Source organism: Malaya genurostris, chromosome 2 (assembly GCF_030247185.1).
Source record: "Malaya genurostris strain Urasoe2022 chromosome 2, Malgen_1.1, whole genome shotgun sequence".
Taxonomy (NCBI): Eukaryota; Metazoa; Arthropoda; class Insecta; order Diptera; family Culicidae; genus Malaya; species Malaya genurostris.
In genome coordinates, this window is record NC_080571.1 from 348,976,498 (window position 1) to 349,264,855 (window position 288,358).

The window sequence follows — 288,358 nt, forward strand, 5'->3', positions numbered from 1 at the left end:
CGGTGCACCGCCATCTTTGGCGGATATGTTCAACGTATACGATCCTCGTGTTTCGCGATCCAGCTTGCCAGTAGTTTCCAGATGTAGGTAATATACATCACCACTGGGATTGGTGGTAACTGCTAGGCGAAATTTTTCATCGTGATTACCGGCGACGATCCGATAGTCGTCGGTTACGCCGTTTTCGCCGATGTCCTTGTCGGTGGCGGCATCCAACAGTAGCCTGGTACCTGAGATGGCACTTTCCGAAAATGAAACCGCTATACTCGGTTCCGGAAACTCAGGAGCATTATCATTTACATCTACTACGGTTATCCGAACCTCGATCGGGTACGTCGGTTGACTCGACAGGATCACCAAATCGTACCGATCGTTTTTGGTTGATTCTCGATCCAGAATGGCATTGGTCTTGATTTCACCGGTGGTTGGATCGAGTGTAAACTCCCGCGGGGGTTCATTGAAACGGTATGTGAACCCGGGTTTGGTTGGAATATAACCCACCACGGTTAGGCGAGGTTCGTTTTCAAATATCTCAAATTGAACTCGCGTATCGACGGCTCGCGACTGCATTGCACCATCGTTGGAGGATCTTCGACGGGCTCCTATCACTACACCTGGCCCTGGTCCTGGTCCAGGTCCATGTGCACCTACGCCTTCTATCGCGGCGTACAGTTCTAATATGACTAGCAGCCAAAAGGCAATTTTTAAACTGGCACACCGCATTTTGTCTGGCTTCAATCACTGTAAAGCTCCCGTTGCTATCTAGTGCTTCTTATCTTCAGCTCTCGGCTGCACTCAATTTTATTACTAGACACCAATGATGCGTCATAATAATGCTGGTACACTGATGATGATGATGACCTGAGTTAATTGTTTTAACCTATCGAGTGCCCTCACTTTACGATCCATCACAAACGATCAACACTCCACATAACTGCTAACGCACTGCTATGAACACAATTTAACCAAACACAATTTGACGTCACTTGCTATCAGTAGCTGGGGGCACACTTTTCACGATAATTGCAGTGATCAATTTCTTCCGAATCTTGTTTCACCCAGCGAAGCTCACTTAAGGAATTAAAAATCATCATTGCCATACAGCCGTCCGTCTTCCAGTAGAAACTACGCACACATGTCTTCTCACACTTCTAACTTTTCTGTGTTGTCTGGTCCCTTGCACTTTTGCACTTTATCTTGGACTTTTCTTGATGACTTGCTTCGTCTTCTTTTTTTTCTCTCTCTCTCTTTCTTCTTCGCTCACTCTCCGAGAAAATTTTAAAACCCAAAAATTTCCAGCAACATTTTTTCACTTCCTTCTGCTTTTCCGTTTCTCTTCGCTCTGATCTGCAGCAGTTCCACGCATACCCGAGAGCTGCCTGCGAATAGTCTAAAAAATAAAAGAAAAAAAACATAATTTCTCCTGAGTCTTGTTGTTGTGTTGTAATTTAAAGAAAAAAAAAGTATCTACACATCAAGTGGTCAAGTATTTGTTTCGAGAAAAGCAAGAATCTTCACAGAACACCACCAGGAATCGCAGCGATCACACACACACATACACAGAGAGGTTTAGCCTCAAACTGGAATGAACTTTCGGGAGAAACTTGGAAAGCTCACAGATCTCACTAACACCGCCGCCGGTGCAAAGTCATCACCTCACCAACCAACCAACCAACCAACCACAACCATGGAGGGACTCTTTGGGGACCCCTGAATGGAAACAAGTTGTAATGGCGCAGGTTCACACCAACACCAACCAGAGCATCGCCAGAGCCAGAGAGAGAGTGGAGACGTGGAGATGGAAGGTAAAATATTTGCTACACCAAATTCCTGCTGGTTGTCGTCGTCGTCGTCATCTCCATTCCTTGCCGGGCCCTGGGCTGGTGGCGAAACGGTTGACAAGTTAGGTCACATTTTCCGTTAAATTCAGCCAAAAATTTTCCAACTCAGCTTATCGAGATCGATCGATCGATCGAGGACCACGGGCAAATGGTTTGCTGGTTCAGGCTAGGGAAGACAGCCACAAAAAAAACGCAGCAGCATGTAATTTTTTTTTCTCAATAGCACAACCAGTACCCCTTGAGGCTAAACAACGGAGTCTTCAAAGTTCTGTGTTTGCAAGGAATACACGGAACTCTGTTTGCTGATGTGGAGGAATTTTTCGCTTACTGTGCAATTAGTCAGACAACAAATAAATAATTTTTTTTTGTTTTCACTAGAATTCAAGTTCCATTTTGAAATAATAATTAAATTCGCATATCAAATCAGAAAAAATATCTAATCTATCAATGTAAAACAATTCCGAATAGTCTGAGTAAAAAATAAACTCTATGCCCACCGGGCCACTATGGGCCAGGAAAATCAACGAAAATCAAAAATCATCAGTGAAAAAATCACTACTGCGAAGGGGAAAATCGTCGTTTTTGAAATCGCAACCGATCTGATCTCAATGTGATTATGATTTTTGTGTGATCGCCTGATCACTGGAATGTAAGATCAGTCAAAATGTCAAGTGATTAGTGCACGAAAACGATGATTCTTGATGATGATCAGCCACAAATGCACAGAGACGTCAGAAATTAGTGAAATTGAACATCGAAAGATGATTCAACCAGACATTTGAACTAAAGTCGTGCATTGATAATTTTGATCATTTGAAATACCTGGAAATTGTTAATTTTCTAACTCACGCATCCACCCAATCCCTAAATTCACGATAGTTAGAAAATTAGAAAGTTAGACTTTCAGGGAAGTCACAAAATAGACAAAAAATTCATCGAGTTGAAAACTCTCCACATATGAAATGACAAAAATCTGTTTCAATCCACCTAGTGGTTTAACGGTACTTTTTTCACTAACACTTAAAGAGAAATCGATCGAGTTTCATATTGGAAATTTTAAATAACTATTTTTCGGAACCGGAATCGGAAGACTGTCGCAGCTGCAGTAAGTTTTTAGTTTTACAATCTGTTTCGAAAATTTCGAACGTTTTTGTGTCGTCAACTATAAAGACTGTCCCAGAAAGCATGGACGCACTTTGATTTCGCTGTAAATAATTCACAAGTGTTAGATATTCAAATTTTATTCGATATACTGATAATATTAGACTACAACAACAAAATATTATTCTCAACATTTGCTACTTAGCCATTGTCGGCTAGCTGGCGCACCTTCTTGCGAACGTTCCTTATTAAATTCCGAACACTTTTTTCCAATCTTTTTCGAACTGTTGAATGGTTCCGGCTGCCAAGACATGTTTCCTAAGATGTGCCTTCGTTAATGCCCAAAATTCATCAATTGGTCGAAGTTGTGGGCAATTTGGTGGATTCATGTCTTTTGGGATGAACGTGACATTTTTAATAGTATACCATTCTACCGTTGATTTCGAGTAGTGGCAAGAAGCAAGATCTGGCCAGAGGATCCTTGTGGATTCGAATCATGGGTAGAAGTCGTTTTTGTAAACATTCCTTGATGTATATTTCGCTGTTCATTGAAGGGTTTCGAAATCTTACCGCAGCTACAAATTGCTTGCCAGACCATAGCTTTCTTACCAAATTTTTAGACTTCAATCGATGTCTCGGACTGGTTTAACACTTGCCCTTCTCGCACCGTATAATATTGTAGTCCGGGCAAGGATTTGTAATCAGTTCGGTTTTACATCTCATCCAAGTCAGTCGATAAAACAAAACCGCTTATGTTCGGGACAGAAGAAACCAAGTACAGTATTGTGTAGTGAACAATAGACTTCGAAATGAGTGAACCAAACGAACAAAAGCTACCGCCGATACGAAAGAATACAATTGTTGTTGACTTCAGGCAGTGCAAAATTCGACCTTCGATACGAGAACTTGAAGGTTTGCTTAAGAAGCAAATGCATCTTGACATTAAACGTGTGCATTTACTTCAATGCAATAAGACGAATAATGTTGTTTACATCCAGTTTTATAAAGAGTTTGATGCAATTCAATTCGCAAAAGACCATAACAATGTGCACTATGTGGAGCACGAGAACATTAAGTACAACATTCCAGTATATATGGATGATAGTGCTATAGAAGTGCGTGTGCATGATCTTCACTCAAGCGTCACCGATTCTTATATTCGCAAAACTATATCCCAATACGGAGAGATTCTCTCTATCGAAAAAGAAAAGTGGAAGAATTTTTTCCCCGGTATTCTAAATGGCGTACGTTTGTTACGCATACACTTGAAGAGGCCTATACCTTCTTATGTGATTTTCGGTCAAGATACAAGAATTCCGTGAAAATCACTTGTTACCTATGACAATCAGATGGCCACATGTCAACCTTGCCACAAAAGCTGTTCACTACGGTAAGCCATGTGATAAACTGGACAAGGAGACAACTACACCAAAGGACAACGGTGCTTCCTTCACACCAACCCCAAGCAACCCCAGTACACCTGTGACAGCCGCCAACAACAATGAAGCATCCCCTTCAACGAAACCATCAGTATCCTCTATAGAACAAAGTACACCGTCTGCAGTTAACAACTTACCCTCCAACCAACCAGCAATTGCAACCAATATACAACAAGGTGCAACTACAGCAACTAGCAACGAAACGAAGACGGAAATCGACAACAATACCATCGATGCGACAATGGATGACGAGACGACTAGCAATCCTCGCAGGAGGGAAATGGAAGATCCTCTCCCCCTAGAAAAAGAGTGACAACGAGATCCAACTCAAAAAAAAATTATTTAAAAAATCGGCTCAATCGGCCACGTAAAGCATGTACGCAAAAAGGCCTGAATAAAAAATATCTTTTAAATAAAAAAAAAGGATTTGTAATCGAGTTTCACGTAGGTTTCGTCGTCCATGATTATGCAGTTCAAATTTCCAGCAAGAATCGTATTGTACAGCTTTCGAACCCTCGGCCTTATCGATGCTTCTTGTTTCGGACTACGTGTTGGATGTTTCTGCTTCTTATAGGTTCGATGATTCAAACTTTCTTAGCACGAAGAACATTTGACTTCCAAGTGCCCACTTTTTTAGCCACATCGCGAACTGAAACCTAATGAAAAACGAAATAAACAACTGCACAAGTGGTTAGAGAAGAGTGTAAACAACAGGACGTCCTAAAAATTGACATATTCTGAACCATTGCGAAATGGTAGCGGCTTTTGGTTGCCTTCATACTTTCTGGGACAGTCTTTATGAAGGTTCGAAATTTTTATCATTCATTATCCTGCCTTTACCTTAGCACCGTATTTAACAAAAATAACTTTACAGTCTGGGTCGTGACTCTGTTCTCTTCAAAAGGGTTGAAATCTTAGACTCATGTGTGCTCGGTGCCGATGAACTCGCTTTTGTTTTCAAAATCGACTTGGTGTTGGTTTTCGTTTTCTTTATCGGGTGTAGAGGCGGTGTTGTGTTTTCTTCATCCGCATGTACGTACCGGTGTTCTTTATAAGATTTTTTATTCATTTCAAACGTCAGATCCGATTAAAATTCAATAATAAGACCATAAGCCATCGCTAAGAAAAGCGAGTTCGTTCCATTTTAGAGTTTCTGACCACTAGTTCCGGTTTTTCCGGAACCGAAAGCCAAGGACTGGTATAGCCGGAATGGATACGTTCGGCCATCAACTGACAAGACCTATCGATTGGAGCTGATTTGAGCCTCCAGCAACCCCATTTTCCGTATTTTGCTTCACTGCTCTGTATAACTGTCTGAAATGTTCAACACTTTTATCCTGTAATTCTAGAATCCGGAAATCGGATGCAGATGAAATTCAGACCATTCATTTTATAATCTAAGTTTGTGAAAATCGGTCACGCCATCTGAGTGAGTAATAAATTTTAGATTGGAATTTTTACACTAATCATCGCGTTATTCCGGAACCGGCAGTCGAAACAAGATAAAATTCAGAAATTTACTATGGAATCATACGAGTTTTCATTTGAATCTAATTTCTTGAACATCGGTTCAGCTATTTCCGAGAAAAGTTAGTATACATATTTTCATTTTTTGCCTTTCTCATATAGAAAGGTTATACAATCACTTGAAAAACCGACTAGTAAAAAAGTAAAAGCGTCATATACCATTCGACTCAGTTCATCGAGCTGAGCAATGTCTGTGTGTGTGTCAAATAATCTCACTAGGTTTTTTCGGAGATGGCTTAACCGATTTTGACAAACTTAGATTCAAATGAAAGGAATTATAGGTTAAAGTGTGTTCAATATTGTACACCGCCACTTAAACCGGCGAAACAAATCACGTAAAAAAATTTCTAAACTGGTCTCAAAACTACACAAATCGATAGTCATTATCAGTAGGCAACTAAACAAACGGACTCCGATTATCCTGGTTCCCGGTCTCCGGTTCCGGAAGCACCGGAAATAGTAGTCATATGTACTAAAATGGATCTCACTCTCTTTCCTTAGCGATGGTTTGACCGATTTCCACAAACTTAGATTCAAATGAAAGGTCTCATGGTCCCAAACGGAATTCCTGAATTTCATCCGGATCCGACTTCCGGTTCCGGAGTTATAGGGTAAAGTGTGTTGAATATTGTACACCGTCACTTAAACTGACGGAACAAAAACCGTAAAAAATGTTGTCAACTGGACACAAAACCGTTATTCCCAATCTTAGGGTCGAATGAAAGGTCTTATGGTCCTACCAAAAATTACTGCATATTTTCGAGTACAACAAACATTTAAATCGTCATTTAGAGTGCGATGGCAAAATTTGTATAAAATCTTCAAAATTTGAATAAAAACTAGTAGAGTTTGTACGTCATGTTAGTTGGTGGCCGTTTTCTTAAGGATGACCTACACGAGCAAAGCACTGTTTCATTCTGTATGTTATACTAGTTAATGCACAAGCAATCCCTTGGTTTCTTTCAAAAATCGAAGAGAAATTTTTTTTAAAAGAATACCACACTATTATACATGAGAAAGGCATCATTACACCACTAGGTGGATTAAAACAGGTTTTTTAACATGATATTGCTAGTTCTAAATTAGAATTTTTCATAGAATTATATTTCAACACCATTAAATTATACTATATTTAAATGATATTAAAATTATTATTATTTAACCATAATTGATCATTCGGTGTGGGAGGTGTTAAAATATTATTCTAGTGAAATTATTCAACTAAAGGCGCAAGCGACAAATTAGTGCAATTTTAATCATTCTTGTAGACACTGGTCATGCAATCATTATGATCAAATTATAATAAAAAAAATCATTTCATTATCATTCATGAAAAAATCACTTGAAGAGGTTTTCTAAAAAAACTCAGTAACTGAAAAAATCACTTCCGCGTGATTTTTTGTGTCAGCCAAACTTTATGACGATTTTTTTTTCATGCATTATGATAATCAGGTTGGTAAAACTAGTGAGTAAATTTGTAATATTATATACTACACAAACCAAAAGTGTTCGTCATTTATACCGGAAGTTGTTATCATCTCTTGTATTCCCAAATTATTCGGAAAAATAGTAAATAATAATTTTTTCAGCAGGTAAAAAATCTTATTATAAATAATCAACATGACTTTTTTAAAGGCCGCTCGACTGCGTCTAATTAACTAGAATTTGAGATCTTCACTCTCAATGCAATGGATGATGGCAACCGCGTAGAAACATTATACACTGAATTCAGTAAAGCAGTAAAGTATTGACACACATAAAAATGGCTCAAATCATACCTCTCGAATCGCAAGCAACTTGTTCGCTTTCAAAATAAATTTTCTGAACCAATCCATGTCACTTCTGGTGTTCCACAAAATTCCAACTTAGGCCCTCTTCCATTTATTTTGTATGTTAATGACATTTCCTTCTTACTTATAAAAGTACTTATTTATGCAGACTACATGAAGCTTTATGTGGAAATAAGAAACGGCATTGATGCAGAAATATTCCTAAACGAACGATTTATTTGGAATATGATGCAGTAAAAGTTTACATTTACAGTTCAATATCGTTCAGTAGAAAAATCGGAACATAATCATTAAACATATATTTAATAGTTCAATTAGAAATACAAAATAAAACTGTGGGTGATTCAAGTGCAAATAACTCTAAATCCACATTCACCGAACACTACAATAACAGTAAAGCAAATAGTATACTAGGATTATTAAATGTTTCTGCAATAATTTTCAGGGCACTATTAAATCTTTTTATATGACGTATGTAAGTACAATATCTCGAATTTTGCATAAAAAATTGCATGATTCGCAATGTTTTTCCGAAAAATAATCATAAACGAATATTAAAGCCCTGTAACCCCTTAACCTGGAGGACGGGTATAGTGCGATGGGTAAGTCCATGCCTTTCACGCAGCCCACCTGGGTTCGATTCCCAACCCCGCACATAGAGTCAGAAAGTTTTTCTGATCCGAAGTGGCGAATGACCTTAAGGTTGAAACCTCTATAATCGAAACAAAAAAAAAACCCCTTAACCGAAAGTTTCTTACAAATGCTGGCTTTTCATGAAAACTATTTATTTTTCGTTTATGCTGTCGAAAGCAACTGCCTTACAGTCAAATATATAATCACTTCATCTGCCCGGCCCCCTCAAAGCTAGTTTTCCTTATCTTATAGTTACGCGGAGAACCCCCAGATCGCAAAATTGCAATATTAAAATTGTGGTTTCACACCCCCGTTGTTTCTAAAATAAATTATATTATTGGGTTAGAGAACGTATCCGTTGAATTTTCCATAACCATTTCGAGACTTCTTCAGTAAAGACAGTGTACTTCGGTACAACTTAGCTATTTCGTGTAGAAATGCTTTACGCTTTGCGTGTGCTTACTGAGTGGCGTGGCAGCTCAATAAGAACTGCTATGCACTGATAAATTGAAGACGAAACGTAAGAAATAATCATGTGCGCTTAGCATAAGCTAGTCACTTGCAACCAAAACTCCTAGATGGCCATCAAGGTAAAAAAAAGTTCTGTTTCCGAATCCGGTCAGAAGCCAGCCAAACGTAAAACAAAAATCCTCTTCTTTTTTCCAGAAATGTTCAATGCAGAATGTCATTTATGACAGTTACGTACTTGCGTTCCGCGTAAGTGAAAGTATAGAAAACAAAATAAGATTTTTTTGTAGAACGAGCTTTCATTGACGTTTATTCTTATTTCGGCAATATAAATATTTTAATTTCATCTGCGAGGAGAGAATTTTAGGACAGTTCAAGGCAATGCAATCAAAAAAATTGAACGTTAAAAAATTACTGCTGCAGAGAACTGACAGTAATTGTATTTTTTTTTGAATGTGCATCCTTAGCGTTGGGCTCTTCAACAACATACTTGAAAATGGATTTAGAAATGGTTGGGTAAAAACTGTTAAATGGCCTGTGAATATTTTGATGATAAATTCCATCTCGGGACCTACTTATCCAGTAAGCACTAATAATTGCTGTAAAACAGCCTTTTATAAGTCCCAAGAATTATGACAGCTCTATATCTGCAAGCTGAAAGCTCATCTGCAATAAATCAATCAGAATACAGCTTTCTGAAAGAACACTCAGGGGCGATTGAAATGCCAGATAGCGTTAATTTGCTGTCGTGGTTCCGCATTTCTCTATAAACAGTGCGATATTGAGATACTGAAGCAAAATAACGTTGCTCAAACGGTGTCTTTTATTACCATTGTAATGAAAACTTTTAAAAAAATCAACCCCAACCCCATCAGTTCGTGCTCGCATCTCATCCGACACAGTCGAAAATTGCTTACGGTCGAGACGATAGAAACAAAGACAATACAGTGCAGTGAATAATAGAGTGTACGAAATGGGCAAATACGATTTAACAAAGCCTGAAACTTGGCCTACAAGACAAAATTCAATTTGTATTGATTTCAAGCGCTGCAAAGTTAGACCAGCAGCAACCGAAATTGAAATCTTGCTTAAGGAACAAATGCATCTAATCGTTAATGATGTAAATGAGATTCAATTCAACAAGGCGTCTAACTGTGTGTACATTATGTTTAAACGTGAAAGAGATGCAATTGTATTTGCTTTGGTTAATAACGGCGTGCGAGTGGTACGTATGCAACTACGTAAAGCAATTCCATCTTACATCATTTGTGATCAAGACGCGATACATCCGCGTAAAACGCTGATTACGTATGAAAATCAATTGGTTACATGCCAGTTTTGTGAACAACCTGCTCACTACGGCAAACCTTGCACTGAAACTGCGAAAACAAACAAAACAAACAAAAACAAGGACAACCGGTCAACAACGGAAACTAGTGAGCGCAGTACTCCTGTTGCACCATCAAACCAACCAGCAACTACAATTAATGCACAACAAGGCGCGTCTACAGCAACTAACAACGAACCCAAGACTGCGAATTACAAGGAAAACGAAGAGAAAACGGAAACCAACAACGATACCACCGATGCGGCAATGGAGGACGAGACGAGTCACGGACAAAGTGCCCCTCAATCATCGCAAGATAAAAATGGAAGCTCTTCTACCCCTAGAAAAAGGGTGACAACGAGATCCAACGGTAAAAAATTATTTTATCTAATAAAAACATGTCTCATTCGGCCACGTAAAGCTTGTACGCGAATTGGCCTGATGAAAAAATTTGTATAAATAAAAATCCAACCCCAACTTCTAGTCCCCAAATGAAAATTGTATTCAATTACTGCTTAGATTCCAGTATGTTCAATAAAATCGAATCGAAATAAACATCACCGATATCGAAAAAAACATCAATTGGTTAGTTGTACCAAATTGGAACCCATCTAATTCAGAAAAAACAACTAATATTTTGGTTGTCACATTAGTCAATTTTTTGCTTGCGCTTAGTTAATTGAACAGTAACACGAAAAATTGTCTGGTTGTTATAATAAACCCAAATGCTTTGAAGTAAATCAAGAGAGTATAATTCAGAATATATTTCACCCGTTATTCATTTTTCAACTTTCACGCTTCTCAAGGATCTCTAAACTTTTAGAAAAAAATTAAATTTACGCTTGACGTAAGTTCTAGCGGGCCGTAATTTTTTCGATGATGACACAATATTACATCTATTAACATGTAAAAATAAATTTTACGTCTGTATCGATGTAAGCTTCAGCTAAATGAACGGTGAAGTTAATAATATGACTTATCTTTTCATACTTTGAATTGTGAATGTAAGTGAATCGCGACGCTCCTTTTATGTGCATCTATAAGGGTGTGAATTTTTCTAAGTGTGTACGCTTGGCTACACACTGCGGAACAAAACTGGGATTTTAAATCCTATAAGATGTACATAAATATAGTGTCGCAGTTCACGCAAATTTACGGTCGAGAACATGTAATATTGTGTGATTGAAATTAAAATTACATGACATGAAATTCATCGAAATACAAAAAAAAATAGTGATGACGGCAGCCGGACGACTTGAACCGAGAATCATTGGATCTCAATGTACGTCCGTTAACCGACTGAGCCACAGCGGCACACACCTGTTTGGCCGATAAATGGAGCAAATTACAATTCAATTACAAAATTCATGCTAATCCAAGTCATTACAAATGAAATTTTTCGCCGTTTGACAAATTAGGCCTGTATTAATATGAAACGTACTACATTCGGGCTCCATGAACCAATACCAGCATGTATTAGAGCATTTTCCAAACTTGAGCAACTATTCGAGTTTAGTGAGCAAGCGCATAAGTTTGCGCTGGTTACCAAGTGTTTTTGTTCGTATAAATAGACCGTCTTGCACCTCATCAGATAAACAATTTTAGGCAGTATGTGAGATAGACAATAGAATGACTCGGTTAAATTACCCTCTCGGTGAAATGGCTCTTTCGGATGAATGGCTGCTTTCGTATTTGACCCTGATCCGATTACGATCGCAATGACCGTAAGGACACAGCTTACTATAAAAACCATCCATGCGTTAATCGGTTTGTTTTCGTAGTATCTATTTTGCCACAAGCACCACATTCTAAGCTAAAATCGGAAAGCTCCTGCGCGCGAACAGGTCAAAAAATTTCTCTGCCAGCAATAGACGGTCCGAGAACTGGGTATGTGTATGTAAAACCACGGACTCTCGAACTCGATACATTTCTTCCGCTCTGAAATCCCGCACCTTTTTTTTGTACGGGTAGCCCTTTCCTCGACCCGCACACCGCACCGTTTCATATTAAGCGATACAGGTATTTACTTCATCATCATATTTTTAATATATAAAATACTTTCCAGCATCCCCTTTCGCAAGCCACCAGCCATTCCCAGTGCACCATCGAACATCCCAATTGGGCACTAGGAACCCGGTTTTATGATGTATATTACACAAGCTTTCTGTCACTCTTTCTCCATTGCTCTTTGCCTATCTCTCGTTCGTTTCTTTCCAAAGGTAAAATATTCATTCCGCCGGAGTGCTATTACTCTCGAAATACTCTGAAAAAAATGTGTTTCGTCTCAACGAACCCACCGAGCCCATTATTCTACCGGACACACGCTCGCATATGCGCGACCGGATCGCCCGTTTAATTATTCCGACATACAAACATGCCAGCCAGCACCGACCAACGAAGACGGTGGAAAGACAAAAATAGGCTACCAACACTAATTGAGCAAAATTTACTCTCTCGCACATATGCTGATCGGTCTGCCGGAGTGTCCTCCGGGAAGCTTTTCAATTGCATGACAAATAGATTCCTAAAGCAATTATGCAGAGTTGCAAATTCACAGAAACCCACCATTGAATTCAATTCTATTTGTTCAACCGACAAACTGGCAACCCTTGGCAAAAGGTATGTACAGAATATGGCCGAATTGAACTTTTACGAACAACACAAACATAGCTGCATCCTGAACCGTTGCCACGCTCACTGGCGAATGGTCTTGTTTTTCCTTAGTTACTCTCTTCACACAAATTCTTACAGTTCTCTCTATCTCTTCGTTTCTCTTCGGATCCCCCATAGCCACAAGCACGGAGCCTGCCCGAGACCTGAAAAGCCCACATTTTTAACCATTCCACTCTATTCATTACACTCAACTCTTTATCTCTGCTTTGGTCTTCATTCGCGTTCCACTGGATGGTAGTTTTGTCTTGCTTTTCTCAACAACAACAACAACAAAAAAATATGAATTAGTCAAATTTTTTCACTCTTCTTACACTTACTTCTTCCGCGAGTTTGCCGCTCGCTATTGTCGCCGTCGTCGTCGTTGTCGTTGTGGTTGTCGTTGCCGACGTCCCCCACATTCCATGCTCGTTCGTGGTTAATTTGACTCTAATCAACACTTGTACTGTTTTCAACGAAATATGCTTTCAACTTCAAACGATTTTTTTTTTGGTTTTTCAGGCTGCCGCACATTCACACTCACGATCACTTCGGTTCACTTTATGCTCTATGCTGCAACTACAGAGTCCCGAGTCGGTTCCGATTAGTGGCTGTGGATTTCAGCAGAATTACGCACATGCACGTGTTGAAGGCACAGAAAAAAAACAGGCAGCTGCTGGAAGGTAAAAAAGCCTAATCTGCTGAAGTATCTGGAAAAATGAAGAGAAGAAGAAAAAAGGTTAACCAAACGTTGATTGATTAATCATAAATCATTATCGACGATGGAGGTGACGTGAATGAAATGACATATGGTTGATTGGCTGGTGCTCCTAGGTTACCTAGACGGAGAAAAAATTACGATGCTGCTGCTGTTGCTGTTGCTGTGGAAGATTCTTTCAATTCACCGCATCGAGGTTTCACGCTGGGAGGCATTGAAGTCTCTTGCTGTAAGTTGGTATATTTGGTTTTAGCAAAGTATCGAGCTTCTCCATCACACTGGGCAAAGTAGCCCGTGGAAACAAAATTCGTTCACTTCTAGTATATTTTTAAACTAATGCTAGCAAACAACAATACAAGATCGCTCACAGCAAGCGAGTCAGATTCGAAGCTCAACATCGAAAGTGTTTTTCACAGCGTGTGACTGAAATGTTTTTTTTCTCCTCTCTCTCTCTCTCTCATCCCCCCCCCCCCCTCAACATGACCGCAGAACAGTACACCAAAACAAAACCGAGCGGCGACGGTTCGGAGAATGAGTCAAACAAACACACGTTCGAAAAAAAGAAACATAGCACTTCGTTATGAAAAATAGAATCTACTTTAACGAGAGCGTAGCTAAACAACCAGCTCCAGCTTCAGGTATGTTGGTTGGCAAACAGTGACCAATGCACGAAGCCGCAGCAATCTCGGTATAAATGGTGTTGAATATCGCACGGGTTGAATTAAAAATCGTGCCTGTTGAATGAATCGGAAATCGTTCGTTTCGCCGCATTTTATTTTTCTCTTATTTTTCGTTGTACCTTTGAATTTTGTCTCCTTTTTTTCTGGAATGGCTGATGCCATTCTAAAGGCTTAGGAGGAGGGCTTCTCGCAATTGTGAAGATGCTACGAATAAGGAAAATTCCACTACACCATTCTTTCTGGGTTCTGGCTATTGGAAGCCTACCGATCTTACGAAGCATCGGCACCGACTCTCCCCTGCATTCGGTCATAAATATACAGCTTTCTGGTATGCGGCAATCCTTTTCGTTCGAGTTTTGTGCGCGCGGAAAACGAACGACGTGCGACAGCGACACGAAGCTGAAGATTCGCAGCAGCAGCAGCAGCAGCACGGCAGCAACACAACAGCAGTCTTCATCGTGTTCCCCGGGTACCCCGGGAACAACGAGAGCAAAGATCGTCGGACGATGATTCAAGGCTACTCAGCCGTGTTCCAAGGCGACAAGCGTACCAGCGGAGACCAATCCGCCCAGTATACGAGTACACCTACAAGAGAAAAAGGGAGGAAACTGTTGCGGTGGAAACTACGAACATCTCGCAATAATGCATGCAGTGCGAACGAAACCGAAACGGCAGGTTTGTGGTCCGTCCTGGTCCGTCCAGCTTCTAGCCAACATTTCCAACAGGCGCGAGTGAGCTGTGCGAAAAGCATTTTACAGTTTACTTTTCAACATTTTTTGTGCTATTAGGCTCGTTCTGTTTCTCTCCACCCAAGGGAACATTGGCGTCGAATGACAAACGCACATTTTTCATTCTGTGTACATCAGAAAAAAAAAGCGGAAATCTGCACACTTGCTGCTGGGAAACTAGATTTCTTGCTTTACAATCGTGACTGGGTATTTTCGGTTAGCCTAAGAGTTTCAGTATAAAATCTAATGAATTGTTTACGTAGGAAAACGAGCTCCAAGCACCTTTCAAGACGCTCTCCAATTAGCATCAGTTTTAAACACAATAAGAAAACATTACCTCGTTGCAAATTTGTGATGTCAGAATTTGTAAAAACATGTTTGTTTTTCCTCAAACCACTTGATGTAGTAGGCTACGTATTATCTTGAGATAAATTACTATTCCACTGTACAGATATTGTCATGGCCTACTTTAATATACTTTACTATATCCAAAGATAAATAATAAAGACATGTATGTGCTTACAAGTATTTAAAAAAATCTGGTCCGTTCCCGGTACCTTCTAAAATGACCGCACTCACCGCTTGGTGGAGCGCGAGATTAATTGCATTGTTATCATTTCGACCAAAGTGTGCCATGAAATCTCAATATATACACGCAGAGAAAAAAAATTGTAAAAATAACCAAATTTGGGTTACACCAAAGACTTCATATTAACAAGATATCCAGCTCTCACATTTCCCGAGCAACATCCTTTTTTGCGAGCTTGACGCCCTCAGGCGAGTCCGCATCGAATCTCGTACACAAAAGTAGGGGAGAGAAATGTCAAATTCGTGCGCGCCAAAATAGCAGCACTGCGCACCCATACAATTGACATGATATGTTGAATGTGCTGCCGTGCGATGGCGTTGCTGAACTGAAGATTGATATCGCTCCAAGCTGACAGGGTCTGGTTTCACCCAACGAATATTTTTGTTGAAATAGTGACAAAAGAAAATCTGGTTTGATATTGTAAATATTGCTAATTGAAACTACAAAACATGATCGTTTATATTTCTCGGTGGATTAGTTTGTTTCAATAAACAGTTTGATAAAAATAACAAATATTTTACTTGCGCGTTCCTGTCAATCTCTTGACAAACAATTTTACAGTAAATTCAACTTAAAATATAGTTTTAAATGAAACGAACTCTAGGTAAAGTCAATAATTGTAACACTTTAAATACACAAAACCTTTTAGTTGAAATAAATTTCCTTGAAATTAGTTATTTCAACTAACGCTTTTGATTGTTGAAACCATACATTTTTGTTTGATTTCAGGAATAAAATAATTTTTTTCAATACTAATTTAATGAAGTAATTTTTGATACTACTTTTATTTGTTGTCAATTTCCTAATGCACATTTTTTTTTAAATTTTGCATTTTTTCAAGACTGTGACCCGTTTTGTCGCTAGACGATCGAATTATTTACATACCCCACTATCAAGCCCTGATTTTTTAATTTTTATAGCATCCAACGATTCGGTGGTCCAACAGTCAAAATAGAGATTCTGCATGAAATATTTTTTGCAAAGTGTTGTGTTATGTAATGTTAATTTTCAAAACCTTTCCAATTATCGATACATACGCTTGAATTATTGAAAATCCATTAGTTAATTAAAGAAGCAGATAAACTTTTTTTTATAAAACTTGTAAAAAACTTTATCCGCGGGAGATAAAAAAATGCCCTGGATTATTCTCGTGGGAAAAATGCTCTTGTCTATTGGAAATAAAACTATTACGGTTCATTTTAACAGTAAACTTAGTTATATCAGTACACAAATAAGATCATAGATAAATTAAACCTATTTTTTTCTTGAAATAAAGATACAGCGGGATTGAGTCAACACGGAGATTTCGATACTGTCAATTCAACTTTAGTTGACATGTAATAAATAGTTAATTTATATCAACAACAAAATTCATTGGGAGAAAATAAATTTTTCGTTTGGTTAAACCAAAGTTTAGATTCAAATCAAGCAGTGAACATTTTTTATATTTAAGAGAGAAATTGGTTCAAAACAATCATATTCTAGCTTGAAATAAACATAAATCATATTGAAAATTCTACTACCTGTTTTGTTATTTTAAACATGCTCCATTTCTCTGCGTGTACAAATGTGCTAACGTAGCGAAAGGGTTCTCACGGTTTGACATTAAATAATGCGATGATGGGAACTCAGCAGTGCAACCAATTTATCACCATTGGTGCCAGTTTCACGGAGGACCAGACGAGGTCTGTTCAAAAAGTTCCCGGAATTTTTTATTTGCGCGCGTCTGGAGAGTCCGGTGGTCAATTATTTTTTATTGTGTTGGTACATATGTCCCTAATGTATGGTGAAATTTTCAGCTGTATTCATTGTTTACATTCTGTCTTGTAGCGGCTGGTGTAGACGTGTTTTTTTGAGCTCGGCGATTTTTGTCTTGGTGACGTTGGGTGCTTCCACGTGGACGATTGTGCTTTTGTTTCGACATCATAACCGTACACCCATGTTTCATCACCAGTTATGACCCTTTCAAGTAAATTTGGATCGTCGTTGACGTCGTTTAACAGCTCCTGAGCGATGGTAATGCGTTTGTTTTGTCGTGAATACGACTTACTTTACTATGGGGTGCCTTTTCAAAATTAGCCATATGGAAGAATGGGCAGAACTTAATCGTGAATATCTCGACTTGTATTATTGGTAGCAACATAATTCTTTCACCATTTCATCAAAAATATGATCAGGAATTTAGGATAATATTTTGAACAGTGTGAGATAACCACAAACAACTAAAAAATTAAGTTTTCTCAAAATTTGAAAACAACGCGGAAAACTCTTTACTTTCGCTTGGGTTTTTCGCGCAAGGACGACGATTTTGTGGTAGTCAGGCACATATCTTCAACTGACTGCGTATAAAAGGGGAAATCCATCGAAAATCCATCATTTCTTCTTGTGCGTTGGATGGATGCAGACGTCGTGGGAATGATTTAATCAACTAGCAGCTTCGGAGAGTGCACCTTCTGCGTGGTTAAAAACCTCAAACGCTCAGGTCGTAACTCTCATTTGGACTTCAGTCGTCCGGTGGAGCAGTTGGCAATGAAAGCAGACCTTTTGCGTGGTATACAGCCTCAAACGCTTAGGTCGTGCTTTCATTTGGACTCCAATCGTCGGGAGCAGCAGTCGTCAATGCTTTCATTTAGACTTCGGTCGTCGGGTGGAGCAGTAGCTAGTAATGAGAGCAGACCTTAAGCGTTGTATAAATCCTCAAACGCTCAGGTCGCAGAGCCAGTTTCCCTTCGAAGAAGATCGATTACATCATCCTGTTGGTGGTCGTTTGCATTGGAGCAAAATAGAACGGAAAATGGACAACAATGTGGAACATTCTGCAAAGTCAGCCCTTCTAATGGCTCTAAATGTTACCTAAAGAGCTATAAAGATTGTTTCTTTGTAAATCGAAAATTAAAATTATCAGTGTAGTGCAAATCTAAGATAATTCGATCAGTTTTTTGCAATTTTCACAGTTCTAAATTCGCAACTGTGTTTAAAATCGTTTATATCCAATCAATATTTAATATCTTAGAAAATTACACAATTTGGCTCTTCTGGGATGCCAGAAATTAATCTCGTACAGCATTTTGATAGTATCTTTTACTAAATATTGGAATCCGAAATGAAATAATTGACATGAAAATTCTCTAAGGTGCCATTTAGAATTATTATTTTACACCCAAAGAATTATGCGAAATTTTACTTCACTATACTATATACGGCCCATTTTACAACCAGTTGTAGTTTATAGTAAACTTTCTGCAGATTTGCTATATAAAATACATAGCACCGACTCAGAAGCCATTCATTTCGAATTTGGCTGTCGTTGTCATCGTGTTGATTATGGTGCGATCGAGGAACGAACGCCTTCATAAAAAGTTCTTTTCAGAACCACCATTATTTTATCATAAGGAACTATACCGGTTATTTCGTAATATTTGTGTGTAAGAATATTTAATGTAACTAATCTATACTGTAGTTTAGGTGTATCGTTTCAAATTCTAGTAGTGTAAAAGGGCAAAACTTGCGCAATTCACACTATCGATAAACTAATTTATATTCGGAAGTATGAAGTAACAATGTCAGTTTTATTCGTATTCACGGTATCCAGTTATGTCTCTGACATTACATTCCTGAACTTTTTTTTTGATCAAAATTCAGCAGTTTTGAAACGAATTTTGCTGCCACTCGTTTCATGCCCAAAACATTTGAAAAAATATGATGGCATGAGCCAACTGATATGCCAACTTCATCAGCAACTTCTCTAATAGTGATTCGGCGATCATCCATAATCATTTTTTCCACTTTTCCCACATTTTCATCGATTATTGACATGCTGGGTCGACCGGAGCGTTCGTCGTCTTCAACGTCTTCGCGGCCATCTTGGAAACGCTTATACCACTCGTAAACACTTGTTTTTTTCATAGCAGACTCACCGTAGGCTCTCTGTAACATTTCGCACACTTGGTTACACTTTATTTCATTTTCACGCAAAATTTAATACAAATTCTTTGACTTTTCAATTCTTTCATTGTTTAAACTAACAAAAATCGCCGAGCTCAAAAAAACACGTCTACACCAGCCGCTACAAGACAGAATGTAAACAATGAATACAGCTGAAAATTTTACCATACATTAGGGACATATGTACCAACACAATAAAAAAAAGATTTTGACCACCGGGCTCTCCAGACGCGCGCAATTAAAAAATTCCGGGAACTTTTTGAACAGATTTCGTAGATGTGTGCCAAAAAAAGATCGTTACTGTCATGTCTGGAAATTCGTTTGTGCTATAACTATGAGCATAAATTGAATATTCCTGAAATTTCTACCGCACGAAGACACTGAACTAGTACGAATGGACATACTTCAGCAAATGCTTAGGGCACGTTCACGAGTGTTCCAGTTCTAGATGCTTAATTTATGTCAGTTTTAAAATTTAAATCTGGAAATTATAACAAGATAAACTGGCAGCCCCAGCAACGTTTTAATCGTGTTTCAAAAATACAAAAAATAGAACAGCAGCGTATACCACTTTTAAATTTGACAGTAGAACTGTTCGAATAAATAAATAAAACTAAAACGGTTTGTTCCAGTTTTAGTTCCATTATAGTTCGCCCATATAAAACTTCCCGCTGTTGAATTTGCTCTTACTGTGATTTTAAAAAACGAGCAAACACTTGTGCCAACGTTTTTTTTTTTTCAATCCTCGAATCCGAGCCTTCAATGCGCGTAGCGATTCACGATATTCCTCAATTAACTTAAAACGGTTTCCCCGGAGCGGTCGTTTGAGTTTCAGCAAACTCAGAAGTCACAAAGAGCTAAATCAGGCGAATACGGTGTTTGTGGAAGAATCAATTCAGTATGCGACGGTGCATTATCGAGGTGCTTTTCTTACGCCCAAATGGGAATATTTCAACGATCCCAGTAAGGTCTCTAACTGTTAATCCTCGATTCTCGAGCACCAATTTCTTGATTATTTTGAAGTGTTCATCGTCAGTTGATATTGATGGACGTCCTGGACGTGGTTCGTCGTCAACGAGTTCTCGACCCTATTTGAACAAGTTGTACCAATCAAAAACATCTGCTCGTGGCATTATCGCTGAAGCGTATTTGCCATTCCAATGCATTAGTGAACCTTTAAATTTCTTCAAAGGAGATTTGCAAAACTCACGAGATATCGACTAATACGAAAGTAAATGAAGACTTAGAGGCCAAGCATGTCCAATGGAAAAAAATAACAGTAATGGTAAAATACTTCATAATCAACTCTCTACTGATTACATTACAGTTCTTTATCCCACTAATCCGACTTGTTTCTATTCCGTGAAAAATCCCTCTACTATTAATCTATTTTGACGTGCCACCTGGCATAGATGTCACTGACAGTCATAAGGAGTGTATCGAAAATAAGCTATCCACATATATTTGTGTTGTACGCATGTATTATTGATGGTTTTTTACGCTCAGATCACAGCATGCTGTGCGTTTGGCTGTCAGCTTTCGTTTGTTTACTTGTTTGTGCGGTTGAAATTCTGCGTTTTCAAAATTTCGTGTATTGAAAAGGAAGTGAAAATTAAGGTTCTGGACACATGGCTAAGTAAGAAGGGTATTCCTATGCAAAAATTGGCGAAGCGGTTTGGAATTCATCATATCAGTGTTAAAACCATCAGTAATAAGTTTGGGGAATACTATTATTTTGATTAGCTACCAAAAAGAGGCAGAAAACCAATTTCTTCCAACCCGATACTGGACCAGAAAGTGGTATCTCCAATCATGAAGAACAAATCAATGTCAATACGTGATTTGGCCAAAAAAGCAGGAACGAGTGCTGGAATGATCCAGCGTATCAAGAGGTGAAATCACCTGAAGATCTACAAGAAGCAAAAAATCTCTCAACAAAGTATAGAACAGAAGAAGCAAGCAGCAACAGGGGCCCGGAAAGTGTATTCGCGTCGTTTGCAGTGTCCGGATGCATGCGTTTTGATGGACGATGTGACTTATGTTAATGAGGACTCAAAAATTCTTCCAGGTCCACAATACTTTACTGTCGTCGTTGGGGAGGATGTGAGCAATGCGGACAGGTCGATTCAAGTGGAGAAATTCAGTCGAAAGGTACTGGTATGGCAAGCAATTCGTGCCTGTGGTTTGAAGTCAACCATTTTTTACACTACCGGAATTATAAATGCAGAAATCTATCGATCTGAGTGTCTCCAGAAGATATTGCTGCCTCTATATAAGAAGCATAGTACATCTCCACTGGGTATAGATTTCGTTGAGATCAATCCACTAAATTGTCCTCAGCTTCGACCCATCGAACGTTACTGGGCCATCGTGAAGAGGGTCTTCAAGAAGACTGGTAAGGCTGCTTGAAATATGCAGAAGTTCAAAAAATTTGGGCTCAATCGTCCAAAAAAAGTGATTCATTACTTGTCCGGAACTTGATGAAGAGCGTTCGATCAAAAGTTCGAAAGTTCATGAAGGAATAACTTAAATTTCATCCGGTTTTCATTATGCTCAAGTTTAACCTCGTACAATAAAGGGTCTATTTTGAGTTTGAATAAAGTATCGTTTTTTATCATAGTTTGAAAGAAATATTTGTGGACAGCTTATTTTCGATACACTCCTTATCCCACTAATCCGACTTGTTTCTCTTCCGTTAAAAATCCTTCTACTATTGAACTGTTTTGACGTGACACTTGGCATAGATGTCACTGACAGTCATAAGGAGTGTATCGAAAATAAGCTATTCACATATATTTGTGTTGTACGCATGTGTTTGTAATGTTTTTTTACGCTCAGATCATAGCATGCTGTACGTTTGGCTGTCAGCTTTCTTTTGTTTACTTGTTTGTGCGGCTGAAATTCTGCGTTTTCAAAATGTCGTGTATTGAAAAGGAAGTGGAAATTAAGGTTCTGGACACATGGCTAAGTGAGAAGAGTATTACTATGCAAAAATTGGCGAAGCGGTTTGAAATTCATCAAGCCAATGTTAAAACCATCATTAATAAGTTTGGGGAACACTATTCTTTAGATGAGCTACCAGGAAGAGGCAGAAAACCCGGGTCTTCCAACCCGAAACTGGACCAGAAAGTGGTATCTCTAATCATGAAGATCAAATCAATTTCAATACGTAATTTGGCCAAAAACGCAGGAACGAGTGTCGGAATGATCCAGCGTATCAAGAGGCAAAATCACCTGAAGACCTACAAGAAGCAGAAAATCTCGAAACAAAGTGTAGAACAGAAGAAGCGAGCAGCAGCAAGGGCCCGAAAATTGTATTCGCGTCTTTTGCAGTGTCCGGATGCATGCGTTTTGATGGACGATAAGGAGGACTCAAAAACCCTTCCAGGTCCACAACAGTTTACTGTCGTCGTTGGAGAGTGGAGAAATTTGGTCGAAAGGTACTGGTATGGCAAGCAATATGTTCCTGTGGTTTGAAGTCAACCATTTTTTACACTACCGGAACTATAAATGAAGAAATCTATCGATCTGAGTGTCTCCAGAAGAGATTGCTACCTTTATATAAGAAGCATAGTACACCTCCACTGTTTTGGCTGGATTTGGCGTCGGCTCACTATGCCAAAACCACTCTCGAATGGCTTGCGGAAAAGGGTATAAATTTCGTTGAGAAAAATATCAATCCACCAAAGCGCCTTCAGCTTCGACCCATGGAACGTTATTGGCAATCGTGAAGAGGGTCTTCAAGAAGACTGGTAAGGCAGCTGAGAACATGAAAGAGTTAAAAAAAAATTGGGCTCAAGCGTCCATAAAAGGCGATGCAACACTTGTCCGGAATTTGATGAAGAGCGTTCGATCAAAAGTTCGAAAATTTGTGAAGGAATAACTTAAATTTCATCCGGTTTTCATTATGCTCAAATTATGACACTATGACGAGGTTAAACCTCGTACAATAAAGGACCAATTTTTAGTTTGAATAAAACATCGTTTTTATCATAATTTTAAAGGAAAATTTGCGGAGCCGTTGGACGATATGATAAACTACTGTTGAAGTTTCACTTTATGCCCCCTATCTCCGGAGCCGGAAGTTGGATCTGAATAAAAATCGGAATATTCTTATAATATCTAAGTACCTTTCATGCGGTGAACGACCCAAACGTGGTTAAAGCCGCTAATAAACGACAACAACAACATAAGTACCTTTCAGTAAAATCTAAAAAAAAAGCAAAAATCGGTTGACCCATCTTTGACAAAAGTGAGTGATATTATTTTCATATTATAGGTGCATATCACCTTGTAATTTCAGAACCGGAAGTCGGATCCATAGTTATTATAGTTTTTTTTTTTAAATTTAGTGGGATTAAATGGATTCATTCCACTAACCGCTCAATAGAGTAGGTTTAGATTTGATCAAAGTTCTCTACCATTCGCTTTTTTTTTTGTTTTTATGAATTCAGTTGAATTTTATCTGGATTATTATTTACGGTCATTTGATAAGCGATAATTACTTTCTGTACGATATTTTCAGTTGAAAAATTCTTTCGGTGCGATTACTCTTTCGGCGAAAAAACCTTTTCGACGAAATTACCCATTCGGCGAAACGCCTTCTGGGTGAATGTCCGTTCTTTGGTTCAATTTATTTCGACGAAACAGTCTTCATCTAAATAACTCGCTCTCAATATTTCCCTGACAGCATGGAGTCAAAGTGTATGTCCAAATACTTCACACCGATTCACATCTTCAATAACATTATACTCTGATTTATGATAACGAACGGGCATTTAGATATAGAAAGATTCAGTAACAACAATTTCACATTAAATCTTTGGTCAATATTGCAAAGGTCCCATGAACAATAAAGAGTTTCACTTTGATTCAAGGAACATATGGCATTTATGTACCAGAAGAGCAATAACGGTCCTATATTACTACCCTATGGTGAAAATACTGCGCTATTACTGTTAGCGTTGAACCGTTATGATAGTTGTTTGCGATCGGGCTATTCTAACTTCATCCAGAATATGGACAATACCAACAAATAATTTCGACAGAACTGGTTTGAGTTCGTTTTCCTTTTTCTCTGAGAAGTTCTTTGGAAATTTTCAGATTTGGCAACCAATTTGCAGCTCCGGATTAAATACTCTATTCTACACCGTTTCAGCTCGACGAATTGAGCTAATGTCTGTCTGTGTGTCTGTATGTTGGTACACAAATAAGAGACGCTTTTCTAAGAGATGGCTCAACCGATTTTGACCAAACTAGCTGCAAATAAAAGGTCTTCCTAAAGCATGAAGGCTACTATTTTTGTTTTTAGATCTGATGTTTACTTTATGTTTGAGTTATACAAACTGTTATGTCATAAATTGCGTTTTCATAACTGTCCCAATCAACCAAATAGTTGCAAATTTATATACCTTATCGTAATTCCAATTAAATAAGCCATAGATAGTAAGAATCCGTTAATTATGACCAGAGGTATCTATATTTTTGTGAAGAAGATCCGAACATTTCCGTCCAATAGTAGGAGTTTTGGACGAAGTACAATGAAATGATGCTTGGAATTAAAATTAGACAGAATTTCCAATCCAATCGTTCCTGAGTAATAGAAAAATTGAATACCGTACTTCTCAGCATAGTAGCATAGTTCCGTTTTGGCAACATAAATGTTCAGAAATCTAGGAAAATCATTGAATTTCAAGAGATAATCCATACATTTTATAACAAAATCGATTGTAACTTCAAATATAACCATCGTAAAATCTCATTATCATATGACTCTAATATATTCCGAATTTCCGGGATATGAAAATAACAGTAACAGTAGGTATAATATCGGACTTCAACAGTAATTTAATCACTTCAAATTTAAATAATCTGAATCATTTAATATTTCAATAAAGCCACAGATGCGTGAATTTTTGCGATGATTTTTATTCAGTTCATAAGCGAACAATTGAAAACGTGAAAATTGATCCTGTAAACAAATAGAAAATTCGTACAAAAATCACATAACTTCTGTTTCGTGCAGATCCAAGTATGATACAGACTTGATGTGCAAAATTTAGAAATCGGCCGTCGAAAAACTGCTGAATCAAGTAGCATGAGAACAGCGCACAACGAAACAGGAACCCTAGCTGGATTGTATCAACTCCTAGTTTCAACTCCGTACACAAAGAATTCAATTATACAATTATATATAATTTCATATAAATACGTACTTCTGTTTGTTCAAAGATGTTAATTGGAATTAGTTTTCAAAAACCCTCAGCCTCGTCAATTAAGCAGACTGGTGTCGGAGAGAGAGAGAAAAAAAGTTGGTCGGTGCGGTAAACCCGAACGAGGACTCGCGCTTAGATTAGGAAATATACACACGACGATAAAGGGATCGAACAAACGGAGGAGAACTTGAAAGAAGATAAAAAAAATTACGGACCATACCGCTCCAAGCTCGACCGGCAAAGCTATGCAGAGTGATGATCAGCATGACTTGATGTTTTAGGTTTGCTTACGATTTCCAGTTCTCGACCGAAGTGGCGGATTGGGTAGTGCTGAATAGTTCTAATGATGCTGACGAACAATCGACATTTCCAGCGATGGTAACCAGAATAACAACTGTTGAATAATTCCGGACCAGATATCGCAATCCGAGAAAAATTTTGTGCTTTTCAATAATTTCGTATTCTAGGATTGGGGATGTTCGATTGAAGGCGATTGGTGCACGCATTTAATTCTGCCGTGTTTGCTCTTCACAAACACGAATCGAGGAAAGGGCATGAAATGCTTCGAATTCTAATGTCCAAACTGTGCTGAACGCTAGTTTATTTTAATCAGCGATGAACCGTTTCTGTTGGCAATCTTCGGCCGGTGGTGGCATTCCCTGCTGAACCCCCTGCTGCTGCTGCTTCTGCTGCACTTTCTCTTGATATCCGTACACATGTACGTGCTACTGCAGCACTGTCCTGCACTTTTCAATTTATTATTCATCTCGTTGGAGCATCGGCCGAAGAATTTTCATTTTTCCTTGTTTGTCTTTCCAATTACGTTTGATTTTTTCGCTCCGCTTGCACCGATCGACGACCATCCTTCCACTCTGGTCATAGATTCTGATGCCACCATACCAGAGAATACAACACTTATTTTCCCGGCAAACTCTCGTTCCCGTTTCCCGGTGGGTCGGCCTCTACAGTCGGAGATACTCGTAATTTACCTTTCTGCCTTGCCTTGCTATATTTGTATTTATATTTCTCTATTTGTTTACTTCTCTATTTGCTTCAATTATTTCGTGTGTACACGCTTTCTTCCATGACTTGTTGATGGTACCGTGGTCATGTCCATATATCCAGTGCGGACGTCGTCGTCGTCGTCGTCGTTGTCTAGTGTCCCCCTCTCACTGCCACAGTTGCTTATCGCAATCGTTCTGTTAGTTGGTTCTACGGATATTGCATCTTCCAGTCAACGTTTTTTTTTTGCTTCTTTTTTGTTGTTATTATTGGGTTTGTTTTAGCTGCTAGTTCTCCCGTCTCTTACCATATGCACTTTCCTGTGTAAGCGGTCAATTGCAAAGCATATCTTTGCAAAACTGCGTAGAGGTTAAACTTTCCACCAAACCTCCGATCGAATCTGTGTGTGAGGTTGCATCAATTCGCTGTACATAACATATGCAAATGGGGGTTTGTCTTACGATAGTTGGACAGTTGGACAGTTGAGATCAACACAAATTTAATCTGCTCAAAGTTCTAGTTTTTGGTATTTATTCTGAGAGAGCCTTTTTATAATTTGTAAAATTATTTCACAATGAGCTGCCGATTTACATTTCATTGATAGTAATATAAGAAATTCATTTCAACAGAAATTCGATGTACTTAATTCACATTTTGAAGAAAATCTTTTTGGCTGACGATAGCCCGTTCCATCAGTTACTTATCGGCTCGAGTTATGCGACGTCACCGGAGTATTCGACCGAACCAGCATCGAGCTCAGCTCCGCACAACTTAACACTGATCATGAAAATCACACTTGTTGAAAGGCAAACCTTCAAATGTTAGAAATGCATTCCAATTTAATACAAAAACATTCAAAAAAAATTTGCTTTCTAGAACTTTGACAGGAGCGAATGAGTGTTGCGTCCGATACACCCGCCTACTGTGATTATTCTAACATCAGCTTTTATTACAATTGGATCTAAGCTACACTGATACAAAATTGCACGATCGATTCATAGTAAACAGCACTTCAATTTAATATGGTTTTTCATTTCAATACATAACCAAAGCGATTTGTTTTAAAATTTCATGTGCAAATTCACTAAGATACAAAATTAGATTATTTTTCACTTAGCTTCGATGTGTTTTGCCTTGTGATGTGATGTGTTTTTCCATTGAATCGAAGTACATGTGTTAAACACTTAATTTTCTAGTGAAAATGAGTACAGCACAAATGTATGTGCAAAACACTTGATCGAATCAAACCGCGTTTCAATTGAAATCTACATGCGGAAAAGAATGACATTCGTATGAAATTCTTATAAAATCTAGAGGTAACGATATATCTTATCGTTTAGATGTGCATTTCAGATAAATGTAGCATGATTTCCACTAAATATTAACAGTTTTTACACTCATTTTATGAGTTAAGTGTATATTTTCATGAATTTCATGTGTTCTACAAGTAGTGATAGTTCAAATGCTTTGCACATGATGCTAGCGTGCAAATTATTTTCAGTGTAGATGTTCCTCCCACCAATGTGGGTAATCTTTCCGAAAACACTGACATTCTAAATCATCAGGTTTCAGTTCGGGGTAGATGGAGTCAAACGCACCCCCTTAGGAAAGGGGTATAATTAATTAAAGAAAACAAAACGTACGAACAAATTTCTGCCCCACACAATTGAAGTTGCCCCCAAAAACATGAGATGACATCTTTGACGATTGTTCAAATTAATTGCAAACACAACAATGGCACATTCACTAGTTACAAAATTAATATCGTTTTCATAACTCTAGAAAAGTACTATGGAACGAACACCAAAAATTACATATAACAACGTTTTTGTTCAATTTTATAGATTTATAGAATCCATACCTACCAAAACTGTATAACTATATCTTGTCATGATAACTTTCAACTACAATAACATTTCTTTGCGAATAAGAGCATGATTTACATATTGCAAAATAAAAACTACAAAGATCAGCCCCATGTTCGAGCCTTTGATGTGGAACAAGGCAACCAAAATTTCTAATGATCTACAATCAAACAGTTGAATCAATCGTCACATTTTTGAATCCGCAATTGCACGAGAGTCTGATTAGATTGATCTTGATTAGGAACCAACACCGAACATTGTTTGTCTTGATTTGTATTTGTTTTATAGCCGACGAAATTACACCAATATCCCAAATGTATGCAATTATATCTATATACATACTTTCGATACGGATTTCAATATTTAGGCTTCTCTTCGCCAAGCTTGTGTTCAAGTTTTGTATGAAAGCAGTTATTTTTATAGCATCAAGTTTCTACCACTCTGCGATTACGGTTGAAGCGATAAACTTTTTCTCATTATCAATCGAGTTCATCTTACATAAATTAGAAAAATAATTTTAAGCACTCAAATTTTATCCTGGAAAAGTTACACATTTCACATGCGAAACGACATAACATGAAATTTCATCAGAGCATACCAATTAAAGCTTCAAATCGTTTTATGGCACTTTTTGTCTTGCTGTCAAGCAACAACCTACCTCTAGCATGCTACGCGTAGGACTGAAACGGTAGCTATAATTTTGCTTCTATTTATAGATTCCGTGCAAACACTTGGCTTGATACAGTCAAATCGAATCTTAGCAATATTTCCAATCAAATAATGAAATAATATTAATAATTGATACAAAATATACTGAACTGTAAGTGTTTCAAACCCGACCACATTTCTACGTGTATATTTCCGTGCGTTTCTGATTTGCACCCCTATATAGAAAATAAAAATGTGTTCCACATAAAAAATTATTGACATTAAATCCACCTAGTGGAAAAGATTTCGAATCAATACTTCCACTATTTGTCCCGGGTTGGCGGTTCAATGCATAGGACGCTGGTCTTACAAGCCAGTTGTCGTATGTTCGAGCCCCGACCTGGAAGGATTCTTATGGCGTTTTCGTTTTTAATTTGCACTACACCGGTGCAGTGCTACACTGAGGCATGAATAAACGAACAAAAATGACGAAAACATAAACAGTAACCATTGACTACAATAAACGATTCCATTGCGCAGGGCTACACCAAACTTTTGATGAGTGCTACACCAGTGGTATCGGTGCAGAAAAAGTGTAGCACTGGTGTAGTGCAATTGGTAAAAACGAACGGTTTCAGTGCAGCTTTCGCTACACCAGTGTAGTGCAATTTAAAAACGAAAACGACATTAGTGTCAGTAGGATCCATAGTACTAGCCATGCAATGATTCTGTACACTAAGAATCGGCTGCGAAGTCTGTTGAAACAGAAAGGCCAAATTCCACAAAAGGAATGTAATGCCAAGACTTTGCTATTTGACTGACATTGAGTTAAATAGCAAACCACATGCTTCCAAATAATTAGAATTTCGTGACGCTTATGCTCAACCCATATAATTTATTCCTACTGGTTTTCAAACAGTATGGCCCAGTACTTCTCAATCGGCCGTGGTTCCGGTACGTTCGGAGAATCGAAGTCCTTCGGCACGAAGTTGAACTCATTGGCATTATATGTTACCATATTTCGGTTCAAAATTAACTTTATCCATCATCGTAATCTCGATCAAGAGCAACGCAATCATTCCAGCACCGCTCTAACATTTCAATACTACGTTTTTAGAACGATTTATCTTTTGCCTCAAAATAGGCCTCAGTTTCAGCGGAAACCTCTTCATTCGTGCAAAATTTCTTACCGGCGAGCATTGCTACGGACCTGTGAACAGCCAATAGTCGCTGGGAGTTAAATCTGGCGAATACGGTGGATGTGGGAGCGGTTTGTTACGTTTAAACACTACTCAAACTTATCAACATTCTCGTTTTTGGTCAACAGTGAGCAAACACGTTCTTTTGATATCTTGACGATGTCAGCAGACTCACGTAACTTCTCTTTTCGATCGATCATAACGATTTTGTATTTTTGCCTTTCTCATATAGAAAGTCTATACAATCACTTCAAAACCCGACTTTTGGACCGAAGCCCGGAGGGCGGAATGTCGTATACCATTCGACTCAGATCGACGAGCTGAGCAAATGTTTGTGTGTGACAAATATTGTCACTCACTTTTCTCGGAGATGGCTATCGGCTCAGCCACAAACTTAGATTCAAATCAAAGGTCTCATGGTTCTATACAAAGTTCCTGGATGTAATTTGGATCCAACTTACGGTTCCGGAATTACAGGGTGATTCGAACCAAAAATGTGAAAATAATGCCACTCACTTAAGATGCCATAAGAATATCCCAATTTTCATTCGGATCAAACTCCTGGTTCCGGAGATAGGGTGCTCAGTATGAAAACGTCAATTTCAGGAATGCTTTGTTCATAAGTTACCTCTTTATATTGGCCAATGATTTTCTCTAGTTTCTCGACCATGCGACTCTGTAACCAAATAAACCATTGATAGTCCCATAAATGATTTGCTGAATTCTATCCAAGTCCGACTACCGGTACATTTTTTCACACATTCAAATCGTCATAGAGAACCGTAAATAAATGTGTAGTTCATGTTAGTGTATGATTGAATGAACCGAATGTCACTATGTCGATATCCAGCTCTCGGTTTCGGAAGTACCGACAATAATAATCAAATGTGATAAAATGAAGCTCACTTCACTTTCTCACATATGATTGAATAGATTTTCACTAACTTACATTCAAATGTAGTGTATCAATGTAGCAGTATTATGGAACAGATATCTTCAAAACTATTTTCTGAACTTTTTCAAATTGTAGTATTTCGGGGAATTTCTGCTGTAATATACAGGAGAAAATGAAAACGAAAAAGGTATCATTACACCACTAGGTGGATTAAAACAGGTTTTTATGTTTTCTGGTGCCTTATTTGGACGTTCACTGCGTTCTGCACCATCGGTGTCTCTGAAGGTGTTTCTGATGGAGCGGAGTCTCCATAACACTTTTCAAGCCATTGCTTTGCTTGAACATTATTTTTTCTCAACAAGAAGCAGTGTAAAATTAAAATACGTAATTGTTTTAATCCAGTGTACGGGAAATAACAAAAGTATCGTCACTCTTAGCACAATAATTCACAAACTAATGAATAGCATATCATGAAATTTTAACAGCTGTCTTTTAAAGGTTAGTATTAACCTAGCGCCATCTATGTGTTAGGCCCGGGACTTTTCAGTCCATGTGTTATACCTTCCCGTTGATCGTCCCGGCTGTCACAAATGGAATGCTCCGCTATCCACATGAGCGAATTGCTTGTGAAATCATGTATTTTTTTATGAATTTGATGTATTCTGCTTACCAAAGTCTTCTGGGAAATCAAACCTATGATGAGCAGTTTAAAAGTCCAGGAAGTTCGCTTTCACGTGCATTTCTCATAATACATAATGAGATAATGCGGTTTTGTTTACATCTGGGTGCCTCCCGTGCACGTAATTTTCTCAACATAGCTTTTCATTTAAATTCGGTGCAATTCGGTGGCTTTTGAACTTTGTACGTTGGAGGTTTACTTCACGTTTTTTCTCATATTGCACGAAAGTTTACACCTAGAAAACATCGTAAATTTACGTCTTCTGAGACCGACCAAAGTCAAAAAAGACTAAATTTTACAGTAAATCTAACTTATATTTAATGCATTCTGACATATTTTTATGTGCTATAATACGTAAATATACCTGTTTGCTTGAAAGGTGCATGTTTGACTTTGTCGTTTCACGGTTTACGTTCTTATAAATTGCGTCATATGTGTATTTGAGTCACCTGTAAATTTCATATGTTTTCGCTGTGTAGTGTTTTCACAACATCTATAATAGAACTGCTTGGATTCAGCTTGAAAGCTTGAACTTCCCGCTTGTGATGTTTTTACTATACGAATATTCACTCTAACTACTTTTACTTTATGATAAAAAAAGAACCGGAATTTTCATTTTAAAATTCCCGCGCTTGTCCAATCGGTAAACTTTTATTCTCTCGACGTTGGCAACACTTTTATACACATTCCGTCAAATTTTGACGCATATCGTACGATTAGTTTTTGTTTGGCGTCTATACAAAGAAGTTGAAAAATTTTCGTGTGGCGATTTTTATAATGGATGAAAATTTAGAACAACGGCTCGCCTTCGAAGCGCCATTCGGTCGATTGTTGTGCGGTTTCGACGTCATATTCATAGATCCACACCTCATCACCAGTTATGATGCATTCGATGAATGTGGGGTCACTATCTGCGTTGGAAATCATCTTTTTGGCCACATAAACACGACGCCGTATTCGAATGAAATTCAGCTTTTTTGGCACCAGCCGAGAAGCGACGCGTTTTAAACCCAAAACATCAGTTAAAATGTGTTCGGCTGATCCATAAGAGATGCCCAAAAACACAGCAATCTCTATAATCGATACAGAACGATTTTGCAATCGCTTCGCCGATTAAATGTTTTCTTCAGTAACAGGTGTTGTTGGGCGGCCAGGAATCTCATCATGATCCAAGCTTATTCGACCACCTTTGAAGCGTTTATACCATGAAGCGTTGATGCCTGTGTTTTTCCTAGACACGATTCACCAAAGGCCTTTTCTAACATTTTCAACGTTTCGGAACACTTAAATCCATTTGCAACACAAAATTTGATGCACGCACTTTGTTCTAAATTTTCATCCATTATAAAAATCGCCACACGAAAATATTTCAACTTCTTTGTATAGACGCCAAACAAAAACTAATCATACGATATGCGTCAAAATTTGACAGAATGTGTATAAAAGTGTTGCCAACGTAGAGAGAATAAAAGTTTACCGATTGGACTAGCGCGGGAATTTTAAAATGAAAATTCCGGTTCTTTTTTGATCATAAGGTATACTTCCGATCAGCGGTTAAACGTTCGTTGTACCGATTTTAAACACGAGATACCGTAAATTGTGCCATTCCCAGCATCCTGCCTATGACACGATGAGAGAGATCCGGATTTTCAAAATACGTGCGCTAAATTATCAGACGCCGCTGCTGTTCTTCCGGCTCCATTGTCGTAACGATTGCAAAACTGCTACCGTCACTTTCACAATGCAAATATTACACATTGAACTAGTATCACCTAAAATTCGATTTGAAAATACTCACAGGATAAAAAGTTACAGATTTGATTCCGTACACCCTTTAGACTTGCTGGTGTTCTTCATTAGATTCAGCACAGATTTCTTTGCGACAAGTTCGGCACTATTTTAAATCTTTTTTAATGCTAAAGAGTGAGAATTCTGAACCTGGAATTCTCGAACCGAATAATCGAACCGAATGCTAGAACCAGTGGCGCCTCGAGGCAAAATTGAAATTTTATGTCTGATGTATAAGAAATTTCGGTGCGATCCAACCTGCTTTCAACGAATAAATAAAGATTCCAAAAAAATAATTGCATTTGGATGGGGTTGGGGACGCAGTTCATTCCTTCAATTCGACCGGTTGTGCACATGAGGACGAGACGCCACTGGCTAGAACTGAATTATGAAACTCAATTTCGATGCTAGATAGTGGAATTGATTTCTGTACCTGAACTCGGCAACTGAATTCTGTTTAGGAATTGTTGAACAGGATACTGGCTTTGCATTAAATTCTGGATTTTGATCCGCAGTTGAATTTAAGTTACACAATTCTGGTCCAAGATACAGTTTTCAAACTCGGATCCAGAATTCTGCTCAGAAATTTTGTGCTATAATCCAGATCCAGAAATTTAGTTCCTAAATTCAGTTACACTTCTATAAATGTTTAACTGAAGATTGGAACCACATTCTAGCCCTGCATTCTGGTCTTGAATTCAGAGCCTGGACTTTGGAATGCAGTTTAAATCTGAATAAATTTTGGATCTAAGTTTTGTTCCTGAATTCCGGTTTGAAGTTCCAAAACTTCAGTTTCGGTATTCCGAACCCCGAATTCTAAATCTGAATTCCGGGCGAAATTTTTGTTATCGAATTCTGGTCAACCTCAATTTCAGATCCAAGATTCAGACCCAAGTCCAGAATTCATTTCCGACATTTGATTCTAAAGTCCAAGTCTGGAATCAGGATCCTGATCTCGGATCCAGATTTCGTTTCCAAAATTCCGGCTTAGAGTCAAGTTCTGAAAATCGGTTTCATCTTCAGAACGAGGACGAAGAACTGAATTTTAGATCTGGATTTTGGAAATGAACAAAAATACTGGTCTTGAACTCTGAACTGAATGAGTCAAATACGCAGGCTACAATGAATGAAGCATCTAATTTCGAGTTATTTGAGGTTATCATACTACTGCAAATTCTATCACAAATTATCATATATCTCTGAAGACGTGAAAAAAATTATATTGATACGTCAGAGATATTCACGATCAAAAACTGATCACTTTCCAAGAGAATAAATTAATAGTGAAGTAAGATGTATTCATATAAAAAACAAGAACAATGTATTTTAAACGGTTTGCTCAAACAACTGAAAAATATTGAAAATTATGCTTGCAAGCCTCCCGCAAGATCTGGCAACGTTGCCGTGCTCAATCTGTATTCTAACGAAATACAAACACTAGTTGAACGTTATATGATAAAAAAAACTCCAAAGCCGCAACAACAAAAAAACAGTCTCGGAATCAACTTCTCCCGCCATCGGCCTGAAAAGGAGTCTGTGGCTTCCATTGCCGCGGACACGAAAACTCGGTCCGTTCAACAAATTTCACCAACCATTGCAGCCGCCCGTGTTCGATACGATACGTGGACGGTTGACGTTCTTATCTTATCCTAGAGACCATGTCGGATGTTTTATTATATTTTACCGGGACGGACGGGAGAACAGCGTCTGCCGCGCGCAGTCCGGCTGCTACGGCGTGCAAAAATCCCGCCAAGCAGCATACAAAAACTGGCTTTTATGTTCTCTTAATTTATACTAATGAAACTTCTTAAAAATTGCGGCTCATTTGAAGGGATTTCGTTTCTACTGTTTTGCTCGGATCTTCTTCATCTTCGTTCAGTTCGAATGGCTTCTGGTTACTGGTCGGCGGCAGCAAACTCCGGCAACGACGGTGGAATGTCCGAAAATTTTTAATTCCTCCTCCCGCGTCTGCCAAGCCTACCGGTCCCAAGGGGGTCGGGGGGCGACAAATGATTCCACGTCCTGAGCCACCAATCACGAGGGAATCAAAATATATATGACGTTTCGTTTAAGAAAAAAAATACATCGGAAAGATTCTCAGGATGCGTGCGCAAAGGAAAACTCGGCAATACATCGATGATGTATTGAATTAGGGAAATAAATTCTGGGCTCAGTTTTTTTTTCGTCCCGCGTCGTTTCGTGTGCTATTCGTAGCGTGTAAACGGGCAGAAGATCGGTTGCTATAGCCACACCTGATCAACAAAGCAGGTAGTTTTTAGTTATAGAACAAAACGAACTGAAATTGATATTTTGGTTTCACCTGACAAGGGATTTCTGTTCCTAGAAAAAAAATGAATCTATCAGTGCGTGACGGTTGGAACCATCAAGCAAAAGGGCAGAAAGGAAAATCTTGATTGAAATCGATACGGTAGAATTATTAACTGTAAGGATTTCGTTCTTGTTTTAGCGGCCAGTGCAGATAATTAATTCTTATAAGCTTGATGGCGGCCAACGGACAAGTTAGCAGAAACAAAAACAAAAATAACGCAACTACTAAATTGAGCACCTTTTGGCATTTGACTGCAGGAAGATGCTCAAACAACATTCATTATTTAAACCTACCTTTGAGTTCAACTTGAGTCACTTCGAATTAGCTTTTGCTTATCCATCTGCTAGGCCATGGTTAAAATAATTTCACAGCATTGTTTGATTCTTTATCTTCAGTGATAAATGTTGTTATTTTTGCACAAGAAAGAGGCATAGAAGAACCACATTGCCAAATATTACGAAAGATAATAAAAAAACTGTTACAGGCTGTCTAACTAAATAAAAACATTAATTAAATCGTCCCTTAATTTGCCGTAAAAATATTCGCGTAACGACTGCAAACGTGATCATTTTAAAATCATCGGTTACTGCGATCAATGCACAGAATTGTCTGGGCCACGTTGGAATGTCGCAGTGTACATTATGAGTACCCGACTAAAAGAGTGAACTTTTTCTGTCATACTAGAAGTTGAAAAAATAAATGATGTACTTTTTACCTAAGTCATAAATTTCATTGGTTCCATAGAAAAAGAAAATAAAACATATGCTACATACTGGCCGCATGGAAGACAAAACGAAACACGCCGGATTATGATGGTGACTACGAAGTCAAAATAATGTTACGAATTCACATCTCATCATAGTATGCTACAATAAGTTTCAACGTGATATTTTGGTATTCGTAGAATACAATGCATATGACGGGAATAAAACTATGAATATTCATTGTTTGTCGATGTGTTAAACCCCAAAATATTGAAGGCGCGCACGTTTTCATTAAGTACGATGATGAACTTCACCTTAAATATCGAGTAGCACATAGTTTTTGAGTATATATAGTGGGATTGAACAAACATGAATTCTATATTTCAGTTTCTATATTTCAGTTTAGATCATTGAATACAAATCTTTGGCTAAAAATTTTGAACGGAACGGAAGACTGGATCAAATAAAATATCCGTTTATGAGAACGAACTTGTTTGGCAACTCTCAGTAAGTCACACAAGCTTCGCCTCTCACGCTTTTCAGGTTACATAGCAGTTATAATGCACGTTAATGTGTCTTCAACTTGTTCCATGTTTCATAAAAATTACTGGCATTGAAGTGTGCTAGCTGGGTAAACGACGGTGCAAAATTTTAAGCACTTATCAGCCTGTAAATCGGGTGCCTGTTAAATCTCAGCTAAAACTACTTCGTGACCACTATTTCCAATACAATACAATATTAACATAAACTCATAAACTGATTTATGATAGATGAAATTGCACTGAAACTGCGAAAAGAACATCTTCAACCAAAGACAAGGTCAACCGTTCAACAACGAAAACTAGTGAGCGTAGTACTCCTGTTTTACCATCAAACCAACCAACAACTGCAACCAATGTACAACAAGGCGCTTCTACAGCAACTAGCAACGAGCTCGCCACTGCGAACAACAAGGAAAACGAAAAGAAGACGGAAATCAACAACAAAACCACCGATGCGGCAATGGAGGACGAGACGAGCCACGAACAAAGTGTCCCTCAACCCTCGCAAGAGGGAAATGAAAGCTCTTCTCCTCCTAGAAAAAGAGTGACAACGAGATCCACTTCAAAAAATTCTTTATTTAAAAAATCCGCTAATTCGGCCACGTAAAGCTTGTACGCAAATAGGCCTGAATAAAAATATCTTTAAAATAAAAAATAAATGATTGCTGAAATAGCAATTTGTACCACTCGAAATCGGAGAGCATTAAATCGAAATTTTTTCTACTGAAGAAAACATTTTCTAGAACCGCTTTCTTGTAAATTTAGGTGTTATCAGGTGAAAATTCTCCAATTCGGCCAGCTCGACCAATTGTTGAGACGTTCACCCATCCCTAATTTTTTGGGGTTTCATAAAACTAACAAGCTTCAAAAAAATGTAACGAACTTATTTCTCAAAAAAAATGATTCACAAATGTGAAATAATGTTTATAATATACTTCTTTAATGCGAAATCCACGCCATCGCATCAAAATCTGAGCAGAAACCACGCTTAATCCGCGAAAATCGCGAAATCCACGAAAACCGTGAAATCCGCGCGACCTTGTTCAGGAATGTTCAAGTTCTAGATGCATAATTTATGTCAGGTACAAAATTTAAATCTGGATTTTATAACAAAAAAACCTGGCAGCCCCAGCAGTGTTTTACTCGTGTTTCAAGTATACAAAAAATAGAACGGCATCGTAGACCACATTTAAATTTGACAGAAGAACTGGTCTAATAAATAAAACTAGGACGGCTTGCTAGGGATTACGTTTATTCCAGTTTCTGTTCTATTATAGATCTTCCAAATAGAATCTAGTTGCTGTATTTGCTCTACTTTCGCTCTTTGAACATTACTCATGGTTTGAGTTGCGATCACTCAAATTCATAAACTGGAACAATATGTCAAAATTTGAGTAAAATTTGCTCAGGCCACGTGTTCTCTCGCATTTATTCATACAATAAAGTAAGCGTTGAGTTTTCAAACATTTGAGTGAAAAAAATACTTCTAGCAGTTCAGTGCGTTTTCTTTATCGGAATATTCTTATCGACTTTAAGGATGCAAGAATTCAATTTCGACTCCAAACAAAAGGAAACGGTTTTGAATCACTTTCCTGGGCTTTCCATCTAAAAGAAAGAAGTATGACTTTGTATATAAACATTTACGAATATGTTTTTATTTTGAGTATAAGGAACTCAAGTTTTGAAAAAAATATTTTTTCCATTTTTTACTCAAATTTTGAAAGCTTCGTCTCTTAACGTCTCTTAAAATGAGTAGATAGATGGTAACTCAAGTGTAGAGTACGTGCACTTTTTATGAATTTGAGTGGCGTGTCACTCAATTTTGAGTTATGTTGAATGAGAGTGTAACAACCCTAAATAAGCGGAAAAAGTGTGTGTAGCTAATATTCTCTGACATGCGTGGCCCGATCTACAAATGTTTTTGCCTTTCTCTATAGAAAGGTATTAGAATTGCTGGAAAAACCGACTTTCGAACGGAGCCTCGGAGACCCATAGTGTTATATACCATTCGACTCAGCTCGACGAGATCGGAAAATGTCTGTGTGTGTGTGTGTGTGTGTGTGTGTGTGTGTGTGTGTGTATGTGTGTGTGTGTGTGTGTATGTGTGTGCACTTTTCGAAGATATTTGAACGCGCTCAATTTTCTCAGAGATGGCTCAACCGATTTTAACAAACTTGGGCTCGTTTGAAAGCTACTATCGGGGCATTGATCAAGTTCGAAGATAAAATGGCTGTGACTTTTGGTTCCGGAGATATGATTGTATAAGTGACGTAACCGACAAAAAGCGTTGTATTTGAACGCGCTCAATTTTCTCAGAGATGGCTGAACCGATTTGAACAAACTTGGACTCGTTTGAAAGCTACTGGCGGGCCATTGATCAAGTTCGAAGATCAAATGGCTGTGACTTTTGGTTCCGGAGATATGATTGTATAAGTGACGTAACCGACAAAAAGCGTTGTATTTGAACGCGCTCAATTTTCTCAGAGATGGCTGATCCGATTTTAACAAACTTGGGCTCGTTTGAAAGCTACTGTCGGGCCGTTGATCAAGTTCGAAGATCAAATGGTTGTGACTTTTGGTTCCAGATATATGATGGTATAAGTGACGTAACCGACAAAACACGTTGATTTTTACCGCTCTTGTATATAAAGGGTGATTTTTTAAGAGCTTGAGAACTTTTTTAAACAATAAAACGCATAAAATTTGCAAAATCTCATCGGTTCTTTATTTTAAACGTTAGATTGGTACATGACATTTACTTTTTGAAGATAATTTCATTTAAATGTTGACCGCGGCTGCGTCTTAGGTGGTCCATTCGGAAAATCCGCTTTTTTATCGACAAATTTTGTTCAGCGATGAGGCTCATTTCTGGTTGAATGGCTACGTAAATAAGCAAAATTGCCGCATTTGGAGTGAAGAGCAACCAGAAGCCGTTCAAGAACTGCCCATGCATCCCGAAAAATGCACTGTTTGGTGTGGTTTGTACGCTGGTGGAATCATTGGACCGTATTTTTTCAAAGATGCTGTTGGACGCAACGTTACAGTGAATGGCGATCGCTATCGTTCGATGCTAACAAACTTTTTGTTGCCAAAAATGGAAGAACTGAACTTGGTAGACATGTGGTTTCAACAAGATGGCGCTACATGCCACACAGCTCGCGATTCTATGGCCATTTTGAGGGAAAACTTCGGAGAACAATTCATCTCAAGAAATGGACCGGTAAGTTGGCCACCAAGATCATGCGATTTGACGCCTTTAGACTATTTTTTGTGGGGCTACGTCAAGTCTAAAGTCTACAGAAATAAGCCAGTAACTATTCCAGCTTTGGAAGACAACATTTCCGAAGAAATTCGGGCTATTCCGGCCGAAATGCTCGAAAAAGTTGCCCAAAATTGGACTTTCCGAATGGACCACCTAAGACGCAGCCGCGGTCAACATTTAAATGAAATTATCTTCAAAAAGTAAATGTCATGTACCAATCTAACGTTTAAAATAAAGAACCGATGAGATTTTGCAAATTTTATGCGTTTTATTGTTTAAAAAAGTTCTCAAGCTCTTAAAAAATCACCCTTTATAAGGGTGCCAAAATTTTGGGATCAACTCTATTTTCGTAAAGTTCTAGTGCTCAAAAGTTTAAGCACCTCGAAAAAAGCCTTCATGCAAAATTTGACCTAAATTGGACATGCTTAAGGGGTGCTGCCCGGTGGTAAAGGTTTGACAATTATCGATCTTGAAAAAGCACCATAGGGGGGAGTACATGAAATTTCCAAAATCGAAAATTTTTTTTGATGCCGAAACTCTTAAAACTGCATGAAACATCGAAATTTAGTGTCCCCTCAAAAAAAAATTTTTTTTTGAAAAAATCAACTTTCTGGGATTTAGAAAAGAAGAAGGATTTAGAAGTCCCAAAAAGTCGACTTTTTCAAAAAAATTTTTTTTCGAGATGACACTAAATCTCGACGTTTCATGCAATTCTAAGCCTTTTGGCATCAAAAATTTTTTTTCGATTTCGAAAATTTCATGTACTCCCCCCTATGGTGATTTTTCAAGATATATGAAAATTCCACTAAGTGGAGTAAGAAGGCTTTTTGCCTTTCTCTATAGTTTAGATTAGCATCACTGATTACAAATATGCAACGCAAATGTCAAGCACTAGTTTGGAAAAATGATGCTGACTGTGTGACATAAACACTGAAGCATGCTTTTGTGAACTATTCGAATCAATCTGCATCAATTGTTGTCAAAATTAGTGTCCAAAATTATTTAATAAAAGTATGAAACATATTTTCATGAGACTGTTATGAAAGAAGAGAAAGGCATTATCACACCACTAGGTGGATTAAGAAGGGTTTTTTTTGTTCGTATTACATAAAAAAAATCCACCGGGGAAGTGGAGAAAATCTAGAAAATTGTTTTGTATGGAATGGAAAATTTACCACTCAACAGGCCCGTACCCAGGATTTCGTTTCGGGAGGGGCCCAAGGTAAAAAAATAATGTTACTGAAGACTGCTTATGTACCCAATTTTTGGTGTGCCTCTTACGGGTGTTTTTAACAGACACTTCAAACTTTTCCACTGGATCTATTATTGTATTACATTTGTTTACGTTTACTGGCTTGTTATTTCTGCAACACATGCCTCAGGCCTTCTAAATAATTATATATCTGTTTTTGATTTCGGGAGGGGCCCGGGCCCTTCGGGCCCCCCCTCTGGGTGCGTGACTGCCACTCAATACACACTAGATCTTCAATGACTGTTTAGCGCATATCGAGTTGTGCAATGCTTGCCACGCTCTTTGAACATAACTCATGGTTTGAGTTGCGTTTACTCAAATTCATAAACTGGAACAATATGTCAAAATTTGAGGATGGATTTGAGTAAAATTTACCAAGGCCATGAGTTCTCTCGCATTTATTCATACATTAAAGTAAGCGTTGAGTTTTCAAACATTTGAGTGAACAAAAATACTTCTAGCAGTTCAGTGCGTTTTCATTCTCGAAATATTCTTATCGAATTTAAGAATGCAAGAATACGTCGTTTTTCATTACCGTTTCTAGATCCGGCCTTTGAAATCATGAATCATCAATCATAGATGTGTTCAATAGTAATTATGTGGTTTCAATTATACTAAGTGAGAGATCCTACATAAGGATTTCAAAATCGTTCAATTTTGACTCCAATACGGTCAAATTGAACGGTTTTCAATCACTTTTTTACCCTTCCTTTTTAAAAGAAAGAAGAATGATTTTAATTAGGGAATCCTTTCGTATAAACATTAACGAAAAAGGATTTATTTATTTTGAGTGCAAAAAACTCAAATTTTGAAAAAAATATTTATTCCTTATTTTGAGTCAAATATACTCAAATTTTGACAGCTTCGTCCCTTACTCAAAAATGAGTAGATAGGTGGTAACTCAAGTTCAGAGTACGTGCACTTTTTAATGAATTTGAGTGGTGTGTCACTCAATTTTGAGTTATGTTCAATGAGAGTGTACCCGCTGGAGAGCAAAATATGAATACTAGATTATTATGAAAATCGTTTGTCATCGACGAGCTGATTTGTGTTTATACTTTACTGAGCCTGTTTCACGTATTTCTTTATTTTGAACAGCATGTTTAATTAATGTCGTTTTCGCTTGATAGCAAACCTAACCCAGTTTCCACCCTAACTGCTGTCAAACCGTTTGTTTGAAGCTAGAAAATCGAGTCAGTTTCGAACCTGATTTTTATATCAGGTTTGCTAAAACCCCCGTTGCTAAGTGCGAAATCAACAGAGTTTAGTGAAAAGTGTCTGTTTGATGAAACTACCCTGGGTCAGTTTCAGTTTTCTCAAGCGAAAACGACATAAGTATGGAAGTTTTCTTAGAATTCCAGAAATGTGAATCAATCTTCACTATGGATGCCTTTATCGGTGCCGCAACGCGTTGAAACTTCATTCAAAGATAACAGGATTGAGATGCACAACTGGCAAAGTCAAATGATCACCTTTAACTCAAACACCAAAACCGTTTGGATTTCAACCTTATAGAACAATTCCATATTAAATAAAACGATTTTTTTTTGTTTATTTTTTCGGCTCAAATTTTGCATAAGCTTTACCAATGCCGAAAAAGTAAAATTTGCATCATCATTTGTAGTCATTAACTGTAAGTAAAAAATTAACTTCTTGAACTTCATTACATTAAACCAAAAACAGCTGTATTAGCACATTCAATGATGAATGAATGAAATTTGCAGTGAAATACAAATATCAGTTATAAAAGATCATAATCGCTATTGTGAGAAAGCGAGAATTCTTTCAAATATTGTTTCATTGGATCGACTACTTAATAGCAAATCAATCCACCTTCAGCATCAGTAATGTCTTGATATCTTTGAAGGCTGCTTTGAACGAAATTTTGTGAATTGTTTCAAATTGTAAGTTAGGTTAGACGTTTGTCCCAAACGTCTTCAATTGGCTCAGCCACGATCCAAGTTATATAAAAACACATACGTTTTTGGGCATAAATATTCTCAACATCGGTTTTTGTAGAGTACTTCTAAATTTCTGTTGCTATCGATCTTTTGTTTTTTATTTCATTACATTTCAAGCCATGTATTTTTCAAATCACAAAATTTTGCATGTTCCAGAATATAAATTTGTGTAAAATACGACGCTCCATTTATGTGCATCTTATAAGATATGAAATCACACGATTGTGGACTTTTACAAATAATTATTTATCCAAAGATAATTTGTAAATGGTACGAAATTCACCAGGACAGTTACGGGTACAGAAATATGAGAAACAAGTGCAGAATGCACAGGAAAAAGTGTAGAAGTTATAGAAACAGGCAAAGAATATGCAAAAAAAAGTGCAGGAACAAGTGCCGAAAGTACAAGAACAAACACAGAAGTGAGAGAAACTGGTATAGAAAGTATTGGATAAGAAATAGTAGCAGAGGAGGGTTCATAAAATTCGGAAATGATCATAGAAAGTACAGAAACAAGCACAGAAAGTATAAGAACAAGTACAGATAATACAGGAACATGTGCAGGTGTGAAAAGTACAGTAAGAAGAGAAATTATAGAAATAAGTTTGAAAAATAATGGCAAATGTTATCGAGGCAACAATTCTGGCAGGCAAAAAAAAACGAACAGATATGGGTATCGTTTCGAAATATGCCGTGCGAAACAGGGTTGCAAGATATACAGATTTATCTGTGTTTTATTTCTCCCGAAAAATACATAAAGACTGTCCCAGAAAGTATGGACGCAACCAAAAACCGCTGCCATTTCGCAATGGTTCAGAATCTGTCAATTTTTATGACTGCGTCCTGTTGTTTACGCTCTTCTCTAACCACTTGTGCATTTGTTTATTTGTTTTCATTAGTTTGTTACAAATGGTGCACAGAACGCGGACTATCACTGAGAAAGATAGCAAGAATGGAAGGAGTAAGTGAAAAAGCCGTGCGAAATGAAATCAGGAAGTTCGGTGAGGATAACACCTTTGAGGATAAACCGAAAACGGGTCGAAAAAATGGTCCTGCTAACCCTCAGTTGGATAAACGTATACTGTAGGCGTTCGAGCAAAAGAAGGAGGTTTCGGTTCGGGATGTGGCCAAAAAAGTGGGCACTTCGAAGTCAAATGTTCTTCGTGCTAAAGAACGTTTGAATCTTCGAACCTATAAGAAGCAGAAACAACCAAAACGTAGTCCAAAACAAGAAGCATCGATCAAGCCGAGGCTTCGAAAGCTGTACAATACGATTCTTGCTGGAAATAAACTGCATAATCCTGGACGACGAAACCTACGTGAAACTCGATTACAAATCGTTGCCGGGACCACAATATTATACGGTGCAAGAAGGGCAAGTGTTAAACCAGTCCGAGACATCGATTGAAGTCGAAAAATTTGGTAAGAAAGCTATGGTCTGGCAAACAATTTGTAGCTGCGGTAAGATTACGAAACCCTTCATCACCACTACTTCAATGAACAGCGAAATATACATCAAGGAATGTTTACAAAAACGACTTCTACCCATGATTCGAAGCCACAAGGATCCTGTTGTCTTCTGGCCAGATCTTGCTTCTTGCCACTACTCGAATTCAACGGTAGAATGGTATACTACCAAAAATGTCACTTTCGTCCCAAAAGACATGAATCAACTAAATTGCCCACAACTTCGACCAATTGAGGAATTTTGGGCATTAACGAAGGCACATCTTAGGAAACATGAAACAATTCAACAGCTCGAAAAAGATTGGAAAAAAGTGTCAAAACTTGTCGCCAAGAAGCATGTACGGAATCTAATGAGGAACGTTCGCAAGAAGGTGCGCCAGCTAGTCCACAATGGCTAAGTAGCGAATAATATTCTGTTGAGAATAATATTCTGTTGTTGTAGTCTAATATTATCAGTATATCGAATAAAATTTGAATATCTAACACTTGTGAATTATTTACAGCAAAATCAAAGTGCGTCCATACTTTCTGAGACAGTTTTTAATTCAGAGGCATTGATTATATCGGTCATAAATCAGTTACTAGGAATACACTTCAGACCGCAAAGTTTTTTGGTTTTTATATATTACCGACCATAGGAGCTGGGAAATCAAGCTAGTATATTCATTCTTTACTCAAAAGTCATTAAAAATGTCATTACTAAAAAATAATATCATTTTAATGAACGTGTATGATGCAGTAATGACGAGTTTTCTATCAAATTTGAAATACATAATTACTTAGTCATCATTAAAAATGACAAAAATTATTCTCGTGTAAGGGCCCCACATTATCGAAATGACGGAATGAGCAATGAAATCTTACTCGACTGCATGATTTTTTAGTGCTCGATCGGTTCAGTGCTAGAATTTTCGCCTGAGTTGACTGCTCGATCAACCTGATTGACAGTGACATTTTAAATGTCATTGAATATTCGCTCATTTTATGAATGTGTTAGTGTGAAATTTATGCGACTTAAGCCATTTCACTACACTCCAGCTAGAGGAATGGATGATGCTGACTAAGGTAGGCCGTTTTGTTAATTTCCAACGAATTTCAATAGTTTATGTTGGGATTCTAAGAAGAACTGGTTATTTACTAGTTCTGTATATCCGAAAAACATGAAGATTTAAACTTGTATATTCAGTTATATAATGTTTTCGTTTAAAAATAAACTGAAAATCAGCAAAATCAGGAAAGAAGAAGAAGAAGACGAATTGACAATTCAGTCCGCATCTTCTTACTCAATTCCGAATGATTTCCGAATCAACCGGTTGTAGGCGAACCGGTTCATTCGGAATCGGTTGTTGCACTGGAGTTGGAATTGATTCGGAATCCATTATGATTTCCACATGAAATTCCGAATGAAAATTTCTCGCCGATTCGGAATTGATTTGGAATCCATTCGAATCTGATAATGAGGGGCCGCTTATCACCTCATCGCTATACGCGTACAGTGTTTCACAGAAATAATTGTATAAGTGGGCATTATGCTCACAGAGATGTCAGGTACAAATTTCAAATATCTTCCGACAGGGTTGCAAACAAATCTGCAGTTAGCAAGTATGTTTTTATTTCTGTATAAAGTATGATACGCTAAACTGACTTGGCGAGCAAAAACAAAAAAAGGTCGCAGCAATTTCAGAAGTCTGTAAATTTTGACGAAAGTCTGCAAAAAACTAGCTTTTCAAAAGTCTGCACAACAAAAAATGTCTGCATAACTATGTACGAAATCTGCAGATTTACAGACAAATCTGCAGATCTGGCTTCTCTGCATGCTCACTTAGTTTTGACAGTTCAGATTTTGGTGCATAGTAAACGCAAACCATTGAACAATGTAGAATTAGTAAGCTTTTCCGCCACGTGTGACGAGTTTTCCTCATTGTTTTCAAACTTTTATAACATTTAGTTGAGTTCTACATGGTTATCCCACACTGTTGAGAATTTTATTAATAATTTCTGATCATATTTCTGACAGCGTGGAGAAAGAATTATTTTGCTGCGTTTCACGATTAAGTTCTACGCACTCTTCCACAGAGGGAATTTCGAAGTTTTTATTCATGTCAAAAAAGTCTGTTTATATGAGTTGAAACTTTATAAATAAAAACTAATAACTAATTAGTTTTCATATCTCTTGACCAACAATCTAAAATACTGCATACTCCAAAGCAACCAAGTAACAAGTACAGTACATCATATTATTTTTATAGAAATATGCCAGCCTGAACATTCAATTTTGTCGGTCATCTCTAAACAACCGTTACTGCCCGTTTGCCCGAAAATTTTGGGGCTGAGTTAATCCACAGAAAACGGGGACTAATTTTGATCGAAACTTTACTCAATCTCAACTAGATGTTACGAGTTGATACGCGTTGTATCCAGCTGATTAGCTTACAGGGCCCCCGCTACGGCACCGAAAGCTTCCACCGAATGATCTTCCTCCTCTAAGCCTTTAGAATTATAATTGAAATCAAATAAATTAATAAAATCCTCTTTTCTTCTATGCTTCTAAATACGTTTCTACTCCGCCCAATACACCAGAGGAAAAAAAACCCGCTTCGAAGCCAAACCAGACCAGGTCGACCGTCTACTTATCTCGACTCTTTATGGTGCTCTCAAGAGATCTCCCAAAAATACACACCGTCGACCATCGGTTTCCATTTTCCCCCCCCCTGTATTCTCGAGCAGCCTCTCTGCTCTAGTCTGCTGCGTTAAATATTTATGTTATCCCTTTTTTGTGTTCCGTTTCCCTGTGAGAGCTGTTATCTGTCCGCTATCGACGACGACTAAAATATAAATTCGCATTTTTAATTTGCACAAACCGTGGAAGATGCGACGATGGTTTTTGATGATGAGAACGATGACGATGATGAAACGGTATCCTTTCTTCAGTCTCCACACTGGCAGACATTATCCATCATCGCAGCATCGTAGCATCGTAGCAACAGCAACAGCAGCCTGCCGAATGCCTAAACTCAATAAATAGATGGACATCGGTGATGTTGATGTGTGATGGAACTTGGGAGACTTCAACGAGCGAACACCACAACCAGAGAGCTCCGGCCAAGGCAATAATAACATCCAGAACGTGTTACACGTCGCAAAATCGAATTGCATACATTTTCATAAATTATCTTTTTTTCTCTTATTTTAACTGCTCCATTTTTTATTTTCCTTTTGCTTTACCTTTTTTCTCTTATTTTCTCGACACACAAAAAGTCGAAACACCAGACATAGGTTTTTTATTCCTGTTCTCTTCCTTATTGCTTCCGAACCTCAGCCAATTGCACCTCACAGAGCTTCCAAAACAATTTGAACGATTTTTCACTAAATTCTTTCGTATTGCAATTTATCTCTTCACTTGTTTTGCTTTCAATCACTTCTCCCTTCCTTTTCCGCCTGCTCTCACTTCGTTGCAACGAAATATTCTGTCAGTTTAGGGTTAGTTTTTTTGTGGAAAAAATGCCTAGACAACAAACCGAAAAGCTACTCGCTCTTCTTCATCGATCGCATTTTAAAATTTAAAAAAAAAAATCACACATTTAAAACAACTCGCACTGTGGCACAATTCGAAAGACCCCCTAAAGTACGGCACTTTTTCTTTACTAGTTGGCAGCAAACGCTCCAGGGCTCCGAAAGCGAGGACCTGCCTTATTTATCCTTCCGCCCTTCCCATCGCTCCGTTGCAAGAAACACGCACGTCTTGCGCGCCTTCAACATTGGCACATTAAGAGGAATCCTCTTCAACTTCTTCTCGGTTTTCGTTTTTTTTTATTTTCAGTTCACTCCCCGCCAAGGTGGGTCGCGACGCGCGGTTCCGGTAAGGGGGGCGGGCGGCCTTTCTATGACGGGTCTTGGTTCGATGTACAGTTCTCTATTTTCGAGCAAGGGCCTGGGCACTTCCGTCCGCACAATCTCACGATCAGTCCGATACTGAGCGAAATGTTGAGCAGACACACGAAAACGTTGTACAACGATGATGGCTGCTGCAATGCGCTCTCTCTTGTTCACTCTCTTGCAATCCATCGATCCTGCATAAGAAAAGAAACCTTTCTGCGGAATCTTGCGAGATCAACATGGCCAACATGTACCACCAACATATCCTTATGGAGCAGTGTTGGTGCTAGGAAAGTCGTCGCGATCACCAATCCATTGATTCACTTGCATCTGTGATCGTGACACTTGGCGATGAAATTCCTCAGCATTCTTGTTACCGCGAGATCATGTATCAATCAGGTGTGTGGTGGTGGTGGATGTTTATGCGTACAACATTATCTTCACGCCCGCTTGAGCTTGAGAGTGAAAAACTTTCCGACACGATCACCACAAGAGAGAGAGCGAGTACGAAAGCTCGCGGAAAGTTGCCACTCTCGCAGCTACCGACTTCGACCGTCTGCGAGAGAATGTGGAGGAACGTTAGCGTTAGTCAGGAAGTAGAGCCGATTCTATTTTTTTGTGACCAAAGAATATTATTCATAGTTTTGCAAGTTTATCAAATCATTCGAATTTCGTTTAATAAGCGAACAGTAGTAGTAGGAATGTTTAGTTTAAAGCAAATTAAAACAATTCCGAGATATACAATTTCTTATATTGTGGTAGTTTAATAAACGCATAGTACTAGTACATTTCGATATGGAATTTGACTATTCTATTAGATAGAGAAAAATCTAAATTTCTTCCCAATCCTACACGATTGAAAAAAAAACTGTTTTAATCCACCTAGTTGTGTAATGATGCCTTTCTCAGATCAATCATGTTCTCATATATGTTATAATACTGTGGTATCCCGATCAACAAGCCGAAACAAGTTTATAACAAAAAGATGTTTTCGTAGCAAGTGTTGATATAATTCTGGTCTCGTTAGTAGTTAAAATATCATAATTTTCTAACAAGTATCTAAAAGAGAAATAATTTAGATACGATATGTAGATCGGGATCCTATTCAAAATGTTTCTCTTCGATTTTTGAAAGAAAGTTTTCATTTCAGCTGATTACACTGTTCTGTTCTAACAGCTATAGGCCTGGGGTGTCCTTTGATGTATCAAGAATACGTCTCCACATAACTCGGTCCATGGCTGCTCGTCGCCAGCCACCCAAGGCACGGATGCTTCTGAGATCATCCTCCACTTGATCGATCCACCTTGCTCGCTGCGCTCCTCTTCTTCTTGTACCAGTCGCATTAGATTCAAGAACCATTTTCACTAGGCTGTCGTCCGACATCCTCATGACATGCCCAGCCCATCGTAGACGTCCGATTTTAGCTGTCCGTACGATAGGTGGTTCTCCTAGCAGTTGTTCCAATTCGTGATTCGTACACCAACTCCACGTTTCGTCTTCCATCTGCACTCCGCCATAGATGGTCCTCAGTACCTTTCTTTCGAAAACACTGAGGGCGCGTTGGTCCTCTGCCAACATAGTCCAGGTCTCGTGGCCATAGAGAACAACCGGTCTAATGAGCGTTTTGTAGATGGTCAATTTCTTGCGTTGGCGTACTTTTCTCGATCGAAGGGTTTTTCTGGGTCCAAAGTACGCACGATTCCCTGCCAAAATACGTCTATGACCACCTCGATATCTTTACCGTCTATCAATATTCGTGGTGGGAGGCGTGGTGTTTCTTCTCTAGAGCCTCTTCTTCTCATGTATTTTATTTTTGACGCATTTATGGCCAGCCCGATACGCCTAGCTTCAGCTTTCAGTCCGATGTAGGTTTCCGTCATCTTCTCAAGGTTACGTGTCACAATATCAATATCGTCAGCGAAGCCAAAAAGTTGTACGGACTTTCGGAAAATCAGCCACTCGCTCTTCGAATCACACCTTCCAGGCAATATTGAACAAGATACCAGAAAGTTCATCACCTTGACGTAGCCCTCTCCGAAATTCAAAGGGACTCGAGAGCGTCCCAGATACTCGGACGTAGCACATCACTCTATCCATCGTTGCTTTGATCAATCGCGTCAGTTTATCCGGGAAACCGTATTCGTGCATGATCTGCCGTAGCTGTTCTCGATCGATTGTGTCGTATGCCGCTTTGAAGTCAATGAATATGTGATGCGTGGGTACGTTGTATTCACAACACTTCTGGAGTACTTGTCTTATCGCGAATATGTGATCCGTAGTGGCGCGGGCTCCAGTAAATCCCGCTTGGTACGGCCCTACGAATTCCTTAGCTATTGATGATAGACGACGGCAAAGGATTTGGGAGAGTACCTTGTAGGCTGCGTTGAGCAATGTGATTGCGCGGTAATTGCAACAATCTAGCTTATCGCCCTTTTTGTAGACGGGACATATAACTCCAACCATCCTGCGGTAGAATCTCCTCCTACCAAATCCTAGAAATCATCCAGTGCAGCGCTCTAGCCAGTGCCTCTCCTCCATGTTTGAGCAGCTCGCCTGGCAACTGGTCATTGCCCGCGGCTTTGTTGTTCCTCAGCTTGCCGATCTCCTCAATTATCTCCGACAGATCTGTGTGGGAATCTGTCGTCGGTTGAGTGTGCAGCCAGATTGATTCCTGTACCGTTCTCTGTATCTTGTGCTTCGTCATTCAGATGCTCGTCATAGTCCTGCTTCCACCTGTCGACCACCTCACGTTCGTTCGTGAGAAGGTTACCACTGGTATCTCTGCACATTTCGGCCTGTGGCGTGTAGCCTCTACGTGAGCGGTTCACCTTCTCATAGAACTTCCGTGTGTCTTTTGCGCGGTACAGCTGTTCCATCGCTTCGCGATCTTGGTCTTCCTGGTGACGCTATTTCTTCCGGAAAACCGTGTTCCGTCTGTTCCGCGCCTGTCTGTATCGTTCCTCGTTCGCTCTAGTGCGGTGTTGCAGCATCCTCGCCCTTGCTGCATTCTTCTCTTCGACCAACTGCTGACATTCGCCGTCAAACCAGTCATTTCCTCGATTCGATAACCTCGTACCGGTTGCAGCTGTGCTACTCACGACGGACCTTATGTTCCTCCAGCCGTCTTCAAGAGCCGCCGCACCAAACTGCTCTTCCGTTGGTAGCACTAGCTCCAGTTGTTGCGCGTATTCCTCTGCAGTACGAATTCTACGTAGCTGCTCGAGATTGAGTCCCGGCGTTCCTGTGCGACGAGTATTGTGCACCGTCGATAGTTTTGATCGCATACAAACCGCGACAAGGTAGTGGTCAGAATCAATATTGGCACTGCGGTAAGTGCGGACATTGATGACGTCGGAGAAGAATCGCCGGTCGATGAAAACGTGGTCGATTTGAATTTCCGTATGTTGATCAGGTGATCTCCAGGTGGCTTTGTGGATATCCTTGCGGGGAAAGAAGGTGCTTCTGACTACCATTCCTCGGGAGGCTGCAAAGTTTACGCATCGTTGACCGTTGTCGTTTTTTACCGCGTGCAGGCTCTCCAGCCCGATCACGGACGTGTACATTGCCTCATGGCCTACCTGAGCATTCATGTCGCCGATGACGAGTTTTATATCCCGCCGTGGACAGCTGTCTTAGGTTCGTTCCAGCTGCGCGTAAATGCTTCCTTCTCGTCATCGGGTCTCGTCTCATGTGGGCAGTGCACATTAATGATGCTGTAATTGAAGAAACGGCCCTTGATCTTCAATACGCACATTCTATCACTGATTGGCTGCCACCCAATCACGCGCTGGCGCTGGCGGGCGGTTTGTTAGGCCTGCACCAACCTCCTGTCTCGCCGGAGGGCCATCGTGCCAGCACTGTTTAGAGTCCCACACTGACACAAGGACGATAATCAGCCGCTCCTAACATGGAGAACAGACGCTGTTTCGAGCCGCCCCAACATGGGGAACAGACGCTCGGGTAGGCTCACTCTCTGTAAAGAGAAGGCAAGCCCCCACTTCCCTGGCAGCATACGACCAAGGTCCCACCGGGGTTGGTTACCCAATCTTTCCTATGGTTACTCGTACCCCAGCCGGTACCGCGGGGAGGTAGGGATAGGAGTTACTGGACAAGAGGCTAAGAACCACATTGGGGCCTGAATTGCGCATTGTCCAGTCGTTTATCAACCCGTTGATATACAGTGCAAAAAAAACAATAGCCACGAATAGTTCGATTTTTTTTCATTCGTTTTTGTGAGAAAAAAAGCCATATCCGAAAAACCTAATCGTACACACATTTCGCAGAATTTGGTAATTTTTTACCGAATTTTCAACAGCTTGAATCGATTACCAATCGTTCGGTAATTGCTGAACTGTCAAACAACAACCGTAAACCATAAGCCGAATCTAACTTATTGTTCGGTAATTTTTTGTTTGCTTGTTTTCCTTTGGTTAAAATTTTGAATTTTAAGATTAAAAAAAAAAACAACACAAATTCACAAAAACGAATGAGGAAAATTCCAACCTGTTGTGGCTATGGTTTTATTGCACGAAAAAGGGTTAAATGTTCCGGCTGACCGGAATTATGAGCGCCTTCCAAAACACTCGAACGATTTGTGTAGGCAGCAAGTGGACAGTTATACACAATTATTTTCTGCCTATAGGTAAACGAAAAGCTTTTAGTGGTTCTAATGTTTTAAAAACTTTAGCACCTGTACCTCAATCCATCCGATGAACTCTGGAAGATCTTTTTCGTTTGGTTGATAAAAAGACACTTGCTGAAAATTTTAATAACTATTCGACAGTTAGTTTCACGACAATCAGTTTTCGCAGAATTTCGGTTGTTGGAAGATAAATTTAGTATGGTTTTTACCGTACTCGGCGACTATTCAGATTTACCGTATGAATTGTATATCTATTTACAAAATTCTGAAATGAAAAATCCGCAGCTGCAAGATTCATATGGGTCTATAATAAAACTGAAACTGAAACAAACGTATCCCCAGCAAGCGATTTTAGGCTGTGAACCATTTCGCGGTTAATTTTAACTTTTGGTTAAAATCTGACACTTGAGTGGTTATTTTGTGTCGAGTAGTTAAATTCAACTAAAACTGTGGCCCATTTCAAAATTTGACGGACGGAAAGTTATTCGGGTTTATTTTCCACTGGAAATAATTTCAACTAAAGAATTAATATTAGAATTTTCATTGCAAGATTTTTTTCAGTGTCAGAAAATAACTATCGATCTGTCAAAAATAACCATGCTCTCGAGCAGGGTTATTTTTGACAACATCGAATTAACCGCTCGAGTGTCAGATTTTAACCAAAAGTTAGAGCAAATTCAGCAGCTGAAAGATTCATATGGGTGGTCTATAATGTAAATGAAACAGAAACAAATGTATCCCCAGCAATCCGTTTTAGTTTTATTTATTCGACCAGTTCTACTGTCAAATTTAAAACTGGTCTACGATGCCGTTCTATTTTTTGTATATTTAAAACACGAGTAAAACACTGCTGGGGCTGCCAGTTTTTCTTGTTTTAAAATCCAGATTTAAATTTTGTAACTGGCATAAATTATGCATCTAGAACTAAAACACTACTGAATATGCCCTTAAAATTAACCGCGAAATGGTTCACAGCCTTAGTTTTATATATTCGAACAGTTCTACTGTCAAATGCAAAACTGGTATACGATGCCGTTCTATTTTTTCTATATTTGAAACACTGATAAAACACTGCTAGGGCTGTCAGTTTATTTTGTTATGATTTCTAGATTCAAATTTTAAAACTGACATAAATTATGCATCTAGAACTAGAACACTCCTGAACATGCCCCAAACATTTGCATAATTATTGTAATATGAAACTCATGTACCGAAATATCGGTCATTTTTATAGATTACCGAAATTTTTCGTCAAAAATATTACCGAACAAAAGAATTAAATCTTAGTGTGCAAATTGAAAATTTGGTGTTATTTTTTGAAATCAGAAATCCATTCAAATCCAGCATTTTAACCAAAAGAAAACAAACACACCAAAATTTCCGATCCATTCGGTTTTCAGTTTACGGTAGTTGCTTACCAATTCTGTGGTATTCTATTCAAAATGTTTCTCTTCGATTTTTGAAAAAAAAAAAACAAGTTTGTGCATTAACTAGTATAACATACAGAATGAAACAGTGCTTTGCTCGCGGAGGTCTTCCTTAACCCTTATGCACTCGAATGGGTACCCGGGTACCTTTTCGAATTTCAAAATAAGAAATTTCTGAGTTAGGTTTAAACTAAGATTCTGCAATTCGGTCAATTCCAAGAACTAGTTGGACCATAACTTCTCATGCTTTGACTTTTCATTTTACAGTAAGGGGGGTCGAATGGGGGGGCTCAAATTTTTTTTATTACGTAAACACCCGAATGGGTACCCGGGTACCCACAAATAAAAATGCTTGTAACTAAGGCAAATTCCATCCGATTTGAATTTTTTCAGTACGGGTAAATTCAGAAATTTATCCACTTTTCGATGGCCGTGTATATTGCTGTAGTAGGTTCTTCTGGTTCCCGTTAATCCGGATTTCCGTAGAATGTTCCGACACTTGTGTTTTCCACCATAAATGTCATTTACTAATTTGAAACTTTTCCAAACCAGCTATTTGAGAAAGGCCGTACCAAAATGAACCTTTTGTAGAAAAATGACGTCATCTAAAGGGTAGTTGGCCTATTCTGGACTTACTCTCATAGAACGAAAAAAAGGAAATATAAATGAGAACGAAACTGTTTGGGAAGTAACTTCGTGATGTTTCGAAATGTTTGTTGCCAGAATTAAAAATTGTATTGCGTGCTCCTCGCAATAGGCCTGAAGTACATAATAATTTTCAAACTGAAGATAAGAAAGTGAAGTATATAAGGGAACATACATAAAGTACGTCACGCGTTTAGGGGGGAGAGGTTTCAAAAATACGTGACAATACATGGTGAAAAGATTGAGAAATGCTCGACAAAGGGGGAAAGGAGTGGTAGAAAAATTCAAAATTTTATGTTACGTACATAACGGATGCCCCCTGAAATATATAAACATAACAACTCAGCATAGCACTTGATTTCATATAGCAATTCTTAGATAAGATTACAAAAATACGTGAAATCCGTGTATAAATGCCTCGATGTCGGAACTCATTTAGGATATCCGGGTTCCTGGGAACCAGGAGCACCATGTCCATCTTTATGGGTACCAATCCCAAAGAGCTTAAGTTCCTGAATCCAACAGTGCTAAAATTACTTCAATCGGTTGAAAAATGCTCAACTTACAGCGATTTAAAAAAATGGGTACCCGGGTACCCATTCGGGTGGTTAAAGGTGTTTTTTTTTTCGAGTGCACAACGGTTAAGAAAACGAAGTGGGTTCACTATTATAGGTTAGCACTGGAACCCGAGAACCGGTATAATCGAAGTCAGTTCGTACGGCCACTAACTAACATGACGTACAAATTCTACTAGTGTTTATTCAAATTTTGAAAATTTTTAACGATTTTGCTAAACGACGATTTAAATTTTTGTTGTATCCGAAGATATGCAGTAATTTTTAGTAGGACCATTTGTTTTGTTTCGCCGGTTTAAGTGGTGGTGTACAATAAACACACTTTACCCTATAACTCCGGTACCGAAAGTCAGATCCAAATGTAATTCAGGAATACTGTATGGGACCGTGAGACCTTTCATTTGAAACTATTTTATTTGAATTTGTCAATATCGGTTCAGCCATCTCCGAGAAAACCTAGAGAGATTATTTGACGAATTTCAACAAACTATGACTTGTTTGAAAGGTATTACAACGAGGTATCTTAGTTTGGAATCTACTGTATTTTAAGGTCAATTGAGAAAGATAAAGTCGAATAGCGAATTTTGACATTAAACTTTTTACAATTCAAAAAGTAAACAACGGATGAATGAACGAAAACAATAGCGTTATGACTGACAGAGAGAATTTTCATTTGCAACCAGTCCGATCTGACGCATTCCAGCCATCTCTGAGATCTACGCCTCTTCAATCAGTACACACATACAGACACACACACAGACATTTACTCAGTTAGTCGAGCTGAATCGATTGGTATATGACACTCGGCCCTCCGGACTTCGGAAAATTTGTCCAAAATTTGAGCGAATATAAAAGGTATATAAATATTTGTAGAATATTTGAAAATTCTTGAAATCCATTGAAAAAAATTTTGTTGAAATTTAAGCTCACTTTAGGGCATATTCTGGAGTGTTTTAGTTCTAAATGCATAATTTTGGTCAGTTTTAAAATTTAAATCCAGAAATTATACCAAAAGAAATTGGCAGCCCCAGCAGCGTTTTACTCGTGTTTCAAATATATAAAAAAATAGGACGACAACGTATACAAGTTTTAAATTTAACAGAAGAACTGATCGAATAAATGAAACTAAAACGGCTTGCTAAAAGATACGTTTGTTCCAGTTTCTGCTCTATTATAGATCTTCCATAAAGACCATCTAGCTGCTGAATTTGCTCTATGTTTAGCTAGAGCAGTTAATAGAATTATTTAGGCTCTTTAAATTCTCTGTCTTTCTCATATAGAAATGCTAAACAATCACGGTGGAAACCGACTTTTGAATCGAGGCCCGGGAGACTGAATGCCATACACCATTCGACTCAGCTCGACAAACTGAGCAAATGTATGTGTGTGACAAATCTTCTCACATTCTTGCAGATGGTTGAATTCATTTTCACAAACTTAAATTCAAATAACAGGTCTTATGGTCCCATACAAAGTTCCTGAATATACTTGGATCCAACTGTCGGTTCCGGAATTATAGGGTGACACAAATGTGATAATAATGTCACTATCTATGCTCAGCGATGGCTAAACCGATTTGACATTAAATACAAAACGGTGTGGCAACGGGCGAAAGAAAACTTAAACCGCGATCGAAGTTAGGTGTTTTTCTCTGATGATTCTTTTGTTATGCATTTACATGCATAATCACCTAGTAAACTTCCACTAGCTGACCACTTCAACAAACTGCTGAATCCCGTCGAGGTCCATTTTTTGGACCTGCTTTGCTTTGTGTCGTATCCTTTTCAGTTCGTCTAAATCGCACAAGACATCTTTCTTCGGCAACTGTTCTTGAATCACTTGTCGATTTTAATGATTTTAATTTTCCATATTTCTAATATCTCTGTCATTGTTTCCAAGTATAGCTTACTTCGATTCTCTCAGTCGAACATAGTCAAGCTGTCAAGCAGAGATGGCATTTCACCAGAGTGATAAACGCTAGAGTCAGATTTTTGCCACACCGAGGATGAAAAAAACGAAGCACCGCACAAAGAGGAAAGCGTACTTCTTCTCAGTGTCGAATAGACAGCATTTGAGTGTGTGCTTGTGGTTAAAGCAGCTGGCCCGAGTGAAACACATTCTCTTCGCATGAATCGCTCACACGCGCTCTCGTCTAAATACACCCAAGTGACCACTGGCGCGTGATAGGGAGCGAACACTTCTGTGAACTTCAATTAATAGAGAGTAGATCTGGCCTTGCTATGAAAAATTTGCAAGGAAAACCGAAAATTTTACGATAAATTGTTTTATTTTGCTGATTTTGCGTGTCCACGCTTCATCTACGAAAACCATACAGCAGAGTGCTTACCGGCGTGTACACCTCTGTGAAAGTATCTGCATCCACCTCGGAGAATTTATTAGCTAATGCTCTAGCACTTTGGTGCGATTCAGTGGAAGAGGTAAAAGGAAATAAACAAACGCACTCATGATGTGTGCACACTCTATACAACAGTGGTGTATAAATGTGAAAGAGAAGAGCTCTCGTTGAAGTTGTAAGTGCGAGGGGAGAAATTTTGCTTGCTCTTCGTCACACAGAGGAGATAGACATCTCTGCTGTCAAGTATTCTCGATCGTAAGCATACTAATGGCGTTTTCGTTTTTAATTTGCACTACACCGGTGCAGTGCTACACTGAAGCATGAATAAACGAACAAAAATTACGAAAACATAAACAGTAACCATTGACTACAATAAACGATTCCATTATACAGAGCTACACCAAACTTTTGATGAGTGCTACACCAGTGGTATCGGCGCAGAAAAAGTGTAGCACTGGTGTAGTGCAATTGATAAAAACGAACGGTTTAGGTGCAGCTTTCGCTACACCGGTGTAGTGCAATTTAAAAACGAAAACAACATAAGCATTCCACATACATTCTTATAATTTTCATAACCATTCTGATATACACTACACTTTGTAATTATTCGTATGAAAAATTCAGATTCTGATCCTTCTTGAGAACCACGCAAAATATCGAGTAGTTAGAAAAATGCCCAACATCCACAGGAATTTGTAAACGAGATTTGTTTGTTTATTTACGGGATCCGTTCTTTTCCAATTGATAATTTCTCTTGATTAGTGTTGTTATAAATTTAATGTGCATAATACAATAAAAAAAATGTATAAACTTATGTTTTCCTAAATCAATAGTCAATGTTAATAAATAAAACGGAAATATTCCAATAGAGGAAATAGCTAACACAATTAAATTGTTTCACATCAACACAACACAAACATAATACTTTTTTATATTGACGGTTTAAACAGATCGGCCAGCAATTCCGGTTCGCTAAGATCCTTCTTGTACCGTTGCATCATTTCCTGCACTTTGATTCGCCTGCGAACATGGGGAGGCTGGTAGCTGCAGGTGAATAAAAAATAAATTATTTTCAACAATTTTTACAAAACAAAGAAAAACAACTTACGAATCGTTATCCAAACGTCTCCGCTTGGCCATATTGTAGGCTGTCTGGCGAATCAAAGAACCGATGACCCGTCTACTAACGACCATGCCGTCGATAAGCGGTATAGCGAAGTTCATCCGTCCGGTGGGTCCGTGCAATTTGACCCGCAGCAGACCGGAGTTAAGTGCATGCAAGAAGATAACGTGACATTCGTTGGAGTTCAGTGGCGTGATCGGGCCGTGCGCTGTTGAGAAACCCGCACGAGTGTAGTGCAGCATATCGTCAATCGGAAACGATAAATGGTCTTCGTAACTCTCCAACCATACAAGTAAAATTTTAGCAGTCGGGGCAGTATACAGGGTCACCGGTTTCGATGCACCCGTTCTCCTGCGAACCGGTGGAATAGGATCAGCCGACTTACTGCTGATTGTCCCCAAACGACCGGGTTCATTTTCCAGCGAATACTGGCGAGCTTTGCTAGAAGCTAACTTCGAAGTTTGAATTTCGCTAACACTTCTCTCGTACGTTGTGTTTAACGTTGCCTCGGCAGTATCATCCAACGATATTTCACTTCGATTGCTACGATTCGGGACTACGATAGCCATCTCCGATGCTACGTCTGCCCAATAGAGTACTTTTTTCTCTCCATTCAACTGCAGATCTTCGATGTTGGACGTATTGAACGATTGACCCTTTCGTTGATCCTTATTTTCCTTCGGGATCTTCCAACTGCTGCTGATGAATCCCGTCCAGCCGGCATGTTCCGCTACGTTTACCGGCCAGCCGAGTGTGTAAAGGACATTCCAGAAATGCACATCAATGTTGGAAAGATTCTCCGGGTCCATATTGCCAATGATGTCGGCTTCGGATGTTTGACCTGCCTTTACGTAAAACACATGAATGGTATCGCATGTCCGTGGGCTCATTTTGTCCAACATTTTCAGATCTTGGCAGAATTCCGGTTTGGAAGCATCCAATGCGGTCAACATTCTTTGACCATTGTTGTTATCACCAATCGAGAGGAAGCCGAAATGTGCCAGAAACAAGCGAGCAGCTTGAAATTCATGACAAACATTGGGAGGAGTAGCTTCCTGTGCGTGACCCAACCCATCGACGGAGCATTCGGTTTGAGCCCAGGACAGTTTTTCATATACCAATTGATCTTCGAGCAATCGAGCCAAATGTTTAGTACACTGGTTTCCAACCTTCTGTTCGGTCGAATCCAACGTGGGAATGGAATAATCCACCACGCAGGGTGGAATGCGTTCGACAGAATCGGGAAAGTACTTGTACTCAATTTCCTGCCTGATCATAATATCATTCATTGGAACGGGCCGTCCGGGGTTCGGAGCATGATACTTCGTACCTGATTTGCTGCGCGATAAGTGACGCAACTGCATCGTCCAAGCGTGCCGACCGAAGGGACCACGGATCAGTACTGAAAACGGTTTTTGGGCAATTAGTTGTGGTGCCAAATGACAAATATTCTATTCACTTACTTGTAACCGTTGGTTGTGGATCCTGGTCGTTTCCCAGCGGTTCCTCGAACAGTGCCAGAATGGTGGAATTTTCAGTTACGAAATACTTGAATTTTCTGATCGCCTGTTCCTGACTGATTTCGGAAGTGTCTTCGTCGTTCGTATTGGAATGTTTTGCTAATACAACCTCGTCGAGTAGCGAAGACAGCGACTGTTTGCCGCACTCATTGGGGAAGTAATCGATCTGCTCAAGTATCAGAGTGAGCAAATTTTCGGCCGCATCACGAACCCTCATCGATGCCGGCTTCAGTTCTTTCTCGTCCTTGTGCTTGACCGGTTCACCGGGTTTGCCGATACTCTTGGAACCGGAAATTCCCAATTCTACCACCTCGAGTACGGTGGTTAGACATTCCTTGTCATGCAGTAAGTACGGATGATGCATCAACCAGGCCGACGTACATTGGAATGCGGCCACAATTGTGCTGTGCAGATCTTTGCTGTGGGCCGGTGGAGGTCGCGAACATTGGTAGCAGATGTAATCACACACCCACTTCACTGCACGCTTGCATTCGAGAGCTTCTAGAAGAAACAAGGGTTGTATCCAAAAAAAGATCAGACAAAAATCCAGGTAGGTTACTACTACCAAGCTTACCCGAGTCTTTGATGTGCATGGCGGCTAGTCCGGATAGCAGCTCCAAAGCAGCCAATGAAACGTTCAGGTCGGCCTTCCAAGACGAGATCAATCGGTGACAGACCAAATAAGTCGCCCGGACAAACAGCGCATGGCCACTATCTGTTTAGGTGAAATGGCAAAAATTTAGTTCAGCAACAATTGATAAATAGATAGTTTTTTTTGTGTTAATACCAAAATACTCCACTTTGCAAATAGAATTACTTCCGGTGATTGAAATTTTAAGTAGCTATCTAACCTATGTAATTATCTAACCATAATAATAAAAGAACATGAGCAGAAAATGTTCACTCATATGTGATTTTTCATTTAAAAAAAAAGTGTTAGTACTACTAAAATACGCGAAATACAAGATACAAATTATTTAGAGCAGTTCAGATTAGACTTATACTAATACAAAACATACAAGTATTACGAAAGAACCTATTTTAAATATTTCTTACACATTTCGTTTCACTGTTCTAGATACTATTTTGTTGAAGAAGCTGCAACGGTTGGAAACGTTATTCAACTTATGATTGAACTTTTTAGTAAACTATGGTTAAAAGCCTTAAAAAAGTACTTCCTAAATTATTCCTTATTTGATTTTGTACATCTCTAATCAAAAAACAGCTGAAACAGGAAACATGGTCTTAAAATTAGGTTCAAATTTCACACCCTGATCTTGAATATTTCATCGAGAGATACGTTTCTGCACAATAACACATCACAATGATGTAAGAATGAACAAACTGCACTGACTTTTTTGATTTAGTTTTTGACGTGGGACTACATTTTCCTTCACTATACTCACCTGGGTGCATTTTCAAAAACTCACAACACAAGAGTGACACTCTCGTGAGATGGACAATTCGCTCCTGAACTTCTCCAGTGAATCGAATCATTAAGGAGCAGGACTCTTTGCAAGCGTATGAGTAATGCCAACAATGTGTGCGTAAAAACAAATTCCGGCGCATCTTTTCCTGATTTTACTCAATAAATTTGCCATATGGTTGTGAAATAAACCAATCGGTTCATACTGCTTAAAATTGCAATTCAAGAATAGCGAAAATCTTAGTCTAAAACTCTTCCGTTTTCCTTAAAACTGCTCGCGATAAATTATTTCAGTTTCAGCTTACTTCCACTAACACATTTGATTAGCAACAAACACATTCCTATATTGACTTCCTTTTGCAGAAATTATTGCGATATAAAGATTTACGTACCATCAATTAGTAATCCGGAAAAAAGGAACCTTGAATTTAACATGCGAAAGGCAATGGATATGGAATATTGTCGTAAAACTATTTATTTTTCCGGCAAACTGCTTTTGTAACAGAAAATATTTAGATTTGTTTATTTTGTGTAGCGCAATCTAATACAAAATGCATTGAAGCAGTGTTGCTAACTTTTTTAATAGGGAATTAAAATCTACATTCAGAGAATGTAAGCAATTTTTTCAACAAACGTTGGTGAAAAATTGTTCAAAACTGATATTTTATCCAAGATGTCAAATTTAACATTCATTTGAGAATAAATTATTGTGAAAAAAGATTGTTTGAATCTCAATAGTGCAATCCACTTTGATAAACTCTGTGCACTGCATATATGAATACACAGATCTATGGCATATGTACCAAATAAAATGTACGTAATACACAATAAACCAACACAAGTTAACTTGGTTTACTCTTGATCCTTAAAGTGAGGTGATATTTAAAAGATATTTTTATTCAGGCCTATAAATAAACAATTTTTTGAAGTGGATCTCGTTGTCACTCTTTTTCTAGGAGGAGAAGAGCTTCCATTTCCCTCCTGCGAGGGTTGAGGGGCACTTTGTTCGTGGCTCGTCTCGTCCTCCATTGCCGCATCGGTGGTTTTGTTGTTGATTTCCGCCTTCTTTCCGTTTTCCTTGTTGTTCGCAGTCTTGAGCTCGTTGCTAGTTGCTGTAGGAGCGCCTTGTTGTACATTGGTTGCAGTTGTTGGTTGGTTTGATGGTGAAACAGGAGTACTACGCTCACTAGTTTTCTTTGTTGAACGGTTGACCTTGTCTTTGGTTGAAGATGTTCTTTTCGCAGTTTCAGTGCAAGGTTTACCGTAGTGTGCAGGTTGTTCACAAAACTGACATGTAACCAGCTGATTTTCATAGGTAATCAGCGTTTTACACGGATGGGTCCCACCTTAACCACAAATGATGTCTGATGGAATTGCCTTACGTAGTTGCATACGTATCACTCGCACGCCATTCCGGATGCCGGGGAAAAAATTCCGCCATACTTCTCTTCCGATGGAAAGAACTTCACCGTACTGCGACATGATTTCCCGAACGCACTGATAGCTGTTCTGTGGGGGAAGGTCATGCACGCGTACTTCTATGGCACTGTCCACCATGTGCACAGGAATTTTGTATTTAATGTTGTCACACTCAACGCTGTGCACCTCGTTGTTAACAAAAGCGAAAGCAATTGCATCGCTTTCACGTTTAAACATAATGTACACACAGTTAGACGCCTTGTTGAATTGAATCTCAGTTACATTATTAGCGTCTAGATGCATTCGTTCTTTAAGTAATATTTCAATTTCATTTGCTGCTGGTCTAACTTTGCAATGCTTGCAATCTATACAAATTGAATTTGGTCTTGTTGGTCAAGTTTCAGGCTTTGTTAAATCGTATTCGACCATTTCGTACACTCTATTGTTCACTGCACTGTATTGTCTTTGTTTCTTTTGCTTCGACCGCAAACGATTTTCGACTGTGTTGGCTGAGATGCGAGCACGAACTGAAAGTGATGTGATAGCTCACAGCTCTTTTTAAAAGAGCCGCAGCTAACCAGTAAGGTAGGTAGAAACAAACTACGGATCTTCGGCTCATGAAGAGCGAGTTATAAGTGAAAAGAAATGAGTTTTCGGTCGTTCGATAAGGATTTATATAATCTAACTACCAATAGAATCGAATTTTTATAGCCGTTAGGACCGTCCTTAGTGAAAAAGCTACATACGAAATCACGTAAAAAGAAACCTCTTAAGAAAAATTGAATCAGTTTGGATTCAATCGCCATTGCTAGCAGATTTATTGTGTGTCGTTTGCAAAGCCAGTTTCGCTTTCGACAAGAGCGATTTCGTCACAGCTGCCAGTTGTTTGCATTGGTGAAAAAACAACGAAAAGAGGACAACACTGGAAAGCATCACACAAAATCAGCCGTTCTAATGGCTCTAAAAGTTTTCTAAACAACTGTTAGGATTACTTGCTCGCAAATCGAAGGTGGATATCCTCAGTTTAGTGCAAATCTAGAACAGTTTGATTAGATTTGTGCACTTTTCGCTGTGTGAAATTCACAGTTATAAAGATCAAGTGAAGCCTTCTTTGTTTTTGTGAAAAATGTGAAAAAGGGGAATGCTTGCACAATTCATACAATTGATCAACTAATTGATATTCGGAAGTGTTAAGGAACATGTCAGTTGTTTTCGTATTCACGACATCCAGTTATGTCTCTGACATTACCCACCCGTTCTTTTTTCCTTGTTGGAGTATTTTCTTTAATTTTTTCAATATCAAGTTTATTACGCAAACCACACCGAAAAGTGAACAACAGCGGAAAAATTGGTGCTAATCAGCCCTTTTAAAGGCTGCAAATGTTTACGAAATAGCTAATAAGTGCAAAATAAAATCAACATTCTGCCGAAAAATGCACAGAACAGTGATCAAAATCGGAGAAAATTTCACAATTTTTCCCTTATGAAAGAAACAAATGAACTCTGTGCTGCATTTTCCTTTTGTTGAAAATGCAAATCCTAAGTGAAATATATCTAAAAAAGACTGCAAACAAAATCACGTAAAAAGAAAGCCCTTCAGAAAAATTTGCTTCAGTATTGAATCTTCAGTATCAATCCGAACTGTGAGCAGTTCTGTTGAGGGACGGTTGCAGTGCGAATTTCGCTTCAAACGAGAGCGATGGCTGGTTGCTTGCATTGGAGCAAAACACACCGAAAGCTGAACAACGATGGGGAACATCCTCTAAAATCGTCCCTTATAAGGACTCTAAATGTTAACTAGAGAACTATAAAGATTCTAAGATTAACTAGAGAACTATAAAGATTTCCTTTCTGCGAATCGGAAGTAAAAATCATCAGTTAGGTGCAAAACTGGAAGCTTTTTTCAATTTTTACAGTGCGAACTTCGCACCAACGGGGTGCAAGTAAAGCCAAAATTAGGCTTCTTCACATTCGAGAAAAATGCACCGAACAGTATTCCACAATTGCAAAGATTTCCACAATTCCGTACAGTATTTTGATAATTTCTTTGTATATACTCAGTCCGCCCTATTCTGCATTTCTATCGAGTCGGATTATTTCGATCGAATGTGGAAATTTGCATTCGGTATTTCGATCGAGTGAGGCTCGAACTAAAATAGCTATAAGAGATATTCTTCCGTTGAAATAGGCAAACCTTAAATAAAATGATTAGTTCAGTGCAAATCCATCCATTTTATCAATTTAGTGCACCGTTTGCAATGCGAACTGCGCATCAATTATGTGCGGAAAAACATCCAGCCCTTCAGCAAAATTTGCTTCAGTATTGAATCAATTCGCACTGTGAGCTGTTCTGCTGCCGGACGGACGAGAAAAGTGAACTTCAAGCATTTCCCCGGCCTACTGCGTTAGTAGAAAGCGCCGCTGTTCATCGCGAGCACCGTTCGAGTCGTTTAGTGCAGTGTGAATTACGTTTCAGGACGATTACATCATCATTCAGCTGCAGGTCGTTTGCATTCGAGTAAAATTCTTCGAAAAATGAACAACGGAAAAATATCAATTATTCGACCCTTCTAAAGGCCACAGAAATTCCCAAACAGCTATAAGACATATTCTTTCGTTGACATATGTATGCAAATCATAAATAAAATGATTAGTTTAGTACAAATCTATAATTATTTTATCAATTTAGTGCACCGTTTGCAATGCGAACTTCGCATCAAACAAGTGCCGAAAAATATCAAAATATGAAAAATGTGAGTGCTATAATCCGTAATTACTGTGCAATCATTTGGCTCCTGATAATTTTCAGTGTTTCCTCATCGAATCAAGCAAAGAGTTTATTCGATTTTCTCATATACATTGAATTGATTATTAAAATCGAACATCAATCAAAATACGTGTCGTCACTAACACATACAACGTCCAACTTCAGTATGGGTGCCATTTTAGTGCTGTTGGGGAGAGCACACAAGCAAGGAGCAGATTTACTTCGTGCACCGTTTACCACAAGAGAGGAAACTGATTTGATCGGAATTTTGCTCATGGAAATAATGATCAACTGTGTTGAAAATCGAAAAAATGGTAACATTCGGTTCATTTCAGAATCCAACGCATTTCGCAAAGTACTACCAGAAAAAACAGTCCGTCATTCAATAATAAATTACTCAATGTGCTTTGCCTTTCATCTTCAATGTGTAGGTGTTTATACTTGATCATTGAACCGATTTGCATTATGTGAGGTTCGTTAGTGAAATTAAAGTCCATTTTGGTTTCGTGTTTGCTTTTTGCGCAATTCACTTTCTCGCCCATGGAAGTGGGCAAAAAGCAAACAATTTTATCAGAATTCTGCTTCTGCCTTCGGAGAAAATATCTGCATCGTAATATAGTTCGATCAAAATTCACTGGAAAGTGATCAAATTCCATAAATCAGCCGTTTTAAGGGTCACAAAACATCCACCAAGAGCTATAAGAATTAATCTACCGTTGAAATATGCAAATCAGAAATCGAATATTTAGTTTAGTGCAAATCCGTAACAGAATATTGAGTTTAGTGCACCGTTTGCAGTGCCTAAAACCAGAGTGACGACGGCGGTTCGTTTGAAACACACATATTTGACAATATCATTCCAAACCAGCAAAAGACAATGTAAAGCTACCAAAACAGCCTAAAATTTAGATAAAATAGGTTGAGATGTCGCTACTATGATGTTAAGCAAGAGCAAATAATGCCAACATTATGAGGCCTATATGCGGCGTTCGAGAAACATGAAGCGAATGGTGTTCAATATTGGAAAAATTTAATCAATTCTGTTCATTCAAGGCCAGAAATTTCGAAATTCATTAGCATTATGTTAGTTTCGTTCCCTGAAATATGCAATGGCTCTGGAATCGACCGTTATGATTGGAATGAAAAGGAGAGTTCATTTCAAGAGCCTTTAACGAAAATTGCAGCAAGTCACTGTATCAATTCGCACTGTGTGCAGTTCTATCGCGGAACAATTTTTACTCCGACTTTCTGCTTCTGATCCTTTGCATTTGAGTGAAATGCAGTGAACAGTGTCAAACATTAGATGACCAATGTTGGCTACATAACGATATTATCCATTGATATAATTAATAGCTCTTTTTAGACCTCCAAAGCCCCAACATTATAATAAAGAACGTATTCGATTAATTTGAAGTATCAGTTGCATAATTTGGAGTAGTATTAAGAGACAGTATGTCTATATAGCACGACAACAGTCCTACGTCAATATCGCGGTTATCTCTTTGGCACTACGAATACCAAGTTTTTCTTTTTCAGTTGTATTTCTATTAATTTTTTTTCACAAGCTCACTAAATCACAATTCAAATAAGAATCACTACTCTTAAAAGTCTAACCAAATTCTAAGTGGAGATAAATTTAACAACAAATCAAAGAAAGGAATCAAAATTTACCATAAACTGCAGATGAACTCAACTCTAAATCATGAATAATGTCGGATGAGAAATCATCGAAAGCCGGCAAACTAGAAGGCTCATTGCTAAGCGTGGCGGTGCTGTTGCCTCCGATGCTGGAGTTGGCGCTATTGATCGAGTACGTACTCTTCTCCGAGCATGCTACAAACAGAAGATGTGTGTGATGTGATTGGTGTTTCAATTTCATATGCTTAAAACTGATGCTGATTTGAAAAGGAGCAAAAACGAAAATAATTAGCAGATAGCAGGACAGTAACATTTGGCGAGAACCTTATAAAGGTAACAAAGCTAAAGATAGAAAAATAAAATCATAACGAATAGTAGCCAAAAGGTATTGGGCGAACATTCAAACCTGAGCTAAGCAAATTGGAATCATTGGCCTGTTGCGTAGAATGTAGCACGTCTCCACCTAGCTCCATCTCTTCGAACGATCCAGAATCTTGTACGCAAAGATGAAGTCCACCCAGAAGCATGTGAGTGTTCTGTGCATCGCTCTCCACTTGCAGTGCATTCATTAAAATATTGATCAAGCGTGGCTTGAGCTGTGCGAATGTTATCATCCTGAAACAAGATATGTTACATTCACCAAAAGCCATTAAGGAGATTTATTTACTTGTCAGCTGGTCCTCCGGTGATGTCTCGGATTGGAAGAGTTTGGAAATGCAATGGTAAAGCTAAAATCGACAGCAATACATTGATTGCTGCCCGTCTCAGCTCGGTTTTATTCACAATCACATTTTGGGATTTCATTCGAAGCTCCTTTTCCGGGAGAATTAATTCCAACGCTGCAATGAACGATGGCAAAAGTACCTGAATTCCTTCCAAATCAATTCTGAACATATCGGAAGAGTTATACAAAATGCTGGCCAAGGTTTCCTCACATTCTTTCGTATCGTTTAGTTTAAGGCCCTGTTGCAAGGCCATATAGAAGCGAGCCAAATACACCGGCAAGATTTCCTCCCCGGTTTTCTTAGCGCAAAAGATCCGACAAAGAGCTCCCACGGCTTCCGCTTTACCCGATTCGTATTTGTCGATGGTAAGCCCCGGTGGAACGTCACTCATTTCCGATAGGGACGGTGGCTGCGAGAGACTACCCTTGCGGTTATCCATAATCATCGACGAGGGACGACGTTTCGCTTCGGCGGCACGTTCTGCGGAATAAAATATGCATATCGATGGATCAGTTTAAACGTAAAGTTCTCGCTCGGACTGGCAAACTCTCACTCTTCATATTGTGTATCCACGTTTCACCGCCAATGTGAGCAGCATCGAACAGCCACTCTCCGAACAAATGAAGTATACTGTTACAGCGCGGTCTGTTTGCCGCCAATGGGTAGCGATTTTCCTGACACAGAGACAGCATAGCTAGAATTAATTTTGAATTAATGGGAACTCATGACGAATGAGTTAAGTCGTACTTACAGGAAAATCCAGATGAAGGCAACGATGTCGACTGAGGGATCGAATTGGGCTGAGCAGCAGATGATCGGCTGCTAGTAAGTCCACTGAACGAGCTCTTGGTTAGACCTTTAAATTATTGTCAACGAAAAACAAAGGATCTATTAGACTTATGGGTTTCATCAAGAAACGTGATGTCGTGATGCAATTATTTACGTTTGATGGTGCTGTTGAGCTTAATACGAATTTCAAATAAATTCAAAGTGTGTTAATCAACCATCTACTGCAAGCTGACGGTAAAGGAACCAAAAAGAAAAATCTGTAATTCAACATGGAGAGCCACATCGGACCCCAACTAAACACACAGATCAAGCCAAAACACACAAAAGAAGTATGGAGAACTTTGCGCACCCTTCGCCTGAGCCATCTGAGAAATTACTGTGTGAGCTGAAATCGATGGTGCGACGCTGAAGCTTTTGGCTAGTCGCCTTTGCAATGGTGGTGTTGGTGAATTTGGAACTCCCTCAGACGATGTGCCATCGTGTGAAACACTGCCCATGAAGCTACTGATGACCCCAGCTCCTACATGTCCGGAAAAAGAATGCCCGTCCGTTGGATGACTAACGATATTGTTAATTCCAGTACCAACACCAGGAAGACCACCACCACCACCAATAGCATTGCTGTTCAGTCCATGACTGGAGCCACTTCCAACGACACCAAGAGCTGCTCCAAGACCGAGACCTCCCAAACCACCGGATGCACGAACTGATGGGCTCTGTTTAATCTCTCCGCCGGAGTGCCTAAAGTTTATGTTTGGTGTCACATTTCCCGGACCACCCCCGTAATATTGAAGCTGGTGAATGTTTTCCAAAATCCCTGCATTGTCATGTCTATACAAAGCTATGCCTGGTTTCAAATTTTAATAGCAGCATTGGAATAAAGACGATCAAGATCTTGATTTGATGGTTTGCCAATTTTACTCACACTGTGTGAGTCGCAGTGAACTTACCTAGAAACGCATCGACCAGGCCAGCTATCCCTTTCATAGTTTTCAGAAAGATCTGTGGAAGCTGCAGCAGACATGGATGGTAGTGAGGCTCAATACCATCCGTGTTGAGTAGTACGGCTTGGATGAACTGCGGAGTTCGACTGATCACCTGCGGGCAGCAAAGATCTGTCGGTGCTCCCAGAATTTTAAGAAATCGTATCCACGATTGAGCGATTCCATCGTTAGTCATTCCCGACGGAATTAAATGACTGTCTTCCTCCACTGGGAAAAAAAAAACAAAGGTATGAGTAGTTTAAAAACCAAATAATCTTCCTTTTCCGATAGCTTACAAATTTTCATTTCCGGAAATGCTGGCCCATAAGTGAATTCAAGCAGCTTCGCTGTCAACACCAGATTGACTCTGTTCCACTGTTCTACCAGAGCGATTCGGTGGCGCCATGCTCCGCAGGATTCTTGGAATGTTTTCCACAGCGACGGAGAAGGGAAGCAACGACTGCAGGCTAGCAGCCACACTTCAAACAACACGCTCAATACTCTTTCGCATAGCTGATCCCCAACATCATCCTTGACGATTGGTGGAGCCAAAAGAATTTCGTTGATAGCCAGCAAAAACAGTAACAGCGCTTCCCAAGTTTCAACCGTCAATATCTTGGAGTTTTGTGCGGTATCTTGTAACGTCCGTAAGACTCGATGGCAGAACACCGCCTGTCGATTTATTGTGTCCGTTCCTAAAATAATACGAATGGATATTCAATGCTGTTGGTTTGAAACCGTTCTACAGCTCCTTCACCTAATTCTTCTTGATAGAGAAATGGCCAGTCTTGATGAGCATGAGAAGAAAGACAGGTTAATATCAAACCACCGAAAACACAACGCATAAATATTAGTGACAGCAGAAGAAAAAAAAGTGCATTAAAGCAAAATCAAGTGCAATCATTAAACAATAAAAAAAAACAATTTATAATTCACAGCCCGACAAAACTTGATACCTTCTCCTGGTCGTGGAACGAAGAGATTGTACAAATGCTTAATAATTTTCCTAGCGTACGTGTTTGGATCATCGCAAATCGGTTTCGGAACACTAATTTTGGTCTGCGGCAGTAGCGCCGTAACCCACTCGCAGTAGATATTAACACAGTCCTTGATGATGTCGTGTTCGGCAAGGGGTAACGAAAGCCCGTGGCAAATTACATCCATGCACCATTGTACCTACAAAAATGAAAAATGAAACTTCCCAACCATTGGGTCAATAATTCCTAATACCTCCTGATCCGAGGCCAACGTGCTCGGTTCGGCCACATTGGTTATGCCAAGATTTCCAGCTAACTGTTTGACGACGACAGCTGCCACATCACGCCCACCAGCGATACCAAATTTTCCCAGTACGCTCTGGGACTGGGCGTTGAAAATATTTTCCGAAATAGTCGGCACCAGCGAAGCCCACTCCGAGTACATGCTGCTCTAGGGGCAATAATTGATCATTTTCTCAAAGCATTCAACAAAAAATGAAAAATGCAACTTTCACAAGAAACGACACAAACTTTTCACTACAAAATGTTTACGTTCTTCATCTGATTGCCATTCTTTCCGATAATGACGATCAGGGATGCCAATTTAAATTATGAAAGAATCTTGTGCACACTGAAAAAAACCGGCTTTAAAATTGCAAAAATTACTCCGAACTATTAGCCTTTCTGACAGCTCATTTACAACCACAAAAGCGAATGAGATTGGTTTGTTTTAACCAGGAAATGCCAACATTAAATACGATTCAGACGATGAATCAGCTATCAAGTGATATACGGATATACTTGATATCACGTGCGATAGCGCTTGATATCCCATACAATTAGATGTCATGTCGAGTTGTCAAAAATGAGGATATTCAAATTAACAACTTAATTGTCAAACAATATCATATCGTTCATATGTGAACACTTCGACGTGATATGCATATCATCTCGTTATATCAAGTGATATCAGCACTAATTTCAAGTAACAATTCGAATGCCTTATGGTTTTATTTATAATTTATAGGAGTTTTGTAATTTATTTTTCAATCACTACCTGTTTTATGTTGTATCATAGTTTTTGAAGCTTCTATAAAACCCTTTACCTAGACTAAAAATAAACCATGCAAACGCTTTTAATATTGCTTTCAAACATTTTCTTTAAAACGTTGTTGTCAGTTAAATTCTTCCATAAATCTAGTTTTGTGTGTGCGTGTTCGTTGGATGACAGTTTCTCTCAGAGTTAATTTGAGGGTTCTAAAGTACATTTATGACCCATTTGTTGTGGGCTAATTGATTTATTGCTTTTTAGGTTAAGTGTAATTTGCATTAAAGAAAATTTCATTGCCGCCATAATGATGTTCTTTGCCGTAGCCTTTATCGACATCAAATAAACTTCGAAGTACAAAAACGAGGAAATATGGTGGACTTTCATGATTCATTTTCAGAACGTAGGTACAAGTTTCAACGCCACGAAATAGTTCTATACAAAAATGGCGAATCACAGAAAATAATTTTTATAACTCATGGAGACTCGCGAAAACCGCATTTATTTCAAAGCGATCAGTTATAATTCTTATTTATATCCATACATTCACGATAAAAATAGAAGCGCACGAAGTTTCTACGTTCGGAAAAAGCCTCAAGCTCGTAAACAAAATCTAAATCTAATATATTGCATTCAAAGCAGACATGACACACACACATAGTCAAGAAACATATTATCAAAACGACAGTTTATTCATAGTGGAATTCATTCCATCCGAATAAATTTAATGTTGATCGTAAAGCAGGTTTCAAATTTTTCTTGAATATGGAGTTTTAATACAGGTTTATGCTGATTTTTCATTTTGCTTTTTTAAACCTTATGAAGAACATACTCTTATAGAGGTTTTCAGTAGGCTTTCGTGAACTTTAAAGTTTTAATGCAAGATTTATTATGTACCATTGAAGCCACAAGTATTTTAAATATAAAATCAACTCATACACAATCTGACAGAAACGAGACTGTTCCATATGTGTTCCACTGAATTCAGGACGGCGCTAGTGTACCTAAAAGTTTACATGAGAAACCAGTACTTCATTACGCCATTTACGATTACTGTGTATGGTTCCAGCAATATATTTCAAAGGAGCATAATTTTCATATTGTGACTCACGCAAGAACTCCTGAATGAAATAAAAATATGGCGATTTTTTCTAACAGCGCTGTATAGCAACAAACTCATCCATAACACCCGTCATAAATCTACAAACATGCTTATTTTGTAATTTTTCTATCTTTTAATCCACTCTGCCCAACGTTTTCTCTTTGTTCTGAAAAAAACTATTAATAGTAATTGATAGAGTTAGAAATGAAGTGTTTTTCGAAATGTGTGTGACTAAAGAGTACCTAACGTATTTAGTCATGTAAATAAACACGCAAAGAATTAGTAGCCAGTTGTAGGAGTATTTGTTATCATTGTATAATCTTCTAACGACTCGGACAAAGATAAGGAAACCATAGATTTAATCTTGGTTCGCACATTAGTAGTATTGTTTTTCAAGATTCAGTAGAATAAATTACTTCACGTTGATTGTTCATTGAAATGTGATGAACTACTTTTAAACCTTCTATTGATGAAAAGAGAAAAATTATACTTATACTAAACCATACTAACTTATCATCATAATTATTTTGTCAATGTCAAAAAATGCTAACAAAATTTATTTTACTTTTTTAAAGATAAAAGTTTAAACCGCAGATTGTCGAAAAATAGATACGTTATTTCCAAATGTTATTCTATTTACGACGCCATTTTGGAACCAGAGAACCAAAACTTTCACTTATATTATCGATGTAACGAAACATATCGCTATATTCGGATTCAATTTTTATTTGCAACTTATTCCACATATGAACCCATGCACTTATTTACATCACTCAGTTTTGCAATGAAGAAAAATGGCTACTTTGATGAATCACCGAATTTCGGTTGTCCAAAAGTTGTTTACCGAGATTTCGGTAAGTTGATATCATTAATTTGCTTATTTCGGCAAAACGACCAATTGCTGGTAAACACGGTAATTTACAATCCGAATATCAGTAAAACATTTTGAATTGCCGAGAAATCGGAAATAATAAACCGAGAATTTTGAAAAAGCTATCTTAGCCGAAGTTTTAGTAAAATATCGCTTTGCCATTCGTTTTCGGCATCTCTTGTCGCCGAGATCAAAATTAAGCTTTAAGCGTGTATGACAAGAAGAGAATCGCTTAACAAAAACTACATTATGCATCTAAAAAACACAATGAAATAGCTACTTGTCAAAACTAAGCACTCTGTGTGCCGCAACTGTTCAATTAAATGAAAACGAAAGTGTCAATCTTGATAATGCACCAACGCATTGTGTTAGTGTGTGATTGGCACATTGTTCTGAGCGTCCGCCCCTTGGTGTATCGCAGTGTTTGTTTATTGAAGAATCCAACCAACTCTTCTGCGAACGCTGCGCTGCTCGAGTGTCGAGCTTTGAACTAAGCGGTGGTGATAATTTTCAGACTTTGCTTAAAGATTCGAAAACATGACGGGTTTTAATTTTTTTTGCATGAATCGAATACTAACATACAGAAATTTGATAAAAAAAAATCGATCATTAATGATTCAGTAACTTTCCGTGGTATGTTTGATTGATATTTATGGAGAAATCGTAAGATGAAATATCAAATTCGAAGAAGAGAGGTTGGGTACTGTTTTCATATCTTTGAAATTCTTTGTTTTTATGGTTGAAGTTTAAGATTAATTGGTGAACTATGATCCAACGTTGTTTTACTCCTCTATTTACCCATGTTTTATCATCTAAATCAAATCTGTATGGGAGCTGAAAATTTCAAATTCCATCCGAAATTTTCAAGAGTATAGGACAATTTTAATTCACTGTAATCCGATGAAATATCATAATTTGATTAAAACCGAAGTTAAGGAAACGTTTGAAAAAATTAAATAATTCGTTTGATGACAACACGTGAATAACCTTTTTTTACCCATATTTGTAAGGTTTTGCCATCTGTATTCGTTCAAAGACAAGTAAATTGAAAAATTCGTCCAAAATTTTTCTAAATACATGCGATATGTCAGAAGAATCACCATAACGCTGTCTCAATGTAGAAATAATCTCAATATTTTGTGATATTTTGATTGAGTTGACATATAATTTGAACGATATGGAAATAAAATGCGAGTCATAAACTTGTGAGAATTCAAAGTAAACAAATAGATTTTGTCACTTGCTTATACAATCATTTGCAAAATCAACCGTAAAATCGGACTGAATTTAAAAATTTTTGACCATTGGTTAGTTCTATGCTTGCCGCTTGGGCAGCGCGACAGTCACAAAAGTGAGGCGCTTTCGCATGACCCCTAGTGAAACGTCTGATTTATCGTTCCTAGGTCAGAATGAAACACGTCACAGTTTTTTCGGGTTGCTATTGAAACGTCAAAATCATTCAATTTTTTTCCACTCAGCTGTCTCGTTTCTTCCATCATTTGATTTAATGATCTTATCATACGGGCTTGTGTTTTATTACAATTTTTCTATACAAAATTTGCACATAATTAGGTGTTAATATCGTGAGAAAAACTTTACAGTAGATCACGTGTGTAATGAGTAGAAGTTTGTTCCAAGTTTTAATAGATTGAGCGTTTAGAAGTATTGAGCGAATGTCCGAATCACGGAATAACGGCAATGGTGGAGGAGGAGGAGAACCGGAGAATGCAGCACCAGCCGAAGGACAACCCTTAGTGGCCACTAGCAATCAACCGGCCAATGCTGTAAGTATTATTATTTGAACATTTTAGAGTTTTTCGCTGACTATGCGGCGCTAATCTATAAATAAATTATCACGCTTTCGAATCGGATGAATGAACTTTATTAACAAGTGTCTCGTTTTTTTTTCACTATCGACCAGCAAGCACCAGCACAGCAACCTTCCAGATTCGAATCATTTTTCGCTATCACGAAATCTCTGATATTGCGAGCACTGGTCATTTACTTCATTTCGTCGTTCTTCCGGAGACCAGCACCGGACGCTGCTGTCAATCAGACTGACGTAGGGAAGAGCAAAATTGTGGCTTGGAATCTTTTCAGCAATGGCACTATGTTCGATCTGTACGTTTACATATCGGAACATCCACATTGGGTGGATTTCAATGATCCCAACGCGCTGGTTTGGTTGCAAGAAGATCTGATGTATGGTGATTGGTACGGTGGACGAAACGGAGATGGCATTTTTACAGTTAATACTCAAATTAAAGCATCGGAGCGGTTGATGAACAACGGCTCGATATATTTGCATACGTTCGTAACAAGGGCAGGGAAAAGTCCCAATCCGGCGGCCGGGAATGATTATGCCGGAAAGAGCATGGGTTATGCCAGTGCCATGCTGAGCAAGTATAAAAAGATTAAACGAGTCAAGACGCACAATTTGCTGGCTGGTGAAAAGGAAAAGTTCGAAAAGGAACTGGAAAATGCGCTGGTGGAGGATCGGATATATGCTCACTGGCACCCGAACTTGACAATCAATTTGGTAACGGATCAAACCAATTGGGCCAAAGGATCAGTTCCGCCTCCGTTGGACGAGTATGTGAAATTTCTTCCAGGAGGTCAAACTTATCTGCCGGTTATTTTCTATAACGACTACTGGAACATGCTGAGAGATTATCAGCCTATCAACAGCACGACACCGGTTTTGGACCTGAATCTTTGCTATCAGCCGTTGTCTTTGTTCAAATGGCAACTCTATGCAGCACAAACTATGCGGAACAAATGGACCAACAACATTTTCGGGGAAGCCCTTACCGGTGGCACCGAATCGGACGAGGATCAAGACTCGTTGAAAGAGACTCTGCTGGAAACTAATCCTTACCTGTTGGGTATCACGATTGCTGTTTCGATTTTGCACAGTATTTTCGAGTTACTCGCTTTCAAGAATGATATCCAGTTTTGGAACAACCGAAAATCGTTGGAAGGTCTTTCCGTTCGGTCGGTGTTTTTCAACGTATTTCAGTCATTGATTGTGCTTCTGTATGTGCTTGATAATGAAACTAATTTTATGATCAAAATAAGCTGCTTTGTCGGTCTCGGCATAGAAGTGTGGAAAATTCAAAAAGTAATTAACATAAACATTAGTCGGGAGCACTTAGTTTTCGGCTTTTTGCCTCGAATCAACTTTTCCGATAAGGGATCGTATGTCGATTCCAGTACCAAGCAGTATGATAATTTGGCCTTCAAATATCTGAGCTGGTTGTGTTTCCCACTGCTGCTGGCCTACGGAGTCTACTCGGTCATTTATCAAGAGCACAAGGGATGGTATTCGTTTGTGCTGAACATGCTGTACGGCTATCTTCTAACGTTCGGATTTATCATGATGACGCCTCAGTTATTTATCAACTACAAAATGAAATCGGTGGCCCATCTACCCTGGCGAATGATGACCTACAAATTTTTGAATACTTTCACCGATGATATTTTCGCGTTCGTTATTAAGATGCCAACTATGTATCGGCTTGGATGCTTCCGTGATGGTAAGTAGTAGGCACACAAACAAACTGTTTTTAGAATTGACAAATTATATCCTTCCCCCCGTTCATTCGACAGATATCGTTTTCTTCATCTTCCTCTACCAACGCTGGATCTACAAGGTGGACTTGAAGCGAGTCAACGAGTTTGGGTTCTCGGCGGAAATGCTTGAAGAAGCCGATGCCAAGTCCAAGCAGTCGAATAAATTGACCGACGGATCGGTGCAATCTCCCTCGACAGTCAGTGCTAGCAGCACATCGTCGGATGAAGCCAAAAGTCTGCCTTCATCGCCGAATGCTGTCAAAAAGCGCAAAAATAAAAAATCATCCAAAAATGCGTCCAAGTCGCCTGACACTGCGAACAAAAAAGAAGATTAGGATCGATTGTCTCAAGCAATTAGGTATTACTAGCTAAGGGCTGCACCGCATTTAGAAGTCGGCGCTGTTACCTATTACACATAATCTGTTCATGATCGCAGGTATATTCATTGTATCATTACGGACAGACACAGGCGAACATGGACAGTACACATACACTGATGAAGATATAAATTATTGAATACTTTGCTGTTGTTTATCGCCTCAATACCTAGTGGCGGCCTAGTGAATTAGTAGATGTGCTACTATGGTTTTAGCTTCTCGACAACCGGCAGCCTAATTATGATTCCCAGTAATATAAACGCAAACGCAGAACAAAATATTTGAAGCAAGATGGACGGCAGAAACCTGCACTTCTACGGACGATCGAACAATTGTTTATTGTATCCACTATTATCAACATAATGAACACAGAAACAGTGCAGTGTTTCAAAGCAGAACAAACAAACAAAAAATTGTGAAGAAATATAAATCAAATAACCTAGACATAATGTAGTGCGGTCGGTTACGGCAGCTAATAAACTAGATGTATCACATACCACAAAGCGTTTTGAATATAATCGTCATTCCGAAACGGTCCTTTGTTGGTTTTAGAAAATAAGTCTAGATCTATGCGCCGCTGTGGCTCACCTCATTCTTGTTTACGGCCCGTTTACGTTCGAATCGATCATACTTTTAAACATCGTACATGCATAAAAACAACGCTTATCCAACATTAAACTATCAGTTCTGGTACAGACTTGAGTTGTAATTAAAAATGTTTGATTTCATTTGTTATTTGACTTGTTTTTTTCACTAATGTTGTATCAACATGCTTGCTTACGTCCGTATCAACTATTCGACGAAATCATACTCTCGAACGAATGCGAATTTATATGGAGAATGGAATTTTCCGTTGAAAAAGTCGCCTACACACTTATTTTCGGATTTTCAGTTCGGTAATATTTTTACTGAAAAATTCGTTATTTTTATCAAAATTACCGATTAGTCTGCTGTTCTTATAAAAATTGACGTATTCAGCATATTTTATTACCGAAATTCAGCTCTTCAAAAACATGTACTGAAAATTTGGCAATTATCTACCGAACTGTCTTCACTTCGAAATTATTCGGTAAATTTAATAGAAATCGTGCTGATCGATCAGTAATTTATCGATTTTTAGCGAATTGTTCGGTAAAGAGTACCGAATCAATTTGTAAAACGCAAGCACATAACACGCCATATTGGTTTTTGCATACTGTGATCGAAGTGAGTAAAATTGAATATATATTGAACAAAATCCAATCTTTGGATGTATCGTTATTCGAACTATTCAGTAAGTAACAGATCGGCTGAAAAGTTCGTATCGTTTCTATGAGAGGGTGCCACTAGAATTAAATCCATACCATTTTCAGTTAGTAATAACCTTCAAAAGATACGTGTATAAATTTGACAGCTGTCTGCTTATTAGTTTGTGAGATATTGCATTTTGGGTGAAGCTACTTTTGTTATTGTGAAAAAATGGAAAAAAAGGAATTTCGTGTGTTGATGAAACACTACTTTTTGATGAAAAAAAGTGCCGCCGATACCACAAAATGGCTTGATGAGTGTTATCCAGACTCTGCACCGGGCGAAGCAACAATTCGTAAGTGGTTTGCAAAATTTCGTACTGGTCATATGAGCACCGAAGACGATGAACGCAGTGGACGTCCAAAAGAGGCTGTTACCGATGAAAACGTGAAAAAAATCCACAAAATGATTTTCAATGACCGTAAAGTGAAGTTGATCGAGATAGCTGACACCCTAAAGATATTAAAGGAACGTGTTGGACATATTATTCACGAATATTTGGATATGAGAAAGCTTTGTGCAAAAAGAAGTCCCACGTGAGCTCACAATCGATCAAAAACAACAACGAATTGATGATTCTGAGCAGTGTTTGGAGCTGTTATATCGAAATAAAACCGATTTTTTTCGTCGATATATAAGAATGGACGAAACATGGCTCCATCACTTCACTCCGGAGTCCAATCGACAGTCAGCTGAGTGGACTGCACGCGATGAAGCTAACCCAAAGCGTGGAAAGACTCAACAATCGGCCGATAAGGTTATGGCGTCTGTATTTTGGGATTCGCCTATTATTATATAGCGTTATTAGAGCGTTTGAAGGACGAAATTTCAAAAAACGGCCTCATTTGAAGAAGAAAAAAGTTTTGTTTCATCAAGACAATGCACCGTGTCACAAGTCGATGAAAACCATGCTGAAATTGAACGAATTGGACTTCGAATTGCTCCCTCATCCACCGTATTCTCCAGATTTGGCCCCCAGTGACTTTTTCCTGTTCTCAGACCTTAAGAGAATGCTCGCTGGTAAAAAATTTAGAAGCAATGAAGAGGTAATCGCTGAAACTGAGGCCTATTTTGAGGCAAAGGACAAATCGTGCTACAAAAATGGAACAAAACGAAAAGTTGGAAGATCGCTATAATCGCTGTATCGCCTCTGATGGCAATTATGTTGAATAATAAAAACGAATTTTGGCAAAAAATGTGTGTTTCCATTAAACGATACGAACTTTTCAGCCGAACTGTTAATATGATTACCTTCTAACATTTCAGTTTTACAATAAATGGATGCAATCACTTGTTTTTTTCTGTCGAAAGGCAGTTTCCGGTTATGTAGAAGACCTTGAACGCAATGTTTCTTTACATATCCGAAATCGCGATTTTCTTCCTGACGCTGTACATTATGACTCTTCCTTTTTCGAAATGTAATATGCGTTATAGTCGGTTCTGGTCTTAAAAAGACATACTTTGGATAAACATCCCCGAGAACTGCAATTTGTCGTGAATTCTCCGTCATTTCAATCTACATTTGAATATGCGGACCTAGCGGATAATGAGTCAGTAGATTCAAAGAAGACACTAAACATACCGAAACGGATGAAATTAAAAATTTTCGTGGCGCTAAAAGAACAAAGGATGCAGATACAGGAAAAATAAACCCGTTAAACGGTATAATTCAGTGGTTAAAGTTAAATAACTGTATTTTTTGTTTTTTAAATTCCGTTTTGTTAATACCATCACAAAGAACGAATATTAGTATTAATTAATTACGCTGTTTTATCTGTGAATTTATATGTGTTATTCCAGGTTGATGACCCGTTTCCTGAGGTTAATTCCTATATCCCGATACTACTTTACAAAGCTGAAAGAGGAGCTATTATTTAGTACGATCTTAAAATTCCAGTAGAGGGAGATATTCAGTACTACTTCGGATTGCTGTGCACGTGTTTTGAAGTATTCAACTGTAAAAGCCATCCTGCAGATGAACTGTTTTATTTGTTCATTATGAACACTTTAAGGACTATTCATTCATATCCGGTCCGGTTCAGTACCGGCACGACACCGTGCACGGATACTGATAGTATTTCATTCGTTTTCTATGCGCGCATTCACACCTATCCGGCACTGTGCCGTTTCAGTGCAGCTCGCCGTCAGTATAGCGTCCGTCCAGCAAACTCAAATTCGTCGTTACCAACAAACAAACTTTAGTTTTACTGAACGTTCGTCAATTAATAAATTACTCAACAGATTACCGTACGTTCAGCTGTGTAAAAGTCGGTAAAATATTGCTGAAGTCGGTAAAGAAAACTAAGTCTGTATGCTTGCTAGATCATTGATAGGTGTTTGGCGTATAACGAGTTGCATAAGTGTTTCGCCGTCAAAGAAAAGTATACTAGATCGTAGAAAAAATCGCTTGGCGCGCAACGACTTGTTTTGTGTGTCGATTTCACATGCATACTTGATCCATGTGATTCTCCGTTTCGAGCCACGTGCTTAAATAGGTATCAAAATTATTGCTTACTAAATGTCTGCCATCATACGACTATTCTAGAAATATCGCTGTAGGCAGGAGAAAAAGTTCTGATTGATGATTCTGATTTGGCACTACTGTGCCAAATAGAACCGAGGAACAAACCTCATAGACTCCAGAACTTTCCGAAACAGGTCCACTCCGAAATATATCCGAGAACTAATCTAACTTTGACGAAATAGAGCAAAAGGGTATTCTTCTTAATAAACAACACTAGATTTATATCGTTCACAGTCAGCTGTCAGAAAGAGAACGGTCTTCTCTGCACGCTGCTCATTTATTTATGTCATTTTCGCTTGATGCCAAACCTAACCCAGTTTCCACCGTAACTGCTGTCAAACCGTTTGTTTGAAGCTAGTTTCGAACCTAGTTTTAGCGTTGTTGAACTGAAAATCGAGTCAGTTTCGAACCTGGTTGTTATATCAGGTTTGCTCAAACCCCCGTTACTAAGTGCCAAGTCAACACAGTTTCGTGAAAAGTGTTTGTTTGATGAAACTACCCTGGGTCAGTTTCAGTTTTCTCAAGCGAAAACGACATTAGAATTCTGCAAAACAGACTTAATTCAGATTAATTACTTTCTAGGGTAAAAGCACAGACTAACAGACATGACAGTATGAGTAAATTCTTATAAAAATTATTTTTCGTGATGCACTAGTTCCACCTATATTGTACTGCGCGAACTATTTACTATCTGTACACCCCTTGTGTTATGTAAAAGTTTTTTTACTAGTTGGTTTCCCCTCGTTTGTCAACACCGATCAGCTGCTCGCAGAGATGCCTGATTTCATCAAAATATTCTAAAATGAATCGTCACAATAAATTATTGGATTACGTTGATAATATATTTAACATTTTCGCGATGTTGGAAGGTAACCATTTATTCGACTCAAAGTTGTTCATCTAGACTATTTTTTATTGTGTTGGTAGTTTTCACCCGAAATTAAGTGACGGCAGACCAGAAGCAAGTAAATATTGCAACAAACCAGGTTCGATTTTGTATAGCGTTGGAGGATGAGAAGTAGGCACAATTATGTATATATGTAGTTTAGGCAATATGTATTAAATCTGTATCCTGTATGAAATTCGCATGGACGTATACAAATCAATACATTACAGGTAATTCTGTATGAATGGCAACTCTGTTGGTAAATGAAAATAATAAACACAGTCTAGATGACAGACAGGATGTTTTTGATAGGGTAACGTGGCGCCATCATGACACATGTGAGTACTGTCCCAAATAAAGGAATATTCGAAATGACCGTTAAAATGATTGAAGAATCTAATTTGAGTGTCCTGTCTGTTAGTCTGTGGTAAAAGTTACCCTGTTGTACTAAATTCTTGTATACAACACTGATATCGTTTACCAGTTGATGAATTATGTGTAATGGAGTCAGATGAATAATATTGATCATTGAGAGCGTGAGTTTAACAAATCAGAAAAGATCATGCTCTAGAAACGCAATGGTCAAACTAAGAGATTTGAGATATGGATTACCATTTTATATTTCATATTCTGAGAAGAATGTTCAAATTGGTAAGATTAATATCAAATTAAAAAATAAGCGTCGTCTCTCCAAGCAACCAAAAGTTCCACAGTACCTGAAAAATATCCACTTTATTGGACCTCTGAAGTACGCGTGGCACTTTTTGGCAACTTGAACGTACAGAATAATTTCTAAGAAAACTTTCTCGCTGCTTAAAAGCTGTACAGGGAACTGCTTCAAAGCTCGTTCTGTTGAATCGGGAGAAGATTCAAGTATGAACAATTCCCTGAAAACGGACTGTTCAGAATACTTTGTATGCTGCTTGAGCCAATTTTTTTTATTTTTTCGAACTTTTGCTTACTTGGGCTAAATACAAATTGTAAATATATCTTACTGTACCGAATGAACATCTCTAGGAAACAAAAATCTTCAACATTTTGTATTTTATCAATACAAAATTCTGATTAGTGAGCGTTTTCAAACGATTTCCAGAAGCTAGAATCACATTTGGCAGATAAATTTAGATTAAAGACTGTCCCAGAAAGTATGGACGCAACCATAAACCGTTGCCATTTCGCAATGGTTCAGAATCTGTAAATTTGTATGGGTGCGTCCTGTTGTTTATACTCTTCTCTAACCACTTGTGCAGTTGTTTATTCGTTTTCATTAGTTTGTTTCGAAATGCGTGGACTTTCAGCAGAACAATGTCGAAAAATTGTGTACAAATGGTACACAGAACGCGGACTGTCACTGAGAAAGATAGCAAAAATGGAAGGAGTAAGTGAAAAAGCCGTGCGAAATGCAATCAGGAAGTTCGGTGAGGATAACACCTTTGAGGATAAACCGAGAACGGGTCGAAAAAAGGTTATGCTTACCCTCAGTTGTATAAACGTATACTGAAGGCGATTGAGCAAAAGAAGGAGGTTCCATTTCGGGTTGTGGCCAAAAAAGTGGGCACTTCGAAGTCAAATGTTCTTCGTGCTAAAGAACGTTTGAATCTTCGAACCTATAAGAAGCAGAAACATTGAACTGCAATAATCATGGACGACGAAACCTACGTGAAACTCGATTACAAATCCTTGCCGTGTCCACAATATTATACGGTGCGAGAAGTTAAGTGTTAAACCAGTCCGAGACATCGATTGAAGTCGAAAAATTTGGTAAGAAAGATATGGTCTGCCAAGCATTTTGTAGCTGCGGTAAGATTTCGAAACACTTCATCAGCGAAATATACATCAAAGAATCACCAAATCGCCCACAACTTCGATCAATTGAGGAATTTTGTGCATCAACGAAGGCACATCTTAGGAAACATGTCTCGGCAGCCGAAACCATTCAACAGCTCGAAAAAGATTGGAAAAAAGTGTCAAAACTCGTCGCCAAGAAGTCTTTACAGAATTTAATGAGGAACGTTCGCAAGAAGGTGCGCCAGATAGTCTACAATGGCTAAGTAGCAAATGTTGAGAATAATATTCTGTTGTTGTAGTCTAATATTATCAGTATATCGAATAAAATTTGAATATCTAACACTTGTGAATTATTTACAGCGAAATCAAAGTGCGTTCATACTTTCTGGGACAGTCTTTATATCGAAGCCGTTAGAGAGGGATATGTGTTCAGTGCAATGGCTCAAAGAATAAACAACAGTATTTCACATTTTCACATTATTTTTCGGTGATATTTCTGTTTTGGGCTAAAGCGAATTCCATTGATTGTAGGTTAAGTATTCAGAAAAATAATGGAGAAAAATGTCAACCACTTAGTCATATGGTAATTCTGCTGTCCGAAAACATAAATTCGAACAAATAATTTTTGGGCGAAATGAAGTTCGGCGGGTCAGCTAGTAATAAATAAATATCGTACTCAGGACCAATTTTATTCAAGCCGGTAAATGAAATTTTCAAATTAAACTTCGTGCATTTAAAATAGCAGTCCGATCATTAGTATCTGCGAAAAATATGTTGCATTTTTCTTGCAATTGTTTCATGTTTTCGATAGTCTACATATTTATTACATTGGTAAAATCATGCATTTAATATAAAACAAAGCATATATTTTCCATGAAGTACTTAATAGATGTAAAATTTGATCCACAAAAACTTGGAACCGTGCATATATTCGAAGGCTTTTACTATGACTGCTATGCTTTCTAAATGTTCTACGCAAAACACAAATTTATGATTTGATTGCAAATCACCTTTAGATTCGAAAGTAAATTTATTAGAAATCGGATAAACTTTTTTCAGTGTGTTCGAACGGTTGATTGGCAACATTAAACTGACGAATCGAAACCACGACATTTCGTCTATTCGTTCGTAAACGAGAATGGGACTTTTTGTTCGTACGAATGATTTTCAAATACACGTATCGTTTGAAGCTAAACTGGCATACATTCTAGCGTTTCGCATATGGTTAATCACAAGAATTGGACTGATTTCATCATTTATTTGAAGAAGTTTACTGATATTTGAATATTCTCTGGCAAACGAGTCGCGTTAAAATTCATTCGAGTAAAAACAAGAATGGCTTATTCGTATTCATTCGAAAATACTCGTTCGTCGTATGGTTGATACGGACGTAAACAAGAATGAGGGTGATTATCATAATTCAGCTGTTCTTCAAAGATGGGCGAATCTTACAAATGTAAAAATATAGCGTTTCTCACATCTATCAACAAAGGCTTCAAAATCCTACAAATTCGGATTCTATAAAAACCTCAATCTTAGTAATACAAAGAACTATAAAGGGCAAAACTGTCATTTCATTTGTTTACGTAAGTTTCGCCCTCCGTGTTCCATGCCAACAAACAGGGTCAGGTGGTGGGCCAAAATATCTCTGTTATTCTATAGAAGAAAAGTGGTAAAATTTGTATGCCTTTTAAAGATAAACCAACAGTTCATCGACTAATCAAAAATTAATCTGAGAATATACGATAATTTCTGAATAGGATTTGAAATCAAAGTCGAAACATTCATCGACGTTTTTCCATTTGTTGTCAATGTTAGATTCGACCTTCTTTGAAAAATAGCTGAATTATCTATAATATTTTTTCTCGTTTTTGACGTAGGACTATGATTTTCTTTATTATGCTCACCTGGGTGCATTTTCAAAATTGCACAACACGGAAGTTTAACGAAATTACCGACGACACGACCTGCCACTAGTCTATCGAAACTGTATCGCAAATTTAACTACCCCTCAGTAACTGGAAATGTCAAAATGAAATCGGCTGGAAAACTATTGAAACTGGCAACAGAAGTCGATGAATTATTGATTTTGAATAACAGTTACCATAACCTTGGTTACTGCATATTAAAGACTTAAAAAATGTAAACAAAACGAACTGCCTTGAATGGAAGATCCTTATTTAGCAGTAAGTTGAAAGTTCTCCAGCATCATCACATGCCAGAGCGATGATTTGATTAGACTGTTAGATAGAGGCTTTTGTTGAGGCTGGCTGGAGCTCGAACATACAAAAAATGACTATTAAGAACAGCAGATCAGGTTTCCATATTTTCTCATCTTTTGTATTGAGTAATTTTAATGCGTTGTCGGTATCAAGTATCGTTTAAATATCCGTCGAAGCTTGTTAAATAGTTTAACGTAACTAGACTTAGATCTATGACGACTATCTGTTTTAAAAGGTGGTGAAGTTTGCAGTCATAAAATCCGTCAGAGCGAAACTTCACTGTCAAACTGGTATATCAGCTTCATCCAACCAGCAAATCAAAGATACTTAAAATTTTGAACTTTACTTTTTATTCCAGTTCAGAATCGTTTTTTTTATATGAAAGCACGAATACACTTATATACAGAATGCTTATATGTTCCTTTCTAATGACTTTCTTAAATAAATCTATTTCATTTGTTAGCCAAATCTTTATATATTCGCCGCTCCGGATTTTTCTCCTCGTTGCCAATCAGCATACATGTTAAAGCGTCTAACTTCGTCATATTTCATAATATCAATTCCCCCAAAAGTTTCAAACATCTGTGTATAGTTTAGACCATAATGTTGAATGAAGGCCGGACGGTTACATTTGTTGGTTGTAAGCTTTTAAATCTATATCTTCAAACGGCCACGACTATTCAAGTTGAACGTCGCCAGGCGAATCAGCCGACGACGGATAGCTTGCGTCGCCACGTAGAGCTTTCAAGACTTCTAGTGATTTCGTTTTTACAATACCAGAATTTCTTTCTCTGCCTGTCAAAGCATATTTTTGTCTTCAAATTTTGTATTTTGTCTCATAATACCTTCAGAATAATTCTTGATTTTTGATTAAATTGTCAGCTCATGGCACAAATTTAAATCTATAGAAAAGTTTCAAAAACTTCCTGCAATGGTTTATTCGTTATGGAGCTCCTTGGTAACTAGTTCATAGCAACTCAAACAGTGTTGCTGAAGAATTTTTTTATCATTATCAAGGGGTCGCTATATTTTTGGTAACTGACGGTAAATCGATCACGAATCATATTTATTCCGAGTTTTCTTCGGAATGCCTAGTCGTGTCGTCGAAATTACTTCAGATTTAATTTCCTAATAACTTTTTCCCAGTTTGAATATTTTCTCTAATTCTTTCACTAAACGAATGAAAAAAGATGTAAGATTGTTGTTAATACCAGTAGTTTAGTCAATTCGATAGAAAATATGAATCTGTTTTACTTTTTGCTTTTCAACGATTCGTTTCCAAAAAATGGCGACACTCACCATCAAATTGAATGAGTTTGAGCAGCTATTTTTAGTGCTGTCAAATGAAAAAAACTAGAATAATATTTTTTATGAAGTTTAATAAATGTACTTTTATCTACAAAAAGTATAATTTTGAAATATTGTTTAAACAAGAAGTTTTATGGAACCTGGCCTTAACAACGAACAAATCTTACGTTTGCTGACCGAGTGAGAGATTTGGCCGAAAACCTACCAGGTTGAGTTTACCTAAAAAATTTTTTACTGTCAAATTGTAACAACCAACATTATAGTTTTTCAAAAATGTTTATTTCGAAGTTAAAGTAAAATATGATTGTTTCAACCATAGTTTTTTGTCTCTGTGTGTGCGTTGAAAGAGTTTACTGATACTTTTCCTTTTTCTCCACCTTTACTTAGACGTAGTGGAATTACAGTTAGTAGTTTCGAGCCTGCCGCTTGGGCAGCACTGCAGTACGTTGAAAGATTTCAAATTCAAGCTCTCACATGTGACAGATAAGACGATTTAAATTTCTTTTTCATCGAAGCATATCTCGGAAGAGACACGTTTAGGTGAGGTAAGTAATTTTTCAAAATTTCTGATAAAATTAACGCAATTTGCTAATAGCATTGCAATATAGTAATCAATTTGTTACCATGTGAATGAATTTACACAATCATGCACGTTTCTTTTGAAATTGTATCAAGTAATTACAATTGAACTTTGCTTGTTTATTCTAACCTCTAAGTTTGTCATTCTGCTGTCAAAATACATCGTTTCTTACATTCCAGATTATCGATATGCAGATCTTCGTAAAAACCCTTACGGGTAAGACCATCACCCTTGAGGTCGAACCGTCGGACACGATCGAAAATGTGAAAGCCAAAATCCAGGACAAGGAGGGAATCCCGCCGGATCAGCAGCGTTTGATCTTTGCCGGCAAGCAACTGGAAGACGGTCGTACGTTGTCCGACTACAACATCCAGAAGGAATCGACTCTGCATCTGGTGCTGCGCCTTCGAGGTGGTATCATCGAACCTTCGCTGCGTATTCTGGCCCAGAAGTACAACTGCGATAAGATGATCTGTCGCAAGTGCTACGCCCGTCTGCACCCGAGAGCCACGAACTGTCGCAAGAAGAAATGCGGCCACACCAATAATCTGCGTCCGAAGAAGAAGCTGAAGTAGACGATAGTTGAGCTATTCGGGAGTGCTTCATGGAAAGTCTGTTCAATCTGGATTGAAGTTTGTTTGTAATCTGAAATATGTTGGGCGCAGTGCGAAGAATAAAACAAGCATTGTTTGAAAACTAATGTATTAGTTTCAAGATATTTTTATTTCTGAGAAAAAGTGCACTCCGGTTTTTGGCAAACCGTTGTTTTCTTATGTTCAAGTACGAAAGCAATCTTTTCTGATATATCAATGTATCAATTTTTGAATGAAGATCTGGCAGAAGTAACTTAATAGTCAATCGTTTGTTGGTTTTTCCAACCACAGGTTGAATTCTCAAATACATTTGTGATGTCAAATGTTGGTGTTCCATGCCTTAAAGAGGTTAGTAGATTAAATAAATGCTGGGCTATCTCATTAACACTCACTTTCCAGGTTTTTTGGTTTATAGGTACTTAGTTCGAACGATTCACGGTCAAATTTAGTCGTAAGTCGAAATTCAATTGAAGTATTCTCGTATTACTAGAAGTGAATGGAACTATAAGTTGGCCAGAGCTGGTGCAAACTTGCGCTCAGACAAAAGAATTTTTACCAGATTTGAATCTGAAAATGTCTACTGCATTTTTCCAAGCATCATTGCAGTATTCTGGTCAGAGCTCTGACTAGACATTGCAAACTCAATGGCTACTATCATGGCTACTATTCAACGTGCTGAGTATTATTCGTGTGAATGCGATTGCGGTATTTCATATCTGATATGTAACTGTCCAGCATTGACGCAACTACGTATCCGGGTTTTTGGTCCTCCATACATGGTTGAGTCTGTGTATGCGAAGTTGAAATTATATGATATTTCATAGTTTCTCACCCAATGTGGTAAGGAGCTATAGTCAGAGGGGTTCATCGTTCCTCCTGGAGTGAATGAATCCTTTCTGCATTGACCTTAATGGGTTTTACCATATTGATTGGCATCCCTTATGTAGTTCCAAATTTATTTTCGTTTATTCATATTGCGAATCGTTTTACATTCTTCCGGTAATACAGAAGAAGCTATAGCTAACCACAAATCTCCAAATAAATAGTGATGTCATATGCCAAGAAATAAAATCTAGAAAAATTCTGGCAAACTCTAGCATCATCTATGTTTACAAAAAGAAATTCCATTTGCTACTTAACATTTTGTCTTCGATTCATTAGTAAATTAAGATCTCACGCAAACAGACGTAAAGTTTAACGCTACTTGAGCGAAACTTTGTAATTATGCTATAGCACCATACTTATTTGACGATTTTGAACCATTTGTTCCGAGTTTATTTAAATAAAACTGAGACATTAGGCATTTCATATGCAGAAAACTAAAAAAATCTGGTGAAATCTACAAAATCTGGCAAAAGATCTGGTTTATTAGTGCCAAATTGACATAGACAAACTGGTTGCAATTTTCTAGTGCGATTGTACCATCAATTGTCCGACAAGTTGGGTCATGTTGCATGCGCAATAAATGTCACCGTACGCTTTTAGTATATTTGTTTTGATGCGATAGTTTCTGTTTTTTATGTCGTGCCAATTGTCAAGCATTATGCGGCTTCAAGCAATGAACAGCTTTTGTCAGGAATCATCTCCAGAAAACCAAGAAAACGTGAATTTTATTTACGTTTCGTCTTTGATTCGTCAGTGCAGAGCAGTTCAAATTGAACTCGGCAAAACTCGGCAGTTCAATTTGAATCTTTTTAATTGGCACCACGTTTTTTTCTTACGTGCCGAACGAAAACGTGCTACTGGAGCCAATTTGTTCATATTCCTGATTCCTGAAGCAGAAAAAAGGCGGGTGGCCAATGTTTGAGACATAACTGAGCGAATACGAACAAAACTGACGTGCTTCTTTCGAACTTTCGAATATCAATCATTGTTCGTATTATTTGATAGGTTGTGTGAACTTTGCCACTTTTACTGCCTCGCTTTCAGAATTGTAACAGAGCATTTTCTATCACACAATTAAATTAGGCGGAACAGTTGAGAGTTAAATACTACATGATTGTGCAACGATACTCGACCGATTACAATGATACTGAAAATTCGAAAAATACGCAACAATTCGCTTGTCACGGATTCGAAAATCGAAACTAGAAATGAACATGACTTTAATATCAAAAACTTACACATACACATACACAGGCGTCATGCGTTTTCCTCTTTGATGTCCGTTTATACCAAACATTTTAGAAAAGTGGAATTTTAAGGCATTTATCATAAATTGCTGATCATATTTCCGATCGTATGACGAAAAAGAACTACACTCAAAATAATATTCATGTTATAGTTCATATCAAATTTAGATACCAGAGAATTACTATTTTATATATTGGTTTAAGTCAAAAGGGAGATATTTCAGATTTTTATATAAATCTATGAAATGAAAAATACCATGGAAAAAATATTTATTTCAGAAAATTAGCATAGAATTTCAACGGCTGAAAATAAAAAGTAAGTAATAACGTCGTTTGGATTCATCCAAACATGTATCCGAGGTGCGCCTGCGTTCGTATTTGTAGTCCTAAATAGGTATGTGCGGGATCCAGCGTCAGGATATCTTTCTCATCTTGTCCAATCATGGCATGCTAGCGCACCTTCTCTTTCCGGTCATTCTTTACAATTTTGTGTATTTTTATTATTTATAATTGTCGTTTATTTTTGACACTGTCAGTGGCAGTCGAATTTGAAATTGTAGATGTCTCTATTTGTAGATGTAGTTATTTGTCTGAAATTTTCATACGTCAATTGCCCATCTTCCAGTGTTATCATATAAAATTTGTATGACATTTGGATGTATGAGATGTCGCGCTAAATGTGGCAGTACACTTGTAAAGTGTTGGTTGGAAAATGAGCATCGAACAAAGATCCAACATTAAGTTTGTAACAGTTGCAAACTATTCAAGTATTTAATACTTGATAGTTTACTTATTTATTAATTTATTCATTTATTTACCTACTTATTTATTTATTTATTTACTTATTTATGTATCAACTGGTTTATTTATTTTGTTGAATTGAATGTTTTCAATATAAATTCAATTCATCCAAACCTCATTAACGAACATCCACATAAAGTAGACCGTAGTTATTGATGCAAATGAGTTCCGCATGTCAATTACCCATCAATATATTTCAAGTCAAATCCGCCTGCATTTATACGTTGTAACGGGTCGTCCTTCAGTTCAACCATTGGTAGCCAAAGATCACGCTCTCTTCTTTTAAGCCGAGTGAGATTGCCGAACATTGTCGAAGAACAGAATCCTTTCAGTTAGTTTGAAAGAAAAAGAAAAATAGAATACTGACCTGGGCTAGAACGAACTAAATAGTTGAATGACCCAAGATTCCGAGTAATCCCGAAGAATTCTCGAGAAATGACGTACTTCCGCTTACGTTGAGATTCTTTTCATCTCTTCCCTAATCTGAGGATTACAGGGCTCAATCACTTTGTCCTAGTTCGTTGAGTAGAGTGGTAGAGACGCGATTTTGCTCCGTTTACTAAAAGTGTTTAAAGGTAATCGTGATGTGGTATTTCTTTTCAGTTGGCTATAAATTTCTATTTTTTTACATAGCCAGAAAATAAAGTGTGTGAGTTTATCGTGTGCGAAATAGATTTGTGTGCTGATAGAAAGATAAGGTAAAAATGTGCTTAAATTAAAGACCCGCTTTTGGCTAACGATCCGTTCGAACAACCACGTTTGTTCCATCCAATTTCTCAGGTTATCATCCGTACGAAAGCACGCTCGCTGGACACCGTTCGCTGACTGCGTCACTCGCCACATCCTGGAGGACATATTTGCCCAACGCATGATTTTCCGTCGGAAGGGAGTCGATCCGCTACCACATCGCTCCATTGGAAGTGACCTTCCGGTGGCCTTAGGAAGTCCACGTGTCGGTGAAACACCGATCATTCGACCGGCAGAAATACCAGCAGCATCAAAAAGTCCTCTTCAGCTGGTCCCCTCGTTCCCCACGTGCTCTGCAGTAAACCCAGCATCACCATCCATCAGTCGCTGAGTCCGTTCCGTTTTACTTTATTGTTCCCGACGTCCATAAATATCGAAACCGAGATAAATTGCTAACCGCTAGATTGATTTTCGGACCCCGCTTATAGACGGGTGCGTCCATGAAGTGATCACGTTTACGATCCATGTGCACATGTAACTGCGTTCTCGGAAGCACCCTCCGGAACGCACACAAATAATTACACCCGGGTGTCCAAGCTTTTACCATTCATCGCTTGCCGCTCCTGAAGATGTCATCATAACCTGTGGTTGGGTCGAACAATGAGAAAAAAGCACACTAACGAACCAGTAGATAGGGAGAGAAAGAAAACGCACACAATAGAAAGCTAGGCCTAGAAATTAGCATGCAGAAATAAATTATACTAACCGTGAAATCATGTCCAATTTACTAAATACATTACAATCTATGCTTAAAGTTAAATAAATGTTTTTTGCTAGTGTAGCTAGATAGAGTACCTAATTCTTGGTGTTCTTTTTGCCAGCGTTTTTAACAAACAATTTAAATTTTTACACTGGAACTGTCATTATGGAGTATTCAAATAACATTTGTTACTGCGCCCGATACAATGTTATTGTATTACATTTCTTTACGTTTACTGTCATGTTATTTTTGTAACACATGTCTAAATATTTATAAAGCATAACAATCCACAAGAGTTGCGATGATGCCATATATTCTAAGATCATTTACATTCCTACTTTAAATGATGACAATTCACTGTATAGAGCAGTGGCGTACCGAGGGAATGTGCTCCCGGGGCAAAATAAGAGATTTGCCGCCTCCATCGTTGATTTAGTGAGCAAACAAAAATAAAGCTGAACTCCATCTACGGAAAGATGATTTGGGCGAGAAAAAAAAGGTTTGCCCAAGGATTGGTTTACCGCCCTCTAAAAACGTTGCGCCCGGGGCGAATGCCCCCTTCGCCTCCCTAGATACGTCACTGGCATAGAGTAACACAGCCGATTCGTGGAGAACGAAAAACATCTTCTAAATTGATAGGTTAGATTAATAGATGGTCATACAAATTTACTGGTTTAGGATTCAAGTTCCAGAAGTAGGGGTCTGAAATTCCAAAACGAAACTCACCTAAATTTCTTAGACATAAATTAACGTTTGAGCACAGATAATAGTACGAGGAAGCCAAATCAGGTGAACGAGTATTTGAAACTTAAACCGTTGTTCTTAATCATGGTTGCGATGCTTATATGCTTCATGTAAGTTTGACTCTGTGCGTGCTTTATCGGCAGAGGAGTTTTGACCATCACGTAACTTTCAAAACCTCTACCTCACGGTGTAATCTACAGGATCAACAGCCCAATAATATTTCTCACACTTTTTTCGTTTCTGTTTCTGATTTCAGGAGGGGCCGTGATGATGTCAAAACTCTTGTAACACCTATAACTTATAAAAAGTAACACATATAACGCTTCCTAACACACAACACTTACAAAAGCTGTTACTCTTTGTAACTTACAAAAATAACACATGTAATGCCTTGTAACACCTATAACTTACATCATGTAACGTTTCGTAACGCCTATAACTTACTAAAAAGAAACGCCTGTGAATAACAAAAAAAATTACGCTTCGTAACGCCTGTAACTTTCAAAAAAGTAACGCATGTAACACTTCGTAACGCTCAAAACTTACTGAAAAGTAATGCATGTAACGCTTCATAACGTCTATCACTTACTTAAAAGTAACGCACGTAACGCTCCGTAACGCCTATAACTTACTAAAAAGTAGCGCATGAACACTTCGTAACGTCATAATTCACAAAAAAGTACCGCATGTAACACTGTGTAACGCCTATGATTCACAAAAATGTAACACATGTAAAAATTCGTAACGTTTACAAAAAAAGTGACGCATGTAACTCTTCGTAACGCCTATAACATCCTTAAAAGTAACGCGTCGTTACTCGTTTACCGCAGGAATCTAATCATTATAACGGTTTCTAGCATTCTTAATTACCACAAAATAACTCATATGATTTGTAACCCTTAATTAAAGAAAATTATCATATGCAACGCTTTCTAGCTTCTTAAACTTAACGTAACGCTTCCCACCTCACGATAATATCGAGTGAAGGAGCAAGACTCTAGGCAAGCGTATGAGTAATGTCAACAATGTGTGCGTAAAAACAAATTCCGACCTTTCGTTTTCTGATTTTAATCAATAAATCTTTCATATGGTTGAAAAATAAAAAAAATCAGTTCATTCTGCTTAAAACTTCAATTCCAGAAAAGCGAAAATATTAGTCAAAACTCTTCCGTTTTCCTTAAAACTGCCCGAGAAAAATTATTTCAGTTTCAGCTTACTTCCACTGACACATTTGATTAGCAACAAACACATTCCTATGTGGTACCTTTTATAAGTAAACCTGCAAAATAGGAACCTTTAATTTAACACGCGAAAGGCAACGGATAAGGAATGTTGTCGTAAAACTATTTATTTTTCCGGAAAACTGCTTTTGTAACAGAAAATATTTAGTTTTGTTTAGTTTTTGGTCAGAAAGTTTTGCTAGCCCGAAGAGGCGAATGGCCTTAAGGTTAAAACTTCTATAATCGGAACAAAAAAAAAATACATAGTACCTTCACACAGAGATGTCCATAACCTCTGTGTGACAAAGTTCGAGCAAAATTTCTCCCCTCGCACTGACAACTTCAATGAGAGCTCTTCTCTTTCACATTTATACACCACTGTTGTATAGAGTGTGCACACATCATGAGTGCGTTTGTTTATTTCCTTTTACCTCTTCCACTGAATCGCACCAAAGTGCTAGAGCAGAGCTAAAAAATTCTCTGAGGTGGATGCAGATACTTTCACAGAGGTGTACACGCCGGAGAGCACTCTGGTGTATGGTTTGCGTAGAAGAAGCGTGGGGCACGCAAAATTAGCAAAATAAAACAATTTATCGTTAAATTTTCGGTTTTCATTGCATTTTTTTTCATAGCAAGGCCAGATCTACTCTCTATTAATTGAAGTTCACATAAGTGTTCGCTCACCACCACGCGCCAGTGATCACTTGGGTGTATTTAGGCGAGAGCACGTGAGAGCGATTCGTGCGAAGAGAATGTTATTCTCTCGCACCAGCTTCATTCAACACAAGCACGCACTCAAAGTCTGTCTGTCTGGACACTGAGAAGAAGTGCGCTTTCTTTTTTGTGTGGAGCGCAGCAAATGTATCCGCAGTGTATAAATGAAACCTACGCCCTGGTGTATCACTCTAGTGAAATGCCATCTCTGCCTTCACTCAGGCGTTGACTCAGAAAGGCATCAAAAAAACTTTGTAACGTATACAGCTTCAAAAACTAAACTATTATTTTACGTAATATTTTGATTGTCATTTATTTTACCCCGGTTTCATCCTCCATTTTATATAGTTTTGATTCTGTTCCGCTTCGTAGGGTCTGTCGCTGCGTGCTTTGTCAGCAGTGGAGTTTTGACCATGATATATTTCTTAAAACTTTTCATGGAACAAAGATACAAAAGAAACTCACGCTGGTAATTTTGTTGCGAAAGGATTAAGTTAGAAGAAGTTTTTAAACACTTAAAATTTTTATTCAAATCATAATAAAGCCCCTTTTGAAATGTAATAACAGAACCAGAGATCTAAAACTGATGTAACGTTGGAGAACAATGGGAGCTGTCAAGTTGTTCCCTGGTTGAGTTCAATATGTGCCTGACTCCTTCGAAACTCCGAGTCCGAGTGCGTAAAAGGCAAGCCAGCGTCATGAGTTTTTCTCGTTATTTTTAAAAGTTTTAGAAAATTTAGATTTTGAGTTATTGAAGCTTGTCTCACATTGGGTAAAATTGAATCATAAATTGCTAATCATATCATATTTCATATGGTATGGAGAAAGAATTATGTTACAACACGAGATGTTCACGATTAAGTTCTACATATTCTTTCACAGGGCGAACTTGCACAAGGCACTCCATAGTAAAGTAAGACGTATTCACGTCAAAAGAAATTTTACGTTACTCTTCTAAAGCGCAGAAACTTTTCATATTATCAAACAAGATGCACATCAGATGTGGATGAATGTGGAATTGGCCGGCAGCCCAAAACCTGTTTCCCAGCGCGGCAAACTGAATTGTGGCAATGTACTTTACCAAAGAATGCATTTATACAGAAAAAGGGTTCCCTATTCATAGTATTGAGATGCATACTTCTGCTAATGGTTATGTTATTATGTGTAGCAATAGAAACCATATCCACAATTAGATTGAGATGAACTCTCCTCAAATGGAGACGCGATATCGCTGTTAGTGAAGAGATAATCTCTCACGCATGATCGACACCAAAAACTCGCTAAATCTTCAGCCGCATCAATGCTCGCTGACCAACATAACGGTTTCTCTCCCAAAGAAAGCATCGCATTATTTTCCTTCTCATGCAGCTTTCAGCGATGATCGTCAAAACAAGCTTTTCGGTCATTTGCCGCGCGCGCAGCCTCCACCAGAGCCACCAGAGTTTCACTGCCGTAGATTCTACCCTTTCCTGGATCTCCCGGTTCCTCCCGCACGTTCGTCAGTTGCATACCATTCTTGTGCCTCGCGATTTGACCAAAGGTATTTTCATGACCGCTGCTGCTGCTGCTGCCGCCGTCACCGTCGCATCCCACCGCTAAAAAAAAAACTTCCAACACAAACAATCCCAGGCAGAAGTGGGACTGCACCGTTGCGTTGTTGCGCTGCTCGTAGTTCTCTGCTGGCAGTTTGTCTGGCGGCGGGTATCGATGCGCAGAAAACAAGAACCAGCCGCCATCGCAGTGACCGTTTGTTTGTGTGACGACGGGCCGCAGCCAAAAAACCAGTTTTCACCTTCGATGCGATACAACAACGCCACATTAGAAGAGGCGAGAGACCGCAACATACCTTCAGCAGACGGCACCGTGAGAGAATATGTATGTAGCTTGTCGCAAGCATCACGCTTTGGTTCGAACTGTGTGTCGAAGGAAGCAAGGTGTTAGAAGAGTGTAGAATATCCACCAAACTAGTGTCAGCGAAATTTGGCTCCCGAAATAGTCGCTTGCTTGGATTGTTTTCTGAATGAAATTCTGTTCCGAATTGCGCGTTCAGTGTTTTGCAGTGTCGTACGGATGTGATTGTGAAAAAATCGAACCGCTAGGGCGTGGAAATCAATGAAAAATCAACCGAAGAATATCGACAAGTAGTACGTTTCTTTGCAGCTTTTTTTTTGGCCTGGGAGCATTCAGTGAGACAAGAAAAATCTTTGCACATATTTTGGCGCAGTGGTGTTGGTGGGTGCTGAAGTTTTTGAGCTACTTCGTTGTGTGTTGTTTGGGCTCTGCTCAAATGTGTGGGCTTTCGCTCTCCGTTCTTTCGGTTCTGGTGCTGGTGGTTGAATGGAGTTATGTTTTGTAGGTTGCAGCCACTGGCCGAGAGATAATGAAGAGCGAGAGAGAAAAACAGAATTCCCCCTGACTGGGTGTGTGTAGTCAGTTTCCGTTCTCCTGTTGTGACGGAATGAGAAGAAAATCAATACGAAACATAACATAAACGAGAGGGACTGCAGTGCTGCCAGCCGATTGTCAGGAGGGTGATAAGAGCTGCAGTGGTGTGTGGTAAACATAAACATGAATTCTTAATGATTCGCTTTATAGAAGGCTAAGAAGAAATTTTCTGGAACGCCTGGGAAAAGTTTTATTCTTTGTGAAGTGGTTGGCACTAAACAGGCAATGGAACTAAGTTTGCGTTCATCAGCTGCTATTGGTAGTGAGAAAATTGAATCAATTAAATTAATTTGCTTAAAACAACTATTTAATTATGCCTTCTAGAGTGTTTTGAATATGAACTAGTTGAAGCATGAAGTCTGTCTGAGATGCTAGACTATGAAATCTTAGGAATATGAAGAATATTAGAGAGCTACATTAGCTCTAGTAATAGGTTTGTTACTTCAATTCAAAGAACAATGATGAGAGCAAAATTTGAAAATTGTCATCGGTCAGTTCTATAAATTGTCCAAACTGTTGATGTACGATATCTTAAACAGGATAAATCTGTTAAAAAAATCTGAATAAATGAGCCACCGCATTGTTGTTTTTGCGATGTAACCGGATCCAAATTTTTTACTTCAACCATAAAAAAGTCATTTCGCAGTAAAATTTTTAAAACTTTTATGGATAATTCTAGAAATTAACAGTAGAAGAGGAGAAAAATCAGGATTGACATTCTTCGATATGAAAAAAAACTTTGTACACTTCTTCAATATGCAAACCATCAATTTTTCACAGATAGAGAAATTGATTCGATTGAATACTAATATTGAAAAGTGCGAATGCTTTTTTGCATGCAGTTTCTATAATTATTATTTTCTAGAGTGAGACAAAATTTAAATTAATCTTTTCGTGGTCCTTTCGGGTCCCATTTTAGCTCAATTGTTGAAACAATATTTTCGTGCCCTAGGTTTAAATTTAGTATGCAATTTAGTATCTAAAGCTTAATTCCAGGATCCAGATCTAGAAGTTTGTTTCCAGAATCCAGATCTAGAAGACATATTATGAATTTTGTTTCAGAAGTCTGAATCAGAATGTTGGATTCGGATTTGGATCTAGTCAAGAACCCAGTTCCACAAATATAGTTCCAGAGTCTTAGTCTCAAATTGTAAGCCTGTATTATGAAACTAAGTTCTAAAATTGAGTTCTTAAACTAAATTCTAAACCTGTAACAATACCTAAAAATATTTAAAAATGATCAAACATTTCTACATTTTTGTCGAACAATCTCAAACTTGCCTTTGACGGAACAAAATCCACCTCCACAACTACTGTGGGAAAAACCGGAGTTTTAGTTTTCCACATTTTTCTCGCACGCCGTTTTCAAAGTACGGTGAGTAAAATTTACTCATTTTTTATATTTAAACTAAATAAGTAAAAATGATTACAAATTTCTCACTTGAGAGTAAAGTTGAACGAGCGCACATCCCATAAAGTGGTTATGATTAGTCTTAACCTCAGTACCGTTTTCAATCAAAATCACACACCGGTAACAGACATTCGTGTCTGCACCGTGATTCTGATTTATTCAAAACGATTGAGAACGGTTTGCTTGGGTTTTTAATTCCGAGCTTCGTCGTCGATTTTCTTTTCTTTACCGCGTGGGAGAAATCGAACAACGCATACAATGTACTTCATTCGTAGAGGCGATCACTCTCATCTTGTAATTCTGAAGCCGAAAGTCAGACCCGAATGAAATTTAAGGGTTCGGCATGAAATTATAAGACCTTTCATTCGTACCTAAGTTTGTGAAAGACGGTCACCGAGAAAAATGAGTTTTTTTCCATTTTAAAGTTTGCGAAAACTATTTCCGGTGCTACCGGAAGCCGGGAATTGGTATAGCCGGAATGGATACGGTTGGCCATCAGCTGACAGGGTCTATCGATTTAAGCTCAGTGTTGTGCATCACTGCCCGGGGTTGGCGATTCAATGCATAGGGCGCTGGTCTTTTAAGCCAGTGGTCGTATGTTCGAGTCCCGACCTGGAAGGATTCTTAGTGTCAGTAGTATCGTAGTACTAGCCATGAAATGATCATGTACGCTATAAATCGGCTGCGAGATCTGTTGAAACATAAAGGCCAGCATTCAGACGCTGCGTCTGCTGTGTATTCTAGACATGCAAAATACTGCGCTCCTATTACTTTTATTAATCAAATTCATGCTAAATAGCGTTTTATAGGGTTTAATCTAAATAGCGCAGGGTTAATCAAACAACTGAAGTTAACACAGTGTTTTGTCGCTATAACTATTATTTGGTGCAGAGTGTTTTTATTTTACTTATTCTGCATTTCCCTCTGCGTAGTGAAAACTGTAACAATGTGATTACGATCCAAACTGATAATTTTCATAAAACCTTTATCAGCTAGTATTTATTTTATGGCAAATGGAAAAATTGGTTGCGAAACACGGTGATCATCAAACGAAAACATGTGTTTAAGGCACATTCCTGAAAGTTACGAATTGTACATTCTCACCAATTTTAGCATTTTCACGCATATAAATTGAAAAATTACATTGATTACTTCAACATTCCTCATCAACCACCATTAGATTCCCTAAAGATACATCTTGCCCACTGCGCTCTTCGCCTTCTTGTTCCAAACGGATTTGTGACGAACACCAGTTTAGCAGGGTCGTTGCCCGGCATTCGTGCAACATGCCCTGCCCACCGTATTCTTCCGGCTTCGGTTACCTTTTGGATGCTGGGTTTGCCGTAGACTGCAGCGAGCTCGTGGTTCATTCTTCGCCGTCACATGCCGCTCTCCTGCATACCACCGAAGATCGTCCTTAGCACGCGTCGCTCGAAAGCTCCAAGTGCTTGCAGGTCCCTAGTAGGCCACTGATGACACCGTTCCAAAGTTTCTCGCGATAATGCCCATGTCATCCGCAAAGCTCACAAATTGACTAGATTTCGTGAAAATCGTTCCCCGGCTGTTAAGCCCGGTTCGTCGCATTACTCCTTTCAAGGCGATATTGAATAGCAGGCATGAGAGTCCATCACCTTGTCACAGTCCTCGGCGAGATCCGAATGAACTGGATAGTTCACCCGAAAACCTTACGCAGTTTTGCACACTGTTCATCGTTGCTTTGATCATTCTAGTCATCTTCCCAGGAAAGCGGTTCTCGTCCATTAGACTAGTAAGTTCTAAAATTAAGTTAGTAAAAAAAAACGCGTATGAATTGAGGTCACGAAAAATAACATAAAAGATGAAACACAGTTTATACCATTCTTAATAGCTCGAGAGATATCAATTTGATACTCAACACAAAAAGTAGAGTCGATTGCTTCGATTTGTAGGTCTTGACGATAGGTGAGCAATTCCAGGAATGAGTAGACAAATTCAGAATCGATCTTCTCCGATTTGGATGAAACTTTGCACATGGCTTCAGTATGGCAAACCATAAGTTTTGAACCGATTTAAAGAGGTCAATCCGACTCACGACTGACTTTTAAAAAGGGCGTATGTATTTTTGCATTTCACAAAAATTGCCATTTTCAAATCGTTGTAACTCGGAAACCGTTAATTGTACAAAAATGGCGTTCAGGAAGAAGTTGTAGGGAATCGATTGGGCACTCTAAAAAAAATATACACTGAAAAAATTTTTTGATTTTTTTTCTCAATAATTACAAAATAATCCGAAAAAAGTTTAATAAAAAAAAGCATGGTTTTAATTTTTTTGATAATTTATATTTTAAAGCTGTTATTAAAACCTACAGAATGATGGCTATCCCATCCGTGCCTTTTGAAAAATGAAGAAGTTACAGCTAAAACAATTTACAGATATATTCGAAATTTCAGGTTCTCGTTGAGAGATATTCATTTAAACAGTAAAATATTATTCTACAGTTTAAAGGCAATAAATTTGTTCATGATATCCTTTCTTCTAAAAGTAGCTGTTCTTAAGATTCTTGGATATTTAATTATAACACCATTTTTTATATTTCCATGAATTGTTTATTTGCTTGCTATATCTACAATTATTACATGTACATGAATAATTCTTAATTATATTTAAAGTTTTATTTATGTCTGACGGAGCTGCCTTGCAGTACAAAAACAGAAAAAAATTTGCAAGTCTCTGTAGGATTTTTCAAAAGGCACGGATGGGATAGCCATCAATCTGTTTTTTTTTAATTTAATTTTTTTTAATTCATTTTGAAATTATTGAGAAAAAAATCAAATTTTTTTTTCAGTGTAAATATTATTTAGAGTGCCCTTGATTCCCTACAACTTCTTCCTGAACGCTATTTTTGTACAATTAACGGTTTCCGAGTTACAATGATTTGAAAAAGGCAATTTTCGAGGTATGCAAAAATACATACGCCCTTTTTAAAAATCAGTCGTGAGTCAGATTGACCTCTCCATCGGTTCAAAACTTATGGTTTGCCATACTGAAGCCATGTGCAAAGTTTCATCCAAATCGGAGAAGGTCGAGTCTGATGATCTGCTAAGCATTTCTGGAATTGCTCAGTACTTGAAAATTATCCATTTCATTAAAGCTTTAAAGTACGTGTGGCATTTTTTGGCAACATGAAAGTACAGAAAAAGCTCTTAGGAGACTTCCTCGCTGTTTAACACTCCTAATACTAAGCCTAAAAAAGTTACGCGGAGCACCAAGCCTCAAAAAAAGTTGGAACGGTAACTTTGTGCTGTCATAGCTCAGTTGTTACTTGACCAATTTGATAAATTTTACACCCTCGAATTTTGTGAAGTTTGTAGATTATTTTAAGTATATCATAATTGACGATCGTTTAGGAAAAACTAATGAAAATCTGATTTTTCCCGTTCCAAGTTTTTTTTCAAGCTCAAAATGTGCCCTATCTGCATTTATGCGGCCCCTGCATCGCGAATCGGATATTGAGAACCTCAAATTTACCGAGTCATAACTTTGTTGTTAGTCAACCGATCTTCAAAATTTGTTCACCATTGGAAAGGTACTACTTCCACAAATAAAATGCACTGAAAAAAACTAAAAATAGGGTTGTCTACCCAAAGTTATAATGAAAACTGTAGATAAATGACCCAAGAAAAGATGAGACTTTTTACAGAGATCGTAAATATCTCGAAATTCAAAGCGATGACCTGTATATTTTTACATATCATTCGAATGCTAGTGATACCAGCTAAAATTTTCGCTCAACTACTACTATTCTTGTACAATCAAAAGAAAACATTAAGAAATCGATGAATTTATAAATATATATATGAATTTTTCATTTTTTTTTTCACATGTTTGTATATAACTCAAAAATTAAAGCGATGACATGTACATTTTTTTGATTCAAAATATTGGAATCATTACCAGAAACAATGCATTGATGACCAAAATTATAAATCCGTTCAAAGAAGCTCAAGAAATTTGGTACAAATACAGAGAATTTCTATTATTGGGAAAATTTTGCCAAACAAAATCAAATCAAAACTTTTAAATTTTATGACATATATTTTTTTATTATTTTAGTTGGAAATTTATTATGAATAAAATTTACAAAAACAACTCAAACTTGGTTTTCACTGAAAATTTTAAAAGTTTTAGTAAATAACCTCAAACTTTAAAAATAGTCATATTTTTATATTGGATAAACCATCTAATTAATTTTTATGCACAACCCAAGATTTTACGGAAAACCTAAAACAAAAAAATCTAATTTTAGCAGTTATCAATTCCGTTTGGGTTGTGTATAAAAATTGGTTAGATCTTTTGTCCAATACAAAAACATAATTATTTTTAGAATTTAGGTATATTTACCAAAATTTTTAAGATTTTCAGTGAAATCCAAGTTTCGTTTTTGTTTTTAATTTTGTTCATAATAAATTTCCAACTAAAATAATAAAAAAATATATGTCATAAAACTTCAAAGTTTTGATTTGTTTTTTTTTGGCAAAATTTTCCCAATTATAGAAATTCTCTGTATTTGTACCAAATTTCTTGAGCTTCTTTGAACGGATATATAATTTTGGTCATCAATACATTGTTTCTGGTAATGATTCCAATATTTTGAATCAAAAAAATGTACATCGCTTTAATTTTTGAGTTATATACAAACATGTGAAAAAAAAAAATGAAAAATTCATATATATATATATTTATAAATTCATCGATTTCTTAATGTTTTCTTTTGATTGTACAAGAATAGTAGTAGTTGAGCGAAAATTTTAGCTGGTATCACTAGCATTCGAATGATATGTAAAAATATACAGGTCATCGCTTTGAATTTCGAGATATCTACGATCTCTGTAAAAAGTCTCATCTTTTCTTGGGTCATTTATCTACAGTTTTCATTATAACTTTGGGTAGACAACCCTATTTTTAGTTTTTTTCAGTGCATTTTATTTGTGGAAGTAGTACCTTTCCAATGGTGAACAAATTTTGAAGATCGGTTGACTAACAACAAAGTTATGACTCGGTAAAGTTGAAGTATTCAATATTTTCTATGCGACGTTTATGCCAAAGGAAAGAAAATTGGAAAGCAGATAGGGCATATTGGGCGCGTGAAAAAAACTTGGAACGGGAAAAATCAAATTTTCATTGGTTTTCCTTTACCAATCGTCTGCTACAAAGTTTTGGAATCAATCTACGAACTTCAAAAAATTCGAGGGTGTAAAATTTATTGAGATTCGTTGAAAAACAGCTGAGCTATGACAGCTCAAAGTTACCGTTCAAACTTTTTTGAGGCTTGGTATTTGGAGTGTTAAAAGCTGTACAAGGAACTGCTTCAAAGTTTGTTGTGTTACGTCGGGTGAACATTCAAGTATGAGTAATTCCTTAAAAACAGACTGTTCAGAATGCTTTGTATGCTATTTAAGCCAAATCTTTTTTTTTACGAACTTTTGGTTACTTGGGTTAAATACAAATTGTAATATATCTTACCGAATGAATAATTCTACACACTTAGAAAATTTCGCAGAATTCGGTAATTTTTTACCGAATTTTCAACAACTGAACGTTCGGTAATCAAATTGATTACCGATCGTACGGTAATTGCTGAACTGTCAAAAAACTACCGTAAACTGTAAACCAAATGAATCTAACTGAAAGTTCGGTAATTTGTTGTTTGTTTGTTTTCCTTTGGTTAATTTTTTTTTCTATTTTCGGATTCCAAAAAGCAGCACATGTTCACAATAACGAATGAAGAAAATTCCAACCTGTTGTGGCTATGGTTTTATTCCACCTTCCAAAACACTGCACAATCCGTCCAGTCCACCAGAAATTACCCTCGAACGATTTGTGTAGGCAGCAAGTGGACAAGTGGTACAAAATTATTTTCTGCTTAGGGTAAACAAAAAGCTTTTAGTGGTTCTAATGTTTCAAAAACTTTAGCACCTGAACCTCAATCCATTCGATGAAATCTTCAAGATTTTTTTCGTTTGGTTAATAAAAAGACACTTACTGAACATTTTATCATCTGTTTGACAGTTCGTATTCACGACAATCAGTATTTACAGAAGTTCGGTTATTGGAAGATTATTTTACCATACGGACGGTATGGCTTTTACCGTACTCGGCGACTATTCAGATTTACCGTATGAATTGTATATCTATTTACAGAATTCTGTAATGAAAACTTGCGTAACACTGGTCGTCCGGTAAAAATTTGCATGATTTTTGTAAAATGACGTTCATGTACCGAAATATTGGTAATTCCTATTGATTACCGAAAGTTTTCGTCAAAAAAAATACCGAACAACGGAATGGAATCTTAGTGTGTAGAAGAGAAACTCTGTGGATTTGCTCAATTTTAGCATAGCATGAGTATTTCACATTTTCACATTAAGTTTTTGTGATATTTTTTTTTGGGTTAAAGCGAATGTGTGTCGAATTCCGTTAATTGTAGGTTAAGTAATCAGTAATAAGTAATGGAAAGAAACGTTAACCACTTAGTCGTTTGACAATTCTGATGTCCGAAAACATAAATTCGAACAAATAATTTTTGGGCGAGACGAAGTTCGACGGGTCAGCTAGTAATACAAGTAAAACGTTGACACTTGAGAACAATTTTAATATGCAAAGAAATTAGCAGTGTAAACTATCAACTGGTGTTCTAGTAAAGCTGTTAGGTATTAAACTTCTAAAGTAAACATGTATTAAAATATAGGATACGCTAGGATATGATGGGTTAATATGTGCAGGAAGATTTGAGGTTATTGAGGTATTCGCACGTTGAAATGTGTTCAGGGTAACGTGCTACTAAAGCCAATTTAATCCGACTTCTGGCATTTGAAAGCAAGCTTAAAATTTGAACGATAATTAGACTTGAAGAATCGATAATAATTGCATTGCATTGATCTATCGCAATTCATGCATCCGTCGATGTACACCCAAAGTGAAATGAGAGCACTGCTATTCTTTCACCTTTGACAGTAGCGTTTGGCTGCGAACCGATACAGCCAGGTAAATGCTCAAATACGCTCGCCATATCTTCTTTCGCTCTGCGTCCCAACCAGCATCAACATTATGCTCAGCTCTGTCTGTGCTTGTCTCCGCAAAACGCTCACCCAACATCATCGTCACCATCAGCATCATCATCATCATCATCATCATCGGAAGCCCCCAGAGAGTTGAGCTCAGCTCGAGCAGCCGACGTCGTCTTTGAGTAGCCTGGCGGAGAATCTCTCGTCACAGTCGCTCGCCTACTTTTCCACTGGATTCTCGGTTTTTCGGTTCTGCTCCGTGGCTCACTTTGACTATCACAAAACGGGTGTGTTAGCAATGTGGTGTTAAATGCTGATGGTTCTCGGTTTGGATTCCATTGCAGGAAGAAAAGGAAAAAAAGGGCAGAACTTCGGTCAAATCAGGATTGCGGCACACACCTTCTGGGATAGGCGCAATCCCAAGGCAGGGCGCTGAAAATCTGGAGATCCGAGTGCAAGTGCTTCTCGCAGCAAATCGCCCAGGTCCCACACGAATAATTCGGGGTGTTTCTTTTCCAATTGTGTAAGCTCATGGAGTTTCATTTTCCTTCCCTAAAAGGTTGGTCGATTTTTCCTCGGAAATAGTCAAAGGAACGCGAAAAAGAAAAGTGTACTGTAATTACTGCGGTGGGAGTCGACTAAACGAGTAGTAAAGTGCTGACCGAAGGTAAAGAGTGGAACGTGAGAAAATTAATCGTGAAAAATCGAAAATCAAACGAATGAAAAAAAAAGTGAACATTGTTGAGGTGGAAAAAAGTCTGAAGTGAAAATATACACATTTACACGTACATACGTACGAGTCCTGGCAGAAACAGCAGTATCAGGAGCAGCAGCAGAAGCAGCAGTTGAAGAGAAAAGGCTAAATACATCGAGAGACGCAATCGAGGAGTGCAGAAAGGATTACACGGCTTTTTGCTCATTTTTTTCTCTCTCACTCACATTCTCGGGGTTCGACCGTGTATCCCTTTTCCCTGCCGTCGTGTGTCTCGCCACTACCGGGAGAATCGGCATTCGGTGAGGGTAATTTGTGGCAGCCTCAGTAGCGGTAGTAGTTGTGTAGTGGGCTGCTTTCGAGAAGGATTACTCAACATAATACATACCGCCTTGCAGTCTCGTGGAGTGGTGCCAAGTGCGAGTGCTTCTCTGATCGGTGTCAGTGCTCTCTGGTTCTCTCTGGTTTCGCGCTGGCTCCATAAGAAGAGCAACAACAAGAAGAAAAAAAAGGATTTAAATTTCACACGTCTTTCTATGCGGAGCAGCTGGAACCAATAGGAAATTGCTTCGGGTTCGGGCGTTACTGCAAAAGGTGAGTACTTCTAGCAGCTACGAAACACACGATGCAAATGAATTATTTTGCCACTGCCGTTTGGTCGGGGTCCTTGCGGGAGGATGACGTCGGCGGGACACACAACTCTGATCGCGTTTTCCGCCCGCTGGCCCGCGTGGACGGGCGTTGTTCGTTTTGGGTGGCCATCGGTGGGTGGCTTTTCGCAGAACTATATTAAGTATCGATTGTTACGTAAAAATGGTAATTGGTATTGACTGATGATATACAAATTTCATGAGCCGTAGCGGTCGGGCCTGTTGCCTGTTGGATTGGCAGCCCAGTTTTCGTAGGCACCATGGTACCATGCGAAAAAAATTTTCTCGTGTGCTAACCCGGCAGTAATAATTGATCATCATCGATCCACCATGGGACGGGCTTTTTTTGGCACTGGTTCGTGAAATTAGCTGCAAGTTTTACCGACAATGTATGGTCGAACTATTTACGGTGCAATAGCAAAAACAACTGAATATAAAACTGGGTTTTCAATCGCTAATTTTTATTCATGAAATATTGGGAGTACAAATTAGTTCGGTTCGTTTTCAAAAGATGGCTCTGGCTGTTAGGAACATTGAACAGTAACAGCTGATGTCGATAGTTTCAAGAGGTTAGACATCTGTCATCGATATTCAGTTTATATTGTTGTCTTAAAAACCTTGTTTTTTTACTGTAAAAGCTATGAGCATTTTTTCGTTAACTAAGACACATTTTGTGAGAAGTTTTAGTTTTCTCAGTGGCATCTCGTGACAAAATTTCCTTGTTGTGTACTGCTTATGTGGTATAATATCAGATGTAACAATGTACTTTCGGATGGGAATTCGTATTAAACTTATCATCGATAGAAAAGAAGAATTTAGCGCTCTGCATGTCGAGAAATTCTTTCAATACAATAAAATACAAATTTAATAGAATCGCTTCGATGTTGCAACTGAGACAGCAATTTGTTTTCAATTGCCATAAGCATAAGCCACTGAAACCTCTCGTGCAGTTGTGCGCCATACAAGTTCTCACAGATCCAACCGTGACAGAGAACAAAAAATCTCAGAACTGGTCTAATTATTTCCTTCTCTTCTTGACAATTCTTCTACCATTTGACCTGTTTTCATCGATTGAATAGAAATTGAATGTGAATGGGAATGACCGGTTGTGCAGTGCACGAGGTGCACATGAGGACGAGACGCCTCTGAGTTTTCTGTTTTAAATGGGAGAAAAATGCAACTGACGATCCACAGATAAACAATCATTCAACTGACAATGTTTTATGTAGCGGAAGCGAGAGTAAATATCACTTGAAAAGAATTTTTAAATTTAAAATAATTAGCAATTTAGTGAAATAGTAGGGGGCGCTGGTCTTACAAGCCAGTTGTGGTATGTTCGAGCCCTGACGCTATGAATTGGCTGCGAAGTCTGTTGAAACAGAAAGGTCGAATTTCAGAAAAGGAATGTAATGCCAAGACTTTGCTTTGCATTTATTACTTCTAATAACAACAATTCACTGCGTAGATCATTCACGAATAGCATGAGAAGGAGTGGTCCTAAGTAACTCCCTTGTATCGACTTGTGAGGAACAGAAAAAATTTTCTTAATCTGATGAATGTTGAGACTAACAGTTCGGCTGAAAAGTTCGTATCGTTTAATAGAAACACACATTTTTTTGCCAAAATTCGTTTTTATTATTCAACATAATTGCCATCAGAGGCGATACAGCGATTATAGCGATCTTCCAACTTTTCGATACCATTTTTGTAGTACGATTTGTCCTTTGCCTCAAAATAGGCCTCAGTTTCAGCGATTACCTCTTCATTGCTTCTTAATTTTTCACCAGCGAGCATTCTCTTGAGGTCTGAGAACAGGAAAAAGTCACTGGGGGCCAAATCTGGAGAATACGGTGGATGAGGGAGCAATTCGAAGCCCAATTCGTTCAATTTCAGCATGGTTTTCATCGACTTGTGACACGGTGCATTGTCTTGATGAAACAAAACTTCTTCTTCAAATGAGGCCGTTTTTTTGAAATTTCGTCCTTCAAACGCTCTAATCACTGTTGATGGTTTTTCCCTTTTCAAGGTAGTCGATGAAAATTATACCATGTGAATCCCAAAATACAGACGCCATAACCTTACCGGCCGATTGTTGAGTCTTTCCACGCTTTGGGTTCGGTTCATCGCGTGCAGTCCACTCAGCTGACTGTTGATTGGACTCCGGAGTGAAGTGATGGAGCCATGTTTCGTCCATTGTTATATATCGACGAAAAAAAATCGGTTTTATTTCGATATAACAGCTCCAAACACTGCTCAGAATCATCAATTCGTTGTTGTTTTTGATCGATTGTGAGCTCACGCGGTACCCATTTTGATCAAAGCTTTCTCATATCCAAATATTCGTGAATAATTTGTCCAACACGTTCCTTTGATATCTTTAGGGTGTCAGCTATCTCGATCAACTTCACTTTACGGTCATTGAAAATCATTTTGTGGATTTTTTTCACGTTTTCATCGGTAACAGCCTCTTTTGGACGTCCACTGCGTTCATCGTCTTCGGTGCTCATATGACCAGTACGAAATTTTCAAACCACTTACGAATTGTTGCTTCGCCCGGTGCAGAGTTTGAATAACACTCATCAAGCCATTTTTTGGTATCGGCGGCACTTTTTTTCATCAAAAAGTAGTGTTTCATCAACACACGAAATTCCTTTTTTTCCATTTTTTTCACAATAACAAAAGTAGCTTCACTCAAAATGCAATATCTCACAAACTAATAATCAGACAGCTGTCAAATTTATACACGTATCTTTTGAAGGTTGGTACTAACTGAAAATGGTATGGATTTAATTCTAGTGGCGCCCTCTCATAGAAACGATACGAACTTTTCAGCCGATCTGATAGATTGTTGTTGGTTTTCTAGAGTGACAATCGTCCATTCTTGTTGTTCCTTATTGATTTATGCATATCTTATGATCAAAAAAGAACCGGAATTTTATTAGAAAACGCAAAATTTCAATTTTTAATAAATTTTTTTATTATCGCCTTCAAAGTACTCTCCTCCTGCCAACGCTTGATCCAATTTTCCATACATATTTTTCATTTTATAGGCCGCCGAAGGTATGGCCTTTAGTTCACGCAGTTCACTATCTCTGTGGTCTCAAAACGCGTTCCCCGCAATGGCAATTTGAGTCTGGGGAAGAGGAAAAAGTCACACGGGGCCATATCTGGAGAGTACGGTGCTTGGTTGATGATATTGGTTGAGTTTTTGGCCAAAAACTGTGACACACCCAACACACAACACGACGCTGTTTTTGAATGAAATCCAGCATTTTTGGCACCGAAGCGACGCGTTTCAAACCCAAAACATCAGTTACAATGTGTTCGGCTGATCCACAAGAGATGCCCAACAACACAGCAATCTCTCTAATCGGTACAGAACGGTTTTGCAACACGATTTGCTTCGCCGATTCAATGTTTTCTTCAGTAACAGATGTTGGGCGGCCAGGGATCTCATCATGATCCAAGCTTGTACGACCACCTTTGAAGCGTTTATACTCGTATGCCTGTGTTTTTCCTAGACACGATTCAACAAAGGCCTTTTCTAACATTTTCAATGTTTCGGAACACTTAAATCCATTTGCAACACAAAATTTGATGCACGCACTTTGTTCTAAATTTTCATCCATTATAAAAATCGCCACACGAAAATTTTTCAACTTCTTTGTATAGACGCCAAACAAAAACTAATCGTACGATATGCGCCAAAATTTGACAGAATGTGTATAAAAGTGTTGCCAACGTTGAGAGAATAAAAGTTTACCGATTGGACAAGCGCGGGAATTTTAAAATGAAAATTCCGGTTCTTTTTTGATCATAAGGTATGTATACCAAAAAATAAAAATAAAATAAAAACAGTCATGTGCGCTCTCAAGAAATCGGTCACGTGTAACGAAACAATGGGCAGAACCTAATCGTTAAAATTCAAAACATCAATTGAAAATTTTCAGATTCTATTTCCTGACTTAAGTTATTCTTCCTGATTGTAGAACTGAATTCTTGAACCAAATTCTAATCCTGCACTGGACTGAATTCGGAACATGGATTCTAGTGTATTTTTGATTCTAGTGTATTTTTGAACTGAATACTGAAAATACAATCGTATTTTGAATCTGAACTATAATCCTAGATTTCGGTCTGAAGGTTCAGAATCCAGTTTCAGGATTCTGATACTGAGTTCTGAACTCCAGACAGAAACTTTGAAACTGCGTTCTGATTTCCGGACAGAAATGTCAAAAACAGTTTTGTTCTGATACGCATCATCACCTTCAGAATTCATTTTCAAAATTCATATCTAAGTCCAGAATTCATTTATGAAATTTAGTTCGAGAGCCCAGGTCTAGGATCGAGACCATGATCTCAGTTCCAGAATCCAGGCGCAGAATCAAGTTCTAAAATTCGGTTTCAGCTACAGATTCAGAATTCTGGAACTGGTCTTGGATTCTTAATCTGAAATCCAGAACTGAGCTTTAGAACTGTCGACTACGAATCGGCTGTCGGCTAGAATGAATGAAGTATCAATTTGTTAGCTAATTCACTTATGAAATAGTTAGGAAAAATGCAATTCGAATTATTTGTGGGAAAGGCGCTTATAGTAAAGTGAGACGTATTTACGTCAAAAAAGCCGAAAAAGTTTGCGAAAATTTTCTAATTAGAATCTTTCAGACTGTAAACCTTCACTAAACTAATTATTTTCACTTCCGATTTGCATGTTTCAACATAAAAGTAACTCCAAAAGTTCTTTAGATAACATTTAGAGCCCTTTGAAGGGCTGATTTTGTAGAATGTTTCCCATCTTTCTGCACTTTTCGTTGTATTTTTCTCCAATGCAAACGACCAGCAGCTGGATAACGCAATCGCTCTTGTTTGAAGTGAAACCACACTGCAAACAATACACAAAAAACCGCCAGGCAGCTGAACCGAATGCTTGATTCTGTATCTGGAATCAATTTCTGAAATTTTATTCAGAAACTGAATTCTCGATACTGGAACTGAAACTGAGCTGTGGACCTCAACAAACCGAGAGATGCACTTGTCAAAAACTTATCACTCTCTCAGAGAGTGAATTTTGCAAAGGCGCCCCATAGTGAAGTAAGTCGTATTCACAAAAAAAACTAAACAAAGCCTATTCCAAAAACCGGGAATTTTTATCTCGCAAACCGGGAAATTGAAATCGGCAATTCACTTGTCACCCTGTATCTTACCAGTTACTGTGAACCACAAATAAGCTACATTCGAAACTTACAATTTTATACCTCTTGATCGAGCTCAACTCTCATTTTACACGCTTCACTAGTCGCGTTCTGTCCGATGGTGAAAACAATTCGTTATAGCGATTCATTAGAAAACTTTCATAGATTTTTCACATGAACTTCCACCGGTTCAATTACCATAATAAATACCATTTCCATTCTGATTTCGGGTTCTTCAACTTTGCCCCACGGCGTACATTCACCGAACTTTAATTGTTCACGGATGAGGTTGAAACCTCCTCAACTCTGGTTCTCAATCTCTTCTATCTTCAACTGATTCCACGCCAGTTCGATAATACCATCTTTCTCCCCAGTGGAGAAATCTAATAATAGCATCTGGTTGCGCGAAAAATTGATTCTTTCCGCTCCCGATCAACCGATCTTCGCTCGTTTTTCGCTCGCTACACCAGGAAGCTTGATGCGGAATTATTATACAAGCAGAAAAGGAAGAAAATCCCCACTAAGTCTGATACTGCGATGCTACCGGCAGCCCAAGTCAGCTATATTTATCGTGGCGAAATTTTATACATTATTCATAACGGTGTTCGCAGAAAAGAAGATCAAGTGCTTAACAAATAAACGAAACTGGCTTTTTAATAAAAAAAAAAAATACAAACGAATGGTTGCACTACTTGAGAAAACATTCATGGCTAGTTTCTAGCCTACTCGACCTTCATCGAAAGCAAATTTTCCCATCGCATCGCAGCAGGCATCGTTTGTCGAATTTGTTCAATACGTCCCTCGTCCATCCGTCAAGAAGCTGGAGATAAAGCCCGGAGAGTTCGAAAGATCAATGAATAGATTCTCGTTCCGAGTAGGCAAACCCTAATAAGTGAGTTTCCCTCCTTTCGTTCGTTCTCTGATTATACGCAACCCTGACTTACGAGGGAATAGGAAAAAAGACAGGAAAAAATCTATCGCCCTCATAAAAAGAACACCGTTCGAGGCTATGGCGGCGAAGGTGTACGAAAATTTGGACGAAACTTCCTTCTTGATCCATTCCCAGCAAGGTCCCCGGGTCAGGTCGTAGCCTGTTTCCCTTTTGGGACGAAGGGCAATAAACCGACCGTTCTTTCTTTCTTCTTGTCTCTCCACTCCACTTGAGTGAGTGAATTCAACTTACAACCCGCAGTCAGAAGAAAAAGATGAAATTCCCACAGCATAAAAAAAAACAACGCGTAAGAAGAGGAAAGTCAAAGCATCGTGAAGGCGGGGGAACCAGAGGACGATCGAATTCATTCAACCGAGTGGAAAAAAGGAGAAAGGAGAAAGAAGAAAACAAAACACAGGGCGTAAAGTTGCGAAGTGATGAGGCAAAGATAGGTTATAATAAAAATAAGGTGCACCGGCAGGAAAGCAGCGTCGGTAGAAAAAAAAACTGCTTTCCGTTTCGGAAACGGCGCTTATGAGATGATGAGTGGTTTCCTCCCGGTTAGAACGTTCAACCGATACGGAGGGGGGAAAAACTTTCGAAGGAATTGCAAAATTGGTTTATTAAGTTTTTTGATTGCATCGACCTGCCAGAAACGCAAATGTAAGTTCAGTCAGAATTTTTTTTTTCAGAGAATGTTTTACTTTTTTTATAATCATAATTTTAATTTCACAATTTCCGTTTCGGAACGAAAGAAAACTCTTAAGGTGCTTGTTATGGAAATCAATCTTGTTTTTCTTTATCACGTAGAAAACGTGGAAACGAGAAAGAAAAAAATTGCAATAAAATAGAGTTTTTATTTCCGCTTGAAACTCTATAGAAAGTACATATCCTGTTCAAAATTAGTTTTTATCTGATTTAGGTCCCCATTTTTATATGATCCCTCACTTACGGAAGAATATTCTGAGAGCCATCTCAAACACCTGTTTCCAGGAAAATTTCATTTAAATTGACTTGTACGAATAAAAAAGGCGGATGGGCAATGTCACAGACATAACCGGAGGACGTGAATACGAATTGAACTGGCATGCTTTCTGCATATTTCCGAATATGGATAATCACTCGAATTCGTTGAAGATTGGGACGTCAAATATACTTTACCATATCATTAAATAACATGTAACAAACAGTTTTTTTTTGTAGATTTACTACTCAGTAGATGTAAACTTCGCATAAGCTTGTGGGAATATTTTATTGATTCTAAAAACCTATTTGCGTGAAGAAAAAATCGCCCAAAATCAAACCGCATAAAAAACTGTGTAACTTCGGAATTTTGTGTAAAAAAAAAGCGAAACTAGAGATTTTTTTATGCCAACTATCTTTGGAACGCATGAAACGTCTAGATCTGGTGTAATCTAAACAATATTTTTATTTTTGAAAAAAAATCGACTTGGGACTTGGAATTTTTTTAGATTTTCCAAATTGAATTTTTTTTATGCCAAATATCTTACAAATGCATAAAACGTTGAGATATGGTGAACTCTAAGAAAATTGTTTTTTCTCGAAACAATAAAACGACTGAAAAGAAAAACGCAAAATTAGGGTCAGCCAAATTTTGTGCTAGGGCACATAACCGTTTATAATATTTTTACGTTTCGTTGACTCATCAGTGCAGAGCAGTTCAAATTGAACTGCTTAGTACTAAACTCGGCAGTTCAATTTGAACCGCTAAGCAGACGAAAAGCCAAATTGAAGATTTTTTTTATGAAATGCATAAAACCACCAGATCTGGTGTAATCTAAAAAAAAATGAAAAAAATCGACTCTGGGTCAGAAAAATTTTGAGATTTCTGAATTCAGAAATTTTCTTTTGATGTCAAATGTCTTAGCAATGCATGAAACGTCTAGATCTGGTGTAACCTAAAAAACATGTTTTGAAAGAAAATCGACATGGACATGGACTTGGAAAAAATTTGTGATTTCCGAAATTGAAATTTTGTATGCCAAATATCTTAGAAATGCGTAAAACGTTAAAATATTGTGCAATCTCAAAAAAAATTTCTGTTGGAAAAAATGACTGACTTAGAGAATTTGAGACCGCGTAACTTCGGGAATCCGTGTAGAAATAAAAACGCAAAATTGAAAAAATTTGTTGTATGTCAAATGTCTTAGAAATGCATAAAACCACCTCTGGATCTGGTGTAATCTACAAAAAATTTTTTGAAAGGAATCGAAAATTTTAAGATTTCCGAAATCGAAAATTTTCTTTAGAAGCAAAATGTCTTCGAAATGCATGAAACGTCGAGATCCAGTGTAATTAAAAAAATAACACCAGATCTCCACGTTTTATGTATTTCTAAGACAAAACAAGAAAACCGGAAACTTTGAAAATCCACGTAAAAAAACGACATAACTTCGAAAATCCACTTTAAAAGCCGCGTAAAAAACACACTTAATCATTCCCCTTCTTGTGAATATTTTGATGCCCATCACGGATTTGGTAAATGTGTGCTGTACTCGTCAGAACTATTATTTTACTGATCAATTTGACCTCACTCTTCCCATGTTTGGGACACCTGCTACATTCCCATGTGTGTTGTGTTTATTTTATCTCAAGTCTGGCAGCGGTTTACTGGAAAAAAGATGTTTCCATGTGTTTTGTTTACACATGTCACTAACTTTAGTACAGGACTCAGGGAGGTACTGACTCAATCGAATTCCGATGACCCATTTCGTATACAGAGTATACAGAGCAAATCGACCAGCCCCGCCTAAATGAAATGTTTGCTTCAAATGGATTCAAACATTACAGTAAGACTTTGACTCCTTGTAATTGGCAACCAATAGACGCGAATCTAGTTTATGTTCTTCAGTTTTATAAGAATAATAAACATTTTCTAATCTTTTTTTACGAGCCAACAAAACGCGTGGTAAGCCCACTGCGCTCAATCACTGAAAATATTCCTGGTTTCTGTGTGACGGTTTTTTCTGTTAAGCTTTTTGCGACGATTCGTTTAACTCAAGCAGTTAGAATTTTGCGCGCAAATTTTGGGATTACATTTTACCTTAATGAAGGTTTGTTCAATTCAATTTAAAAATCTAGCTCCAGAATCTATGCTCAGAATTTAGTTCCAACATGCAAGATATGAATTCTGGAAATTAATTTTGAAACTGAATTTAGGAATTAAATTCTGAAACTGAATTTAGGAAATCAATTCTGAAACTAAATTCAGAATTTGAAGTCAGCTCTAAAACTTAGAGTTCAGAACATTTAGTTCCTGAATCCAGATCTGAAATTTATATTCAGTGTTGGTGATTGCCGAAAATTTGACAGAAACTGCTCGATATCTATCAATATTGTATACACCATTTTCAATCCGGTAGTAGATGCTACAAGAACTCGAGTCTCTCAATGCATGAATCGCGAGAGGTTTTTTCTACATTTCTTCGCTCCACTTCATACTCTGAATATTTCACGGCCCTTACGGTGCTGTGTGGAATTGACCAAGAGAGAATCGCAAGTTGACAATTATCGCAGAAAATCGAATCGATGATTCGACTTGATGATTCTCATACTAGGTTACAATATTTCAAAACCCTTGTGTAAAGCATTCACAGACATTTTCGTAGACACAACTTCTACAAAGGTTATAAGCACATAGTTAGAATAACCGGCAATAGTAGAATGATTCTATCGCAATTATCCACTGCCCATATAGAATCGGATCGCGAAACGAGAATAAGCGACCGCTTGTTGCTTCAGAGAGAATCACCACAGCAGCGAGTTAACCTTTGATTCTCAGACAGGTCATCGAGAGAAATTCGCTCTCGCACTGGTATCTATTCTATGTTAAATGAACCATGCCGGTTTTTTGTTGCTGCGATGATATCCGTCTCTCTTTGATGGCATTGATTCAATCGTGTGAAGAGTTGCTAGTGAGCGTTCATTGATACGATAAAAGTCATTCTTCTTTATATTATTAAATTTGTTCATGAATTCTGAAGTTGGTATCCTGAATTAGAATTTTGGATTCGAATCTCGAACATTAGTTAAGGAACTAAAATCAGATCCAGAATCATAGTTTTTTATTCAGAATCTGTATTCTGTAATGTAACCAAGCTCAGATTTCCTGGTTCTTAATTCAGCTTTAGAATTTCATCCAAAATTCAGTTCCCTGCTACCACGATCATCAGAGCATAACAGGATTCTATCAAAATTATATATGATCTTAATATTTATATCTCATTATGTTATAAATATGATTCCAAATCAGAAGCAAACATTCAGATTTTATTAAGTTTATAGCAAGTCCAGATATCATATTAAGGGCCGTTATATTTCAGGTAAAACTATACTAGAGAATTGAGAAAAAAAGATTTTGTCGATCATGTTTTAGACTTTCAACACGAATAATGCTATGCTTCAATAAAGAGCAGTAACAAACATATTTTCCAATTTCACATACCATTTTGAAAACAATAATTTGGTATTTGAAATGATGGCGTAACTTTTAAATTTGGGAACGTTCCAAAGTAATTCTTACTTGAATTGTGTAAAGTTTTAAAACAAATACTAATTTTAACTTGAAAATAAAAATTTTCCAAGATGATTTTGCGCTTTTTTTAGAGGCTCATCACTCCCATTCATAAATTATAAACATCTACTTAAAAGGAAACAAGGGTTTGCTAATAAAATATCTGTTTTACTCAATCTTTGATTGGTATGATTTCTGGATTGAATCTAAATAAAAATCTTTGCTAATATTACATTGAAAAATGTTCACTGGGGTCACTGATGATATCATTATGGCCTAAAGCAAACTAAACTGAAAAACTATCATTCATTTCATCACATTTTATAAGGTAGTTTTGTTTGACTGAATTTAGTAATTTCCGTTCATTTACAACTATTCTTCAGTACCAAAAAAAAAGCTTGCTCATAGTTCTAAAATAGCCCCTTTGTCATTCATATGCCGGTTGAAAGGAAACGACGTAAGAGGTGGGGAGCGATAGATTCTTTTTGCAGCAATATGGACTTACACTAGATATTATAAGATGCCAATATATCCTGTCACCCTCAGTTGGTTCTCATACCCCAATGCAATTGTAGTGTATGTTGGCAACTCAAAACTTCCCGGTTCGAAACCAGTCGCTTAACCGTGCATGATTTTTTGTATGGCAAATCTAATCGCCTAAAGGTATGCAATTTCATTTTACCTCGCGAAATGTAATTTTAGATTTGCACGATAAAGCCTTTCCCTGGGTAATAACAGTTGAAAAGTCGTACTTAATTTGTAACAAGTTTTGATATAATATTGATATTTACATATCGAGGTTTGTAACAATTTTGTTATCACCTAGGTTAAATTGAGTAATATATTCTGTTATTTTAACTATTAACGAGACCAAAATTATGACTTATTTAGATAGAAAAAACGAAACAACCCCAGATACAATTTTGTTATCTCTTGTTGATTGGGACTGGTTGAAGGCGACTGCTGAGTTGCTGATGTTGGTGGAACCTCGGCGTACAGTTCCGTCTGACGCACTAGAAGAAATGAACTTCGGTAGTAATCTGTTGAGCTGTTTCGGAGTTATTTTGCATCATACAAAAAATAAATATATTAGACTCCCAAAGTACGGAATACTTACCACATCCATCCTACTGAAAATGCCCTTATGACCACCTCAAAGGTTTAAGTAACATCTGAACTCATCAAAAAGTGCCGTTTCTGGAAAGAAAATTCGATAAATTTTGCCTTAAGCTCCCAGTTTTTAGAAGCACTTACTACATCCCATGACCCGGGTTGGCGGTTCAATGCATAGGACGCTGGTCTTACAAGCCAGTAGGATCCATAATACTAGCCATGCAATGATTCTGTACACTAAGAATCGGCTGCGATGTCTGTTGAAACAGAAAGGCCAAATTCCACAAAAGGAATGTAATGCCAGGACTTTGCTTTGCTTTGCTACGACATCCCATCCACACGAATATCTTTTGAACTACATCGGAGTTGGGCAAGTAGTATCTGTCTTCGTGATACCCTCTAAAACTCTCTCCCCTTTCTGAAGAGCAGGTCGTTCCTGTGCCAAGTTCGGTGGCAATCTGTTGGTTTGTTCCGAAGTTATTCTGCTACAAACATAAACACATCCTTCTTGTTTTATAGATCATTGGATTTTATTCTTTTATTCCCATTGCGCTAAAAATATATCGGACAAAGAAAGAAGGCATTAGGCAATCGTTTCAACATCGTAGATATAGTGTAAAAGGGATTACCAACTCATTTCAAGACCAAAGGAAATTGAACTTATATACGAAAGTTTGGAAGTATAACAAAATAATTCTACTTTATATACATGACAGAATTTCTGAGAATCTCATTTTATAATCTGATCTTTTTAAATGATAAAATGAAGTCATTAGGTATTGAATTTGTTTGTTGTAAAGATAACCATTGTGTCGTGACAATTATTTACAATAATCTGGATCATATCTTTCATACCGTGTTGCTAAAAATTCCCATACATTACAATAAAAATTAAATATTATTTCATTTTCAACAAACGATTTCGATTTCCTTAATGTAATATTAAATTATTGAATATTACGCATTGCAACATTTGCTCATATACAAAACATTACAATCCAATGCGATTGAGTATTCTAACATCCAATGCTGGTAGCAAGCAGGCAAGCAACGAAAAACTTCAATACTAATTACATCTCGATCATTCATCGCCCGTAGGATTTGCGGTGCTCGTGCTGATGTTTTGTTTGGAGGAAGAAAAAAACCAAGCCAAAATCCGTCGTCCAAGGACAAATACCAGCCAAAAAAAACTGCTCTTATAATCCCACGAAAAAAAAACAACAACGACGAAGCATGCTGTGATCAATACCAGCAGTTTGACATACGCGCTTTCCGATATACCTCACCAGCAGGGCCTACCACCAATCGTAGTAGGCGGCGTGGCATCGAAAATCCCCGGTGTGAACTGCGTGTGGGCCGAAAGCAAATTACCGGCACTAGCCTTAGACATCTACCGTAAACTGGCCGAAGGTTTTCCCTTGTAGCGTGCGGTTATAATTAATATGCCTCCGCGTAAGCGAGGGGCGAGAATCAAAACTGTCGATTTCGATGGTTGCGCGAGAATTTTGTTTAATGACTCGACAGAAAAGGTGAAACAGGAACGACACTTACCACCTGGCCGCTGGAAATTAGATCTAGACGCTAAGTGGAATGGTGTGAGTATGCGGCGGTAAAAATTTCAACCGATTGCAGAATGACGTGTTATCGGGCTCGAATTTCCATGAATCAGTTATTCGATTGACATTTACAGCTAGTATTGCGTAAACCATTTTGGACATTTATTTTTTCATTAAAATGCAGTTTACATTTCTGTCGTTGAATAAGAGCAAGCCCTTTTATCCATATTTCACTAGCAACTAGCGGCAAAACAAAGTATGAAAAGAAATCCTTGCTTCGGAAATGTTTTCTAATAAAAAGCGACAATATTTCAACTTACACTCAATTAACCGCAGAGAGTAGCCCATCTATCCAGCGACGCAGGCAATAGGGCAGTCCTAAAAGACCAAATAAAAATCTGAGTTTTATGAAATTAGGTTATTTCGGTCCCCACTTTTTCCAGCACAACCAAACACAAGCTCAATCAACAGATACAAAAAAAAGCATGAAGAAATGGATAATGATACCATACAATACACCATCAGTCGACTATCATTCTGCGATTCCGAAAAAAAACAGATGTTAATCGTTTCGGCTGCTGATCACGATACCGAGTGTTAGTTTTTCTGCTCATTTGGGGTGCGTGATTTGGAGAAGTGATTGAGCAACACAAGTGAAAAAAAAATACAACAACAACCATACGCGAGACTCAGCATCCATACGCGAGATGTTTACAACGGCTGGAGTGTGAAAAAATATAAAAAAACGCATCGTTTTTTGATGATGCGAAGAAAAGTGGATCATTTTCGATAAACACGTGATTTTTGTTATTATTTCGGTACCCTTTATTGTCTGGCTTTTGGCTACCTAGTTGGGTTGGATTGAGTTGAAAATTGAATAACTAGTCTGCATCTAGTACCCAGGTTTCGTGTTTTTTTCACACTGCCTAGCAACGGAAATGTAAGTTCGTTAGTTGTTTCTTTTCGGTCACTCACAGATCATGGTTGCAATGAAACAATTTTAAACGTTTTCACTGCGATTGAGTAACCGTTTATGCATAGGGCAGGAATTTATTATTATTATTATTATTATCATTATTATTTCGTTTATTTCATCTCGATTTTAATCTTACAATACATACGACACATACGATGCAATTCATGAAGACCTAAACTGTCATATGACGGAAAATTCCATTTGATTTCGTGTTGGGTTAGAATCAATTTTACTTATTCCTACTGTAATTTGCATTTGTTAGTAAATGCAACTGTATGAAATAATATGCTCCATTTGCCTGTCAAGAAGATGTGTTCTTCTATGGCTCAGTTGATTAAGGGACGTACTTTGTGATCCAATAATTCTCGCTTCAAGTCGCCGCTCTCGCTATCAGTTTTCAGTCAAAAGTCAAAAGTCAAAAGTCAAAAGTCAAAAGTCAAAAGTCAAAAGTCAAAAGTCAAAAGTCAAAAGTCAAAAGTCAAAAGTCAAAAGTCAAAAGTCAAAAGTCAAAAGTCAAAAGTCAAAAGTCACGAACGTCAAAAGTCACGAACGTCAAAAGTCACGAACGTCAAAAGTCACGAACGTCAAAAGTCACGAACGTCAAAAGTCACGAACGTCAAAAGTCACGAACGTCAAAAGTCACGAACGTCAAAAGTCACGAACGTCAAAAGTCACGAACGTCAAAAGTCACGAACGTCAAAAGTCACGAACGTCAAAAGTCACGAACGTCAAAAGTCACGAACGTCAAAAGTCACGAACGTCAAAAGTCACGAACGTCAAAAGTCACGAACGTCAAAAGTCACGAACGTCAAAAGTCACGAACGTCAAAAGTCACGAACGTCAAAAGTCACGAACGTCAAAAGTCACGAACGTCAAAAGTCACGAACGTCAAAAGTCACGAACGTCAAAAGTCACGAACGTCAAAAGTCACGAACGTCAAAAGTCACGAACGTCAAAAGTCACGAACGTCAAAAGTCACGAACGTCAAAAGTCACGAACGTCAAAAGTCACGAACGTCAAAAGTCACGAACGTCAAAAGTCACGAACGTCAAAAGTCACGAACGTCAAAAGTCACGAACGTCAAAAGTCACGAACGTCAAAAGTCACGGAGGTCAAAAGTCACGGGCGTCAAAAGTCACGGACGTCAAAAGTCATGAACGTCAAAAGTCACGGGCGTCAAAAGTCACGGACGTCAAAAGTCACGAACGTCAAAAGTCACGAACGTCAAAAGTCACGAACGTCAAAAGTCACGAACGTCAAAAGTCACGAACGTCAAAAGTCACGAACGTCAAAAGTCACGAACGTCAAAAGTCACGAACGTCAAAAGTCACGAACGTCAAAAGTCACGAACGTCAAAAGTCACGGACGTCAAAAGTCACGAACGTCAAAAGTCACGAACGTCAAAAGTCACGAACGTCAAAAGTCACGGACGTCAAAAGTCACGGAGGTCAAAAGTCACGGGCGTCAAGAGTCACGGACGTCAAAAGTCACGGACGTCAAAAGTCACGAACGTCAAAAGTCACGGGCGTCAAAAGTCACGGACGTCAAAAGTCACGAACGTCAAAAGTCACGAACGTCAAAAGTCACGAACGTCAAAAGTCACGAACGTCAAAAGTCACGAACGTCAAAAGTCACGAACGTCAAAAGTCACGAACGTCAAAAGTCACGAACGTCAAAAGTCACGAACGTCAAAAGTCACGAACGTCAAAAGTCACGAACGTCAAAAGTCACGAACGTCAAAAGTCACGGAGGTCAAAAGTCACGGGCGTCAAAAGTCACGGACGTCAAAAGTCACGAACGTCAAAAGTCACGAACTCTGAAACTTCGCATAAAAAACCGCATAACTCTGAAAATTCGTATAAAAAAGTCACATAAAAAAGACCGCATAAAAAAGACCTACACTAAGACCTGTCCCCATCATTTAAACGATTTACCAAGGAATGCGAGTAGATTTACCGTAGCCCCGAAATCATTTACCAATAATGTGAAGAACATTGTTGTTGTTACTAAAGGGAAGACAAAAAGAGTTGGGTAGATTCGTAAACCGAAGAACTTATGCGCATACCTTCGAAAGTATCGGAAATAAGGGTCAAAAACATCCAAAATTGAACCTTCATTGCTTACTCATATAAATTCATATATGGAAGTTCCCCGGTTCAAAAGTTTGTTCTTAATAAATAAAAATAGAATTTTTTTGGAACGTATAATGAGAAGGATCGTACGTCAGTTGAGAACAACCCTTTTCCAAAGTGTTTTATTATTTTTAGTACCATAATGCTTCTGTTTATCTGCGTTAAAATATTCTCCCAGATGTTCTGGTTTCAAAAATGAACAAATTATCGACACGTTTCAGTGCCAGAACCAGACAATCCGCTGCAGATCTGATTCGGAAAACTAGAAATCGGATAATCAACACCTGCTCGGAAGTATGCTTTTTTACATTTTCTATTTTCCAGTGCGGTTATTTTTTTTCTCGACTACTACTTTTCGCTCGTTACAAGCGATCGAAAGTCACTTTTTATGCTGGTGCTGGCACATTCTAGCTTCGTCTTCTCCCCCGTGAAAGCCATCAACCTTGTTCTCGAAGAAACGGTGCAAACTAAAAGCGAAAGAAACCTGATGATGGCAGTAAAGTAGGTGAATTGTTCAGGTTGGGCACACCAGCATACCTCTCCGGAGAACCGGAACGAGAAAAAAAAGTTAATCAAATGGAGCAAAAAAAAAAAAGATGTAGTAAGGTAAACTACTATAGCACTTTGCTCTCTCCGTGGAGCTTCCTTGTAAAAAATAACGAAGCAAGCTGCACTAAACGCGAAGAAAAAATAAACTGCCAAGCGGAAGATCAAGACCCTTACACATAGGCGAGTTCACATACACTCACACACACACATACATTCGTTCGTTTCAATTTGTGTAACGTTAAGGAGAATAGCATGCAGGCAAGCCTACTTCGTTTATGATAATGCCTACTACGACGATGGTGACGCTTTGGTTTGCTGACTAACCAGGAAAGTTGCTGCCCCAACTGACTGATTGCTCATAGATTCGAAGAGAATCGGATTAATTATGAGTTAAGAAGTTTTATAGCTGATTGCATGATTAATTCATGGGATGGTCCCTTAGGAAATCCTGCATTTTCAAGCTCGATAGCAACTGTGATTGTGTTGGGAATAATTTTCATTGAAGCCCCGCTAGGTAGATCGTAGTAACCATTGTCATCGCAGTAGTGATGAAATTTCTACATACCATTATTTTTTTTGTACTCGTGTTGTTGTTGTTGTTGTAGTTTCATTAAACTTGTTGTGTTTCGGTTATGTATTCTCGAGCCTTTTGTTTTTTCCATTCTCTTGCGGTGCTTTCGAAAGCGAGACCGTCAATTATTGAGTTTCTCATTCGCGGGATCCTTTCTGCCGGTTCCCATCGCGACTACATCCGTAATTATCGGGCGCGTTTCACAGGCACAGAGGAAAAAAAAACAGTTAATAGCTGACAGTTTCGTATCGAAGTTGATGAATGAATCAATGAGTGGATGAATGAACGATGCAAATCAGCTTTTTGATAGTGGAAAGTTATCAACGCCACCCCGAAACCCCGCCTAAATTTGAATCTTCTACATAATTCAACAGCCATTGATTTGCTTTATTAGGTTTGCAAGGCCAATGGTACTCATGTTGCTGTAATTGAGTTTTAGGAAACAACGAATTCACCCCTCGTAGACCATCGCGGTGTATATTTTTTTGTTAACGAAACCTACCTAGAAAACATCGCGCAAATTGGATAATTTATTCAATTCCCACGATCACCACATAGTAGGCCGGTGGTTTAATGTATCCAAGGTACCGAAGAAGCCAAGCCAAAAGCAGAATGAGGGAAAAAGTACCTCTAGAAGCGTCACAGTTTCGAAATTAAATTGACCAAACTGGTGCAAGCGTAACGAAATTCGAACAAAATTATGCCACCGCACCAGTGCTGTCAACTGTTTTTTCCAAAAATCTGTATTTGGCGAAAAAAACTATCTGTACAATATCTTTCTCGAAAAATCAAACATCAATTTAGTACGAAAACTGATTTTGCGACCAAAAAAAAAAAAGGTCGGTCGCCCTGGTTTACCCCTATGGAATCGCTCGACCTGGTTTACCCCTATGGAATCCAACACAAAAACTGAAAATCGGTATTTATCTGTATGAAAATTGAAATATCGGTATTTTGAGAGAGCATATCTGTATTCCTGTATCGAGTCCAAAAATCGGTATAAATACCGAGAAATCGGTATAGTTGGCAGCGCTGCACCGCACAGCGACCGACCGACCGACTAGCCGACGGTGGCGCCCAACGGCTATCGCGTACACCACTTTGGGGGTGCCGAGTCCGGAGGAACAGCGTTCGATGATATTAAAATTTAACTGGGTACCGGTACTGTACCATCATTTCAAGCTTCCGGTTACGCTCATTCGCATTTGTTCATGACAAGCTAGGTTAGTGATAACGACAGTTGCGATTTACGGTTACAAAATTGATTGATTTTTCTGCGGCGTTCTCTTAAACACAGGGTGCGGCAAGAAAAAATATGGAGAACATTTTTTAAATCCCATATTTGAAGCCTTATTCAGTAATATAAATATTTTCGAGCTATCTTTATCTTCAGGATTCAGAATAAATTGGCTCAAGTAGTAGGTTTCATTGGTTTATAGGAGATTTCTGTCTTAGTTAACTGTTTTAATATTTTTTTTTGTAAATTTTTTTGATGTGTTTCCCATTGTAATGAAAAGAATCACTGATAGGGAGCTAAAACATAATGTTTTGATGACGTGTCGCCATCCTGCTGTAAGACAACGTAGAGATTCTCAGGGAAGTTGATCTTGAATTAAGAAAGCAATCGTTTCTCTTTAAATCTCCGATATTCACTAGGTTATGACAAAGTTTTGTGAGAAGAAAAGTGTACCTGTACCATAAGAACTATGTGAAGTTTGAATCCGATAATAAAATAAAATTTAGCGCATGTGTCATTGAGATAATCACCTATCTTAGGATAACATTTATCAAAATCAAGAATGTTTTTCTTTGAATCGATTTGAAATTTTTAAAGTTCATTTTTTTCAGTGTATGAAGAAATAAGGATTTTTTTCAGAATTTTTATTCAAAATTTTGAAGGAGAAACAGTTTCGGAAAATCGTTTTTTTTTACATTTTCTTGTAGTTTAACATTTCAAACCTGGGATCGATAATTCAGTGTAAGTTACCAAAAATGTTTTTTTGAAAAAAAAAAAAATTAAACCTGTTTTTCTGAAAAACAATTTTTCGAAGTTCGTGAACACGATCCTGCAAAATCTACTGAACTGCTTCTTTTCAAATTTGGAACATACTTTCTTATTATAAAATGGCTCCCCCCTACGTTTTTAAAATTTTGCTTCGAATTTTACGATTTTTTTTAACGACGGAGGAAGAAGTAACTCTTACTTTAAGAAAATTCAAGAGCATTTTAGATTTCAGATTATTCTACGCCGAGTTATCGTGTTCACCGCGCAACGTGATTCTCATAAAAGGTTTTTGGGGAATGCTCTGTTATCGTATGTTCGAGCCCCGACCTGGAAGGATTCTTAGTGTCAGTAGGATCCATAGTACTAGCCATGCAATGATTCTGTACACTAAGAATCGGCTGCGAAGTCTGTTGAAACAGAAAGGCCAAATTCCACCAAAGGAATGTACCAAGACTTTGCTTTCTGTTATCGCCTTATTTTGCAAAATGGATATCGCCTTATTTTGCAAAATTTAACTAAATATTCTATTAATGATGCTTTATTATGTAAAAAAAATTGAACACATTCGCTTAAGCTGTTTTTTCGTAAAAAAATACAAATTGTTATTTGATTCATACTATTCCTTAAGTGTGTTTGTGTGTGTTTCATCGGCCGTGCATGTGAAATTTTTAAATTTTTGAATAGGGTAAGGGCTCCCTATTTCATCTCATTTGTAAGGACGTCGCTTTCAAACCTCGATTTAGCCACTAAAATCACTGTCATTATTTCATATTACTGCTTCATTCGCCTTGCTCCACATTGAGATTTGATTCACATTCCTTGGAAATTAAAATAATGTTCATAAAACAGCAAAAAACACTTATGAAATGTTCACTACTCTGCTCCTAATGTCATCTCAATGGATTTTTATCCATCCTATCGTTGATCCTTCATTTATCCTATAAATTAGCAATGGCGACAGCAATCAAAACGAAATATTCCACTATTACACTCTCAGGTTCAAAATGTCAGAATTCTTCTTAAAAACGGCCTAATGCCAACTATGAGACAATATACGATATTTTTAGAACCAGTTTGGAATCATTTCAACGTTTAAAAATTGTTCAGTCGTTTCCTTTACCCCTCGCTTTAAATTTAAAATTTTACTGAGTTAATTTGGTGAACTTTAAATAAAAACAAAACTGTGATTGTTACTATTTATTCATTAGCCCTTCTTAAAACAAAGTGTAGAGCCAGAGATGCCATTTATACAGATTTATATGTATTGTATAGATTTTTGCGTTCGCATACTGGTTTAAATCAAAGTACCGATTTTGTAAAGATTTCCTAAATTTAATACAGATTTGTACAGGTTCATATAAAGAAAGAAGTAAAAAATTAGACTTTTCTCTCTGAGTATCTATTAGTATTTGATTGCAGTGATTCTTTAAAAGTTTATTAATCAACGGACAAATCACATGTTAAAGTGGAAATCTTTTATGTAGATAATTGATTATGAACACTGACAAACATTTATATTAAAATTTGGAACCAATTTGAACTATTTGAAGCCAGATATTTTCATAGAATATGTATTACGTTGCATAGAAAGTCTATATCTGGTCTATCTGTTTTCGCTAATAAAATGATGTTAACAGATTTTATTAGTGAAAACAGATTTAACATCATTTTATTAGTGAAAACAGATAGACCAGATATAGAGTTTCTATGCAACGTAATACATATTTTCTATAAAAAAATCTGGCATCTCTGTGCACAGCCGATGAAACACACACACTTCACAGCGTTATGTTGGCGTATAGCGGAATGAAACCAGTGCTACTAGATTTGCCACAATGGTTATTTCATTAGTATTTAACATGCTCTTCCTGGTAATATTCGAAGCCAAAACAGTTTTATTGAAATATTAATATCAATAATATAATTAAACTAATGTCACGGATACCAAAAACATACTTTTTGATGAGATTTTGAAGAAGAAAAACAATTTTTGTTTTGTAACATTAGGAGATAACTTGGCAACTTTGCGAAACCAAATGAGATGAAAACAAAGCGTAATCAAGTGAGCTAAGCGAAAAACTTTCATCTCATATTTTTAAAGACTTTTATTGTTTGTCGGGTAGTTTTTGAGGTTTTAAATCTTTAATTAAACAAGTGGCAAGTGAACATTACTAATTATGAAGTCATCCAGCATTCAATGGTAGTGTAATTCTGCGAAAAAGTGATCATGTTTTGAGACGAATCGATTAGTAGATAATCAGAAACATGACGAACTGTAAATCTTGAGACGAAAATGTGTCCTAAATTGAAAAGTGAGTTTATTTGAAATGAAAAAAACGATAACCGAAGAACTTAAAACCATTTCTTTCAATAGGAAAGTGTGACAATAGCTTTTATAATCATTTTAAAACATTTCACAGTTTGGTTCAGGTAGGTTTTAAGATATTATTCATATTCAAAGTAATGAGATGAAGGGATGAGATGGAAATAGGAGCTCAGATGAAATAGGGAGCCGTTACCCTATTTGTCGAACGAAAACGACCCAATAATTTTTGATAGTCGAATTGATTCCAAACTCATTCACATTTGGCATTCGAACCGTTTAAGAAGAATTCTTCTACTTCGGTTCTGAGAGTGTAATAGTGCAATATTTTGTTCTGATCAGGCCCGTACCCAGGATTTTTTTTCGGGAGGGGCCCTCAGATAAAAAAAAAATGTTTATGTTACTGTACGCCTTTGATCGGTATTTGCAACAGACATTGTATTCGCTGGAGCTATAATTATTAATCATTATATTATTGTACTACATTTCTTAACGTTTACTGTGTTTACTGTCTAAGACCTTCTAAATGTTCATATAGAGTACAAAAATCCACAAGAGTAGTGATAGATTTTGAGAAGTGTTCCGAGATAGCTCCATTACTTTGCTTCGTGGAGAACGGAAAACATTTTCTAAATTTGTAAGTCATATTAGTTGATAGCCATACAAACTTACTTTGGCTATACAAATTTCGGTATTAGGTTCCGTAATATTTAATTCTTCAAATTGGAATATTTAACACGCATTACTCTGTAATTACGGACTCGGAGTTGGATCCGGATATAAAAGAGGCAAAAATCACAGAACTTTTTCCTTCAATCCCTCATAGTTCCATAAAAAATCTGAGAATACTTAATTAAATTGTTAATTTATGTCAACGTGAATTCGGAAATACCTTTTGATTGATATGTATTCACATTCCTAAGAAATAAAAAAGTACGGGTGTGTAGTGTAAGAGACATAACTGGATGTCGTGAATACAAATAAAACTGACACTCTTTCTTTATACTTTCGAATGTCAATTAGTTGATCGATTGTGTGAATTGTGCAAGCTTTCCTCTTTTTCACTACTAGAATTTGAAACGATACTCCTAAACTAAAGTACAGATTAGTTACATTAAACATTCTGACACATAATTAAATATTACGAAATAAAAATCTCTTCGACAGCGTAATTTCTTGCTCCTTGAAACACAGTATACTGTATACGGACAGCATGAGCCATTTAGATCCATATGTCGACAATTCAACGAGTTCGCTGAGTTTTTTGATTTCAATTTATCGTCCAATTTGTTTTATCGTAAGCTACTTGACCTTTTTCGTGTTGTGTTTCATGATAATTTAGCCTAAGTTGAATGATTTTTAGTTTAGTTTACTTTATTCATTAGGACACCTATTGTCAGATGGATTATATAGCAACAAATAAACAAATAAACAAATAAACAAATAAACAAATAAACAAATAAACAAATAAACAAATAAACAAATAAACAAATAAACAAATAAACAAATAAACAAATAAACAAATAAACAAATAAACAAATAAACAAATAAACAAATAAACAAATAAACAAATAAACAAATAAACAAATAAACAAATAAACAAATAAACAAATAAACAAATAAACAAATAAACAAATAAACAAATAAACAAATAAACAAATAAACAAATAAACAAATAAACAAATAAACAAATAAACAAATAAACAAATAAACAAATAAACAAATAAACAAATAAACAAATAAACAAATAAACAAATAAACAAATAAACAAATAAACAAATAAACAAATAAACAAATAAACAAATAAACAAATAAACAAATAACCAGTATAGTTCTTCATGATAAAGTAATGGTGGTTCTGAAAGGAATCTTTCATTAATGGCTTCTAAGGGTGAAGCCAGAGTGGGAGCGACAAGCGACGCGAAGCGATGCGATCAGTAAAGTTCTGTATTCCATTCATTTGTTTACAGCAAAAATTAACATGTATTTCAAAGTAAACGCGATGCGTAACGCGACAGTTTTCTAATGATAGCGAGTGTCAAAGTGATAGTAGTAATAAAACAATAGAAGATCATTTTATTGAATGCGCAAGTGTTGGAGATTTTAAAACATTAGAAATTACTGGCATGTACAGTCAATGAAAGTGCATTAAATTAATTTTGAGAATATTTCGAGTTATGTCGAGTTCATACATTTTCCATAAATTTTAGTTGAAAATGTTAAGAAGCTGGCTTCCAATCGGCACTACTTCTGGAAATAGAACTTCGAAAGTTGAAACTACTGCAGAAAAAAACACATTGTCGCGTGAGAAAGATTTGCATTCTGCAAAAAAGCTACAGCTTTGGATAGAGCTGCAGGCGATTAACACTACAGCATGGCTTAAATAAGAGTTGATTTCGATTCATTTTGATCAGATGATTTCGATTCATTTTGATCAGAATTTTCTTTTCATTAAATATGAATATAATTAATTTTCTAATGTTTTCAAATCTCCATGCGCAAGTGCATTCCGTTAAAACTGCTCCGATTAGTGCTTTGATATCAATAAAATTATCTTCTATTGTTTTATTACTACTATCACTTTGACACTCGCTATCATTGGAAAACTTTCGCGTTACGCATCGCGTCGCGTGTCGCGCCCACTCTGGCTTCACCCTAAGTCGGTGCTATGCATTTTATATGCAAATCAGCAGAAAGTTCTACTACAAACTACAAGTAGTTGAAAAAATGGGAAGTATACAGTATAGTGAAGAAAATTTCGCATAATTCTTTGGGTATACAATTATTGTTCTAAATAGAAATATACAGAATTTTGATGTCAATTATTTCGTTTCTGATTTGAATATTTTAGTGAAAAAAGTTATCAAAATGCCGTACGAGATAAGTTTCTGGCATTCAGAAGGACCAAATTGTGTAATTCTCTAAGATATTAAACACTGTTGCGAATTTTGCACTGCGAAAATTGCACAAAGCTAATCAAATTATCCTGAAAACTGGCTTTGGGAGTTTGAGGCTTTACACCACGCAAAAGGTCTACTTTCATTGCCGACTGCTCCTCCTGACGATCACAGCACAGTCCAAATGAGAGGACGGCCTGACTGATGTTGGTGGGAGAACCTCACCTCGACATCCAGTTTCGTCTGTACCAATAAGAGAAATGAACAGTTTTTATTCAAAGATTCCTAATCATATTTTCGATAGCTTGTAGAAAAAAATATGTTATTGGGTTAAGTACATCAAAAGATATTCGCGGTAAAGATCTGGCCATTCTTGTACAGGGTAAATTTTGAAAAGGCGCCCCATAGTAAAGTAAGTCGTATTGTCAATTTGAAGAATTCTGGAGTTAGGAACTGGACCTGAGCTCAAGAACTATATTTAGAACTTACAAGAGACTCAGAATTCAGTTGGATTTTAGTAGACTACAATTCCGGAACCTTTTTCCAGAATCCATTTCAGCACGCAGGCTCTGAATTCTAAACCCATATTCCAGAACTAAGCTCTGAAGCTTGAAGACGATTTGGGTTGCATAGAGTACAGTAAAATGTCGCATAATTCTTTGGGAGTATTATTATGATTCTAAAAATAATCGAACAGAAGAATTCTGGAATAAGGAACGGTACCTGAGTTCAAGAACTAAATTTAGAACTAAGAGCAGACTCAGAGTTCAGTTGCAATTCTATAACTACAATTTCGAAACTGAAATCAGTTCCGGAATATAGTTTCATAATCCAGTTTCAGAATGCGAATGAGAGTTGCTAACTGAGCGTTTGAGGTTTTAACTACGCAGAAGGTGCACTCTCCGTCGCTGTTGGTTGACGATATCGCCCCTCGAAAGCAAATGATAAATCATTCTCACGACGTCTGCTTCCATCCAACACACAAGAAGAAACTATCGATTTTCGACCACGTTCAGATGATGATATGTGCCTGACTACCTCAAAACCGTCGTCCTTGCGCGAAAAAGCCAAGCAAAAGTAAAGAGTTTTCCGCGTTGTTTTCAAAATTTTAGAAAACTTCATTTTTGAATTGTTTGTGGTTATCTCACACTGTTCAAAATAATATCCTAAATTCCTGATCATATTTTTGATGAAATGTTGCTGCCCTTAATACAATACCATAGTAAAGTAAAAATGCTTCATATATCATATGGCACCTATCTTTTCGCAAAGTTTTTTCTCGTTGGAAGTTCTAAAACTTTGTAGAAGACATCGTGCGTCTATCTCTTGAGAGAGGAATATTGTTGAAAAAAAAACTTCTATCATAGTAGGCTTTGCATAGTTGTTATTATAATAAAATCACGAGGCACATATAGTTTTGTGGTGTCATTTTGTTGTCACACCGTTTGTTTGAAGCTAGTTTTTAACGTTGTTAAACTGAAAATCGTGTCACTTTCGAACCTGGTTTTTATATCGTTGCTGAGTGCGGACCCAACACAGTTCGACGAAAAAATGTTTGTTTGATGAAACTGCCCTGGGTCAGTTTCAGTTTTTTCAGATATGAATAAGTTCTACGAAGAAACTAGAACCTAACCTAGGAAGAGCAAGTAGGGCCTGTGTCAAATCCGGTGGCAGTCCGAAGTTACGTTCATATTTCTAAAAATCTAAAATATCATTCGGATCAATATTCAATCATTGGCCCTCATGACCGAAGACTGAGAGTGTGACCGTCACAGGGACCACCCTTTCTTTGATCAAATATCTCCGCAGGAACGTGTTTCATTTCTATTTTCTGAAATGTGCTCTAGCAGGACCGCAGCCCCAGGAGCCATGGTCCATTAAAATTCCTCAGTATAAACTGCCGCCGACGTGCGCTGACAGGGTTGACGTTCCATTAAAACTATAACATTACATCCAACTTTATGGGCCTTTCCGTTGCCGTTCCGAATGTAGTGAAACTCCTTCCAGCTCCGTTTCTAGGCCTGTTAGTTCAAAAAACCAACATCGCCGCAAACTCACCAGTCATAAATATTTTAAGCTCATTCATTAAACTCAGTTGGTGGTCTGAAAGTTACCATGTCTGTTCCAGTATGCCACAAACTTCTATTGTATAAGTAAATTGACAGCCTCCAGGACAGATGGGAATTGACTCACAACCACTCGCAAACAGGCACAATCAGAACTTTTATCTCAGGCCAGTTTCAAACATGCGCATTATCATCCTCTCTTTCGTGTTCAGCGGAACGTACCCTTTTCAATCCCTGTATGCAAGTATGTGTGTGTGCGTGTGTGAAACATTACTCCAAAACTCCTTACACAATATATTACTGGTTAACCAGCAGCAAACTAGTCCCTTGACTCGGAACACAGAATCCGTAGCAGCAGAGAGGGGAAAACATCACAAACGAACAAGTGATACTATAAACCTACTTAATCTTCAGCTATCGCCATCCTGTCACCCCTTATCCCTATCGAAACCATGACGACGACGACAACGACGACAACGAGAAACAGTGCGCTTCATCATTTCGGTCCTCTTTCTCTCTATCAAAAGCCATAAACCATGGGACAAGATTTTTGTTTACAAGACAATGCTTTTACAGTGCAAACAGCGCCCCGTTTCGGTTCAAAACTAGTCCAACCGGGGAAGGTTGAGTAGCATCGTGAGACCGATCAACGCCAAGAAGCCAAAGCCAGGCAACCGCCAAGAATCGGAGTAAGCACTAATAATAACCGCAGCGGAGTGAAGTGCAGAGATTACATACATGCATAAATTTTGCCCCCCTTCATTTTTTTTGGGCAGACCAACCGAAGTCAGCTACAACCCGTAAGGACGGGGGGGTTTCAAGAGGATGCCACTTGAATAATATATGAATGCGCACGGTATGTGAAGGATGCGATCCCGCGAAATGTGCCACACATGCTTCATTATGATGATGATGATGATGATAGTTGTGCATAGAGTTGATGATGATGATGATGAAACTCAATGTACGAACGAACGTACGGCATGCCCTCGACCGTAAGGTAAAATCGATATTTTTCGATTCGGTTGCCTCACACTCCCCGAAAAGGAATCAGGTGGCACCGATAGGAAACGTGCTTGACGATATCGGAAACGATGCATGGCAGAGAAATTGATAAGTGCGGTTACATTTGAAGCAGATGCATAAGTTAGCATATTATTCAGATTGGAAGTTGAGTACGTGTTGAAAGCTTCATTTGCCAGTCGTTTCACCAGCCTGACAAGGACACTTGAAATTTAAAGGATCCGCAGTTCGGTTGCGTCTTGTACATTCTGTGGCAGAACACCAGTCACCAGTCGCCCGTATCTCATCGGTGGAAAGTTTATTTGACATCACCGATCCAGTATAGATTGAGAAAATTTTTCATTCAAACTTTCAATTTGTCAAACATCGATGCAAAGAAAGTACAAGAAAATCAATTGAGCCCAGTGTGGAGTTCAGTGTTCATACAATTCCAGCAGCAACATGAAGTTGAACGTTTTGCAGTTTTGACAACTGTCGAACGTCGAAACCTTGAATGAATCTCATCTATTAACACAAGTAGTTAAATGGAGATCGACTATCTCTGTTCATTGCATTGACTCGAAGGATAAGATGAAAATCTGTGTATTCGCCATACTGAAAATGTTGCCCAGGTTTCCTTTTGTTCGGACACGACAATTTTGAACAATTCAGGATTCAGTTATAGAATTAAGGTTTGATGATCTCTGGAAATACTTCATCAACGAGTGAAATATTTTGCAGACCGACGAACTAGTGTCTGTTCATTGCGTAAAATCAGTTTTTGGTAATGTTACAAGCTTTTAGATCGGAAATGACGTCCAAAGAAGATCAAGTGCGAAAAGCAATTGTGTGCGGTCGCAATGTAAATCCGGATCAGTGTCAGTAAGAAAACAAAAGCTTACGAAAAAGCTTGGTTTTTTTGCAAGCACTGTCCGTAACGTTCTTAATCTTTTCGGAACGGAACACAAACGAATTTCAGGGACCAGCGGAAGGACGTGAAGGTGAAGCAAACATGGCAGAAGAGAAGATCAGATCTTTCGGTACGCACCTTATCTAGAATAATAAAAATGTCTCCAGTTTTCGTGCATATTCTCAAGTACCGGCGAGGTATGAAGTCGTTCAAGGTGAAAACTGTACCGAACCGTAACGATAGACAGAAAGAATGTGACGGCTAAATCCCGGGCTCACAAGTTGTATTTCGAATATTTAACAAAGCTAAGTGGCTTCTCTGAATATCTTTTTAAAGACTGTCCCAGAAAGTATGGACGCAACCAAAATCCGCTGCCATTTCGCAAAGGTTCAGAATCTGTCAATTTTTATGGCTACGTCTTGTTGTTTACACTCTTCTCTAACCACTTGTGCAGTTGTTTATTGTTAATGCGTGGACTTTCAGCAGAACAACGTCGAAAAATGGTGTACAAATGGTGCACAGAACGCGGACTGTCACTTAGAAAGATAGCAAAAATGGAAGGAGTAAGTAAAAAAGCCGTGCGAAATGCAATCCTTTGAGGATAAACCGAAAACGGGTTAAGAAAAGGTCCTGCTAACCCTCAGTTGGATAAATGTATACTGGAGGCGTTCGAGCAAAAGAAGGAGCTTTCAGTTCGGGATGTGGCCAAAAATGTGGGCACTTCGAAGTCAAATGTTCTTCGTGCTAAAGAACGTTTGAATCTTCGAACCTATAAGAAGTAGAAACAACCAAAACGTAGTCCGAAACAAGAAGCATCGATCAGGCCGAGGGTTCGAAAGCTGTACAATACGATTCTTGCTGGAAATTTGAACTGCATAATCATGTACGACGAAACCTACGTGAAACTCGATTATAAATCCTTGCCGGGACCACAATATTATACGGTTCGAAAAAGGTTGGAAAAAATTGTCAAAACTTGTCGCCAAGAAGTCTGTACGGAATTTAATGAGGGACGTTCGCAAGAAAGTGCGCCAGCTAGTCTACAATGGCTAAGTAGTAAATGTTGAGAATAAGATTCTGTTGTTGTAGTCTAATATTATCAGTATATCGAAAAAAATATGAATATTTAACACTTGTGTATTATTTACAGCGAAATCAAAGTGCGTCCATACTTTCTGGGACAATCTTCATACTGCCAAACAATGGAACGACGTAGAAGAGCATTTCAAGAAGAAGGAAAAGGCCAAGTTTGTCAAAAAATATATTTATTTTTTATAAATTTTTATTCAGGCCAATTTGCGTATAGCTTTACGTGGCCGATTTACCCATGTTTTTGTTACATAATATATTTTTTTTATTATTGGATCTCGTTGTCACCCTTCTTCTAGAGGAAGAGGAGCTTTCATTTCCTTCTAGCGAAGATTGGAGGTCATTTGTCATTTGCAGTTGCTGTAGATGCGCTTTGTACATTGTTTGCAGTTGATAGTTGGTTAGATGGTGAAGGTGTTTTTGAAACAGGAGCACTGCATTCATTAGTTTCCTTTGTTCGGCGGATGTCCTTGTTTTTGTTTGTTTTCGCAGTTTTAGTGCAAGGTTTTCCGTAGTGTGCAGGTTGTTCACAAAACTAACATGTGTTAACCAATTGATTTTCATACGTAATCAACGTTTTACACGGATGTATCCCGTCTTGACCACAAATGATGTAAGATGGAATTGCTTTATGTAGTTGCATACGTACCACTCGCACGCCATTCCGGATACCCGGGAAAAAATTCCGCCATACTTCCCTTTCGATGGAAAGAACTTCACCGTACTGCGACATACTTTCCCGAACAAACTGATCGCTGGTCTGTGGGGGAAGGTCATGCCCATTTCGTACACTCTATTGTTCACTGCACTGTATTGTCTTTGTTTCTGTCGTCGCGACCGTAAGAAATTTTCGACTGTGTCGGATGCGATGCGAGCACGAACTGTCAAAAAATATTTGATTTGGCTGGCAATATGAAGCTGTGTTCGAGCAAGCCAACGCTTCATTACTACTGGACACAAGGTAGAAACAAGGTTTTATTCCACCTAGTGGTGTAAAGTTGCCTTTGCTCATATCAAACATACTATCATATATATTACTGTGTATTCTTCAAAATTATTCCCTTCGATTCTTGAAAGAATAACCGGAATCGGTTTAGTTGACCGTTTACTGCTAATGAATATCGATCGGAGTATTTTCGAGGTCGATTTAGAATTTTTTCACGTTTTCTATTTCGCCCCTGTAAGTGATGGTATAACATTTTTAACACACTTTACCCTAGAGTTCCGGAACCGGAAGTCGGATCAAAGTGAAATTCAGAAGTTTTGTATGAGACCATAAGTCCATTCATTTGAATTTAAGTTTGTTAAAATCTGAAAAAAGCTAGTAAGTATTTTGAAATTTGAATCGCCATATAATTCTTGAAACGAAAGTCGGATCCAGACGAAATACAGATGTTTTGTGAAGCACCATCAGACCACTTTTTATAATCTAAGTTTTTTAAAATCGGTTAAGCCGGGGAAAAATTTGTACATATATTTTGATACTTTTGCACATTTTTTTAGGAATTGTGTGTGGGACCATAAGAGCTTTCATTTGAATTAAAGTTTGTGAAAATCGGTTAAGCCGTCTCCAAGAAAAGTTTGTGAAAAAAAAATGTTACATACAGACATACGCACATACACTCACAGACATTTCACGTTCTCGATGAACTAAGTTCAGAATTCAGTTTCAGTTACAAATTCTGAATTCAATTCCAAAACTCAGTCGCAGAATCCTTTTTAAGACTTCAGGGTTAGAATTCAAAATCCAGGATTCAGTTCCAGAGTACTCAGTTACAGAATTCAACTTAAAAATTCTGTTCTAAAACGCAGATACAGAAATCAATTCCAAAATTTAACTCCAAAATCCTGTTTCAGACTCATTTAGTTCCAAAAACCTGTTTCAGAACGTGGATTCAGAACTGAGTTCCAATATTTAATTACAGAATACATGCCCAGAATTCATTTGCAAAATTCAATTCTAAAATTTATGTTCCAAATGTAGCTTCAAAATTTAGATCCGGAAATTAATTTAGTTGAAAATACAGTTCTTATATTCGGTGCCGAATTTCAGCTCCTTAATTCAACACCAGATATCATTTGAATTCAGAACCTAGGTCCTGAGTTCATGTCCAGATAATTCAGATTCGGAATTCAATTAAAAAATTCTGTTTCAGAATTCGTTGTCTATTCTGAATTCAGAATCTGATGCAAAGCAAAGCCTTGGTATTACATTCCTGTAGTGGAATTTGACCTTCTGTTTCAACAGACTTCGCAGCCGATTCACAGTGTACAGAACCATTGCATGGCTGGTGTTACGATTCTACTGACACTACGACTCATTCCAGGTCAGGGCTCGAACATACGACAACTGATTTGTAAGACCAGTGCCCTAAGCATTGAACCGCCAACCCGGGACAATCAGAATCTGATGCAAATGCCGTTTATGGAACTTGTATTTGGATTCAGAACTGAGCGTGGTTGTGGACTTCGACCTTTATATCACTGATCCTGGACCTAGGAGTTCGGAGCCCTCAACCTGGAGTTAGAACCAGACCTGGATTCTCCATATTACGGATCCAGTTCCTGGTCCAAATCTAGTAATACGGTAAGATCTGATCCAGTTCTAAGATCTGGATCTCTACTTGGACTTGGGCTAGTTGTATGGTAAGGCAAGTTTCAACTGCCTTTTCGCATCGCATTTTAATCGTATTCACGTTATCCGGTTATGTATCTGACATTATATAGCCGTCTTTTTGGGCCTTTTTTATAAAAATTTTGTAGGGATAAAGTTAATATCTGTTCTAGGATTGAGAGTAAACAACAGTCAAAAGAAATGTTTTTTTGTTGCACTTTCACATAAAAATTTCAATCAAATCAAAATCTTTCTAGCGAACTTATCTTCTCGAGCCGTGGTCACATATTTTTTTGCATAAGAAGCTACCAAAAGTACATTTTTACGTTCGTTTCGTCGTCCACCAATATGCATCCTGCATATCTCCTGAGTATCTTTCTTGATAAGTTCCGACTGTCCAGAATTTATTCTAATTGTCCTCAATTCCTTCCGAACCATAATGTTTTACTCCAGGTAACGTTTGGGAATACGTACCGAAATCAATTAAACCAAAATCAACGAATTTGCTATTTTAAGAGCAGACCATTTTTGCAAGTTGCATTTCGAAAACCATCGAAGCAATCGGTGTTTTCAAGAATTCATACAGTAAAGTAGGTTTCAAAAATCCACGCCTACTCTCTTGACTGTCTGAATATTTTCGCTACAACGATTTTTCATGCATCTATTTCTAAATTCCCGATATTTCTGTAAATTGTTTCCTGACGATGGTTCTCAAGACATCGTAAGTAAAAACATTAATCTTCTGACGTTACGTTATGCAGTTTTGGTATTGGGAGCACTTTCCAAATGGTTGTTGATTCTCATTTTATCTATCTACGCTGTCTGTTTCAAGTGGAAAATCGATGACTTTTGAATTATGTGCAGTTTGGAAATTGTTTGCAGCTATAACTGACGGCCAGAATTTTTGTTATCTGAATTCAGATTTCAATCGTTCTAACTAATATTGATTCATTATTGGCAAAGCAAAGTCAAGTCTGGGTATTACTTTTCTGTTGTGGGATTGGACCATTCGTTTTCAATAGACTCTGTGTTTTTATTTTGCCATACAGAAACATTACATGGTTAGAGCTGTGATCCTATTGACAATAAGAATCCTTGAAAAATATTTTTAGAACGGAAAATAATTCTAATAACCAATTTGCGGTGGTCCTTGGAAACAATCAATCAAGAAATCGAATAATCTTTTGATGATTTTCCCATTTCAGTTTTTAAACGATAATCTGTTTCCAAAAACCATCTTTCAGATTTTAATTGATTAAACAAAGAAGTTTAAGATATGATTTTTTTTCCTACTAGAGCACGTTCTAACGCAATCATGAAATTTAAGGATAATATTAACAGTTTCACACTAAAATAATGCAGTTTTGTATTATTTCAATTATCAAATTTTTCATAAAAGAAACAGATAAACTTAATTTTTTTGGGTATACAAATGAAGAAATATGAAAGAAAAATGAAATTGTGTAGGCAACAATTTAAAAAAAAGGCGGGTGGGTAATATCACACACATAACTGGAGGATTTGAATACACTAATTAAACAGAATCAGTTGACTGTGTGAACTTTTTAACGTTCACTACTTCGCTTCCAGCATCGTTACAGAAACTATATTAACTTCTTACTTCTCACTCGACTAACATTTTCTACAATTGAATAATGCGGTATAAATAAAAGTACAATAATAAAACGAACGACTGTAAAAATCGTTTTTGTGGATTTACATACTCAGTAGGGAAAAACTTCGCATAATTTTAATGAAATTTACTCGATGTTTACAACTGTTGTTAGTACTTTTTACCATAATTTATTTAACTAAACCAGAACCAATATTTTGGAACAGGAACTGAAACTGAATTCAAGAACTAAATTCGAAATATACAACGAAATATGCTTCAAAAATCAGTTGCAAAATTCTGGTTCGGATTTCAGATCAAGTATTCAGCTCATGAATTTTGTTCTACAATTATGCAACTGGACTGATTTTCGGAATCCAGATGTTCTTGAAGTTAATTCTGAACTTGAATCCGAACTTCAATAAACGAACTGAATTCACGTTCCGAATTTAGTTCCAGAATGCAGGATCTGAATCTGAATTCTTGAAATGAATTCTCAAACTGTTTAGAAATTCAATTCTGAAACTGAATACAGGAATTAAATTCCGATTCAGCAGTCAGTTCCAAAATTCAGGTTCGGAGCTCTGATCGAACATTTAGTTCCGGAGTCTAGAGTCTGTAATTCATATCCTGAGTTTTGCTCCAGAATTCTGAAGTTGAAATTCTAAATCAGAATTGTGGATATCAATTCCGAAAATAAACTTAAGGAACTAAACTCAGTTCCAAAATCTAGTCAAGAATCAAGATTCATTCATTCATTATTTTAGTTACGTGACTTTAAAATTCACGTAGTCAGGATTCAGTTTTAATTTCTGAACCTGTAATCTAGAACTAAAACCTGAAACTGAATTCTGAAACTAAATTCTAAACTTTAAATAAGTTCAGAATTTGGGTGGACAAGTATTTGAGATTCAGCTCCGGTATTCAGTGTCGAGATTTTATTCCAGAATCCAATCCAAGATCCAGATCTATGTTTCTGCTGCTTGTTGAAAACTGCTCAATTTTTGCTACTGGATATACCTTTCATACTCGTCCAGTTGAACATCGGAATTGATATGTACCTGACTACCTCAAAATCGTCGTCGCGGGTACGAGAATGGCAAGCAAGCGTGATGAGTTTTCCTGATTGTTACAGAATTAAAGAAAACATAATTTTTGAGTTATTTATGATTTATTGGGTACAACTCGAGATATTCACAATTAAGTTCTACCCATTCCTACACCACGAGTATTTTGAAAAGGCGTCCCATAGTAAAGTGAGAAGTATTCACGTCAGAGAATCATTTAGTTACGTTGAAAGTGTCGATAGAAACTTCGAAAGTTGTAGAAAAGTGAAGGTAACTAATTCTATAAAACATTCAAATGATTTGACTTACCTCGATGTTACAAGAGATATTGAATACAAATACCAAGTAATATCATGAAGAGATCGTATTCAAATACCAACTTTCCTATACGGGATGAAAGTGGCAAACATTGCAGCTTCTGACATCGATTTTAATATTTGAATCTTCCAACGACAATCAATCATCAAAATATCTTGAATATTCCCCAGTCTCTGTACTCGGCGTAATGAAAGTGCTTGGAAGTTGTTCATTGAATCAGGGGGAAATAGTAAGCCGGAAACAGTAAAAACTTCGTAATATGGGAACAGCTGTTTGAAACGAAGATGTCGCAAGTGAGCTAGGAGTAACGTCAATACATGAGCATTGAACTTAAAAACCCGAACTAGAATAGCGACTGGCAGAGAAAGTCGTCAATACTACTCCAAACGTAACAACCTTCATAATTAATAATTGTGATAAGCAAAACAAGCCAGTTAGAGTATGGTTGAGGATGTTGTACACGAAGATACTGACAAATTCAATGACATTTACAGTGTGGACCAGCGCAGGATTATTTTAAAAATCGCCTTTCCTATAGCTAGCAACAGAATTGTTCCGATCTGTGTTGGATAGATTTGGCATCTTACCAAAAATAACAAATGGCCACAAAAGCCACTCTTGAAACGCCAGATTTTCATTAAAAAAATCAAACGCTTTAAGATTGTCGTGAGGTGTGAAATGAATATAATTATACAAAACTTGTATGTAGGAAATATGTATCAGCAACCAGTGGGCTTTGTTGATGTTTCTGTATTGATTTGTAGATTTAAATGTTAATTACTTCTCTCAATTTTGAGGGTATTTCCATGTTAGACCTCAATAAACGTAACTACAACAAATGTATGGTACCGTGAAATGGAGTCCGACAGGCTGTTTTGTCTGCGTTCGTCATTACAACCAAAGATGATCAAATCGTATTGGTTAAATGATTATTACTACGTGTTGTTAAAAATCTCCCGAAAGACGATAACAATTCAATCGGTTCTCAAAACTGTCAAACTTTTCTATTAACACCCGAAACAAATCCAACCACTGATTCCGTACTTTTTTCATCCACCGCCTGCTGTGATATTCGTGCAGTGTCGTGAGCACTGTAACTCTCGACGATGGCAACCCCTGTAGGACGCAGCAACCGGGTTGTGAAGATATCGGGTCCAAGAGCGCAACCTAACGCTTTGACAGCTAGTTTATGTACCAACACTGTGATAAAAGTGAGCAAATTTTGCTGCGTGTGTTTTTTCCAGTTTTCTTTTTTGCTTTTTGCCTCTGCCACCCCTTATACTGTGACTGTCAACTGTGAGCAGAGAGAGAGAGAGAAGAGCAAATTTTCGCCGGAATGTTTTTCGCCGAACGTTCCCACCCAGTCGTAGCTAATGGTTTATGGCCAGAGTGCTAGGATACGGAAAATGGGATGAATTTTGCTCGGTACCATATCTTGTGCCGTGCGAGTGCGTACGACTTTTCCAGCATTCCCGCTTCTAGTGCCTGCATAATGATTGGATGGAGGAAATTGTGTCAAATTTTCTCAAGTTGCGGAAGTGGAAAGCAGGAAGTTTTCCTAGCACTAGTAGTGGAATGATTTGATGAGCCGTGAAGTGATAATTTTCCAACTTTTTTTTTCAATGAAAATCTTTATGAATAATTTAAAGCTACTTCAGAGAGCATATTGTCAGCCGTCGATGAACCACGAGACTGAGAAAGGAGCAGCTATTCGGTATGGCGGACCAGTAAATGTGTGTGTCTGTGCGAGAATCTTCATCAAACGCGGGGTAAAGTCGTAGAGAAAACTGGAATGAAAATGTTTCCACTAGAATTTATTCAAATCAATGCGAGACGAAGTGATGTTTAATTTGTCATTTCAATATGAGCTTGATGGTGCGTTTAGCCGTTTCATTTACTCGGCTCGAGTGCTTCAAGTGGAGACGGAACCGTATGGCATGTTTATTGATTGAAAATTTGTTCCATTCGACCAGGTGGTGTAATGGCTCTTCTATGAAGAAAAAAGAACAGTTTCATTCATCGCTTTTTCACGGGTAAGAATATTGTCCTTTCTCGTCACGGTCAGTGCATTGTTGTCATGCAATGTGACCAGTGGTAGCAGGAGCAAAAAAAAAACCATGTGATTGAATTTGTCGAAATGTTTAAACAGTGCCAACTTTTACTCAGTGTATGTACATTGGTTAGTTGGTAGCCGTGCCACACCCGGCATGCTTTTGCATTGCTGAATAGCCTCAGTGGCTTTGTAGTTCCTTTTTCGCAATATGAAAAGCAGAGGTGCGAAACAAGCAAGAGAAAAGGAAGACCGTGTCGCTTTTGAGCCATGGTTTGCTAAGTTTTTCGTGTTCCTAAGAAGCTGACACGGAGACGGAGGTTGCAGTTTTTATGAGTGCAGAACATACATATGGTACCACTTTGGGGATGTTCGAATGTGAACTTTTCCATGTAGTTCGTTTCTTGGTCGTCATATAGAAGAAATGTTTAGTAGATGTATCGTAGCAGTATGAAGAAGTGAGGTTACAATTTCTTGTAAAATATTCCCACTGTTTCAACATTGGACGAAATGGAATACATTGTGCGATGAATACAAAAGTTTTGCATTAAAGCTGCATTAAATGAATAACTTGAAACATTCACAAAAGTTCTCATAACAAGCATTTGCGTTTTTTTTAAAGAAACAATACCACCATGAAAATGTGTTCCTAATAGTGCTCCCATTACTGAAAAGGATAAAGAGAAGTTTTAAAAGAATATATAAAAGGATATTCCAATGCAGTGAGCTCTCCTGAAAAAAAATTGGAAGAGTCCATCACAAAAAGCCAACAGTAATGAAACAGCGCTTTGTACAAGTACACTGTGTACACACTTCAGTTCAATTTTTGAGCTTGCCATAGTAAGTTGTCTGAAAAAAGTGCCAATACGAATTTTGGCTGATTGTTCAGAAACAGATATGATTTATTCCAATATTGTCGACATGCAGATTTCAACAATAGCCTTTGTCGTGATTTTGCTAATGAATTCTAGCTTTCGATTTTAGCATTCGTTTCTCATCATTGATGATCACTTTTTCGTACACCACTGGTGTAGCACTCATCAAAAGTTTCAAAAGCCTAATCCTTTCCTTGACTTTTCTATTCCTGAATCCTGCTGATTTTGGTTCGACTTCCAACTTCGCAATAAGGGTTAGAATTTTTTTTGGTCCGTGCGATTTCCGATCTATCGATATTCCTTGAACAGCCTTACACTATAAATATTCTCCGAACGTTTCTCAAGAATTAATTCTGGAAAACGATTCTTGATTGACACTGCGATAACGTCATCGAATTGCACGAACTCATCTGGTGTGCCTCAAGGTAGCAACCTAGGTCCATTGTTATTAATTTTGTATTTCAAAGATATGATTTTATTATTTGAGCCTGGTTGTAGGATCGCATTCGACAATGATTCGAAACTGTATTTTATCACTCACACCATCGAAGATTGCTTTCGTCTCTGGTCCAATTTGTCGATTGGTGTTATCGGAATAAGCTAACTGTTAGTGTTTTGAAATGTATAGATTTGTCGTTTCCTCGTATTAAGAAGCCAATTATTTTTGTGTACCTTAATGGAACAATCTTCCAAAGAGCTGTAACCTGATCAGTGTTGCAAGATCAAAAACTCATTTCCAATCGCCAATATTGCAAAAACACTAATCGAAAATTGGGTTTCATATTGAAAATTGGAGAGTATTTCACTGACACGTACTGCTTGACGGGCGGGTAGGTTGGTCTAATACTTTTGAAAATCATTTATTTTTTCTTTGCGTTTTCTTATAGTAAAATATTAATATTAATATAATATTATTATTATAACAAAATACAAAGACACCTCTCCGCGCCCCTTATGTCGTTTTCGATTGAGAAAACTGAAACTGAACAAGGGTAGTTCCATCAAACAAACACTTTTCACGAAACTGTGTTGATTTCGCACTTAGCAACGGGGGTTTGTGCAAACTTGATATAAAAACCAGGTTCGAAACTGACTCGATTTTCAGTTCAACAACGTTAAAACTTGATTCGAAACTAGCTTCAAACAAACGGTTTGACAGCATTTGACGTATGTCGAAATCAATGAAAAATAATCATAAATGCTACTTACGGTCAATTGGCAAAGTTTTGACCAATGTAGCAAAGTATAAACAACAGTATATGTGCAAACTTCCGACAAAACAGTTTCATGAAAAGGTAGATCTAGCGTGATATTTTGAAAGTGAGACTTGCTGTAGAGTTGGAGATATTTAGTGGGTTCGAGTTGCTATTAGGCTTGATAAAAAACGTTGATTAATATGGAAAGAAACTGATTATGAATTTTTCGTAAAATGAAAGCGAACGTTTTCAAGAAACACTAAACTCGAATCGACTGTCAACCATAAAAAACGACCTATCACACTGTCCAACGTAAGTGTCGTTTTTGCCAAAAAGTTATTATTGTGACTAAAAATCTCTGATCCGTTGCGCGCATATAAATTGCAAAATTTAGTGAAAAGATGAAGTTGTTTCAACGACTGATTTTTAAATAGGATTTAAAATTGTGCAATTGTAGAATTGTTTTCTTCCATTTTACAGACAATAAATTTCAAATGCGATTTCCTAGGAAGGATCGCAGTAGGCGTTCGCATCAGGTGTGCAAAATGTTCGTTTCTGTCAAAAATTTTTCGTGAATAATACTTTTCGTCAGTCGAAAATGAAACGTGAAATCAAAAGGACCAAATATTCATGTTTTTTGGTTTTCGTGGTGTTAGAATTAAGTGCGGCCTGCTGACAGGATGTCGTTTTGAGTGTTTACACCAGTAAAACGGGTCGGAAAACGAAACAGCATCCAGTTTATCGAAAGCTACGATCAGACTAGCTAGTTCATCTGCCACAGACAAGTAATTTTTCGGCAGTTTATATTTGGTCTGGCAATGTGATCACACTATTCACAGTTAAATGACTGCAACAGTCAAGTTTGACTGCGACAGTTAATACTTTGACAGTTGTTATGTTTGACTGTGACAGACTTTTTGAGCATGTCTGTATTGTGATTACATTGATCAGACAAATAAAACTGGCTACAGACTTAAATATAGGGACCCTATGAAATTTGTCGACCCGTATCGGTCCGATCATCGGCCCGATTATCGGACCGATTGAGCACGATATGGGGTCGATCGTAGCGCTTCCATCGGCCCGTCATCGGACAATTCTGCACCATTTGCATCAACCGCGTCGACCTAAAAAGCTTTATTTTTACATTATGTATCGCTAGAGAAACAGAGCGAGGGAACATCAAACAAGGCATTTTCGAGCCGACGTCTCCCCGATAGGTTAGGTATAGTTGTTTCGATCATAGAGGCTTTAACCTTTAGGTCATTCGCCTCTTAGGGCCAGAAAAACTCTGACCCTATGTTCGAGGTTGGAAATCCAACCCCGATATATTTCATCACCTGAGTAATCAGACATCCGCTCTCTGCTTTGGTATATCTTCACTCTTTTGTTCTACCGATACACTATGCAAGCTCGAAACGCAATCAAAAGCTTTCTTGCACGATGCGTCCGATGTTCGGATTTACTGGGGAGTGGGCTGTTTATTACAGCTTTTCTGCGCACAGTGATCACATTGGAAGAAAGTTTGTGGGGCAGAGAACTTTTCACGAAATATTGCATTATGATAAAATATCGATCTGGTCTCACAAACGGAAGTTCGTTGCGTTGCTACTTGCTGTTCCCCAAATCATATCTTTCTAATACAAAAATCGATAATTTTCAAATGATGAAAATATACGATGTTGTTTGTTCTATGACTATGATGTATATTTGATATGTTTAGCAGATGTCATAACAACAACAAAAAATTGAGATTCTTTCACATCACATGTTCATTATCTACACGTTTGTGACTTAACGCTCACATCATACGGGTATATCTGGTATTACTAAAAAATCCCGAGTGGCACCGAGATCGAAAGCGTAAAAAAATTTGGTTCGCAATTGTTAAGTATTTTTCACGCAACAAATACATTTTCAATAGATTGTAAATGGAATGGTAGATTCAAAAATCAAATGCAATGAAAGTCCATAGAATCATCCTACCTCCGTAAACATGACAATTAAAGAGTTGAAATTTTGGGAAGGTTGTCTCCAGTCCAAGCTCTTTCAAATATGGTATAACGGTATGAATTCGCTTTGGGGCAGAGTTCAGATTTTGACAGATCCACAATTTTATTACCAAACGCTTTGTAATCAAGCCAATTATCGAACTAATGAACGAACGATTAGCTATTGGAAATTCGGAAAATATTTACAAAATCTACCGTCACCGTTCAGCATTTTTTAATTTGAAGTAGTAAGTACTTTTTTCATTAATTCATTATTTAATTTTTCATAATTATTTCATCCAAGTACAAAGCAAAACGTTCCAGTACTATGCTTCTGGAGATCCATTGCACTTTATCGGGAAGGAGGAGCTCGGAAAACTCAGTAGTAATTTCTATCAAGAATTCTACGAAATATGCGATATGCTTCATTATTTCGACCGTAAAATGACGACATTGACAACACGGTTCGGTGAGAAGTTTTTTTTTTTATTCAATAATATAATATAATATTAAGGGTTCGGTGAGAAGTTAGTACACGTGGTTGAGAGATAGAAGTGGGGTCTAATACTCATTAATCGATTTCGATCGATTTGAAGTACTTTTTTGTAAAATTAACAGTATTTGTGTATAGAACTAAAGAGTCGCAGCATCATATCCAAAGAGCCTTGGGCTATCCTGATTCCCGGCTTCCTGTTCCTGAAATAGTGGTCATACACTCAAAAATGAAACTCACTCACTTTTCGTAAAGGTTGCTTGACCGATATTCACAAATTTAGGTTCAAATAAAAGGCTAAAACTCCTGAGCTTCTGAACTTTGCGCGGATGCAAGTGTTTAAAGTTTCATTTTTGCCATTTCTAAAATTAAAGTATTTAAAAATTTAAACCGTCATTTAAAGTACGATTGCCGAATCATATAAAATTGACTAAAATCAATACAGTTTGTAAGCCATGTTAACAGATGGTCATTCGAACCGACTTCATGAACACCGGTTGCAGAAGTGCCTGTAATGGCAAAACTGTTTCATTTTGTTGGTTGTTGGTTGTGCTAATTGATTTTTTTTGTTTTCTTTCAAGAAGCAATAAGAATTATTTCGAAGAATACACCATATATAAGAATGTGAGAATATGAGTAATACGAGAAAGCTATCAATACACCACTAGGTGGATTAAAACAGGTTTTTTATTACTATCTGGTTTCTACACATTAAAAAATAATTGATCACGAAACCAACCCTCTTGGGGAAAACCACGTGTACTCACTTTTCACATTGGTGCTGTAACGTTTTGCTTTGTGTTTGGATGAAATAAACAAGTTTTTGGTTGCCATAGAATCTGTGACAGACAACTTCTGCACAACAGTTTCAGAAACCGTCAAATTTGTCTGTACAGTCCTCAACTGTTTGTCTGTCGACTATGATCACACTGTGATTACATTGTCACAGATAATCTGCGTACTTTGACTGCATACAGATAGGCAGTCAAGCCGATTTTGACTGCTTGCAGACAACTGCGAACCGATTACACTATGATACAGTCAAACTGCACAAGTTTGTGCAGATAAACTGGCTAATGTAATCGTACCTTAACAGTTCAGATCTGTCGATCCAATAAATACAATGATTCTCGTCCTCCACGATCGTCAAGGAGTCTCAAGACTTCGGAGAATCCTTAATCCCGGTTTATATCATGAATCAAATCCTAGACGGAAAGACCGAAATCAGCGTTTTGGCGAAAAAACTAGTTAATTTTCTGATTTTAGTTAGTTATTTTTTGAGACAACTAAAAAAATCTTACTTTTGCTAATTTTGATTTTTTAATTCTAATTCCCTTAATAATAATAATAAAATATTTGTTGAAATGGCTATTTTCTTAGTTGAATTCACCTATTAAACGTGCTGTCATTTTGTCGTGAATACGACTTACTTTACTATGGGGTGCCTTTTCAAAATGTACCCTCTGAGAGAGTGATAAGTTTTTGATCGTGAATATCTCTTATTGTATCTAACCAATCCACATAATTTTTGCTACATGCCATCGGAAATATGATCACAATTTTATGATAAAATTTTCAGTTCTGTAACATAATCTCAAATAATTTAAAATTAAACTTTTCTGAAATGTTTGGTATAAACGAGTATCAAAGAGGATAATTCATAAGGTGCGTTTGCCTTTCTCGTATTTTGAAAGCTCATAGCTCAGTGATCTGTAAAAGGATTGATATAATCTAACTACCAATAGAATCGAAATTTTTCAACTTAAACGTGTATAGCAACAGCATTGAAGTATTTCAATAGTACACTATTGAAAAACCTGTCTCATTTGACCCATGAGAACAAAATACCTGCTGCTGTACAACAAATCGTTCGGGAAAAATGTTCCGAACAGTGCTTAATATCGTAGTGAGTTCCACAATTTGGTCCTTCTGAAAGGCAGGAAAGAATCCCGTACAGCATCCTGATAGTTTCTTTCAATGAAATGCAAATCCGAAATGAAATAATCGACTATTAAATTCTGTATGCTGCTATTTTATAGCCGTTAGGACCGCCCATTAGTGAAAAAGCTACAAACGAAATCACGTAAAAAGAAACCTCTTAACAAAAATTGGATCAGTTTGGATTCTATCGCCACTGCGAGCAGATGTGTTGTGTGTCGTTTCAAAGCTAGTTTCGCTAGTCGTTTTCTAAAGAACTAAAGTTTTCTGAAGAACTATTAGGATTTCTTGTTCGCAAATCGAAGGTAAAAATCCTCAGTTTAGTGCAAATCTAGAACAGTTTGATTAGATTGTGCACTTTTCGTCGTATGAAATTCACAGTAATCATGAAGTCTTCTTTGTTTTTGCGAAAAATGTAAAAAAGGGGGAATGCTTCCATAATTCATACAATTGATCAACTAATTGATATTCGGAAGTGTTAAGGAACATGTCAGTTGTTTTCGTATTCACGACATCCAGTTATGTCTCTAACATTACCCATCCGCCTTTTTTAACTAAGGCACACTTAATTTCCATTCAACTAATTTTTTAGTTGGATTAGAGAAATAATACATTGTTTTCAACCAACATGAATGGTTGAATTGGCTTCTGCAATTTTCGGATATATGGCGCTCTGTCACCGAAAAAACGTTAACACCGTAATGACTACTAGCCACTAGATGGCACACTACTACCGAAAAAAATTTCAGTCGCGGTTATCTTTTCTATATTTGCAGGTATAAATACGATGTTGTATTGGAGAAAAAGACATAAACGAAGCATAAACTTCTTTTTGAAAATTTTACTTCTAAATCGTTGTTTTCTGCATTCGACTTCGCTAAATCGACTCTCTCGCTGAAAACTTTGAGCACTCGGAAAACAAAAACCGAATACAAGTAATACACTAGACGGCGTAGCCCGGAAGGTTGAAGATGCAACAAACTTCGTTTGACATATACAATTAGAGTGCAACAGTCGAAACTCACTTCACTGTTCCACGTAAAAACATTATTACGCACAATCGCTTCAAATGCGCACAAATTCTGAATAAATACCCTTCCCTTACGAGTTTACGGCATTTTTACACATCGGTTTAGAAGTTTAAATATGGATATATCGTAACACATGCGAAAAATATTTAAACAATTTGCAAGCAGCTTCAACAAAACTGTCCTTATTAGCTTTTTAATGGATTGTTTTGCTTTGACACTTCTCATGAATTTTTGTCTAATAAACTTGTTAATAAAACCAATCTCATATTTCTTTTCTTCGTGCTGTCCTTCAGTAATGATGGTGATAGATAAATAGAAACGAATTTTCTGATTTTAATAACAAAATTAGTTGCCAATGAGAATTTCGTGTTGGATTAAAATATTGCTGGTTTGTGTCTAGGATATTCGCCAACTAAACACATTCTCTAACAATAAGAGTTTTTTTTTCAGCAAAGTAAATTCTCATTTTTAACTAATTTTGTAGCTATGTTGGTAATTTTGTTGTTAAAATCAACTAATTCAAAAACATTAATACGAATTAGGTGCAGAGCTAATTTCGGTCGTTCCGTGGATATATTTAGTTATCTGTTTTTTGTGTAAAATTTAAAGTTTTATTTCATGTAGTCAACAGTCAGATGAAACTAATAATTTAGTAGTGTGAATTAATCAAATAACTTTATCATGGTTTCAAGTCTGTTTGAATCGACACCGAACCAACAGTAGTGTAGCAGTAGCAAGAAAAAAAACATCCTGCTGTTGGTTTCCAGATGAGACGATGGGACAAGAGCGCAAGTAGATTGGTGATAAAAAAAGGTATACGATCATGTAAAAATATCCGTTTTCCATATTGACCCACACCCGGTGGTCTTGGTTTTTACTCTATGCGGCATACGTTCCATTGGTGGTGAGAATTTCTCTGCTAACCCACAAATATCCTGTGAATCAAGGAAGGAGAGTAAAGGGATGGGGGGATAGCTCGGGACGTTATACACTCGCTTGGTTAGACTGCTTCGGTTGGCGTTTCAATGCTCGGGCACTTTATTATGATGCACTGCATGTAAATGAATTTGCTCGGCAAACCCCAAACCGGAGAAAACCAAAGGACGGCAAAAAAAAAAGATGGTCGAAAACCACATAATGTCGTGTTGTGTCGGTAAAGAAAATGAGATGAGACATGTTGCTGATATGAAGGCGAAAAATACAAATTAATTACCGTGCAGGTTAGGGAGCTTGCTTTAATCAACGGCTGATAAAAGTTTGCATAACAAAGAAAATGAGTCGAACGTGTCTGTTTATCCAGGATTACTGAAAAAAAAACAGAGTGAATGTCGCAAGAAAAACTCGGTGTACGGCAAATAGGTTGAACTGTTTTTCTGCACGCCAATGTATTTTTGTGTGTGAGTGAACAGTACCTACAAATCATTGTTAAAACACCATTAAGTTGAGAATGGCACGAGAAGTAGGCCAGGTGAACCCGTTTGATGTCCTTCCAGAAGAGATTGACGTCACGCAGCCGTCCTAGAAGAAATGGCACTTGTTTTTCCGACCGAAGAAAAATGACTAGTCTGATGTGGTCACGTGATGAATATGAAATACGTTTCATTGTTCGGGAGTTACGTTGGTTAATGGTACGTATCTAGCAATGAAGGTGCCGTGATTAATTATTGTCAAGGTGCCAAGTTACGGTCAAGGGCCGTTCGTTCTGCCGCAGTGAAATGGACAAAATGGAAAATTGGTTGTTGTGTTGCGGAAATTTCGCACTGCTGCCGGACGGGTTCGTGTCAATTCGGTAATGATTTATGCCTCGGAGTGTTTAGCGCGATACCGACTTGCTAACCGTCCTGCGGTACCCCCGGGAGACCTACTGGGACCTTTTGTGGATTGACCGAGAAAAGTACGAGTTTGTGTGCAGTAACTAGATAGCATTAGTTTATTAAAACCCGGATGTTTATTTTTTGCCAATTACATTTTTTCCCCCTTTACGGGTACAGTTATTTATTGTTCATCGGGAAGTTTGTCATTCATCGTCGCAAGGCGGAACCGCACCTGTCCGTTATTGGCTGAAAACGGCACTGGTTTGGAACGTGCTCGCGTAATTACGGGATAATCTTGGAAAGTGGTGAGCTTTACAACGGCAATTACAGTTCGTTGATCGTTGAAAAACCGCTCGTTCTCGTTCATTTGTTTTGTGATAATCGCTATCCGGCGACTTTACGTTTTCCAGCCGCTGATGAAATTTTAGTAGCCATTAAAAAGCGAACTACACCCATTAACCTGAAGTTTTATTGTATGCACTTTTCGTCATCATCATTAGCATCATCTGTAGCGCGGTGTTAATTGCATTTCCATTTTTTCTCACTCCCGTTTCCCATTTCTTTCGTCAACAGGTGACCCTCGCCCTATCCAACACTGTGTCCGACCGCGAGATAGACAGAGAAAGAGAGCAAGAAGAAAGAGAGAGAGAGTACAATGACGACGATACGTTAGCATAGTGACTATGGGATCAGAGGCATGGGCGTGTGCGTGGACCCTGGGGCTTTCCGGTGGTGTCAGGCATTGAGCCGGTCGCAATCGTTAACCACAGCAGCATCAGCAGCATCAGCAGCAGAAACATCAGCGTCAGCCGCAACCACAGGCACAACCACGGCTTCCGGTGGGATCGCAACAGCCCGGGAAATACCAGTACCCACGGTTAGCAGCAACAGTCAGCAGGCCAACTATCGACACGTGTCCAGTTTCCATAATGCCAAGGTGCGGCGTAGTCTAAACGCAACAATCTTCATCAAGAAGAAACAAGCAGCTGTAGCAACAGCAACAACAACAACAACAACAACAGATTCTAAAACTAAATCAGTTAGCAAAAATACAAATAACAACAACTTCTTGAACCACTACAGTTACGGTAGTAGTTATAATAGTAGTTCCAACGGTAGTACTTACACTAGTATAAACACTAGAGAAGCGAATAGCAGTAGAAGTATCGAAAAGGCACTAGCGGCGCGGCGGAGAAATCTTAGTCTCAGCACCAACAAATTGAGCGAACACTACAGCTGCAGTGCGGCGGCACTGAACTGGCTGGTCTCATCGTTTGTACTGCTCCTTTGCATCACCTTATGCACTAGTTCAATTAGTCCTCCTGGTAAGTAGTTATTTGTTTACTTTCGAAAACTATCGAAGTCTATCAAAAGAGATTCATTTAGATAAGAGTTGTACATTTTTTAAAGTTTATTCATGGTTATCAAGTTTAACTGATAAGTTGTATCAATAGTTTAATTCTAACCTAATCCTAACCTAACCCTAACCTAACCCTAACCTAACCCTAACCTAACCCTAACCTAACCCTAACCTAACCCTAACCTAACCCTAACCTAACCCTAACCTAACCCTAACCTAACCCTAACCTAACCCTAACCTAACCCTAACCTAACCCTAACCTAACCCTAACCTAACCCTAACCTAACCCTAACCTAACCCTAACCTAACCCTAACCTAACCCTAACCTAACCCTAACCTAACCCTAACCTAACCCTAACCTAACCCTAACCTAACCCTAACCTAACCCTAACCTAACCCTAACCTAACCCTAACCTAACCCTAACCTAACCCTAACCTAACCCTAACCTAACCCTAACCTAACCCTAACCTAACCCTAACCTAACCCTAACCTAACCCTAACCTAACCCTAACCTAACCCGCTTAAGCTTCAGAATAGTCGTTAAACTAAGTAGTTGTGACACTGTACGTGATTTATGCAAACAAAGGCTGAAACGTCGGACAGTCAACAACATTCATTTGTATTATAAGACTGAGACAGCCGTTTTACAGTTTTCCACGGATCTTATCATCATATATCTCCGGAACCGGAAGTGTTCGCTATTCGATCCACAATCCAATTGTAGCTTTCAAACGAGCTTAGGCTTGTTGAAATAGGTTAAGTAATTTCCGAAAAGATGGAGCAAAAAAGTGGGTTTTTTTGTTTACGTCACTCATACCTTTATAGCTCCGGAGCCATTTGAACTTCGAACTTGATCAATGACCCCATAGCAGCTTTCAAATGAACCTAGGGTTGTTAAAATCGATTCATGAGTTTCAAGAAAAAATTGAGCAGCAAAAAAAACAATCTTTGACGACATTTTCCGACATCCTCGTGCTTAGTCGAATGGTGCATAACACCAGGGGTCTCCGGAGCTTCGATCAAAAGTTGTTTTTTCAGTAATTCTTTCTGTTTTCTATAGAGAAAGGCAAAATAAATACACAGGAAAAAGTCGAACACTTTTTTAGAAATTCAATCATTAATAATTAACCGACAAAATTAAATTAAAAATAAAGCTTCTCTGAAAGAATTGTCGAAAAAAGTTTATTTTGAACCTAAAATCCGTGCTGCATAGCATAGTTCGAATGAAACAATAAATTTTCTTTTGTTCTTTTGTGTTCGGTTGTTCAGTATTTCCCGTGCTTCTGCAGTTATTAAACTCTGAATTGCGAGACTTAACAATAATTACCAATTTTATGCTTTAGTACTTCGGTACTTTCGGTACTTTGGCCCTTTGATACATTCGGTACTTTGGTACTTTCGGTACTTTGGTGCTTTAGTACTTTGGCACTTTGGTACTTTCGGTACTTTGGTACTTTCGATACTTTCGGTACTTTGGCACTTTGGTACTTTCGGTATCGCATTTCTTGTACAAATATCTCGAAAACGGATACTTCTAGGAGGTGGAGTAAATTTATAGATTTTTATGTGTATATTTTACTGTTTAAATGATTTTTTTGGTATTTAAAGTTGGAAAATGCTATAACTACTATGTTTTCTGATTCACATTATTCAAATTAGGTCAGCGTCATTTCGCCGAAAAGCCATTTCGCTGAAAGCCGTTTTGCGGAAGGCCAATTGTGCTTCTATTATGTGAATGCTTTACATTATTTATCCAGGAATCGTAAAAAAACTAAAATATTAATAATGTGATATATTCGAATTTACCCGAAATGTCCCTTTCGACGAAATGATCCTTTCGTGCGAAATGGCACTCGTCGAAACGACTTTCGGCGAATCAACTTTCGGCGAAACGACTTTTGGCGAAATGGCACTCGGTGAAACGACTTTCGGCGAAATTGCCTACGGGGAAATTATCCGCTCCCCAACAAATTAACAACAAATGTGAATTATTCGTTTAAGTTTAAAATAAAATTATAGAAAAGAAATTTGAGGAGACGATTTTATACGATTTGTTTTTTTTTTTTGATAATTTTTGATTTCTTTGAAAAGTGTGCGACTTTTTTCAGTGTGCTAATTTAATTTTTTTTTTTGTTTCGTCTTGGAAACGCATGGAACGTCGAGATCTGGTGTTATACCGAAATTTTTTTTAGTCAGCTCTCTGACACTTTTCGATTGTTTTCGAATACTATTTTTTAGATTACACCTGAACTGGAAATTTCATACATTTCTGAGACATTTGAAATCAAAAAAAAAATCGATTTCGAAAGTCTCAATTTTTTGATTCCCAAAGTCGATTTAGAACAAATTTTTTTTTGAGATTGCACCAGATCTGGACTTTTCATGAATTTCTAAAATAAATGTCATAAAAGAAAACTTCAGTTTTGAGTTATTTTTTCGCAAATTTCCGAAGTTACGGGTTTCTTTTGCGCGGTATTTATGAACACTGAAGTCTTTTTCACGCAGAGATACGTACTGCTAATTAAATACCGCGCAAAAAAAGCGTAGCATCGGGAATTTGCTTGAAAAAAAAAACACGCAAAGCATTAGCATTTTTTTTGTTTACAAATGTCTTTCAAAATCCATGAAACATCGAGATCCGGTGTTATCTCGAGCAAAATTTTGTAGAAAAAACTTCGACTTTGGGAGATTTAGATTTTTGAGATTTCTGAAATAGAACATATTTTTTGGTTGCAAATGTCTTGTAAACGCATGAAACGTGGGAATCTGAGGTAATCTCGAAACAATTTTTTTTTTAAAACAATGGGTGGGTAATATTGGAGACATAACTGGATGACGTGAATACGAATTACACTTCACACTTCTAAATGTCTAAAATCGTTCTTATTAGTAAATATATTGTGTAAATTGTGCAAGGTTAATCTATGGAACTGTTCTAAAGAGTGATTCCATAAATAAAAAAGAAACATTCGGTTGAAACTTTGCACAAATATTCAGTATGACAAACTATTTGTTTTGCTCGGTCGGAGATATCCATTTGAACCAAGACAGAAATAAAATTAAATCAAAATACTACAAACCGAGAAAACCTAAAGACTGTCTCAGTTTATTCGATACACTGATAACATTAGACTACAACAACAGAATATTATTCTCAACATTTGCTACTTAGCCATTGTAGATTGGCTGGCGCACCTTCTTGCGAACGTTCCTCATTAAATTCCGTACAGACTTCTTGGCGACAAGTTTTGACAATTTTTTCCAATCTTTTTCGAACTGTTGAATGGTTTTGGCTGCCGAGACATGTTTCCTAAGATGTGCCTTCGTTAATGCCCCAAATTCCTCAATTGGTCGAAGTTGTGGGCAATTTGGTGGATTCATGTCTTTTGGGACGAAAGTGACATTTTTGGTAGTATACCATTCTACCGTTGATTTCGAGTAGTGACAAGAAGTAAGATCCGGCCAGAAGACAACAGGATCCTTGTGGCTTCGAATCATGGGTAGAAGTCGTTTTTGTAAAAATTCCTTGATGTATATTTCGCTGTTCATTCAAGCAGTGGTGATGAAGGGTTTTGAAATCTTACCGCAGCTACAAATTGCTTGCCAGACCATAGCTTCCTTATCACATTTTTCGACTTCAATTGATGTCTCGGACTAGTTTAACACATTGGGGTCCCGGCAATGATTTGTAATAAAGTTTCACGTAGGTTTCGTCGTCCATGATTATGCAGTTCAAATTTCCGGCAAGAATCGTATTTTACAGCTTTCGAACCCTCGGCCTGATCGATGCTTCTTGTTTCGAACATTTGACTTCGAAGTGCCCACTGTTTTGGGCACATAACCCGAACTGAAACCTCCTTCTTTTGCTCGAATGCCTTCAGTATACGTTTATTCAACTGAGGGTTAGCAGGACCTTTCGTTTTCGGTTTATCCTCAAAGGTGTTATCCTCACCGAACTTCCTGATTGCATTTCGCACGGCATTTTCACTTACTGCTTTCATTTTTTCTATCTTTCTCAGTGACAGTCCGCGTTCTGTGCACCATTTGTACACAATTTTTCGACGTTGTTCTACTGAAAGCCCACGCATTTCGCAACAAACTAATGGAAACGAATAAACAACTGCACAAGTGGTTAGAGAAGAGTGTAAACAACAGGACGCAGCCATAAAAATTGACAGATTCTGAACCATTGCGAAATGGCAGCGGATTTTGGTTGCGTCCATACTTTCTGGGACAGTCTTCAGAACCCAACTACATTAGAATACTTCATTTGAATTTAAGTTATTGAAACTCGATTCAACAATATTTGAGAAAATTAAGTGAGCTCCGTTTTAAAGATTTTGGTCACTATTTCTTGAATTTCCGGAACCGAAAATTGGATTACGATATGGTGAAGTTTGGATCGTTAAACCATCAGATAACATGAATTACGAACTGAAACAGTTTTGAGTAATTAAGTAAGCTTTCCAAAATTTTCAAAATTTTTTTGCTCGATTAAAATGGTGGCTCCAGTATAATCAGAAACAGCTTGTATGAACATAAGCTAATATGAAAAAAAGGACAGTTTGGGTACGACTTAGAAGATATTGTACTATTTTCTATGACGGTTTGAAATTTCGAAAAATTATCACTTTGTAAGTTTTTAAAAATTTCGCCCAAACATCACATATATATATATATATATATATATATATATATATATATATATATATATATATATATATATATATATATATATATATATATATATATATATATATATATATATATATATATATATATATATATATATATATATATATCTATATATATAAAAATGCAGAGATCATTCTTTGTAATCGCATCACGTATGAACGGATGGACGGATTGAGATGATTTTTTTTTGTTTGATCAGTTTTTACCCCCACCGGGTTCGTACATCAAAAAAATTAGGAAAACTTACCGGAAAAGTGGGAAAAACCAATAAAGTTATTTTGTATGGACAATGGAATTTTCCACTGAAAAAGTCGTCAGTGATTGCTAGATCTACGATTGATGTTTGGTGCGCTACGAGTTGCATAAGTGTTTGGTCGTCGAAGAAAAGAATACTAGTTCGTAGAAAAAATCGTTTGGCGCGCAACGATTAGTAGTGGAGATTTCACATGCATCATTTCGAGCCACGTGCTTAATTGGGTATTAAAATTATTGCTTACCAAATGACTCAATGACGGAATGCATATGACAGTTTATTATATTAAAGTGCAAATAACTTGACAATTCATATTTTTTGTCAATTTTTTATCAATTTATAAACTGACATAATTGGAAAACACCCCTCCCCCCCCGCTTTAATGATTTCTGCGCACGAGCCTGTCAGAATTCGTTTTACATTGTCAATATAGTGGATGAGGCACCTTTTCGCCTTTTGGACACCCCCCTCTCCCCTTGAAACACCCCTCCCCCTCCATGGATGATTCCTGCGCACGGGCCTGGGTCAAACTAAGAGTTCTTTCTTGCATTTTACTTTCGAATATTTTAGATTACACTAAGCACACATAATAAGTGGCAATTAGATCAATGTTCAAGATGATTACCATAATGCATTGAGACTGCCACTTTCTGTTTCATATTCTGTGATGAATGTTGAAATTGGTAAGATAAATATCAAATTAAAATTTAAGCGTCGTCTCTCCAAGCAACCAAAAGTTCAACAGTACCTGAAAAGTATCGACTTTATTAAAGCCTTGATGTACGCGTGGTACTTTTTAGCAACTAGAACGTACAGAAAATGTTCCCAGAATACTTTCACGCTACTTTAAAGCTGTACAAGGAACTTCTGCAAAGTTTGCTCTGTTGCGTCGGGTGAACATTCAAGTTTGAGTAATTCCTTAGAAACGGACTGTTGGGAATGTTTTGTATGCTACTTAAGTAAAATCCTTTTTTACGAACTTTTGGTTCTTGGGGTAAAAACAAATTGTAAATATATCTTACTCTACCGAATGAACAACTCTAGAAGAGAAACTCTGCAACATTGTGTTAAGTTTATCAATTCAACATTATGGTTAGTGAGCTTTTTTATCGATTACCGGAAGCAAGAGTCACATCTGGAACGGAAAACGTGGCAGCTTATATCAATTCCGTCGAAGCCGTTAGAGAAGGTTCTCTGTTCAGTTCATTGACTCAAAGGATGAGGTGATAACCTGTGCATTTTTAATATAAGTATTTCACATTTTCACATTAATTTTTTGTGATACACCTTTTTTTTTAGCTAAAGCGTGTGTGTCGCATTCCGTTGATTGTAGGTTAGGTAATCAGAAAAACAATTAAGACATACGTGAAGCACTTAGTCGTTTGACAATTCTGCTGTCCGAAAACATACATTCGAACAAAAAAAATTTGGGCGAGACAAAGTTCGATGGGTCAGCTAGTATATATATATAAATGCAGAGATCATTTTTTGTAATCGCATCACGTAAGAACGGATGGACGGATTTACATGATTCTTTTTTTGTTTGACCAGTTTTTACCCACACTGGGTTCGTACATCAAAAAAATTAGGAAAACTTGCCGGAAAAGCGGGAAAAATCCATAAAGTTGTTTTGTATGAACAATGGAATTTTCCGTTGGAAAAGTCGCCAATGATTGCTAGATCGTCGATAGGTGTTTGGCGCATAACGAGTTGCGTAAGTGCTTGGTCGTCGAAGAAAGGAATACTAGATCGCTGAAAGAATCTTTTGGCGCGCAACGAGTCGTTTTGTGTGAAGCTTTTACATGCATACTTGATTCATGTGATTCGTCATTCCGAGCCACGTGCTTAATTGGGTATCAACATTATTGCTTGCCAAATGATATAATGATGGAACGCATATACCGTAAACAGGATCAAAAGTTCTGATATTGTTTACCAGAAGATACATTGTGCAATGTAATTATAGAACGATTTTTGTATGAATCAATGATAGGATTCTGCTGTTTAAATATTGAGATCAAACAAAGAGGTATACCTTGCATTTAGCATGCTGAAGTTTGTTCGCGTTGGGTAAATTCTGGTGGATTGAAAAACAATAAGTTGTGAGATTTTATGCATTGACTCGAACGATAAGCTGAATACTGGTACAATCACTCCTCATGATCATTCCACTAAAACAGAAGAACTGCACATTATTTTCATATAAAACTTTCTGATGAAGATTCTCAGTACCGAACTCCAACATTCGTTAATCGTAGGTGTGGTACTAAACAAAATGATGTGGTGTGGACTAATGAGACGACTATTGATAAAACTATAAAACGAATGCAGTGTTCATGTTTAATTTAATGGACACAATATTTAAAAGAATGTAAACTTAAACTTTCGAATGTCCAAGAATCACTCATTTATCTTTCGGTTTTTTTTATCAATATAAAACTAACTATAGAGATTGTGAGAGGAGAAAGAATATGAAAAATGTAGAGCCATAGTACTCAAGGAAGAGTACGGATTTGGAGATAAAATGCGGAAAAATTCGAAGTAACAAGGTTCATTTAGGTAAGGAGAAGGTTTCTCGCATCTAAACTTTTACTTTATACCAGAAGAGTCGAACTTAGCGATACGAAACATCCGAGTTTCTGATAAGTCAAAAATTTACTAAATAATTACTGACTGACCAGAAGTCATAAATTTTTTTTTTTTCATAAATACGTTTATTTCTTAAGGCAGTTTACATAAGTTTTTCTTCGCCGTAGCATCACTTTTACATAATATTCTTATCCTAATTTAATTCTAACATAGTCACAACGTTTTGAATTTATTAAAACATATTCTCTTATAGCTTAAATATCATCTTAGGTAACTCGTCATTAATTATGAAATCTACTCGGAAATATTATTTGAACCAAACGATTACCTTCTATAAATTATAAAATAAGCTGTTTTTTTTGACATTTTGTTGATAATTTCATAGACTGTTTCGAGTTTGTTTGTATCATTACATAATTTTTATTCTAATTTAGCTATTGGTTGAACTCATGGACGCAGCTGGGATCAGAGCTAAGTCTTAAAAGGGGCCTTTATTAAATTGAAACTCCAATTTTCTTTATGAAATGATAAATAAGTTTCATGTATGAAAGGTCACGACAAGCAAGAATGTCTCGAACTGGGATATTGGATAGTTTACCTTGGGTACGCAAAGAATTTATTAGTTGAGATCTGACATCACGATACTCCACGCATGTCCAAACGACATGATCAATATCCCGATAGCCTTCTCCGCAAGCACAATGATTAGTCTCGGAGAGCCCAATTCGAAGGAGATGTGCATCTAACGTGTAGTGATTGGACATGAGTCTGGACATCACACGAATGAAATCCCTACTCACATCCAGTCCCCTGAACCATGCCTTTGTCGATATATTCGGAATAATTGAGTGCATCCACCGACCCAGATCATCTCTATCCCAAGAAGCTTGCCAGCTGGCAAGTGTTCTTTGGCGAGACGAGCTATAGAATTCGTTGAAAGCAATCGGTCGCTCATAAATTTCACCCTCAATAGCACCACGTTTGGCTAAAATATCGGCTCTTTCATTGCCAGGAATGGAGCAATGAGCCGGGACCCAGACTATAGTGATTAGATAATTATTGTTCAATATGTCGTTCAGGCACTGTTTTATTTTGCCCAGGAAAAACGGTTCAGTCTTGCCAGTCATGTTAGAGCGAATGGCTTCAATTGCACTCAGACTATCTGTGAAGAGGAAATAATGGTTTGGAGATAATGTGACGATTACACTCAAACTATAATGAACTGCTGCTAGCTCTGCTATAAAAACAGATGCAGGTTCTTGAAGCCTAAATGAGGCCGAAACATTATTGTTGAACATACCAAACCCTGTCGCTTCTTCAATTCGCGATCCGTCCGTGTAAAACATTTTCTCAGAGTCAATATGCCTGAACTTACTTGAAAATATTTTAGGGATTTCCGTCGAGCGTAGGTGATCCGGGATTCCACGCACTTCGCGCTGCATGGATGTGTCGAAAAATAAAGTTGAGTCAGGGACATTTAGGAGGCTGACATGGATAGGAATATATCTTGAAGGGTTGATTTCCTGTGACATATGGTTAAAATATACTGTCATGAATTTTGTTTGAGATCGAAGCTCGACTAGTCGTTCGAAATTATTAATTACCATGGGATTCAGCACCTCACATCTTATTAGCAGGCGTGATGAAAGCTCCCAAAATCGATCTTTTAATGGAAGAACTCCCGCCAGAACTTCAAGACTCATTGTATGTGTTGAATGCATGCAGCCTAAGGCAATTCGCAAACAACGGTACTGAATTCGCTCAAGTTTAATAATATGAGAGTTTGCAGCGGAACGAAAACAAACGCATCCATATTCCATCACTGAAAGTATCGTTGTTTGATACAATTTTATTAGATCTTGCGGATGAGCACCCCACCAAGATCCTGTTATTGTTCGAAGAAAATTTACTCTTTGTTGGCATTTCGTTATCAGATACCTAATGTGTCCTCCCCACTTGCATTTGGAATCGAACCACACCCCGAGGTATTTAAAAGTTAAAACCTGTTGGATCATTCTTCCCATCATATGGAGCTGAAGCTGCGCGGGATCATGCTTTCTTGAAAAGACGACTAACTCTGTTTTCTCCGCAGAGAATTCGATACCAAGATGAACAGCCCAAACGGACAAGTTATCTAAGGTATCTTGCAATGGTTTATGCAGATCAATAGCTTTGGGTCCAGTAACTGAAACCACGCCATCATCTGCCAATTGTCTTAGTGTACATGGGGTTACAAGACAGCTGTCAATGTCATTCACGTAAAAATTATAAAGGAGCGGACTGAGGCATGAGCCTTGCGGTAGACCCATGTAGCTAATTCTGAATGTTGTCAAATCGCCATATGAAAAATGCATGCGTTTCTCTGACAAAAGGTTGTGCAAATAATTATTTATAACCGCTGGGAGTCCATGTTGGTGGAGCTTGTCTGAAAGAACATCAATGGAAACTGAATCAAATGCTCCTTTAATGTCTAAAAATACAGATGCCATTTGTTGCTTTTGAGCGAAGGCAATTTGGATGTCAGACGAAAGTAATGCAAGGCAATCATTCGTCCCTTTATTTCTACGGAAGCCAAACTGAGTATCTGACAACAAACCGTTCGTCTCGACCCAAGTGTCGAGACGTCGTAGAATAATTTTTTCGAACAATTTTCTGATGCAGGACAACATCGCAATGGGTCTATATGAGTTGTGATTGGAAGCTGGTTTCCCCGGCTTTTGAATGGCAATAACTTTCACTTGTCTCCAGTCAGGTGGAACAATATTTTGCTCAAGAAACTTGTTGAACAATTCCAACAAACGTCTTTTTGCGAGGTCGGGCAGATTCTTCACCAAGTTGAATTTAATTCTGTCCAACCCAGGAGCGTTATTGTTACAAGACAAGAGTGCTATAGAAAATTCCATCATTGAAAATGGGTTATTAATAAAACCATTATTTGGAGGAGATTCCCTTATAATGCTCTGCGTAGGAACAGAATCTGGGCAAACTTTCCTAGCAAAGTCAAATATCCATCGGTTCGAGTATTCATCACTCTCATTTCCTACGTTACGATTCCTCATTCGTCTGGCCGTGTTCCAAAGAGTGCTCATTGAGGTTTCCTTTGACAAACCTTCGACAAAATGTCTCCAATAGCTACATTTTTTGGCTCGAAGTATGCTCTTGTACTTGGTTTCTAAAACCATAAGTTTTTCAAAATTCTGAGGAGTTCCTCCTCCCCGTTTTAGAAACGTCTTGCAAGCATTTTGTTTTGCGAGTTTAGCCTCTGAGCACTCTTTGTCCCACCAGGGGTTGGGAGGCCTTCTGTTAGTCGTTGGCCCAGGAAAGCGTTTAGTTTGGGATTGTTCTGCTGCCTCCAGAATCGAACAAATGAGGAAGTCATATTCTTCAAGTGGAGGGAGCTCTTCCATTGAATTCAAAATACTAGAGATACTACTTTGGTATTTAATCCAGTCGATATTTTTTGTCAAATCATATGGAATACTAGCTGAAGTAGCAATGCAATTGCTATTGCTAATTGAGATGATGATTGGTAAATGATCGCTACCGTGTAAATCAGGCAATATTTTCCAGGTGCAATCTAGTCGAATTGATGTTGAGCAAAGAGATAGATCTAATGCACTTGGGCGTGCAGGAGGTCTTGGGATCCGTGTCATGCTACCCATATTTAATACCGTCATGCTAAAATTGTCACAAATGTTTTGTATTAAAGATGATCTGCTATCATTGTAAACGGAACCCCACATCATTCCGTGCGAATTTAAATCCCCCAGAATCAATCGTGGAGCAGGAAGGGCTTCAACCATTTCATTAAGCTGTCGCTGTCCAACTTGTGCTTTTGGAGGAATATAAACCGAAGCTATGCAAATATCTTTGCCTTTAATGTTTATTTGGCAAGCAACAACTTCTATACTAGAAGTTGAAGGGATGTTTAATCTATAAAAGGAATAGCATTTCTTAATTCCCAAAAGCACTCCACCATACGGAGAGTCTCTATCGAGACGTATAATGTTAAAATCATTAAAATTTAAAGCTATGTTTGAAGTAAGCCATGTTTCGCATAAAGCAAATACATCACATTTTTGGCTATGCAATAAAATTTTAAATGAATCAAGTTTTGGCATGATACTTCGACAATTCCACTGCAGGACAGTGATTGTATCATTTGCGGCGGGTGATAAATTATCCATCAAAAGATACAAAACCTGAGACAATTGGCCATTGAGCTGATAACTGCTTCAAAAAATTTCTAGCTATTGGAAGGAATGCCATTATGAGGGTCTTTAAGGGTTCAGATATATTGAATGCTGAGAAAATCCATTCAACAATTTCCGAAAACTTCAGTAATCCTGTTGGTGGCTGTGAAATAGAGCCCACAGGATTATTACCTTTTTCTGTGCTAGATCCTGGATTGGTTTGTGAATTTGACAAACCAGGAGGCACAGTCTTTGGTTTTGACTTTTTTTGTTTAACACGGGGATCTTTTTTTGAAGATGAAATTTTAGGTGTCTTTTTTGGTATTCTGGAAGAAGACTTCTTTCTCTTAACTGACCCTTGGGTAGTGATAAACGAATTACCTTCACTATTTTCGTCAGAGTCAGAGTCCTCTGGTTCCTCTAGATTTGAAAACCCGTTTTCGGTTTCCAAAGGGGGGACATCAATGACCGTTTTAAGCATTTCTGCATATGTGCGCTTAGACCGTGCTTTTAAAGAAAGCTTAATTTTGTCTTTGTGTACTTTAAATGCAGTGCATACTGAAATATCCTCATGAGGACTTTCTCCACAATAAATACATTTTTCAATTTCCTTGTTGCAATCATTATCTTTATGAGGCCCTTCACACTTAATACATTTTGGTTTATTACTACAGTAAGTAGCTGTGTGGCCGAATTTTTTGCAGTTCGTACAATTCATTACATTTGGAACAAAAAGCCGAACAGGGAGGCGAATTTTATCGACATAGACATGGGACGGCAACGCAGACCCGGCAAATGTCACTCGAAACGAGTCTGATGGGCGATAAACTTTCTTTCCCTCTTCATGAACTACTGAGTACAGTTGTTTGCACTCCAGTATTTTCACACCCTCAAGCATAGAGTTCTTGAAACGACCAACACCATGCTTGAGTAAATCATCTACCGAAAGACTCGCTTCGGTAACAACACCGTCAATTTCGACATCTTTGGAGGGTATGTAAACTTTATACTCTTTAATGAAATGTTCCGAAGAGACAATATCATTCGCGTGTTTCAAACTATTTACCACAACACGAATTTTATCGTTATTTACTTTTATGATCTCTTTGATTGAAGAGTATCGTGATGTCAAACCTTTAGAAATTTGTAAAATGTTTAATGGCTTTGATATACGTCTAAAAAAGACTATCCAAGGCCCAGAAGAGCTCTCCTGATATTTTTTCGTTCGTGGGGGTATAGGATTCATGCTAGGATTTACGTCCATGGATTCATCCATCACATTAAAATTTTTAATCAAACTTTAAATAAAAAATGAAACCAACACTACACAGTACTCAATCAAAAGGAAAAGAAAAAACTTCTACCTTGAAATTGTTGTCTATCTCCGTTGCACTGCCGTGTAGATTCTCGTTGCTCTAGATGTTCTTGTTGGATGCTGATTGTTGGATGTGATGCTACTGCTACCTGACATCAAGCACCACTCGATTTCCGATTTACTTTTGTCTTCGCCAGCTGTAACCAGCGCAGGTCACCGGTGTATACCTGCGTGTTGTATGGCAGTGGAAAGACCGAGTTGTCTTGTCTCCTTCTTCCTTGTGCTCCGCACCGATATGCTTCTGCACCGAAGTGCCTTCGCACCGGTGTGCCTTTGCACTCTCCTGCTTCTATGTGCCTTTGCACTCTCCTTCTTCGATGTGCCTTTGCACTCTCTTGCTCAGCACTTGTGGCTGTGTATTGTGGCCTGGGTAGAGCTTGGGAAACGCCCTTTGTTGTTTCCTTCACCAGCTTGGCCCAGCACTAGGGCTCTCTTATGCAGCACGATTATACGTTTTAACGGCTGCTGCCAACAGGTCTCTACCTGTAGTTCAACCGTTGTCGTATTTAACGCGTGTAAACTAACCAGCGTTGTTAAACTGTACGCTTCTATACACAACCTTCTCGGTTGAACGGCTATTACTGAATGAGAAGTCATAAATTAAAAGTAAAAAAAAGTTTTATCTCTGAATTGTTAATCGAAAATTGTTCCTGTGATTGTCACGCTACGAACATTCATAAAACACGACTAAATAATATCACCAGACTAGCGAGAAGTGACAAACTACAAGTCGCGATGGCAGCTTTTTAAAATTTGCTGAATCGATTTAATGTTGTCATCTTAGTTATTTTTGCTTCACTTTTTCTCCCATATGTCGAAACCATTTAATTGAGAGAGATCTACAATCGCTATTCGATGCACTAACTCTAAAGATGATATGGCGATCGGTGCATTCGCTTAATTTTTGCATAACAAAAGCTTTTAACATATTCACAATTTTTTTTGATGAATTCATCGCAGCTAAGTAATCAGTAAAATAATGGAAAGATACATTAACATCATACGACGTTTGACAATTCTACTGTCCGAAAACATATATTCAAAAAAAATCGGGCGAGACGAAGTTCGATGGGTCAGCTAGTTAATAAAAAAATATAAATGAAATTGAAATTTTTACTCTAAGCACCCTACCTCCGGAACCGGAAGTTGGATCTGAATAAAAATCGGGATATTCTTATGGCATCTGCGGACCTCTTAGTTGAATCTAAGATGGTAAAAATCGGTTGAGATTGCATTGCGTTTCTATATGAGAAAGGTAGTTCTAGTATCCGATTATAAGTACTATTCAATGACCGATACGCTTGCTTAGAACAAATTCGAGACGTTATTCCAAATCATCAAATCAATTTTGATGAAGTTAGCATAATACAAAGCATCATTCAAACAAAAATTTTTTTTTTCGCGGAAAAAAAATCGAGAAATAAGTCGGTGAAGAGGTATCTTTGAGAGCTCTTCTTAAAAATCATGATTTGAGGTCTCCACCTTATCTCAACGCAGACTAATCAGAAGTCAACAAATCAAATCAGCATAGATAGAGCAGATGTTTTTCTAGACCCCAACGTTTCGGATTGATTTTTAATAATTTTATTGAAGTTTTGGTGGTTGTTTAAAGTCAAAACTATAATTTTCCACGAAAAAATCCGCCATTTTGTAGCTGTGAAACCATCCCAAAGTAACAAACAGCAAAAAGGAAAACGTTGGAGTCTAATATTCTACATGTAGAAAGTGTGTGTAAAATTTGAAAAAAAATTGGGACAGTAATTTTTGAATGACGATGGACACGGACTTTCAAAACCTGCTTTCAAGAAAAACACGTTTAAAGTTTTTTTTCTATAAAATCTAGGGAAACAATTTATTATTCTAAGGAGCCCGTAGGTAGAATTTTCAAAAAATCTTACTTTTTCTTTAGTATTTTATTATAATGCAACATTTCAAAAATATTACGTCAAGTTTGTAAGTCAATCGAAGCAGAAATCTTGGTCCGGCGCGTCGAGCTCTTACTTCTTCGCGGTATGAGATAAGCAAAGATGAAATCCCATAACTTGCTGAGTTTCGTTCCGATAGCCTTAAAAGTTTCACTGGATATTCATGAAATGTTTCATTATAAGAAAATACAAAGATAAAAATAAATGATTTTTCAAAAGTGTTAGACTCTACCCGCCCCTTAATGAGTCGTTGTCCTCACGTAACGTAGGTGAAATATGAACATTTTCTTTACTTTTAATGTTTCATAATGATTTTTTTTGTTGTTACAAGCAAATAGTTGATCGTCATTGTAAACTGTTATTGTTCTTCTTTCCAGCACCCCAGGATGCCGTTCACATCACCGCCATCCTTGGCGAGAGCGTCGTGTTCAACTGTCATGTCGAGTTCCCCGGCGACCACCCAGTTCCCTATGTCTTGCAATGGGAGAAGAAGGTGAGCGAAACGGTACGCTATCAACTCAACTCTCTACTCCTAATCAATTTCTCCAGATTTTTTTTCTACAATCGAATCAAACAAAAAAAAAAAAAGACAAAACACACTCTGCGTGCAAAAAATGTGCAACCAAAACACGAACAGGCAAACGAGCCTGCGGTAGGCAAACGCAGTAGACAAATTAAGCCAAACCAGAAAGCCTTCCCGTATGTTAGTTAGAGTTAATTTTGTTTTTGTTTTGTGAGCAAAGAGTAAAAGGAATGAATCTCAAACTTTTGGCAATGCTCAATCGGCAGTGAAATTGAGATTGATTCATGCTAAAACGCGGTTGCGCAAAGAAGTACAAAGCCCCGTAGGCCTAAGCATTCGTTATCTATCGTTAGCTGATATATGGTTTTCCATTTTTATTTGTCTACGATATTCCTATAAGCGTAAATTTTGTTTCCTGCGATTCGGTTGTTTGATTGCTATTAAAAAGTCGTTTATCCTTGGTTGCATCGGTTGATTTAGTATTTGATATGAACGAAAACTCGTGACTATGTAGGCAGTATTCAGTGTATCAAATCGATTTACGAATGCGTGTTGTAATTTATGGTTTCCGTGTTTTATTTTTCTATTTACCAAACATCTCTCCTAGCAAATACTATATGTACTTTCTTTTGCCAGTTCTGCACCATGGTACAGAAATAGTCCGCAACAATGCCAACATTAATCTAAATCTTCTACTGCGGCAGTTTTCGTCTGCAATTTTGCCTTCTTAATGCGGTCGATTTTTCCGTCTGTTGCTGTGCCGCTGGCGGTAGTGAGGGCCTAAGGAAGTACAATTATAAGCCAATTATGTTAACAGTTATGGGTTAGCCCACAGGACGACGATCGAATCTTCAACGACACGACGTACGTAGAGCTGAGAATTTGAATACTACGTCTTCTTTTGATGAGGCACGGCGTCGTCGTCATCGTCGTCGTAGTCGCAGTGAAGTGAAGCAAAAAGAAGAAAGCAAAACTCCGTTTCCGGATGCTTAGCCGAGAGAATTGAAAACACAAAACCACAACGAAACTTGTTTCTGCTCACCAGACGACGCGCAGGAAGTTCGACGTGGTTAGAGTCTGGTTTGGTTTGTTTGATTCTTGCGGCGGGGCGAAAAGTAATGCAAAAGTGCATCCGTCGGTCGCATCGATGGCCGATGTTACACGAGTTCGAAGAAACGGTTTCAGTTTGCAACTGCTGGTGGTTACTCTCTGGCTGGTGGGACATCTGCCATCTGCTGGTGGTTTTGATCTGTTTACTCCTTTGTTGACGTTGTTGTTGATGTAAAATGGTTTTAGGGTTCAATATGGTGACTTCCGATTTGTAGATTGTGGCTGGAAAACTCTCTTACAGTAAGTGTATTATTGGAACAGATTTGAAGAACGGCAGCCAGTTGAAAACTTTCTATGATTAAAAAATCAATTTAAAATTTAATATAACGATTTATGGGTTGCAGTCTTGAAACTTTTGACACATTGGTGATGATAATGATGGTCCCGCCTCATACCCCTACAAAGATATGAGCTGGACGATTTATCTAAATGATAATAAATATTTCATAACATATTTTAACTAGTTAACTAAATATAAAACGATCTGGATAATCCAGCAGGTAGAGATTCTACTTCTAAAGTACAACTGAGAACATGAAACCATTCTCGCCGGACCAGTTCATCGCTATAAACATCAACTGCGATGGAGTAACGAGACTGCGGATGAGCAGAGCTAAGCCCAACTTTCGATCCCGATTAGTTTCCGAAATCTTATATATATATATATATATATATATATATATATATATATATATATATATATATATATATATATATATATATATATATATATATATATATATATATATATAAATTTTGTTTGATCTGTTTTTACTCCCACCGGGTTCGTACATAAAAAAAAATTAGGAAAACTTGCCGGAAAAGTGGGAAAAATCCATAAAGTTGTTTTGTATGGACAATGGAATTTTCCACTGAAAAAGTCGTCAATGATTGCTAGATCTACGATTGATGTTCCGCGCGCAACGAGTTGCATAAGTGCTTGGACATCGAAGGAAAGAATACTAGATCGTTGACTAATTTATTTGGCGCGCAACGAGATGATTTATGTTGAGATTTCACATGCATACTTGATCGATGCGATTTGTCATTTCGAGCCACGTGCTTAATTGGGTATCGAAATTATTGCGAAATTAAATAGATGGTGCTGTAGATGCGATAAGGATGAACAGTAATGAGATTTTCTTATTTGGTTTTCGCTCGAGAAAACTGAAATTGACCCAGGGTAGTTTCATCAAACAAACACTTTTCGCGAAATTGTGTTTGGTTCGCGCTCAGCAACGGGGATTTGAGCAAACCTGATATAAAAACCAGGTTCGAAACCGACTCGATTTTAAGTTCAACAACGTTGAAACTAGGTTTGAAACTGGTTTCAAACAAAAAGTTTGACAGCAGTTAGCGTGGAAACTTGGATGATTACCATAATGGATTCAGACTGGTTTTTTATATTTTAAATTCTGTGAAATATGTTCAAATTGGTAAAATCAATATCGAATTGAAATTAAAGCGAAGTCTCTCCAACCCACCAAAAAAATTCAACGGTATCTGAAAAATATAAATTTTCTTACTGCTTTACAGTACTCATGGACTTTTTGGCAACTTGAACGTACATAAAAAGTTCGCATTCAAGTATAAATATTTTCTTTAAAACGGGCTGTTTAGAATGCTATTCATTTGTTTTGTATGCTACTCAAACCAAATCATTTTTCATATATACGAACTTTTAGTTACTTAGGTTAACACAAATTGTAAATATGTCGTACTCTACCGAATGAGCAACTCTATGTTATTTTTTTTCAATACAAAATTCTGGTTCAATACAAAATGCTGCTTTTTTATCTATTTAAATAACGGTTTGCAAATGTCATATCTGAAAGAGCAAACGTGGCACATTATATTCATTATGTCGAAACCATTAGAGAGGGTTCTCTATTCAGTGCATTGACTCAAAGGATGAGATGACAATCTGTGCATTTTGCGTCACATTCCGTTGATTGTTGGTTAAGTAAAAATATTGGAGAGAAATCACTTAGTCGTTTGATAATTCTGCTGTTTGGCGCGCAACGAGTTGCATAAGTGTTAGGCAGTTGTAGGAAAGAATACTTGATCAACCGCATGACCTTATTTGGCAATCGCTGTAGTCTCCATATTTGCGTGTTGTTAGCAAGGAACAGAAGCGATGAGCAGAAGTCAATGTGAGGAGAGATTATTGGTTTATACAGGAGAATTATACTACTGGTTTAGGCGGCGTATTACACCGTACTTTTTGGCAACCTTCTTGATGACGTTGTTAACGTGAGATTTGAATGTTAGTTTTTCATCAGTTATGACTCCAAGATACTTCAACTCTCTAACGCGACCAATAATCTCTCCATCAGCTTCAATACTGGCTTCATGTCCAGTGCCTAAAGAAGAAATAACAATATATTTAGTTTTTCTGACATTCAGTTTTAATTGTTTGAATTTTAACCATTGAGCCAGAGAATATAGGTCTTCGTTCAAATGCGCAAAGGTTTCATCCAAATTCTTTTGCTGTAATGAACAGAACAGTATCATCAGCAAACACATTTATTTCACAAAACCGCAAAACTCGTTCATGTCATTGATGTACATAAAAAACAAAATCGGTCCTAAAACACTACCCTGTGGCCTAGAAGTGAATTACCCTGGAAACTAGATACAACATCGTGGAAAACAGTTCTCTGGGTTCTATCCAATAAATAGCTTTCAAACCATTTATATGCTACTCCTCCGATACCAAAGCGTTGTAGTGTTTGTTACAGTGGCCCTCGTTACCGTTATTTTGTAATTTATTATATCATTTTATGTTATATTAATTTCATTACACTATGTTTCATTGTATTTATCAATATAAAACATTTTGCACGGGGGCGTAAAGGGGAGGGAGCACCAGGGCATCGGACGGATTGATGACTGGACGAGGGATTGTGGATAGCCAGCCCAAGTCACTTGAAGGAAACTTGTTTCCTTCTGAAGGTTTGAAATGAGTCTGACGCGCCCTTCTCAAACAAACCATCAGGCGGGTTTAAGCATGTATAGCGATATGCTTCATCCATGCACTAGATATTATGGTTGGAAGAGCATCTTTTATTCTCGCGGAATACGAGTAAGTGACTCTACTTACATATCCGCCCAACCCTTTTTGTTCGCTTTTCGGTAACAGCTATAGTAAGAAGGCGAATGGATGAGTCATATCGGGGCTACTGTAAGTCTACCCGCATCCACTGGCAAGTTCTTGGACTGATGGTGGCTTCACTTCACATCACATCACACATCACAGTTGTTCTTGTGTTAGACCATGCCAAAGGTTTTATGAAAGCTTCAAAAACGACCGACAAACTAAAAAAAATCTATTGATATGCAATGATTCTGAACGCTAAGAATTGGCTGTGATATCTGTTGAAACAGAAAGGCCAAATTCCACAGAAGGAATGTAATACCAAGACTTTGCTTTGCTTCGTACGGACAAGTCGATTCTACTTGGGTGCATGTCACCCCTGAAAAAATGTATGAATGCGACAAATCAGCAGAACTCCAATCATTGCTTCTGATGCAAGGCGAACGGTGCATAAAAATACACAGAAAACTGATGAGCATAGAATCCTTTTACAAGGCACAAACGAACCGCACAGAATGCGAGTCGATTCAATACTAATTTCGATTGGGTGAAAAGGCTTCGTTTAAATAGTCGCCTCCGTTCTATGCGAAATGCAAAGATTTAATGTATACGAAATTGTCGTTTCTGTTAGGAAAAGCAATGACGGCTGTGGTAAACATGGAAAATTATATATTGTTCGTTATTTAATAAAATTTTGACCACGATCTCGAATCTATAATTTATCTATTTGACACGATGCGACCTGACCACTGTTTGCACGTTTTTTTCATATTTTTATTTCGTATTCCTATATAGAATTCAAAGAGTATTTTTACGTCAAAACAATCGATATCAGTGCAGTGAATAGTAGTACAGATATCTACGCACTTGAACATTTGATTACATTTGGATCTTCCAATAGACAATTTTCGGAAATGGTAATCCCTTTTAGGGAGGAAAGGAAATCTTCCTAATGGCTTTTAGAAAATCTAATTTTTGCTCTTTAAGAGGTTCGCAGGTTTGGGACCGTTTATAATACACGTAGACCAAACTTTGGAAATTTTCCCGGAACTTAATGAACCTTGTATTACGTATTTTTACTGAAATTTTTTTCATTCAAGATATGTCCATTTGATCAAGTGATAGCCAATACATTGTTTTATACCGATAAGGAGTGCCATTCTGGCTAAGCACAAGTTTTGAGGGACGAAACTTTTTTTTCCGAAAAATACTAAGAAACAAGAAATGTTGGAATTAATGAAAAACCTGATAGCCAAAAATTTTTGAAATCTCTTTGAAGTTTAACACCAATCCATGTTGAAGCAAAAACACTCATGCAGAAGGACTAGAAAATGTATTATTCCACTAGAAGAATTTTGAAATTTTGAATATGTTACAAACAACACTGTTCAACCCCGATCTTTTTAAGTCACCGGGAAATGGCTTACTGTCTAACATCTAATGATGCATCAAACTCGTTTTGAATCCGAAACACTTTTTGGCTTTAACAAAGATAAACTCAAGGTAGTGTGTTAGGCGGTCTGGATTTTTTATGTATCATTAGAATAGAATGCCTCGATGAACTCAGTTCACCGTCAGTTTCAGTTCAATTATTACTTGAAACGAATCGTCTAGTGTCTATGACACGTCGTAACTATGACAATGGTTGCTTATGTCGTATCAACCTCAAGTTACAATATGAAGTGCTTCTTTTAAAATTAAAGTAATAATCATTCATAATTGTAAATAAGAAATAAGTTTTTTTTCATTCTACGAGGCATTAAAGCGATTGGAAGTAACAAAGTATTTCCAAACTTATAAGGAGTGTATCGAAAAGTTATTAGCAACATTGATTATTGAATAAAAAAGCGAAAAAAGACATATTTTGACATCAGTTTTCAATATACTGTAGAAAAATTACATTTTTATGCATTTCACTGATTATATTGAAGAAAATCCTAGTTTCTGTGAAACACTCGCACTTTGAACATTCTTCATTAAATTTTGCACAGTTACTTTTGTGACTTTCTTGGTGGCAGCTGTCCAGTTTTTTGAACTCCTGCATGTTTTGGGCCGAAGATCCGGGCAGTTCGGTGGGTTGATGTCCTTTTCCACGAATTGTACATTATTTTTTGACAACCACTGTAGAACGGAGTTGGCGTAGTGGGCTGAAGCTAAAACCGGCCAGAAGAGAGGAGGAGCCTTATGCTTTCTGTACAGTGGCAGCATTCTCTTCTTAAAACATTCTTCCTCGTATACCTTGGCGTTAATTGTGCCCTTCGTGAAGAAAATCGACGACCGCAAACCACAGGTACAAATTGCTTGCCAGACCAACACCACCGTGGTGTCAGCGTCGTCCAGGTCCTGGTACACCGATTTCGTATAATATTGCGGTCCGGGCAGCGCTCGAGAGTCTTCCTTGGCGTAGGTTTCGTCGTCGATCAGGATGCATCCGTCTTTATTCTGTAGAATCCGGTTATACAGTTTCCGCGCTCTTGTTTTGGCTGAACTTTTTCCTGATGTACTCAACCACTTTTAAGTCCCGGCCGGGCTGTCTGGGACCCGTTTTCCTACCGGATCGGGGCAAATGCTTCATGTAAAGGGCCTTACCGAACTTCTCGATAATATTTTTGACACTTGTGTGGTGCACTTTCACCCGTTTTGCAATTTCGTTGTACGTGACACCACTTTCTGAGCACCAAGTGTGCAGAATTTTCTTTTGCGTTAACAAACATGTCACCGCAAAACACGCTGCAAAAAATTAAACCGTTTCAGAGTAATAACTGTTTGAATGTTGCTAACTACTTATCGATACACTCCTTATTGTTGCCATGGTATTCTTCACCGTCGTTTTCACTGTTACTAGGTTCACTGGTTGACGATTACTGACCCGATGTTTTTCGATGAATCGTATGGGATATTGTAATGTTGAGTTTATCGTTGGCTTTAACGTCAAAATCCATTCATCCGTAGGCCTCAGTCGCGTTATTCTTTATAATACAGATCAGGAGCAATACTTCTAGCAAATTACTATTAGTTGCCTAAAAAATTATCACGATTCCTTTCTGAAAAAAAAATTGCGAGTGAGATGTACAATGCACTGTTGTCAGCTGGTAAAACTCTGGAAGCTTCTCTCTAGATCCAATATGTAGAAGAAGGTCTTCTAAACTTATATTTTTTCTACTTACACGGAAAGAAATCCGTTCCTGCTGTCATTATTAGAAAATCGTGAAACCAATCATTTCAACTTCCCTTGAAACCATGAGCAATAACTCTTCTCCCATAAAAATTGATCATGGTTCGAAAATGCGTTACTTTAGGAATGTATTTCTTTCAAAGCTCGTAACTCAAATTTTCTACCCGGATATTACTTTGAACCCTCTTCCTCAAGTGATGAGATTGTTGAATAGATTAATGGTATGGCAAAAAGCAGACATTGAAAAGCAATTATTACCTACTTGATGTGACCGTTGTTGCTAGATTAATATTCCGAGAGCTAGCGTATACCAAAAAAAATAAATTCGATCGTGAATTTGGAACACCATCTAATGAAAATCAGAAAAAAAACTTTTGTTCAACCTCTGATTAATTTGTTTCATAGATATAACCACACAAGCTATATGGATTCACCTAAAATTTTTGAATAAGGCAATTTTGCAGACGATGTTTTGAAAACATAAAAGGGAAAATCACACGTGTTTTTTTCATGTAATTCGTTTAAGTGTTTAAATTCTGAAACACAAAATCAAAACTGGAGCAATGAACGCAAGTAAATACGTTATTTTAGGCGTCGTCGTTTTTCAAAAACATAATATTTTTATTGTTAGTGATTCTGATAAAATACAGTTCGTCGTGCTTTTCACTATTATGCTATTCAAATGTGCATCATTTGAGACATCAGTTAAAATCGCGTAAAAAATATGTTCGTCACACCATTCCATTTAATTCAAATTTGAAATCTTCATATTTCAAAACATAACGCCTTAATTTATGTTGCAAAAATTACCATTGTAGCAGAAATACGCCAGAAGTTATACCCAACAACTTCAAGTGCGTTACGTTTAAATTTCAGCGAAATCAGTCCAAATGGATCATGATCCGACAAGTTTTAATCATGGTGTATTATCATAGCATGAAAATATATCATTTTCCCCGAATCATGACTCGTTTTGCTCATTTCTAGAATCGAAATTTTGACCGTGTACGTGAAATGGTTTTTGTTATGCTCCCCAGCATCTAGGAATGCTTTTTCGTTGTACACTGGAACATATTTCACAAAGGTTTTCAGTGAAAAATAAGTTAGAAAACATTCGAAATATTTTGTGTTGAACATCGAAACACAATAGAAGCTGCAGATATCCGCAAATCAGTTTTCATTCTTCTCGATACTTCGAAGGCATCTTGGAAAGACTGATTGATTTTGTCTTGATGCTTCTTTTGCGGTAACTGCATAATAGAAATAACTTACTTTCAATCTTAATGTGTCCTGACTGCTGAAACTGTTTTGAAGACATGTTCTGATTTGTTCTAAAATATGGGACGCCAATATTCCGACGCCTTGAAATGTATTTCGGATTAATTCATACTGCGTTTTTTTTCTACTCTCCGGGGACGTTTTCCGCCGCCTACTGTTACCGAAGAAAAGTGGTTTGGTACGTTTTCGCTTAGAGTTGACCTGACCCCAACTGCTGTCAAATGGTAGAATTTGACGAAAGATGTAAACGAAGCTGAGTAAGGTTTGAATTCAAATGAAATTTGCGAAGGTAATAGGAATCTAGGAATTTCAGTCTGAGCTGTTTAGTGGTGTTGTTACATTGTTTGAAAAGTACCATGCGTTTCCTTCGTTTCTGGCGTTCATCAGTTTTTGGTACGAGACCCGTCCTCTCCCACCCTCCATTGTATTAATGTAGATTAAATTTACATTCGTGTTGTTTTTACTTTAACCTTCCCCACCGGAATGCTTCCGATAATTTAAACGAGCTAACGATTGCGACTCGCGCAGTCCATGGGAGGTGAAACACCTGGCGTTTGATTCAATTTCATCTTACGCCACCTGAATACGTTTAATACATTTACTCGCATTGATATACATATAAATACGTACACGTTAGCAGCGCAATCGCTCGGTTGGGTGTCGGTTACGGTGGGAATCGCCTCGGTTAGTGTGGTGGCGGCGGCGGCACAAATTTCTATTCCGACAACACCGACAACGTAATGAATTTGCATGGATTATTTGAAACCAACCGTGCGTCGGTGCTTCCTGCCGTAATCCACAGTTTCGCACACAGGACTAATGAAAAGAGTTTGAGGGGTTTGAGTGCGGCGGAAGTTTTCAGCATGAAAATTGCTTCACCACAATTTTCCGTACTTTTAGATATTTAGGTTTGCTGACTATTAGCAGGTACATACAGGTATTTTAATGCTTAGGCGATGTGAGCTTTTGAGATGGTAGATTTAGGCTTTTTGGTGACATCCAGACAATGCGTGAGCAGCGGCCTTTTTTTTTGATGCTGTAACTGAGATGTTATGAGTGTCACCGAAAACTGACAAAAGAAAGTACCACGCGGAAAAATTATTTAGCATTTGAGATGTTGGTAGATATAAAAATGCCTGAAACGTGAATCATTCTTTTTATTTTTGTCGTAAACCGTTTAGAAAGCATGACCGAGTACTATTATCTTGTTATTTATGCTTAAATTATTGAAGAGATTTTAGATATCGTTCGTTGTGTGTTCTAAAACAAAAAGAAATCTACATGCTATACAGTTACAGGTTTCCGTCTTTTTCTTTCTCTCTATTGATCTATTTCGAAACAAGTACTATTATGCAGCATGCTCTTTTCGTTCCTTCTGCTATCTCTATTTTCTGTAATATTCTTCTTACACTATATAAGTATCACTAGAGGGCTCTACCGTGCCCAAGCAAGCGTGAGATCCAGCGAGCCTTCAATGAACACAGTTTACCTTGCTTCAATCTAATGATTTTTTCTTTTTCTATTCGCAACCATCACTTGTCCACATCCGCACGTACAAACACACGCACCCACACACACACACCCACACATATATTGACACACGCATACCCATCCATCCAGGGCCAGGAAATACCGATCTACATCTGGTACGAGAGCTACCCGACCCACAGCGGCGAAGGATACGAGGGGCGCGTTTCGAGAGCCTCGCCCGATTCGAGCTTCGGTGCGGCATCCCTGAACCTGACCAACATCCGTGAAACCGACCAGGGCTGGTACGAGTGCAAGGTGGTCTTCCTGAATCGGCCACCGAAGCAGCACAAGAACGGGACCTGGTTTCATCTGGACGTGCACGCCCCGCCACGCTTCAGCGTCACGCCGGAGGATATCATTTACGTTAATTTAGGTACGTTGAACGGGGTTTCGGTTTGCGGGCGCGCAGTGGGCATTTGACAGAATCGTTCCGTGACTGTGGACTGTGCACAGGTTAGCTGGGTGTCTCGATTGAAGCTATAAGTCATCCGGCTGGAGCTTATGATGCTTTGCAATTGAACGGTGGGATGCGAAATTCGAAGGAGTGCAACTTAGCTCGATATATTTCTTTCTTACTTCCGGATAGAGATAATCATTCGTATTAGATTGTGTATATTTTGCAACTTTCCTTGCTTTGTTTCCAGAATTTTTACGATGCATCTATACTACAGTACGACTAATTGACGGTAAACATATTCTACCATACAATTAAATAACATGAAACAAATACAGTTTTATAGATTTAGATACTAGAAGAAATACTCAAAATCCTTTGGAAATATTTGAGTGGTTTTAAAAAACCGCTTTGCGTAATTTGTCAAATTTTTATAACTGTTAAAATTTAAGAACTAATATATAAACCTGGGGAACGCTCCGAATTCAGCTGCAAATTTTCGGAATCTAGATCAAAAACCCAAGTCATAAATTTAGTTCCAGAAGTAAGGAACTGAAGTTATTTTTAGAATTTTCCAAATTGCGTTATAGAACTAAATTCTGAACATGAATTCCAAGTCTTAATATAGGAACTGAATTCAGTTCGGGCATCTAATTCCAGAAATCATGTCCACAATTTAATTCCAACATGTAGGTTCTGAATTCTGGAAATGAATGCTGAAACAGAATTGATGAATTAGATTCTGAAATTTAATTCAGGAATTAAAGTTTTGAATTCAGTTTTTAAATGAAGGTTCGGTGTTCAGACCCAACATTTAGTTTCAGAATCCAGATCTAAAATTCATATCCTGAATTTTGTTCATGAATTCTGAAAAATCCTAAATCATATCTCTGGATTCGAATCCCTGAATAAGGAACTAAAGTTGAAACCATTTTCAAAATCCTGAAATAGGATTCAGTTCTAGAGTCATAGTTTTAAATTCTGAATCTCTGATCTGGAACAAAATTTTGAAAATATGACACTGCTAGCTATTATTCATTATTTCAATGATATACAATTAAAAATACATGGCTATAAACATTCAAATCAATACGTAGAAATATTTCCAATCAAATGGTGACATAATTTTAATAATTGATACATAATTGACTGAGCTGTAATTGTTCAAAACCTGACCACATTTTTTTTGAGTTCATAATATATAGAAAACAAAAATGTATTCCACATAAAAATTAACTTCATTTTATTTTCAGTTATATCGCCTAAATCGATTTCATTTAAAGAAGCGAATGGCATTGAAGGAATATTTATAGGTAGACTGCCATTAGAAGAAGATGATTTGGCCGACCTACCTATTAATAAATTGTTTTCGTTAGAAGATGAACTGGAAGGCGTTCCTGTGTTTTGATTATTTACATTAGAATAATTAAGTGGTAGATTTCTACCTGTTACACTAGCGTAACTGACATTAGAAGAAGATGATGACGAGGTCGATCTACCTGCCAATAAATTGTTTTCGTTAGAAGACAAATTCTAAGGCGTTCCTGTTTTTTGTTTTAAATTCGAAGAAATAAGTGCCTTAAAAGAATTAGGCGTGACATTTGCAACGTTTTTGTTGATTTTCAGGTGCGTTCTGTAAATTTAAGGTCGTTCATTTGACGAGCGAACGAGCCTTTAAATTTTTTTCCCTGACAGGATATTTCAAATAATTGGATTTATGATTTCCATCGCAATTTGAACATGAAAATTTATCAGTGGTTTCATTCATTGGACAAACGTCTTTCGAATGCGATTTACCACACTTCAAACACCGTATATCCATATGACAATTTTTGGTTCCATGGCCGAAACCTTGGCAACGACGACATTGCGTTAAGTTTGCAATACGATTTTGCCGTTTATAATGTTCCCAATGAATTTTAATGTGGGAAATGAAACGTACTTTTTCTAAAGTTTTCAAATTGTTTACATCACTTCGATTGAAGTGTATTAGGTAAAGTTCATGGGAAATTCCAGAGCGTGGTTGAGAAGTACCATTCACTCTTTTTTTCATAAGTATTACTTGGGAAGGGGCAGAACCAAGCAATTCTTTTAGTTCATTTTTTATTTCATCAGTACTTTGATCATTTGATAAGCCTTTCAAGACAGCCTTGAAGGGTCTGTCTGATTTTATATCATATGAATAAAATTTATGAAGTTTTCACGACAAATATCGAACAAGACGTTCGTAATTTTCCAATCCATCAACTAAGACTCGACATTCTCCTCTTCGTCCGATTTGAAATGAGACTTTTACTTCCGGGAGAAAAGTAGAAAGCTCAGTACGGAATGCTTTGAAGTCGGAAATCATCACCGTCACTGGTGGCATAGATTGATGTTTCTTCCCAGAACGACAAGCGTTCATTTTGGGAATTTTTGAAGCATTTCCTTCTATGTCGCTACAATCGGATTCAGGAAGAATCTCGTAAATATTGTTAGACGGCATAGATTCAACGGAAGGGAATTCCGTCCGTTGTCTTTTATTTTTACATTCAGATTCTATAAGATCGTGACTGTTATTAGAAAAATGTTGAATTAGGGATTGTGATTTATTCCGCATTGAATTATTTTTAGCCTTAGGCTTGTTGCCTTTCCGGTTGGACGCAGGCATTTTTGAAATGAATGGAATTTTGAATTTTGAAGTTTGAATAATAGTTCTTTGAATAGCTAGCCTTAAAAAAGGCTGATTAATTTCTTTGTCACTCTAATATCACTCTTTGTATCACTTAGTCACTCTAATATCACTCTTTGTATAGCCTTGAGAAAGGCTGACTAATTTTTAGTCTTTAAAAAGACTGTTAGTGATTCAGGTAGCCTTGAAAAAGACTGAAGCCTTGAATCAATGAAACTCTAGGCAGCCAGAAAAAAATTCCAGGAGCCAAGAGCTATACGCGTGCTGTGCGAACGACTGTTCAACACCGACTTGTGCTATTGACATTATTTTCACCTATTGCATATCACTCTGTAATTCCATAACCGAAAGTTGGATCCAAGTAAACTTTGTATGGGATCATAAGACCTTTCATTTGAATCTAAGTTTGTGATAATCGATCACACACACACACACACACACACACACACACACACACACACACACACAAACACACACACACACACATTTGTTCAGTTCGTCGAGCTGAATCGAATGGTATATGACATATGACATTCGACCCTCCGGGCTTCGTTTCGAAAATCGATTTTCATAATGATTGTATAGCCTTTCTATATGACAAGATGTAGCGATCAGAAAATATTGGTTGTCTTCGAGAACTAGATCAAATACAAATAATAATACCCTTAAGTCCCATACAAATGAACCGCCAATGTTTGGTTCACAGCCTGAACAAGTAAGCCTAACAAATTACTCCCTTTCATTGCGATAGTTTGAAAATGTGGAAGGAGATCGTTTCTGGCAACGCTTTATGCTAGTTGCTACGGTGCAAAACAAACTTGTTTGTTTATGTTTATCGTTGCTGTATTAAACTGCAACAATGTCTAAATATCACCGGCACTAGCACAAAAGATGAAAAATGAACACAAACACCCGCGAATCTACAAATATCAATACAGCTAGTAGTATATTCATGGTGGCTTAACCATTCAAGATTATTGTTTAACTTTCATTTCGCTTGTGATCTTGATTATCAGATAAGAACTGTTTGTTTATTTATTTTTCACTATAATAAACAGTAACTATGGTGAACTTGTTCTTACCCTTCAGTGTTGCTAGTTTTATAGAAAACTTATTAAAGTACATTGTCACTCTGACAGTGTATCAAGACAGTGTACCGCACGATGCAAAATGGGTCCTTGAGAATTTGTCGAAGTATTCCGTATTATAATTTGTATTTGACTAGATGATTACAAGTAAATCTTCCACAGATCTGTATAATATGAAAGCTATGAGGCACGATTAGTACTACCTTGATCAAAAAGTTCCCGGAATCACCGCCGTATGGCGCTCCCAGTCACCCGACCATATTTTTGTTTTAGGTTGCCACATCTATCATTGATATTCTATTGAATTTTCAGCTTGATACCTTGACATTTGTAAAAATTACTGCGATTGTGCGATTTGTACAATATTCAAAATGAAATTAAATTTGCAATAACTAGTTTGTATTAAATTTTGCGTTAAAAACGGTTTCAATGGTGCGACGACATTGCAAATGTTAGAAGAGTGTTTCAGCAATGATACTCTGAAAAAAAAAACAGTCGTTTATCAGTGGCACGAACGTTTCAGAAGTGGCCGTGAGTCTGTGAATGATGATGCGAGAATGGGTAGACGATGCTTACAGTTTTCATTGACTACGAGGGTGTTGTGTATCATGAATTCTTTCTTCCACAAGGCCAAAACGTCAACAAGGAGTATTACTTAGGCGTGAAGCAATTCGCCGAAAAATTTGTGGGTAAACAACTCGTGAATCTTGCACCACGATAACACACCGTCACAGTTCGCTTTCACGTCTCATCCAAGTCAGTCGATTTAACAAAACCGTTTACGTTCGGGACGTAAGAAACCAAGTACAGTATTGTGTAGTGAACAATAGAAGGACCTCGAAATGAGTGAACCAAACGAACAAATGCTACCGCCGACACGAAAGAATACAATTATTGTTGACTTCAGGCAGTGCAAAATTCAACCTTCGATACGATAACTTGAAGGTTTGCTTAAGGAGCAAATGCATCTTGACATTAAACGTGTGTAACTTTCATACAGTAAGACAAATAATGTTGTTTACATCCAGTTTTATAAAGAGTTGGATGCAATTCAATTCGCAAAAGACAATAACAATGTGCACTATGTGGAGCACGAAAACATTAAGTACAACATTCCAGTATATATGGAAGATAGTGCTATGGAAGTGCGTGTGCATGATGTTCTCTCAAGCGTCACCGATTCTTATAACACGCAAAACTATGTCCCAGTACGGAGAGATTCTCTCTATCAAAAAAGAAAAGTGGAAGAACTTTTTCCCCGGTATTCTAAATGGCGTACATTTGTTACGCATGCGCTTGAAGAGGCCTAAGGAGTGTATCGAAAATAAGCTATCCACATACATTTGTGTTGTACGCATGTATTTGTGATGGTTTTTTATGCTCAGATCGCAGCATGCTGTGCGTTTGGCTGTCAGCTTTTGATTCTTTACTTGTTTGTGCGGTTGAAATTCTGCGTTTTCAAAATGTCGCGTATTGAAAAGGAAGTGGAAATTAAAGTTCTGGACACATGGCTAAGTGAGAAGTGTATTACTATGCGAAAATTGGCGAAGCGGTTTGGAATTTATCATGCCAGTGTTAAAAACATAATTAATAAGTTTGGGGAACATTATTCTACCAGGAAGAGGCAGAAAACCTGGTTCTTCCAATCCGAAACTGGACCAGAAAGTTGTGTCTCTAATCATGAAGAACAAATCAATGTCAATACGTGATTTTGCCAAAACAGCAGGAACGAGTGTCGGAATGGTCAAGCGTATCAAGAGGCGAAATCACATAAAGACCTACAAGAAGCAGAAAATCTCGGAACAGAGTGTAAAACAGAAGAAGCAAGCAGCAACAAGGGCCCGGAAATTGCATCTTTTGCAGGGTCCGGATGCATGCGTTTTGATGGACGATGAGACTTATGTAAAAGAGGACTCAAAAATCCTTTCAGGTCCACAATACTTTACTGTCGTCGTTGGGGAGGATGTTAGCGATGCGGACAGGTCGATTCAAGTGGAGAAACTCGGTCGAAAGGTACTGGTATGGCAAGCAATATGGTCCTGTGGTTTGAAGTCAACCATTTTTTACACTACCGTAACTATAAATGCAGCAATCTATCAATCTGAGTGTTTCCAGAAGAGATTGCTGCCTTTATATAAGAAGCATAGTATACCTCCACTGTTTTGGCCGGATTTGGCATCGGCTCACTATGCCAAAATCACTCTCAATTGGCTTGCGGAAAAGGGTATACATTTCGTTGAGAAAAATATCAATCCACCAAATTGGCCTCAGCTTCGACCCATCAAACGTTACTGGGCAATCGTGAAGAGGGTCTTCAAGAAGACTGGTTAGGCAGCTGGGAACATGCAGAAGTTCAAAAAAATTTGAGCTCAAGCGTCCAAAAAATGCTATGCAACACTTGTCCGGAACTTGATGAAGAGCGTTAGATCAAAAGTTCGAAAACTCGTGAAGAGATAATTTAAATTTCATCCGATTTTCTTAATGCTCAAGTTTAACCTCGTACAATAAAGGATCAATTTAAATTTGAATAAAATATCGTTTTTTATCATAATTGAAAGAAAAATTTGTGGATGACAATCAGATGGCCACATGTCAATATTGCCAAAAAGCTGTTCACTACGGTAAGCCATGTGATAAACTGGACAAGGAGACAACCACACCAAAAGACAACGGCGATTCCTTCACACCAACCCCAACATACCTGTGACAGTCACCAACAACAGTGAAGTATCCCCTTCAACGAAACCAACCAACCAGCAACTGCAACCAATGTACAACAAGGCACATCTAAGCAACTCTCAACGAGCCCAAGACTACGATTAACAAGGAAAACGAAAAGAAAACGGAAATCACACACAACACCGACGATGAAGCAATGGATGGTGAGATAAGCCGAGGACAAAGTGACCCCGATCCTCGTTGGATGGAAATGGAAACTCATCTCCCCGTAGAAGAAGGGTGACAACGAGATCCAATAGTAAAAAAATGGTTAAGTAACAAAAATGCTAGTCACGTAAAGCATTTACGCAAAAAGGCTAGAATAAAAAAATTTATTATATAACACACCGTCACACAATGCCATCGTTATCCGTGGACATTTGGCTAAAAATCGAAACGAATACGACTCAGTAACCACCGAATTCACCTGATTTGGCTCCCTGCGACTTTTTTTCTGTTCGGTCGACTCAAGAAACCGCTCCGTGGAACGAATTTCAGCATCCGAGATGAGATTATGGAAAAATCCCAGATTGTACCGAAAACTGAATATAGAAAAAGTTTCGAGGATTGGATCAAGCGCTGGCATGAGTCGATGGGGAGAACTTTGAAGGGGACAATATCGATTTTGATGAATAATTTTGTATTTTTAATTTTCTGAATAAATTCCGGGAACTTTTAGATTTCAATAAATACTGACCGAATGTTGTATCAGTATTAACATCGACTGTTCTGAGACTGTTCTCATAATATCAAGACAACATGAATATGAAACAAACAACAATCTGTCAAATGGGTCATTACTTGGAACGGTACCGTTTTTTGCGTTTTATTCACGTTACTTCTCTTCCCTTCCAGGCGATTCTATCATACTAAACTGCCAGGCAGATGGCACCCCGACACCAGAGATCCTGTGGTACAAAGATGCCAATCCGGTGGATCCGTCTTCTACTGTTGGCATCTTTAACGATGGTACCGAGCTACGGATCAGCACCATCCGACACGAAGACATCGGCGACTACACGTGCATCGCGCGCAATGGTGAGGGACAAGTCTCCCATACTGCCCGTGTTATAATAGCGGGCGGCGCTGTAATCATGGTAAAAATTTTGGCTAAGAACAAATCAACCCAAACAATTCTACAAACCAAACTACTCCCAAACAGTATCCGTACTCAAATGAAAAAAAAACTGCAAAAAGTGATTCGATGTTGAATTTGTTCTGTCTCTTCAATTCTGCAAACATCAGTAGAAAGTTTTTTTGTTTTGACATTGTTTAGTTTTGTGAATATTATTCATCTAATCATTGGTTCACATTTCCTAAAAACAATTATTATTTATTCCTTCCATCAAACAAAACGAGAACCACGTTAATTCATACTCACCCATTTTTCATACTGCGCAAAACACACGTTATTTGCACCAAAGTTCTCAGGATTATACTACTTTCCTATTGATTGATGCCAGTGCAACTGCAGCCTCATGTAGGCGACTTTTCCCATTCAAACTAATGACCACAATCCTCTCGGTGCTCATCTTTGCAGTATATCAAATTAATTAATCTAACTGACATGAAAGTATTCCATTAGCATTTCCAATGCAAAACTAATTTCATTGCCTTCAACCACTGAATCTAGGCTTCGTTTGATTAGATTCAATCTTTTAACCAGTTTGAGTCTATTCTGTCTATTGAATGGATCCAATTAAACCATACTCGGCTCCGGCTTCCCCATCCCTGTGCAATCTTGTAATTAGAGATGCATGTTATAAAATTTCTAACGAATTCTTTTATCTCAGTGTTCTGGCGTAGATCCTTGAATGGATTTTTTTAAGTATCCAAAAAAATCAAACTTCGAAAGAAGTACTAATTTACAGTATCCTGGCAAGTTCATTCGGTGTTCCGGCCACGGTTCCCGGTGCAACCTGTGCAACATCAGGCACAGTGCCATCACCTTTCTGTTTGAGTTACAGCACCAAGAATAAAGTGAAACAAATCGCAGCATCCGAGTTGAGAGCTGTCATGAACAACAAAGCTCAGCCAACGGGAGCTAAATCAAAAGAGACACATTTGAACACACCATCATAAAATATGTGTGGGTGGTGGGAATGAGTGACTCACAACGGGAGGGGGGGGGGGGGGTTGGTTGGAGGGAAAAGGGAAGGGAGGTTAGATCTTCTGCATACCGACCAAGCGAAACCGCAATGAAAGGAAATTCGAACAAACAGCTGTTACTTTGTCGCCGGATGTCGTCAGTCCTGTCGCCAGCGGAAGCCAAGGAAAACTAGGAAAATCCGGCAGATGGAAAACGACTCTCGAGTTTTGTAATTGCGACGGTTCGAGGAAGTTATGCTGTGTTGAATAATCTATAGAGCATGTTTCGGGTTTGGTGCGGTTCAGCTTTGCACTGCTTTAGAGTTCGGGTGAGTGTACCTGTTGTCGTCTTTTTAGATAGACCGCGATCGCCGACATCAGTGTGGCTTCCAAACAGTTCGGGACTGTTAGTGGAACAACAAATTTTCAATTATTACTGATTGCCCTACAACAAGCCCAAGCGCGTGTACAAGGGGGAGTTTTAGGGCGTCAAATCCCACCCGAAGCTTGATAAAATAGTTGTTATGAAAACTCTTCTCAATAAATATAACGAAGTCTATTTGTTGTCCCATCCAAAATTGATACCAATTCATTCCGAAGAGTCATTGTCGAAAATTGAATAAATGTCCTGTCACTGAAAAAAATGAGCTCAAAATTAAAAATTTTGATTTACAAAATAAGACAATTATTGATTTTAGTTCTATACCAGCCGATCATATATTGCAAGATGGGCACATTCAATGAAAAAAATATTTCTTGTTCAAACTGAACTTTTTGATCCAGTGTCTTTTCATTAAAAACTGAACTGAAAATCATAATCATCCAAGATTCCATTGAATCTCAATTTGTGAGAAAATTTCATCGAATACCCTGTTTCAAGTTGCTACTTTCCCTTCAAAACGCTTATCTTAACATACAACATATGAAAGGGTGACAGGGAACGTAATTATCGTCGTTAGGATGAAATTTCATTCAAATAAAGAATAACGTTTTTTTTGTAATTTGGCTTCAAATTTTTAAGATCGGATTTTTTCAGCGTAAAATTCGATAATCAGGAATCAGGAATCAGAACAAATTGGCTCAAATGGCACGTTCCCCTTGATATTTGGAGATTTGTGCCTTGCCATCAATTTGTTTTTAGCATCATTTTCCCGATATATAAGAGGGAAGGATTGAAAGGAAATGGTAAGGGTTGGACTAGGAGGATGGGAAAAATTGACGACACAAAAACACATAAAAGCAGAAGTAAATTCTGCACCCCTAAGGGATGCTGAACAATCTGCTGAGGATCACATTTAGTGGAAGCAGAAGGAAATTCTGAACCTCTACGAGGTCCCGAACAGTCTGCTGTTAATAAAACCTCCAACCCCCGAGAGGATTTAGAGATCTTACAAAAGCGACACCATTCTGCACTCCCGGAAGAATGCAGAACGACTCGCAGTATGTACGAGCAGAAGTAAATGCGGTACCCCCCAGAGGATGCCAAACAATCTGCCAAACCCTATTTAAGGTGAATACAGAAGGGATTCATTCACTCCAGGAAGAACGATGAACCCTTCTGACTATAGCTCCTTACCACATTGGGTGAGAAACGAGAGAATATCCTTCAATTTTAGCTCCGCATACACAGACTCAACCATGTATGGAGAACCAAAAACCCGGATACGTAGCTGCGTCAATGCGGGACAGTTACATATCAGATGATATGAAGTACCATAATCGCATTCACACAAATCACACGAATAATACTCAGCACGTTGAATAGTAGCCATGTGATAATTGAGTTTGCAATGTCCAGTCAGAGCTCTGACCAGAATACTGCAATGTTGCTTGGAGAAATGCAGTAGACACTGACATTTTCAGATTTAAATCTGGTAGAAATGCTTTTGTCTGAGCGCAAGTTTGCAAGCTGCGCCAGTAGCTGGCATGTTTGGATGCAGCCCAAGAACGTATCTTGTGCTTTATCCAACTAGTTGAAAGTGGTAAAGCTGGTTCAGGACCAACGAAATCATTCGTTGCACCAGCTCTAGCCAACTCATCAGCCCATTCATTTCCAGTAATACCAGAATGGCCGGGTACCCATATGAAGTAAACAGCATTTGAAATGCTGAGGTCTTCAATTTGAGTTCGACATGCGATCACTAGATTCGACCGTGAGTCATTCGAACTGAGTGCTTTTAAGGCTGCCTGACTGTCGGAACAAAAATAAATACGTTTACCACAGATCCTCTGCTGAAGTGCCGATTGTACTCCACACAGAATTGCGTAGATTTCTGCTTGGAACACAGTACAGTATCTACCAAGTGAATGAGACTGCTCCAGCCTATTTCACGACAGTAGATACCAGCACCAGCACGACCATTCAACAGAGAACCGTCCGTAAAACAAACTATGTGTTCATCAAGTTGTCGTTCCAGACAACCAGACAATCATTCCTAACGAAGAGGATAGCTCACATTGAATGTTTTAAAAGGAAAACTGCATGTGAGAGTTAGGTCACTAGGAGCGAGTAAATACTCATCCCACGGAACCATTTGAGACCACAAGCGAGTGTGACTGGTAGCATATTCTAATGGGTTACTGTTCCAAAGCCCTGTAACCCTAAGACGGTATGCACAAGATAATGCTTCTTGTTTTAGGAACACATGTAGTGGTTTAATGCACAGTAGCGCCTCTAGAGCAGCAGTAGGAGTTGTCGTGAATGCTCCTGTCATCGCCATTAGGACCATCCTTTGGAGATGATTTAGCTTTGACTGAACTGTCGCGACTTCTCCTTTCTGCCACCATACAAGACATCCATATGCTAAAATAGGTCTAACGATAGTTGTGTAGATCCAATGAATATATCTGGGTTTGAGTCCCCATGATTTTCCAAAAGCTCGTCTGCATTGGCCGAAAGCCATGCAAGCTCTTTTAATCCTGAAATCAATGTGAGCAAACCAATTCAGTTTTGAGTCAAGAATAACCCCGACGTATTTAACTTGATCGACCACAGTAACCCCTGAACCAAAGAACTGCAACGGACGAGCTCCTGTAATTATCCTACGATGAGTGAAAAGCACCATTGATGTTTTGCCCGGATTTACAGATAATCCAAACCTGACAACACCATTGTTCAACAGATCGCAGGGCTTGCTGCATTAAATCAAAGAGAGTGTTAATGCTTATACCGGTCATCAATATATGATAATCGTCGGCAAAACCATAAGTCGGAAATCCAAGGTTATTTAGTTTCCTTAACAAACCATCAGCGACTAGGTTCCATAAAAGTGGGGATAGTACACCACCTTGAGGACACCCACAGACACTCAGCTTTCTAATCTCTGGCCTGCCGAAGCGATGATCAAAGAAGTTGATTGCTAAGCATTGCGTGTATCCAGTAAGGGAAAAACCCAAGATATTCCGTTCACGACTGCAATGTTTAACCTCCTGCAGCCATTCAGCCATCGGCACGGAAATACACCTTGACTTAGGAGTTCCTATTTTTGTGGCCTTTTACGACATGGAATAGGAAACCAGTGGATCAATTCTTGGTAAAAAATAATCCCGCCGGATGCCACACGGCTTACCTGTTTGGTGGACTTATACCACCGGTACAGGTGGACCGTAGCGTTATTCTTAGCAGTTGGGAAACCGCTACCGACACTACACGGCTATCTAGGCTGCTCAGAGAGGGAAGTTAACATTGATGGTCAACTTCCATGGATGGCCGAGCAGCCGGTAATAGACTTCGTTAGGATGAAATTTCATTCAAATAAAGAATAACGTTTTTTTTGTAATTTGGCTTCAAATTTTTAAGATCGGATTTTTTCAGCGTAAAATTCGATAAAGAATGTCCCAGAAAGTATGGATGGAACTCTGATTTCGCTGTAAATAATTCACAAGTGTTAGATATTGAAATTTTATTCGATATACTGCTAATATTAGACTACAACAACAGAATATTATTCTAAACATTTGCTACTTAGCCATTGTAGACTAGCTGGCGCACCTTCTTGCGAACGTTCCTCATTAAATTCCGTACAGGCTTCTTGGCGACAAGTTTTGACACTTTTTTCCAATCTTTTTCGAACTGTTGAATGGTTTCGGCTGCCGAGACATGTTTCCTAAGATGTGCCTTCGTTAATGCCCAAAATTACTCAATTGATCGAAGTTGTGGTCAATTTGGTGGATTCATGTCTTTTGGGACGAAAGTGACATTTTTGGTAGTATACCATTCTAACGTTGATTTCGAGTAGTGACAAGAAGTAAGATCTGCCCAGAAGACAACAGGATCCTTGTGGCTTCGAATCATGGGTGGAAGTCGTTTTTGTAAATATTCCTTGATGTATATTCCGCTGTTCATTGAAGCAGTGGTGATGAAGGGTTTCGAAATCTTACCGCAGCTACAAATTGCTTGCCAGACCATAGCTTTCTTACCAAATTTTTCGACTTCAATCGATGTCTCAGACTGGTTTAACACTTGCCCTTCTCCCACCGTATAATATTGTGGTCCCGGCAAGGATTTGTAATCGAGTTTCACGTAGGTTTCGTCGTCCATGATTATGCAGTTCAAATTTCCAGCAAGAATCGTATTGTACAGCTTTCGAACCCTCGGCCTGATCGATGCTTCTTGTTTCGGACTCGGTTTTGGTTGTTTCTGCTTCTTACAGGTTCGAAGATTCAAACGTTCTTTAGCACGAAGATCATTTGACTTCGAAGTGCCCACTTTTTTGCCAAATCCCGAACTGAAACCTCCTTCTTTTGCTCGAACGCCTTCAGTATACGTTTATCCAACTGAGGGTTAGCATGACCTTTTTTTCGACCCATTTTCGGTTTATCCTCAAAGGTATTATCCTCACCGAACTTCCTGCTTGCATTTCGCACGACTTTTTCACTTACTTCTTCCATTTTTGCTATCTTTCTCAGTGACCGTCCGCGTTTTGTGCACCATTTGTACACAATTTTTCGACGTTGTTCTGCTGAAAGTCCACGAAAGTTTCGAAACAAACTAATGAAAACGAATAAACAACTGCACAAGTGGTTAGAGAAGAGTGTAAACAACAGAACGCAGCCATAAAATTGACAGATTTTGAACCATTGCGAAATGGCAGCGGTTGTTGTTTGCATCCATACTTTCTGGGACAGTCTTTAGTCATTTTTTCAGTATTTTTTTCAGGATTTATCATTTTTCTACCCAAATTGAATGCAAAATTAGGTGAAAACGTCTAATCTAAAGTGAGCAAAGTGACTTTTGTGTGAAAAAGTCTATGTGCTGCCAACTCCGAATACAATTTTGCGTGAAATTTGTGTATTTGAATTCTACACTGAAAAAAATTGGTTTTCAAATTTAAAATCAATTTACAAAAAAAACACCACACCACCACGAAACTTTGTCCCAAGGTAGGTTAGTATGCTCCCTTCTAACCGTTCACGTATTGTATTTGTCATTCGAAGTCAATTATAAAATGAATAATTTTCAATACACGGCTTTATCCAAAAAAGTGTCAAGTGATTATCGACATATTTCCATGCGGGGGAACGTGTATAGCGTGACGGATAAGTCGATGCCTTTCACGCAGCCCACCTGGGTTCGATTCCCAACCCCGTACATAGGGTCAGAAAACTTTTCTGGTCCGAAGAGGTGAATGACCACAATGTTAAAACCTCTATAATAAAAAACAAAAAAAATATTTCCATGCGTGTGGAATTAAATCATCATGTTCTGGAAAAAAATTGCGCTAAAAAAATGTCTGGGTACTGCGTAGGTGCGTGCCCCTTGAAATGTCGATATAGAAGAAAAGCAGATAAAGAAGATATTCTTTGCACCAGAAATCAATTGAACAATCCAATCAGTGTGGTCACCACGAGATAGCGTTATGGTGATTGTTTTGACATATCCCATGTATTTAGAAAACTTTTTGACGACTTACGACTTGAGTTTGTAAGAATGCAGATGGCAAAACCTTACAAATATGGGTAAGAAAAACAATTATTCACGTGTTGTCATCAAACATATGATTTCAAATTGTCCTGTTCTCTTGACAATCTCGGATGAAATTTGAAATTTTCAGTTCACATACAGATTTGATTTAGATGATAAAACATGAGTAAATAGACTAGTCATAAAACTTTTGATCATATTTTATCAATTAGTCTCAAAATCCAACCCAAAAAACAAAAAATATCCCAGATATGAAAACAGTCCCCAACCTCACTTCTTCGAATTTGGTATTTCATGTTACGATTTCTCCATAAATATCAATCAAACATACCACGGAAAGTTACTAAATCATTAAAGATCGATTTTTTTCCAAATTTTTAAACGTTTTTGTATGTTAGTATTCGATTCATAAGAAAAAAAATAAAAACCCTGCATTTTGTTCGAATCTTCAAGCAAAATCTGAAAATTATCACCATCGCTTAGTTTAAAGCTCGCCACTCGGGCAGCGCAGCGATCGCAAAAGAGTTGGTTGGATTGTTCAATTGGAAACCAACATTTTTTTCCTCCCAATGCTACATTCTGTTTTAATACTCGTACTCGTTATAAATCATAAAAAAAATATTTTAACTCGAGGCACACTGTTGAATCGAAGGTGGGGTCATGTCCGTAGAGTGGCTGTTATGAGAAAGTTCGTATATCAAAGAAATGGCTTTGTTTCTCTGGATTTTTGTACTATAAATGGAGACATAAACAATGCTTAAAGTTAATCACTAAGTAGCAACCGACCATTACCGGTTTTATACGGTTAAAATGCTTGTTTAGTCGAGGCAAAACCTTACATCGAAAATCTGCCAAACTTGCATAGTAGAAAGATCTTTCGAAAAGATAATGCGAGTGTTTAGAAAAGTCTTGAATACTTAAAAAAAAGGAAGGGGGTGTTTGGCCAGCAGAGGCGCATTATAATACTTTCAGTAAAAACGGTTGTGTACCCTAAGCACAAACATAGGTTAACCCCTAAATGACCATAACTGATTCAACCAGTATTATCCGAAAATAACGTTTTCGTTCGTCATGTCAGCAAAGACGCCATGTGCCATTTCGGTGCCAATTAAAAAGTGTTCTGCAAATAGCATTAACTTTACGTCTGCTTAGCGGTTCAAGTTGAACTGTTTAAGCTTGCATTAAGCAGTTCAATTTGAACTGCTCTGCACTGAAAAGCTTAAGACGAAACGTAAACAAATTTAGAGGTTGTTCTGAAAAGAATTTGAAACTTGAGTCAGTCTGAGAATCGCCGATTTTGACGGATAAACACAATTTTAAAACGACTAGTATAAACCCGATACACACCACAAAAAAAATCCTGAAAATTAGGAATTTTTTTTCAGAATTTTTAAAAATGTGGACGGGTATATATAAGATATATAAAAAAAAAATCATTCGGAAAAGCATTCGTTTCCATCAAATTGTCATCATCCGATGGAGACGCATGGAGTTTGGTTCTAAGGGCATGTGATATATGATTTTAGAACTAAATACTATGACTCTTGGAATGAATCCTAATTCTGGATTTCTTGACTAGATTTTGGATCTGAATTTAGTTACTTAAGGCCATCGTCCAAGGACCATGAACGCGGGTGGTTTTAGGAAATTTTCGATGGAAAATTTGAAAAATTTGCCAAAACCAAAAACATACAGACCTTTGAAAACCTTTTATCTATCTGCAGGGTAAAAATGGCTGGAAAATTCAGAAGATTTTCCGAGTGTTGTCAAAAATAGCTCTGAAAATTGAGTGTTTTTGTGATCTTTCACAATTATTTGAAAAAATAATGCGATGATGCGAAGTTTTTTGTTTCAAATAAACCTTATGCTGGCTGCAAGGATTACATTCGGACATATTTTTGGAAACGCTTTTCATGGAAAATCGATGAATTTCGTATAATCAATTTCGTTGTAATTTGACGATTTGGAAGTACTATTTTGCAAAGTAATTTGTATTTTATTTAGTACTTCCAACTCGTCAAAATAGAACGAAACCAATTATACGAAATTCCTAAATACTAAAAAAAGTGATTTGAAGTGGCCTCCGGATTTAGCGGTACCAGAAATGTTCAATACTCCTATTATAGTGAAGCAACAACTCAAAGCGAATGAACCTATTTTCATCTTACCCTTAAGGTCTATTTATCGAAGAGAGACGGTGAATCAAAGTCTAACTAGGGTAACAGAGGTATTTTGGCCACTTCATATATTTTGGCCCACCTGAAAAACTTTATCGGTTTTCTCGGATTTTATCGATGTTAAGTAACCCATGTTGCATTAATTTGAAGTTTATCACATAAAATTACCTATTGCGGAAGAGTTTTTCAAAGATATTACAACATTTGGTGGATATTTTTACAAAGTGGGCCAAAATAAATTCAATCCTAAAGTGGGCCAAAATACCCCTGTTACCCTAATGGTTTTCGTATATAAGATGACTACTGGAGCTAAAATGACTACCGGAACCGTTACCTTGCATGTTTCGAAACACTCATATGCCAAAGTAATAATGTATACTCAATGTTACAGCTTTAATCACTTACCTTGAGGCTGAGAATGTCCTATCAAAATGTTCATTTGTTACCTTACAACAATGAGAAGAGCAATGGAAAAAATGATTGAAATTTCAAAACATTAATCCAACTTTTTTGAACTCCGTGCATAAACGTGAATTCAAAACGAGAATTTCAAATCTAGTAGCCGGGTTCCATTCCACGAAAGTCATTGAGGTTTTCAAGGCATGCTGTTTGAAGATGTTCATTTTTATGTCGTTTTCGCTTGAGCCAAAACTAATCCAGTTTCCACTCTAACTGTTGTCAAACCGTTTGTTTGAAGCCAGTTTCGAACCTAGTTTCAACGTTGTTGAACTCAGTTTCGAACCTGCTTTTTATATCAGATTTGCTCAAACCTCCGTTGCTAAGTGCGACATCAACACAGTTTCGTGAAAAGTGTTTGTTTGATGAAACTACCCTGGGTCAGTTTCAGTTTTCTCAAGCGAATACGACATTAGATTTCGCTTGTTGAAATCGTAGCGACACGCGATTTAACGTCAATCAATACAGTTTATGATTGCAGTTGTTCTGTCAGAAAATTATTTCTAAAGCTTGCTGATAATGAGCAACAAGAAAAATCCGTGCATTCGGGAAGTTTCGCCGAACTCAGGAGTTTTACTCAGCGAAGCGTTTGAATAACATGTTTGATGAATAACAATTCTGTATAAAATGTTCAAAACGACGTATGTAACAATGAGAGATTCTCTTTGTTTACTTTCTCTTTCGATTATTGCGAAATATTCCTGCTTATTTCGGTAATTTTTCCAGAGTAGATTAAAAGATGATAGCTTTAGTTATTATTATCGGTAAATGATTGGAGAGAAGGTTTGCTAAGAGTGCCGTAATAATCAAAAGAGAAAGTAAACAAAGAGAATCTCTCATTGTTACATATGTCGTTTTGAACATTTTATACAGAATTGTCCTTCCGGAAACCCACGAACAATTGGAAACACTATTCGAGTATACTCATTTTTTGTACCAGCGTGGATCAGTTTTTCTGGATTATCTCAAAATTGTGTATACAACAATGCTATTAAGGCCGGAGGACAGTGGGTCGCGTATAGATTGAACCGACCATGTGGCTCCCTCGATTCCCTTTGCGTGTGTGTGTTCAGAAATCGTTTGAGTTGATTTTATTTCTCTTCTCTCCTCTCCTTTTACCGAAGGTTACTAGGGGAAAAAAGCGGATAAAATGCGGACGCATTGAAACTGACTGTGTTTCACAGTAAAATATGAGATTTCAGTTTTATCGCGACAACATACCTTCTGATCAAATTTCTGGTCCATTAATACCGCGCGCGTTAACCCAATCGGTAAATTTTTTTTCTCTCTATGTTGGTACAACTGTCACTGTGACATTTCTGTTAAGTTTGAGCGGGATATCCCAATTAGTGTGTGTTTGGCAGCTGTTTGTTAACGGCACGAAAATTTGTTTTTGGTTGTTTTTACCTAAGACAGGATTAGACAACTGGTTTCTTTTTCCAGAAAAATATTTCTCTTCTTTCTCCGGTTGCTTCCTGTTATAAGTTATGCATCCCTCACGCCCACTGTGGCCGATATTTTCTTATTCTGAAAATTATCTCCCCTCATAACATGCCATTTAGACAAATGTTATATCAGGCAAAAATATAGAACTGAATTCAGTTTGATCAGATGTATCTTTTGTAAGAAAACGTTAAATAGAAAAATTCTAAATCACTTGATTTTGATCAATTTATTATTGCAGTTTTATTAACAAAAGTATCCAGCATATTCAATTTGAGAAAAACATTAACAAACAAAAGTATCCGAGGATTTGGTGCCGTTCTAAAGTACAACCAAAATAATCCATGTTCTCGTCCATATCATACAATCACGTGTTTTGAGGCATTCTCTTTGTATCATCCAGTGATTGTTGAATCTACTCGTAAACTTTCCACATTCACAGAAATTAAAAAAAATTGAACTTGAATAACAAAAAAAAAATTAAGTTTTAAGAAGATGTTCAGAAAAGCAAAATATTCAATATCAAACTACATTGTCACCGACGATACTGACAACACTTTTTATACCACCCTGCAGTAATATTAATTTCAACAACTTGTACTTGCTTATGTCATTTTCAACCAATCACGAGCTGGTCCAAAACTGGCTCGAAACTGTGTGTTTCAAATAGAGTTTCGGGTATGGAATTTTGTTTATTTTTTGTTTATTTTTTGGGAGCAGGGAAAAGCCCGATGGAGATGAAACTTGGCAATCTCTCTCTCCAGCAGGCATAAAACCTCCTCATCTTTCGTATCAACAGATTACAATGATCCAACAGATACAATAAGGCTTAACACTAACAATAAAAACTTATAATTAAAACTAAACCTATAACCCTATATCTAGTTGATGACACCAAGCACTACAGGGCAGCAATAGTGTTCTTGCTTCAACTGGCGGAGAAAAGGGGATAGGTAAATGGATGATGAAGGTAGGTGAAGGGGGTGGAAAGTAAGCGTGGTCGAACAACGGGGTTAGAATCGGCATGTAGATCTAATTAGTGGTCGAAAAGATGGTGGAAGACGGAGAGAAAGACGGGGTTAGAATCGGCAAGTAGATCTAATTAGTAATCGAAAAGATGGTGGAAGACGGAGGAAATAAGGAAGTGCGACCGGGTTACTATTTGCAAGCGAATCTGATTAGTTTCCAATAGAAATAAATAAGACGAAGAAAATGAGAAGGGGAGCGAAAGGGTTAATATCATCGAGCGAATCTGAGTAGTTTCCAACGGTGATGGGAGAAATTTTTGTATTTTTGTTCAACCATCACTAGGTTCAACAAAAATACAAACGGTTACAGACAAAACCTGATCCAAAGTTAATCTGACAAGTGGCAATGAAACAATCGTTTGATCATATTTCGGGATAGATGAAAGTCGAAAACATTGGAGCAGCTATTGAATGTCCTGCACATACTGGAAAATGGTTCATTGTAACCATAATTTGTTCGTGCAATGGGTAAACTCAAGAAACGATGAGAGCGTAGATTACGTCGATGAATGTCCAGATTAATCAATTGCAGAAGTTCGGGACAATCGATACGTGATTGTAATAAATCAGCAACAAAAACGGCTTTGGAGACATTCCTACGAACAGATAGTAGATCCAGGTCAATAAGCTTACAACGATCTTTGTAGCTAGGAAGATTAGTGGGATCCCTCCAAGGTAAATTGCGCAGAGCGAATCTAACAAATTTACGCTGGATAGTTTCGATGCGTGCAATGTCGATTTGATAGTGAGGTGTCCAGACAACAGCTGCATATTCTAGCGTCGAACGGATAAGAGCACAATATAATGCCTTAAGACAGTATACATTAGTAAAGCTCTTGGTAACACGAAAGACGAAACCCAATAGCTTGGAGGCCTTCGAAATCACATAATCGATGTGACTTTTGAAGTCCAGCTTGGAATCAAGAATGATACCCAAATCTTTCACGGAAGATTCACGTTTCAGTATATTGTGCGAGATGCTATAGTCGTAGGTAATCAGTGAGCGTTTACGAGTAAACGACAAAACGGTACACTTCGAGGCATTCAAAACCATTCTATTATCCTGACACCAGTTTGTGAATAAGTCTAACTGTGACTGCAAATATATAGTGTCTTCTTGACATTTAACTAAATAAAATAGCTCGAAGTCGTCTGCGAAGGATAGTTTGTGGCATTTTAATATGAAGTTGAGATCATTGAGGTAGAGTAAAAATAAGAATGGACCTAAGCGACTGCCTTGAGGGACTCCAGAGTTGACAGCGAAAGGCACTGTAATGAAGTCTCCGATCTTTACAGACATTTCGCGACCAATTAGATACGACTCGAGCCAATTTAGCAACGATCCACTGAAGCCAAGTCTATTGAGTTTTGCTACTGCTATTTGGTGGTTTATTTTGTCAAAGGCTGCAGAGGAATCATTAAAAACCTGTTTTAAGCCACCTAGTGGTGTAATGATGCCTTTCTCATGTACAAAATTTTTCTCTTCGATTTTTGAAAAAAATCAAGAGATTGTTTGTGCATAAAATACAGAATAAAACAGTTCTTTGATTGCGTAAGTCATCCTTAAGAAAACGAAGTGGGTTCACTATTATATGCACTTCCGGCACCGGAACCCGAGAACCGGTATAATCAAAGTCGGTTCGTACGGCCAGCACCTAACATGACACACAAACTCTACTAGTGTTTATTCAAATTTTGAAGATTTTATACATTTCTGCCATCGCACTCTAAATAACTATTTAAATGTTTGTTGCATCCGAAAATATTTTAAGTGACGGTGTACAATATTGAACACACTTTATCCTATAATTCCGGAACCGGAAGTCGGATACAAATGAAATTCAGGAATTCCGAACCTTTCATTTGAATCTAAGTTAGTGGAAATCGGTCAAACCATCGCTGAGAAAAGTGAGTGAGATCTATTTTGGTATATATGACCACTATTTCCGGTACTTCTGGAACCGGATACCGGGAACCAGGATAGCCGGAATCGGTTTGTTTAGTTCCCTACTGATAATGACTATCGATTTGTGTAGTTTCGAGACCAGTTTAGGAATTTTTTTACGTGTTTTGTTTCGCCGGTTTAAGTGACGGTGTACAATATCGAACACACTTTACCCTATAACTCCGGAACCGGAAGTCGGATCCAGATGAAATTCAGGAATTCCGTATTGGACCACGAGACCTTTCATTTGAATCTAAGATTGTGGAAATCGGTTCAGCCATCTCCGAGAAAACCTAGTGAGATTATTTGACACACACACACACACACACACACACACACACACACACACACACACACACACACACACACACACACACACACACACACACACACACACAGAGACATTGCTCAGCTCGACGAACTGAGTCGAATGGTGTATAACACTTGGCCCTCCGGGCCAATTTTTACTAGTCGGTTTTTCACCTTTCTATATGAGAAAGGCAAAATGTTGCAGAAGTGTTTTGGGGAGTCTAGTCTATCGAGAACGCAAGTATTTGAGTGGCATAAAGCACTCAGTAAGGGTCGTGAAATCGTAGAAAATTTGCCTCATTCAGCTCGCCCGTCCACCTCTGTTAACGACGATTTCTTCGATTACGGCGATGTTGCTTACCATGAATTCGTTCCGACGGGCTAAATGATCAGTAAGGACTACTACTTGGGTGTTTTGAGGCGTCTAGATGAAGCAATTGGTCGGAAACTGACGGATTTGTGGTAGACAATTCATGAATTTTATTCCACGATAACGCGCCGTCGCATTCCAGTATGATTGTGATTGAATTTTTTTGCTAAACACGAAACGAAAATCATCGCTCAGACACCATATTCGCCAGATTTGGCCCCCTGTGACTTTTTTCTTATTTGCAAAACTAAAATATCCACGCCGGGGAACGCGTTACAACTCGATCGGGGACATGAACGGTATTGGTTCTGAAGGCTATTTTGTACTAAAATCTTAAAAAAATTGTTTCTTAAGTACAGTCCGGGACAATTTTGATCAGAGATATATGTGTTTTCACGTAGTATTCGTATTTAAACTAAATTATCTAGACTTTGTCACGGTAGATTTATGATATAAGCCTTAAAAGTCGAGATATTCGATGAACAAGTAGAGGTATGCCATTCTTCAATCCGAAAAAAATGCAACTCGATCGGTTAACTCTATGAATCATTTAGAAAATTTCACAGAATTTTCTCAACTAAATTTCAAAGGCATTGTCAGGTGGGTTTTTTGATATTAATCACCTATTTGATGCGGAAAAGTGTTGATTTTCTCAAAAACGGTGACGAATATAAAAAAAAACCCAACTGACAATCTCTTAGAAAATTAGTTTAGATTATTCTGTAAAAATTTCAGAATGATTCATTGACTTTAGCGGTCGGGAAAGTCTTTTTTTATGAAGGAAAATTTGCATAGCTGAAAATGGAAACTTTCAACTTGTTCATTGAATGTTTCGCCTTCAAAAGCATGGATCAAAAATCTATCCTGACAATGTCTAGATAATTTAATTTAGATGCGATTAGTGCATAAAAACATATAAATAAATAAATAAAAATGAAGTGGAAGATAATTTCGTGAAGGTAAGTCGATTTCTATGACGGCGCCATTTTAGTTCCCTGGTAACCTAACGAAACATGAGAGAGAAATAAAATCGGCTCAAAAAGGCTGCCAAACAAGCGGTAGCTTTCTTGGATTTTATGTGATGTAGTCAAACTTGTAACCGAAACTATCAAAATGTTCTTGGCAACCCGGCCACATCGAGAGTAATTTGCACATTTGCGAGAGAGCATGGAGAGGAATGTAATACGCACAGCGAGCCACATGGTTTTACGCGACTTACTGGCCTCAACCCTTAAATTACTGATTTTTATGTAAAACCTGTTTGGTTGAGTCAGTGCATAGCAGTTCAAATGCCAACTGCTAGTACCACTTATCAGTTCAGCCTGAACCTCTTAGCAGAAGTAATTTGATGATTTAATAGTTAAATTATAGTTTTAGGGAGAGTAACATGCATCATCACGTGTTTTGCTTCACACAATTTCGTCATTCAGTAGAATCTTTATAATTTGTTAGCTTTCCCATGCCTATCAAATCATCCTTCAAAACTTAACATATACTCGGATGATAGCGGAAATCAAACCATCCTAACCTCACTATCACTGCAGGTGCCGCCCACTAATCAAACGAAACTGGAGGGAGAGAAGGTGCAGTTCACCTGCGAAGCGAAGGCCATGCCCGGCAATGTCACTGTGCGGTGGTTCCGCGAGGGTTCCCCCGTACGGGAGGTGGCCGCACTCGAGACGCGCGTCACGATCAGAAAGGATGGGTCACTCATCATCAATCCGGTCAGTGCCGACGATTCCGGCATGTACACGTGTGAGGTGTCAAACGGCATCGGAGAACCACAAAGTGCTTCGGCTTTTTTAAATATAGAGTGTAAGACGAAAGATCGCACCGCACCGATCGGAAAAGGCTGTTTCTGGCTAACTAATCGTTTTTCTTTTTTTTTACACACCAACAGATCCTGCCAAAGTGACCTTCACCCCAACAATACAATACTTACCGTTTCGTTTAGCTGGTGTTGTACAATGCTATATAAAAGCAAATCCTCCTCTACAATATGTAACTTGGACCAAAGATAAAAGATTACTGGAACCTTATCAAACAAAAGACATAGTTATAATGAACAACGGTTCGCTATTGTTCACCAGGGTTAACCAGAACCATCAGGGAAGGTACACGTGTACGCCGTACAACGCGCAGGGAACGCAGGGTTCCTCCGGCCATATGGAGGTGCTGGTGCGGAAACCTCCGGCCTTCACGATCGAGCCGGATCCGCTGTTTCAGCGAAAGGTGGGTGAATCGGTTGAAATGCACTGCGATGCACAGGAAGCGGAAGGAACCTCGAAGCCGACGATCATCTGGCAACGCCGTGACGGGCAACCGTTGCAGAAAAATCGGGTTCGGATCTTGAACGGTAATATCACGATCGAAAATCTTCGGCGGTCCGATTTCGGTTACTATCAATGCGTTGCGTCGAACGAGGTTGCCACGATCGTGTCCGCCACCCAGCTGGTAATCGAAGGAACCCAACCGCATGCTCCCTACAACCTCAGTGGATCGGCGACCGAGTTCTCGGTGACACTGTCCTGGATGCCGGGTTACAGTGGTGGACCGGACTACAAGCAGGACTACACCATCTGGTACCGGGAGGCAGGAGTTTCCGACTGGTCCACGATTCCGGTAACTCCGTCCGGCAGTACGCAGGTTACGATCAATCGGCTTTCGCCTGGGACTACGTACGAGTTTCAGGTGATCGGAAAGAACGCTCTCGGGGACGGTATGATGAGTAAGGTGATAACGATACGAACGCTAGGTGAGTAAATTTTGTTCAGTCAATGCTAATTTATAGTCAAATGTTATCAAATGGAATAATTGTGTTTGTTGAATGACTACCATGATTTTAATCGAAAAGATGTCCAAAAACCGAAGAAAGTGTCGACAACGACTGCTGCACCAAACGAAAAAGAATTCAAGCACGCCTCGGATGACTTGGGTAAGAGGTCACTCACGCTAGTCTGACCTTTCATTCGTTCGTGATTTAGATGCTTTTAGCTCACGCTTGGTTAACCGAAGCATACCCGGAAGCAATTACACGCAAATCATAACTTACATATCGAAAACATATCAGAAAACGAAAATTCGCATGATTTCACAAACACAAAAATTGAATCTTTCAGATCACATCAACATTATCATCAACACCATTCACCATTGGCTCGTTTCACTTTTTTTCCCCGTTTGTTTTGCAGACGTTCTAAGTTATCACAATATTTTGTTTCCAACCGATTCGTCTGGCTCTACATTTTTTCCTCCTGTTTTTCGACCTACAGGTATTTATTTTAGTCATTTTCGAACAAACAAACAAAAAAAAACTACCACCACTCATTCAGGCACACCTTCACCAAGCTCAAACTAATTGCATGCCGTGCTTTCGCTACTTATTTCGAATCGATTTTGTTTTCAAACCACCAACATTCTGATATGATCGTATCGCCACAGGTCCGAAACCGGGTCAACCGCGCAACGTGTCCGTGCTGGAGATCCCGAATGGGTTCCTCATCTCGTGGCAGGTCCCACTCGAGCGGGCCCATCTGGTGCAGTTCTACACGATCAAGTACCGCACGGATGCCCAGTGGAAAACGCTGAACCGCGGCCAGATCCGCCCGGAGGAGACGTCCTATCTGGTGAAGAATCTGGTCGGCGGCCGTACCTACTACTTCCGCGTGCTGGCGAACTCCCTCAAGAGCTACGAGTCAAGCGAGGAGATCAAGTTTCCGGTTCCCGCGCGGGTCAAGCACAAAGCCATCACGGCCGGTGTCGTCGGGGGGATTTTGTTCTTCATCGTGGCCATCATACTGTCGATCTGCGCCGTCAAGATCTGCAACAAGCGCAAGCGTAGAAAACAGGAAAAAGGTGAGCGCCTTCGGACGCCAAGTCCACAACGGGGCCGTAGTCAGGGTGTATACTTTCACTATTTACTCGATGGGCAGCGGGCTAACACGATCGGTTTCCATCACTAACATTCACTAATTTTGTTTGGTAGTTTTGGTTTAATCATGTTTTCAGTTAATACACGTAGATTACTAAGTTAAAATAACTCGATTTAATAATTTCTAGTTGGTTTGACGTAAAGCCGCCATAACTAAGTTCAGTTTTGCAATGACTGAGCGGAAACATATATTGGAGAAGCCAAATGAATGATAAACTAACAGAAAAGATGATTTATTGGAAAAAGATACGCTCAGAGACAGGACTCGAACCTGCGTTCTTATGCATTCCGTGCATACGCGCTACCATTTCGCCACTCTGAATCTTGTTTTAGTCACTCTAAAACGCCAGTCAGACACAGTAGAACGTACATCGAACATGGTCTACATTCTGGCCGTCATCCGACCGATACCTTACATCTTCTCGCTTTATAGCTATTTCTCCGATCAAGCATTGAGTAGGAGAGTGTATTTATAATCGCTTGTCACCTTCTTTAATGGTGCCAGTCACTGGCTGGACATCGTCAGCGACAGACTCCTATGAAGGTCGGTTTGATTTTCCGTAACAATCTGCTTCTGGTAAGAAAGGGCAGACTGGGCGTATCTTTTTCCAATAAATCATCTTTTCTGTTAGTTTTTCATTCATTTGGCTTCTCCAATAGATGTTATGTTTCCGCTCAGTCATTGCCAAACTAAAATAACTCGTCATTTGAATTAGATTGTTTCACTGATCTTATGATCTTATTTGTATACGGCTGAGTTCAAACCCGTATTCAGAATTTCGTTTTGGGAGGGGTCCACAGATAATAAATAAAACTTTTTACTAATGGTTTTTCATGTATATGGTAATAGACGCGCCCTGCGAATCGTTCTGCATTCTTCCGGGAATGCAGAATGGTGTCGCTTTTTTAAAGTCTCCTAATCCTCTCGGGGGTTGAAGGTTTTATTAACTGTGCATTTGGCACCTGCAGATACTTCAGCATTCTTTCGGCGATGCAAAACGATTTGTTTTTTTTTGTTTTGTGCTGTTTTCTCACCTTCACACTCACTTCACAATTCTCTTCCATGTTCCTTCATCAGGAAATTGATGAGAACCTACGGCAAGGCACCAATTTCCAAATAACTAGAGGAACGTGCCACTTGAGCCAATTAGTTATGATTCTTGAAAAGCCAATTCAAGTAAATAGTCATATATTTTGGATGGGACTATAAGAGATTGAAGCAAAAAATTTTACGTTTTGAAAGGAAAACATAGATTTTTACCTTTCTCTTATCATACAATTCCGCAGTCTAGGATTGGACCTCCTATTCCGGATTCCTATTAAATTTCAATAGTGTGTTTTTTGTAAGTGAGGATTTAAAAAGAAGCAACCACTTTGAAAATAGTCAGTAAGTTGTCCTAATTTGCAAATTTTGTTGAGTATTTTTCGATCGAATTTAAGTCAATTGCGGTATTGCTGTTCTAGAAGCGGTTAAAAGTTTCGAAATAGAACTAACATCGATTTCTCAGAGAACCGCTGAACCGGAATTAATAAACTTGTATTTAAGTGCAGAGCTTCAAAATTATGCTCTTTTTTCATTTACTCTTTCAGTCACTTTCGGTTTTCAGTGCAAACTGTATACTGTGCTGTGTCGAGTTTCAACTGAGGCTTCGGGAATCGATAATGACAGAAAACGATGAATCGTTTCTCGTATCTATAGTAGTTTTGAAGTCCAAAAAGGTTCTGGAATGTGATTACTTCGATTTATCAGGTTTTAGACACACTTCATAGCCAAATCTCACAGATTTTCAGTATATCATTCATCGATATGAGAATTGAAATTTGATTGATTTTCCGATATTTTGGATTCTTCGATTTTCGCAAATGTTCAAACACACACTTGATTCCGTTAAGGCACAAATCTCCGAATAACTAGGGGATGTGGAGTGGATTACGTACGTTTTTATTATAAAACCGCCTAGATTTTTCTTAATTTATCAAACCAAACGCGAGTTTTTTTTTGTAAACAAATCTGACACGAGCGAGTAGTGTATTCGTGACCAACACGCACGCATGCTACGATCGAGCTCTATTTGGAGAATACGGTGGATGAGGGAGCAATTCGAAGCCCAATTCGTTCAATTTCAGCATGGTTTTCATCGACTTGTGACACGGTGCATTGTCTTGATGAAACAAAACTTTTTTCTTCTTCAAATGAGACCGTTTTTTTAAAATTTCGTCCTTCAAACGCTCTATTAATGCTATATAATAGTCACTGTTGATGGTTTCTCTTTTCAAGGTAGTCGATGAAAATTATACCATGCGAATCCCAAAATACGGACGCCATTACCTTACCGGCCGATTGTTGAGTCTTTCCACGCTTTGGGTTCGGTTCATCGCGTGCAGTCCACTCAGCTGACTGTCGATTGGACTCCGGAGTGAAGTGATGGAGCCATGTTTCGTCCATTGTTATATATCGACGAAAAAAATCGGTTTTATTTCGATATAACAGCTCCAAACACTGCTCAGAATCATCAATTCGTTGTTGTTTTAGATCGATTGTGAGCTCACGCGGCACCCATTTTGCCCAAAGCTTTCTCATATCCAAATATTCGTGAATAATATGTCCAACACGTCCTTTGATATCTTTAGGGTGTCAGCTATCTTGATCAACTTCACTTTACGGTCATTTAAAATCATTTTGTGGATTTTTTTCACGTTTTCATCGGTAACAGCCTCTTTTGGACGTCCACTGCGTTCATCGTCTTCGGTGCTCATATGACCAGTACGAAATTTTGCAAACCACTTACGAATTGTTGCTTCGCCCGGTGCAGAGTCTGGATAACACTCATCAGGCCATTTTTTGGTATCGGCTGTACTTTTTTTCATTAAAAAGTAGTGTTTCATCAACACACGAAATTCCTTTTTTTCCATTTTTTTCACAATAACAAAAGTAGCTTCACTCAAAATGCTCAAATATCTCACAAACTAATAATCAGACTGCTGTTAAATTTATACACGTATCTTTTGAAGGTTGGTACTAACTGAAAATGGTATGGATTTAATTCTAGTGGCGCCCTCTCATAGAAACGATACGAACTTTTCAGCCGATCTGTTAATTGAAAAGCTCACTGCTCCGAATGTATTGATCTTTCCACTCTGAAAATTTACCAAGATTGAGTTAAACCCCTAGGGCTTCTTTTTTCAACAAAAAAAAAGAAAAAAAAAATAGGCCCAAGTTTGAAATTTTTTTGTTGTTTATTAATTTTTACCTCTTTTCATTATATTAACTTTAAAGGTTGTTTCATTTGAAAGCTAAGGAAAAGACGCACATTTCATGTCTTGGACGAATTTTTGTATCTTTATTAGATTTTACAGTATAGACTCTTGAAAAAAGGCTCTTTTTTGAAAACGTGAAATTTCAAAAAATCATATCTCGAAAATTCCACGTACCATATTGAAATAAAAAAATACGTGCCGAATATTTTCGAGTTCTTTACCGCAAAAAAAAATAGATGAAAAAAAAAAATTGGGTGGCTGATTTTGCGTGGAATGTCATGTTGTAAGTATTACACCTCAATGAAAGTGTAATGGTGGGACAGTGGATTTTAGAATTTATTGTGATAAACAACAAGAGATTGATTAAAAATATTACTAACAGGTCAGCACAAGAAGGTGTTTCATTAAACAATGATCCGATTCAGCGCAAGTTTCAACTGCGTTGAGAGTTACCGTTGAGAGTTTGAGACTACGATGATGATCAATCCTGTTGTGTTTAAATGACATTTTAACACATCCGATATTAAAAATCGCATCCATTGATCAAGTCTGGAGTCAAGTTTGAGAATCATTTTTCTTGTTTTCGGGGTTCCATACAGAACTCTTCTAAAATTTGACGACATTGATTCATTTGGTGGCCATACTCAATTAAGCATGTGGTTCGAAATAGTAGAGCACATGGATCAAGTAGGCTCAGTAAAATTTCCATACTAAAAAAGCTCAAGCAGACATTGCACAATGCGCCAAACACTCATTGACAACCTAGCATGAATTGAGTGGAAAGTTTTCAATTCCATTCTAGTGCTCAAAAAACATTGCATGGATAATTTTATTCCATCCCGATTCCGAATCACCTATCATGCTTCGTTATTTTAACTAAGAAACTACAAGGATCAGCCCCATGGGGTTGTTCGAGCCGTTGATGCGGAACAAGGCAATCAAAATTTCTAATGATCGACATTTTCAAGCAGACAGTTCAATCAATCGTCACACTTTTGAATCCGCAATTGCACAAGAGTCTGCTTAGATTGAACTTTTTTAGGAACCGACACCGAACACGCGACCCCAGAATATAGACTCTGTTTGTCTTGATTAGTATCCGATTTGTAGCCGACGAGATTACATCAATATCTCAAATGTATGCAATTATATCTTGCCATACGGATTGCGATATTAAAACTTCTCTACGCCAAGCTTGTGTTCTAGTTTTGTATGCACGCAATTATTTTTATAGCGTTAAGTTTCTCTACCATCACTACCATTCTGTGATTTCGATTGAAGCGATACACTTTTTCTCATTATTAATCGAGTGCATCATATATAAATTCGAAATTAATCTTAAGCACTCAAAATATTCCCTGGGGTAGTTTCAAATTTCTCAGGTGAAAACGACATAACATGAAATTTCATCCAAACTCGCATGACATAAGCTTCAAATCGTTTTATAGCACTTTCTGTCATTCTGTCTAGCAACAACTTACCTCTGGCATGCTACACGTAGGACTGAAACGTTAGCTATCATTTCGCTTACATTTATAGATTCGCGTGCTTCCAACAGCTTCGCTTTTGCATCGATAGACCAATCAGAGCAATGCTTTCCCATTTATATATCGCTTACTCCTTCAAAATCGTCGTCTTTGGCAGGGAAATCCGGTGTGCCCGAGATTTTTAGCAGACAAAATAGGACACTGCGAGCTATTAACCGACATTTCACTTTTATTTAATTGAAAGTACATTTAAATCAAAACTTAGAAATATTTCCCATCATTTGGTGAAATAATATTACTGATTGTAACAGAACTGACATTGATAAAAATTTGCACGATCGATTCACATGTAAACTGCCCTTCAATTTAATATGCTTTTTCATTTCAATACAATTTCAATTACATGATTTCAATACAATTTCTATTACATTCGGTTCTCATTTGCTCATTGTTTCACCATCATATCCATACTACACTCGTATACCCAGGTAAGTCAGTTCATGCGATTTACAACAAATTCGCTCAAAAAAAAAAACGAACAAACAGTCCACTAAGGTCCTCGAACGGGTATACGCCTTGATGAGTGCCGTCTTTGCGATTCCACTCTTGTGAAACGAGCATTTGATCATCTCTTGTCCCGTCGTGGTCGTGCTCGGGCCATTCGTGTCCGGAACCACAAGCAACAACAACCGCGACGGGAAAGAATGGCTCGATATTACCGCCACCGTTAATGTGTAGAAATTATTCGATTACAGAACTCAACATGGTAACAGCACGGATCACGGATCGGAATGCCCTTAGCCAGCCGGTGCCTTTGAGGAGGTGAGTTTTGCGACCAATCTGTTTCTCGTTTTTTCTTCTGTCTACTAACAATTGTTCTTTAAAAAAATTTAAATTATCATGCTATTCAATTGTGGATTGTTTCAAAAGTTAGAGTTAAAGGTAACTAACAGCGTGACTATCCTGTCAAAAAGCGTGTCTGGAAGGTGACATCTAATGCTCGAATATGTTTCAGATATCTACAAGGAGGAAGTAAAACCAGCCGACTGCCCGGCATAGGAATTTTAATTGCAATTTTGCACTGGATTTGGCCTCCGGGGAGGTGTCATAACTGTGACAGCATCTATTCAAATAAATTCACCGGTGATCAGTCGACGAACGTGGGTCAAATTCATCGATCGGCGGACGGACGCTTCGTGCTAACCCAGGATGCCGTCGACGGGATCGTATCGTTGCGGAACAGTATCGTGTCGTACTACAGCAGTAGTGACGATGGAGGTTTTCTGCCGAAAGGCCTATCATTGCCGAGGGCCTCCTGGAGGCGTCCCCTGGTTACCAGTCTTAGTCGGTTGAGTTTACACACCGAGGATGGGTTTGCGATGGCAGAACCACAACAACCGACACATTCGCTGTACACCAACACGTTGCCAGAAAACCTCAATATCACTACTATCAGTTCCAGTGTACCTGCTCCGATGGTGACCCAGTCGTTGTACACGACCCCTTCGAGAATTTCCAAGGTGGTTGCTAGTTCACCGGCAACCTCCAGCCCACAGGTGGTGAATTCTCCCTGGTCACCACTGTACTTCAGTGATCTCAGTTCGGTTCATCATCTCAACTCAGCGGAACGATCGTTCCCGACTCCGCAGAGTGCCTATCGTTACAATTACGCAGGATATAACCAGGAGCTTCCGATACTGGGTAGTTTACATAATGCTTCCCGTCATTTCTCACATGGCTTCGTCCCGGTTCATGTGCCCAGTTCCAGATACTATCATCACAATCTGTATCAGAATGTGCCCTTCCATGGTCATACGTACGGTAGTAGACCGAAGTTCTCCCGGTATCATCCGCGATTGATGCCACGAAGTCTGACGAGGGCAATACCGGAACTACGATCACCGATGTTGAACCTCAATCTCAGTTCAACTCCGTTGAGTGCAACACTAGAGGCCTCCCCGCAGAGTTACTCCAGTTCGAGTGGTTTTGGCAGTAAGAATACATCCAACAATACCCAACAGAATTCCAGCTTCCAGGTTAGCAACAACCTGCTGAGGGAATGGCGTTATCTTCCACCATACCGACCACCACCGCCACCACCCAGTTTGCACCATTCAGCACCACTCTCATTTGGTGGCGGTCGGTTCGACCATCCACCATACTCCATGTCCCACTGGTTGGAACTGATTACAAGACTGAACATGGCTTCCGAGAAGGCCAACATCAACAACGCGGCCGATGTGGGCAGCGTGGATGGCCACTACGAGTTTGATCCTTCGACGCCAACTCCAACCGCATCCACCCCAACCGGAATAATGCGGGACGATTTCCACCATCTGATGACACTCCCGTCGACGTCCAGTGATCTTCTGTGGGATGCTGCCGGTCTTTCGTTGACCGGTGGCACCGGCGGTGGTTCGGGCGGTGCTGCTGGCAGTGGTGGTCTTACACTCGGTGGTGGTAGCAGTCGGAAACGGGGCCAATCCCGGTACGATAACATCGACGCTCGTGTCGAAGCCATGAAGGAAGAGTTCTACGAGTGGCGGAAACGACAGCAACAACAACAACAACAGCAGCATCATCATCTGTTAGGCGGTACTGGTGGTGGCATTAGTTTTGCTAGCGGAATCGACGCTAGCCGGGTATTCGAGCTGGAAAGTTCCTGTTAGGTGAGTCCCGTGTGCGGTTTTGCGAAAGGGATTTCCGAAAACGAACAAACGTGCTGTTCGCGATCAATCGTGCTTAATCATAAGACTCGACTTATCCAATAACTATAGCAATATCTAATTGAAGGAAAATTACTGTGCCCGGTGTGAGAGAACGGGACAGAAGTATGTAACACAAGAATCGATGCGCGATTATAAAAAAAAAACAGAACTTATACAAGTTAAAGACTTTTACAATAGTTATGTACATAATTGGAATGATTGTGATTTAAGTAGACATTCGAAGAAACAGTTCAAGGAAATTCACTGTGCTATACAGGCGAGTTTTGATAAAACAAACCAAACTTATCGCAAACAACGTTATGGCACGGAAGTAATTATTTAGCGAAGTAATTAAACAAAACAAAAAAAAAAGAATGCAAAACCAACAAAACAAATGTCGTAACAACACTAAGTAGCAGTTGGAAATGATGGCTGGTGAGGAAATAAGGATGAGGAATGTCAAGGATCGGAAAGGGCTTAGGGTGAATTGAGGCTCTTCCTTCAAGTTTCTTGAGGAGGACAACATAAAAACAGTGATTCCCGACGTGGTACTGGCTTCGTGGCATGGGTTTCTGATCATTAAAGCTATAAAAAGTTCGAAACAGAGAGCATTTTTTTTTAACCAATTCTGATAAAAAGTCTGGTCTTTCTAACAAGAATCAAAATAAAAAAGAATCTGCTGATCGGAATTGCTCTGCTTCAATGCTATACCCTTTGTATATTGATTTTGACGTCAATTGTGATCATTTTTAGAGGATACAGATGGGCAATAGAGTGGGACAAAATCCAAAAAAGTTCCACCAAACTTTTTGTGTTCCATTTGAGTCCCATAAGAACTCTGATATACGAGCTTAAATTAGCATCGTCAATATCTTCTAAACTATATGCGATAGAGAATTCCTCGGCAAATTATGGAGAAGAATAATTATGGGCCTGAGTTTCGGAAAGGAATTCTCGAACCCTGAATTCAGCTTGTATTCTGGAACCAAATTTTCAATCTGGACGCTGGAATAGAATTCAAGACCTAGTTTCAATAATCGAATTTTGGAACTAAATTCGGCAACGGAGTTCTGAACTTTGATTTCTAAACAGAACTCTGGAGCAGATACTTAAATCTCAATTCTGAAACCGAACCTGGATTCTTGAACTGAGACTTGAACTCGGAATCGGCAACTAAATTCTGGAGCTGAACACCGGAGTAGATTTTTGATTTGAATTCGGGAACTGAATTTTAAGCCTGAAATTGAAGTCTGAATCTGAATTCAGGAATTCGATTCTTAAGCAGAACTCATCAACGAAATTCTGAACCTGGGTTCTGAACCTTGATTATGAAATTGAATTCAGGCACTGGATTCTGTAACTGAGTTCTGGAATAGAATTTTAGAGTTGAGTTCTGAATAACAATCTTTAAGCTGAACTTTACAACTGAGTTTGGTAACAGAGTTCTGAATCAAAATTCTGTAATTTTTAGCTGAATTTTTTTTTTAGTTTCATAAAATTGAATTTTGTACCTGAATTCATTAATTGAATACTAAACCTGTATTCACGAATTGTATTCTGGAACTGAAATCTGAATCTGAAATTGAATTTTAGTCCTGGTTCTAGAGAAGAAGAGTTCTAGATCTGAATCCGTTAACGGATTCTGGAACTGAATTCAGAGTCAGTATTCTGGAATAAAATTCAAGAACTGAATGCGGGAACGGAGTTCCTAATTTTGATTTCAAAACAGAACTCTGGAACATATATTTGAATCTGAATTTGGAACCTTGATTATGAAATCGAATTCAGGCACTGGATTCTGTAACTGAATTCTGGATACAATTTTTGAATTGAGTTCTGGATAATAATCCTGTAACTGAACTCTGAAACTGAGCTGGGGAACAGAGTTCTGAATTTAAATTCTGGAACTGAATTCAGGACATGGATGTTGAAACAGAATAGCGAGCCTCGGTTCTGGGCCAGAATCCTTGAGCTGGATTCTGAAACTGAGTTCGGAAACGGAACCGCGACTCTGAACTGAGTTAAGGACCTAGATCTTTAAGCATCCTGAGTTTTCCTGAGCTTCTATTCTGAACTTGGGTCCTAAAACGAGTTGGATTCTTAGTACATCTAGAAGCTATTTCATATATCTTAAAAAACAATAAAGCTCGTCATCGTTTTCGAATTGGTTTTGAAAATGAATGTTTTACCAATTCTCAGAAGGTAGAGATTCTGCAGAATGTGAACCTGTAAGCTGTTGGTTGTTGGGCATTGACTTTCCAGATCGACTTGCAATAGTTTTGAAGATATGACTTTTGGAATAAATAACTGTTCTTTATTCTTATTTGTTACTTTATCTTCCTTTTGTTACAATTTCTTCAACGGATTTATAATACTCAATCAGTTCTATTTTGGCATCCGTCAACAGGACCATTTCACCGAATGCCGCTTCACAGAATGGGTCATATTTTCTAAAGCTATTTCATCGAGAAAGTAATTTATAATATTTAGCGGATATTTTTTCAAAATATTCGACTCGCTCCAACAGACTAAAGATCTTCAACAAGAGAGTTTATTATGCGATTCCTCATAAACTATTCTTGATGAGTTTTGCAATGGCTGAGTGGAAACATATATTGGAGAAGCCAAATGAATGAAAAACGCTCAGAGACAGAACTCGAACCTGCGTTCTTATGAAGCATTCCGTGCATACGTGCTACCATTTCGGTTTGATTTTCCGTAACAATCTGCTTCTGGTAGGAAGGAGCAGACTATCAATACAACCTTCATGTCCAGCCATATCATATTAAGGAATGAACCATTTATTCGAACCTTGTGTCGGTTGTTTTTCTTTAATAACTTTATCTACAAATGTCTGATTGTTTCGAAGACCATGGTGGTTCTTTTCCTCTTTAAATTATCTATGAAAATAACACACGCACACGCATTTTTAGAGTCTACACTCTTGAGGGCTGGAGACAGTACCGTAAAGTGGTAGGTTTTTTGCTATTTTCCCGTTTCAAATTAAATTTTCTTGGAAACGGTGCAGAATAAAGAAAAACCCACCTGACAATGTCTTCGAAATTTAGTTGAGAATATTCTGTGAAATTTTCAGAATGATTCGTTGAGTTTAGCGGTCGTGTTGTATTTTTTTCTGACTGAAGAACTGCTGAAAATTGGAACGCTCGGAATTGCATACCTCTACTTGTTCATTGAATATCTCGGCTTTGACGGCTTGTATCATAAATCTACCGTGACAAAGTCTAGATAATAGTGTTTAGATGCGATTAGCACAAAAAAACATATATGTTATCGCGATACAAGTAAAGTCTTGTATTTTTCTGTGAAACAAAGTCAGTTTCAATGCATCCGCCATTTTTTTTCGCCTTGGTTTCCTGATAGCATTCTGAAAAAGGAGAGAGAAAAAAAATTGGGTCGACAAGGCTGCCAAACACACAGACATTCAATCTTTGTGAAAGTTGAATATTTTTTCATTGTTCATTGGAATCCATCTAATGTGCAACCCATACGATAGATTAATGTGATAAAACTTGTCATCAAAATAATAAAATGTATGCTGGCAACCCGGTACAGTTTGCTCATGTACGAGAGAGTACAAGAGAAATACGATGCGCAAAGGGAATTGAGCGAGCCACGTGGTCGATTTAAAACTCAACACGCGACCCTCTGTCCTCAGACCTTAAAACCGTTTCTCGAGCTCGGCATAATGAAATGTCGAATTAGATCGGCAACAGAACATTTTACTGAATCATCAGTAAGTTAGTAGTATTCCACATGCTCTTTCCGAAAATCGTTAAAGTAATATGCTGATATCTCAGAAAAAGTGCGTTCTTTTGCCGAAGTTTGGCATAATATTATTCTGAACATGTCAGTAAACAACAAATATACCGAGATCAGCAAAACCGTTAGCCGAGATTTCGAAAAGTGAGTTTGCTTTTACTAAAACTCGGGGAGACACTTATCATCTAATGTCTCTTTTCGATTTTGCAAAGCATCACGTCGCCTTTACTTGTGGAACTGGAAAAAAGGAAGAAAACAGATTTGTATATTTTGTGAAAAGATAAGTGAAATCAAAAACTATCTTCTTTGCAAATATGCATTTATAAATATCTACTTATTTCCAGGTAGAGGTGTAAAGGAGCACTAGAAACAATTGTTTTTAGCCGTGATGTTTTCTTTTGGTGTTTGTGCTTTTTTTTGTTTGCTGAATTGAAATAAACATCAATAAAACACCCCTTTCACCAAGATTTGCGTTTTGTGATAATAATTTCATACAATAATAAAGAAAAATCTTTCCTTTGTTCGATTACTGATGACTCGACAATTCCATGATTTCATCCTGATAACTTTTGCTGACAGCAAAATTTCTGCTGACAAGTTCGGCATTAATTGACAGTTAACAAATTTTGGATTGCCGAGATTCTCAGTAATTATACATTTTGCCGAGACGATTACCGAGTATTCGGCGCGTGCAAATTTCAGTGCAAGATTCAGCTAGAAAATTTAAGTGTGTATAAGGTGATCTTCAGCGAACATTTCGTAAAAAGATCCTTTCCCCATAATAAATCCAATACCAACTTTAAACTCGGACGTGGAAATAAAGTTTCACTGATCGAGCTAAAATTTTGCATTATGGAATCCAGAAGGAACACGAAACGTTTGGTGGAGTGAGAAAATAAACCTTTTCAGATTTTTCTCAGTTCAATCTTGTCTCAACCTAATGGGCAATTCGCTCCTGAGCAGTTCCAGTGAATCGATTCATGAAAGTGAACTGAGTAGGCTCCCAGCTTTTTTTTGAAGAATAGCAGCTTTCCAGTTCACTCATTTGATCATCTCTTTTATCAAACAATTAGTTCTGCTTTGGTAGGCGATTTGCAGCTGGCGGACAAAAACTCATGATTTTCAAGAAAACTGTTTCGATTTGAAGTGCCTAAAATTGCATTCTTCAAAGCACACTATAATTTTGGTGGATTTGACTAGCTGCCACTGCAGTTGAGAGCAGAGATGCCAAGTGAAATTTCTATTATCTTCAGGCGGGGTTGAAAGACCAACTGCGGTAATTTCAAAGATCTGTGAATTTTGACAAATGACTGTTAGAAAAGTGATTCTCCAAAGTCTGCAACTAAATATGTCTGCAGCTTTTTTCAAAAAAATCTACACATTTACAGATAAATCTGTAGACCTGCAGACCTCTCTGGTCGAGAGGCCCTTCCAGCTCCGGTGACAACAGGTTGGATTTCTTCGAAAGGAACCAAATTATCAACAAGTTCAACGGATCTTGACTGAAATACTGGGCATTTAGTTTTACGTTTCGTCTTATTGGGAAATTGTTAAGCGGAAACCCTTCGCCCGTAGTCAGCGATGAAAACTTTTTTCAAATAAATATTTGGAGTTAAAGAAATCAAATTTTATTCAGAGAACAACAAACCAAATATGTCAGTAAGTTTTGGAAATGTCGATCAACTACTTAGGTTGTGAACCATTCGCGGTTAATTTTAACTTTTGGTTGAAATCTGACACTCGAGCGTTTATTTTGATGTTGTCAAAAATAACCCTACTCGAAAGCACACGCTTAAAAATAGTTACTCAAAAATGAGTAAGATCTCACTCATCTACAGAAAAAGTGGAACAACTCTAATTTAGAGTAACTCCGAAGTTACTCAAATTTGAGTTCTTCCACTGGAAACGATATTTGGGTAAAATCTACTCATTTACTGAGTAATACTTTATTTGTACATGTACCAAAAATAGAGTAACTATCACTCAAATTTTGTGTGAAATTTTATTTCACATATACCAAATTTGCAAAAAAGTTGCTCCTTTTCTGAGTGTATTGTATTAAAATGTTAAATAATTGAACTCAATACTATATCAAGTGGTGGTCGCTTGGAGTAGTGTGTTATGCTCAGGCACCAATCATACACTTATTCCTCATAAATGACATTTGAGCATATTCGTTTCCTTTCTAAAGCACAACACGAAGCTGATCATTCTGGTTTTTGCAGACACAACACCGTTTGTGTTGATCGACTCACCCTCGAAATACGCGTCTCACTAACAAAAAATACAACCTGTTGCTACAAATGGTTATTACAACTTTTAGACTTATCGCGAATGCGAATAGTAACTATAAAAAGAGATTTTGCGTTAAACTCAAATTTAGAGTAGGAGTTACTCAATATCATTGATGATAACTACTCAATTTTTGACGTTTCCATGTATCATTTGAAAATGAGTAACTAGTACTCAAACTTTGAGTAACTTTTTCTAAGCGTGCATGGTTATTTTTGACAGATCGATGGTTATTTTCCGACACCGAAAAAAATCTTGCAAAGAAAATTCCAAAATCAATTCTTTAGTTAAAATTATTTCCAGTGCAAAATAACTTTCCATTCGTCAAACTTTGAATCCGCAGTTTTAGTTACATTTAACTACTCGACACAAAATAACCGCTCAAGTGTGAGATTTCAACCAAAAGTTTAAATTAACCGCGAAATGGTTCACAGCCTTAGAGCAGCTTTCTGTTTTTATTACGTAACTTTCAATGAATTCAATCTCTTTTGCTCAAAGGCAAGCCATGAATGATCGCGTTGCCTTTGGTCGTTCATTGATGATCGTCGTATTGCATCTATTCTTGAAGGTGCAGAAAATGATGATTCGTAGAGAGATGTGCTGCTGCTCGAAATGTTTCGATGGCTTCAAAAAGCAACAAGTTGTGGGAAAGGCATCGTTGTCGGGAAAACGTATTTTCAAAATGGTTTTTGCACAATAATCATTATCTTTCAATGCAACCCAAGCGTTTCTCTGTCTACGGTCTTGAGTAGAATCCTGAAAACATAACTGTATTGTAGGAACTAATTCCAGATAGTAATAAAAAAGCAACGAAGTAATTTGTTTTTTATATACAATTAGGCGTCGTTGCTATGGATACGGATTTGTTGATGATCCGTTTTAGGTTTTTTACCATCACTGCTAACCTCTATCAAATGAAAACATTTTGACAGTTCAGCAGTACTGTTTGTAAACATAGATTTTTTCTGTTGACAAATTGGATGAGACCATTTACGGTCCATATCGCTTAATAGAGTTTAAAAACATTTGTTCACGATTGGATACGGTTTGTTTATGAGATTTATTAAATGAAAGTCACTAGTTGCAGAGTCTAACGATTATTGTTTTATATGTGTTCCTCGATTTTTGTTTAAGCTTGTTTGTAAACAGTACCGCTGAACTGTCAAGGATGAATTCTTGTTCATTTGTGACGTCACGATAAAAAATGTAAATAGGTTTTATTAGGTTTTTTATCGTGACGACACAAATGAACAAGTATTCATCCTTGACAGTTCAGCGGTACTGTTTACAAACAAGCTTAAACAAAAATCGAAGAGCACATCTAAAACAATCATCTTTTCACTTTGCAACTAGTCACTTTTATTTAATAAATATCAAAAACGAACCGTATTCAATCGTGAACAACTGTTTTAAAACTTTATTTAGGCGATACGAACCGTAAATGGTCTAATCCAATTTGTCAATAAACAAACAAAAGAAATTTCTGTTTACAAACAGTACTGCTGAACTGTCAAAATGTGTTCATCCGATTGAGGTTAGCAGTGACGGTAAAAAACCTAATACGATGACGACACAAATGAACTGCCAATTAATAGATGAAAGATGAACTCTTTGACAGCTGCCGTGTGTTTGTTTTGTTTTGCGAATGCAAATTAAAAATTGAAATATTACAAGAAAGTGTCTGTTAAAACATGTTTCACAGTGAAAAGAAATAAAAAGATTGCCCTGTATGCGTTTCCAGCATCAAGGAGCGACATTTCTCTAAATTTGTTTAGTGTGATGCGACTTGCAATTTTAAAATTCAAACGATCAACCTCTGATGAACTTTTAAATTAGGTTTTATACGAACATGACATAACCTCACAAAATGAACAGAATGATTTTTTTTTACATTTGCCGTGTGCTTGTCTACAGTTCAAAAGTTCATCAGAGGTTCATCGTTTGAATTTAATAATTCCAAGTCGCCTCACACTAAACAGATTTATACAAATATCGCTCCTCGATGCTGGAAACGCATACAGGGCAATCTTTTTAGTTCTTTTCACTGTAGAACACGTTTTAAACAGGCACTTTTTCGGTATTTTTCAATTTTTAATTTGCTGTCGCAAAACAAAACAAACACACAGCTGCTGTCAAAGATGAACTTGATTCATCGACCGTTCATTTGTGACGTCATCGTGTAAAACCGGATTGTAAACAAACCATCGGCGGCTGTCAAAAAAAGTTCATTCTGTTCATTTTGTGAGGTTATGTTATGTTCGTGCAAAACCTAATGGTAAATGAGGATGTTCGTTCGAGAAAATTTCGGTTTATTCTATAAACGGATGCCGTGAAAAGAGGTTCCCTTTTTAATTGGATCCGCTTTTGAAAAAAAAAATCACGTGGTGAACTACGAGAGAAACAAGTGACTAATCAAATGGCTAGAGAAAGGCCAAAACGTTCGTCATGTAGTCGAAACGAAATAGGATTCGATATTTTTCCCTTAAAATGCAATGAAAAATCTAAACTATCCCGGAGATAGAATTGATTTTTTTCATTGAGATCATTTTTTCTATCGCCCTTTTAACTGACATAAGAAATCTCTCAATATTTAGTAATATTGAGATCCAAGTGAATAAACAACAAAATTCGAGAACCGGAATTCTGTATCTAAAATTCAGCTGCAGACCAGAATCCAGATCCAGAGTTCAGTGCTAGAATTCAGGTTCAGAATATACTGTCGAACCAGAATCCAAATCTCGAATTTAGTTCCAGAATAATTCAGATCCAGAATTCCGTTCGAAAACTTAGTTCCAGAGCTCAGTTCCAAGTTCAGGTTCAGAATTCAATCGCAGAATCTAGCATTAAAAATGCGTTTCAGAATTCAGGTCCAGAGTTCAGCTCTAGCATTCGATATCGGAATGCTAGAAAAGTGTTTGAGAATCATAAATTTTGGACCGAAACGGGTTCTGTGGAGAAATGTATTGGTACCTGGACGGTTCAATCGCTGAAGCCAGGATAGGCATCGGTCCAAATTCTGTCGATTTTCTAAGATTTTTTATAAAAATGCCGGCTAAAAATCGGACTGAAAGTGTTTGACATGTTTTCGACAGAAAGCACAGTTTGCTGCTATCATCAAAGTTGGCGCTGGAATGACCGATTTCCGCTGTCTTCAACAGAGCTGCCAACTCTGCAGATTTATCTGTGAATTTGCGCATTGCGAAACCACAAACTGATCAAGCGTGTTCCCACTAGGTAACTAGGTTCTAAACTGATTTCAAACAAACGGTTTTACAGCAGTTCGTGTTGAAACTGGGTTAGGTTTGGCATCAAGCGAAAACGACATTATAAAATAGGTCATGAAACATTGAAATGTAGTCTTTAGATGTGATCCATTGTGTGGATTTATCTTGAAGCTTCGCATTAGTATTGTTTAGAAGTTTAATGGTTTGCCCAATGCTTTGAAAAATCGATCAACAAGTGACTCTATGAATGGTTACCTTTTCTAAAGGATTACTTTACGAAGCTGAGACAAAAATGATCGATAGTTTAAAAAAACTGGCATGAATTGGTTTGTTCCTGCTTTTTTTTAACGATACTCAAAATTTAATCACAAAACCATGTGAACGATTCACCTACCGGTTCGAAAGCCCATCCCAACTTGAAACGAATATGCTGCCACTTTGCATGTCAGTTCATTATCGACGGCGCACTGTGAATGAACGATGATGATAAATACAACTGCTACTACCATAAGGAAGGTAATATGAAAAATCTTTTCATTAGATTTCAAAATCTCACGAAAAAAACACGTACACCCACACGCTCTCTCACTCTCACACGCCCGCAATCGCCAAGTGCTGAGGTGCCGAGAGTTCAATCTTTTGCACCTATACTCACTCACTCAATCACTCACACACACGCAAGTCACATCACCCAGTGAGGGGATTTGCAGCAGACGAAGTATGCCATGACGTGAAAATGTTAGAGTTGCTGAAGAACGAAGACGAAGAGAAAAAAAAATAAACAAAACAAAAAACAAGTAGACCTAATATCAATATTTAATGTTCTTGAAACCAACAATATTCACAAATATATACAAAGAAAAGGCAACACACATAATAATAATTACTAAAAGTTAGGTAAGATAATTTATAACTAACGATAAAACCACTTCGTGGTGGAGGCGATCGAGTTGGATCGGTTGCCGGGTGCTTGTTTGAAAAGCGGCCGATGTGATCAAACTCAATCGCTTCCGTTAGCGCGGCGAAACACATTCATTCTAAACTAGCAAATGGCAAAATAATAAAAAAAAAAACGACCGTAGGAAGAAAAATTGCAGAAAAAGAGGTGAAAGTAACTCAAAATTCGATTTAATAATAGTAAATTATTAGTAAATACTAATGATAAATGAATAAAAGAAAAAAAATCAGAGGAATAACCTAAAACAAAAAAAAAAACGATGTAAGGTAGTGCGGAGATTCGCGAGCACACTGACATCTTTACGAAGACGAAGAACAAAACAAAAAAAAACAACTGCATAAGAAAGTACTAGTTTAAATATTATTTTAATTAAGATCTGATATTATTTTAAGCGATGTAGTTGTAAGTAATTGGATAAAAATGAAACAAACTCTCTACTACAGAATAGATGATTTATGGAAGAAAAAGCGTGATTAGCCATTCATTTGTTCAAAAGTGTTTATCGCTGTAAGTAAACAGATTAGTTGCATTTACTTTCCTAGAGTTAAAAACATTCTGCTGGAATGTCACTTATTCATGTTAATTTTTGTTTAACAGTGATCATTTAATTATTTCCATTTTTTTTGGGGAGATTTCGATCTCTAAAATATCTGCCTATTTAGGTTATGTTTAGTTCAGAAGCGAACATACGACGTTACGTTGTGCGAATGCACATTCCAAAGATTTTTTTTTATTTTTACAGTATAAGTTTGTAAAAATATTGATATTACTTTCCGGTGGAGTTTGAGTAAGTGTTTGCGTGTAGCAATTTTTCTTGAACTGTACGCAAAAACTAGAACAATTTTTCGAATACATAAGTATATAAATCCTGTTGATAGTTCTTATTGATCTTATAATTCTTATCAGAACAAAAATCTTAACGAGCCGAAAATTACGAACAGAATGTCGCATTTGCGTGTTGAACAAATTATTAACGGTAGCAAAACGTAGGGATCCGAGTGTAGAGCCGAGGTTCAGTTCATACAGACTTTCGATTCTGTTCACAGTACTGTCATCCAGATCCGATTCGGGGAAGTTTATTGTCGTGCCATAAACGCCTACTATGTCAACTGAGTTTTTTCTTTCTCATGGCTCAAGCTTCACATGGATATCCAAAACTAGAAATCCTGTCGAATGTTCACTGTTTTCACATCGAAATCAACTTATTTCTAGTAGAACCAACTAGTAATAATGTAAACTCGATCTCTTAGTCTCGAAATGAACGTAACAGAAAGGAAAAAAACAAATACCATTTGAATCAAATAATTGCTCTTCGAATAACTGGTTTCAGTAAACAACAGAAGAAAAAGAAAAAAAAAACAGATGAAATAGCGTGAAAAAAAAAAGTTTTTTATTAGTTTTCAAATAGACACGAACATACGAGCAAGCAGCAACAGGAAACAGCATTACTGTTTAAAATAAGCAAAGTAGTGAAAAACAAACCAATTTGTTTAGCACACAAGCTAGACGTTTCTAAAACACGCAAAAAAAACACACAAACACACATACTATCGAAAAGATTGAAACTAAAAAGAACAAGCGATATGACACGCAAATTGTGCTAAAACAAATTTTGTACATAGTCCTTGTTAAATTTTATGATTTTCAGAAAAAAAAATAAAAATAGAAAAGAACAAGATCATCACTCTCCTATTCGAACCCGAGAAAGTAAAACACTGAAGAAAAAAAAACAGCAACAACTACCACACTGAGACAAAACATTCCATTAGCTTCTAGTTTGTATCTAATAAGAATAATTAGAAAAAAAAGAACAAAACATAATAAAATGCTACATCTTGCCGGACTTAGTGGAAAACGGAAAAAAGCAAAGATTTAAAACCGGACCGGTATCGAAGGAAGAACAACTATGGGAAGCGGGTGGAACGCAGACTCCGTGTGAAAGAAAATATGGCAGAACGAAATTCTTTGGTTTGGTTACGGTTACGATTAGTGTTAAGTTGAATCCTAAATGTTTTTGTAAAACGTTCAAAGCTCAATTGTCGACCGACCGTTTGGTTTTGCTAACTCCATTATCAGCGGCTGATTTCCGTTTCAGTCGAACAGACGTCCCCGTGGATGTTTCGGGTTAAAATTTTACGATATAGCAAGCGAAATGTAGACGCGAGTTTCGGATTGAAGTAAAGGTTTCTTTGTTTGCTTAATTTTAGCTGCAACCCATTGAGGGGTGAACTGCGATAGATTGTTAAGAGATTAGTTATTTATTGAAGTGGAGATTTTATTTATTCTACACGATTTGAACTTTTTTTTTGAATCAAATTATATTTTTCTTCGTTCTAAGTTATAGTGTACAATGTAAAAAGGATATGATTTTTACAAAAGTAAATAAAATATGAAAATTTACCAGGTCGTATATGATTTCAATCTGAAATGGGATTACAGAAACAATAATTACAAGTCCAGTTTCTTCAATTAGTGTTACCTTCAACTAAGGGAACAATTACTAAAAAGTCTAAAGTCTCACTCAGAGAATGCACATTAGAATGTGAATCCGGTCATATGTGGACAGTCTAAATATCTAATTTTGATGACAAATCCCTACAAAACTTATTGCATCAATCTTATTATATTTCTTAGAAATTCAAACTCAGCTCCATCGTTACCGAATTGAATAATAGATTAACTTTTTGAAACTTTAAAAAAACATAGAAATACTCATATATTAATGTGTAAAATCTGGAAAAAAATCTGAACTTTGTAAGGTGCAACAAATGTACAAGCTTTTTTTTACAAAATTTTCATTTATTCACATAAAAATGCAACTCTATAGCCATTAGGAATACAGAACCACCATTCAGTGAAGATCGTGGCAATTATCTTTCATGACGGTTCTCTGTTGGATGGTCGTGCTGCTGCTGGTGTGTACTGTCGTGAAATCAGATTGTCACATTCAAGCAGAAATCTACACGATTCGGTATGGGGTTACAATCGACACTTCAGCAGAGAATCTGTGGTACGCGAATTTAATTTTGTTTCGACAGTCAGGCAGTTTAAAAAGATCGTATGTCGAACTCAAATCGAAGATCTCTGCACTTCAAATACTGATGGCGAAGCTTTCAAATTGTCTACTCCATTTTCAGTTTTTGCAATGACTGAGTGGAAACATATATAGGAGCAGCCATGTGAATGAAATACGTACAGAAAAGATGATTTTTTGGAAAAAGATATGCTCAGAGACAGAACTCGAACCTGCGCTCTTATGCATTCCATGCATACGCGCTGGAGCTGTGTCTATCACAATGATTAGGGTGGCGAAATGGTAGCGCGTAGGCACGGAATGCAGGTTCGACTCCTTTTTCCAAAAAATCATCTTTTCTGTAGGTTTTTCATTCATTTGGCTTCTCCAATATATGTTTCATTCAGTCATCGCAAAAACTGAACTTAGTTATGGTGAGAACTGATTAAAACATGGGTATACTTCCAAGATTAAGATTAACTATATTTATGTCGTGAATACGACTTACTTTACTATGGGGCGCCATTTCAAAATTAGCCATATGGAAGAATGGGCGGAACTTAATCGTGAATATCTCGACTTGTATTAATGGCAGCAACATAATTCTTTCACTATTTCATCAAAAATATGCTCAGGAATTTAGGATAATATTTTGAACAGTGTGAGATAACCACAAACAACTCAAAAATTAAATTTTCAGAAAATTTAAACAACGCGGAAAACTCTTTACTTTTGCTTGGGTTTTTCGCGCAAGGACGACGATTTTGAGGTAGTCAGGCACATATTTTCAACTGAACGTTATAAAAAGGGAACCGTGGTCGAAAATCGATCATTTCTTCTTGTGCGTTGGATGAAAGCAGACGTCGGGGCGAGAAGACGCATTCAAACAGCGGCATCGGAGAGTGCACCTTCTGCGTGGTTAAAAACCTCAAACGCTCAGGTCGTAGTTCTCATTTGCCTTCCGGTCGTCAAGGCGAGAAGATGCATTAAACCAGTTTTGCATCATTTGGCACTGCGAGCGGCAGCGATGCCAACCCTACGGATTTATCCGTAGATCTACAGATCTCAGTGTTTTCTACGGATCTACGGATGAGCCTTTTAAAATCTACGGATTTTCGCATTATTTCTCCAGATCTCTACGGAGAATTAGAAAATCGGTCAGTTTTTGTCTGATAACGGCCAATAAATCTGTGAACATTCACTTAAAAGAAAGATTTTGAGTGATGTGATGCTCACTAAGAGTCATTCATAGCATTAATTGACATGAAAATGTTTTAGCTTTCGTCTGATGTTAAAATCAATATTTCAAAATTTATTAATTAAAGTTCATCTATTCGTCACCGAATTTTTGGAATCCTCACGGAACCACCCGCGATCCCATTTCAACCAGAATATTAGTTGATTTTCTGATTTCGATTGGTTAAAATTTGGTACAACTAATCGATTGTTGTTGTAACTAAACTGTCATTTTTGTTTTTCGATTAGCAGAAACGGTGGTTGAAACAACTAATTTAACTGTTTGAAAAAAAAATGCTGTCAATTATTGAGGACACATACCTTTCAATTTCAACAAATATTTTAGTTGAAATAACTGGCGTTGTTATTGAAACAAAATTCTGTTAGTTGAAAAATAAATCGGTTTGAGTTGTTTTTGACATTGCAAATAGTTGAATCAACTCGAACAATGTTATTGATTTGCGAAAATAATCAAAATATACTTACTGATATACGTCATGATCTATTTGAAATAAGTTCGGTATGTTTAGATTCATGAAATAAATATCGTTGTTAAAATATAAAGAGTATTTTATATTGACATGTAATATCATTAGGGCTGGGAAAACCACCGATCACTGCTGATCTGATCTGATCTCTATGTGATTTTGATTTTTGTATGATCATGATCATGTCAAGTCGAGATCAGTAAAGATCTGAATTCTAAAAAAATACTTCTGATTCGATCGGAAATGATTGATGTAGAAAAACGTTTTTTATCAGCTCGGAGAGGCAAGTAAATAAGCGAAATTATTAAATTTACCTTAAATGAGTATTGAAAGATGATGCCTTCAAACGGTTGAACTAAAGTTATGCACTGATAATTTTAGTCAATTTATATGAGCTTGGGTGCATCAACCGCTGGGAATTGGAATCAAACGCGCCATTCTATCGCAGCGCTTTCTGTGTGTTTGAAACCCTTCGCTCCTGTTACTTTTATAAATTAAATTCATGTCAAAAAGCGTTTTAATGCTAATGCGTGAACATCATCGTCGGTATCAAACAGCTGGAATAAAACAATCTGCTGGAAGTAAATCAATGATCGAATTTGAAGCATAAAATTTTTGCACATACCTGAAAGATTACGAGATGATCATTCATTAACATGGATTTAACGATAATGATTAGGTATAGACGAACGCATATACATTTGATTGATGATATTTGGTTATTAACAATCTTTTTAATTTCAATATCTCTCAGGGGTGCAAATGTGTGTGAACTGTTTGATTTTTGCAACACACATTTTCTGATTTGTCACCAAATCTTTTTCATCTTAAACAAGGTTAACTTTTTCACAACACCGCTGTTAGATAAACACTTGTTATCATAAATTTCTCAAATCGAATGAACTCAATTTCACCAAACGCTTTAACCATCAATGTTGTTTTCATTGACATTTTGAAGCGACGCAAACAGATTTCAACTAAAAAAGTTGTTGATTTAGCATTGCGATTATTGTTTTGCTTTCAACTGTGTCCGGCATTTGACAGCATTCAAAACAACATATTTTTCAACTACTTGAATATATGCAAATCAAAAACCATATTGGTTGAATCAAAAAGAAATCAGTTGAATCAACTATCGCAAAAATCAAAAACTGCGATATCGCAATTTTATGATCGAAGGGTTCTCCGTGCTGTCTTTATGGATTAGAGCTCCAAGCTGTTAAATTTGAATATACGAGTATAAGTACACTTGAAACCGAATCTACGGATTTTACTTCAGAGAAAATTGGCATCATTGTCGGTTTGTACGTAAAGCTAGTTTCAATTCAAGCAAGAACGATTGCATCAGCTGCTGGTGCTTTGCATTGAAGAGAAAGAAAACAAGAAACGAAAAGTGGACAGCATTATATAAAATCAGCCGTTCTAATGGCTCTAAATGTTATCTAAAGAACTATTAAGATTACTTCTTTGCTAAATGAAGGTAAAAATCATAAGTTTAGTGAAAATCCAAAATAATTTGATTTGCTTCGCTATGCGAAAATCGTTCGAGATAAATGTTCCGAACTGTGCAAAATATCGTAGAGAATTCCACAATTTGGGCCTTCTAAAAGGCAGAAATGAATCCTGTACAGCATCTTGATAGTTTCTTTCAAAGAAATATGCAAATCTGAAATGAGATAATCGACGTCAAAAATCGTTGAAAATTTTAGTAATGAAAAGGGGGAAAGTTTCGCAATTCACACAATCGATCAACTATTAATTCGAATTCGAAAGTGTAAAAAAAATCGTGTCAGTTTTATTCACGACATCCAGTTATGTCTCTGACATTACACACCCGTCATTTTTTTATAAATTCGTTTACTTATATAGCCTATTCTCTCCTAGCCTAGCTTATTAGTTCTTACAATTAGGATCTCTGAGAATTCAGGAGGAGGAGTTAGAACGCGCAATGTAAATCGGGTTTAACCAATGGGACTCGTTGTATCGTGTCGGCCATTGTATATTTTGTGGGTAAGAGAGTGAGTAAAGCTTCTTGATGAGCGTGAGCGGGTGTGATACGGAGAGGAGAGGGCGATAGCATGTTGGGTTATTCTCGTGAGTGTCGGTTTGAATAAGTGTGTGTTCTTGAGTTACTGTTATTCTAGGTCGTGTCGACTGGTATCGATTGTGTGACATGAGGGACGTGCAGAAGGGGGAAGCAACACAGGCTGTTATGTTTTTGTGTTCCGTTTTTTCGATGACATGACGATTTGAAACTTGATGCTTCCTTGTTTCTGCAGTCGAATTTTATGACCACGGCGTTTTTCGCTGGGTCACCGGAAAGTGCAAGTGCTGACATTTTAGTTGGCTTCATGTAGGTAATGTTTCTATTTTATGTAGGTTTCTAGGTTTTCGTGGAAGGGCGCTTTTACGGGTTTTTGTTAAGTGCGTGTGGTCTGGGGTGTGTGAAAGATTTAGTCTTAAATATTCATATTACATGGTCTGGGATGTGTGAGGAGATTTAGTCTTGAAGGCTCATATTACAATGGCCTTACCTTACGTCAAACCAAATAAAATTTAATAAATCGTACTCCATTTTTCTAAGCATTATTTTAGTATTCTGTTGAATACTGTCCCACATTGATACAACTACGTATCCGGTTTTTGGTTCTCCATTCATGGTTCAATTTGTGTATGGAATCTTGTATCGTTTCTCACCCAATGTGCTGAAGAAGCTATAGCCAGACCGTAAATGATTTTTTGGGGTGCAGTATTCACTTCTGCCCATACATATTGCGAATCGTTCTGCATTCTTCCGGGAATTGTTTTGCTTTTGTAAAATCTCTAATTCCTCTTGGGAGCTGGAGGTTTCTTTAAATGTGAATTTTGGCACATGCAGATCGTTCAGCACCCTTCCGGGAAGCTGAACGAATTGTTTTCTTTTGTTTTGTGTTGTTTTCCCATTTCGCCTACTGCACAGTTTCTTTTCATGTTCATTTTATCGCTACTTTCCCATCAGGAAAATGATCAAGCAAGGCATAAATCTTCTTCGCTTTTCCTGTGGTACGTAAACGAATGCTTTGCAATCGAATACCTTCAGATGTGAAACGTTCGGTTTTCGTCCCCACCACAGCTCATATGGTGTTGTGTCCACTGCGCTAGAAGGAAGATGATTGTGCAGGTACACTGCCGTATTGACTGCTTCAGCCCAAAATCTTGTTGGCATTCTAGAATCTATTAGCATACAGCGACACATTTAAATTATATAGCGATTACGGCGCTCCGCCACTCCATTTTGTTGTGGTGAATATCCTGCTGTGTATTCGGGGTGAATTCCGTGATTACGATAGAAATCCATCAACGTTTGGATCGAATACTCTCCTCCTCTATCGGAACTAATGCGCTTGGGATATTGACCAAATTGTGTGTAGACATACTTGCAGTATTCTTCTACCTCTGATTTCTTCCTCAACAGAAATATCGTACAATAGCGACTATAATCGTCAACTAAAGTCAAGAAATAACGAAATCCACTTACAGACGGTATCTCTAGCGGTCCATACACGTCTGAGTGTATAAGATCCAACGATGCGGTAGTCTTTTTTTTCTGACTTCTTAGGAATAGGAGTTCGAGCTTGTTTTCCTTTTACACAACATTTGCAGCCTTCACGTATTCCACAGTCGTTCATTGTTAATCCACGAACCAGATTAGTTTTCAACATCACATTCATTGCATCAGGATTACGATATCCAAATCACCGGTGCCACGTGTGTTGACAATCTTTTTTATGAGACGTGCTTGTTTTCCATGCAGGTTTTTTTACAGGTGTATTCAGACGTTAAAGCCCTCTACATTTGGTCGCTATAGCAATTTCATTTCCATTTATAATAATTCCACATATTTCCTTATCGAAATGAACTTGTGCTTTCCGAGTGGTCATAGTGAGTACTGACAAAAGACTTGCTGATAACTTAGGAACAAACATAACGTTGTTTAACCGAATCTTGTTTACTCTTCCAGATCCATTGATACATTCGATCACACCGGTTCCAGTACCAGCAACTTCAACTATACGTCCATCTGCTAACTCGACTTCGCCAGACGCAGGTTCCAAGTGTTCAAAGAAATCTTGATTTGAAGTCATATGCGAACTTGCACCGGTGTCTATTGTCCAGTTATCTGGTGTGTTATTGCTTCCAATGGTTAGCGCGTACATGTTGTTACAGACATCGCCTGTGATTATCCTCAAGAAGTAGTAAAATCGTTGCACGAGCTTTTTCATCACTTTCTAACTACTATGCTGGAACAGCTTCTTCCGCGTCACCTTCTGGTGCCGGAGGATCGTTTTTATGTACGCCCATAAATTTTCCCGGATCAACAGCGCTTCAGTGCGGAGCTTCCAAGATTCATAATTTTTATTATTCAGCTTCATGGAATTCTTCAGATCCATTCTATCGCAGATATGGCTCGAATCGTTGAACTTCCAGAATCTTCTTGAAAAAACCGATACGTTGCTAAAGGCCCATAACCTGTTAGCAGAGTGAAAAAATAACAACTTGTTACTATGGGTCGTAACGGTAGAATGAATAAAATTTTATTAATTTATAACGTAGGCTTACTATGATGAAAACTCATATTGATAGCTTCCTATGGTTTAGTTTCGGTATCTCAACAAAACTATAAAAGAAAAAATACGATTTATTAAAAATATCAGACCCTACGGACTCTGTTCAGTCATAAATTGTTTCCATTGATTGTATAGACAAAATACTTTAAACGCGTTTTTCTCGAAAGCAGGTTTTGAAAGTCTGTGTCCATCGTCATTCAAAAACTACTGCATCAATTTTTTTCAAATTTAGCGCATTTTCTGCATATAAAAAAAAACAAACCCCAACGTTTTCCTTTCCGTTGTTTGTTACTTTGGAGAGGTTTAACAGTTACAAAATGGCGGATTTTTTGTGAAAAGTTGTAGTTTTCATATTGAACAACCATCAAAAATTCAAAAACTAAAAAAAATCGAACAGAAACGTTGGAGTCTAGAAAAACTCAGTCTGCACTGAGATACGGTTGACACCGCAAAGCATGATTTTCAAGAAGCGTCCTCAAAAATACTTCTTCCCCGACTTATTTCACAATATTTTTCCACGAAAAAATTACAAAATGTTCTTCCAATGATGCTTTTTAACATTCAAAACATTCGAGTTTATTTTGATGAACGATAATTCTGAGAAAAATTCTCGAAAATGATATTTTTTTCATCATTTTCACCCTTTAGTTTAATAGGAAACTGCAGGAAGTCATAGACTTGTGGTGGAACCTACAAATGTTAGTTCTGGATGAAGCCATTCTGAAACCTGTTGGTTACACGATAGCGATTTCTTTACACTTATAGCTATGGATTTTTGTCAACCCCACAGTGCCTGGTCTTTCGATTCGATGTCTTTGATCTTACCAACCAAACAACTTGTATGCAATATGGCTAGCAACTTTCTACCGTGGCACATTGTGCTAGCCATAAAATGATCTCATATCTGTCACAGGCTTTTTATAGCATTGAAAACGTGTTGATATGAAGAACGTATTTTTTGGTGTTTGTGTTACTAATAGAGATGTGCAAAACAGCTCATTTTGGTGAACAGCTCCGAACCGATCAGCTCACCAAAGTGAATCGATTCGATGTATCAGCTCATCAGCTCTTTTGGTTTAAACTTAAGGTTCATTTTGTGCGCCGTTTTTCTTATGCACCGGTTTTCTTTCATATGCATGATCGAAATTGAATCATTGATTTGCAATGAATGCAATGCGAATTAACTTATCTTTAATTGATGTCGACTAAATTGAATCTCTTAAAGAGCCGAAGATCCGATCAGCTCGTAGCGTGTTCCCTTCGTCATAATGCAGTGAACTGGGTAGCAAATGAGTGAGCTGGTGAGCTGCGGTTCTTTTGAAAAGAGCTGTGAGCTGTCAGCTCACTTCAATGATTCGATTCACTGGAACAGCTCAGGAGCGAATTGCCCATCTCTAGTTACTAACGCATTTAAATCTTTTAGTTCAAAACAGTGAGTAAATACAGTTGCATATAAATGGTTTACGTTTTAATTTTAGGTGTTTAAATGCCAACTGTTGACAGTAAGTTTGCAGCACAGAAAATGTGATTTCATCGCTCAAATTTCCGCCGAAATTCCGGTTTTGTTGAACATTTGGTGATAAAATACTGATAACGGCACAAACATCAATGTTTCGATCGTAAAAACGCTTCGTTGTTACATTCGTCCAACTTCACATTGAAGAGTATATGAAACAGGAATACGTGAACTGCAATATCTGTGTTTGTTTTTCAAGCAATGATAATCTCATAATGTTATCTGTACTTATCATTAGCACTGTCGCTTGACCGTCAAAGTAATTGGATTTTTGAAATCACTAGTTAAATTGCAAAAAAAAAAGATTCACTTCAAGCTAATTTTGTGATATTATTTACAGGCATAGAAAAGGAAGTTGCATAATGGCAGAAAGGGAACCGAAAGAAGAATTTCGACATGGCAGTTTTACACAGTATTACAGGTTCCGTTCGGAGGACCACAGACCGGAGATACTGGAGGAATGCCTAAGGACTTTGATGGGTCATTTCGGAAACCACATTACCATGCTGGACATTGGTTGTAATACGGGAAATCTAACGGAAGCGGTTCTCACAAAAATTCGAAGTATGACCGCCGATAGCGCCAGGAACTGCCGGATGCTGGGTGTCGATATAGATACTGACCTTGTTCGAAGAGCTACTGACGAATATCGGTCGGTGGAGGGCTTAAAGTTTATCCAGGCCAATATATACAACGTTTCGATGGGGAATGACAATTCGATTTCGAATTATATGCGTGAAACGGGAGTTGAGCAATTCGACATTGTATTCTGTTTTTCATCGCTTATGTACGTGCATTTGAACTACGGAGATTACGGTCTTCAGGAAGTGTTGCAGTATCTTTGTGCGAGGGCCAATGTGTTGGTAGTTGAATTGCATAGCTGGCCGAAATATCGCGATCATGTCAAAAAAATGAGAAAGCGCGATGGGGCTTATCCTAAATATGATAGGCTCAATTGGAGGGGTAGCAATGGCAAACTAGAAGAATATATCTATGAATATATAAAAACACTTGGATTCACAATAACATCGGTGAGCTCCGAAAAGAATGAATTCAAACGAGATATTGTAGTTTTTTCTAAGCAAATCTCTGGTTGATTAAATACGTTCCGAATCATTTTCAATCTATGCCGAAATGCCTCCTAATGAACTCGATTCAGTAAACGTCTTCACTTGGTTCTTGTTTGACATACTTATGACATGCCTAGCTTTTAGTAGCCGAACGATGTTGCTGGTGCAATTCGCGGTTCTACCTGGATTAAAAAATTCAATTTTGTTAACTTATTTCCACTTAGTTTTTCAACTCATTTTTACTCACTTTTTGACATTTGAAGCAAAAATAAGTACCAATTGCTCACTCGAGAGTAAGAATGAACGAGCGTGTAAAAGAGCCATCCGTTTATTTCAATCTGTCAAATTATTTTCTTATTTAATCGATACTGTTGCCAGTTCTAACCTAAAGTGATTCCACGCTTAATAGATTTACACACTGTATGATCAACTGATAAACATTAAGTTCTTAACAATACCTTTTCCAAGTCCCTGCTAGGCCGCCATGTTTTCGTGACCATCATCTTTTCCGCAAAGACGAAAACAACGAAGAAGTATATAAGTTCGTTGTTGCTAAATATCTTCGATATTTAGCTGTGAAAGTTGATTTTTTATGTTTAATTATAAATGTGATATCGTTATGAAACGTGCGCTGCCAAATTGTAATACTGACTTTCACAATCAATGAAGTGTTGTATTTTACTTCATTTTGTTTACTTTGCTCTCACTGACTTGCTAGCTTTGATGGCCCCGAAGGACTGAGATGTTGGTTACGATAGCACTAGCTGGAGCGCCTTATTGTTGCCACCGTGCTGATCTTTTCTCTTAAGGTCTGAGGACAGTGGATCGCGTGTTGAGTCTTAAATCGACCACGTGGCTCGCAAACTGTACCGGATTGCCAGCATACATTTTATTATTTTGATAAGAAGTTTTATCTCATAAATCTATCGTATGGGTTGGACATTACATGGATTCCAATGAACAATGAAAAAATATTCAAATTTCACAAAGATTGAATGAAACAAAAAATGTGTTTATATACAATGAAACGTCTGTGTGTTTGGGAGCCTTGTCGAGCCAATTTTATTTCTCTCTCCTTTTTCAGAATGCTATCAGGAAACCAAAGCGAAAAAAAAAAAAATGGCGGATGCATTGAAACTGACTTTATTTTACAGAAAAATGCAAGACTTTATTTTTATCGCGATAACATATATGTTTTTATGTACTATAATCGCATCTAAACTAAATTATCTAGACTTTGTCGCGGTAGATTTATGATACAAGCCTTCGAAGCCGAGATATTCGATGAACAAGTAGAGGTATGCATTTCCGAGCGTTCCAATTTTCAGCAGTTCTTCAGTCAGAAAAATGAATACAACACGACCGCTAAACTCAATGGATCATTCTGAAAATTTCACAGAATATTCTCAACTAAATTTCGAAGACATTGTCATGTGAAAATTTAATTTGAAACGGGAAAATAGCAAGAAACCTACCACTTTACGGTACTGTCCTCAGCCCTTAAGAATCAATCTTCAATATTTTATGCACCAGTATTCGGAACTATTTAGTTAATTGAAAAACAAAAATTATTCCTTAAATCTTGAATGCTGAACATTCCGGCGAATTAACATAAATTTTTCATTTAATCGTCATTTGAAGTTAAGATGCAACTAAACTGGAGAAATTATCTCTACTTGGTTCAAAACTGTTTCAATTTCGAGGTTTTATTAGCTAGTTATTCTGCAAACTTGGCTTCAACGGTTTTCGGTTCCGGAAGTAGCGGCCAGAAATAGATTTACCTGAGATGACTAGGCCGTTTTCATGATGATAGGATGGATTCAAACGAAAGGTTTCATCCGAATCCGGCTTCTGGTTGCAAGAATACAGAATTTGGAGTGCTCTGCAGAGAATCTTAAACTGTTATATACGTTTATGAGCTCGCGATCGAGAATGATAATCACGTTTTTAACAGACCAGAACTTTTCCATTTGGAAGTGTCATTATTGAGCACTTCAATAAAATTGGTGAGATCAAGTTTCTACATAGCATTTCATTACATTCGTGGATTCGTGGAGAACGTTAGTTAGTTGCTGACCATACACAGAAAGAAATTATGAATTTTACAGGTGACATAATTCTACTAACGATACAATTCATAATTACTTAACTTCTCAAATGACGCAATCCCAAGTAACAATTCGAATGCCTTATGGTTTTGATTATAATTTATAGGAGTTTTGTAATTGATTTTTCAATCACTACCTGTTTTATGCCAACTATAATAAGTGTCTCTTTTAACCAGTAATATCATAGTTTTCAAAGCTTCTATAAAACCCTTTACCTGCACTAAAAATAAAATAAAAATAAAACAATTTGCACTAGAATAAAACCATGCAAACACTCTTAATATTGCTTTCAAACATTTTCTTTAAAACATTATTGCCAGTTAAATTCTTTCATAAATCTAGTTTTGTGTGTGTGCGTGTTCATTCTATGACAATTTCACTCAGAGTAAATTTGAGGGTTCTAAAGTACATTTATGACACATTAGTTGTAGGCTATTTGATTTATTGCATCTTAGGTTAAGTGTAATTTGCATTAAAAGGAATTTCATGGCCGCCATTATGATGTTCTATACCGTAGCATTTATTGACATCAAATAAACTTAGAAATGCAAAAACGAGGAAATATGTTGGACTTTCATGATTCATTTTCAGATCGTATGCACAAGTTTTATCGCCACAGAATAGTTTTATACAAAAATGACGATGAATCACAAAAAAAATTTTTCATAAATCATGGAGACTTTCGCAAAAACCGCATTTATTTCAAGGCGATTAGTTATAATTTTTATTTTTATCCTTACATTTACGATAAAAATAAAAGCGCATAAAGTTTTTACGTTCGGAAAAGGTCTCAAACTCGTAATTAAAATATAATATATTCTTACTGATTGCATTCAAAGTAGACATGACACACATAGTCAAGAAAAATATCATCAAAACGACAGTTTATTCACAGCGGAATTCATTCCATCCAAAGAAATTTAATGTTGATCGTAAAGCTGGTTTCAAAATTTTCTTGAATTTGGAGTTTTAAAGCAGGTTTATGCTGATTCTTCATTTGGATTTATAAACCTTATGAAGAATGGTCCACTTTGCAGGAACATGCTCTTATAGAGGTTTTCAGTAGGTTTTCGTGGAGTTTAAAGTTTTATGGCAAGATTTATTATGTAGCATTGAAGACAGCTACAAGTATTTAATAAAATTAAAAATGTTACTTGGGAATATTCCATTCGTACAGAAATTTACTGTCCCGGGTTGGCGGTTCAATGCATAGGGCGCTGGTCTTACAAACCAGTTGCCGTATGTTCGAGCCCCGACCTGGAAGGATTCTCGTAGTGTCATTACAATCGTAGCAGTACACGTACACGTACACTCTGAATCGGCTGCGAAGTTTGTTGAATGTAATACCAGGGCTTTTGGCTACAGAAATTCACTGGTTCCGAGAGTAATTTGCACTCGGCTATAGCAGCAAGTGAGACTGTATGAATTTATATGAGCGATTCCCAAGTAACATTTTTAATATTATTAAATACTTGTAGCTGTCTTCAATGCTACATAATAAATCTTGCAATAAAACTTTAAACTCCACGAAAGCCTACTGAAAACCTCTATAAGAGCATTTTCCTGCAAAGTGGACCATTCTTCATAAGGTTTATAAATCAAAATGAAGAATCAGCATAAACCTGCTTTAAAACTCCAAATTCAAGAAAATTTTGAAACCCGCTTTACAATCAACATTAACGCTATGAATAAACTGTCGTTTTGATGATATTTTTCTTGACTATGTGTGTCATGTCTACTTTGAATGCAATCAGTAAGAATATATTATATTTTAATTACGAGTTTGAGACCTTTTCCGAACGTAAAAACTTTATGCGCTTTTATTTTTATCGTAAATGTAAGGATAAAAATAAGAATTATAACTAATCGCCTTGAAATAAATGCGGTTTTTGCGAAAGTCTCCATGATTTATGAAATTTTTTTTTTGTGATTCATCGTCATTTTTGTATAAAACTATTCTGTGGCGATAAAACTTGTGCATACGATCTGAAAATGAATCATGAAAGTCCAACATATTTCCTCGTTTTTGAATTTCGAAGTTTATTTGATGTCAATAAATGCTACGGTATAGAACATCATAATGGCGGCCATGAAATTTCTTCTAATGCAAATTACACTTAACCTAAGCAATATTAAGAGTGTTTGCATGGTTTTATTCTAGTGCAAATTGTTTTATTTTTATTTTATTTTTAGTGTAGGTAAAGGGTTTTATAGAAGCTTTGAAAACTATGATATTACTGGTTAAAAGAGACACTTATTATAGTTGTCATAAAACAGGTAGTGATTGAAAAATCAATTACAAAACTCCAATAAATTATAATCAAAACCATAAGGCATTCGAATTGTTACTTGGGATTTACCAGCCAAGCCGACATGTGCTTCTGTGGCTCAGTCGACTAACTGGTGTGTTTTGTGATCTAATGTTTTTCGGTTCAAGTCACGTTGTTGCTGTCGATCTTTTGATTTTTATTCCATTCGTTTTGAAGCCATGTAATTTTCAAATCATACAATTTTTCATGTTCTTGAATATAAATTTGTGTAAAATATGACGTTCCATTTATGTGTATCTGATAAGATGTAAAATCACAAGAATTTCTCGAACTGTGTATTTACTTAAATTGCAAATAACATTCTATGCTAAATCGGAAAATCGTTCTATTTGGAAACAAAAGGTATTAAACACACACCTAGAATTAGATACATAAGAATCATCAGTTAGATGTTTTATTTTTTATCTCTGGGCCCCTCCCGAAACGAAATCCTGGGTACGGGCCTGACTTTAACTGATTATTGTTAGGTTTCGTAATTAAACAGCTAATAGTATAAATACAGTAAGAATCCGATTCCCTTTTATCAGCGTCAATGGTAAAATATATCCTCCCGGAGCACCCACAAAACCGGCTGCTTTTCCCAGGCGTAGTTTCTCAAATCCCTGAGCTCCCTGGGAGCTCAGCCCGAAGTTCGCTTACCATCATGGATTTTTCTGGTGCTATTTCAAGCTCGACTCGTTCTACTACCGTGAAATCGGAATTCCCATCAGCTTTCAGGAAGGCGATGTTTGTATGATTCTCGGGCGAAAACGTGTGAATCGTAAAATTCTTATGCAAATTATCGCAAAACCAGTGGAACAAATCGCGAAGGAGAAGAGTAAAAAAAAAAGACTCAATGCCACACATGGCACTGAAAAATTTACATGTATATCCGGTACGACAGCGAACACATTGGGCATGCTGCTCTCGAGGCTGCTGTAAAAGGAGTTTGCAGCTGAATTTCACCGGGTAGATTTGGACACTTCCTACCATATTGGTGTGAAGGGGGGGATTCACATAGTCACGTCTTACTTGCGAATTTCCGGCTGCTGTTGGAGCAGGTTTCAGTTTCTATAATATTATATATGTGTGTTACACTGCCATTCATTTATGAGAGATGGAAAATTGCTATCAGTTCCGGTGCTCCACTCTTCCACTGCTCGGGCCTCAGTTTCCAACGCCACCACGGTGTCCGCACGGATTACGCCGAGAGAACGGAAAGTATTAGCACCTTTGATCCGGTTCTATTGAATATCACACCGAGACGTGCCGGTGAAGCGCTCAGCGTGGGCAGAATTTTAAATTTTTTGTTCTGACTGCTTTTGGACCATCACCGAATTTTTGAATAATGGAATTTTCTGAAACTGATTATTGCCTCCTTACCACGTTTCGGTAGAAGCTGTGGGTGTTTTAGACTGTTTGGTTACTTTTGACGGCAACGCAGCCCGCTTTCGAATATGCTTTGCTGTTTTCTAGCCAATCTTGTTTAGATCTTTTCTGTATTCAAATTTAAACACTACGGATTGGAATGACCCATGAATAATATTGAGGCGCTTGGTTGTTTATAAAATTATCACTTCTGGTATGTAGGAGTTTCAAAATATTGTATTGGGTCGTTTTGAATGGAATTTCTTTCTTCAAGGTGAAATGAACGACTCCAATAAAAGTGCTTCTTTATGTTAGTAAAAAAACTAAAGCGATTGACTTTCGTTTGACTAGAATTTTTCGTCATCTAAAAAATTTTGTGGTGACAGAAACCAATGGAAAATTGAAAACAATTTTTTCTCATTTTGCTGGTATTTCTCAAAGCAGTCATTTCGGACCACTGTTTTTTTACTGTATTTCAATGACGAGAATTTTACACAGAACGAGTCACGATTATCTTTTGCTGATGACCTATAGCTATGCCAAATTATTAAGATCACTGAAGATGCCTTTTTTCTTTATTTTCGAGTGGTGCGAGATGAATAGAGTGAAATTGAATAATAGCAAATGCTCGATTATTACACGTTCACAGGATCAGCCGATTGTGTCAAGGGTTTTGGCGTTCTTCTGAACAAATGTTGAATAATTTTCAAGTAATCACCTCTTTTGCCAGGTCGATCAAAAACTGGGTTAATAACCCTTAGCTAGGTACATTCACTTTAAAAAGTTACTTTACATTGTTTAGAAATCAGTCAAAGCATGGCAATCCTTCCTGTTCGGAGCTCGAACAAACGACAATTGGGCTTGTAAAGCACAAGCGCCTTATACATTGAACCGCCAACCCGGGTCAGCTTACGCATGCTATTAGTAACACACACACATCACAATAATTGCGTTTGATGTTTTCCTATTCCTCACGAAGATGACACATTTTTTCAACAAAGAATTGGCCGTAATTGCGAGTGCTCTGAATGACGAAGATATTAAGCAATTTGAAAATCATCATCATCAATTATAAACTTACCTTCCTGATGGAGTTCTTGACCAATTTTTCTCTTCATATATCTGCTCTGTATCGATAGTCAGAGGCGGTGGAACAAATTTTACGGCCCATCGTCATCAATCCATATGTTTCGGCTTTGATGGGCCGTACAGAACCGGATATTTTGTCGCACCAACTCAATCAAATATTCTTCATTCATTTCGCTGGTAATATTCAAAGGCACTTGAACTTGTTTACAGACAAACTGTCAACGCACTGAAATATTTCAACCGACGCATGCTTCGATCGTGCTTCAACCGCCTAATGATTTTAGTGCGTTTGACAGTTTGTTTGTCTTTACAAAGTTCAAGTGCAAATACAAACTATAAGCATAAATAAAATAAACCTATAGATTCCCCAGTGTAACAGTACTGTAGTTGAGCAGCCCGTGACACCAAAAGCAACTTTGTACATGCATTTTAGGAGCATTTACGCACCCATTCTACACCAGACGGCGCTTTTGGTGTCACGGGTTACTCAACTACAGTACTATTACACTTGGGAAATCTAGGTCACGTCACGTCACGCCGCAAGGGGGAGGGGGGTGTTTTACAAAACGTGACCTTTTTTATGACAGGGGGAAGGGGGGAGTTTTGTTGGAATGTGACTTCCAATATTTTCAATAAGCGCATTTTTTAAGTACCTAGTTATATTACTGCTTTGCTCTATTTCCTGAAAAAATCTCCATAATAAACGTTTACATTCTATAGGAAAACGTGTATTTGTTGATGTAAAAGCTTTTTCTTGTAAATTCGGAAATGAGTGATGCAGGAAATCATTTCTGTTGTGATCAGCAAAAGTGCACGGAGGGGCGAGAAAATCAGCGAAATTAATAAATTTTGCCTAGTATGAGTAAAAAAACGATGCCTTCAAACGGTTTAACTTAAGTTATGCACTGACAATTTAAGTCAATGGATATATATTTGGGTGCACCAATCGCTTGGAATTATGGATTTTTTAACTTTCGGAAATCTGATGATAGGTAGTAAACAGATGCAGAATATAAACCAAACAAGGAATAAAAGAATTTCGAAAAGTTTGTTTGGTCGGTCGCATCGAAATTTCATGCTTTTCGATGTATTTAAAAAATACATTCAGCAATACCACGTTGGCAGAGTAATATCACTAAGACCAGCATATAACATTAACATATATGCTGTGATTATCAATAATTATAATGATAAGAAAAACATGTTCAATCATAAAGCATGTCATGCAGCTGATTAATTTACCCTGTTTTTTCAGATCAAAGCTGATCGAATCATCCAATGATTGAACTTACATGAATCAAGAATCATTTTAGCTCAAAATCACTACCGATTTTGTGTGACAGAAGATCAGTACCGATTTTGATCGATTTGATTTAAAGATCTTCTTCGGCAGTGATCCCGATTTCATGAGGTTTTGATCTTTATTTCCTCAGCCCTGTATGCTACACTAAGGAAATGTTATTCCTAAGCATAAGAAATAATATATCTGTGTTCCCCTATGAGGATTAAAACAGAAGATTTAAATGCTTCATCAATTCCCATCAAATACTTTTGTGAAATTATATAACTAATATTAGAAAAATAATTTTGATGGTTTTGTAGTTTTAGGGATATTTTTTAATCTAATGACAGCATGTAATAAATCAGTTTTGCAATGACTGAGCGGAAACATATATTGGAGAAGCCAAATGAATGAAAAACTAACAGAAAAGATGATTTATTGGAAAAAGACATGCTCAGAGACAGGACTCGAACCTGCGTTCTGATGCATTCCGTGCATAGGCGCTACCATTTTGCCACTCTGAATCTTATTTTAGTCACTATAAAACGCCAGTCAAACACAGTAGCCCGTACATCGAACATGGTCTACATCCTGGCCGTCACCCGACCGATACCTTATATTCAAACATCTTCTCTATCCATCAAACACTAGTCTTCTCGCTTTATACCTATTTCTCCGATCAAGCATTGAGTAGAAGAGTGTATTTATAATCGCTTGTCACCTTCTTCAATGGTGCCAGTCGCTGGCTGGACGTCGTCAGCGACAGACCCCTATGAAGGTAGTATTGATTGTCCGCTCAGTCATTGCAAAACTGAACTAAGTTATGGCGGCTTTACGTCAAAATAACTAAAAATTAATAAATCGATGTAATAAATCGATTTTTCCCTCATCTTTTATTTATTTTGAATTCATGACATGTTGCATAGAGGTGGTGGGGGGTTTTTGCTGCTGTGGCAATTTGTGCCAAAGAGGGGTGAGGAATCAAAAATTGCCAAAAATAGCGTGACGTCTTTCATGGACAGTCCCTTATGACTATAGCTAACGGAAAAAAGTACAACCGTTTCTCACTAGAAGCGCTGTTAGTGTCTCCGTACAATGGGAAAACTATGTTTATTAGTATTTATGCTATAAGCCATCTCAATGATTGCAAAACAATTTGCGCTTAGAGTTTTTTTTGACATTTACAAAGAAATCTCGTTAACAAATCAATGAAAGAACGCTAAGCAAACTGCGAGCCGCTCTTGGGTAGTCACTGCTAACCGAAATCGAGAGTCCTGTTTTAGAAGGTTTTAAAAGATACGGATAAATCTTACTCTTACCGATTTTCACAAACTTAAATTCAAATGAAAGGTTTTATGATCTTATAAAAAGTTCCTGAATATCATTCGGATTCGACTTCCGGTTCCGGAACTATAAGGTGATATGCACCAAAAAATGTGAAAATAATGTCACTCACTTTTCTCGTAGATAACTGAACTGATCTTCACCGTCTTAAGTTACCATAAGAATATCTGAATTTTTATTCGGATCAAACCCGTGGTTCCGGAGGTAGCTTAGTGTACAAATGCCAATTTCTAGAGTATTTTTTGCCTTTCTCATATAGAAAGGCTATGCAATCACTGTGAAAACCGACTTTTGAACCGAGGCCGGAGGGCCGAATGTCATATACCATTCGACTCAGTTCGTCGAGTACGCAAAATGTCTGTGTGCGTGTGTGTATGTAACGTTTTTTTGCACTAACTTTTCTCGGAGATGGCTGGACCGATTTTCACAAACTTAGAGCTCAAATGAAAGCTCTTTAGGCCCCACACTAAATTCCTGAATTTCATTTTGATCTGATTCCCGGTTCTGGAGTTATGGGGTAAAATGTGCATAAAAATGAGAATATGTTTTATAGCTTATCTCATAGATGGCGCGACCGATTTTCACTAACTTAGGTTAAAATGAAAAGTCCTGTGGTTCCATACGGAATTCTTGAATTTCATCCGAATCCGACTTCCGGCTCCGGAAATATAGGGCAAAGCGTGTTAAAAATTTTATACCATCACTGAAACTCTAAATCGAACTCGAATCTTCTCCAATTGATAGTTTTAATCAGTAGACGGTCAAAGAAACCGATTTCGGTTATTGTTTCAAGAATCGTAGAAAAATATTTTAAAGAATACCACAGTATTACATATGATAGTATGATTGATATGAGACAGGCATCATTTTACCACTAGGTGGATTAAAACAGGTTTTTCATAAGCTACCTCTTTATATTGGCTAGTGAATTTCTCTAATTTGAAAAACTTTTGAGTTCGTTACCAAGTAAACCATTGATAGTCCCATAAATGATTTGCTGAATTTTATCCAAGTCCAACTACCGGTTCTTTTTTTCCAAAATTCAAATCGCCATAGAGAAATTGTAGGTCTTATTAGTGTATGGTTGAATGAACAGAATGTCGTTGTGTCGATATTCAGCTTTCGGTTCCGGAAGTACCGGCAATAGTAATCAAATGTGATAAAATGGAACTCATTTCACTTTCTCCCACATGATTGAACAGATTTTCACTAACTTAAATTCAAATGTAGTAAATCAATGTAAATGTAGTATATTTTTTGTGAACTTTTTAAAAATTTTATGGATTTAGAAAATTTCTACTGTAATATAAAGGAGAAAATTAATATTACGTGAAAGGCGTGCACCACTAGGTGGATTTAAACAGGTTTTGCTTTTCTCTATAGAAAGGTGTTAAAATTGCTGGAAACCCCGACTTTCGAACGGAGCCTCGGAGACCCATAGTGTTATATACCATTCGACTCAGTTCGACGAGATCGGAAAATGTCTGTGTGTGTGCGTGTGTGTGCGTGCGTGTGTGTGCGCGCGCGTGTGTGTGCATTTTTCGAAGATATTTGAACGCGCTCAATTTTCTCAGAGGTGGCTGAACCGATTTTTATAAACTTATGCTCGTTTGAAAGCTACTGTGGGGCCATTGCTCAAGTTCGAAGATCAAATGGCTGTGACTTTTGGTTCCAGATATATGATGGTATAAGTGACGTAACCGACAAAACACGTTGATTTTTACCGCTCTTATACATATAAGGGTGACAATATTTTGGGATCACCTCTAATTTCGTAATGCGCTAGTGCTCAAAAATTTAAGCACCTCGAAAAATGTCCTCATGCAAAACTTGAGCTAAATCGGACATGCGTAAGAGGTGCTGCCCGGCGGTTAAGGTTTGATAATTTTCGATCTTGAAAAACCACCATAGGGGGGAGTACAAGAAATTTCCTAAATCGAAAATTTTGTTTGATGCCGAAAATCTTAAAATTGCATGAAACGTCGAGGTTTAGTGTTATCTAAAAATTTTTTTTTGAAAAAATCGACTTTCTGAGACTTGAAAAAATCGACTTTCTGAGACTTCGACGTTTCATGCAATTCTAAGACTTTTTACATCAAAAACTTTTTTTCGATGTCGAAAATTTCATGTACCCCCCCCCCTCTGATTTTTCAAGATATATGACAATTCCACTAAGTGGACTAAGAAGGATTTTTTTAGATTAGCATCACTCTTCTCATACAAATAGGCAACGCAAATGTCAAGCACTAGTTTGGAAAAAAGATGCTGACTGTGTGACATAAACACTGAAACATGCTTTTGTGAACTACTCGAATCAATCTGAATTAATTGGTGTCAAAAATGAGCCCAAATTAATGTCGGAAATTATGTTAACAAATGATAAAAAATTCATGAGACTGTTTTGATAAAAGAGAAAGGCATTGTCACACCACTAGGTGGAATAAGAAGGGTTTTTTTAAAATTCAAACCGTCATAGAATCAGGAATCAGAACAAATTGGCTCAAATGGCACGTTCCCCTTGATATTTGGAGATTTGTGCCTTGCCATCAATTTGTTTTTAGCATCATTTTCCCGATATATAAGAGGGAAGGATTGAAAGGAAATGGTAAGGGTTGGACTAGGAGGATGGGAAAAATTGACGACACAAAAACACATAAAAGCAGAAGTAAATTCTGCACCTCTAAGGGATGCCGAACAATCTGCTGAGGATCACATTTAGTGGAAGCAGAAGTAAATTCTGAACCTCTACGAGGTCCCGAACAGTCCGCTGTTAATAAAACCTCCAACTCCCGAGAGGATTTGAAGATCTTACAAAAGCGACACCATTCTGCACTCCCGGAAGAATGCAGAACGATTCGCAGTATGTACGAGCAGAAGTAAATTCGGCACCCCCTAAAAGATGCCAAACAATCTGCTAAACCCTATTTAAGGTAAATACAGAAGGGATTCATTCACTCCAGGAAGAACGATGAACCCTTCTGACTATAGCTCCTTACCACATTGGGTAAGAAACGAGAGAATATCCTTCAATTTTAGCTCCGCATACACAGACTCAACCATGTATGGAGAACCAAAAACCCGGATACGTAGCTGCGTCAATGCGGGACAGTTACATATCAGATGATATGAAGTACCGTAATCGCATTCACACAAATCACACGAATAATACTCAGCACGTTGAATAGTAGCCATGTGATAATTGAGTTTGCAATGTCCAGTCAGAGCTCTGACCAGAATACTGCAATGATGCTTGGAGAAATGCAGTAGACACTTTGACATTTTCAGATTTAAATCTGGTAGAAATGCTTTTGTCTGAGCGCAAGTTTGCAAGCTGCGCCAGTAGCTGGCATGTTTGGATACAGCCCAAGAACGAATCTTGTGCTTTATCCAACTAGTTGAAAGTGGTAAAGCTGGTTCAGGACCAACGAAATCATTCGTTGCACCAGCTCTAGCCAACTCATCAGCCCATTCATTTCCAGTAATACCAGAATGGCCGGGTACCCATAAGAAGTAAACAGCATTTGAAATGCTGAGGTCTTCAATTTGAGTTCGACATGCGATCACTAGATTCGACCGTGAGTCATTCGAACTGAGTGCTTTTAAGGCTGCCTGACTGTCGGAACAAAAATAAATTCGCTTACCACAGATCCTCTGCTGAAGTGCCGATTGTACTCCACACAGAATCGCGTAGATTTCTGCTTGAAACACAGTACAGTATCTACCAAGTGAATGAGACTGCTCCAGCCTCATTTCACGACAGTAGACACCAGCACCAGCACGACCATTCAACAGAGAACCGTCCGTATAACAAACTATGTGTTCATCAAGTTGTCGTTCCAGACAACCAGACAACCATTCCTCACGAAGAGGATAGCTCACATTGAATGTTTTGAAAGGAAAACTGCATGTGAGAGTTAGGTCACTAGGAGCGAGTAAATACTCATCCCACGTAACCATTTGAGACCACAAGCGAGTGTGGCTGGTAGCATAATCTAATGGGTTACTGTTCCAAAGCCCTGTAACCTTAAGACGATATGCACAAGATAATGCTTCTTGTTTTAGGAACACATGTAGTGGTTTAATGCACAGTAGCGCCTCTAGAGCAGCAGTAGGAGTTGTCGTGAATGCTCCTGTCATCGCCATTAGGACCATCCTTTGGAGATGATTTAGCTTTGACTGAACTGTCGCGACTTCTCCTTTCTGCCACCATACAAGACATCCATATGCTAAAATTGGTCTAACAATAGTTGTGTAGATCCAATGAATATATCTGGGTTTGAGTCCCCATGATTTTCCAAAAGCTCGTCTACATTGGCCGAAAGCCATGCAAGCTCTTTTAATTCTGAAGTCAATGTGAGCAGACCAATTCAGTTTTGAGTCAAGAATAACCCCGACGTATTTAACTTGTTCGACCACAGTGACCTCTGAACCAAAGAACTGCAACGGACGAGCTCCTGTGATTATCCTACGATGAGTGAAAAGCACCATTGATGTTTTGCCCGGATTTACAGATAATCCAACCTGACAACACCATTGTTCAACAGATCGCAGGGCTTGCTGCATTAAATCAAAGAGAGTGTTAATGCTTATACCGGTCATCAATATATGATAATCGTCGGCAAAACCATAAGTCGGAAATCCAAGGTTATTAAGTTTCCTTAACAAACCATCAGCGACAAGGTTCCATAAAAGTGGGGATAGTACACCACCTTGAGGACACCCACAGACACTTAGCTTTCTAATCTCTGCTTGCCGAAGCGATGAACAAAGAAGTCGATTGCTAAGCATTGCGTGTATCCAATTTGTGATACTTGAAGGTATGCCATGACCACGGGCTGCTTCCAGAATTGAATTGAAAGACACGTTATCAAAGGCACCTTCAATATCTAGGAAAACTCCCAAGCAAGATTGCTTTTGTGAGAAAGCTTTTTCAATGTTGTACACAACATCATGTAACAGGGTTGTAGTGGACTTTCCACGCTGGTAAGCATGTTGCATTCCATGTAGCGGATGCAGGCCCAAACTAACATTTCTGATATAGTGATCGACTATGCGTTCCACTGTTTTAAGAAGAAATGAGCTTAGACTGATAGGCCTGAAACTCTTCGCTTCCTCATAAGTGTCGCGACCGCCTTTGGGAATAAATTTGACAATTATTTCCTGCCAGGCTCTTGGAATATATCCTGTCGCAAGACTAAAAGTAAGTATTTTCTTCAAAACATGTTTGAAATGTTCATACCCTTTCTGCAGTAACACTGGGAAAACTCCATCCTTTCCAGGAGACTTGTACGGAGCAAAACTCTCAACTGCCCATTTGACCGATTCAATCGTTACAACGCTTCGAGCAAGGGCCCAAGAATCGTAACTACCTGAAAAAGTCTCGGGAAGAGCTGTCGGTGATGGATCCATACATCCTGGAAAGTGAGTGTTAAAAAGATAGTGAAGTACATCACCTTCATCAGACAAGTGTTCACCATCTGAAGTTCTTAAGAAACTGACATTAAAGTCCTTAGACTTCGAAAGTAACTTATTTAATCTGCTAGCCTCGTTGAGACTAGAGACATTTGTGCAGAGGCTTTTCCAACCACTTCGCTCAGACGATCGAAGAGCATTTTTGTAAGCCCTTCGAGCCAACACGAATGCCTCCGACCCATTTCTGCGACGGTGGTTCCAAGCTCTTCTGCATAGTTTCCTTAGTCTAGCAAGTTCAGCATTCCACCAAGGAGTTCCTCTAGTAGCTCGCACAATCCGAAGTGGACAAGCCTCTTCATATGCTGCAACTATGAGTGAGTTTGTCTCGTCGACAACATTTTCCAAATCAATTGGGGTTTCAATTGTTGGTTGGTACCCGTAAAATCTAGTCGCCAAGCCCTCTTCATAGAGGTCCCAGTTTGTAGATTTGGGATTACGATATGTGATAATATCAAATTTAACGTTTGAATGATCAAAGAATATGTACTTATGATCAGACAACGAAGGTTCGAGCTCATCGGAGACGAGCCAATTCACCAACTCATGCGCAATTCTATCAGAGCAGAGAGTTACGTCCAAAACCTCCTCTCTGCCAGATCTCGCAAAAGTTGGACGGTTTCCTGCATTGACTATGTGCAGGTTTGTACTGCTCACAAATTCCATCATATCAGAGCCTCTCGAATTTATATCTGTGCTGCCCCAAATGATATGGTGAGCATTTATGTCACTGCCGATTACAAGCGGTAAATCACTTTTGCAGCAGTATGATACAACCTTTTTGAAGTCATCGCTTGGCGAAGGTTGGTTATGCGGCAAATATGCCGAACAATAGACATATCTCCTGTCTATGCCATCAGTAGTCATACCAACTGTGACAGCACAAATATCCCGAGTTGTGAGCTCCGATATGAGAGAGACATCGAGAGCACTATTTGCAAGTATGCATGCTCGAGGCATTTCACGTGGATTAGTCATTCCGGTCTTGTTAAAGGCAACAAAGACTGGGTTTAACAATTTTCCAACGTAGAAGTTTCCCTTTTGGAAATATGGTTCTTGAACCAAAGCTAAAGAAGCTTTACCTTCTTGCAGAAGTCTGGATAGATTCATAGTTGCTGTACGTTTATGCTGGAGATTGATTTGTGCTACTCTAACCATTATCAATTAAAGTAACGAACACTCCACCTCCAGCACTTACCGTACAACAACTACAAGAAACCAAATATATTGGCTTATAATCGCCTATAGCGAACCATGTAAGGATTTTTTTAAATGTTTTAATCATTTAAATCCCACGAGTTGCGAAGAAAGAAGTCGTCCACTGTGCCAGAGCTTCGCTTAACACAGTAAGGGAAAATCCCAAGATATTCCGTTCACGACTGCATTGTTTAACCTCCTGCAGCCATTCAGCCATCGGCACGGAAATACACCTTGACTTAGGAGTTCCTATTTTTGTGGCCTTTTACGACATGGAACAGGAAACCAGTGGATCAATTCTTGGTAAAAAATAATTCCGCCGGATGCCACACGGCTTACCTGTTTGGTGGACTTATACCACCGGTACAGGTGGACCGTAGCGTTATTCTTAGCCAGTTGGGAAACCGCTACCGACACTACACGGCTATCTAGGCTGCTCAGAGAGGGAAATTGACATTGATGGTCAACTTCCATGGATGGCCGAGCAGCCAGTAGCCAGTTTCGATGTCGAAAATTTCATGTACCCCCCCCCCCCTCTGATTTTTCAAGATATATGACAATTCCACTAAGTGGACTAAGAAGGATTTTTTTAGATTAGCATCACTCTTCTCATACAAATAGGCAACGCAAATGTCAAGCACTAGTTTGGAAAAAAGATGCTGACTGTGTGACATAAACACTGAAACATGCTTTTGTGAACTACTCGAATCAATCTGAATTAATTGGTGTCAAAAATGAGCCCAAATTAATGTCGGAAATTATGTTAACAAATGATAAAAAATTCATGAGACTGTTTTGATAAAAGAGAAAGGCATTGTCACACCACTAGGTGGAATAAGAAGGGTTTTTTTAAAATTCAAACCGTCATAGAAGATGACGATACTAAACAATCTTCAAAGTTGGGCTCAAAACTATTTCAATTTATTCGTCATACTAATTTATGGACATACGAACTATGTTAGGTTATGTTGGTCTCTGAATACTGTTTCTGGAAGTACCATAAATAATGACAAAAATTTTTAAGAGGAACCCACTTCAACAACTTAGGGAATGCTTTATCGATTGTCACACATTCAGATTGAAAGGAATAATCTTAAGGTTCATACAATTTCTATCTTCGATTCGTGTTGCGGTTCCAAAATTTTGATTACAATTCATTTGAAACAACGGTCATTAAAATAATTTCATGAAAACTAAACACAACGAAAAATATTGATATATTGATAAGAAAAAGGTATCATCTCACTGCTAGGTGAATTAAGCTCGTTTTTGTTTTTTTATTAGAAACGACAATGAAAAGCCTAATCTAGGATTTCGATCGAATTCGAGAAACATACTGTGAACAATTTCTGAAGGGGAAATTTGCTATACGTCAATGTCCAATCGTTGTTAGGAAAAACATAGTAGGCGCCGCTTATAACTAACGTCAAATTTTTTCGAGTGCAGTTTTCAGTTTCAGTTTTCATTTGCATTACCCTTATTGAGCTAGACGTGAAAGATGTGAGTGATATTATGTGTAAAAGAGTGTATTAAAAGTGTATTGTACAGGTAATAGTTTTAGGAAATTAAAACTTCAAAAGCAGCAAAACCACTAGCGAATGGGAGATTCTCGTATGAAGTGCATGATGCTGGTTTTTCGTGCCAAGCTGAGAAATGAAGAATCAGCCTTCGAATTCAAAAGTCTGATCTATGGTAAGTGTTTTTTGCACTGTTTGTAGCGGATAATGTTAACCTAGGAACACAGTCTGGAACCCGACAGTCAGCTTTTTTTTTATTTTGAATGGAATGTCAGAAACATTTATAATGTTCCTAATGCAGGAGGCCTGAGGAAACCGGTGAGATTGTTCCATACTTTCTGTTTCTGTTCTGTTTTTTCTTGTTTTTATTGTTTCAAGAATTCAGGAACATTTTTTTCTCGTGATAAATAATAAAAGATTGTTAGTTATCCAGTGAATTATTCGTTTCAACTGTAGAAACCATTTTCATTCAGGAAAGTTTTTCGAAGTCCCAGTGCGTATTAAATGTCGTTTTCGTTTTTAAATTGCACTACACTGGTGTAGCGAAAGCTGCACTGAAACCGTTCGTTTTTGCAAATTGCACTACACCAGTGCTACACTTTTTCTGCACCGATACCACTGGTGTAGCACTCATCAAAAGTTTGGTGTAGCTCTGTGCAATGGAATCGTTTATTGTAGTCAATGGTTACTGTTTATGTTTTTGTCATTTTTGTTCGTTTATTCATGCCTCAGTGTAGCACTGCACCGGTGTAGTGCAAATTAAAAACGAAAACGCCAAAAGACACTTCAAATGCCAATTGTTGGTATTATTTCTACGTATCGATTCGATTAAATAAAACTGTATGTGAATTTGAACAACTTCGAATTCTCGGTTGATTTTTCATTGGGGCTTATAAGCAAGTGACAGTTTCTTTTTGTTTACTTTCTCTTCAATTGATTACCAAGCGGTTACCACGTTTATCACTCAACTCTTTGCATAAAATGATACCCGAAACTTTCAAACAGTTCACTACTCATAGAACATCTTTTTAATCACATCACAATAATCGAAAGAGAGAGTGATTAAAGTCACTTGCTTATACGCCCTAATGAAAAATCAACCGAGAATTAATAATGAACAACGTCTAATTTACCTTGTTTTTTCAAGGCAGCAAAATGGCTTTTTTAAACTGAAAACGATGGTCTGAATGGTTTTGATTAGCATCACTCATTCAAGCACCAACAAACTGAATGGTCCTTTTCAGGGCATCCATATAATAATAATTTTTGAAAGTATATTTCGCATAAATACAAATAAGAGTTCTGTTAAAATGAGTGAGAGAAAAAAAGGGAATCGACTTCCCTCGCATCACATACAAATCCTTGATACAATTAAACAATTTCACTGGAAAACTAAATGCATGCCTTTTTTGTCACTGAGTCTCACGAAGCACGACATTCGAATCCGTCGAATTCGTCTCATTGTTTATTCGTTTCAATTAGTAGAAAAACCGCTCGTAATCGAATAATCACCACAACATCTATCAATTTATAAGGCAATTAAGACTTTCCATCTAGTGGCAGAATATGACGTGATAAAATTAATTTTTCCCACCAACCGATCGAAGCATCCTGCACTTCGAGGGATGCTTCTGCCGGGGGCTGCTATTCCTTCGATCTCTGACCGACGGGTCTTTCGACCCCCCCACAGAGCAAAATCCACGAATCAAACAACCGTTCCGAGAGCTTCAACGCCTTCCACCAAACGTTTATCCCGATAGTCTTCAGTTGATGGTAATTCAAACGGAGTCAAGCTTTCATTTAATTAATACGCTTCGGTTCGTCTATCCGACCGGTGGTTGTTTGAATGAAGCAGAACAATTGAGGCGTGCGTGGGAAATAAATCAATTGAGCGTATGCCGGGCCCCCACTTTCTACGAGGGAGAAGTGAGAAACATCGTCCGTCACGCGTTCAACCGAAACTCCACTCTTCCGCCAACCAACCGACCAGCATCTTGGACATGGTCGACTTATTCCAAAGGGAAGTGGGAGAATCTGTGTTTACAGCTCATTAGGCGACCGCTTCGTTTCACGGGGACGACTTCATATCGTACAGATTTACTATACTATACAGATGAGACGCGGTTCTATCGAGTCTGGATTAGGTGCGAGACCGATAAGCTGAGCCTCTTCTAGTTGAAGATGACGTTTTAATTAAATGAATCGTTGGAAAAGGAGCATCGCTGATGCGGTGGGTAGCAAAAGTTAATCAATACAAGTCCAGAGAGGTCAACCGGAGGGCTTTGATGAAGTTTATCGTGAATTATGTATGGGTTTCTATAAAAATTCTCTATCAAATTAATAATTCTGTGTGTTTGTGTAGTTTTCTGCAACCTGTATCTGGCTTACTTTCATTTCGATAAAAAATTTCATAGAACATGTTATAAGGATTACTTCTTATCTGAACGCTGGTGTGACCGTCGTTTTTTAACCACATTTGTTGAATTGATAACGACCGCTCCACCTTTAGGATAACAGCTAAACATTTTCGTTCAATTATTATCACCATCATTCGTTCGGTTTATGAGGAATGAAGACGTTTTTCTCTGTTTTACTGTTAACTAATGTGGTTTTAAAATTTGAACAAGTGTTTCATTCTCGTGCAACATTGAAAGTTATATCATTCGGATTCTTCAAAGAGATCGTTTATGTAAAAAAACTAATGCAGTGCACGGTTATATGAGTATTATTGAAAACATACAAATCCAGGCAACTAGAATTCCAATGCGAGTGACTCTAAACGAACCAGATCGAAGTAACTTGTACTAGCGCACCTTGAGTGAGTCATCCGTAAATTTAATAATCGATTTCCGCGGTTGATTAATTATAACTTCAAACGAATGCGATAATTTTAGCTGCATCGGAATACAGTTGTAAAAATGGTCGAAGACAACACACAATATAGGAAGACTGGTAAACTGGAAGGACGTTACCAAAGAGACTTGTTCCAGGTCCACTTGCTCATGTTGATTTATGAAGGAGCTGCCCATGATAACAGTTTCACAAATTTCCGCTTAGCAACCGAATGGGAAGATGCCGGAAAAATCGGCGATGCAGTACTGGCATGGGAAACAGATGAAAGTAAAACTCAACATTATTGGTTCGTCGGAGCCAAGTACAAGCAGTCTTCTGAAATCAACGAAACAAAATTTTTTCCGGTGAAGTATGGGGAGAAGGTAAAGGGAGAGTTTTCGATGTACAAATATTTGCAATCGTTTTATGACATTATGAACAACAGTAAGTTCAATGGTGGGAACCTTGATTTTGTGATATATACGAATGCAAAATTAAATAATAGTTCAGGGTGGTTCATCGAAGCTGGTATCCAACCTACAAGTGCTCTGAATTTGCTAGGAGGCAGCGGAGAGTATTTTAAGGTACAATATACCGATGAACGCATAAAGACTTTATTAGATTTTAGCAACAAAGATTTCAACGATTTAGTAGAAGAGCTAGAAAATGCCTTCAAATATAGCAATGAAAAGATTAAAACCGATTTAATTAAAAAGTACAGCGCTGAATTAGACAATCAAGTGCTTTTTGTTAGAAAAGGTGTGGTTCGGTTGACTTCACGATTCAAGAAAAATGAAAATTTGAGCCCTGCCGAAATGAAGCTATATGAAGTTTTTTCGAAGGGAGACAAAATGAAAACTATGATAAGTGAAAATAAGCAACTGATTGAAGCGCTAACTTCTAAAAAACAATCAAAGAGTAGACTTCAATATTTTGAGAAAGCATATGTCGAGATGTTTCTTGATAAATTCAGCATAGCCACTAATCAACCAAACAACGAAGAACTTGAAAAACTCATAATAGAAAAATTCAAGAGGACACAGAATGAATTGTATGCCGAACTGATGTACGCTCGTCTACAAAAAATAATCAATAATTGGTTGTACTGCAAGGAAATTAAATTTTGTCATTTTCTAACGGTTACCGAATTGACAGAACTCGCAGCGAAAGTCCATTGTACTATAGCAGATTTGAAGTTGGAGAGCCTTTAGAAAATTTGTTTTTTTCTAATTTTCTAATGGTTAAAATACAAAAGTACCAAAGAAGGGTTTCTAACCTGTCTCAGGGTGTATCAGTTTTTTAATAACCATAAACAAAACTATTAACAGTTCGGCTGAAAAGTTCGTATCGATTAATAGAAACACACATTTTTTTGCCAAAATTCGTTTTTATTATTCAACTTAATTGCCACCAGAGGCGATACAGCTATAATAGCGATCTTCCAACTTTTCGATACCATTTTTGTAGTACGCTTTGTCCTTTGCCTCAAAATAGGCCTCAGTTTCAGCGATTACCTCTTCATTGCTTCTAATTTTTTTTTACCTGCGAGCATTCTCTTGAGGTCTGAGAACAGGAAAAAGTCACTGGGGGGCAAATCTGGAGAATACGGTGGATGAGGGAGCAATTCGAAGCCCAATTCGTTCAATTTCAGCATGGTTTTCATCGACTTGTGACACGGTGCATTGTTTTGTGAAAACAAAACTTTTTTCTTCTTCAAATGAGGCCGTTTTGTTTTAAATTTCGTCCTTCAAACGCTCTAATAGCGCTATATAATAGTCACTGTTGATGGTTTTTCCCTTTTCAAGGTAGTCGATGAAAATTATACCATGTGAATCCCAAAATACAGACGCCATAACCTTACCGGCCGATTGTTGAGTCTTTCAGCTGACTGCGATTGGACTCCGGAGTGAAGTGATGGAGCCATGTTTCGTCCATTGTTATATATCGACGAAAAGAATCGGTTTTATTTCGATATAACAGCTCCAAACACTGCTCAGAATCATCAATTCGTTGTTGTTTTTGATCGATTGTGAGCTCACGCGGCACCCATTTTGCACAAAGCTTTCTCATATCCAAATATTCGTGAATAATATGTCCAACACGTTCCTTTGATATCTTTAGGGTGTCAGCTATCTCGATCAACTTCACTTTACGGTCATTGAAAATCATTTTGTGGATTTTTTTTCACGGTAACAGTCTCTTTTGGACGTCCACTGCGTTCATCGTCTTCGGTGCTCATATGACCAGTACGAAATTTTGCAAACCACTTACGAATTGTTGCTTCGCCCGGTGCAGAGTCTGGATAACACTCATCAAGCCATTTTTTGGTATCGGCGGCACTTTTTTCATCAAAAAGTAGTGTTTCATCAACACACGAAATTCCTTTTTTCCATTTTTTTCACAATAACAAAAGTTGCTTCACTCAAAATGCAATATCTCACAAACTAATAGTCAGACAGCTGTCAAATTTATACATGTATCTTTTGAAGGTTGATACTAACTGAAAATGGTATGGATTTAATTCTAGTGGCGCCCTCTCATAGAAACGATACGAACTTTTCAGCCGATCTGTTACTATTTGAAACTAACAGACCCACCTCAATTAAATAGTTTCAAGCATGTGAATGTTCTACTGGACGATAATTGTCCAGAGCCTCAGGTCTTCTATGACTTTCCCAAACCAGATTCGGAAAGCAATAAAATCAATCTTATTTTCCTAATTCCCACTGAAGATTGCGTCAAAGAATTCTTCAAAAATCAACCTTCCCATTTAATTGAATCAATTCAAAGAACAACATGAATCTGTTGAGCGAAAGCTGATAAAAACAATCATCCATTATCAGCTATGGGGAAGACTACCCTTTGGATGAACTTAGCTCACGTTGCAAAGAAGTTGCACCCTGCTAAGTGTATTCGGACGACTTAACGATCGAGAAGTAACCTTGAGTGTTATAATGCATTTCTTTCAATGGGTTCAAAAGCTGAAAGAAACAAAATAATCAATGTGCCTTTGCTTTATTAGTGCCAGTGATCAGATGATCCTATATCACTTTCTGCATTTCCGTATATCAGCGTTTCTGTATTGCTGTGTAAACCGAAATACACTAATTCGTGATCAAGCTCGATGTCGTCAATATTCTACGATACTTACTTTATTTCAAAGGTACAAATCCCGACTCCAGAACATAATACTGGTTTTGCGCCTGACTATGGGGATTCAGCTGATGACGGATTCCGTAAAAATCTCTATTAGAACTGCCGCAACACACCTTTTTACCTCAAGGCCAACAACCAACTATATCAATACCGTTCGCAAAACCAAAAAGCATGGGAGTACCTTCGAGCGCTGTATTAAACAGCAAATTAGAGAGCGCATCCACCTAACATCATAAATGCATATTTTTCAGTCTTATCTCCAAATAGTCCAGCTTGTTTCTCTTCCGTGAGAAACCCGGCTACAAAATAATCTGGTTCTTACAAATCAAGGTCACAATAATAGTAAACTAATTACCCATGTGGACTTTGACTCAGACCATTTTCCTGTAACATTCAAAATTTGCAATGAAGCAATAAGTTGTGTATTCAACTATCATAGATCTTATAGGTTTGGATACAGATCTTACATTGAAGATCATGTGAATCATGATTTTTTTCTTAGAAAATTCGTTCACAATTTTGATTTGAACGTTGTGAGTCCTATTGAAAATGAAATCTCACTGATATATGATCACAACTGAAGTATCGTTACTTAAGTTCATCATTAGAAAACTCCAAAACCATGAAGGCTCCTTCTGGTAACCATGGAATCTTTAATATTCTTATTAAAATTCTTCCCGATGTTGACTTGAGACTCTTGGTAAAATTTTCAACAAGTGCTTTGCATTAGCTTACTTCCTTAAGATATGCAAAAATGCTAAGGTAATTTCCATCCTCAAACCTGATAAAAAACCAGCGGAAACATAAAGTTATCGACCAGCTAGTTTTATAAGTAAACTTCTGGAGAAAAAAATATCTAAGTAACAATTATGTCTAATATAAATAGCAACACTATTTTTCTACTAGAGCAGTTTCGGATTCATCTTGAACATTCAACTACTCACCCACTTGATAGAGTAATTAACACGATAAAAGCAAATAAATCTTGGAATGGAATTGGGATGGTCTGAAAAAACAAAATATTTAGGTTTAACGTATGACAAAAAACTCACTTTCAAGGATAACATTGAAGGAATCTAGGCAAAGTGTAGTGAACATATTAAATGTTTATCTTCTCCTATAAACAGAAATTCTATGCTATGGCTAAAGAACAAATTATTAATTTATAAACAAATTTTTTAGACCAGCCATGCTTTATGCAGTACCAATTGAGTCAAGTTGTTGAAAACGCTTCAAAGGATTTAGAATAAAATTCTGAAAATGATTTTGAAACATCTTCCCTGGTTTAGTACAAATGAGGTACACAAATTCATAGATACAGAACCATTAGACGAAACCATACCACATAAAAAAATTCGATTCGAGAATCGATTCGTTCTTTATATTAGTTAGTAAGTTATTATATAAGTTTCTTTTCCCATTACACAACACAAGTAGGTTCACTATTTTCCCCACACAATAAATCATAGAATCATGTATATTGTTACTGAACACCTAACTGAAATCAAAAGATTGTTTTTATATTACAATAAATAATAAATAATATAAAAAAACTGTTTTAATCCACCTAGTGGTGTAATGATGCCTTTCTCATGTTATTCATTATTACTCACATATTACCTCCAGAATAATCGTGATATTCTCAAGGGATCTGAAGACCTCTCAATTGAATCTACCTTTGAGAAAATCGTTTTAACACACACATGCACACACACACAACTCGAACGGAATCGAATGGTATATGACATTCGGTCCTTCGGACTTCGGTTGAAAAGTCGATTTTCACAGTGATTGTACAGCCTTTCTATATAAGAAAACCAAAACATCATAAATGCATCGGACATAATAAATACATCATCCCGTTTTGGTAACACTCTGTGGAACATTTCAGGGCTTTTGGTTTGTACAAAAAGCATATAAGGAGTGTATCGAAAAGTAGTTAGCAACATTGATTATTGAATAAAAAATCGAGAAAAAACATATTTTGACATCAGGTTTCGATATATTGTAGAAAAATTGCATTTTTATGCATTTCACTGATTATATTGAAGAAAATCCTAGTTTCTGAGAAACGCTCGCACTTTGGACTTGACATTCTTCATTAAATTCTGCACAGTTACAGGAAAGTCACAAATTCCTGGTGGCAGCTGTCCAGTTTTTTTTTGAACTCCTGCATGTTTTGGGACACTGTACCTTCCTTCCGAAAGTGCCGCTTGACAATTGTCCAATACCATTCAATTGGTCGAAGATCCGGGCAGTTCGGTGAGTTGATGTCCTTTTCCACGAACTGTACATTATTTTTTGACAACCACTGTAGAACGGAGTTGGCGTAGTGGACTGAAGCCAAATCCGGTCAGAAGAGAGGAGGAGCTTTATGCTTTCTGTACAGTGGCAGCATTCTCTTCTTCAAACATTCTTCCTCGTACACCTTGGCGTTAATTGTGCCCTTCGTGAAGAAAATCGACGACCGCAAACCACAGGTACAAATTGCTTGCCAGACCAACACCTTCTGCCCAAACTTTTCCATCGCCACCAGGTCCTGGTACACCGTTGTCGTATAATATTGCGGTCCGGGCAGCGCTCGAGAGTCTTACTTGGCGTAGGTTTCGTCGTCGATCGGGATGCATTCGTCTTTATACTGTAGAATCCGGTTATACAGTTTTCGCGCTCTTGTTTTGACCTGAACTTGCTGTACCAGGGACTTTTTCGGCACCTTCTGTTTCATTTCTTGTACGTTTTCAGGGAGTTCCGAACTTTGATCCGTTAAATCATCCCGATGCTGGTGTTGAACTGCTTGGCCAAATCCCGCGTCGACGCCGATGGGTTTTTCCTGATGTACTCAAACACTTGTAAGTCCCGGCCGGGCTGGCTGGGACCCGTTTTCCTACCGGATCGAGACAATTTCTTCATGGAAAGGGTCTTACCGAACTTCTCGATAATATTTTTGACACTGGTTTGGTGCACTTTCACCCGTTTTGCAATTTGGTTGTACGTGACACCACTTTCTGAGCACCAAGTGTGCAGAATTTTTTTTCGCGTTTCCGGATCAATTCGACTCATCATTGAAACGATAAACCGTACCGAAACCAATTGATTGCGCAGCTGTTATTGACATGTAAACAAACATGTCACCGCAAAACACGCTGCAAAAAATTAAGCCATTTCAGAGTAATAACTGTTTGAATGTTGCTAACTACTTATCGATACACTCCTTATTTTGGCATGGTATTCTTCACCGTCGTTTTCACTGTTACTAGGTTCACTGGTTGACGATAACTGACTCGATATTTTTCGATGAATCGTATGGGATACTGTAATGTTGAGTTTATCTTTGACTTTAACGTCAAAATATATTCATCCGTAGGCCTCAGTCGCGTTATTCTTTATAATACAGATCAGGAGCAGTACTTCTAGCAAATTACGAGATTGATTTTTTTTTGTTTGTTTATAAGTTTTTACTATTCTTCGTTGAATAAACAATGAGGCTATTATTTGGAATAACTTATTTGAAAGCTAACGAAAAGACGCACATTTTATATCTTGGACGAATTTTGTGAACAAAAGATATGAAAAGAAAATCATTTTTGTTTATTTTAATTTCGATTATAATTGATTTTGGTTCACGGAGATATGTTATTGCTATTTTTTGTAGAAGATATCGCGAAACCTTAGGCCTTGAGTACAAAATGTGCCCTTTTTCGGTGTGTTCCATCGTTTTGGCCAATGTATCGGTATATATGGCGGCGATTTCACGTCGTATGATGTCTTTGAGTTGAACTGTGGTTCTTGGCTTATCAGCGTATACTATGGATTTTTAATAGTCCCATCACCGTTTCTCGATATGACTAATCTGGGGAACAATGGACGTAACAAATCGATGGATTAGTCGAGCTGTATGGCATGTTGCACCATTCTGTTGAAACCAGTAGCCATTCAAACCTTGTTCCCGAACAATGGGCATCACAGCATGATTTATTATGGCTCGATAACGATCGCCATTAACAGTATTCGTTGCTCCATCCTCGTCTTGAAAAAATTAGGGAACTATCACCATATCCGCACAAACACCAAACCAAACTGTAACTTTTTGGTCGTATAAGGGCTGTTCCACAATTAATTGAGAGTTTTCAGTGGCCTCGTCTGACAAGAATGATTTTTCACCAAAAGTTGGACTCGTTTTGAATGTAAAACTGAACATTTTCTGAGCGTTCTTTTGGTGTGTACTGTACCATGGTAAAATTGTCTTGGAATGGCGCTTATGTCATTAGTCGATCTGACATTTCTGTCAAAAGTTATTGGGTTGCCCGATGCTTCCACTTTCAATGGCTCACCCTGTTTTATTTACAATTTCCTAATTCTTTCACACTTTTGAACTGTTTGACTTCCTAGAGTGAGATTCAAATCGGGAAATTTTTCGTCAACATTTTTTTAGTATTTAGTTCAAGTTGAAGATTTATGTTACATCAAGTCAATTTTGTCTTGGTAAACCTTGGCATCCTCATGTTTCTTTATTTCTAAAACAAGTTTTTATATCGTCTACATATATTAGAACTTAACTCTTCAATAACGAAGGAAGTGGCGTCAAAAATTAATTCGAATAAAAGAGATCCTAAGTGACATTGTCCATGGGGACCCCTGATATGACGTGGATTCTATTTTTTACTGTTGAATTTTACGATTTTCAACCATAGGCAAAGATCTGGCTCGATTCCCCGTTTTTTATAACTTTAATTTGGACATGGCTTGTGTCAATACCTCAAAAAGCTTCAATCAGATTTACGTTTTCTATAGCGATCCGAAAATAGTGGAAGAATTTAAGTAAATTAGGGTATAAATGATTGCGATTTTTTTTTCAGTACTATCGTTCAACAAAATAAACTCAAACATTTTGCATAATACAAAGCATCATTCGAACAATATTTTGTAGTTTTTTCGTGGAAATATATTGAGAAGTAAGTCGGTGAAGTCGGCATTTTTGAGAACGCTTCTTGAAAATCATGATTTGCGGTGTCCACTGTAACTCAGCGCAGACTGATCACAAGTCAACAAATTAAAGCTTTTCTAGACCCAAACGTATTTGTTTCAAATTTTTAATTTTTTTCAATTTTTGGTGGTATTTCAAAGTGAAAACTACGATTTTTCATGAAAAAATCCACCATTTTGTAGCTATAAAACCTCCCCAGAGTAACAAACAACAAAAAGGAAAGCGTTGGGGTCTGGTTTTTTTTATATGTAGGAAGTGTGTGCAATGTTTTACAAATAAGAAGTGTATCGAAAATAAGCTATCCACATACATTTGTGTTGTACGCATGCATTTGTGATGGTTGTTTATGTTCAGATCACAGCATGCTGTGCGTTTGGCTGTCAGCTTTCGATTCTTTGCTTGTTTGTGCGGTTGAAATTCTGCGTTTTCAAAATGTCGCGTATTGAAAAGGAAGTGGAAATAAAAGTTCTGGACACATGGCCAAGTGAGAAGGGTATTACTATGCGAAAATTGGCGAAGCGGTTTGGAATTCAGCATGCCAGTGTTAAAAACATAATTAATAAGTTTGGGGAACATTATTCTTAGGATGAGCTACCAGGAAGAGGCAGAAAACCCGGTTCTTTCAACCCGAAACTGAACCAGAAAGTGGTATCTCTAATCATGAAGAACAAATCAATGTCAATACGTGATTTTGCCAAAAAGCAGGAACGAGTGTCGGAATGGTCCAGCGTATCAAGAGGCGAAATCACCTAAAGACCTACAAGAAGCAGAAAATCTCGGAACAAAGTGTAAAACAGAAGAAGCAAGCAGCAACAAGGGCCCGGAAATTGTATTCGCGTCTTTTGCAGGGTCCGGATACATGCGTTTTGATGGACGATGAGACTTATGTAAAAGAGGACTCAAAAACCCTTCCAGGTCCACAATACTTTACTGTCGTCGTTGGGGAGGATGTGATCGATGCGGACAGGTCGATTCAAGTGGAGAAATTCGGTCGAAAGGTACGGATATGGCAAGCAAGATGTTCCTGTGGTTTGAAGTTAACCATTTTTTACACTACCGGAACTATAAATGCAGAAATCTATCGATCTGAGTGTTTCCAGAAGAGATTGCTGCCTTAATATAAGAACCATAGTACACCTCCACTGTTTCGGCTGGATTTGACGTTGGCTCACTATGCCAAAACCACCCTAAATTGGCTTGCGGAAAAGGGTATAAGTTTCGTTGAAAAAAATATCAATCCACCAAATTGGCCTCAGCTTCGATCCATCGAACGTTACTGGGCAATCGTGAAGAGGGTCTTCAAGAAGACTGGTTAGGCAGCTGGAAACATGCAGGAATTCAAAAAAATTTGGGCTCAAGCGTCCAAAAAATGCGATGCAACACTTGTCCGGAACTTGATGAAGAGCGTTCGATCAAAAGTTCGAAAACTCGTGAAGGAATAATCTAAATTTCATCCGGTTTTCTTTATGCTCAAGTTTAACCTCGTACAATAAAGGATCAATTTTTAGTTTGAATAAAATATCGTTTTTTATCATAATTAGAAAGAAAAATTTGTGGATAGCTTATTTTCGATACACTCCGTATTGGTGCTGTAGTTTTTGAATGACGATGGACACGAACTTTCCAAACCTGCTTACGAGAAACACGCGCTTAAAGTTTTATGTCTATAAAATCAATGGAAACAATTTGTTACTCAAGGGAGCCCGTAGGGTCTAACATTAAAAAAATCATATATTTTATTTATTATAATGAAACATTTCAGGAATGTTTTCCCTAGGCTTTGGATGATGAGCTACAGGGTGCGTACCCCCGCTTGGTGGATGGGGGTGGGAGTCAATTTACACTTCGCGTATTTACAAAGTCTGACCATACCGAGATCGATCGTTAGCTTATAAATTTAAAAAATGAAAATTATTGTGTTGTCTGAATCGATCACGGAGTGGACAGGACTAATAATGCTTGAAATTGACAATAGGTCATTAGGTGGTTTCGAGCATTCTTATGCCTGGAATTGGTCACCAATTTGAATTATTTTGATCCAGTTGGGATGAATATTAATATATCATATTCGTCCTGAGCTTGGTGAATTTAATTCTAAAAGGAGGACTATTGTTATCAGGAATAGGAGTAAATTGATATCCTATGAACCGTTTAAGAACTTTCAAACCTTTCCGATCCGGCTCGGTATCGGTAATGTTTACAAATTGCAATGATGACGAAACTGATTAATCAAGTGTGAATACACTCTCATATCGGGAAAGGTTTGAATGTACTTAGATTTCTCAAACTTGGACACAGATGTCACCTTCTAACTAAGAGTGTGAGATGTGTGTTTCTGGAAGAGAGCGGTTCACGTGGACCATTTCATCCAATCACACCTAGTATTTCTTCACGAAATACATGTAGTTCTTGTTTCCTGGATGCGTGCTCAACACTAGAAGGCCCAACACTTAGTTTAGACCTAGACTGCTCAAAGGCAGTCAGAATGATGGAAAGAGAGAAAGTCAATAATATAAACTGTGACAGAATAAATAAAAGCTAGTGCAGTATTCCTAAGTGCATATATCGTTAAATAAAGAATTAAAAAAGTTCACAGAATTTCACGCGGTCCTTCCATTGTTTACATATTGTGACTTTCCTGGGCAATCTAGTGTTAAATGCGCATCCTTACATTATATAATTTAACAAGCTTACTAACACCTAATTTTCTTTTATTCTTATCACGAGAAAATATCAAAATAAAAGATTATAGACAAAAACGATATGGATATACTAGGATGCTACAGGAATACCAAAAGGAAATTGAAAACAAATCAAGAGCCCCAGTGAAACGACGAAACATTGGTATGTTATTGTAATAAATCTTTTGATGACATATTAACTTTTGGTAAGTCCCAATATTTCTATTTTTATTATTACTTTTATTATTATCATTATTATTATTGTTGTTGTTATTGTAATATTATAAATATTTATTTCTTTATTCTTGATAAATTATCACATTGAGATATTAACAGGTTTCTCCGGCATAATAAAAAAGCGATGCAATGGGGAAAAGGAAATGTTTCATCGACGAGGACATTTAAGACACAGAAGCAGCTGGTAGGATGACAAAATACGAATACGACAGAGACGCACGACTCAATGATTGACTGGTTACAGGGTGAAGCACACACTTCCTGCTCAAGTGACAAATTCTCTGGCGAACTTGCAATAGAAGATATTCATATCTTTCGTTTTGATAGCCGTAAAGGAATCTGTCGCTTGGGTTACATGCTGGAGGATTTCCTCCTTCGTTACTAGTGTTCATTTGGGCACCATAGCCTAGTTCGTCTGGTATGGAAAGTGTGGATCGTTGTAACCACCCCCCTCGGCCAGAGCAGCCCATAAAGGGAAAAAAAAAAAAAAATAAAATCAATGGAAACAATTTGTTACTCAAGGGAGCCCGGCTGCTCGGCCATCCATGGAAGTTGACCATCAATGTTAACTTCCCTCTCTGAGCAGCCTAGATAGCCGTGTAGTGTCGGTAGCGGTTTCCCAACTGCTAAGAATAACGCTACGGTCCACCTGTACCGGTGGTATAAGTCCACCAAACAGGTAAGCCGTGTGGCATCCGGCGGAATTATTTTTTACCAAGAATTGATCCACTGGTTTCCTATTCCATGTCGTAAAAGGCCACAAAAATAGGAACTCCTAAGTCAAGGTGTATTTCCGTGCCGATGGCTGAATGGCTGCAGGAGGTTAAACATTGCAGTCGTGAACGGAATATCTTGGGCTTTTCCCTTACTGGATACACGCAATGCTTAGCAATCAACTTCTTTGATCATCGCTTCGGCAGGCCAGAGATTAGAAAGCTGAGTGTCTGTGGGTGTCCTCAAGGTGGTGTACTATCCCCACTTTTATGGAACCTAGTCGCTGATAGTTTGTTAAGGAAACTTAATAACCTTGGATTTCCGACTTATGGTTTTGCCGACGATTATCATATATTGATGACCGGTATAAGCATTAACACTCTCTTTGATTTAATGCAGCAAGCCCTGCGATCTGTTGAACAATGGTGTTGTCAGGTTTGGATTATCTGTAAATCCGGGCAAAACATCAATGGTGCTTTTCACTCATCGTAGGATAATTACAGGAGCTCGTCCGTTGCAGTTCTTTGGTTCAGGGGTCACTGTGGTCGATCAAGTTAAATACGTCGGGGTTATTCTTGACTCAAAACTGAATTGGTCTGCTCACATTGATTTCAGGATTAAAAGAGCTTGCATGGCTTTCGGCCAATGCAGACGAGCTTTTGGAAAATCATGGGGACTCAAACCCAGATATATTCATTGGATCTACACAACTATCGTTAGACCAATTTTAGCATATGGATGTCTTGTATGGTGGCAGAAAGGAGAAGTCGCGACAGTTCAGTCAAAGCTAAATCATCTCCAAAGGATGGTCCTAATGGCGATGACAGGAGCATTCACGACAACTCCTACTGCTGCTCTAGAGGCGCTACTGTGCATTAAACCACTACATGTGTTCCTAAAACAAGAAGCATTATCTTGTGCATACCGTCTTAGGGTTACAGGGCTTTGGAACAGTAACCCATTAGAATATGCTACCAGTCACACTCGCTTGTGGTCTCAAATGGTTCCGTGGGATGAGTATTTACTCGCTCCTAGTGACCTAACTCTCACATGCAGTTTTCCTTTTAAAACATTCAATGTGAGCTATCCTCTTCGTTAGGAATGATTGTCTGGTTGTCTGGAACGACAACTTGATGAACACATAGTTTGTTTTACGGACGGTTCTCTGTTGAATGGTCGTGCTGGTGCTGGTGTCTACTGTCGTGAAATGAGGCTGGAGCAGTCTCATTCACTTGGTAGATACTGTACTGTGTTTCAAGCAGAAATCTACGCGATTCTGTGTGGAGTACAATCGGCACTTCAGCAGAGGATCTGTGGTAAGCGAATTTATTTTTGTTCCGACAGTCAGGCAGCCTTAAAAGCACTCAGTTCGAATGACTCACGGTCGAATCTAGTGATCGCATGTCGAACTCAAATTGAAGACCTCAGCATTTCAAATGCTGTTTACTTCTTATGGGTACCCGGCCATTCTGGTATTACTGGAAATGAATGGGCTGATGAGTTGGCTAGAGCTGGTGCAACGAATGATTTCGTTGGTCCTGAACCAGCTTTACCACTTTCAACTAGTTGGATAAAGCACAAGATACGTTCTTGGGCTGCATCCAAACATGCCGGCTACTGGCGCAGCTTGCAAACTTGCGCTCAGACAAAAGCATTTCTACCAGATTTAAATCTGAAAATGTCAAAGTGTCTACTGCATTTCTCCAAGTATCATTGAAGTATTCTGGTCAGAGCTCTGACTGGACATTGCAAACTCAATTATCACATGGCTACTATTCAACGTGCTGAGTATTATTCGTGTGATTTGTGTGAATGAGATTATGGTACTTCATATCATCTGATATGTAACTGTCCCGCATTGACGCAGCTACGTATCCGGGTTTTTGGTTCTCCATACATGGTTGAGTCTGTGTATGCGGAGCTAAAATTGAAGGATATTCTCTCGTTTCTCACCCAATGTGGTAAGGAGCTATAGTCAGAAGGGTTCATCGTTCTTCCTGGAGTGAATGAATCCCTTCTGTATTCACCTTAAATAGGGTTTGGCAGATTGTTTGGCATCCTCTGGGGGGTACCGCATTTACTTCTGCTCGTACATACTGCGAGTCGTTCTGCATTCTTCCGGGAGTGCAGAATGGTGTCGCTTTTGTAAGATCTCTAAATCCTCTCGGGGGTTGGAGGTTTTATTAACAGCAGACTGTTCGGGACCTCGTAGAGGTTCAGAATTTCCTTCTGCTTCCACTAAATGTGATCCTCAGCAGATTGTTCAGCATCCCTTAGGGGTGCAGAATTTACTTCTGCTTTTATGTGTTTTTGTGTCGTCAATTTTTCCCATCCTCCTAGTCCAACCCTTACCATTTCCTTTCAATCCTTCCCTCTTATATATCGGGAAAATGATGCTAAAAACAAATTGATGGCAAGGCACAAATCTCCAAATATCAAGGGGAACGTGCCATTTGAGCCAATTTGTTCTGATTCCTGATTCCTGATACATGCTGGAGGATTTCCTCCTTCGTTACTAGTGTTCATTTGGGCACCATAGCCTAGTTCGTCTGGTATGGAAAGTGTGGATCGTTGTAACCACCCCCCTCGGCCAGAGCAGCCCATAAAGGGAAAAAAAAAAAAAAAAATAAAATCAATGGAAACAATTTGTTACTCAAGGGAGCCCGTAGGGTCTAACATTAAAAAAATCATATATTTTATTTATTATAATGAAACATTTCAGGAATGTTTTGTCAAGTTTTTAAGTAAGTCGAAGCAGAAATCTTGGGCCTATGTGCCGAGCTCTTACTTCGCAGTAATAGATAAACAAAGATAAAGGCCCATAACTTGCTGAGTTGTGTTCCGAAAGGCTTGAAGCGAATTATTTGAAAGCCAGAACAGGGAGGTTGTATGATCTAATGCTAAATTCTTCATAAACATGGGCCATCAGGTTCGGCATTCTTGAATATATCCAATTTATTTATTTTTTATATTTCCAGTAAAATCTGGAAAGAAATCAAAATATTCTACCAAAATTCTCTACCACGATCTTCATCAGAAAATTTCATGAAGATTTGTTGAAAGTTCTATAAATTTTTTGTAAGTTATTACCATGTAGATACATTCTTGTTGAAAAGTATTAGGATTTCAATATGTTTTCTACATAACTGAAGACTAGTTTTGGAGCAAGATTTTATTTCTAGACTTGGTTGGTCGCAATTGTGAAAGTAATTTGACAAATTGTCCTTGTTGTTTTCTCTTTTATACTTGTTATGTGCTTGTTGTTTTCGATTTCTCAAGTTACGAATATACTTGTTTTTCCAAACAGTATACTTTGAGTTGCTTCATTTTTCCATAAGGGAGTGTGCATACACACTACTAGGTGTGCGGTTATTCGATGATGTGGTCCACGGGATTGATAATTTTCCAAAGACACCCATTTCATTTTGTAAATTATCCTCGTCCAGCAAATGAGATCTATGCCTGTGTAAGAGAAGCTTTATGCTGCCGTTCTACGCATAATTGTCCTATATATACATAGGAAATCCTTGTTTTGTTTTACTTTTTACTGTGGTTACAACCGGATTCAAACGCACTAAAACATTGTCAATTTGAATTCGGATCATGGTAAACATAACTGACTGACATTGTGACACTTGCTAACTGAGCCAAATTGTAAACGAAACTTGGTGCAGACGCCCCGAATTTGCATAACTTTTCTGCACGAGAAAGGTAACAATATAAACTGAGTAATGCATGTAGCAAACGAAAGTTTTACTATTCCCCAAGCAAATATTGGCCATTTTTTTTCTTGCAAGCAACTTAAAAAGCTCGATAAGAACGAAATGTGAGAACCGAGTGTACGTGTGTGGTTACGAGCATGCTGATGAAAAAGATATCTTTTTGTTTGATGCGTTGGGGATGCTGTACGGGAATAGTTTTCCCCCTCATCCCTTCGTCGGGAGATACGAGAATGGTTCCGATCATCCTCGTGGCTAGCTTTTATGGCGAATGTTCTTGGTCACGTTCATCAGCACTGCAGTAACTAGGTGTAAAGAACTTGTCTCTATCAGTGCTACGTGACTTGATAAAAGGGTGTGTGTGTGAGAGTATGTGTGGTTTTTTTTTGGGTTTCATCCCATCCGCAAAAGGCTTCAAGGGAATCTGCTCTAATGGACAGTACAGAAGAAGGTGACCGTTGAAAGTTTTCCTTGCATATTCTTTCATCACAGCACAAAGTTCCGACGGCAACTTGAATAAACGTTACTTACAATCTACTTGTGAAAGTTTGCATTGCATGCCATTTCGTATGATAACTACTACTGGTCCGGAATCATGACTGTAATAGTTGATGTCGGTACGCAAGCTGTTCTACATTCTGCAATAGACATAACCAAATACCGAATGTATCTTACCGTGGGTAGTATTGTTTCGTTTATAAACACTGACTTGTGGTCTTGATTCTTTCTTTTTCTTTCCTAAACCGGAATCGAATCACATTTTATTCGTATTTGACTTTACATCACCGTATCACAATCTTCCCACACATTCAGTAGAACAGAACTAGTCCTTCTACTGGGCCGTTCAAGCCGAATCAAAGCATAGGAGAAGAATACTTTTTCTTTTGTGTCTACATGCTCGGATTTGTTTGGTTTCATCATCGTCTAGTCTGATCTCATTCCACCCGAGCGGTGTGGCGTGTGTCCTCGAAGGCCTAAAGCTAAGAACAACTCCTAGACAGTTGATTAGGTTGCACGTTTCGGAATGTGTCCAAATGTATTGTTATGTTGGCGGTTTTACTGAATAAACAGTAGCGGTATTAAGTTGTCAACGGACACAAACAATGTTGACAGTTGAGACCGATTGCTGGGCGGGTCAAGTAGGCCGTGGAATATTTTCGTGAGGCATGATTTATTCTATGATGAAATGAAACAGAGTAGAACAAAAGACATTGTCAGTCAACATTTCCAAATAGTTTAGTACGTAATTCTGTAATGAAAAGTATCATACGTAACGGAGCTTTAGTCTAGAATATTTGAAAAAAAATTTCAAGTGGAAAACAATTTTGATATTAATAATACGTATTAGTCCGTGCGAGCTTTTGCAACGTAAATGTAAGATCATAGGATAGTACGGAATAGTGTAGTAGAGTGAAGTATTAAATTTTCCAGTGTATAGCTCGGAGTCTACATCAGGGTTCAGGATCTGAAATTGAAATATATCACAGGCTCCGAATCAAGTTGCATAATTCTGATTCGAAATGCAGATAAAGAATTCATTTATAGAATTATGAATCTGATTTTTTATCTTGACGTCCAAACCTGACTCAGTTCCAAAATTTAGTTTCACAATCCAAGTTCCGAATTTAGTTTCAGCATACAGGTCTGGAAATTGATTCTGTAACTGAATAACAAATTAAATTCTGAAACAGAATTCAGGAATTTAATTACAAAACTGAGTTCAGGAATAAAATGCAGATCTAGAATTCATATCCTGAATTTTGTTTGAAGAATTCTGAAGAGTTCAAACTACGAACATAAATTCAGTTCCAAAATCTGGTTAACAAAGCAGTTCCAGAATTAGAGTTCAGTTCCAGAGTCATAGTAATAGTTTCTGAATCTGTATTCTGAAAATAAATTCTGAAAAAAAATCCTAAACCTGAATTTATGTTCAGAATTCAGGTTAAGAATCCAGTTTCTGAATTAGGTTCCGAAATTCAGGCTTAGGATTTTGTTCAAGAATCCAATCTAAAACTCAGATCCAGTATTTAACAGCTGAAAGCGATTACTGGTAATCTGTTGTTGCTGCTGTTGGTGGACAACGTCCAGTTCCATATAAAGCTGAAGATGAAATGTTCGATTTTCTGTCAAGGTTTTCTTTTTATACCGGTCCATTTGAAATACATTTTTAGGAACTGATATGTGCCTGACTACCACAAAACCTTCGTCGCAGGTACGGTAAATGAAAACAAGCGTGATATGTTTTCCTCATTGTTTCCAAAATTAATTTTTGAGTTATTTATGGTTCGCTCATTCTATTTAAAATTTAATCATAAATTGCTGATGACATGGAAAAACAATTATGTTGTTCGTAACCACATAACTAACACTCGTATATTGTTTTTGACGAAACACAGTACATTTGGCCTAAAAATCGAGAAAATACAGTACATTGATTTCGAAAAAACAGTAAATTTTGCAGTACACGTTTTTACTACAAATAGTGGATAAACAACAAAAAACAATAAATTTGATTAGAATCCAACGAGACAAAGATATAGGGAAAATGTCACCCGTAACTAGCTCCTATCGGAGGAAATCGTTTCGTCAATTAAGACCAGGTTCCTTCAAATAATTTTAAAAAATCGAAAAAAATTATCTGTAAATTGTTAGAAAATACTCTTAGAAATGATATAGAATTAGTCGCGAAGGAAAAGTTTGTAGAAAATACACGATTTGTTACGAATAAAAACTTTGGTCGACTTTTTTTTTGACACCACGTTTTTTCAACATGAACCAACCGGAGATACAAAAATATTCATTGTTATTTAAAAAAGTTATTCATAAGTAAAAGTTTAAAAAAGGGTCGAAAAGCGAAAAATGACCGGAGTTTTGATTTTTTTCCTGTGTAAACTTCAGGATTCGACTAAATGACCCTCTCGGCGAAATGGCTTTCGGCGAAACGACTTTCGATGAAATGGCTTTCAGAGAAATGACTGACCCCCTGCTTAACATATGCAATTAACTTTTCTCTCAATGTTTCAATGTTCAGTTGCAATATTAAATCTCCTAACACGTGATATTTTTTTCGAAAACAGCGGACACATGTTACCAATCTAATTGGTACCAAGGTATTGACGGTATCCGTCACCGAAACTCTGCTTAGTTTGTTCTTCTTCTTACTTGAGCAAGGACCCAATAGTAGTTTTCAAACGTGACCAAGATGGTTGAAATTGATGCATCAAATTGTACGGATAGAAAAAGTGTACACATGTTCCAATCTTATAGAGCTGAGTCAATTGTTACACCGAATTAAAAATCTTTTTTATTTTTATTAGTTTTGTCTTGTAAGTCATATGAAAACTTATAATTTCATGAAGAGCCTATAACCTTGCAACCATAATGAGATTGATAAAAATGTCATAAACATTGTGTACGAAAAGTCTATGAAGCTTACCACAATACAATTTTTATGTTTATTTTGAATGTCATTAGGATCGTACGCTGATAGTATTTCATCTTCTATATCTATATATTCTAGATGAAGTAAGGGTCTCAACTAAGGAGGGAGGGAGTGCAAAGGTCAAATTGTATATATGATCGAACATAACTCCGAAACAACTCAATAGGCTAACCACCTTACTTGGCACAAGTAATCCTTGCTGTTCATTGGTTGCTATAAGAATATTTTAAGGGGAGGGGGGGGGGTGAGGTGTAGTAAGTTTTTGCTAACAGGGGAAGATTGAGGCAAAATGATTCGAACTTGAAAAAATTGACATTTTTCGACCTCTGAAAAGGGAAGTTTATTTGAAAATTTATCTTATTTTGCTACAAACAAGAGGGAGACAACAAAAAATCGTACTAGATAGTAATGCTATTGCTAATTTGAATGAAGCGTAGAATTTTTTAAATAATTTTTCAAAAATCTGATCACATTCTGCCGAAAAGTTCAATGAACTAAGAGAAAATCAATCTTCATTTTTTTATGAACACGAGTGTATATAAGTTTTAAAATAACTACAAAACAACTTAACGAATCGTCACCAATTTTGGACGAGCACATATGCTTTCTGCACTACTCAGAGGTGGTCATAAGCGTAATCACGAAGGAGATCAGCTCACTAAGGGAACGGAATTCAATTAAAAAAATTTTCAACGAGAAACGATATTTCTTGACTCATAAAGCAAAGTCTTGGCATTACATTCCTGTGGTGGAATTTGGCCTTTCTGTTTCAACAGACTTCGCAGCCGATTCTTTAGTGTACAGAATCATTGCATGGCTAGTACTATGGATCCTACTGACACTAAGAATCCTTCCAGGTCGGGGCACGAACAGACGACAGCTGGCTTGTAAGACCAGCGTCCTATGCATTGAACCGCCAACCCGGGACGAATACGGATACTTAAAAAATTGAAAGGTTAATTTAAGGGAGGAGGAGTGTAGCGTCCTGGGAGCCAAATCAGGTGAATCCGTTCCGGGAATGTAGTCGCAGGGAGCCAAATCAGGTGAATCCGTTGGTTGCTGACTGGTGCTCGTTTTGTTTTTAGTCAAATGCTCACGGATAACGATGGCATTGTGTGACGGAATGTATTTCAGCACCCGAGACGAGATTATGGAAAAATCGCTCTGATGGCCACACCGACAACTGAATATAAACGTACTTTGAAGGGGACAATATCGATTTTGGTGAATAATCTTGTATTTTTAATTTTCTGAACAAATTCCGGGAACTTTTTGATCAAGGTAGTATACTTCTTGGAACTCAAAAGTTACTAAGAAGGTAAAAATGACTCGATTTGACGAGACTATTGTGAGAAGTATGATTATTATTTTAGGATCTTTTTGCGGCCTTGTCCTCACGAAACGTTTCTCGAGCAACGCCGAGTAATTCAGCTAAAAATCAACTATTGCGAAGCGAACCGAAAATCGTGTATTTTCAATTCTTAATTACATCATTAAGCGTATCAGAGTGGTATTTTGTTAGTCTACCGAACTCTAACAAACAACTGGCTGACTGAATCGGGATCGCGACCGACGCTCATATTATTTTAGTTCGCCGGAATGAGCTTGTGTTTGTCTATACGTTCTAGGAGTGTATGAATGTTTACAATGTTGAATTGTTCGCTTCATTTGAATGCAGAAAAAACGCCATAGAATCGGAGCGAAAGGGTGAAACGAAACTATTCAGAATGCTTCAGTATAATTTGACGAATGATGCGAATGTTGTGTGCATTTGGTAAAAAATCCATTCCTGCAACGCTGGCACCTCGTTTCAAGGGTAAAACTGAATGATTACGAACATCATTCACGGTGGTTTTGCATCAAGAGGAAAATTCGCAATTAAAACTATGTACACGGATTGTGCTTTCATCCGCTAGAGTATCGCATTGCAATGGACATTGAAACGTTGAGCGTTGCTTCAAATATGAAAATGCAACTTAAACTTTTGACATTTTGTGTGGGATTTGTTAACCTTCCCTTCATTTTTTTTGTTGTTGGCCAAAACCTCGTTAGTCGTCAATAAAAACAACAAGAGCTTGAGTACGGGACATGTTGAAGACGAATCGCAGTAGGCATTGCTCTTGTTTTAAGAAACCATTCAGTGCTATGAAGAAATCACTCAGATGTAATACTAGATTTTGCCATCTTCCGTATTCTTTATTTAAAAAAAATAGCTAAAAATTTGAGAGTTCTTTGTTGCATTATTATCTCGTCATTAGACATGAACGGCTATTTTTCATTCAAAATATTTTTCCCAGTCATTTGATGTGCATAACAATTGATCTGTTAATATTTATGCGGGGACATGATTTCCTAATATTGCCTAATGCTACACAAACTGAACACGGGTATCAATCACAACAGAAACGATAATTCAACCACTGATGACACTCAAGCGCAACGTTAGAATTACTGTCATGCACAGGGTGTTTGGTTCCACGTAGAGCATCCTTGCCGTTGCAGCGGACATTTAAGGTCTGAGGACAGAGGGTCGCGTGTTGAGTTTTAAATCGACCACGTGGCTCGTTCAATTCCCTTTGCGCATCGTATTTCTCTTGTACTCTCTCGTATATGAGCAAACTGTACCGGGTTGCCAGCATACATTTTATTATTTTGATGAGAAGTGTTATCACATTAATCTATACTATGGGTTGGACATTACATGGATTCCAATGAACAATTGTTTCACAGAAAAATACAAGACTTTATTTTTATTGCGATAACATATGTTATATGTACTAATCGCATCTAAACTAAATTATCTAGACTTTGTCACGGTAGATTTATGATACAAGCCGTCAAAGCCGAGATATTCGGTTAACAAGTAGAGGTATGCATTTCCGAGCGTTCCAATTTTCAGCAATGAATCGTTCTGAAAATTTCACAGAATATTCTCACCGTTTCCAAGAAAATTTAATTTGAAACTGGAAAATAGCACTGTACTCTCCTCAGCCCTTAAGGACGGATTTGAAGAAGGAAATTTTTCTACGACTGTAATCACAGCTTCGCTAAGAAAATTATTTTTTTCCAATTACAGAGGGCAACAAAATTAAACATCATTCGCCACAGGGTCAGAAAAACTTCCTGACTCCATTTGCGGAGTTGGGAAGAACCCAAGTAGACTATGCGAAAGGCTGTGGCTTTACTCGTCACGTTGTATCCGTACACTAAGCAAACTTTCTTGACTTGGCGATGTTAGGGTATATTCAGTAGTGTTCTAGTTCTAGATGCATAATTTATGTCAGTCAGCTAAACAGCTGAAATTGCCCAGAAATACCATAAGGCGCGTTATCAAACGGTATAAGGAAACACTGACGACGATTCGGAAGCCTCAAGCCAATCGTCGGAGTGGAACTGTCGACCGGAAACTGCGTGGTAAGATTTTGAAGACGATTAAGAGGAATCCTAATCTGTCGGACCGTGATTTTGCCAGAAAATTCGGTGCTGCCCATAGTACCGTGAGGAGAACTCGACTCCGGGAAGGAATCAAGTCGTATCGAGCTAGCAAACAGCCAAAGCGGATCATAAAACAGAATAGTTTAGTCAAAATTCGTGCTCGGAAACTATATGACCAGGTGCTGACCAAGTTCGACGGGTGTCTTCTGATGGACGATGGAACCTATGTCAAGACTGACTTCGGGTAAATCCCAGGTCAAAAATTTTACTTGGCAACGGCTCAGGGGAATTTTCCAGCCAAATTTAAATTCGTTTTTGCCGATAAATTTGCAAGAAAATTTATGATTTGGCAGGGCATTTGCAGCTGTGGCAAAAAAACGAAAGTTTTCGTTACAAATAAGACAATGACATCGGAACTATACCAAAAAGAGTGTCTCCAAAAACGAATTTTGCTGTTCATTCGATCCCACGACCATCCCGTAATGTTTTGGCCAGATTTGGCAAGCTGTCATTACAGCAAAGTCGTTCATGAATGGTATGCAGAGAAAGTGGTACAGTTTGTTCCGAAAAACCTTAACCCACTCAACTGCCCCCAGTTCCGCCCTATTGAGAAATACTGGGCAATCATGAAGAGGAGACTCAAGGCAAAGGGAAACGTTGTCAAAGACATCAATCAGATGACGACCTGGTGGAATAAGATAACTAAAACGATGGACGAAGAAGGTGTGCGCCGCCTACTGAGCCGTGTTACAGGAAAAATTCGAGAATTCCTTCAAAACCGTGACGAATAATTTTATCCGTATTTTTTCTGAAAAGTATGAAGAAAACGCTACATTTGTATAAAAAAGATCTTGAACTATAAATAACTATAAATAACTGATATACAGGCAATTCTCTTTGTTCCAATTCTATTTGAAGCAAGCTTCATAACAAGAAAAACTGGCAGCCCCAGTAAGTGTTTTTCAAATATAGAAAAAAAAAGTAGAACGACAGCGTATGCCAGTTTTAATTTGACAGAAAAACTTTTCGAATTAGTAAAATTAAAACGGTATGCTGGGGATACGTTTGTTCCAGTTACAGTTCTATTATAAATCTTCCATATGGAACTTCCGGCTGCTGAATTTGCTCTTAGTTTGCAATCGAAGTTTTAAAATTAATGTTATTCAAGATAATGATGACTAAACTTGTTCCTAAGGAGCTCTTAACTTTTTGAATTTAGACGTTCAAATGAGTGAAAACTCTAAATTTCTAGTCCGAGAAATAAATACATTTGGATAATCAATTCAGAAGAAATTGAAGTTGACGATATTTGTCAATTTACTTCCTGTTATATTAGTTGTTGGATTTCTCTATCGATGGCCATCTTGAACTTCTGGTTTAGCAATATTTTAAAAAAATACTTGCACATAAATATTCTGAAGGAAATGAAATCCTTCTAAGAACTATGTTTTTTGAAACACGACAAGTAGATGCTTGAGATCTTTTCGAAATTCAAAGTTTTGATGATTCCGGTCTACCGATGTACTTTAATTGTACCAACAGAAACAAGAATTAGATAAACAATCACAACGAACCTTTCATTTTATTCAAAGGTTTTGACAATCCACCAATATCTGATTTTTAGGGTTCTGAAAAGGACCGTTAGTGGCTTTGGAGTCCTGGAGACGACTTTTTGGTTACGGATGGTTACGTTTGTTTTCCAGGAAGTAGGGCGCCATTACAAGTCATTTGCATGTTTGAGTCTTGACCTAGAAGAAATCATTACATAAATATAATCGTAACACTAGTCGTACAATCGCTGATACGGGACTCTTCTCGTCTTTCAGAAGCGTCCAATTGTGGAATTCTCTACGATACACTATTCGGAACATTTTTCTCAAATGCGATGCAGCAAATGCTAGTTTTATTTGCGCTCGTTTGGTGCAAACTTCGCACAGCGAAAAGTGCACAAACTAATCAAATTATTTCATATTTGCACTTAACTGATGATTTTTACCTTCGATTTACAAAGAAGTAATCTTGATAGTTCTTAAGAAAACATTTAGAGCCATTAAAATGGCTGATTTTGTATAATGTTCCCCATCGTAGTCCGCTTTTCGTTTTCTTTTCTTTTAATGCGAACGACCAGAAGCTGGATGACGCAGTCGCTTTTGTTTGAAGCGAAACTCACACTGCGAATGTCCAACAGTAGATATGCTCACAGAAGAACTAGTTGTTGTTTTTTCTGCGTTTAGGCTTGAGGAACGGAACCTTCACTGCAGCACCAGTTGAATAATGCCGGGTTCCACTGTCTTGGCGTAGATGGCAGTCTGCACACTCGATGTGTCTCCGTTCATGGATTATTAAGCTAGCAAACGTGCAACAGGGTTAATTTATAGATTCGGTTGGTTTCGGAATTTCGGTTTTGGGTGCATAAACGTTGTATTAACAACAATCTCACACCTTTTTCCATTCGTTTCGTGAGAGAATCAGAGAAAATACTTAATCAGGGAAAAAGTTATTAAGAAATCAAATCTGGAGTAATATCGTTACACTTTTGTGTTGTGAAATTTTGAAAATGTTAAGAAAGACGTAGTCCTACGTCAAAAATCTGTCGAGATAATAACGGATAACTTCCAAATGGTTTCCAGGTCATCCGATGCCTCGAGTTTCCATGATTTTTGGGAATAAATGGATCTACATTCGATTTTGAAAATTAGAGTCAAGAATTCTACCTGATGGTACCGACAAATCCCGATCACAAAATAGCAAAATAGCTTAAAAGTAATATACGTGAGGTTGAATTGAGAGCTATAATAGCTAAACATAATATTTAAAATTGTCACCGGAATGAACTGAGTAGCAATAATAATAATTGAGGTGTTTCAAATACCGAAATAATAGCAAAGTCACAATGAAATATAGAATATAGTTACTAAACTTAAAATGTACTAGAATTATCTTTGAGAGAACTAGATTGATGAGTAAAACGATTAATAATTATTTAACTAAATTTGATAAAATGTTCGAAACTTTGAATGAATATGATATTCGAGTTTTTCTTGCATTTTCAGTCGTATTCGTGACGATGATTTTGAGGTAGTCAGGCAAATATCAGTACGAATGCTAGAAAACTGAATATTTCTTCTTGTGCTTTGAACGGAACTGGACGTCTTGAATAGCTTCTGAATACTGGATCTGGATTTGGGAACTGAATTTTGGATAGGATTCTGGAACAAATTCCAAACCCTGAATTTCGGTACTTAATTCAGAACGTGGATTCTCAACCTGAATTCTGAACTTAATTTTAGGACTTTGTTTCAGAGTTCAGTTTTAGAACTTAGTTCCAGCTTACAGGTTCGAAAATTCAAACTATGACTCTGCAACCAAATTCTACTTCTGGAACTGGTTTCTTGACTAGATTTTGGAACTGAAGTTAGTTGCTTAATTTATATTAGGAGTTTTAATCCAGAATTCTGATTGAGGATTTCAACTTCAGCATACTGGAACAAAACTCAGGATAATAATTTTGGATCTGATATCTGGAACTAAATGTTAGATCTGTTTTCCGAACCTGAGTTTTGGAACTGACTGTTTAACCAGAACTAAATTCCTGAATTTTGTTTCATAATTCAACTGCTAAAATTTAGTTTCAAAATTCATTTTTGGAATTTGGACCTGGCGTACTGGAACTAAATTCGGAACTTGGATTGTGGAACTAGATTTTCGAGCTTATTCAGTTCCTTTAGTTCAGTTTCATTATTCTAGAACAAAATTTATAAACTCGATTCTCTATCTGGAATCTTAACCAGAATTTCACAACTGGATACGGAGCCTGTTCCATATTTCGCCATAAGCAGCACTGGATGATTTCAAAGATTTGGGAGAAGGAAATTCTACCGTCGGAAAGGATGGAAGGAGTGGGATGTTCCATCTATAAAAAAATGATAAGCTAGATTGTTGCAATTATCGCGCAGTCACATTGCTGAACGTCGTCTACAAGGTACTCACTCAAATCCTTTGCCGTCGTCTATCACCAATAGGTAAGGAATTCGTAGGGCCGTACCAAGCGGGGTTTACTAGAGTCCACGCCACAACGGATCACTTATTCGCGATAAGACAGGTACTCCCGAAGTGTCGTGCATTTGGTAGTTATCATATCTCCCCAAAATAACAAAAAACGGAAGGGAAAACGTTGGGGTTGGATATTTTATATGTAAAAAGTGTGGGCAAAATTTAAAAATAATTAGTGAAGTAGTTTCTTTAATGATGATGAACATGGACTTTTAAAAAGTGCTTCGAGAAAAACGCGTTCAAAGTTTATAGTCTATAAAATCGAAGAAAACATTTTTTTTCTAGAGGGTCGACAGAGTCTAACACTAGCAAAAAATCGAATTTTTTCTTTGTATTTTGTTAAAATAAAACTTTTGGAGAAGGTTTTGTTAAATTTCCAAGTCAATCGAAGTAGAACTCATAAGCCTGTGCGTCGAGCTCTTGCCTCAAAACATGTTTGAAATATTTTACTCTAAGAAAATATGTAGGAAAATTTATTATTTTTCAAAAGTGTCAGATTCTACCCAAGTAAGTGGTGTAAAATTTGTCCCACAGAATAAGTCATAGCATTCCGGATTACTATTTGCTCTTGATAGGGGTTCGATGAGAAACCAAACACCCTGCACATTATAAATCGCCCGAGTCTGGTCGCACGGAGCAGGCCATGAGTGCGGACGATGAGTGGGGATAACAATAAAATGTTTGACATAAATGCGTGACTCTGCGTTGAACGGTGTTCTACGAGCAGAAAGCATCGGCGTGAGCGACCATGCGATGATAGTCATGGCACACTGAGGCTGCGGTGTTGAACACGTTGTTAATGTCCGACTGCGATTGCCGTCGAGTGTCTCTAGTTTACGAGATTATCGTTGTGTGACATGTTGTTGATAGAATTCATTGAACAGTGATGTATGTTTTTATTTCGTTTGAATATGATATTTGGTGATGAGGAAAAATAGCACAAATTTAAACTTTTAAAAACTTGTTTGTTATTCATAAAAAAAATTATCCTAATTCCCATTGTTGTTTTGGAACTGATGGAAGCTGTCACATCCTATAGATTACTGTGCTGATTTCCATATTCTTGATCTCCAAGTACTAGTTAATGAGATTTGGTTTGCATAAGTAATCTAAAAGATCAGTTAAAAGCAAAAAAAACTAATTCCATTTCCTGATGAATTCACAACTCAAAACTTAATTATCCTAAAACGTTTTGAGTCCCATCTCAAGTTCACTATATCGGAGGGTCCATCCCACTATCATCGCTTCCTGGCATGATTTATGATCTAGCTGTGAGAATAAATCCTAATATACACATGAATATTTATGCCTGCTCATAATTTTTTATTCCTGCTGCGAGCGAACGAGAACCGACTCGTCCGTGCAATTTCTTTCCGTCTCCGGTGGGGACATGCCTGAAGATTCCCGGTGAGAACTAGGACCGATCATTTATCACCACCCACACCGTCGGACAAATGTGCCAGGCCACATGTCGATGACAAATACGAATTATCTCCCGACAGGACCAAGAAAACGAGTACGACAAAACGCAACCGGCAGCTGGGTGCCTTCATTTGACGGAGGACCAAATACCAACCGAAAGCTGTCAGCACGCCTGCCAGGACGATTTGAGAATGGTTGTTCACGTTTTTTTTGCCTACCCCTCAATCAAACCTTCTTGCTTCTCGCACTATCCGAACGGTATA

The 288,358-nt window shown here is 37.8% G+C and overlaps 7 protein-coding genes across 19 annotated transcripts in view; 5 read left to right on the forward strand and 2 right to left on the reverse strand.

Moving 5' to 3' along the window:
- LOC131432073 (cadherin-related tumor suppressor) overlaps nt 1-49,196 on the reverse strand; it is a 317,261-nt gene extending 268,065 nt beyond the window's left edge. Inside the window, exons 1-3 of the mRNA XM_058598123.1 lie at nt 48,469-49,196; nt 13,117-13,485; nt 1-1,390 (exon numbers count right to left, since the gene is read on the reverse strand). The exon at nt 1-1,390 is cut by the window's left edge and continues 4,545 nt beyond it. Coding sequence (XP_058454106.1) covers nt 1-723 — 723 coding nt within the window. The 5' untranslated portion in view covers nt 724-1,390; nt 13,117-13,485; nt 48,469-49,196. The remainder of the gene's footprint in view (nt 1,391-13,116; nt 13,486-48,468) is intronic.
- Nucleotides 49,197-59,522: 10,326 nt separating this feature from the next.
- On the reverse strand, nt 59,523-72,719 carry LOC131432075 (ral GTPase-activating protein subunit beta). Of its 5 annotated transcripts, none has more exons than XM_058598128.1 (15): nt 72,385-72,719; nt 72,111-72,330; nt 71,912-71,941; nt 71,451-71,849; nt 71,122-71,382; nt 70,521-71,018; nt 70,134-70,238; nt 69,936-70,076; nt 69,325-69,862; nt 69,064-69,272; nt 68,691-68,852; nt 61,982-62,122; nt 61,351-61,905; nt 59,873-61,289; nt 59,523-59,808 (listed from the first exon to the last, which is right to left on the reverse strand). In XM_058598128.1, the coding sequence occupies exons 1-15, from the start codon at nt 72,574-72,576 to the stop codon at nt 59,694-59,696; spliced, it is 4,983 nt and encodes a 1,660-aa protein (XP_058454111.1). In that variant the 5' UTR covers nt 72,577-72,719; the 3' UTR covers nt 59,523-59,693. The 5 variants fall into 5 exon arrangements, with proteins under 5 accessions (XP_058454111.1, XP_058454110.1, XP_058454113.1 ...); XM_058598127.1 differs by having other exon boundaries at nt 61,351-61,908; XM_058598130.1 differs by lacking the exon at nt 71,912-71,941.
- Nucleotides 72,720-76,613: 3,894 nt separating this feature from the next.
- Nucleotides 76,614-79,605, forward strand: LOC131432076 (putative lipid scramblase CLPTM1). The gene is made up of 4 exons (XM_058598132.1): nt 76,614-76,936; nt 77,074-78,688; nt 78,762-79,083; nt 79,162-79,605. Exons 1-3 carry the CDS (start codon nt 76,826-76,828, stop codon nt 79,058-79,060), a joined length of 2,025 nt encoding a protein of 674 aa, XP_058454115.1. The 5' UTR covers nt 76,614-76,825; the 3' UTR covers nt 79,061-79,083; nt 79,162-79,605.
- A 9,975-nt stretch (nt 79,606-89,580) lies between these two features.
- LOC131432077 (ubiquitin-ribosomal protein eL40 fusion protein) lies at nt 89,581-90,397 on the forward strand. 2 transcript variants are annotated; one of them, XM_058598133.1, is made up of 2 exons: nt 89,581-89,662; nt 89,877-90,397. In XM_058598133.1, exon 2 carries the CDS (start codon nt 89,886-89,888, stop codon nt 90,270-90,272), a length of 387 nt encoding a protein of 128 aa, XP_058454116.1. In that variant the 5' UTR covers nt 89,581-89,662; nt 89,877-89,885; the 3' UTR covers nt 90,273-90,397. The 2 variants fall into 2 exon arrangements, with proteins under 2 accessions (XP_058454116.1, XP_058454117.1); XM_058598134.1 differs by having other exon boundaries at nt 89,587-89,657.
- An 8,904-nt stretch (nt 90,398-99,301) lies between these two features.
- On the forward strand, nt 99,302-230,207 carry LOC131432081 (protein turtle-like). Of its 8 annotated transcripts, none has more exons than XM_058598137.1 (12): nt 99,302-99,580; nt 108,808-109,554; nt 157,029-157,780; nt 173,224-173,351; nt 183,650-183,932; nt 191,286-191,527; nt 207,714-207,984; nt 208,070-208,924; nt 209,024-209,104; nt 209,611-210,024; nt 215,601-215,667; nt 215,861-230,207. In XM_058598137.1, the coding sequence occupies exons 3-12, from the start codon at nt 157,153-157,155 to the stop codon at nt 217,512-217,514; spliced, it is 4,623 nt and encodes a 1,540-aa protein (XP_058454120.1). In that variant the 5' UTR covers nt 99,302-99,580; nt 108,808-109,554; nt 157,029-157,152; the 3' UTR covers nt 217,515-230,207. The 8 variants fall into 8 exon arrangements, 6 of the variants coding, with proteins under 6 accessions (XP_058454120.1, XP_058454119.1, XP_058454122.1 ...); XM_058598136.1 differs by having other exon boundaries at nt 99,302-99,492; XM_058598139.1 differs by lacking the exon at nt 108,808-109,554 and having other exon boundaries at nt 99,302-99,492.
- Nucleotides 230,208-238,132: 7,925 nt separating this feature from the next.
- On the forward strand, nt 238,133-239,771 carry LOC131432083 (probable RNA methyltransferase CG11342). The gene is made up of 2 exons (XM_058598143.1): nt 238,133-238,583; nt 239,008-239,771. The coding sequence occupies exons 1-2, from the start codon at nt 238,441-238,443 to the stop codon at nt 239,762-239,764; spliced, it is 900 nt and encodes a 299-aa protein (XP_058454126.1). The 5' UTR covers nt 238,133-238,440; the 3' UTR covers nt 239,765-239,771.
- Nucleotides 239,772-260,058: 20,287 nt separating this feature from the next.
- LOC131428110 (uncharacterized) lies at nt 260,059-263,789 on the forward strand. Its single transcript, XM_058591779.1, has 2 exons — nt 260,059-260,238; nt 260,315-263,789. The coding sequence occupies exon 2, from the start codon at nt 260,339-260,341 to the stop codon at nt 261,461-261,463; it is 1,125 nt and encodes a 374-aa protein (XP_058447762.1). The 5' UTR covers nt 260,059-260,238; nt 260,315-260,338; the 3' UTR covers nt 261,464-263,789.
- Nucleotides 263,790-288,358: the final 24,569 nt, after the last annotated feature.

What these genes read in the sequence shown, in the direction of transcription:
- LOC131432075 (XM_058598127.1), bottom strand. Translation starts at nt 72,576, where the DNA reads ATGTACTCGGAGTGGGCTTCGCTGGTGCCGACTATTTCGGAAAATATT. An exon ending in CGTTGGCCTCGGATCAGGAG is followed by an intron (nt 72,331 to 72,384) that starts GTATTAGGAATT and finishes TCATTTTTGTAG; the next exon opens with GTACAATGGTGCATGGATGT. An exon ending in CGTTCCACGACCAGGAGAAG is followed by an intron (nt 71,942 to 72,110) that starts GTATCAAGTTTT and finishes ATGCTCATCAAG; the next exon opens with ACTGGCCATTTCTCTATCAA.
- LOC131432076 (XM_058598132.1), top strand. Translation starts at nt 76,826, where the DNA reads ATGTCCGAATCACGGAATAACGGCAATGGTGGAGGAGGAGGAGAACCG. An exon ending in GCAATCAACCGGCCAATGCT is followed by an intron (nt 76,937 to 77,073) that starts GTAAGTATTATT and finishes ACTATCGACCAG; the next exon opens with CAAGCACCAGCACAGCAACC. An exon ending in GCTTGGATGCTTCCGTGATG is followed by an intron (nt 78,689 to 78,761) that starts GTAAGTAGTAGG and finishes TTCATTCGACAG; the next exon opens with ATATCGTTTTCTTCATCTTC.
- LOC131432077 (XM_058598133.1), top strand. Translation starts at nt 89,886, where the DNA reads ATGCAGATCTTCGTAAAAACCCTTACGGGTAAGACCATCACCCTTGAG.
- LOC131432081 (XM_058598137.1), top strand. Translation starts at nt 157,153, where the DNA reads ATGGGCGTGTGCGTGGACCCTGGGGCTTTCCGGTGGTGTCAGGCATTG. An exon ending in CGGGCGGCGCTGTAATCATG is followed by an intron (nt 191,528 to 207,713) that starts GTAAAAATTTTG and finishes CTATCACTGCAG; the next exon opens with GTGCCGCCCACTAATCAAAC. An exon ending in CAGCCGGTGCCTTTGAGGAG is followed by an intron (nt 215,668 to 215,860) that starts GTGAGTTTTGCG and finishes AATATGTTTCAG; the next exon opens with ATATCTACAAGGAGGAAGTA.
- LOC131432083 (XM_058598143.1), top strand. Translation starts at nt 238,441, where the DNA reads ATGAGTGAGCTGGTGAGCTGCGGTTCTTTTGAAAAGAGCTGTGAGCTG. An exon ending in AAATCTTTTAGTTCAAAACA is followed by an intron (nt 238,584 to 239,007) that starts GTGAGTAAATAC and finishes TATTATTTACAG; the next exon opens with GCATAGAAAAGGAAGTTGCA.
- LOC131428110 (XM_058591779.1), top strand. Translation starts at nt 260,339, where the DNA reads ATGGTCGAAGACAACACACAATATAGGAAGACTGGTAAACTGGAAGGA.